General features: G+C 39.8%; 7 protein-coding genes across 10 annotated transcripts; 1 reads left to right on the top strand and 6 right to left on the bottom strand.

The window, feature by feature from the left end:
* Positions 1–5,836: 5,836 nt before the first annotated feature.
* Positions 5,837–16,706, bottom strand: tfap2b (transcription factor AP-2 beta). Of its 2 annotated transcripts, none has more exons than XM_054618228.1 (7): positions 16,631–16,706; positions 13,933–14,391; positions 12,524–12,578; positions 11,251–11,470; positions 10,815–10,933; positions 9,710–9,851; positions 5,837–6,262 (listed from the first exon to the last, which is right to left on the bottom strand). In XM_054618228.1, exons 1-7 carry the CDS (start codon positions 16,676–16,678, stop codon positions 5,974–5,976), a joined length of 1,332 nt encoding a protein of 443 aa, XP_054474203.1. In that variant the 5' UTR covers positions 16,679–16,706; the 3' UTR covers positions 5,837–5,973. The 2 variants fall into 2 exon arrangements, with proteins under 2 accessions (XP_054474203.1, XP_054474202.1); XM_054618227.1 differs by lacking the exon at positions 16,631–16,706 and adding an exon at positions 14,672–15,093.
* An 8,741-nt stretch (positions 16,707–25,447) lies between these two features.
* On the bottom strand, positions 25,448–40,656 carry tfap2d (transcription factor AP-2 delta (activating enhancer binding protein 2 delta)). Its single transcript, XM_054618932.1, has 8 exons — positions 40,618–40,656; positions 39,370–39,888; positions 35,625–35,685; positions 30,205–30,370; positions 28,410–28,528; positions 28,153–28,294; positions 27,067–27,180; positions 25,448–25,664 (listed from the first exon to the last, which is right to left on the bottom strand). The coding sequence occupies exons 1-8, from the start codon at positions 40,654–40,656 to the stop codon at positions 25,448–25,450; spliced, it is 1,377 nt and encodes a 458-aa protein (XP_054474907.1).
* A 92,277-nt stretch (positions 40,657–132,933) lies between these two features.
* hadhb (hydroxyacyl-CoA dehydrogenase trifunctional multienzyme complex subunit beta) lies at positions 132,934–141,089 on the bottom strand. The gene is made up of 16 exons (XM_054618473.1): positions 140,998–141,089; positions 138,943–139,012; positions 138,541–138,582; positions 138,192–138,288; positions 137,999–138,043; positions 137,706–137,805; positions 137,444–137,531; positions 136,875–137,062; positions 136,587–136,767; positions 135,986–136,107; positions 135,635–135,714; positions 135,493–135,540; positions 135,130–135,217; positions 134,803–134,877; positions 133,605–133,769; positions 132,934–133,395 (listed from the first exon to the last, which is right to left on the bottom strand). Exons 2-16 carry the CDS (start codon positions 139,004–139,006, stop codon positions 133,360–133,362), a joined length of 1,419 nt encoding a protein of 472 aa, XP_054474448.1. The 5' UTR covers positions 139,007–139,012; positions 140,998–141,089; the 3' UTR covers positions 132,934–133,359.
* A 3,879-nt stretch (positions 141,090–144,968) lies between these two features.
* On the bottom strand, positions 144,969–158,336 carry gareml (GRB2 associated, regulator of MAPK1-like). 2 transcript variants are annotated; one of them, XM_054618429.1, is made up of 7 exons: positions 158,041–158,336; positions 154,331–154,471; positions 150,411–150,541; positions 150,163–150,328; positions 149,174–150,024; positions 146,865–147,034; positions 144,969–146,593 (listed from the first exon to the last, which is right to left on the bottom strand). In XM_054618429.1, exons 1-7 carry the CDS (start codon positions 158,150–158,152, stop codon positions 145,993–145,995), a joined length of 2,172 nt encoding a protein of 723 aa, XP_054474404.1. In that variant the 5' UTR covers positions 158,153–158,336; the 3' UTR covers positions 144,969–145,992. The 2 variants fall into 2 exon arrangements, with proteins under 2 accessions (XP_054474404.1, XP_054474405.1); XM_054618430.1 differs by lacking the exon at positions 158,041–158,336 and having other exon boundaries at positions 150,163–150,287; positions 154,331–154,417.
* A 2,626-nt stretch (positions 158,337–160,962) lies between these two features.
* Positions 160,963–163,036, bottom strand: atp5mj (ATP synthase membrane subunit j). Its single transcript, XM_054618900.1, has 4 exons — positions 162,931–163,036; positions 161,942–162,065; positions 161,680–161,700; positions 160,963–161,104 (listed from the first exon to the last, which is right to left on the bottom strand). Exons 2-4 carry the CDS (start codon positions 162,063–162,065, stop codon positions 161,091–161,093), a joined length of 159 nt encoding a protein of 52 aa, XP_054474875.1. The 5' UTR covers positions 162,931–163,036; the 3' UTR covers positions 160,963–161,090.
* A 1,977-nt stretch (positions 163,037–165,013) lies between these two features.
* Positions 165,014–250,507, top strand: LOC129106898 (nesprin-2-like). The gene is made up of 114 exons (XM_054618171.1): positions 165,014–165,089; positions 167,431–167,492; positions 169,909–170,004; positions 170,144–170,221; positions 170,300–170,392; positions 170,605–170,801; positions 171,398–171,597; positions 172,032–172,132; positions 172,364–172,453; positions 172,781–172,894; positions 172,999–173,136; positions 173,350–173,514; positions 174,183–174,295; positions 174,465–174,633; positions 174,860–174,956; positions 175,110–175,309; positions 175,434–175,586; positions 176,073–176,210; positions 176,338–176,439; positions 176,760–176,927; positions 177,521–177,679; positions 177,779–178,543; positions 178,956–179,090; positions 179,987–180,142; positions 180,278–180,438; positions 181,260–181,593; positions 183,103–183,218; positions 183,562–183,682; positions 183,914–184,077; positions 184,758–184,887; positions 184,979–185,901; positions 186,375–186,533; positions 186,638–186,788; positions 186,980–187,138; positions 187,477–187,644; positions 187,781–187,882; positions 187,991–188,194; positions 188,303–188,508; positions 189,055–189,162; positions 190,078–190,375; positions 190,816–190,994; positions 192,640–192,874; positions 193,988–194,152; positions 194,282–194,611; positions 194,708–194,844; positions 195,169–195,298; positions 197,274–197,444; positions 197,528–198,613; positions 200,692–200,862; positions 201,910–202,065; positions 202,228–202,469; positions 202,593–204,630; positions 204,731–205,065; positions 205,164–205,308; positions 205,866–206,066; positions 206,404–206,663; positions 206,745–206,895; positions 207,507–207,650; positions 207,745–207,876; positions 208,137–208,319; positions 208,518–208,655; positions 209,292–209,477; positions 210,971–211,093; positions 211,513–211,695; positions 212,060–212,173; positions 213,555–213,656; positions 214,276–214,353; positions 214,721–215,143; positions 215,372–215,475; positions 215,563–215,704; positions 215,863–215,970; positions 216,232–216,363; positions 216,533–216,733; positions 217,592–217,684; positions 218,157–218,342; positions 218,608–218,778; positions 218,951–219,082; positions 220,087–220,286; positions 221,080–221,212; positions 221,529–221,711; positions 222,313–222,462; positions 223,075–223,251; positions 223,720–223,875; positions 223,967–224,122; positions 224,726–224,890; positions 225,078–225,211; positions 225,482–225,665; positions 227,006–227,188; positions 227,394–227,507; positions 228,146–228,297; positions 228,579–228,726; positions 229,359–229,453; positions 230,727–230,958; positions 231,127–231,324; positions 232,968–233,090; positions 234,158–234,313; positions 236,639–236,797; positions 237,953–238,119; positions 240,433–240,595; positions 241,063–241,253; positions 241,583–241,733; positions 242,505–242,687; positions 242,894–243,031; positions 243,310–243,501; positions 243,917–244,205; positions 244,853–244,921; positions 245,813–245,946; positions 246,120–246,246; positions 246,715–246,917; positions 246,998–247,174; positions 248,134–248,262; positions 248,355–248,546; positions 249,168–249,241; positions 249,481–250,507. Exons 1-114 carry the CDS (start codon positions 165,014–165,016, stop codon positions 249,686–249,688), a joined length of 22,461 nt encoding a protein of 7,486 aa, XP_054474146.1. The 3' UTR covers positions 249,689–250,507.
* Positions 250,508–258,723: 8,216 nt separating this feature from the next.
* Positions 258,724–272,393, bottom strand: esr2a (estrogen receptor 2a). Of its 2 annotated transcripts, XM_054618779.1 has the most exons (10): positions 272,189–272,393; positions 267,330–267,559; positions 266,763–267,202; positions 266,194–266,360; positions 265,029–265,145; positions 263,972–264,280; positions 262,742–262,880; positions 260,770–260,903; positions 259,755–259,938; positions 258,724–259,494 (listed from the first exon to the last, which is right to left on the bottom strand). In XM_054618779.1, exons 3-10 carry the CDS (start codon positions 267,170–267,172, stop codon positions 259,257–259,259), a joined length of 1,698 nt encoding a protein of 565 aa, XP_054474754.1. In that variant the 5' UTR covers positions 267,173–267,202; positions 267,330–267,559; positions 272,189–272,393; the 3' UTR covers positions 258,724–259,256. The 2 variants fall into 2 exon arrangements, with proteins under 2 accessions (XP_054474754.1, XP_054474753.1); XM_054618778.1 differs by having other exon boundaries at positions 266,763–267,559.
* Between the last annotated feature and the right edge of the window lie 15,965 nt (positions 272,394–288,358).

Genomic DNA, 288,358 nt, shown 5'->3' with positions numbered 1-288,358 from the left:
ACGGCCGGCTTTATTCTTTCTCTGTAGCACTCAGTGCCAGGACTCGGAGGTCTTTAACCATGTGCATTACTGTAGGTCCTTGGTCACCTTTCTCCACATTCTCCAGCCACAAACCATGCAGTCTGACATGCTGGGGTTTTGATTGCAGAGTGATTTAGAATAAAATGCATTTGTTAAACACAAATATATCATTATAATATTTATGATACATGTTTTTCTTCCTGTGAAATAATGAATATTTGTAGCCTCAAGGCTTCCTTTGTTAATTAATTAAGTGAACTAGACTGAAAAGGGAAAGTAAAAGTCATTATTCTCGTGTCTGAGTTCATCATTCTGTAAATATTCAACTGTTTTGTGGGAAACTCAAGTAGTTACCCCTTTGTTTTTGTAAGGATTTGAGCCAAAAAAACAGGGGATGGATGAGCCAAAAAACACATATTCACAGCTTTAATCCTGATCCCATTAGTGGACTCGGGAGTGAAAACAGTAAACAGCAGCCAGACTAGACTCCTCCATGTGCGGAGAGGAAACAGTGCGGCATCTTTTGTCAAACATGACTGATTCCCTTTCGCCTTTTGTGTGCGTGGGAGCTTTGCCTTTCACAATCGATCACGGTTGTGCCAACTGTTTGTTTTGTCTTTTCATATAATGAACCCTGGGCCCTCGGTGAGGCCCCGGCGGAGCTTTGCTCCATGCTAAAGGGTTTTTTTGTGAGACAGTGTCACGCTCCCTCGTTCCGGCGAGGCTTCGCGTTTCTTATTATTCATGGCTCTCTCCCCGTTTGTTGAGAAGGCCGGGATCAAACAGGCCGATTTGCCACGCCTGACACCCACTGCTGCTAGTGTGTGTTTTTGTGTGTGTGTGTGTGTGTGTGTGTGTGTGTGTGTGTGTGTGTGTGTGTGTGTGTGGATGTGTGTGTGTGAACTCGGCTCAGGCTCAGTAATGACAGGATTTGTTAAACAGTAAATTAATGAATAATGAAATATCCAGCACGCGCCTGCCTTGCCTGGAGCACAGTGCCCCGAGCAGGAATTACTCCCGACCGGCACTCTGCTGTCTGCATGCTGGATAACCCGTGTGTGTGTGTGTGTGTGTGTGTGTGTGTGTGTGTGTGTGTGTGTGTGTGTGTGTGTGTGTGTGTGTGCGTGTGCGTGTGTGTGAGTGTGTGCGTTGGATAAGCATTTTTACAGCCCATTGCGTGACAGAACGCTTTGGGGTTTTGCTGATGGGGGCCCGCACTCTCGCTTCCTGGCAAAAGGACAGACGGACTGACAGAGATGCAGACATAACTGCATATAGAGAAGACTGTCAGTGCTGCTCTCATACTGTGTATATCAAAATATTACCAATGTGCTCATAAGCTCAGTCCATGTTCATCACTGGATTACCTTCCACCGGTCCACTCATTAAAGTAACAGCCTGTGACACTTTCATAAAAATAAAATGTGCTTCCCGTTATCACCAATTCATCAAACACGAGTAGTTCATGTCACATCCAGCTCCTGAATGAACACTGGTCTATCTTCTCCTGGTGCACAGGAAGTGATGTGTTTTAGGGGGATCAGCAGTATCCACGTTGGACCCACAAAAACTCAAAGTTTGGTGATTGCAGAGAAATGCAGACTTTTGCACAAGTTATGTAAACCACAAAAAAGGGAGGAAATAAAGTCATACCACTTTAAAAGGCCCACCTGTAATAATCCAAAGGGATTCCATCATGGCTCACTGTTACGCTCTATAAAGGTGGACTTTTCTGCTCACCCTGCACCAGACTTTTGGTTTCTCTTTGGATAATTGCATCAGAAAGCTCAAGTGACTCCTGTGTTAGCCCTGGAATTTTATACTATCAGTTGAACTTTCTGTTCTCTTATTGACAGGATTTACAGGATTTTGTGAGTTGAGCAGATGAAGCGTTTACGCATTCCCGAGCGGTGTTACCCACACATACGTTTCTGGTTTTCCCTGTTTTTAGTTTGAGGTTTGAAGCTTCCTGTAGCTTGCATTGATTTCTGGAACCTTTGCCAACTCATTGACAAGCTCCAAGTTTGTAAGTTTACGTATTGTTGTACATCCTTCAGGGGGAATAACACTACACACATTACAGTGAGATGCAACTTCTCAATGCTTAAGTTTTGTGAACACGATCCTTCGTTAACTACCCGTGCAAACAACTATTTAGAAAATGGAATCTATAAAGCACAAGTTAACTCAGAATAGGGTATTATGATTATTAGCTGGTTAAATGTACCACCCGCTTGACTTGTCTTTGTAGAATATTTACGACTAAATATCTTGTTCAGAGTTAAGCCTTGCTGCATGTTGTAAAAAAAACTAATCATGTTTGGTTTAAGAACCTACAGCAAATTCTATTCAGTTTCAGTCTGAGTTGTGTGACTGTTTGTTGTAGACTCAGCACATTGAGAGTATTTTAAAAGCTCTGCACTTTGACTGTAACCTGTATTACACAAATCAGTGATACAAATTACATAAGCCTAAAGTCAACAGTAAATATATAATATATATAATAGATTGTTATAGATTGCTAATAACAAAGTGTTGTTGTTTTTTTTACATTTCTCTGCATATTCAAAGCGTACTTGCAATATTTTTGACTTTTTAAAAAAGAAATTGGTAAACTTCTCATGAGCCTTCAAATGAAAGTAAAGTGTGGATAGCCTTTATATAATAATATTACTGTAATTTATGATATTTACATGTTCTTGGAAGACTCATTTGTCAACAATGTGTAGTTGTATGGATGGAGTCTTGTCTTTACAATGAAGCATGTTCAACAGTCCTGAGGCTCAATACACCAAACTAACTGTGTTGGCAAAGGAAACAAAACCTCCACAACTGATAAAGTTATTTGTTTTGGGTTCTAAGTTTTGAGGAGCGAGAAAAAAACCTCTTAATAAGTGAACAGTCCAAACAGAGACACCTTTCGACCTATTAATTCAGTTGTGTTCACATAAGATCATCATTGTCCCACAAGAGGAAATTGTTTTTGCAGCAAAGCAAAAACAACATTCAGTCACCGCTACAGGTACACTACATTTAATTCAGTAGGGGGATTGATTTTAGCTATTGATTAATTGCATTTTCCTTTTAAATCTAATACTAACATTTTTATTATAATTTTATTGAGATTGACTTAGTCATTATGATTTTGTTCTGGCCATTAGTAGATGGTAATACTAGAATCTTCCACACACACACACCATCCATCATTTTTCTTATCACCAAGTGCATCTCTTGTTGCATAGAATTGTTAAAATGATGAATTACATCCCATAGCTTACTGGTGATTTCTTCCTTATGAGTTTATTTGTTGATTTATATATAATTAAAAAAAAGGTTTTCACTGCAGCTCAGTGACTAAGACCTCCATATTCCCCGATAGGCCAACAGGCCACACGTTTGTGGATGTGTATTAGCACGACACAAGTAGAAACTATTCAGTAGTTTTGCACTGAGTGCCTTTGTAATGTTTGAAGTCGACCGCGTCACTCGTCCTGTTGATGAACGGGTGCCGCTTTAGCTCATTAAAGTGAAAACGTCATGTTTCTCTTCCGCGTTTGCTGTTTTGTTTTCTTCTTCTTCTTCTTGTTTGTTTATTGTTGCAGCCAACCTGTCGTTGTTGTAACCACCGATGCTCAGCAGCTTCCCGTCTTTGTTGAGCGAGGATCGCTCGCGGACATGCGGGTGCTGAACTCTGCACCTGCGTCACGCGGCGTTTCACTCCACGGGTCACACTGAGCCCGCGGGACACTCTTCCTCTCTCTCTCTCTCTCTCTCTCTCTCTCTCTCTCTCTCTCTCTCTCTCGCTATTTTTCTTTCTCCCCGTCTCTCTTTTCTCATTAGCTTTTCTTTCTCTCTCTCTCTCTCTTTTTTCCCTCTGTGTGTCTCTCGCGCTCTCCCGTCATTAGCACACCGGCGGTAGAAGCGGGCCCGCGAGGCACGATTCTATTCCCCTTGCGCGCGTGCGAAGAGAGAGAGAAGCCTCTCTGAAACGAGGGCCTCGCTGGCCGGAAAATACAGCCAATTATCTCCCCGGAATAAGGCAGTATCCATCATTGTGTGTGTGTGTGTGTGTGTGTGTGTGTGTGTGTGTGTGTGCGTGTTTGTGTTCATTTCACAGGCTTTGCAATATATAGACTCCAGACTACTGATATTTTAAACCTTGCAAAGCAAAATATGAAAACGTTATTCTTATTTTTGTTATTATTACTTTTGAATATTAATCTTACAGCTATACATTCCATAAATGTGTTAACGATTTCATTAGCCTATATCTTTCATCTCCACGTCAGCAATAACAAAATATAGCCAATTTAAAGGACTATTGAGCCTTTTTTTTTTTACCTTACAAACTACAAATGTGGTGAAGTATTAACTAAAAAATGTGGCTTGTTACATGGAAAACATCATAAGGGCTGTTTTACTCTTGCTCTTGCAAACATTATTAAGGTAAACAAGCCTTTTCAAATAACGTTAATGACTCTGAATTAGTTCTATTCATTGTATCAATGTGATTCCAATTCTGTGTTTGCAGCTTTGGTGGTGGGGTTACATTTTTATTAACATTCGAATCAAAGACTGTTCGTTTTGGATCTCACCATTTTTAAACAGCTTCCACATAATTTCCTCCCTTCAGGAAGATTTGGGGCTTATTAGTAAGAGATTATTATCTACTTCAGGTTTATGGTTATGCTGAGTTGCTTTTAATAATGAATATAGGAAATACTAATTCTTAGTTCTGTTTTAATATGGGTTGAACTGTACTGTCTGCTGCAGTGAATAATTAGTCAAAATGAAAAGTGCAATTGAATTTAATGGTTTTCTTCAATGCTGTTGTTGGCCCATTTATTACATCTTAATGGGGGTTTTTTTTACACTGGTACCTAAACCAGTAAGACATTTATGTTGTGATGAACAGACAGCTGTTGTTTAAATGCTAAATCGCATTTAATTTAAATCAGAATGACAGTGGATTCCAGCCTGTGGATTTGAACCACTATACTGAATATAACAATCAATTAAAACAATTAGTGTTGGGTTTCAACTCCAATTGAGGTCATCAAGAAAGTTGCATTTTCTTTTTTAATCCCCCAGATCATCCAATGAACACCATGTTTTACCTCGACCCCTGAAGCTTAGTGGGACTCTAGTGGAGAAACGGCGCAGGCTGCACACCTCACGTAATAAAACACATGGTTTATTATCAATGTGATAGAAATGAAATCACTGGACAATTAGAAGCATGTCTACCCATCATCAGCACCATGACAACAGCTCTATAAGAACAGAAAAAACACTGGATGAGTCCTGCAACCCCCGCCGGCTCACAAAAAAAGTCAAATCACAGATAAATAGGCCTACTCCAAAATAGCTGGTGCACCTATTTACACAACCATCCATTTAAATTAATATAAATAAATATGTACACACATAAATTAACACCCTCCCTCCTCGTACTTGTGTTAAGTCACCAGACGAACCTGTTTCACAGATAGAATGCTCATCTTCATACCCACAATGCTTTTTCTCTGAGTGAGGACAAACACAAGCACGCACGCACACACTCAGGCACACACACACACACGCAAAATGTTGTTTGTTGGCTGCTCACAGCATCTCAGTCTCACAGGATGCAGGCAGGGGGAGCGAAATGGATGTAACACAGTAACCATCATGTCCTCGGGGGAATGAAAAGAACGTAACACAGATGAAACATCCCTCTGTGCTCTCTGACACTGGCCCACAGGTGTCTTCCTCTGCCTTTTTCCTCTCTACCAAGCCTCCCTCCTCCTCCCTCCTCCAAGCCTCCTCCTCCTCCTCCTCCTCCTCCTCCTCCTCCTCGGCCCTGTGTGTGGCAAGTCAGTGGCAGTGGTGTAAAGCTAGAAGTAACGGTGTCGACGCCTCTGTCTGTGTGTCTGCCTTCCGTTTGGCTCTCCTGTCGCCGCCTCCCCAGCCTCATTTCCGCTGCTTCTCCTCTTTGTCGGCCTTGTTGCCTCCGTCCCCGTGCCGGTTGTTGGGGGGGTTGTTGAGAAACATCTTGTCGAGTCCTTTGAGAGCCTCGGTGAGGTAGTTCTGCAGGGTGGTGAGCGCGGCGCAGATGGCGGGCGAGCCGAAGCCGTGCGTGATGAAGGAGAAGTGGGAGAGGCAGCTCTGGATGCCGGGCTCCAGGATGGGGCTGGGTCTGGAGTTGCCCAGCGGAGTCCTATCCTGGGCCAGCAGGTCTGTGAACTCCTTACACAGCTGTCTGCAGGGGGAGAAGACACAAGACGTCAGGAGGGAAACTCTGCCTCGTCTTAGGGTTTCACCAAACTAGTAATACAAATGCTATGGTCAAAATTGTGTTGCAGTGTTCAGTATGTGTCATTTAAGTGTTTTCCCAAACGTGACAAACATCTTTTTCTACTGATTTTAAATGTCATCAGCTGAAAGGCCGACGATAGCAAATTCCCTGAAAACTAATAATTGCATAACTTGCAGCTTTACTGCACAAAAATAATGCATTCATGTGATTGCAGAATATCGGAGAACAATAAGTGACCAATATTCGATTAGTACTAAAAAAAGCCCATCAATACAGACACAGTCAGCAAAATGGTATACAGTATGCGCAAACTCTGCCTATAGCAAAAAAAGCTCAACACCTTACTGACATGCTTCTGTGGTAAAACAGAGTCAAATGAAGACAGTGAGTAATATTTTGCAGCATTAGTGGCAGATGTTCCTGCGTAATACCTACAATCTGAATACAATCTGATAGAACAATTCTATCAGATTGTTTAGCTGAAGGCAGCACCGCCCTGTTTACTGGGAGAGCAAACTAAAGCAAAAGCTTAATGCAACAGTGGCTGAGCAATTATGAAGATTTAAGATACTACTTTTGCAACGCAGTGTAACAAACTTTATTTCAACTTTTCATTGCTTTCATGTGATTTCCAAAAATGTGTTTGGAGAGCAGTCAGAGGAAATCACATTAACTTGATGCAATGCCCCTGAACCCCCACTGACTCGGACACTTAGGTCCCCAGGACCATCACAGTCATTTCAATATCCCTGCACAACTCATCACTTTCAATATACACTTGACACTTTAATAACAGACTTATTTTGACGTATTTGTTCGATTGTTTATTCTATTGTAAATTTCCTATTTAAAAATGTTAAATGGTGTCTTTCTTCTATTGCACAGATTTTATTATCATGCACCAATCACCAAGCCAAATTCCTTGTGTGAGCAAACGTAGTTGGCAATGAGACGATTCTGTAAATCTGAAATAGTTCTGAAATCAGCTTTTCTAATTGAAAGTACAGAGTTTTTTCTTCCCCTAAAACATTTCTTCTTTGAGGAAGTTTATACCTTTTTTTGTGTTTCTGTTGACAATATCATACAAAGCTTTATTTTTTGATTCTGAAGGCCTGATATTAAAATGTTTTTTTTATTGTTGATCCTTTAGATAAGTGTTTCTGCTTCTGATTCCACTGGACACCCTCTCAACCTTAAACACCTATCATACCATTCATGTTGGACAGATTATCTTCAAGAATCAGAAAAATACCTTCCCACAATACTTTTAATGCTCCCAGAAATACTCAAAGCCAATAGCACCTAACATTGTACAAAAACACTAGCCACTGATTTCTGTAAACTGAAGAGAAACCAAATACTAGAGCAGGAAAGTTGTGTGGTTTGAGGCCTCCACCTTAAGATCCAACCTCTAACTGTTAATATATGTAATATATGAGACAAGAAGTCATGGAATGGATCTTCATTCTCCACATGTAAAAAATAAAACGGTGTATGAGAACCTCATCTTCACCTTATTCTCCTTGTTACATTTCAGCAAACCCTCCTCTGGTTTTAGGCCCCACATTTTATATTCAAGAGACCTCTCTCTCAAATTTGTACTTGCACGCCCCTCTGCACACACACACACACACACACACACACACACACACACACACACACACACACACACTCTGTGTGCGGCCTAAGGGCAGAGCTCCAGCAAATGAGTGACAGGCTGTGCGGGCCGAGCCCAGCTGGGGTTAGGGGAGTAGAGAGGAGAAGCCGCCACCGCGGGCTACACTCAAGGCTCTCGCTGTTGTTTTCTGACGACTTGAAACACTTCACTGCTAAATAATGAATTTCTAACAGGCAGCACCGACACACAGTATTGGAACAGGTTTGAATGTGAGCATCAAACACCCAGCACCGAACACATTGAACTGAGTACATTGGGATGCACACAGGCAGATGGTTTATGCAGTGCAGACCAGCAGACAGCACTGTTTATGCAAGCTAAAAATACAAGCTTCCTGAAGGCATCTTTGTGAGATGGTTTACAGCTCTGCTTGCAACCTTTTCATCTAGAAAACTCAATCAGAGGAATAAATGGACATGGAAAAAGGACCGCACATTAATTGGCAAATGGCTTTTTCTTTGGTCATAGTAAAAATAGGAAAGAATCCAAAGTAATTCTTTGATTTAATCCACATTTATAAATCCCCATCACCTTTCCTTGCCTGGTTCCTTTAAAGAAAATCTATGTTGCTCGCTTGCTAAAAGTAATCAGAAGATTCCCGGATTCAATTCCACAGTTTAACGGCCATAAAAATGGATTAATATAAGTAACTTTACGAGGAGAACCGGTAAAATGGATCGCCTTTAAGAGCAGAAGCAGAGGTCAAACATACAGTAGCAACCTCAGAGCTGGTATTTAATAATGTCTGTGGGCTGATGTAGGCCACATTAAAGTGTCCAGCGCCTAATAAGGTTCATGTATACTTGAGCTAAAGGTTATTCCAGTGGTTAAAATAAATTCCTTGCTACTTTTGTTTGGTCACTATAAAGATTCTTGACTTTTAATTCAGATTTCTGCTCATTTCTTTAACGGTTGAATTGAATATAACTGCCCTCATTTTTTTGTAGGCCAATTGTTTTCAATCAGCCACGTTCATTACAGGTTAGATCCATATCGAGTCAGATGTGTTTCGTTAAGAAAATCCCACTCTCCCTTTTAAATGTCAATGCTGTGTTCACTGTGGCAAAAGGGACTGTTTGTGATAGAGAGTAAAGAGCAGAGGATATAGGAGAGGTTTCCCCCTCAGGGGCCTTAAAGAGGAGCCACAGAGGCCTCGGGAAAAAGGGGAAGATTTAATTTCACAATAATTTAATTTATCAGAAATGTAACTACTTACAGAAGAAGAATGTCCTGGTTTTCACCATGTATGTGTGTCAGTTATGTAATTGAATTCAACATTGGAAAAATGTTTCCACATGGAATCCTGGAACTGTAAACCTTGTCTTAGAAGGGAGATACTGGGCCATAAATGTATGACTATGGGACATTAAAATAGGAGAACATCTGCTGCATGAGGACAGTCTGAAGTGGAAATATCTGGTAAAAGGTGTGTTTTGTTGTTACCAAGCACGTTGCTCTTCTGTGCTGACAGACATAACTGTAACATATCAGGGTCCTGATTGTTGTACTCCTTATTCTCCATAATGGTGTGCTCTGGCTGAACGTGTCTAAATATATACTTTGCTCATTTCAATGATTAAACTGGAGCTACATGGGGTATAATATCATTACCACCCCTGTACAGTGCAGACCGTGTGTTATTTCTATGACAGACAGCATCCTATAAAGATTATGGGGGAGCAGAATCCAATCAAACGGCTCATCAAACTCACTTTGTCGCCAGCAGCATGTTTTTCCGCGTGTGCAGCTCGTTGGGGTCCGCGTGCTGCCGGTTGAGGTACTCGCTCACGGCTTTGGTGGGGAACTCCGTCTCGCAGATGTAACCGAAATCCCGGGCCAGGTGGACCGCTTCACCTGGGGGACGACATGGGAGAGCTTATAGGCGATGCAATTGTAATATAGACAAACAATGACATATTCTTTATTCTGTTTTTATATAAAACTGAATTAATGTGCTTTGATCAGCTCATTTCCTGGGTGTACAAATGTGTTCACACTGAGACGTTAACCCTGAACGCACTAGTTTCCCTCCGCTGTTGACAAAAAACTACAGAGAGAGAAGCATTTCCTGGTGCTTTTATTGTGAAAATGAACAACAGTTACCTATAAGCTGATGTTCGTCATTATTTTAATACGCTACTGAGACAAGGGTAAACACAACATTTACATTTAGACATAGTAATAAACAAATCCCAATAGTAAAAAATAAATAAAAAAATCTGATAAGTTAGCTCACTTGTTTTAAGTAGCTTCATGACTTTCTGAGTAGATCAGCAAATCCTGTGTTGAATAGCAATATCTGAACTACACACGAAATAAGACCCAATTGATATATTACCTGGTTTTCTTAATTGAATTTATTAAATATATAAGGAATATTACAGTGGGCTACATGTATGAGAAACAAGGCCTATATGGAGAAAAGCTAAATTGTTGGCATACATCCGGCTAGGCACAAATTGCAGCCTTTAAATCAATTAATTCACCATTTAATTGAATTTAATAACCCCAGTCCTGCTCTCTCCACTCTTCAATTTTGAATATTTATTTTCCTGATATTATATCCTTGCAGTTCTTTTGTGAATACAGGATCATTATCATTTGTTAAGCCTGTAAGGTCGTGACCTTTGTAGTATTTTAGCTTTGCATATTGTTGGTGATGCTGCAATCATTGTCATATTGAGCAACATAACATGATTTTGTTTGTTTTTTTAGAGCCACCATTTCCCCAATTATTCTATCTCAGGGTAAAAACGTATATTTCTGCTTGTCCTGTATTTATGGAGGTAAAAATAAAAAAAACAGCACATCAATCACCTTCTACTAGAGATGTTAGTAATGTGACATTGGCAGCTTTGCGTCTTCCAGCAGGTAAATTGAGTCCAATCTTCTCCAGCTTTTCTCTCAGACATTTCCCACCGTTTTTGGACTTTGCTCTGTAAAAAAAAAAAAAGAGAGAAAACTAAATAATGAACATCACATATTTAAAAAAAATAGGCATATATATATAGAGATTTTAAAAAATAGATATACATTACAAAAAAAGCCTTATACATAAATTGCCAATATTCGCTTCACAGTTGGAACTTTATGAGTCAACCTTTGCTCCAGTTTGTCTACAGAGAATATAATGTGAAGTAGAAATGATCCAGGGTAAATGACACAGACACAGAGGCCCTTTCATAGATCCTAGAGCCACAAGCTTCTTCTACATCCACAGAGTTACTCCTGCCTCAGCATGCTGCAGTCCTACCTTCTCAACACGCCCCCCAACAAGGAGGCGTTGAGGCACTCGGGCGGGGACAGTCTCCTCTGCACCTCCCCGACGGTCACTTTGTACTTGGAGGTGGAGCTGAGCAGCGACAGGCGGCCCGGTACCGAGCAGAACACCTCGTTAATGTTGACGGTGATCCCCCCGATCAGCCCGTCCTTGCCCAGCATCAGAGAGCCCATGTGCTTGTGTGGCATCGGCACTGGAACAGATAGAGAGGTGATGAGGGCTTATCTCACACAACACTTTCATAGTAATCTGCCTCTGCACTATACTTTTGCTCTGGTTTATGCTTTAAGATGCTTGTTTAAGAAAGGAGATGCACTTATGACTTCTGGTGACTAGTAGTTCTCTTGAATACCTATGTTGAATACACTTCCTGTAAGTCGCTTTGGATAAAAGCGTCTGCTAAATGACTGTAATGTAACACTTAATAAATACAAATAAATAAATACAAAATAAATAAATAAAAGTGGCTGCATCCACTCAAGTTTTTAAATCTCTTCTGTCAAACTTTGTTCAGTGTGTGGCACGACGCGCGCTCTGAGGCCCCAATGAAGCGGCCACGCGCCGGGCCTTTGCTGTTATTTAATGTCGCGCGACATTCTCATTACAATGTTATCGATTGTTGATTGGCTCTCACCCTCAACCCGCATTAAACCTCCCCCGTGTTTCTCTCTCTCTCCACGGGGGTTTAACTCTGCTTCATCCCGCGTGTTAATGCTCGCGCTAATGGCATAAAGCAAGCCAGCCAGTCTCGTGCATGCATGCATGCGTAGGGGCCAGTGCGAGTTTTTTTTTTCTGATGGCTCCACGGGGGATAACACCGCAGATTAGCTCTAAACGAGCTCACGAGATCTCCGTGAGCGGTGCCATTTATTACATCAGCGGCTTAAATGCCCCGCGGGGAGCTCAGTCACTCAACATCCCGTAACTACATCACATCATCAGCCTGTCAGAGACACACTGCCTGCTGGAGTCAATATACCGGGATCGTTAACCGGGTCTCGAACTCCTCATCTCCTGGTCACCACGAAACAACAATGTGCCTGTGCATGGACTGGACCTTTAACAGAACCGAAACATGGAGATATGTGGCTATATGTGGACATATAGGCTAAGTCGTGCCTTTTTTTTTTACACATCAATAATCATCATAATTCATAGAAGACATTATATAACAAGGAGTAAAAAAACAGCAATATAAGATGTCAGTGCTGCAGAGAAGACACACAGATGTTTGAGTGTGTGTTACCTTTCTTAATGACTGACTGATCCAGGATGTTCGTTCCGTTGGTGTCGTCAATGGTCTGTTAGAAGCAAGATAAATGGTACAAATCATTATAATCTGCTTTATGCAAGCGGATCCATGCTTTGTTAATAACACATAAAAAAGCATGTGACATTTTATCTTATTTTTTGGGATTATTTTTCTTAAATCTCAATAAATTCCTCTTTGAATAGACTCCTGCTATTGTCATCGCTGCTGCACGCTCGTAAAAAAAAGAAGAAGAAAGAAATAGAAGTAGAACTTGATAAAACAAATTTAAATGGGGTTAATAAATGCATGACACAAATAACGAGAGCCAGAAATGAGAATCTAAATGTGGAGGTTAAATGGCTAACAATTCGTGATGGTTGTGCCCTGAAGGGAAACGAGGGGAAGATGGGATCCTACAGAGCTGTGAAGTCTGTTTCACCAAGTCTTTGGATATTTAGTACATGGCAGCAAATTAAATTTTTTTAAAAAAAAGCTAAAATGACAGCCTTCAAATTCAGTCATATTCAATCACAACAATAAAATTAGCATGTATATAATAATAATAATAATAATAATAATAATAACACAAATACAAATAATAAAAGTAATAATAATAATAATAACAGAGTAGATTACATTTTTATGAAATACCATTTATTTTGAAAGGTAAAAAAAAAAAAAAAAAAGCATATTCTCCAGACTTTGCTGTTTTTAAATATGAATTAATCATTATGGCAGTCAAGGTAGGGGAATTTGAATTCTTCGACTCAACATTTGAGCATCATGCAGCAATTTGTGAATTATTCCACATATCAGCATCCTCTCATCAAAGAAGATATCAGAGCTCTCTGAAGACAGTTTTTTTTTTTTTTTTTTTTTTTTTTTTAGCTGTGGGCCATTTGTGTTGAGGCTACAGCTGCTGTGAGAGTCCAGCCCTGAGGGAGCTGCTCTGAGTTCACTGACCTTAACTCTAAAAGGCAAGGAGACAATGAAGAAGGCTACTGTCTACCATTACGAGTTTTGACCATTTATTTATTCGTTTATTTTAATTTTCATTGTGGTATTTCATAACTAACTTATATTATATTATATACCTGCAGTACACGTGTTTGATTTAGTTAAACATAAATGTGCTGTACTGTAAATTGTTACATTTATAATTACAATTAATGCATTTTTTACATTTGCTACTGAGATAATACACAATGCATTTTAACAGAATTGCAGTGCCATACTCCCCCATTCTGGTCCCTGACTTGTGAGTTTACCTATTTTTTTTTTTTTTCCAGATATAGTGATCTCATTATAATTCTAAAAAGAAAAAAAATAATCCCAACTGGAGCTGGAAAATGTGCAACATGCACTTCAACTCGTGTCAGTTTCATCCGGGGTCTTTGACTCACCTGGACATCCTCCATACCGTGCAGCCCCTGCAGCAGTCCGTCGCCCATGCCGGGATCCAGCCCCGGGTGTGCAGAGTGCAGCAGCACGTCGGGCCGCCGCACACCGTAGTCCCGCCGGGGGTCCAGCCCGGACAGCTGAGGCAGAGAGGCCCGCGGTTGCGCCAGCAGACCGGAGCTCTCCATCCGGTCTCCGGAGGCGTCCTGCCGCTGCCGGGCCCCCCATGCGCTCTGCTGGCTCTGGTGCAGAGAGTTCAGCGAGTACGGGTCGCTGACGTGGGAGTACGGGTCCTGGCTCTGGTAGTGAGCGAGCGGCTGGTACGGCGGCGGGAAGTACGGAGGCTGGAAGTCCGAGGACGGGGCGTGAGACAGCGGGGGCGCGCTGGAGTAGGGTCCCGCGTGCGACACCGAGCCCAGCTGGGACAGGCGCGAGCTGTGGCTCGAGACACCGTCATGCCGGTCCTTGAGGAGGGAGAAGAACAGAACAAATCAACTCCTTGCTATTGGAAACACATGTGAACCACATGAAACCCACACGGAGGCCTATAGGAACACGGTGCGTTCATTAGTGTGCATTGCTCCAAAGTAGCGTTTTATTCAGGAGATCCAATGCCTTTTAAAGAGCCTGGAGGGGGAAAAATATATGTTATAGACTGATTTAAAATGTCCCACAAAGAAAACCTCCCTAGCAATGTCTACTGTTTCACCATTTGAAATACATTGTGAGGAAAAGGAGACTCACCGCAGTGGAGTAGGAGTGAACTAACATGTGTAAACCCTCTGTTTGGTGTCAGCAGTGTAGTACAGATAGTGTTGACCCGTGATAGCCAAACCTAAATCCAGGTTGTTGTTTTTTGTTTGTTTTGTTTCGTGCCCGGTCTACAGCTCCATGGTCAACCTTCTTCTTCTTCTTCTTCTTCTTCTTCTTCCGCCCGGAGCCGCCGCCGCTCTGACTGTGAGCACCGGCAGAGCCCGCCTCTTACCCCCGGTGTACGGTGTAATTGTTATTCATGACTGAGACTTACAGGAATATTAATGCGCGCGAGAGGCAGGGGGACTGGCGCGACACATGGAGCGTGAAGCCTCTCGCGCAACCGTGAGTGACGTTTAAATTCCGTGGAGAGCCGAAACCACGCGCCAACAGCAGGAGATATAGAAAGAGGACTCTCTCTTTCTCAGGAGGGAAAGGGGAAGATGGGTGACCAGACCAGTGAGGAATCCCCCATCACACACACACACACACACACACACACACACACACACACACACACACACACACACACACACACACACACACACACACACACACACACACACACACACACACACACACACACAGGAGGACACTCATCCCTGCAGTTGGAGACGCTCTTGCCCAAACCTTATCTACGCAAACATACTCTGTCGGTATATAAAAAAAAAACCCAACATAAGTCAAGGTGGTGAATAACAATATAAACTGTAAAGATCACCAGGGGACTCTTACACCACCAGGTCAAGGGTTCTGTTCCCACCACACACACTTAGCATCGTGCCCTGCAAGACGATGCGGAATTGGCTTCCACTGAAGTCCAAGTTTACTTTTACGCACAAACGCATCTTATTAAAGAGAAATATGTTTAGGATAAACTTGCAATAACGCTCACACACTGAATATTTTACACGTTGAGTAAACGGTGGATGATGAAGTGTTGCAGCTGGCTTTTACTGGCCTGCTTGAACACACCCGAGACGCTACAGGGAGCGAGAGGAGTCAAAAGGAGCGATTAAACTTTATGTCGTCCCTCTTCGGCCTCTTGGATGACTTGTTTAACTTGTTTAACTTGTTTAACTTGTTTAATTGCCTCCCCTCCCTCGCGCCGTGGGAGAAAAGCCATGTGCGGCACGAGACAAGGGTTTCCCCCACCGGGCTGAGCCGAGGGGGCCTCACGAGCTGCCCTTTTCTTTCCTTTTGCTTTGTGCTCGAGACCCATTCAGCGCGAGCCAGAGCATCGTCTCGCCCACCCCCGCGCGCGCGGCGGTATTTCTCCCCTTCGCTCGTTTCCACCAGAAATATTGTTCTGGGATCAAAGCCAAAATATTGACATACCTCTGACACATCATCGCCCTTCTGAGCCAGCGTTTTATCACTTCTTTTTTTTTTAACTTTTGCTTGTAATTTCAAATCTCAAATAAGCCATTTTATTTGTTATCATAATTTGCAGCATCACTTGTCTTTTTTTTTCCTAAATATCATTATAAAGATATGTATAGAGCTAAAATATATTTTACAAAATGAAAGTTTTACCTTACTTTTAAAATTAAAATAAAAAAATGAATTGGCACAAAACACGCGGTGCCATATTTATGATATATCCCATATGTGAAAATTCTGGAAAAAGTGAAATAAAAAATCCTCTATATCCACTGACATTTTCCCAATTTACCCTATGATCCAAAACGCAAGTTGACCTGCACCACAGCCAAAAACACAACATCAAATATTATCAACACTTTAAAAAAAAATTCGAGCGTGAAAGCTGTGAAATATCTCTCTATGTAGTGTAATGTCCTCCAAATCACATCCCGTGCCCTCATCGCAGAATAACAGGCCTAAAGCCTCCTGCAAAAAACACAACTTAACTCAACCCTTCATTGCTCCCCTGAACGCAGCATCTCTAATAAACCCTGCAGACCACAAACAGACGGACGGCAACGTTACCTCATAAATATCTTCATACTTGACATTCTCAACTAGTTTCCACAGCATGGTCGCTTCTCCGGTGTCGGTAAACCGAATGCAACCAAGTGAGGAAGGGATGTCTCAACTCTCTCTCTCTCTCTCTCTCTCTCTCTCTCTCTCTCTCTCTCTCTCTCTCTCTCTCCCTCTCTCTCCCTCCCTCTCTCCCCCCCGCCCTCTGTAAAGTCAGTCCGGCTTTGTGAATGGGGAACCCCTGTGAAGACTCCACTACTGTTAAGAAGAGCTATAGGGAGGGTTGACAGCAGCAAATAGATACAAAGAACACATGTTTTTGATGTATCGTGCATCTCTGAAATTTCCAAAATAAAAGCACGACCAGTTAGGAAAAACCCTTTCATGTAAGCTATTGTAAACTAAGATGAAAACATTTAGGGAAGGGTGACTTAAGTTCACAGTGATTCCAAAGGTATAGCAATTCTTTATTTTTTATTTTTCTGAACAAGGGGAAGCAAAGACTGATCGGAGGGAGAAATGATTTAATGTCCAGTTGCACTCTACAGGGAACACTGATGGGACATCTAAAATATTTCTACACAGGTGGCCAATTAAAGCAACAAAATATAAAGTCCACTTTATAGCTCTCTAGTTTCTATCTTCTATTCTTTCTTTATGTCAGGCATTGATTAAGGCTGGTGGACTCTGTAAACACCAAAGAAAACGATGGAAACATATATCTGACAAGCATGTTAAATAGGTTATATAGAATGTTATCAATGAGCCAAACCATTAATAAACTATTGGCCCACCGCAAGCCTTTAGAACAGCTTCAATCCTCCTCGGCATATAGATTTGAGTCTGTTTATCTTTACTGGAGGGATGAACAGCGTTCTGTGACTCCCTTGTGCCTTTTGTAAAAGTCTGTGCTTTCTTTTCTCTGCTCATTTATTTATGTTTTTCCTTTTGATTTGTCATCTGTGTGTGTATTTAATTGCATTGGTATGCTAAGGCCTATAAATGCACGTAGATTGTTCAATTGTGCTGCATGACACTAGCACTACTACTACATGATTACACAGGACTTTGGTAAGGGGCCCCAAGTGCAGGAATTACAAAGATTGATGGAGTAATATGACAGGATGGCGGGGTTTTAGTACACTCACCTATAAACTGACTTTTGTGGAAATAGTGTGATCACAGTTTAGCAACCAGCACTGCTCTGTCGACAAAACATATCTCACACTGTTTATGTTCTACAGACCAGCTGTGCAATACGAATGCAAACCACAACCCAATACCCAACGCTTGGTGATGGCTTGATTAGATGTGAGAGTTCAGCATCAAAACATATCACTGGTTTGTCATCACATAAAATTGCATCATGATGTAGATGTGGGCGATTTATAGTACTAAATATTGTATTATGGCAATATGAATGTTATGATATTTATGAAAATATTGAAAATCCAAATAATTTAAACACCTGTTTATTCCAGTAAGTCATAAAAAAATATTCTAAGATATCATTATATTATTTTAAAATATATGTACTGAAGGACTCTGGAAAGAAATGTGTAAAATGGTGATATCGGCAAATATCTTTTTGGCAATAAACGATTGTAATCGTCCAGTTATATCCCATGACATCCCTTGCATTCATCATATCTCCAGAGTCTGTACTCTATGAGACAGATTTCTACCTCTTATCAGACTCAGAATCAGCTTTATTGGGCATGTATGCACATACAAGGAATTTCACCAGAATTTATCTGTTTATTATAATTTTTTGCATCTGACTCAATGTATTTACACATACATAGAAATAACTGCTAGGAACAAGGACGACATAGCTGGACAAATTTGAGTCATACCCATTTTTTGGGGTAAAAATTCAGTCCCAGTTTGTTTCGAGGCTTAAGAATCTTTTTGTTATTTACCTCATTTCTTAATGAAGTGGACCATCACATTGACAAGGGTTGTTGGTTCCATGAAGACCAGATTCCTTTGACCTGATGCAATTGTACCCTCTCCTAAATCCCACACAACAAGAAATAACAGCACACAGATTTAGTGTCACTGAAAATGATATTCATAACTATCATATTTAACTATGGCTCCCATACAACCACCCCATAGTTCTTCCCTGTGAGACTTTATCCAAGTGTGTGTAAACTGCTCCCCCTAGTGTCATTAGAGCACACATGCATACGTCCATCAAAACTGCCTGTATTATGTGAAATCATTGTCATATTGTCCCATTGTTCCTAGTTCAAAAGGCCTCAGTAAAGTTGATTAAAAGGTTAAATCTTCTTGTTTAATTAAGTAGTTTTAAATGAAAGGAAGGGCACTTTAAAGTCAATGATGTTCAAAGTGTTTACAGGAAAAATAAATATTTCTTAATGAGGGAATGCACGTTTGGTGTGTATCAGCACACATGGGTCAAACTGGACTATCAGAACAGAAAATGACTGTCAGGAATTACATATTTCGTTTTTGGAGTTCTTGAGAATGATTAAAAAGCTGCGCTAGCTTCAGTTCAGGTGGTGAAGTTTTGGAAGTCTGGATATAGTCTCATACATGTTACCATGATCTCATACTGTCCCTATATGTATCTATACACTTGTATTATCTGACATGGTTGCCGTGGTTCATCTCCTTTGATGTTTGATGCAAAAGAAAAAGAAAAACAAGAAATAAAAACTGCCACCGAGGATACCAAACATGAATGTTTAAGAAGCACGGCTGTTCCCATGTTCTCTGGACTGACCCGCTGCCAAAGATCCCATCTCCCATCCTTTTTCCCTCTCTGTCTCTCTGTCACACACACATACACATACATACAAAGACACACACACACACACACACACACATGGCGGGGCATATGACTGTCAGCGATGACAGATGTCCTGACAGTCTGGAAGTCTGGAGGCGTGGTTGTGGTTTCTGTCCTGCAGGGCTTTGACACACGATGTATCAGCATACATTACACACACATGTCACACTAATACTGCTCTATCTGCTCCCTGCCTTTTGTTTGCAACCATAACTAAAAAAGAGAGACACATTCATCCCTATTTTTCCATTTCGGTGGCATTTCCGTCAGGAGGCTGGTTACATTTTTTATCTCATCTGTTCTGGCCTTTACTGTTGCTCAGGGTCAAGTGGGATAAGACACTCTGTGTGCCATAATGCCTACATGCACTCTCATGCAATTACATTCAATTTACCCAGTGCATCACAATTCATGCAATCCAGGAAAAAAATAGTGTAATAACATGAACGAGTACAAGGCTTGAAAACAGACACACTAAATTCGATTTTTAAGAAATTATGAATTGATTGCTTGTGCACATCTTCAACCTCAGCCTTGCTCCTTTATGTCTTAGCGAAAAGAACTGCAATTCTTTTTTGTGGAATCAACATTACCTCTGTACCGTTAACAGGATGTGGTGTATTATAACTGTACAAACTACTTTTATCATAGCACCAATGGAATGGGTCGACAAACCCTGCAGCGTTTTAGTATAGAGAAAATTGGAATGGCTGGTCAGTTTATATATACGTTTGCTACCTTACTCTCTCAAATGCCTGGAAAAGGAAGCAATGGAGGGTTAATTTAACTGGCAAGGCTGATTTCCTCGGTAATAAAATCACTTATTTTGCCAGTGAGTGGTTGATGGTATAATTCTTTATTTTTGGACATTTTCTCACCCATTTTATTGTTTGAAATAATATATGCAGCATTTAGTTCTGGCTTTTATGAGTTTGTGGTGTCTTTTAAGCTCATATAGGTTGGATATGGTTTTATGCAAGACTGCATTTATTTATTTGCCTTTTATTACAACATCTTAAGATGTTAATTCCTTCTGTATGTTCATCATGACTCAATTTTCTATCCCTCTCTGGTCTAAAAGGTGTCAGACTGGGTGCTGGAGTTAAGTAGCTGCAGTTCGTCTGTTCACCACTAGGTCGCACTAGAACACCACAAAAAAAGAGAAATGGAGGCCAAGAACATGGAGACCCGAGTTCAGCATTGATTTGATAGTTTGGAATAGTTTGACCTAAACATTTAAATGTGAGTAATGGGTCCTATGGATGACTCAAAGAAAAATCAGCAGGAAACATGTGTAAAACCCAAATTCAAAAATTTAAAATGGGCCTTTTTCTCAACAGACAATTTGACAAGTCATAGAAGAATAACCACAGGTGTAAATAATAAAATGAACGATTGCTGACTGACATTTACTTCAGTTTCAGGGTCCTGTTGTTGTGCATGTTTGCTCTTCAACCAGGCTTACTTGGGGTGGCTGTGGCGTAGTGGAGAGCAAGGTAGTTCTCCAATCAGAGGATCGGTGGTTCGATACCCGGCTTCGGCAGTCGATGTGTCCTTGGGCAAGACGCTTAACCCCAAGTTGCTCCCGAAGGCTTGCCATCGGTGTGGACTGCATGATGAATGCTAGTTAGAGAACCTTGCATGGTAGTCATCAGTGTGTGAATGGGTGAATGATATGTAATATACTACTGATTGTAAGTCGCTTTGGATAAAAGCGTCTGCTAAATGACTGTAACGTAATGTACTTGAATAGAACAGTCATCGTTAATGTAATAATAACACCTGTGCTTTTCTTTTTCCTCTGAGTCAAAATGCCTGCTGTGAAAAGGGATGACTAGTAAACATTTACAGACTTCCTCCAATACGATGAAGGAAACACCATAGACAGGTTATTATTAGTGTTTCAACGTTGGCAGACTGTTGGATTTTTTAATGGGAAGGGAAGATAAAAATGACTTAGTCTTAGCCATGTATTTCAAAAACAAAACCTAACATCATTAAATCCTGAGATAAAACTTGTATTTATACTAATGCCTCAACCAAACTCCATCATGCTACAGCATTAAATAGAACTGTAGCTTCCAAAACCAATTCCTTCTCAGGATCTAACAGATGACAGCAGCAGAGGTTGATAATCACTAAATGGAGTATGGGTCGTTCCTGTCCTCCTGGATGTATTGGAGTCATGCAGGTTTGAGTGAACTGCAGCAGCTCATGTGGATGTGTGGGGTTGACAGGGACAGCCAGGACGGCAGCTGGGGAGTAAAATGCCTCAAATGTTCCTGGGACTGAACGGGATCAGGACAGAGGAGGAAGAGGTTTTAGCAGAGAAGCAGGGGAGGAGGAGGGTTACAGCTTCAGAGGAGAGAGACACCGGAGAGACGGGGGCTTAGAAGTTGGCAGAGTTAGGTATTCTTGACTGTGGGGTTCAGCCAGCAGGAGTTATAGTCCCTCTGAGACCTCCGACTGTTTAATTCACTTCTATACAAATGGCAGAATCTGTTGCATCTCTGGGTTGAAGATGTATATTTTTTCATCTATGTGTGTTCTGGATGTTAAAGCTTACTTCCACATCTGCACTGCACTGAATGGATGTTTATATTTAATTAGATCCATCACAAATATTGCACACTGAAGGCTTAATGTGGTGATAACAGAGCGCCGCATTGTAATACAATCAATAGCGTGTGTGAATAATGCATCGGCCGCCCCGTCACATTATGCGTGGCTGATGTCAAACTTATGATTCATTCTTGTCCGTTTGTCAATTTACAGAAACTCGGGCACAGGCAATGCATCAATTTCATTTTCCAGCTCATTTTGATTAAGCAGCTTATTATTCTGATTCAGCAGGGATGTCTTTTCACAGAGGATCACATGTTTATCATCCAGTAATGACAAACAAAAGTGTGATTAAGTTACTTTCTCTGAGTGGTATGTTGTGTGTGTGTGTGTGTGTGTGTGTGTGTGTGTGTGTGTGTGTGCGTGTGTGTGGGTGTAGACAGTATGTATGTTTATGCTTATTTGTTGATGCTCGTACCCTCCAGTGAGATGCAGCAACCATCAAAAGAGCCAATTTAGAGAGCTGCTTTGCTTCACACACATCACTCTGTAACATCTCCACTCACAGCGATACATGAGTTTGATTATATATGAGGCTGATTCTAACCACATCAGCCGATTGAAGTCCTCCTCTCAGCAGCCGAGACTAAAGTGTGATTAAAAACATGTCATTTTATGAACAAAAGCAAAATAGGATCTGCCTACATGTACATCATTACGTAGCCTAGCAACTATCAGTCAAAAAGCACAAAACTAAACTCAACGTTTCCCTGCTATTCCCTTCAAAGTCATATTGGACTTCCTGTCGTGACAGACTGCAAATATGTCAGTCGGCCTCCTGGTGGTGAGGATATGAGTGAATCTATCTAATGCTCAATTTTCTTCAATGTGGCTTCATGAAGTAGTTCAAGACTTGCATCCGGCAAACCGCAGAAGTCAGGAGCAATAGGTGTTAGATATCAAGATGATAAGTGTGTTTGATTTTTGATTTTAAGAGATGATATTGGATGAAGGTGTTCCAATGGGTAAAACGATGAGAGGCGGCTCCACTGGTTATGTGATTAAGAAATAAAAGAAACACCAAGTTGGAAAGTAAAGTGGTTTAAACTGTTGCATGTCTGCTTTGATCACTTGTGCTTTTTTATTACATTGGATGGAAGCACTATCGTTCAGAATGTATTAAAAGATACACTGCAGGTGTTGCTCTTGTGCAATAATGCATTGCTGTGAAAACTACAAAAAAACTGTTATTTACCATTTTGCCATCATGCATTCTTTGTGACATTTTGCAATGCATTATCAATGGTGCAGCTTTGTCCCAGCGTCGTAAAACATTGACTGCATGTGTGTGTGTGTGTGTGTGTGTGTGTGTTTGTGAGATAACACCATCTGTCAAAAACCAGACCAGGCAATAACAGCAAGACTGGGAATGCACTGGCATTCTGCACCCATGTCACCTCCTCCCTTTATATCCTTGTCTCTACAGCTAATACTTCTCCACCTGAGGCTCCACTTGCATTGATTCAGGCTGACAAACCGGCGCAGGCATCACTGTAAATGCATCCTGTCTGATTATGTAGTGTTGTGTTATGCAGGGAACGTGACCTCCTTTTAAATGACTTGAATAATAAAGAGTAAACACAACCTACAGAGCCCCGGATGGAGACGCCAGCAGGCAGCTGCTGCTCTTTCTGTTTTATCGTCACATTTTTTTATTTTTTTTATGAGCTGAAAACCTGACAGAAGTCGCTCAAACTGGAATAAAACACACACACACGGTGGTGCACATAAAGGAGGCTTTTGAACTTTTCTGCAAGTATAACCTTTTTTCACAACATTAGAGAGGAACTGTGACTTTTTATAATTTCAACACTGTGAACTCATATGGATAATTCACAGTCACTGGCTTTGATCTGTGCTGCCTCTTTTTAGTCGCTGCTTGCTCTTTTGCCACCTTCTGTATGTTTACAGATGGTGTTTGTGTGTGTGTGTGTGTGTGTGTGTGTGTGTGTGTGTGTGTGTGTGTGTGTGTGTGTGTGTGTGTGTGTGTGTGTGTGTGTGTGTGTGTGTGTGTATAGCACATCATAAAACCAGAGTAAATAGTAGAACACGTAGCAACTGTCTTTATTGAACACCAGCATTGTTAGAAGGTAGGGATTTAACATATATATAGTTGAAAGCCTACAAGAAAAGTAATTTAAATATTTATATATATCTTTACAAATGTTCATGAGCGACTCAGAGAGCTTGTGTCGGCTAAACTTGCGATCCGGGGAGTGTACAAAGAGAGACATGCACAGGGAAGAGTAACGGCAACCGAGAAGTCACCTTTTACAAAATGGCTGAGGTGGACCCTTCTTTCTCTCTCTCTCTCTCTCTCTCTCTCTCTCTCTCTCTCGCTCTCTGTCTTCCACACTAAAACACAGTATCAAACACTCACACATTCACAGACCACAGCCTAGCCCAGGCAGTGACGTCAGTCTCACATCCAGAAACAGTGTCTTTTTCTCTGTTGCCCACATGGTAAACACACTGGTTGCTATGGCACTGATTGTACGGTGTAAATATTAAAATAAGTCTCCTTGGTGGGTGGGGGGTTTCAAGTGCTCTCAAAGGAACTGGTGTGTTTGTGTATACGGGCTTGGGTCAGGGTATTTTTTCTAATTTGATCTATTGAAGATGTTTGGAAATTGACTAAATAATATAATATCAGTCAACTGAGAATTTGAGCAAAACTAGAACTTTGGGTGGCGATGACAGAGATTACGCTTAATAATATCCTACAAAATAGTTTAAATGAACCTTCAGAGGAGAAAAAGGTGTTTCATATTTGTGTTTGTTGCAGAATATTCATACTTGAATTAGCTGGATTGAGATCAAATTGCCCAAAGCCCTTGAAATGTGTGTGTAATGTGTGTGTGTAATGTTCTATTGGCAGATACCACCCCTGTCCTGGAAAACTGTGATGTCAGCGTGTCCATGTTTACTTCCTGTTTTCAGAATTAATAAATAAACAAATAAAAAGTCTTGGATGAGTCACAGCCGTCTCCATGACGAGGCTTCTCCTTGTCATGATACACACACACACACACACACACACACACACACACACACACACACACACACACACACACACACACACACACACACACACACACACACAAACACACACAAACACACACACACACACACACACACACACACACACACACACCTAAACAGGATGTGTTCACTCAAACATCAGTACGTCTTGTTTGGGACGTTTCAGGTTAGAGTTACATTTTCAACATAAGATAAATAAATAACAATAAATATGAATTGTCCCAAAGAAGAGTAATGAATGGGAGTTAATGAATCCTTTCTGAGAGTCTACACACACACACACACACACACACACACACTCCTAAATGCAGCGCTCCAAGGCACGGGGACCGGGTGGGAGTGGGCTACTCAGTCTTTTCTGTTTTCCCGTCTTTGCTCTGGGGCTCTGCTGTTTTCCGGAGCTGCGACTTTTCTGAGCTGCTGTTGATCTGTTGGTCGTTGGGTCCGCTCGTTTTACCGCTCGAGTTCTTGTCCAGGTAGTTGAGCATCTCACTCAGGACCGTCTGGAAGGTGCTGAGAGCCGCGCAGACCGCCGGCGTACCGAATCCGTGAGTGATCAGGCTGTTAAGGGAGGGGAGGCAGGAGCAACCATCAGAACAATGACAAACCCCTTTGTTTCATTCAAAAGAGGAAATCAATCAGTGGTACAGTTTGGGTTTGTAAGGCAGGCTGGTTTACTGAAGTAGAGCAGATTTCTTTTTCTCTCCTCAATTTGTTCACTTTCCTCTCCCTGCATTGTGGAGCTTCTAATCCTCCTAAAAGAGTGTCTTTAGCTGGGCTAAACCCTGCTAGAGCAGAGTTTTAATGTCCTCTGACACTCTACATGCTGTTTCTCCTCCTGGTTCCATTACAATGGACAGCAAAACACTGAATACTGCATAGAAAAATACGGTTTCAGCAAATTCTACTCTGAATATAATCAGGTTTAAACATTGATGCATTGATTAGCTGATTGACAGAAAAATAACTGACAACTATTTTGATAATTGATATTTCAGTTATTTTTTAAAGCAAAAATGCTGAATATTCCCTCGTTGTACTTTCTTAGATGTGAGTATTTGCTGCTTTTCTTTGTTTGATGTGATAGAAGAGTGAATGTTTTAGGTGTTCATGGGACAAACAATACATTTGAAGACTTCCCCTTGGGCTTTTAGATGTTGTGATGGATATTTTCCCATATAATAATCCAGAAATAATTCTAAATTGCAGCCCTAATACAGATGATATTAAACATGATTGCTTCAAAACATACAGTAGCTGTGTATGTGGGTATTTAACGCAATCACAATCAACCATATTTTGATTTATATTTCCTGAAAAATACTTTAAGTCGACTCTAACATACCGCACTTTACATTCTATATTTTTCAGTTCTATATGTAATATCAATCAAGTTACCCACACAATCCAAAAATGGCACAAACATGCCATTAATGAAAAACAGTTAAAAATTTAAAGCACCACAAGACTGCTTAATAACAATAGAGCGAGGTAAGAAAGAAGATAAATAGCCATAAAATTGGTTTTCCAGTATGATACTAGTTTGTCTGCCTTGTCAGATCCTCAGGCAGATTCTTACAGAGCTAAATGTCAGGTCACCTCTCAGCGGCCAGAAGGATGCTCTACAATCTGTCATAACTGTAATTCTACAACCATCTTCATTTTCTGCCCAGCGCTCTACAGTACAACTCCCTTTGGAGGTTTGATAAAAAAAACTGTGTATATTCTGCGACGGATGACGCCATAGATGTGACATTTCTGCTAACAAGCCGCCATTCCCTCCTCCTCTGTAATTTGTGCCAAATAACAAACTGCACAGCTGCATGTTTCCAAAATGGCAAAGCGGTCAGAGCCAAAACAGAGGGAAGCTGGTCTCCGTTCGAAGCTGTTTACACTCAGAATTGACTTCACTATTTAAAAAAAATTGTCCTTTACTTTTGTGTAGAAAGCATGTGTGTATTACCTGAAGTGTGTGAGGTGTCTCTGGATGTCCAGGTCCAGGATGGGGGTCGGTCTGGAGGAGCCCAGAGGAGAGCGGTCTTGGCTCAATAAATCCTGGAACTCCTTACAGATTTGCCTGATGGACAGACGGAGGGAGGGAATGAGGGTTTACCATCTGTTTCCAAAACAACCCTCACATTTTGTCCCTTTTTTGTTTTTTTCCTCCTTGCACCCTTCCTCATCATTTTGGATCGACCCACACATAAATCCCTCCCAGGGAACAATCGAAGGAACACTACATGCAGGAGCGAGACAAGTTCGATGTCAATCCAAAAAAACAAGCAAAACACTTGATACACAACATGATACCAACAATTCTGCAAGCTATGAGTCAAAGTTGGTTTTGAGCATTGGTCCAGTCTGTCTTTTTGGATTTTAACCAGCGTTGGGATGATTTCATTGGAAAAATAGGATCAAACTTAGCTGGAAAAGAGTGGGAGCTTGTTCCACTCAGCACATCCAGTACTCTCTATGCTGCAGTACTAGTAATAATGTACTGTAAATACTGCTTATACTGTTATACATACATAAGTACAATTGTGATAACAATATCTTGAAATTCAAATTCAGTAGATGCTTTATGAATGAACAGTGTATGTAGTTGGGATCGAGAGGTTGTCCTCACTCATGGCAACACTTTCTCCCTATTGTGCATGACGTTTATGTTTTCATATAGTGTCCTTCTTGTTAAAAAAACCTTCTCTAAACCTTTATTAAACTTTCGCCGTTGTCTATCACGCATAGCCAATGAAACCACAATTTTTTGTTGTTGTTTAACATGTTGGATAAAGCCCTTTTTATCAATGTTTTCCCTGAAGATAGATCGTTAGTTGTAGCTATAAAATGGCTGTAAATGGGAAAATTGGTTCTAAAATGATTAATTTCTTGACCCTGTTGCAACTCCAGAATTGATTTGACCTTTTAAAAGACATCAGGAGAATATCACAATAAAACATACTACATCTTGCAGAGAATTTCCCCAGTTTAAGCTCTAAACTGTTTCAGTGTCTGTGCTGTTTTATTCGTGGGTGTATGAATGCATTCTCACTTTGTAGCCAGGACCATTTTCTTGCGTGCGCTGGTTTCTTTCGGCTCACTGTGCTGCCTCGCCAAATGTTCCCCCACTGCCTTACTGGGGAACTCTGTCTCGCAGGTGTAGCCGAAGTCTCTAGCCAGGTGGAGCGCCTCACCTGAGCACGAAAAACCAGGGGAAAGATTGATGAAACAGGCGCTACAAGGGTTGAATGTGAAAATTGGAATATATCTGAAGGTAAAACCCCAAATATTGTGGAAACAGTCCCTTACCTTCTACCAGGGAGGTGAGCAGTGTGACGTTGGCAGCTTTCCTCCGTCCCGCCGGCAGGTTGAGGCCTAGACGGTCTAATTTCTCACGAAGACACCGGCCTCCGTTCTTAGACTTTGCTCTGTGGAAAAAGTAAAACAACCAATTATGTCACAAACTCCTCATCATCACACTGTCGTTTTATAAGACACAAAATGTCATCATCATCATCATCATCATCATCATCATCATCATCATCATCATCATCATCATTCATCACCCGATATGATTTATTTAGAAATTGGACCAAAATACAAATAAAACCATCTGGCCTCCTTATTCCACGTGTGCTTAATTAAGTCTTGAAAGTACAGATGGAAGAATATAGATTTGCTTTGATTTGACAAAGGCGTGAAATTAAGCATAAAATCAAAGAGTATAAAATTAAAACATGTCAACTCGTGATATATCAAATATGCTTTCTTGACGCATAGATATGGCTGCATGTCCCCTTGAGTTTCGTCTGTCATTGTTTGAGCATTTGTCTCTTTCTGTTTTTGGAAAGCAGAGGAACAACGGCCCCTGTCATTTCTTTTTCTTTTTATGTGGAATTTTAAAAAAACATACTTGCTTATTTTCCATCCAATTAAGCTCCCAAAAGATCCTTTTGGGATATTTTGATTGAAATTACTGAGGGTTTTCTAGCATTATTTAAAAAAGTACCTGCTCAGTTTCACTTGAGCTAAACTTCTGAACAGTGATCGTGATTTGGTTTTCGATACACACATGTGGCATCATACTTCATGTTCTCATCTGTGGGAATAATATCCGTATGTGATTTATCTACTCCAGATGAGGATCAACACCTCTATTTGCACAATATTTCTTTTCCTTTGTTGATGCCTCATCTTGTAGGACCGGCCATATTCTCTCGCCTCTTCCTCCCTTCCCTTTCTCTCCACCTCATCAATAATACAGCGCTGGCAACTCTTGCTTTCCTCTGGTTCCTCTGATCCTGGCATGCTTTGGCCCGGGTCTCGCCTCCCTCTGGCTCCCTGGGCATGGCGGCGCGTGCAGCCCTGGCCCCCGTGCGCCTACAATGGTCTTTGTGGGCGCTGCTGTATATCCTCTGTTTCATCTGAGGGGCTACAAAGACTCAGGCAGCGCTCTCCAATGTTCACCGGCCAGATTTACGCTTTAGAAAAAACGTGTTCTCACTTTCGAAATCCATTTCTGTCCCACTCTATACTTCAATATTAATTTGTAACGGGATATACAGGAGGTAGACAAAATAACGTTTTTGATAACCTTATACAATCCAAAAGAACGGCCCTGAAGTCCAAGTTGCTGATTTATGAGGCTATATTTTGTGTCGTTTCACTGTTTTACCTTCCTTTCACGACTCAATAACACACTTTTATTTAACCCGGTTGCTGCAAGATGGACTAAATCTTTTTTATGTTTTGTGTCCTATATAACTCAAATATTTTTGGCCAAACAATCAAGACGTAAGGACCACGAAGCAGTGGATGTATTGGGAGAACCTTAAGTCTTAAAAAACTATTAATGGAGTTACTATATTTAAATAGTTATTTAAATCTGTCAGCAACTACGGTTCTCTGCAACAATAAGATGCATCGGTTCTACATGGAGCCGGTAAAATGAGATAAAATGAAAACATTTACCATTTCAGCAGTACCAAATCAACTAAAGGAGAGAGTCAACAAATCAGTGAACTCTCCTGAATTGTTGCTGTTACATTTAGATCCGTTAATGAACCCTTGTCTTGCACCGGTAAGCCTGTGTGTTGGTACTGACCTGCGCAGTATGCCGCCCAGTAGGGAGGCGTTGAGGCACTCTGGTGGGGACAGTCTTCTCTTCACCTCGGCGATGGTGACTTTGTACTTGGAGGTGGAGCTGAGCAGCGACAGTCGGCCCGGTACCGAGCAGAACAGGTCCGTGGGATTCACCACACATGTCCCCCCTGCACACAAACACAGCACACTTGTTTACAACGATGCTCAGCGTGAAGAAACGGCAGCACAACTAAAGGAACAGACGGCCAAACATTTTTAAATGGTTGTTGTTGTGTTCTCCCCATCAGTTGAGACCCTGGTTAAGGTAGTATCATTGTATTTATTTATCAAACTTGATATTTTTATATTAAGTGGCTTAAATTTGTCTCACTCAGTCCACATTTCTGTTTACATAAATGAAAGATGAAATGTATTCTGATCGTCGCTGTCTTGTAAAAAACACAAATCCCCAAAATGTCACCTTTTCTCAGAAAAACAGCCCTGCTTCCCCCCCCTTTTTTTTTTACCAAATAATTTTTAAACAAAGTGTTTCATAGAACAGTAAATAACCAGTTCCCAGGCACAGCGGTTTGCTTTGGTGATGGCTGACATGGAGCTGTGCTGTGACGATAACTAACTGTGTGTCAGTTGAACAAACAAACACTACTGTTTTTCAACTCTTATAGGAGTGAATGTATAATTGGCAAAGTACTTCTCTAATGATGCTGTGTGTCAACAGACAAACCAACATGACGCTGGAATAATGCAGCACAACAATGGAACCATGAAACAAAGAACTGTGGAGAAATCCAGTAGATTTCAAACATTTTGCTACTTTAGGTTGGTAAACGCTTTTTAAGAGATTAATGGGGAATTGTACTTTATATCTATTGTACTTCTATGTACTACTGCAGGGTTTAATGATCGCTCAAAACATCATTTAACGAGGAAGCTGACCCTCCGTTTGGCACAATTCACAGTGTATTGATAATTGTTTGTTTTAACACTGATTAATGTACAACAAACGTTTGTGTTATTTTGGGAAAACCCTTATGTGGAGACGAGCTTGCATATTTTAGGCAAATTATCCAGACAGGTTTATCATTGAACTTTTAGTTATATTCCATTGCATTATGCCATGAACACCTTGTGTGCTTATTTAGAAATAATGATTTAAGGTAAATCAGAATGAAAAAAATATGTGAACAACCAAGATATAGTTCTTCAGGATGTTCAATTACACTGTGTTAGCATTTGTACATTCACACAGGACATTACGCCAAAAAACTGCCGTTATAATCTAAGGATTTACAGTTGAACAAGTATTTTCCAATTTGATTATAAACTGATCAGTAATGTGTAAACAAAACCAGGATAATTCAAGTCCAGTAAAGTATTAACAACACTAATAATAATGATAACATTCAGCCTCATGCGTACCAATAGCCAGACAAGAAGCAAAACACAGTGCAAAGCCAAAAGCACTAAAATATTATGGGGCCTCCTTTAGTTTGAGGGATACCTCATTGTGTTCTGAATTCTGGAAGGAATGAAAGGATGCTGTATTTTATTTTTATTTTTACTAGAGCTGCAAGAGCCTTTTACTTTATTTTTAGTGTGGGTGCTTTCAGGTCTGTACCCAGTGTGTCCAATAAAAATAAATTTAGACCTTGAAAAGCCTTGATTTATAGGAAATACATGCACATCTTATTCTGAAAGGGAACCAATGCATACAAGTATAAATAGTGTAGAGCAGCCAGTGTATCTAATCACAGTGAATGGAAATGTTAGCACTGTTTGAAAGTCTGTAAAGGAAAAATGCTCCCTATACTGTAACTAACTACCTTCCATGTGTCTTATAACATCAAAATGATTTAGCAAACTTATAAAAAATATTTTTATATTAACTACATTGCTTTTGTCACACACATTATGTTAATCCGCATCTCTCACTGCCTCCAAAGCTTCACACAAATTAAGGCTGCAGCCTATTTTGATCTTTACACATCAACAAAATGTCACCTTTTCACGAGTTTAGAAAACAACCCTGTCTTCAACTTTGTGACGATACATTTTTCAGATAATCCAATGGATTAGTAATGGAGTATAAATCTTAAAACATAGGATAATTATTTTATCCCCCACTAAAGAAGAAATAATAATTTAGTTTATCTTAAACAATTACCAAAAATAGAAGATACATTTTTCACTGGACGGTACATATTATTTTTAAATCAAAACTTAAACCAAAAAAAAGATTGTGCGGTAAATACACACTCAGTCCATAAAAAATACATAGGATCAAGCATCTCCAGTCACCACTGGTGAGATCAATGTGTTTTTCTCAGTTCATCTGTCTCCTTTGCACTAGTTAAATATTACATGTTTCACTATGTACATATATTTATATTCCAGCTCAATATTTGTCTGTATGTAAGAAAAGTCTGCCGTAATCTTCCTTGAAAGCTTTCTTTTTAATCACCTTCCACCGCGCTGATTTCATTGTGTACCCCTGGATGTGTGAGTTGTCGTGGTGGGGGCTCTTCCACATTATTAATTGCACCTGAATCAGTGTTGCTGCATCCTCCTGGAATAGATCGACCGCTCTGAGCAGGCCTGCTATTATGAAACTTTCACTTGAACCAACGTCCCAAGCAGCTGAAATGCAAGGTTTCTGTCTGATGTACTGTAGGCTATATTCTATTATTCATCTGGCTCATTATCAAATCTAACAGCAGGGTGTGTCGCTTTGTTATTAGGGTCGTGCTGGATATGATGGAATTGAAGAAAAGGATGCCATTTAGGGCCGAGTAGAACAGTGCTGCGGGCTAAGATTTCCCTGCCACACGCCAATCTTTTCCGTGGGCAATGTGGACAATTTGGCCACCGACTATATGCCTTAAATGTATGAGCAACTGTAGCCTATATATATTTTTTTTGCTCTAAGAATCTATTATTCACAATCAGCAGAAATGTGCTAGTTTCCTATCATTGTCTAACAGACCTGCAGCTTAAAAAAAAACACCAACATGTCAGGCCAGGTTCAGCACCATGGACAGCGGCCTCCACCTTTCATTTCAGCACCTGGAACAGCGACATCAACTGTGACATCATAACGGTGTGGTAACAAAAGGGCTACTTTGTACGAGGCAGGATGGGACTTGTATTTCACTCAGGCTGTCAAAAGAAATGGACGATTGCAGGTCGAGGGAATCCATTGATGCTATATTGGTTAAGGAACTCCTGTGTGTGTGTGTGTGTGTGTGTGTGTGTGTGTGTGTGTGTGTGTGTGTGTGTGTGTGTGTGTGTGTGTGTGTGTGTGTGTAGTCCGGCTAGGTCTGTGTGTGTGTGTGTGTGTGTGTCTGCATGTGACACAAACACCGCACAGACCTGTCTGTCAGACTCACGCGCTCTGACAGGGGCGCGCGTCTCTGAAAGCCGCGGGTTCACATCATATTAATTCCCCTAAAAATGTTTTGATTCAAAGTAGTTTGTATTTTATGTTGCCAAGGGCAATCGAAAAGAGCTATTGCCGGTATAGTGCAGTCAGCGCAGCGCCGGGCCCAGAGGCGATGACGGTATTTAAGCAGCGGAGAGTAGCCTCGGGCTGCGGCGCGAGCGGCGGGCGGGATCACACGCGGAATCAAGCGCCTGTTACGGGTTTGCCACGAGAATTAAAGAAAAAGGAGACACGGGCCAAATGTCATTCTCCTCATATTTTAACAACAATGTTTATAGCTCAAATAAAAAAAAAAAAAAATATATAAAAAAAAAAAAAAGAAGAAGCACGCCAGCGTCTTGAGAGGAGAGAGGAGAGGGTACGCGTGCACGGGCTACAGTGGCGGGGGCGCGCGTCTGACAGATCAGCTTGATGCTGCTATAAGGCTGAAGTGGGAAAAGTGGAGAGCGGGGTGATTAAAAACACAGACGACGACTCCTAAGTAGGATCCGCGTTTCTTGAGTGATTTTTTTTTTCTCTTTTGAAAAAAGGTTATGTGAATATTCATGCCGCCAAAGCCGCAGTCAGAAAGAACAACATTAATATGATCTGGGCTGAATCCGGGGCCCCGCTCGGCATTAGCATATCAAAGCGTCCGCCCGAGGCGAGAGAAGCTATCGATACGGGAGCGCGAGGTAAAGCAAAGATTATTGGTTGTGATGGTTGTGATGGTTGCAGCGGCTGAGCTCAGGGCCAAATACGGCCCACCATTAACCGAGAGTGATGGCGAAGGGATCCCCGCGTCAATCCGGGAGAAAAGCCCCAACACCTAGGCAAGAGCTGATGAAAAATTAAAACCAGAGACACAGCCTTTGCTGTCTGTATGGAGAAACTAGACTTTAAAAAAAAAAAAGGAAAAAAACAGGCTTTGATGGACCTATAAAGCAGATCCACAGCGTGTTTAAAGCCAGTCTCGTGAGGAAAGTGGCTGATCATATGTTGAAGCAGGCCGAGAGTCCACTTCCACATTATAAAGCCTCTGAACAGGCAGACTGTCTCTGTACATACAAAGAACAAGAAATATATCATTATTCCTGGGATATTGTTTACATAACAGCCAGAGATAAATACTAAAGACTAAAAAAAAAATACAATTAAATAGAATTTGCCTTGAAGCAGTCAAATGCGTAATACTGAGCAGCTTAATGATAATGTATCCGAGATTGCCCTTTTTTGTTTCCAAGTCATTTCCCAAATATATTAACGATGTTTTGTGTTAGAAAACCGAACTGAATTGGATTTAATAATTTAGAATAGACATTACAGACATGTGCTTTAATTTGTAGGTGATTAGTTTGTTTAATTAAGGCCCAGAACCCTTCAAGTAAAGACTATATTTCTTAACAGTCTGCAAAAATCCTTCGTTCATAGAGGCTACTAAAATGAAGTTGTAGCATTAAATGTTCCTAGTGTCAGTGTGTGCTATATTTTGGGTGAGAGATAAGATCATGATTAATCATAGGGAATTATGATGAATTTACTATCTTAAATAAGCATGAATATTCTATCATTTAAAAAGTGTGTTTATTTAATGAAAATAAAAGCAAGCCGTCAGTCCTTTCGCTGTTTAAATGTAGCCTACAGGGTTGACTTCAAACACAAAGTGTCTGTTGTAACGTAGACTACTAATATTTAAAATGTACATCTGAAATGTCTACACTATCAAAAATATATTCATTCATAACTTTATTGACATTTTAATTTCCTGTGTGTGTGTGTGTGGGGTAGTGACTGGGAAAAAAAACCCCAGTAGTTGTTGAGTGACAGTCCACTTCATACTGGAAATGGGAAGCAGCGTCTCGTGCGTGTACAGTGTGTAGGGTGACAGCAGACAGCAGAGAGCCGCTCCGCCTGTTTGTCGGTGTCTGCTCGCTGTCTTGTCGTGTCGTGTTGCGTTCACGGCCTCCGGTGCAACAACAGACAGAATGAACGGAGATCCTTACCTCTCCGGATGACGCCCCCTTGGCCGTTCAGCACGAGCCCACACTGCGCCTCCACGGAGCCCTGCGGAGACACGCGCTCATTAGCACGAGCAGGCAGGTGAACATTTTTTTTTTTTTTTTTTTTTTTTTTTTTTGCACTGCTGCAGCACAGTTTACCCAAAGCTGTCAGGAACACCGGAAACTAATGGTGCTTCTGTCTTCTGTCTTTTTTTCTTTTTTTTTTTTTAACTGGGTGCTTTATGGGCATCCATTTACCATCACACGGGAAACAGAAACATTCTACTAATTCATAGAAATTAAACTTAGATGACATGATGATGCAATGCAAAAACACACCCTATATATTTAAACACACATTATGATAGTAGCACAGCTGCTGGTCTAGAGCACCCCATGTTACTGAGTGGATCTTAAGGTTGTAAATGTTCTATAGATCAGTGGTACCTTACCAACAGTAATTATGACTTTGTTATGTGGTATATGATTTAGTAACCCAATGTTGTTTAACTTAAATTATTGTATAAGCCTTATTACATCAAAGTCAGCATTTCTCAAATAAGTAAAAAGTAAACATTCTCGTGTAGCAGAATACATTTTTTGACTATGTAGTACAACCGTATTATATTATGACCCATGAGATGTATCTTGAGGACCCTTTGGGGGGGGGGGTTATACCATAAAGTTTTCCCAATAAGAAGTGAACCATTTCACCCATAGCTTCCAAACATTGGCTCTGTTGCACGCCCCTTTGAACAACATCGTAGTGGTGGAAGCCTTTTTTTGTTAGAAAGTGTGCGCCACTTAAGCAGCCTTTGAGTAAAAAAATTGAGGGCACATTCAAATAGAGGATGCAGCTCACGGCTCACCCAGAAACGAGCTTAATGTGAAAGGCTCCGGGCTATAAGCGAGGACAGCACGGCTCGTCCAGACTGAGAAATGAGCACAAGTGTCCAGAGTTTAGAGCAGCCACCAACCTGTTGGGGATCTCTCTCTCTCTCTCTCTCTCTCTCTCTCTCTCTCTCTCTCTCTCTCTCTCTCTCTCTCTCTCTCCTTCCTAAAGCCATACTCCTGTTCACTCAATATTTTACGTTTACCACTGAAGAAATCCAATCATTTCACAAATAATTTCTCTATCATTTTTAAAAATTTGAGGAAGAAGGGATAGCCTAGCGGTCTATATTTATCCAAGTCATGCTTATCACCATTTTTAGATATTTATATCACCTTTGCTTTTTCCATATTGTTTTTGTCATCAGGCACAACAATTTTGCTGGCTAACACCCACAAAATAGTCATCGGAATAATCAACAATGATTATTATGGACTTAAGTTGGTACTTGTCACCTCTAGATGGAGTTATAAACTTACAGCTCAGTAAACATGTACAGTACACACTGTACGGCAAACACACACACACACACACACACACACACACACACACACACACACACACACACACACACACACACACACACACATCCTATATGGGCCTATATGTATGGAAACCTGTTACCGCCGCCATTTTGGTCCAGATCAGACTCGCGTGCTATCAACAATGTCATCAAGAAAGGAGAACACGCGCTTTTTATTCAGAAAAACACTTAATCCCCCCCACCCCCTCGTGCGAGCCTCGAGGCCTGGCCCACGCGGAACCCCGATTAGAATAAAGTGGAGAAAGGAGCGTGCTGTAGTTCTTTCTGAACCAGCTCCTGCTCTGCTCCTTTTCTTCTGCTCCGGAGCTAAAGTGATTATAAAATCAATATACAAAACGCAGAGGTCTTGCATGAATTAGCTTAGTGGCGGGAGAAAGGTGTGGCAGCTGCTTTTGTTCAGCATGAAAATCTCTTTAGCGCGCGCTCAGAGATGCGACCGGGCTGCACGAGACCATGAGGCGCATCTGTTCCGCTCATGCATCCGCCTCGTGCGAGCTCAGGTTCACGAGCCGGTTCTTTCTTTTTCCTCAATAAAGGGTCAAACCTGTGCTCTTTTCAAGTGCCAGCAGCTTAAGATACATATAGTATTTTGCCATAACAATGACCGACTTTGAGCCTATAGGTTTGAACTAAAATTAAATAAAATAAAATGTTATAAAATACAACTTAATCAAATCAAATGTAATAAAAAATAAAATCCATATGAAATATAATAAAACATAATAAAATGAAGGCTACATGACTTACTATTACTAGTAGTTTTAGACTACTGCAATGCACAAACAAATGTTACGTAGAATACATTTAATATTTTTGTCACTATCACCAAATCCATATAAATACATTTGACGCCAAAAAAAATCGTATATAAATAATAGTCGATGATGACTAATAATAAATCAAATCAAATCAAAATAATGTCAAAAAAAAACATGCAGGCAATACATTTAATTTCATAAACTCCTGCAATATTTAGCTACAGTTAATGTTTTTTTTTTTTAAATACACATCATCAACCTCAGGCTATAGGATACTGCCACACCCTTTAAATGTAGTTAAACAAATGAATTAAAATTAAACGGAATTACCTGTCATAAAATATAATAATTACATTACATAGGCTACTGCCTATTATCATCATTACATTGATCAAGCTGTTATTATTGTCGATAATAATATGATGCTATTTTAAACAGTGTAAACATTAGGATACGTTCAGCGTATTAACCATAATTACTTCTAAAATTGTCAATAAAAGCGACTTTTTTAATCGAGCCGAGCTTGAGCCGGTTGGTAAATACTAAACGTGAGTGAAATGATGTGTCGCTGTGTTAAATTGTGTTTAACTAGAGAGCTGTTTTTAAGCAGCTCAGATGTCGCTGCATAAGTAACAAAGTTGATTGACGTTAAGTCGGTAATTGGATAAACTACGGTGCTTTATGGTGCTCGAGCCGGCCATTGTGTCCTGAACCCCGATCCGTTAATCCGCCCTTTACCGGAGAATAGAGCAACCAGCGGCTTTTCTCTGCCTCAACAGAGAGCCGGACACACACACACACACACACACACACACACACACACACACACACACACACACACACACACACACACACACACACACACACACACACCGTGCGAATCCCTTTTCATCTCGACCATTTCTTTACATCGAAAAGAATTATGTAAAATATGGGTCACGTGTGTTTCTGGAATAAAACATAAATAAAGGGCGGATTTCACAATAGGGTTGTATAGACTGCCAGTCAATTAACCTTTAGAAACAGGCCTGCCTGTTCAGAGGCACGGCGCCGGGTGGACCTGACATTTACCCGGCCTGCTGTACACTCACGTTCGGTTTGGCAACCAAAGTTATCTCAAGATGATATCAATATTATTTGCTCCAAAGTAGGACAGAGCGAGCGGCTGGGGGATAACCTACAGGCCAAATGGGATGCAGCCTTGTCAGAGTCATAGACAGCAGACAGATGAAGCAGACAGGCAGACAGACAGACATCTGGCGCTGTCTTTCTCTTCAATATTTTGGAAATGCTGTGTTGCTGGTACAATAGGGGGAAGAGGAGGGAGGGGGGTTCAACAGTAGGCCAGTGGGGCAGGGGGTACTGGGCTTGGCAGTTATAAGGGTCTGTATTATCATATTCTATTTATATAATAATAATATATATATAATATATATATAATAAGAAACAAGAAGCCGAAGTGAAGGGACAATAAGGTGTCGGGTCGTAAAGGCCCTGAGGTGGAGAGACACTGTGAATGAGCTGGAGAGAGAGAGTGATGGAGGCCGTCGGTACCTGCAGGTCTTCCGACCCGGACGAAGGGAGCCCCAGGCCGGCGGCGGGGAGCAGCCTCTGGTCCGGGTGGTGCATACCGACGCCGTACGCCTGGGAGCCGTGTGACGTCATCAGCGACAGGTCGTGCCGTCGGTAGGCGTCGAGGCAGCCCAGCTCGCGCCGCTGCTGCTCGTCCAGGCACGAGGACTTGAGGGCCGAGCGCGCATTGTGCAGGTTGATGAAGTCTGCGGGCTCCCCGTGGTGGATCTGCTGGTAGTACTGGCCCGAGTGCAGCGAGTTCAGCCCGTAGGCCTCCGGGGCCACGGCCGGGTGGGAGTGCTGGAACTCGTAGTGGAAGGACTGGTGGTGGAGGGGCGTGTACTGGTGGTTGGCCGAGAAGTAGGGCGAGGCGAACTCGGTCCCCGCCGGAGCCGGGTAGGTGAGCGGGGACGAGGAGGAGTAGGCCACCGAGGAGTTGGCCACCGACTCCAGGCAGCCGAGCTGCATGAGGCGGTAGCTGTTTGATCCGTCGTGACGTATCTACAGGATAATAAAGAGACGGGGAAATATATGAGCCATGTCATTTAGCATCAGTGTCCTCTCTCTGCCTCCCAAACACACTCAAAAACACAGCTCACACACTCAAAGAGGGTTTTTTTTTTTTTCTTCTTCTCCCACTTTACAACCACCTGAAGGAGAAGTCATCTCCTCTCGCCGGGAGGGGAACGACCGCTCGGCAACAGGAGCCATCGGTATTTTGTTTCTTCTCTCGCTCCCTCCCTTTGCCTGTCACTCTCCTTGCAGCGTGTTTTAAAAAAAGGCGTGCTGTTATATATTATTATTATTATTATTATTATTATTATTATTATTATTATTATTATTACCGAGCTGCTGGCATAATGTTCTGTCCCAGCTCTCATTGTGGAGGTAAGCAGAGAGACACAGACTGTTCCGCCCTAACATGTTGTAATCACACTGTTACCGGCTCACACACGAGCCTCATTTGCTTCCACACACTAATAAAAAAAAAAAAAAGCCCCGTTTTTTGTTTTTTTTACCGGCAGCTCAGTGAGATGCCCGACTCATTTTCCCCCTCCATGCATGCTATTTATTATTATTATCCGTGCGATATAGTATATTCCAGTGAGAGACAGATGCTGCCTCGAAATGCCCCCCAATAACCTCAGATTAGACCAAAACAATATTTATTCTGCTTCTACTATGATTTCATAAATTAAAGCATGTTGAAATAAAAAAAAATCATCCTACCTCTGCGTCGTGGACAAGTCCGGGGAAGGTCGCTGACATTGTGCTTTCTCCAAAAAAAGTAACCCGGTTTTTTTTTTCTCTCCGCTCTCTGGCCCGATCGAATAATAATAATAATAATAATAATAAAAAAAAAATGCCTTAAAATCCTCAAAAAGCCAGAGAAATGGAAAAGTCCCCCCTTTGCGCGCGCTCGGTATCGGCAGAAAAGCTGGCGGACCGCGAGCGTCTCCCCTCTGCACGGGGCTGGCTCACGGATTTTGTACTTGCAGGGTATTTCTCGGCTGATGTCGTAGGTCCCTTGGTAATATAGAAGTTTTGAAAATTAAGCATCAGCACTGAGGAATGGGAGGACAATAGACGGAGCGGAGCATCCCAGGAGACGAGGAATAAATATTGTATCTTCGCCTTAATAAGGAACCAAGTGCTTCTTTCAACATTTTCTACGCTTTTTGTGGACATTTTTTTTTCCCTTTTGACCTGTTTTTTTTTATTTTCACAAGGTCTTCAGCTCGATTTCGTCGTGTTATTTTGTATTTTTTTTTTTATTCACACCGGCTAAGTCGTTTTTACAAAAAAATAAATAATAATAAAGTACGGATTTTCAACGGAAATGTAAGTTTGCTTTGAAATATTATAAAGCTAATTTCGACAATTATCACCCGGGATAAAACTGGATTTTCGTTTGTTTCTAGAGCATTCTTGTGATTACTTTAGTCAGCTTCAATAAGGAATTTCATTTGGAAACGGGATGTTTTCGATGCTTTCTGCATAGCCCAGATTCATTTTCATTATCACTGTTTTTAGGCATTTTTAATATTGTGGTTTATGCGGATTTCAAAATGAAACATTCACATATATACACATTTTTTCCACTAGAGATTCAGTCGATGTAACCACAACGGAATCGATAAGATATTTTCTTTTAGTGAATTTATTAATTCAAATAGCGTTGTTTAAAATAAAGTCAGTTATAGTTATTATTATGACTTAAAAAAAATAGTAAGTATGTACATATGTGCTCAATTAAATCTTCAACGCTGCTCATATATTTCTTCTTTTTCTGTTATTTTTTTTTTTTTTTACAAATGCATGGAAAACAGCTTTTGATTATTTATTTTCATTTGAATGGGGGAGGGGGTTACTATGAGTGTTGCCTTTTGTGAAGAACCGACAGAAGCACGAGACCTTGTCTTTTTTCAAATCAGCATTGCAAGTGTATGTGTGACCACAGGCGCGTGCGTGGTTGAATGGGAGATTGGACGATGGCGACTGCTACTGCTTTGTAATGTTGTTATTATTATTATGGGTGTTGTTGTTCCTGTTGCCATTATTGTTACTATTCTATTTGGACATGGCAGATCAGATCTGGGACTATTATTTCGGTCAGTCGGTCAGCCTCGTGACCCGTCTCTCTCTCTCTCTCTCTCTCTCTCTCTCTCTCTCTCTCTCTCTCTCTCTCTCTGCCTTTCTCCTCGTGCTGTAACTCACCTGAGCACGCGCCCTCGGGGTGGTCCTGCCCAGCTGAACTGAGCCGTTGTGGTGTTGTAGAGGAAGCTTATGGAGTTGTTGTTGTTGTTGTTGTTGTTGTTGTACTCTAGTAGGCTTTTTATTTAAAAAAGCCTTTATAAGCTTTAGGGACAATTAAAAAAATACAATAAAGTGAAACATCCTCTTCAACACAAACAGGTTAATTATTTTTGCTGACGTCTTATGGGATAACAACACAGCATCAGGTAGTAACAGGTGTACTGAGCCACGCAGTGAGAAAGCTATAGAGCATATATTATCAGAATGAATACACAGACAGCAGCCTATTGCTGCCTTGCCCTTAGGCCACCCGGGAAGCAACAGAGATACAAAACGTAAAAAAGCAAGAGCCCAAAGGTTGTGTGGCCACAGCCTGAAGAGGAGCAAAGGGAAATAAAGGAGTGGGGAGGAGAGGGGAATTGAGGGAGGAGAGAGAAGAGTCTTTCAGATTTCCTGCCATTCAAAACAAACCAGCCAACACAGAGCGAGAGAGAGAGAGCAGAGAGAGAGAGAGAGAGAGAGAGAGAGAGAGCAGAGATAAGCCCTAATCAGTCTTGTTTTGGATGCTGTTTTCCTGCTCAGCTGTAACTGTAACCAAAGCGACTCCCTGACATTATTAAAGTGCAGACTGTGACCGTGCTGACGCCGGGACGCCGGGATTGACTCTGCAATTTAATTAAGGAACTATTTCCCATCTGTTACTGCATGCGTCCTCTCTCTGTCCACATCGGTCACAATGATAACAAATAATAACGACACGCTTGTAAATAACCCCTTGGATTGTTTTTTTTTAAATGTAATATATTATAAAAGGTATATTTGTTGCTCCTTTGATAGTATTTGTTATTGATTTTCTTTTTTCTCATATGGCTGGAAATACATGTTCCACCTCATCACTGGTCACATAGCTGATACATCCTCCCACACGAGCTGAAATACTCCCAAAGATCTTCTCTTTCTTCTTGATCAAGTGTATTTAGTCCATTGCATTAGCATCAGACAGAAAGTCCTCACAGCCAGCACACACGGTGCAGACGGAGGGGCCGCCTTAAAGAGCCTCCTTTAAAAAGTTCTCAAGGCCTTTTATATTTTAATTAACCGTTACCGATTGTTTTGCCTCGGGGCTCGACGTGAAACCTCTGCACGACGAGACCGGTGAAGGCCGGTTGTCGCACACCAGGTAATAAAAAACGAAAGTGAGAGAGAGAGAGAGAGAGAGAGAGAGAGAGAGAGAGAGAGAGAGGGAGGTGGGTGAGGAGAGTAAAGGAGGAGGAGGGATACATGAGAAGGCCACCGGGCAAAGAGAGATGGAGAGAGCAAGAGAGAGCTTTGGTGTCAATTAAGATGCCTTAAGTGATTCGAAATGCGATCATATGATCAGGATTTTGTGATATTTTTTTTCTTATTTTGGGCAGAAAATATCCAGAAAAACTTACCAAAATTATGTATTGAGAGCAGAAGCTCAAGCTAAAATGACACCAGAGGGGATTTGACTGGAAATCATGCTGACTCTTTCCTCTCACATCATCATCATCATAGATTGAATCAAAAGACTGACACTTTACTGAGAATATAGTTCTGCAGATTCAACAGAGAGCTAGACAATTCATTAAAATAAAAATGTGAGACCATTCAAGTGAGTTTCTTAAAACCAGAAGGTTTACCCCAAAACCCGCACCCTCCACTGACCGGTGTCCTCACAGTCACTGAGCGCACGGGGTCACTTTTGGTTATTTATGTCAGGAGGTTTTTGGTGCTGAGCTCTTTTGCATGAGACGTTTACGTCGCCGGCAACCAGAGGCACCAGTTGCACGGTAGACGGGTCCTAATGGGGCTTAATGCTGACTGGTTGGTTTCACCAGATGCGCACTGATCTCCGGACAGGAGCCAGTCCATCTGCCGCCTGACGAGGCGGGGAAAGGCCCCGAAACCCCCGAACAGTACAGCCCAGAGGCGAGAATTTAGATCATCAGCCCCAAGGATCCTGGATGGACCGCTGCTCCTGTGGAGAGGAGAGGAGAGGGGGGGCCTGATGCCATATTTCTTGAGCAAAATGGCAGAAAGTAAGACAGCCTGGAGAGGCAGAAGATTAGGATTTGAGCTCATGTGAGCATGTGGCACTTTACATAGGCTACCTTGTGTTTGGCAATTGTGACCTTTATTATTCAAGAGATATTTGAAGAAAGTAACAAATGTCTACACGATCATGCCAGTTCCATGTTGTGCTTTCTCCAGAAACAAAACAAAAGATTTTTGTCACTTTTGATGGCACCAAATGTTAAATGAAGGGACTTGTTGTTTAACTCAAGGTTTTGCCTTAAAGAAAGAATCTCCAATCCAAAATATTATGTTTAAATCAACCAGTTTCACTTAAAACACAAAGTTCATTATGTAAAAAAAAAAAGCATTTCCCCATGTGATGCTAAGCGAGACGCCACCCCTATCTTCAGATTTACTACCAGTCCTGATTGGTGTAAATGGTTTATTAGCGGGCCACAACTTATTTATAACAGATCACTATATAGCCTGCAGACATTTAGCTTATCGCTAGCAGAGTAAACAGTAATCCCCCTTTACTGCTTTAAGGCTTCTTTAGGTATATTGTGTCAGATTGTAACACTTATAGCAAGTGATGCTTCTTTTAGTGGGCGTAGGATTCATGCTGAGTCTTAAAGAGCCTATGGACTGTGGTTTATTTCATTTCAACGGTTTGCCTCATATAAACAGGCTACATATGCATAGTGTGCAGTTTTATATTTAATTAATTATCTGTAGTCTGAAGAAAGAGCAGTTATGTAAAGCATAAACTCACAATACTGTCTGCTTCTAGTCTATATGCACATGTGTTGGCCTTGTTTATGAGTCTGTTTTGGTCAGACACCGGCCTCATATGGCCACGAGCGTCCGTTAACTCGGTCCTGTGTGTGTGTGTGTGTGTGTGTGTGTGTGTGTGTGTGTGTGTGTGTGTGTGTGTGTGTGTGTGTAGGCCTGCACCTTTCCAGCCAAAATAACGACCGACATAATGAAGAGCAACCATAACAAACGGCCCCAGAAGATGTTTGTCCTCCACCAACAGCAAAAGTAATTAAGAAGATGGTGTCTGACCTACATACAGGATGCTGCTCGGAAGGAGGCACAGGTTAATATGCTAATATGGATCTGCTAATTGCGGGGGATTTACTCGCGTCACTGCCTCGTTTAAACCCTCAAGATTTAGCAGCAAATTAAATTTCTCCCCATGCAGTGCGTGAGGTGAGGAGAGGAAACAGGTGGTCGCTGCTCAAATGGACAGTCAGGGAGAGACGGACCAGTAGGGTGTACAATGATGCAAATAAATAGCCTACATGTTTTCCATGCTTAACTCCATGTAAAATGAGTTGTGCCTCCAAAATAAATTGTCCCACTTTACCAATGTACCCCCCGAAAATGTGGGGGATGGTCAGTTGACCTTTGCATGAGTTTAATTCTATCTGCAATAAGAGTGGTTAAATTAAAATTATTTGATTATGTAAAGGACAACCCCAGCTTTCTACAAATATACTATGTTGATATAAATGATATCTGGGTTTTTGTTAAATCAGTTGAGAAATTGGAATTTCAAAAATTGTCCCACTTTACCCATGTTCACCCTATGTCCAGATAGTCCACATTAACAGACAAAAACAACAAAAAAAACCAAAAAAAAAACCGCCCAAAATCTGGATTATATTCCACTACTTTTATTATATTTCCTGACATTTTTTTTTTTCATACTCAGGGATTAAAACAAATATATACAATGTATCCAAGTCAAATGCACTCTTATTAATTATTATCGCCCCGGGGTGACTTTCCCCCCCCACCACCACATACAGCCTAGAGAGCCGCGGGACGTTTAGGCTACTTCAAGGACCTCCATATCTCCAGGAAACAATCTTTTTTTAAGAAAAAAAAAAAAAAAAAAAAGAAAAGCAGGAATAACACTGATGCTCATGCTACCTGTCACAAAGGGCAGCCACCGGGTATCATTGCCGGGTTGTGTTGTCAATTAGCGGGTAAATTGTTGTTTCTTTTGTTGCTGTAATTACTCCTGAAGTCAATTCAGAAGTTCATCTCAGGGCAGACACGTGTCAGCTGCTAAAGAAAAGACCAATCTGCTGCCAACGGACAGCCACTCACCAGCATATTGGATACATGTAATCCTTATGCCTGTACAAGACAATAATAATTATAAAAAAACAAAGCCCTGATTCTTTTGGGTCATGCCCTTTGTGGTGTTATTGTGAACTTTAAAAATGTTATTTTTTTTCTTTTTTCTTTCTGGGTTCAAATTTCTTTAATTGTCAAAATGTTTATATATTTTCTTTCAAAAGAATTAAGTTTGGACTAAAAAAATAGCATCTATAAGTTAAGTAAATGGCAGTTACAACGCAGTCTGTTGGGGTCTTTTCTTCTCAATTCAAACAACCAATTAATGCTTTTCTACGGTGAGTGATTAACAATATTTGAAAACAGACTATTAAAGCCATCACCCGGCCATAACTGATGCTGTAAAATTGATCTCTAAAACTTAACTCCAGCAGCTGTTGGATCAGTATGCCGTATGTGTGTCGATCAATGTTCATTAACTTCTCTTTTCAAGAGTTTCTGAAGTGATCCTGAAGATCACAAGGAAGCTAAAAAGACCTTTGAATATTTCCCATCCAGTTTATTTGTAATGCACATATGGGAGGAAAGAGCAAAATGTACTTTCATATTTTCATCATCTCCTTTTCCCCCTCCTATTTTTTATTTTATTATCCAACAGCTAGATGCAACAGATAGGGGAAAAACACTTATTATTATAACTTATAAGTGATTCGGTTATTTCACTGGGTTCTCTTTCGGGTGTTTGTTCAGATAGATGATGTTTCTCAGTTGAGTCTGTGGGATTTCAGATTTTATGTAAATACATGTCAGTGTTTCAAATCATAGAATAATAGCAAATTGCATGTGTGATTGCTTTAGGCTCCAGGCTCTTTCTGTGTGGTGAGTTCAATGCCAGGAGTCAAATGGGTCTTAGACCTTTTGCCTTTATTCTCACAGCAGCCAGTTTCAATTGATGTCAAACTTTGGAAGACTGTAACATGTACAACATTAATATAAAACAAATGTTAGAGAAAAGAAATGGTTTGGTGAAATAATTACCAAACTGTCACAGCTGGTTTATATTTTTAGTGATTGCAGCTTCTTTCTTGTTGTTGATCCAATGTTGTTTAATTTTCATTGGAGAATCTCTGGCTGGCTGTTATTATGGGGAATGTTGGTACCAAACGCCACATCAACAAAACCAAGTACTGCCTACAAAGTAGCCTGTATTGAGGCAACTTGCATTTGGATGTATTAATTCAGCCTTTTTCTTTTCACTTCCTGCTGAATGCCCATCAAGAACTTTGCAAAAAAGTCATACTGTAAGTTCGCACATTGTTGGCTGGCAACGCCTTAAAACAATATGATGTTAACTTGCCGTCCTCCCTCACTTATTGCACATCTTTACTGGTTGTTTTGTTGTTTGAATGATTTTTAAAGGCCTGAAGAAGTAATTCACAAGATGAGAAACAAAGAGTAGAGCCCGAGAAACAAGATCCTTTGTTTTCTTTGCTTCATTTTCCTCTTAATCATCTTCCGACCACTCAGATTCATCTTGTGACCCATTGAACCACGGCTTTAGGGGCTTCTCCGACTAGGCTGCTCTTATCTATTAGACGAGCTGGCCATTTGTTTACCTGAAACCAACTTGTCCATGTCTTTTATAGTGTTCACATCCAACCCTTGCTGGGTGGTTCAGGACAAAAAAACAGCAACAAAGAAAAAGGAGAGGCTGTCTGCACAATTATCCATCTCCCACGTTTTATGAATGCATTGTTCCGACCTGGGAGGTCTACGCCAGCAAACCATTCATGAGCTTGGACATTTCAGTGTGCAGACTCCTTCTCTTTTACTATCTTGTCTCATCTCAGTGCTGCAGTGCACTTCCTGTTCAATCTTTAGTGATTTCATTCTTTTTTTCTCTCGCTTTATTTCAGGCTTTGGTGCTGTACAACTCAACTGTGTAAACAGCTGACATGTGTTTACCAGTCAACATGTGCTGAGGTTGGTTTGTCTTAACTGTGAACTGTGCTGAAAACTGAAAACAAGCTGCTTCTGGGCAACCGGGCAAGAAAAGATCAGCTATGAATGAAACAATCTTTCAGTTGTATCATCTATATGTCTTTGCTTCTGTAGCACAGGACCAAGCTCCTCCTCTGTGTTGTTAAAATGTCAAAACAAGTTATTTTACTTTTGTTGTTCAATCCTGCCCTTATTTTGCTGTTCTTGTCCCGACCAGCAGAGTGCGCCGCTTTGGCAGTGCAGCCTGAGGGGAGATTAACCTGCAGGTCTCTGAGAAAAAAGGGAGGACTCACACACATACACACACACACCTACACACAAACATGCATACGTTCAAAACCTCTCTCACTTTGTAAGAAGTATACACATGCAAGTGGGGGCGATGCAGGTTCAATGACTTTGATCGAGTAATTCCTGTGTAATCTCTGTAATCTTTTAAAGTAGAGCTGGTTAAATGTATGTTGTATGGGTGCGATTGTGTGTGGGTTAGTGTGCGTGAGTCAAGATGTGCGTAATGTTATTTGGATTAACAAGATGAAGCAGAGGCCGAGACTACAGTTAAAAGAAAATCTTTAAGAATCAAACGATCTTACACATTCTCACTCCAGCACAGACCAGCAGAAACAGGCTGGAGTCGGTGAGGCTGTGCAACATGATTATGCCACACAGATATTCTCAATTTAAGCTCCTTTTAAGTATCAGTTAAGGTGTTTTTCTGTGTTCTGGCTGTGAGTGCAATTAATCAGTCAGACAGAGATTTTCCTCAGGACACTCTGAAGTCTTCACAGTCAACTGGGGGACATTTACAGGTGAAACGACGGTCTCCAGGAAGCACAGTTTGACCTTTTTTTAAATTATTATTTTAAAGTTCCATGGGATGTAAGTCACTGTTGTTCCTCCTATGTGTTGCATAACAATATCAACAGATATGCTTATATGGAAGCAATGCAAAATAAATCATGATCATACGAAATTTGAGATTTGTGTGTTTTCTTTCTAGACACATACCAAACCATAAAGTCCTCATTTACCCAACTCTTCACATATAGTAAAAATCAATGTGACTGTGACTGTTGGGCTTTGATTAAATCAAGCTTCAACATTTTATTGTCCTACTGTGATGGGAAACACAAACCATTGTCTGTTATTAATCAATGGCTGTTGATGTTACAAACTAATCTAATGAGAGTTCAAGGGAGGCCAACAGACCGAAAACCTTGGCATCCTGCCAACACATTCAGTTTCCAGTTGTCACTTCCAGTGTGGCCTTCAGATGATGCAGTGGACACCACTCAGCATCACAAAGTACCAGATTAACTTATTTGAATATAGTTTGAAATAGTTGTTTAAATTGTTGAATTTATTCATCTTTTTTTGTAGACTTCAACAGAGGTTGTAAGAGTAGTTTTGTCATTTATGGAGCACATCAGCAGCTGTGTTGTCTTATGTGAATAATTGTTTCTAAACTGGCACCACAGAGAAGCTACAACATCCAACATTTTAAATAAAAGCACAGAGTGAACTGTAAAGAAGCACAAGCTTGTGTTCCCAACTTCTTTTGGTTATAGTGAGTAACCTTGATATTCCTGCTGCAAAAATCAGTTTTTTACATTCTTGTCTGATGACATTGAGATACTTTAAGTTGTTTATATTTGTACATTCTAAAAATGGAAAAGGTGAGATTCATTTAAATTATTCCACAGGTGAAAAAGTAGTTTTGTCATGTAGATTCCAACAATTCCACCATAATAATTGTATAAAGGCTTCCACGGAAACATACCAATCTACCTTCAGCAGAACAATCCACGTATAGCTGTCCATAAATATGAAAGGCATTAAATAGACATATATGGGAGATATGGTACATCCATCCCCCAAAGTCTTTGTCTTAAAGGAATATTTCAACATTTAGATAAGTGTGCTTATAGCTTTTAATACCCCTCTCATGTAAGATTAATACAAAGCTACTGCTAGCAGACGGTTAGCTTTGCTTAGCAACGACTTCAAAAAGGTCTTGGCCATGTTATTTTCAAAAGAGCTAATACAAATTTTAACACTTTAGTTTTTTAAATAATCAAACACATGTTAATTACTGAGCTTTAGAGGTTTTGGTTTGTGGATTTTGTTGAGCCAGCTGTTGCTACATATTTATGGTAAAGATGTGAGATTGATCTTCTTATCTAATTCTCGGCGAGAAAGCGAAGAAGTGCTCTTTCCAAAATATCACGCTGTTCCTTTAAACTTCATGAAGGGGCAACATCTTCAGGCAGTGCTTGATAAACTATGGCCTGAGCCCTCGCAGGTTTTCTTGGGAGGGCTATAAAAGTCGCTCTTTTTGTATAACTTGACCAAGGATTTCCATTTTGTCCCTCACAAGCCACCATTAGAGGTATCGATTTCCCCCCCTCTCTGTCAAACACAACAGTCTCACAGTGTTGTCTTTTTTAGCCTTTAATGCTTTTGGTTATCCTCAAACGTAACAGAGGCAGATCTGAGACAGGACAAAGTGCGGATGAAACAATACCCAAATTGAGCATCGAGGACTGAGAGAGAGAGAGAGAGAGACACTGGAAAAGTTAAAAGCAGAGTTGGTCAATTATAATAGACTCCTCTGGCTTTGAACCTTTGGTCGACCATAAGCTCATACGCTGTTTTCTTAAGTCATCCGCTGCCAGAGAAATCCTGTTTACTGTGTAACAACCGGCATGGATGTCAACCGCAGCGTACACGCATGCACCTGAGATCACAGACCTGCTGCTTTATGGCAAGACAAACACCCACATTACACACTCACACACACCGCACCACACCATCAAATACACCGCAACAACACTGATATAAGCATATAAGGGGGAGTTGAACCTGTGTGTGTGTGTGTGTGTGTGTGTGTGTGTGTGTGTGTGTGTGTGTGTGTGTGTGTGTGTGTGTGTGTGTGTGTGTGTGTGTGTGTGTGTGTGTGTGTGTGTGGTTACTTGACTGCTCCTGTATAATTACCAGGGAAGTCTCCTGATGTGGAACCTTTGCTGTTCTCACAATGAACCCATTTACTGCTGCAAATCATCAAACACCTGCCAAACACACACACACACACACACACACACACACACACACACACACACACACACAACACACACACACGCACACACACACTAACACACAGAGAGGCTGATGGTTTACATATACCAGCATGCACGCAGACATGGGCCTAGAGAAATGCATACACACACACGCACACAAACCATTTCAAACGAATGCAGGGAAATAAACAGAGACGAGAGCACACAACCCCTTCACCCCTCTGGGAATTTTACTATTCTGCACTTCTCTGCTTCTCTCAACCCATCTCTCTCTATTTTCTCTCTCTCTCTCTCTCTCTCTCTCTCTCTCTCTCTCTCTCTCTCTCTCTCTAACACACACACATTCTCTCTCTCTCTCCCTCTTTTCCTCTCTTCGTCTCGTCCTCTGCTCCTTTGTCTCCCTGATTATGCAGTCGATCCCAGGGTGCGCTACTCACTGAGATCATCCACCTGTCAATCTGAAGCACACACACACACACACACACACACACACACACACACACACACACACACACACACACACACACACACACACACACACACACACCACACACACACACACACACACACACACACACACACATTTTCTTTGCACACACCATTCCACCAGTGATATTGATACAGAGGAAATATTAATGACTTCACTCACCTGCAATACACCGTTGTATCTTGCACTTCCAACAGCGGGCCATGCAATTCATCAAGACACAGTTCTGGAAACTTCCACTCAAATGAAAAAAAGAAGTGTGGTGAAATAACACTGAATGCTTTGTCCCTGAACACACACAGAGAGGTGGAAAAAAGAGTCACATCAAGTGGTGGAAATGCAAGATGGCGTGTGATTTTAGCTTCTTTAACACATGTTATGTTGTCTATCAGGGCTTTGGCAAATGTTCATCTCTTTATTGGTCGTGCAATCATGAAATAACATGTTATGTGATCAGGAATACGTATAACAGTTAAGTCTTCACACGCAGATGGATAGGCATAAGTATGTAAATATATCATGGTGGTATCTTCTTAGTCATAGCTTTTGAACGCATGTTGGAATATCACATGCATATTTTAAGTGTATCGTATATTATATGTCTTCGCTTAACTTAAATGTAAGCGCTGCATGCTGCTCCATTTATGAACTTCTGTGCATCCTCACAACGGGAGCATCAGTGGTTATGTTTAATTATCAAAGAAGGCAGAACAGCAGGTTCCAGTCTAAAGCTGGTGAATCTTTCTTCTCCATATATTTGGTATTGTTAATAAATCCAACAACGTGTTTACAACCGTGTGTCTGTCTCCCAATACTTTCAATTCTGTGGCAAGTCAGCCTCAGGCCCACTGGTTTATTATTGAAGATTCAAATGTGAACAATGTAATATAAGCTTACAAAACGGCAAAATCATTTTCTAAAGACCCGGTCACCAGCATTTAAAACTCATATTTCACTCAGCTAATTCCAATGGTATCCAAGATCAACTTTGATCAACTTAAAGGTGCAAGATCCAAGATGGGGAGCATTGATGACTGCGAGCTGGAGGCTCATAGTTAACAGTGCTAACATTGCAAACTACGATAACATCGTTATCAGCTGTAACGGCAGTAATAAAGCAGTGCAGGGTGGTGGCCTTGAACTAGCCAGTGGAGCACGTCCACATGCACTAACATGCAATAAAATCACTCTTGGAAGGGCGGGCTGTGTCAACAAAGCAAGGAGAAGCTTGGTTAACAAACCACACAGAGAGAGAGTGACTTTACTCTCTCCTCAGGTAGACATTACTCCACTATATCAGTTGTTTGCTGCTATAATAATGTACAGAATTTTAAATACAACTTCATAAAAGCTGCCAATTTGTGCCGTTGACCAACAGCAAGCCAGCTTGACAGTAATGACCTTTGAGAGTCCAAAGAGAAGCTTAAGGCTTTGTTGCACCATCCAATCTTGTTTATTTTATTTGTCTGAGTATAAACTGCTCCACAAAAGACACAACATGAATCAGAAGGCACAGAAGAACCAGAACCAGGACTGCGCTGGGATTACTGCCTACTGCAGTAAAATAAGAGGTACTACAGTGTAGAACACTACCACTTTTGTTCACAGGGAACGCCAAAATCAACACAAATCTAAAGTAACCCGTAGTAGCTTTAAATCTCTAATTATTAGTAAGTAATGAAGCTGTTGGCGGTCTGAGACAGGATGTTTTGAAGAGTATTTCCAAATCACCATAATGGAATGTTTTCTTTAGCTAAGGAAAAGAAGAAACCTTCATTAAAGAAAGAGGATGGCATAGATGGAAAATCCGATTTCTCTGCATACATGAAATAGCATGCATGCCTCCCAAATCGGATTTGTAACAGGTAGTCCATCGGATGAATGGATTGATAGATAGAAAGACGGATAGATAGATAGATAGATGTGTATCATCTCGTCTCTATAGCTCATTTCCTCTCTCTGTCTCACTCCATCACTCTCTCTGAGATCCCGAGGCCTTAGCCTCATGTGCTCTGATGGTAGAGGTTACCATGGCAACGGAGTGCTCTTGTGGCCCTGGATGTACACACACACACACACACACACACACACACACACACACACACACACACACACACACACACACACACACACACACACACACACACACACACACACACACACACACACACATTCACTCTTTACTCTCTCCCTCGATCTCTCTCCATCTCTTCATGCATACATATTCGGAGCTACAGGTGCCCCCAAAAGTATCATCCTTCCTGATTTTGATTGACACACTCGTGGGGCGGCGGATCACAATTAGTGATGGTGCTAATTTCCCACAATGCCCTGCAGCCACTGGGCACCCACTGCGCCCGCAGCCAACTCATCAATATTCATGAGCCATCTGATGAATATGCAGATAGAGAAACGCGGAGGTGTCCAGGTGAACCACCGCGGCTCACCAATCAGAGGCCTCCGCGTCTACTCCACTTCCAGGGGTGAGAGACGTTGCAGGAAACGACATCTCAGGGCATCAAAGGCAACCCATCGTAATTATGATTCTAATGAATGCATTAAATCTTGATCATAAACATTAAGATTAACCATAATATCACACATTAAACCAAATCCTGGTTTTAATTTACTGATTTTAAAACAAACAGTTTACTTTTTTGTTAATCCTTATATTAAACTCCCTCTTTGTACTACTAATAAAATTTGTATCATAATGGATTATAGTTCTTAATTAAACCTGATCCTATTTTTTTACACTCATAACAAACTTAATCCTAAACCTTACTTTATCGGTCTAATTCTGATAAATTATAACACGTATTATACAGTTCTTCTCATCTCAACTCGTAACTTGTAAATCTAATTAATACTTTAATCCTAACCATCATTGAACTATAAATGGAACTATTAATTTCATTGACTTTCACTTGATTTTAATGTTAATCCTGATTCAAACCTCATTGTTTTTATAAAATTCACCTTGCCCTGTTGATTTTAACTACATGGAATAACAAATAAAAATCATAATTGTGCCATGTAGATAAACATATATTTTATTGCCAGATGTTGGTGGGGTCCATATATAAGCCAACATTATTTCACAGATATTAGTATCGGCAAATACACAGTATATGTCAACTGATAAGTAAAAAGACCTTGCAGTTCAGAAATGGGAAATTTGATATTTCAGACATTACAAAAGTGTATTGGCTGATATAATGGTTATGAAATTATATTAGTTTGACTATCTGTAAGCAAGATATCTGAAAAAACAGGTTTTGGATACAAGTTGGTTGACAGATTTCACCCAAGGCACAATTTTGGTGATGAACTTGATCTAGAATTTCAATTTTCTTTGCTAAAGTATAACACTAACAGAGCTTTTAAATCCTAAGGGGTTGTTTGCAGAGTCAAGGAATCAAACTCACTCTAACGAACCAAGGTGACAAGAATGACATCCGTGGGCGTGATGTATTTTCTTGTTTACACAAAGTTGGCATCAGCCTCTTGTTAAGCCAACCATCCTTAATTGTTGGAGGTTGAGTTCAAGAATATTTACGGCTAAATGTGGTCTACTAACACTGCAACAGCATCTTCCTTGTTATTACTCTATGGTATGAAAGTGTTTTTGGTGTTCAAACATAAAATCACACACACACATGCAAACACACACATGAAGCCACACCGGGAGCTGCTCTGCTGCAGATCTGGGAGAAAAAAACCAAAGCGGACAGATCAGAGCGGAGATATAATCAACCCTGAGTTCTGAGGAAAAAGCATTTCGCTCCTTCCTTCCACTTCCTTTACTCTCTCATCTTGATACCATCCTTCACCACCACTCCCTCCTCCATCCCCCATCTGGGTGGATATTAGTGCGGAGGCTGGTGATGCTGGCATAAACAGACCCAGTTCAGGGTTTGAATAGACAAACCGACAGACTCCGTCGCTCAGGACCAACAGCACCAACTCCTAGATGGGGCTCACGTCGAGGCAGCGCTCTGGTGCAGAGTTCAGCTAAACCAGAAGGTTTTTTTTCTGCTACTGTAGGTGTGTGTGCATGTGTGTGTCTGTGTGTGTGTAGGTGTTATTGAGAAGCATGGCTTTCCCGAGAGAGATCCTCCATTAATTGTGAAGTGAAGGAGCCTGAGGGCGACACCAGGGACCTCCATTAAACACAGACAGGCAACTGACAACCTCTCTCTCTCTCTCTCTCTCCCCACTTTCTTTTTCTCTCTCACCCCTCATCCCCTCCCTCATTTATCCTCTAAAATTCAAATTCACATTCAAATTTAAACAAGGTTCATTGCCATGAAAGGAGCAACCTAATGTTGGCAAAGCAATAACAGCGCACAAAAGAAAATAGTTTTGTTGATTCTGGGAGGCTGGAAGGAAGGAATGTATCACCTAAATGTAGCATGCATGCATAAGATATCTGCTTTTTGCAAAATTTCAAGCAGTAATTACCCGAGTTAAACAAGCTTTTGTTGTGCAGGAATCTTACTATGTTTTTTGTCTGATTCCATCAGCTGAGGTTGACATTTCTGACATTTACACCTCAAGAGGGAGGCCCCAATTATACTTCCAAACATCTCGCTCTACTTTAACTGGCTTTTCATTGCTAATATTTGTCTCATTCCACACTGCGGCTACTAACAGTAGCAGTCAGTGGACATGAACTTTGTCTCTTCAGAAGCAAGTTGAAACTTACTAATGGTTGATGCTTCTGTCCTCGGAGTCTGCCCGTACTATGGCTGCTTTTTTGTAGCTGGGCTGTGAGTCCCTTATGAACTTATTTCCAGAGCAGTGTAATTATTGCAGGTACAACGCCTCAGGACGAGAACCTGATTCCCAACAGGATCTGTCTGGACTTCCTGAATAAGCCCATATTGAGATCTTCTCCAAACTGCCAGTCAGCAGCTAGATCTTCTTCAGAGGAAGCTTTCCCTTGTCCCCTGGTGAATCCGCAGCTTCTAAAAAGTACGATCACCACTCTGAATATATAGATAATTTTAAAATGGCCACTAATTATCTGTCATTCCTCTCATTTTTATCATCTTTCAGGTTTTTTTCCCCTCCTGTGTATGTGCGCCCTTGTGTGTTTGTTAGAGCAGTGTGGGTTACCAGCCACTAGAGGGAGCACCAGTAGTATGGAAAAGGCTCACATATGTCAGTCCTAACTCACCCCCTCCATGACTTTGACCATCACACACACACACACACACACACACACACACACACACACACACACACACACACACACACACACACACACACACACACACACACACACACACACACACACACACACACACACACACATATATACAGTACAGTATATGTACATACTGCTGTAGGCAAATACCAATGAACCTAATGGAGTCCACCTTAACTCTGATTATCAATGAACCTGCCGGGGAAGCACTGATGTGCATTTTATTCACGTGCACAAACATGCACATGCACAACCCTTATACACACACTCACACACACACATATACACATACGCTATAGCAGATGTTAAGGATTAGTGTGTGTGTACGGGTGTGTGTGTGCATAGCCTCAGGCAATGTTCAACAATGCATTATTCCTGAGTGCACCAGTTAAGAGGGGCACTCCGTCTCCATGGCAACCACCCCGGCTCTGATGTAAACATGGGGGTAGTTGAACGTCAGCCCCAATAAAGTGTAAGATTTGCCCCCCAGATTACAGACAATAAAAGACGACGATAACACGGCAAAGTGTAAAGATGTCACAGTTTATTTTAAAGAAGTGTGAGTGTGGTCTGTCTGAGGGCAGTTTACGGTAAAGTGAAGGTCAATTGATCACTTCATGAATAAATATTTTCTCCTCATTTTCATCCAAACCCAAGCACCGTGAACATCAGCTCAAAAGGAAACTGAGAACAATTTTGGTCACATGAAGGTCAAATAAACCGCTTCTAAAATATTAACATATTCTTTTAATCTAAGCCTGGTTAACTGAAAGTTTGCTCATAGCATCCTGAAAATCTTAATCGTTAATCTTAGATGTAGTAAAGAAAAAGAAAAAAAACACCAACAAAGCCACTTACTCCGTGGCTAACATCTGAGGAAACCCTGCTTTGTTATACAATGCAGACTGCTGCCAACTTTTGGCAGCCCGCAGAGAAGAATGGTGGATTTCTGGAGAGATTAGTATAATCACTGGAGTCCCTCAGGGGCTAAATATAGGTCGACCAGAAGCAGAGAATCTAAGCTAAGAGAGGAGAAGGTACCGGGGGCAACCTTTTGAGGCAATGTTGCAGGGCAACTGTGACCAACAGTGTGTTTTTTCATTATACGTCTTCTCCTTGAGCCCACTGTTCAGCAGTGATCATTCTGAATCTGCCCTATAGTCACCCACAGTCTGTTAACACTGCCACATCCATGAAACACATATTGTTCATATCACTGTTGCAGGTTCATCATGAGGTGGCCCACCAACACTTTCTAAGACGTCCATGTCTATAATGCATTATAAACATTATTAAACTGCATTATAATCTGTTTATAGTATGGTATAATTAAAGTTATAAGCACTCATGAATGATCATGCTTTATAGCAATAATCATAACACATTATAAAGCATTTTACAATGCCTTATAAGGTCAAGTATCATCATACTACAAAATTGCACACTGACATTTTTTAAGGATCATCATGTGTTATAGTGTGTTGTGTTGTTATTCAATATGATCTTTTTTATAATACATTATAATCACTGTTATAATGCATTGTAATATAGTTAGAAGTCGTTTTAAATGGTCATTGTTTGCTTTTAGAAAATAAAAAAATATTTTACAACTATTGTGTGTTTAATTATATTTTTTCACTTTCCTTTAAGCAAAAAATGACCACTTAGTGTAAGTTATAATCATGCATTATAACAGTGATCATAATATAGTACAACAATGGGAATTATAACACACTATGATCCTTGCCAGAATTAATATTAAGTATTATGAAACTTGACCTTATACAATAGTGCATTATAAAAATGCCTCATAATGTGTTATGGTTATGTCTATAAAGCATTATTAATATATATGAGTGCTTATATATTTGATTATATAGTGCAATAAGCAGATTATAACATTTAAAGTATGTTTATAATGCATTTTCGACAAGGGCGTCATCGCAAATGTTACTGAGCCATCAGTTGTGCTAATCATTTAAAGCTGGAGGAAAACTTTCTCTTCATGAATGTGCATTTGTTTCTCTGTATATGAATGTGCAATCCTAAAAGTGTAAATGAGTCTTTCTGCAGGAGAGTAGTAGCATCAATTCTCTTCTGGAGGAAAATGGTGTGATAAATATTGAATGCTACTGTGTCATCTATTCATATTACACTATCACATTCACTTAAATCATACAACACAATATCATTTTGGACCATTTGTATCGCACTGTACCATTTTGTATAATTTATTGTATAATAATTTATACTGCACTAATTGTACAGTGTTGTAGTGTTGTAGTGTAGTGTTGAATCATCCTTAGAATTATGTTTTTGTTTTGTTTTTTACAATTTTTGCTGTTTTCTTGTGAATTATTGAATAACGTTGCCTCCTCGTAACATTTTGCCTTTATATGAATCAATGAAAAACAACCGGTCAAAACGGTTATACAATCAACGAGGTCCGAAATAGCCATTACTTCATTTTAAAGGGTCACATGCATTATTCTTAACTGGTCAAATCATATCATATTTGAGTCTGTAGTCACTCAGCAATGAGTAGTTTAAAGGTCCAGTTTGTTGCATTTAAGGGAATCTATCGGCAGAAATCTAATATAAGATTCATAACCATGTTTTTATTGGTGTATAATCACCGGAAACTAAGTATTGTTGTGTTTTTGTTTGCTTAGAATGAGCCCTGCACTCGGTGGCCCACGTTATACCGCAGTCTGAGAAAGGGAACCACTGTCCCTTTTATTAATCACTTTGTTAAATAACGGTTACAGTGTGATAGTGATAAGTAATCAATTCATTTGTCCAACATTCATTATAGCATAACATTATATCATAGCAAAGCAAAGCAAGGCAGAGCAAAGTGTATCGTAGAGTATATATTTGTTTGTGTCCATGGATGATGACACTAACAAATAAAGTGCACCACATGATGAAGCTAATATAACGTGAGAACAGTTTTCTTTTCACTCCTTCAACAACAGCTTCTGATAATAGTTAGTAAAAAAAAAAAAAAATCTTGTTCTTTGGAACTAAACAAACAGTGTTGAGTCAAACCAACCCAACCCGGCGTGTCATGTCCACCACCGATTCCAGGCAGAGCCATTATTGTCTGGAAGCCACACAAGCAGAAAAGTAGGGGCGACGGGGGTGATAATGCTCTTGAGTGTGTTTATAAGTGTGTGTGTATCCCAAACTCTCCCTCCATTGGAATGGGTTCTAGTGTGTGTATGTGTGTGTGTGTGTGTGTGTGTGTGTGTGTGTGTGTGTGTGTGTGTGTGTGTGTGTGTGTGTGTGTGTGTGTATCTGACAGCTCAGATGAGGACTGGCTGCAGGCAGCTGCTTTGCTCGAGGCCACATTCAGTTCCGTCGCACTGCATTAGTCCCCAACCAACCTGTCACCCCTAGCAAGAGAGTGATAGTACGCAGCACACACACACACATACACACACACACACTCACGCTGCTAAACACATTTACACACTTTCATCAATCGCCGGTTTCCCATGTGTTCATGAGCGCAAAGCAGCACACGCCGATTGGCCATGCAAAGTAACCCTAACCCAAATATTATCCCTCCATTAATATTGCGTTGATTGTATACGGTGGCGTACTCGCGGCTTCATGTCCACCCTCTTTATCATTTAGGGATGGAGGAGTTGGGGGGTCGGGGGTGTTAATCAGAGAGACTATAGCCAAAGTGCAGCGTGTGAGTGTGTGTATTTGTGTGTGTGCAGTCCGTCAGTGCTGATATGCTAGTGAGGGGGACTAACCGGAGTTGAGTGGAGTCTTTTGTAGCGCAGGCGAGGCCCTCAGGCACAGCCCCAGACCTAGATCCCCCCACCACCACCACCAGCCACACATTGAACACACACACACATGCACACACCACATGCATATGCCCTCGGCCGTCGTGCTGTAGATCTGATGTGACAACTACAGTGGGGCAGACTTTCCCACCATCACCCTACGTTTTCGACGGGATGTGACCGCGAGTGTGTGTGTGTGTGTGTGTGTGTGTGAATGTGTGTGTGTGTGTGTGTGTGTGCAGTGGCGGTGGGGTGGGGTTAGTTGAGGCGCACCATAATGAGGCTTGGTTTGGTGGGACAGATGTTGGGATTCGGAGGGCATCGGTTGAGACAAGGAAGTGATGGTTCATTAGTATCTCTCCCTCTCTCTCTCTCTCTTTCTCTCTCTCTCTCAGCCTGACTGCCTCCTCGTGTTTTTCTGTCTCTATCACTGCCTTTCTCTCCCCTCTCTCTCTCTCTCCTCTCTCTCTCTCTCTCTCTCTCTGGTATGATTTCCTGTGCCCGGAGCCACTGACAGAGGCAATTCTTCCCCACTCTGCTGCAATGGTGCATCTCTGATTAACTTTTAATGACTTAACAACTGTACACACACACACACACACACACACACACACACACACACACACACACACACACACACACACACACACACACACACACACACACACACACACACACACACACACACACACACACAGAGGCCGACTCGGGCTGGAGATGCAGGCTGACGATGAGATGAATCGACCGAGAAGTTTGCACTTTGGCTCAGCCGGGCTAATAGCTCGTAATGGAAGTGATATATCGGAGCAATCAGATAGGATGGAGAGTTACAGACTGTTTTCTTTCTTCCTCTTGCCCTCAGATGAGTGCAGGGTGGTTGGGCAACAGTGCTCAAGAAGTTACCTCATAAATGTTGTGATCATGGATGGATCCAATCTTTGAATCTGGATCTCATTTTTCAACCCTCGTTGTATTGCTGCTTCCTGGTAGTGCTGAACTAAATTAATTACCTGTAGACTTTACATATGAGATATTACCTTTGAGTAAGCGATGAAGGGCCAGCCCATCAATTCACAAGTCTAGACACAACAGTTGTGTCTTGTTTCAGCTTCTTCAGTTGGGAAGATACACATTATGAAGAGGAAGTCTGCATTATAAACTTATGGTGTGGAGTTTGAAAGGTGTGGGTGTTTACCAGTGAGAGATTCTGTGAAAATTGCCTTAAGGGAAGTGTGTTCTCCAGTGCTTTTGGAACTGGATTTATTTGAAGGACTAAGGAAATATCAAAACTTGACTCAGACTTGTCTCAAAAGACTCGACTTGGACTTGGCGCAAATGACGCAAGACTTTACGTGGACTAGGACTAGTAGTTTGAGATTTGTCCTGAAATAACCCTGACAAATAGGAGACTTTGATCTGACCTGTCTCTTATGACTCTTTGAGTCTTGACTCAAACTTGGCGAAGGCCTACTCCGACAAACTCAGGCCATGATTCAAATGATTTGAGAGTGGACATACTGACAGATTAAAACTTCACTTGCACTTTTCACCAATTTCTTGATACTTTAATTAAACTTCCAATAAATTGCAATGTTTTCACACTGTCTTTTGATACATTGTTGTTGCAAAAAGATTTTACAGACTTTAAGAACTACTTTGGCTAACTTGTGACTGGACTTGGATTTGTCTTGAATTACTTGACACAGCCATAGACTTTGCCTTAACATGTTCACATGGTCCCATTGAATCTAAGCACTGTTACGACCTGTTAAGACAAAGACATGATCAAACACAAAAACACTGGGCCCAGGTGTTCCCAGTTGGCCCTAACGGTCCCCTGTCACCAGGTATCTGGAGCACATGGCAAATGAAAGATCAGCAAGGAAGGGCATTGGGTGTCACAATTCAAAAGGAGAAAGCTTTAATTACAATCAATCATATGCTTCACAAAATGCCTGCAACTGTAACAAAAAAGCCTTTTAAGAAATGCCAGAGAAAGAAACCAGAACAGACTTAAGGAATGGGAGTAAGGTTTGAGAGAAAACAGAGTGAGTAGATATGTGAACTCAACCAGTGGGATCAGGAGGCACTGCTACAATATCACAAACCTTCAATGTTCTTCGGTACACTAACAAGTGGATGAAGTGGTATTATTTGGTATAATTTGATTAAATTAACAGCAAATTTGTACATTTTAAAGAACGTACAAATATGCTTACATTATTAAGTATAACTGTATTTCATTATACAGAGAGGTTTTTATGTTACTTAGCTTTTGCTCATTGACATTAATTAGCTGAATTGAAGAATATAAACACCTATCTACACAAAATGAAACAATTCATAGCAAACTACAAAATAAATCTCCAAACTATAGTTCCTCTATATAGTTTAAACAAAGACTGGTATTAAAACCCTCATTAAGGTAGGATTTAATGCAGGACTGTTGTATCAGTCTGCATTGATTAAATTGGCATCTGAGTATATATATATATAACATGGAATAATACAGTCATTTTACTGACTTTATTTATTAATAAAAGCAGCTTAAACTGATTGATGGTGTGAAGATGAAGCTCAGTGTTGGATGATGAGGAAACTTAAAAAAAAAAAAAACATGGACATACTCTTAAACCATCATCATTATATGTGTCTACTTTGTATCTGCACTGTTTTTCTTGTTCTTTTTCAGACAATCACATGCAGAGAATCCACATCTGTGAAAAACATTTTTATTTCCTGTGTTTCCGTCTTGGGGCCGAATATTAAAATGACATGATTGTAAATCCCACATAAAAGAATAAAACAATACAAATAAAACCAATGCATGGACGACCATTAAAAAAAGATGTCTTTATTAGGTGTGGCATGCTGTCTCCGTTGCCACTGCGTACACCTGCTGAATAGGCAGGCGAGTGTTGTCGGGGTATTGATGAGTTCAGCCATTTAGTTTTTTCTCCGGGCAAAACTCTTTCATGTTTCTGATCAGAAAGAAGGAAAACAGTAATGAATTAAACATGCGGGCGAAGTACCTCTGCGAAATCCATACCTTACTGCATTTCCAACAATGCTTTTTGAAGTCTGCTTTTATTTTGATGCTCCTCTCTGCCTCATCGGGATACTCTTTAGGCTGCTCTGTCTGCTTTAATTCAATTCAGATTTACTTTCTACAACTCGCCCGAGCCGCTATCAGTGTGTAAATATATGAGGCTTGTTTCATGTAACAGGTTGTTTTCACTTCAGCCCTGCTGTGGGACCTGCCTCATGAAAAAACAACATTTTTGCATTTCTGGTCCTCAAGTACAATTTAAGAAATAGAGTTAATTAAACTTAATCTCATCACCAGGTCTGTTTAGCAGCTGTTTTGGAGCTTTACATTGTATCCACTTTGGCTTGAAGTTGAGGTTCAGAGTTTGTCCTTGACTTCTTGAATCTCACGTCAAGGTCCATTTAGCAGCAATTCTGGAGCTTTTGATCATATGACACAATGTTCCTCAGAAGATGGAGGTCAGAGTTGAAGGTGAGTTGAAGGTGAGTTCAGAAGTATGTATAAAACATCAAGTTACCACTAAAGGTTTTATAATCATTTTGCTAGATGATGTTTAGCATTCTTTTTCTCCCAGTTTGATCAATATTGACATTTTAATTGTAAGTGATCAGCTATATTTAAAAAGAATATGTATACATCTAAAAATCTATAAATAAAAATCTCCAGAAGCCAATGAAACCCTTTCACGGTGATGTATAGCAGAGAATTAATGCAAGACACAAATCAAAAGTCAACTCAGGCAGCAATATTTACTGATATATTTAGGTCCAGAGAAAATAAAGGATGCAGATTCAAGCTCTGAAAAACTACAGGTGTATTTACACATTTCTAAGAAAGTTTTCTTAGCTTTAATATTGAAATTGTCAGACAGAACACCAATATTGGATAACCCTGGATTATGTCAGATGCCAGCAATAAATACAATAGAGTATCTTTGCATGGCAACTATGATATGGTTAAGATTGGTTAAAGATCATGGTTGTGTCAGAATACAATAAATGTAATGTTAGGGCTAGGGAACCGCAAAGCTGGGAAAGATTGTTGTAAAGAAATGTTACTTTTTGGATTGTGACACGACATGACTTCCAGTCCTCTGCATGAAAATGTGAGATGAAAAGGAATGGATTAACGTTAATAGTTGTAAATATCGTAAGTATTCAGCCAAGCCATAGTATAAATAGTATCTAATATTGGAAAATGTACAAAAAGCAAGTCTGGGGTCTTGTAGCAGAGTAGTGCAGTAGGTGTCAGGTGTGACTCTGTGGAAGTGGCAGTTGGTTTACATTTACCCCTCATCAGAAGTTATCTTAGGGCTCCAGCGAGGTCAGGGTCCGCTCTGATGTTCGCTCTGGATGCAAATGGTGCGCTACAGAATAATCCAATATGAACATACTTCCTGGAGATTCTGATCTGACACAATCATATCCCGTCTCAGCATTTCCCTGCACTCTGTATGGATCTTTATCTTTTTAAAAAGGACAGTGTATTCAATAGTCTCTTGTGTGGAGTGGCATATTGCACACACTGCTTTTTTTTGAATGATCATCTGTCACATCCACACACACACTCTGCTCCCTCCAAGGCCACCGTTCTCATTGGTTATGCTAAGTATGTTTGTTTCTGTATGTGTGTGAGGTCACACTGATATCTCAGGTTCCTGAAAACCTGCAGTGAAACAAGCCTCAACCCGCCGCTAGCTCATCACATCTAATTTAATGTTTATTGTCACATGATGGTTTGACAGCTGCTTCAGAACTTATTTTCTTCAATCTTTGAGGAAAAATGGAAAGAGAGTTCCAAACATGAAAATACAACAAAAGTATTAAAGATATTAAAAACAGGAAAAGTGTTGGAAGAAAGAACATTACTTGGCCATTTTTTGGCATTTAATTAAAAAAAGTGGATTTCAGTGCTCTTTTGATCAAAAATAACACTGTTCGGTAATCATGGAAAGAAAACCCCACAAAAAGTTTCTATGATGGCCATCAACCTTTCAGAGCACTACATACATAACTTAATTTTTGTGTATGTGTTTTTGTCCGTCTTGTGTTGTGTCCATGAGTTTATGTGAGTGTGTGGTTGAGTGCTATGCTGTGTTACATCTCCCCGTGGTGGAGATGGAAGGCGACATGGCGGGCTGCTCTCTGTCAGAGGAAGGCGAGTGTTAATATTTAACCGAGGGAGGCTCTATTTAGAGCCCGCCGCCTCTCCTTCTCCCTGGTGGACGGCACAACGCCGATGCCGACCGACGCCGTTATGGAGGAAAGCTGTAGGAGGCAGCCGCACGTCACTAAGTCTCCCTGACAGAATCAGTTTGCAGATGAGCTTTAAAACGCGTCGCACTGTTTTCCATGCCTGCATGTTTGTGTGTGTGTGTGTGTGTGTGTGTGTGTCCTGACAATCTCTAATTTAAGAGTTTATCCTCGGAGAGACTTGCTCAGCATCCCAGCATGCTTTGCCCCAGAACTCACAGGCCCATTGCAGGGCATTCGGGTACAGCCCTGCTCCCCCAAAAGTGCAAGAGCCTGCAGAGCTCTCACATTTGTTTCATCCCCTCAGTTGTTGTTTTAACCTGAGCTAACCTCAAGTTTCTTCTCCCGGGTTTCAGCGACATCTTGAACTCTTCCATCACATGTGTGCTGTTTAGAAATCACCTTTACCAAGCAGTGTGTCCAGTGAGTACATTAATATGCACATTAAGGCCAACACACAAGAAGCGTTATGAATATATGTATTATACGTGAAAGACTCGCCTGTGAATATTATATGTCTGGGGCTTTTCAGGAAGGAGTGGATCTAGTATGTGCTGCCTTTGTCAAGGCTTAACGGATCCTGTTCCGCACAACGTGATTGGTTGAGGAATTCATCGAGGCAGGTGATTAGATGACCCATCTGTCAATCAAACTCTTACCAAAGACAGTCAAGAGAAGAGCAAAAAAACATCTAACTCATCCAGAACAGCCTTCAATGCCGAGCTTTTCTCTGCTTTCAGTGAAGAAATACACTCCCGTACTAGCTGATGCTATTCATGCATCTACACTAACCTCTTTAGGAGCCTACATTGTTGTCTCACACACACCCAAGGACTCTGATTGGCTCGGGCTTTTCGGACACAAACTTATTACATGAAACCTGACAAGATGGATTTTCATGTGATATATGTGAACCAGCGATTCTTTGCACTTGGAATGGATTCCCACCATATTATTTCTTATATAATCTTAGACATACACACTAATTTCAAAGCGGTTGCCAGTGCGAATTGAATGCATGGAATTGTGGAGACTTGATGAACTGGCTACACACAGCATATATTTCTTGAGGTGTAGCAGTCACTAAATAGATAAATATACACACACTGCACACTTGCTTCTGGTTTTAATATATCCACATCATTGCTGCTGGATGGAAATCTGTCTTTCCATTATACCTTGGGGATTTTAATAAACAATTTTGGTTTGGAGGAAAACCTTCCACAACCACATTCAGAAAGCATATGAATCTTCAACTAAAGTTTAAGAATGGAAGTCAGCTTGACTTTTAGGACATTTTCACCAACATGTTTTACATTTAAAGCTCTTCTTTGTGTTGTTCATTTTTTAATGTTTATCACATGGTAACTCTCCCACTGGGCAGTAAACATAACTTTAAGAGAATACTTTGATTTAGGGACTGCTCAATACATGTACAATATTAAATACATTAGTAACCTTTAGTTTGATGCATTCAAATGTTCTCAAAGACATCAAACTGATTTTATTAAAAGGCCAGCCTGATGGTCATCTCATACTGACACTTATTGTTGAATATATTTAAGAGTTGAAATGTAATAACACACCTGTAAACCTCTAGAGACACTTAAAAGATTAACCCTTTCAGTCCTGGATCGATCTTTCTGGAGGAATGTCTGCAAACTGTGGAATGTGAAGGTCGGAAGTGGCCTCTCTTAACCTTTAACCTCCAGAGTGAGACCTTTTGTCAAGTGCTCGACAAAAGCTTCTCTTCAGCACGAGGAGTCCGGAGCTCCAGCGTTGACCCCTCCCTCTCCTGCATCCCCCTTTTGTTCAGAGTACTTGTAGGCATATGGATGTGAGGTGTGAGTGTGTGTGTCTCAGACTTCTTACCTGCCCAGTTGAATAAATTCTCCAAGTAATTTCAAAATAAAAGCTGGGCTCGGATTAGGCCTGGTCTCATATAATAGCTTGTCATTTTGGAATAATACATTGTGGAAGGACAACAGGGTAAGAAACCAACTGTACTTTAAACTAGGACATTCTGCATAATCTACATTAAACTGCATTTATTCCATCAGTACAATAATACAGTCCTCATGTAGTCATTGCTCTGTTGCTCTCACTTTCTCTCTTTGTCAGAGAAACTGTCAGATTTTTTTCATTGTCAAGATACTGTAAGAGAAACTTTGCACTTTCTGCAGATGGTTTATAATAAAAGGCTTCCATGCACAGGAAACAATTGTCCTCCCTGAACCACTCAAAGGCTTTTAATGTGAAACAGATAAAGTAATGTGTTCTACAGCAAACATCATCAATAGGTGTGAAGTGTCCTGTCCTGGTGATCTAGGTATTTAAGATGCTCTCCTGTCACTGTCAGAAAAAGGCATAAACATCCTATAGAGCATAATAAAGCAGGAATGAGAAGTAAAAGACTCTCTCCAATCTCAAAGAAAGCCCTGCTTCTATCTGCAGTTGAGGTAAATAAAGCCTCCAGCTACTATTTGTGAATTTATGGTACAGAACAAATATACAGCACCTCCCCATAGCAGCTGAAAGAACCTGACAGGTAACTGACCACAAACTTTGATTTTGCACCAACTGACTCTGCAACAAGCCGCAGATGTATATTTTGTTATTACTTCTTTGTTCCCTAACATTCATCATGTGATACCTTCAATCTGACTTGTGATGTGTTCTAAAGACTGGTGGTTACTGAAGCAGAAGCAACTAGACATCCGAATAGCAAATTAAGAATAAACCCTGCTGAACTTCTGTAATACTCAAGGCTAGCTCTGGCAAATTTAATTAGCAGATACAGATAAAGCATTTACATGTGTGTGTGCATGAGAGTGTGTGTGTGTGTGTGCGTGATCTGATGGGATCAATAGTGGTTTGGGAGGCCCAGTTGGCAGCTGCTGGGAGCAGGAAACAGGTGCAGACATGGCTGCTTGATGTACAAGGCGACTGAAATGAGATGAAACCACTTGACCCCCAGAAGAACCAATTAATTACACTAAATCTCCTGCAACAGTCAAACTCTGAGCAGCTCGACTGTAGCAGATCAGTGAGGAATGCCTGGATCCAACACAGCCCCCACTACTCCTAAAATGTTTCCACATTCTGTTCGAAATGAAGTGAAAGATGATGAAGTTAACTGAGGAAAACCAGAAGAGTTGAAATGTTTGCTGCACTGCAGTTAGTTGCTTTTTCCAATGACGCACAAAACGCAGAGAGAGAGGAGAGAGCAAGCCAGAGATTGACCCTTCCTGGGAGTATTGTGGAGCAGCAGCTGAGATGTTAGGCATGCTAATGCCACTGCTAATTATGCAACTGTGTGAAACTGGCCAACAAAACACACAGACAGACACAGCAGCGCCTCAGAGACAAACAAACCGGCCAATGCAAATACAACAGATAGTTTGTTAGTCAGTAGAATTTTGAAAAAAATTAGGAACGATATATGGTGGAGATCTGATACAAAATCACAAACCATGGGGGCCATACTGCATAAAGTACTGTTTGTCAACTTCTAGACTGTGAGGCTCTAAAGTAAAATATCTTATCTTTGAGTGCAAAACCGTGGTGCTGCCAATCGGCGTCAGAATTTTGTAGTGCCGAAACTAAGCGAGGTGAAGATCCTAAAAGTGTTACCATGGTTTCACAGATGGAAGCTCACGTAACTAGTCTTGGAAAAGGAGAAGGCAGGAGTATTGCAACCTGCAGCCTCACCGCTACATGCCACTGAATCCTACAGACTGGACCTTTAAGACACGCATATTGATGGCTTGACCTATCAAAACAACAGTGCTGACGATTGTGGCAGCAGAGTCTGAAACAGAGGAATTCATTGTTAAATACAGCAAGGGTTTTCCCCATTTTTATAACCCTGCTTTGACAAGTTCAGATCACTCAGTGTAGCATTTCTGGTCGTTACTGAGACTCAGAGACTGATCCAAGACACGAGGAGAGTTCAATTGTCTTTACTGAAGCAGGCCATCGTACACAGGTAATCAGTGCAAGAAGAGCAAACAATACCAGAAAACGAGAAAGCAAAATCCAAAAACTAGAGTGCAAGGCAAAAGTCCTAAAAAAAAATGGCCGTAGTAAATTAACACTGGAACTGCTGGAAAGCGGTGAGCACACAGTGTAGAACGGAGACGATGTGGCAGAGGAACAGGGAAAACATGGGAGTATATAAATGAGGTGGGAGGGAGGTAAAATCAGGGCCAGGTGAGTAATTGAGGGCAGGTGTGGCTAATCAAGGAGGCAGAAAACACACAAGAGCAGGAACTTAAAGGACAGGGGATGTCAGTCTTCCAAAATAAAACAAATAAACAAATAAAGCATTAAACAGTCGTCATCAGTCTGACTGTTTGGAATAAGTAGTATTTATTCTTGAATTAAGCCCTGATTTAAGCTATTCCCATAAGAATCAGCATGAATGTCTGTGATTTATTTATTCGGACACACAATAATAATAATATTTATAATAAAGACAAGAAATAATAATTATAGTAACCATGATAACAACAACAACAATAATAATAACAATAATAACAACAATTACAATAACAAAATTCATAATAATAGCAATGATAATGGAGAGATTTTGTATTCTATTTACCCATTCTGAGCACGGGGCTATTTACGAAAGGGAATTTGACAGTATTTCAAATAAGGAAAAATAAAATGATGTTACATAACATTAAAAATGAACATAATTTTCTTCAAAAACCTTTTCAACCCTCTGGTGTGTCAATCAGCAGTAGGTGCATTCACCAGGGTGGAGGACGATGTTTAAGGTGGAGAGGTATCAGGTGGCCTTCTCTTCTGAAGCACCAGGCAAAAATTTTGAACGCTGCCCTAATTGAGTGCCCCTCCCTTGGCCAGCGCGGTCCTGGTGTCCCCCCTCTTGGGGCCCGGGGGGGCCGGTGTGGCCGTCTGGGGGGGCCTGACCCCAAAACCCTGCCTGAGGCACTGACTGCCACCAGCCTGAACCCTCCCTAACCCCCACCCAGCTCACTCCCCTCCCCGGCTTTCTCTCTCTGATGCTGTGCTCCTCTCTGTCCAATTGGCTCAGAGCTACAGACTTCTTTTGTCTGTCCTCATTAGAATACTGATCCTCCTGCACACACACACACACACACACACACACACACACACACACACACACACACACACACACACACACACACACACACACACACACACACACACACACACACACGCACACAAAGACACGTTCATACACACATTCATTTTTCACTAATTGCAGTATCATTAGTCGTTCTATTGCTAGCCAAATGGTTAACAAAGGAATTTGAGAATTAAACTGAGAGAGGAATATTGGGAATAATTTCACACTTATTGTGCTTTTTCTGTTTGATAAGATACAATCTGTGATGCAACAAAAGGGTCTTTAATTTGGTGGTACGTTTTTGCAAACCACGGATACAATGAAGGTGGACTTTTTTGCATTTGGTCAGAGCAAGTGACGCAGTACAGCAAGGGACTGTTACTGAGAGCAAGAAAGTCCACTAATAGTGGATGGGTCAAGCAAACAAAGGACTATCACCCAGGATACTGATGTTCATGTCCCATGTAACCCTTGTAATGCAATGTTACTTTAGATAAGAAAGTCTGCTTGTTATTATGAGCAGACTTTATAAATATTATATTATTTATTTATGCTAGTTACAGTTCTTACATTTTGTTGCTTGTTATGATGTTAACACAAACCGTGATCTTTTTTTCCAATCTTCACCAAGTAGTTTTTTTGTCTAAACCTAACCAATCCTTTCACAACTTTAACTATGTGACAATTTGCGTATCTGCAAGCATGACAGAGGGGGTGAAATGAAACGGTTTTCAGAAGCATACAATTGCAAAAAAGTTATTCCAAGACAGTGTAAAAATCTGGATTGTTTCATGACAAACTTTTCTGTCTGGTTATCTGAATCTGTTGATTTATTTTGTTTTTTGTTTTAGGCAAACAAAATAATTAATTCAGAAGTGTGTTCAAATACTACCAAGATCTAAATGTCAACACATTTAGAAGGGTACTGACAGTCACTATTTTGGATATTGGCAAAAAAAATAAAAAATAAATAAATGGAGAAATCTAGTAAATTAAAGATAAAAATGTGAATGTATTTGTCTTATTTTTTTGTCTTATTTTTATTTTGAGAATTTCAGGAAATAAATACTTAGAAACTGTGTGTATATAGGTTTATCGGAATAGTGAGAAAGACACATATTTTTAGTTTTATAAATTAAAATAATTCCCAGTCCACGACAAACAGGACTCTAAATATGTATGCCCCTAAAACAAGTACATGGCTCAAACGTTTAAAGGTGACTTTCATGCAACAAAAAAAATTCAAACCCAACCATGTATGACTGCTTCAGCAACAGGGAAAAAACATGATAAAAAATTATACAATCAAAGCCTTCAATGACCAACCTGTTAAATTTCTGATTATGGTAGTCGTGGTTACGGACAGCATTACCTCTTTCAGATACAAAGAAAGATAAATCACAGGTAACATTGTGCAATTGAGCCGGTCCCTTCAAACATCTCTCCCTCATCCGCCGGCAGCTGTCCATCATTTTGACTGGCAGCCCAGAGGAGGGCTCTGACGGGCAGATGAGAGCAAGAAGCCGATCTCTGCCTCAGAGGCAACAGCGGCAGTCCTGTGTTCTACCTGCCCACCTCCCACCGCCTCCCACCACCTCCTGCAGGCCCTCCTCCCTCCTCTGCCTGCCGCCAATAAAAAGTGGACATCGTCTCATGGAGGAAATTTATTGTTTACATGGACCAGAGAGTGCTTTCTCTCTCTGTTTGTCTGGCTGTCTCTTGTTAAAACATCAAGGAAAGACAAGAAAGTGCAACGTACATAAACTTGTCACTAAGAGCACCAACTGCATTTAAGAGCAGCACTCTGACATCTGTAGACCGCAACTATGAGAAACTTCACGAAACCTTCTCGCATGGAGAGACTTCATACCGCTCACTTTTCTTTCCCACGTCTAGTTTTTTAAGTTTCTCACCTGCATCATGCTCTCCAGAGGTGAGCTCCATCTCCAGGACCACCTTCATCCTCCTTTTATGGACCCTGATCCCGCTCCTGAGGCCCACCTCGCTCCTCAGGACCACCTTCATCCTCCTTTTATGGACCCTGACCTCGCTCCTCAGGACCACCTTCGGCCTCTTTATATGAAACCGCACCTCACTCTACGTTATACCACACCTTGCTCCCCAGGCTCACCTCGTTCTCCAGGCCCGCCTCGCTCTCCAAGCCCACCTCGTTCTCCAGGCTCCCCGTGGCCACTTGACTTTCCAGCTGCTTCTGCAGGCCCACGCTTCACTCCACAGGCCCTCACTAGTCTCCAGGCTCCTCATGCCCACAGCCAGTCTCTTTGATGTTGCCCTCTTGGCAGACAACATAGGGGTTGGTGGATAGATTGGTGTGTGTGTGTGTGTGTGTGTGTGAGTGTGTGTGTGTGTGTGTGTGTGTGTGTGTGTGTGTGTGTGTGTGTGTGTGAGTGTGTGTGTGTGCATGCGCTCAGAGCAAACACACTTGTGCACACATGCACAAACACCAAAAAGATAAAAAAAATTCACAGCAGCAGTAAGACGAAGGAGCATCTTTGGTGTCTATGTATGTGTACGTGAGTGTAGGTGTGTGTGTGAGAGCCATATTGGAATACACTCTTTCACACACACAAACACAGAAAAAAGGAAAACATGAAAAGGACTGGGTGATGAGCAGCTGACAGCAGCTCGACTGGCTCTGCTGGCCACAGTGGGCGGGGCTACTTCTGAAGATTGACACGTGTCACATCCAATAAGACTCCAACTCGTCAGCTGTCAAAGCACACCAGGCTGGCTTTTTGGAAGATTGCACTAACAAAAAATGAATTGTATTCAAAAAAGGTTTTCAATAGAAACTAGAATATATTTACAGACAGAATTTAGTACAAACTAAACTATTTGAAAACCAAAATAAAGAACATAAAAGACTTTAATACATTTAAGTGAAATTCAGAACTCTTGGGAAATGTTTCCAACAAAGTAAGGGAAAATAGTATGGACAACATGGGTTACATTTTATGACAGTCACTGAGGAAGTATTTTCAGAGATACATTATGTTTTTCATTCAGCTTTTCTGAATAAAAGAAAAATCAACAACAATCGTCAATCCTGAATCTTATTGTACCTGTTAGAGCATAAAATACTGGAATCATCATATATGCAAGTTCAATTTTATTACCCCAAAAAATATTTACTTGGTTGAGAATGCAAATAATACAATATAGAAACACAAGACAATTTATAAAAACAAGAGAATTCCTAGTTATTTAAATTTTTACTGAGGCAGTTGATTATTTTAACAGTCTGCACTGAGTCAAATTTGTGAGGTAAAACTTGCAGTATGGACACAACTCTTCTGCAGTACACCGGCTTTATTAACATCACTAATGTTTTCAGCATTCATCAGGCTGGTATAAGTTATCCAGTTTCCTCAAATGCAGCCTATTGATCAGTCATGTGACCAAATAGATCACCACAGATACAGAGTTTACAAAACACTATGTTCTATCTACTATCTTTTTACAGAATACATTTTACTCTCAGTGAATACAGAAAATAATAAGTGAAATATAAGTGACAGCAAGAAAAAAAACATATGATATTGCAACCAACAATCAAAATATTATATTACAAATACAGCCTGCTTTCTTCAATGGGGGCACACTGTATTGATAACAAATAACTTCAGTCTTTAGTGAGCTCAATGTTAGACTCTAGAGCACACACAGGTGGCAGCAATGAATAAGGTCTGGCTTGATTAGTCAAAGAGATGTACCTGGTGCTGCAATACAAAACACTAGGACCAGGCAAAGGCAGACTTTGCTAATATTTGTTGTGAAAGCATTAGGAAAATGGCAACAAAATAAACAATTTGTTATACATATAATAAATAAATCTCACTCTAGACATGAAAAATATACATTCAAACCAGTGTTCAAAAGGCTTCTCTATAATCGCCGGTTGTCACTTTTCCACCTATATAGATTCAGCAAGGAATTAAGTAAGTAGTTAAATTCTCTAGTTATCCAAGTATATTGGTGCTTTCAGTGATTTTCATTAACCTCTGCAAATGTTTCACGGGCACAGATGGAGGTCAGAAGGTCATTTCATGTCTTACCTGAGCAGCCCACGTAATTCCTCCCATGCGGACTGTACCGATGGTCTCTAACCTTTTAAGGAACCTGTTAAAAACTTTGCAAAGCAGTCCTGCAGTGGTGGGGTTTCTCTCAGCTAATCGTCTGTACTTCAATAAGGAAATTAGCATTGCAGATGATCTCTGATGAACTGACCGTCATCAGTGGAAAACCGCGATGGCGGTGGGGTCGCTGGCCTCATTTGAGCGCTGCGGAGGCGGCCTCAGGTCTCAGTTCAGCTCTCGTTGACATTCAATGGTGGTGACGTCTGATGTGCTCTCTATATGAATTAAAGCCAAAGTCGGAGCAATTATGTGTCAGTATTCCTCCAGTGTCTTGTGAGAGACACATCAGCTCTTAAAAGGAACATTTTGCTCCAGTTATTGCTCTTCAAGGGGATAACGCTTTTTATAGAACTATAGGATTTCACTTACTTCTCCCTCAAGGAGTACTACTTAAATGTCATTTTCGTCAAGAAGATTATGACAAACTTTAGACTTCTTATTAAATATCGCATGTCACAGCCCATCAACCTTGATGTTGAGAGCAACATTAGAAGCTCAATCATGATCAAATGTGGTTTTGATTTGAAATGAGACAACAATGAGGCGCCGTCAGAGGAGGATTCACATGCTTTAGCTTGCGGTTGTAGCTGGATGTACGGCCTATGGCTGGCAGGCTGCTGCTAGCGCTCTGCCAGGCAGATGAGAGCCGGGTTAATGTTGGGATTTGTTCCCTAAAGCTCCGACACAGAGGAAATACTGATCAGCTCCGCCGTCAGCCTCAAGACCTGCTAATCGCTAATCAGCACTTACACAGCCTCTGTCTGACTCTATCGCGCACACACAGGTTGAGTAGTGACAATTTACCTCCTCACATCATGTGTGTATTCTTGTGTGCAAAGCTGAAACATATCTTGAACTTTTTTTTATTTTCACTTTTCCTGCCCTGCACTTTTGTATCCTGACTACAATATTAAAATCTAGCAGATAAAATCAATTTCAATAAACTGCCTCAGATACAAACTTTATCTACGCATCTTGATGTTATTCAGAAAAAAATGATTTCTTTCAAAACCAACACAAAATATTTTAAGATATTTATGAGACAACTGCAGCAGAGAATCCTAAAAATTAACAATTAATACAACCTACTCTGGATTAGATTACTGATTACATTATTTATAACAAAGCTCAATCAAAAATGTACCTGCAGTGTACTCGATCGATACTCTTAGCTGATTAATATATACATTGATGCATATTTTACACAATATTTAACTGAAAAAAACCCGTAACACAAATAAAATCATGACAGGAGATTGTAGAACACACAACTGAGTTTTTGTTTTACTATTGTCAATTTTTCAACTCTTAATTTTGACTGTTGCAAATCCTAAAATGCAGATTTGCATCTTTCTATTAGCTAGATAATAGAAAATAAATAATTTCCTTAAAGTAAACAGCTTCTCCAGAGAAAATAAATTACAAATAGTCCAAAAATACAGCTGCTAGAATTATTAGAACCACCACTTCTGTCCTCACTTCACCGGCTCCGGACTACAAACTGCTACTTGTTACCTACAAACATCTTCATGGTGCAGCGCTGCCTTACATGGAACAACTCGTCAGACCTCCAATGTCCCCACTTAGATCACAGAATGAAGGCTTTTTTTATAACTCCAAAGATGAATAAGCAATCATCTGGTGGTTTAGCATTTTCTTCTAATTTATTGCTCCTTATAAAAGAAGCAAATAGCATTTAGATTTTTAAATCCAGACTGAAAAACTACGTTCTACCTCTCCTAGTTGAATTGCTACTTTGCTTTGGTTTTCATTTCTTATTTAAAATCTTTTCAAATTGTTTTATTGTTACAATTTTACAAAGTGTATTGAGAGTCTTACTTGTTTGCTCATTAGTCAAAAAATGCACTTCAACTGACAACCATCATACATTTTTTATTCAACTTTATTAATTTATTTTTGCAGTTGTTTAAATAATCAATTTTGTTCAGTCATGTTATTTATTCCAGCTATTTATATTAACATGTTACTTGCAGAAATTCAAATAATTAAAATGCAACATTTGTATTACATTTTTGGTTGTTTCATTGCCTGTAAACTTCCAAACTGTCTCCTAGTCAGAACTGCACATAGTTTTGTAATCAAAGAGGACAACATCCTGCCTCGGTATCTTTCTGTCCTCCTGGCAGTTCCCTGAGACTAATTCAACATCTTAATCCCATCCAGTATCTACAGCTGATTTCACTCTCCCCTCAAAATCATTGTGATCACAATCCCGACCACGTGTCCGTCCCACCCCTTCCACCCTCAGATTGGACCAGTCATGTGGAGGGATAATATGGGTATTGTTCTGGGCTGGTCCGGCCTCTTCACAGGAACATCGGATTCTGTTTGAAGTCGTGATCCGGCACGGCCGACTCACCTGCAAGATCAATACGCCGGGTTCAAAGCTGCCGGCTTCACAGAGAACACACTCTTATTAATTTATAGAAACTTCTAGAAACTTTGTCTGAAGGGAAAAACCTCCAACTCTGTGTGGTGGAGAGACAGGGGGAATTATTAATATACCTGGAGAGAGAAAGAGAGAGAGAGAGAGAGAGAGAGAGAGAGAGAGAGAGAGGCTGGCCAACCATCTTCTAACACCTCAAATGAATATTTAAATGAGTTACTGTTTGATGTGGATTGATCATAAAGAAAAGTGTGTGTGTGTGTGACTGTGTTGTGTGTGTCGGGAGGAGACAGATGGATAAGGAAGACGGTTAAAAGAATCATTAGATCAAGAACACGAGTGTGTGTGTAGGCGCGCGAGTGTGCATGTGTGTTTAACTCATTAAGGGAGTCTATTTGAGTTTTCCTTTGTTGTCAGATTTGATGATTTGGGGGAAATTTCCAGCCTTGGATTCAAAGCATTCCTGTTCGGCGCTCCAAGCCTGCGGCGTCAGGGAATGAAACACTCTGCATTTATATTTAATGATATCAATTTATCAACAGGAACAATCTCAGGATGTTGGCTCAGATTTGATTCCATGTTCCCCTGTTTTTACCTGAGGGACACATGCACACGTTTGCTCATCGCCGTGTTATTACCATACTCCTTTCTTTCTCTCACATCTGTACGATGATAATAACCAACAACTTCCTGACGGTGCAGTTCAGTCTGTGCCTCGCTTACTGCGGAAACACAGAGACTGTGGAGCTGAGAACATGGGGAGTTTTCATATGCAAACCTAAGAAAACTAAAATGTTAGGGCGGCTTAAGACAATGTTGAATACTACTGAACATGATGGCCTTTCAAATGTATGTACAGAAGTTATCGCACGAAATGTATTACAGGAAAAAGTGATTACTCACAACTTGAGAAATTACATAAATCAACAATCATAGCATGTAAACCAAATTATACTGCAGAGAAAAGTGTTTTAAGAGAGAAAAGGCATCACTTAATGAATAAACTGATTATTGATTATAGTGCTGATAAGGTGCTCTGCGATGATATTCACCCTACCAACCTCTTTGGGTCCTGATGCAGCTGCGTCTTTAATTTCTATTAGTAGAAAAAAAGACTGGAAGCCCTTAGAGAATCAATTAAATTATTATTTTAGCATAATTTAATTTAAAGCATTTTTTAAAAGTCCAATTCAGGTTTGAAAACTAATTTCCTAAGGAGATCTTTGTAGACGAAACAATAAAAAATAGGACAATAGATAAAATAATTCTAAAAAACAAAAAAAAGATATGGTTAAAAGTCATTTAAGAACAGATTCCAAAGTAGCTAGAGTAGAAATCATGAAGGATTTTGCTCCATGATATCCAAACTACTTACAAGTCAGAGCAGTTCTTTAAAAATCTTGTTGTGTAGAAAAAGTGACAAAATAAAATTCTATTAAAACAGTCCTTATGCAGACCAAAAAAATATTTACAATTTTTTCGTGTGCAATGCAATGCACACCGGAAATGGGGGAGCTTCTCACAGCTGGTCCACTAATTAACTCTGCATGGTGATTAATCAGCACCAGGAACACCAGCGACAACAAAAGAAGGTATTAAATATTTTTGTTTTTTGTTAAGTCTTGCATTATATGTTCGAATAGCATATTTTGTGTTGATTTCATGCACAGAAACTGCAAAAACAAATACTACTAATAATATGTGGATAAATATAGTATATTTTGTATACATTAGCATGTAGTAAGGAATTTGGACACAGCGAATGATTGCTGAACAGAAATAGGGATGATGTTTGTCCACAATGACATTAAAAATAGTAACTTTATATTCACATGTATTAAGACTGAAAGAAAGGAAACTATTTTCTCAGACACTGAGCCTGGAAACTGCTGCCAGATCTAAAATGAAACAGACAATCAGAACCCAACCCAAAGTCTGGATTAGATTATAACGATGTAACTTTTACGTTACATCCAAATCATATTTAATTATGAGAATACATCTCAAAGATTTTACTCACACAGTGAGTTTGATGTTTCTTGCTGAAAGAACTTTTTAGACTATGAAGTTTTTTTGAACTGAAGTCACAAGTGCTGTATGTCCAGTATTCTGTGTCACAGTGTTTGTAGCTGCAGCTTCAACTGATCTGAGGCGACACTTTCTTGATTCTGGCTCCTCAAGGTGAAGTCAAAACCTGATTACAGTCCTCATCTAAAGAACCTCGAAGTCAAAGCAACGCTGTTTTAATCACTGAGTGTCTGGACCTCTTCCTCTTCATCCTCCTCCTCCTCCTCCTCCTCCTGAAGCTTTAATGTGCTGGTTTGTGTTGGACTTCTAGAAGTTGTGTGTGTGTGTGTGTGTGTGTGTGTGTGTGTGTGTGTGTGTGTGTGTGTGTGTGTGTGTGCGTGTGCGTGTGTCTGTATGCTGCATATAAAAGCTCCTCCATCCTCGAAACCAACTGAACTCGCACAAGCTTAAAGTAACATGGTTCAAGAGTGCACGGTTCAACTGGAGCGGCTGAAAGTGTGTGTGTGTGTGTGTGTGTGAGAGGGAGACGCTTAAGAGGAAGATATTACATGACTGTGTGTGTGTGTTGTGTGTGTGTGTGTGTGTGTGTGTGTGTGTGTGTGTGTGGATAGAAAGTCCAGTGTGCAGGCCGCTGCAGTTAACTCTGGGGAAGGCAGAGAGAATCCTAAGTCAGTCTGTAGAGAGTGAGGGCTTTCCCTTTCAACTAGAGCTCCCCTGGACTCTCACACACACACAACACACACACACACACACACACACACACACACACACAGACGCAAACAAGAACGTTGATCCACACACACAGAAAAGCCAGAAAAGCCAAAAAACACACACACACACACTCATACTGACAGAAGCACCAAAACACACAAATACACACACGAGGGACATGAAGACTTGGAGGCCCACATGCACACACACACAGAAAAAAGTACACACGAGATCGCTACACATTGTTACACACCCAAACACGCACCGAGGCATGTACGCACACACACACACACACACACACACACACACACACACACACACACACACACACACACACACACACACACACACACACACACACACACACACACACACTCTCTCTCTCTCTCTCTCTCTCTTCTTTTAGTGTCTCTCAGTAGTTCCTTAGTGTTTCATCTGACAGCTTATTCCCAGTGTGGCTCCACTCTGTATTCACCCCGGATCCCCTCAGCACAGACACCCTGTGAACACACACTCCCAGGTGGAGATGGGGGGAAGGTGACCTCGGTCCACACACACACACACACACACACACACACACACACACACACACACACACACACACACACACACACACACACACACACACACACACACACACACACACAAACACACAGTGACAAACTCCGACACGTTCACTTTCCTGAAAAAAACAAAACACATTCGCCAGATTCAAATTACAAAATCCTTGTCTGCTGTTCACAACTGAGGGGTAAGACTGTTACTGTATTAGAATTAGCATATTCTTAAAATGTCTGACATGTCTGCGGTGACACACAGCTGTCTCCAAATTGTTCTGGAGAGTTTCAGGTGACATACTCAGTTTGCATGGAAGTGAAACAGGCAGTAAAAAATAGAAAAATGCACTTTAAACTGAAACTTCTCTAACATGGCTCACAAAGATTTTAAAAGACTGAAAAGTTTGTGAAAAATCTAATAAGAAGTACCTTAAAATACAAATAAAAATCAAAACAAAACATAATAAAAAAAAATGATTTTCAGTTGAAAAACTCCTTTTACAACTTGCTCTTGGAGATGAATTAGTTATTTTTTTACTTACTGTACATATAATATGTATCAAATTTTAAATAAAAAATTAACAAAACGAGGTTTACTCTCTACTAAATACCTTATTAAATGATACATTTTTTGTTGTACAGAGCAGCCTAGTAACGTTATATTTCCAAGATGTATGCAGATGTTTGCAACAGTACAGTCCTTCTTCTAAATATTTATAACAAAAAAAAACAGGACACTGAATTCAGAAACTGTTATTTGTGGTGTTAAACAGGTTTAGTGATCCGTGATATAACTGGGTGATAAACTTGATTCATGAATAGTTGTCATTTTTCTCATTTTTTTTACTCTCGAAATATCAAATGACAAAATGCACATTTTTTTGTTTTGGTGCTTCTGTTGTTTTGGTTCAGTCTTATTACGCTCAACGGTATGGCAGTGGGCAACTGTTTACAGTGGAGAAGCTCTAAATCCCCTCTGAGTGTACACTACATTCTCAGCACATAATGACAGACATAGAGGACAATTTGTGAGGTAAAAAGACAGATAATTCCCTCAGGAATTTGTTGCGAGTCGAGCTAAAAGGAGAGTGAATATTCGACTTACATTTGGCCCGAACTCCAAATGAATGCTAATGTTACTGCGTGTCTGCTCAATTTTTTACATAAGCGACTGTTTGCTAACACGCTCACCATATCAACTTCATAAGGTTGTCCCCGCAGAGCTGAACCAAGCCCTTCAATGAACTTTTTGCAGAATACATAAAGAAGCCTCCTGAGGCTTCCAGAGAAGAACAGAGTCTCCCCTCACTCTTTCCTTTCCGATTCCTGCAGACCTTTTTTCGTCCTGCACTTCGGCCCATGCAGGCTGAAACTGTTTGTTTGTTTTCTGTAAGAGCCATCAGAAGTTGGTCCTGATCAATTTGGAGAATAAACTGACCTGAGTGCTACTCAGCAAAGCTCCCCAACCCTGTCATCTGTCCAAGATGTGGTTTTGATGCATCATCATACTGCAATGTGGCCTCATAGCATTTAAGGGACTGAATCCTCTGTTGGCTGCACTATCATATGTTCATATTTATTTAATAATTTGAAAGATAATAATGTATCTTTTATGCTCTTTGTGTGTAAAGGCTGTGTCCTAGCTGAAATCATACTGTATCATACTGAGCATTCCTCCCACATTTATTGTCTTCTCAGGGTATTACTGTAAACCATCTGAAGTACTGTAGCATTCATACCAGTGCATTACATCCAGGTGAGCCAGTTCCAGGGTGCTGGTATTGTGCATGCTGTGTCATCGTCATGACCAGGACACTTCATGGAACTGAGTCTGTTTTCCTCTATTGCTTAAGCACATGTTCTGAAAAACTGTTGCATTCTCCGAACACTAAAAGCCACAACATCATCTTATACTGTGCAGCACTTCATTTGTTCTGCAGAAGAATGTCACTGATTTAAAAAATAAATAAACAAGGCAGTCAGATGTCTGAGGAACCGTGTCAGTCTGACAGGGGATACTAAAATATAATATTGTGCCTCTTTGCAGCATTTCTCATTAATCCAATTAAGAAGTAAAGCAGGCTGAATTAAATGTCACACAGAAACCAATTTAAACAGGTAATTCACAGGTTTATCACTGTCAATATTCACCTTTGTGTTACGTCTCCTATTCACAGTAGGCACCGAACAATAAAACTAAACCAAACCAAACCACCAAACCCATCCCTAACTCCCTCCTCCTCCTCCTCTCTCTCTCCCTCCTTAGGTTTCCCCTGCAGCACTTTGGGAAGAAACCCAGCGTCAGGCAAACCGCCTGCATCCCCAGAGAGTGGGTGACATCCACAACCCGTGTGTGTGCGTGTGCATACACATGTATGGATGTGTGTATGTGTGCATGCGTATGCATGTGTGTGTGTGCGTTTTCCAGAGATAGAGAGGGAGAGAGGCAGGGAGAAAGCTGTGGCTAGCCCTAAACCATCAGCCTTGCGGCACTACAGTAATAACCACAGGACTCAGTCACTACCACAGGCAATGTGTGTGTGTGTGTGTGTGTGTGTGTGTGTGTGTGTGTGTGTGTGTGTGTGTGTGTGTGTGTGTGTGTGTGTGTGTGTGTGTGTGTGTGTGTGTGTGTGCATACTACATCTGGATATGTGTGTTTGTACGTGGCGTTAGTGAGTGTATTGATCTATTTGTGCTTGAGTGTATCCAGATGTGTGTAAGTATACAGTATCTCATTTAGTGGCCTGTAGTCCAATCATGGCTCAGCTCCTCAGCCCGGCGTCTGTCAATCCAACCTCAACAGTGATTGGTTGAAAGGTCCAAAGCCATCGCACAAGGTCACAACAGAGATAGATAGATAGATAGATAGATAGATAGATAGATAGATAGATAGATAGATAGATAGATAGATAGATAGATAGATAGATAGATAGATAGATAGATGTGTTAGATTAATGTGAATTATATCATTTTCAAAGAGAGGAATGGTAAAATGAGCCTACCCTCCATTGCCTCTTTCTCCCTGCCTCCCTCTCTCTCTCCCTCTCCTTCCCTCTCTCCCTCTCTCTCTGGTTGCTGCAGGGTTGATTGGAGGTTTTGTCACGCCTGCTTTGACAGGCCGGGCAGAGCTCAGGTCCCAACGGTTTGGCAATTATCCTCTAACCCAGCAGCCTACTACTGCACAAAATGCACTCACACACTCACACATACACACACACACATACATGGCCTGCATGTCAATACGTCAGAGATGGGGAGACAGGCTGTCTGTGTTTTCCATCTCCTTCCCTTTCGCCCTCTCCACATCTGTCTCTCTCTCTCTCTCTCTCTCTCTCTCTCATTAGCCGGGTGCGTTTTAGAGGGGAGGAAGGTGTGAAACTCCGGAGACTCTTAACATTCCACTCTAATATACAGTCCATCTTAAGCCATGCAGGGCCTGAACTCACACATACATGCACGCATCCACACTTACACACACTCCGTAATCCTGGGAGATCAGAAGGGCTCCTCTTCCTCTTGCTAAGTAGCGTTGGACCCGTCTGCAGAATCGCTGACGGTCTCTCCAGCTTAGCAAATGTACAGCAGCTTGTCAAGCACAGGAAGTAGCTTAGGCTCTGGCATTAGCTTAAACATGCACTTTAGAAACATGGAGGAAGCCGCAGCATCCAGCCTGATGTTCAACCTGCAATGCAATTTGTAGCTTTATTTCAAATTGAGATAAATCAATAGGATATACTGGATTCCACATGACTGGTCTTTGCCTGTGATCGTAAAAGCTGAGGCTCAAGTCCATGCAGTACAGTTACACTCATGTCACTGTATGTATTCTTGTTGATAGTGTAGTATGTTAGTATTTAATGGACAAAAAGTTGTTGACGTTTTGTAACAATAGCAGGTCAAGTGTGTGCTTTAGAACAATTGTGCCAATTTCAAGAGTAAAAAACCTCATAAAAGGACCCAAAGTCGTAATAAACCTGAATTTTTCGTTTAACACTGGCAAATCAAAACAAGAACTTCAGCAGCAACAACCACAATCTTTTATATCATTGTGGGCAAAAGGTGGCTATCAACAGCACACTCAAATAGCAATAGTATAATGCATGCTGGCAGATTTAGTAGACCAGAGTAAACATAAAGTAAAAAACAAAATCAATATGATGTGGCATTGGGACTAGTGCCAAAACAATTAATACATTAATCGAGTACTTAATTGACAGAAAAAAAACTAAGCAATTGATTGTGTCAGGTGGTCTATTTTTTAAGGATTCCACTTTCTCAAATGCAAAATTTGCAGCACTTCTGAATCTCATCTTGTTACAATCTCAATTTTTTAAACTTGTACAGACAAAATACGTGATTGGAAGAACTTTATGTGCATCCATCATTTTATACTGTAGATGAAACAATCAATGCATTTGTTCGTTCAATCATTCAATAATAAAAATGAATCAGTAGCCCTGACTCAAAAACAATAGTAGGGTCCCTGCCTCACTTTTAGGGCTGTTTGAACAATACTGTCCCTTGTGACCAGTGGTGTTCCAGATGTGACAATGAATGTGAGACTAGCAGCCACAGTGACAATAACACCAACAGAGGAAAGTGAAAGGGCGGAGAAGCAAAGCACAGTGAGCTTCAGGTCACATGCCAGATGTTTGCTGGGTCCTCCACTTAGAGAGCTGGCGGTGCTGAATTATCCCACAGAGCTCATCAGACACAAATCAGTGACAAGAGTCGTGGCGCTGACAGAGGGGATGGATTTACAGCTGGGACAGCAGGGAAATGTTATTAGCTGGCTGGTAGCGGAGGTGGTTTGAAAAACATGGATGTACAGTATAGCACATGTTTTTATCTTTTATTTGTGTTTCTATCCACCCTTCTTTCTTCACTCTTCTTTTTAGTTTTTTTTTTAAATTTTCATATAGTTATTTTCAACAGAAAGCAGGTCCTATGTGGAACCAATTGATCACAGTGTTATTTATTTCATTGCTATTCTTTTTTTCTATCATTTATTTATTTATGGCTTGGAGGTTATTGGTGAGTCTTTAATTGCCATTCAGTTATATTGACATCTATGGACACAGCTAGATATAACAAATTACCTTTCATTCATGAAGATATAGGAATTAAAAGGAACATAAACATAAAATAGCTTGCATGCAATATAATTAAGTCTCGTTTCATATTGTGATTTAAAAAGTTAAACCCATTCTCACAAATGATTGAGCACAATCAGAGCCTATTATTTAAACATAAGAGGTAGTAGATCTGTAGTTTTGACTGAGTATTATGGAAAGAAATTCTGAAGAGGTTCTATGAGTCTTTGTATTCTGCCTCCTCATTAAAAAACATGTTTTTGTATGATGTTTCCTATTGCAGCTAATTATAACAAAGGAGAATATACCTATTATGCAACTGAATACCAATAACCATCATGTCTTCATGTCAGAAGCTGAGAATTTACATCAGAAGGTTAAGATTTTCATCACAGGACATTCCCCACCTTTTAACTTATTTAATCAAGATGTTCATGTTCATTTCCTCTTCCTGTTTTACAGCGTGGCACCATCTCCGTTTCTTGCTCAGCGCCCTTGGCGGCGTAATCGTCAAATCTATCAACACGCTCGCCTCACATCAGATCAGCACTGCGCTCTTTGAAGGAGATGGACGTTGTAGCTTTATCAAACAGACAAAGCAGTGATCTTCCCTTCCGGCGTAAAACAACTACATACACCTTACAGCAACAAACGGCTGTGTGTGTGTGTGTGTGTGTGTGTGTGTGTGTGTGTGTGTGTGTGTGTGTGTGTGTGTGTGTGTGTGTGTGTGTGTGTGTGTGTGTGTGTGGTGTGTGTGGGTATGGGAGCAGAACAAGTAGATGGGTGTAATTTCATAGGTGTGTGTGCTTGAGTGTGTGTGTAGGCGGACCTTGCCTCAAGCTAAAGTCATTGAACAGTTAAGGAGTTCCTGCTACACTCCAGGCTAAAGCTGAAATGCAACCGTCTGACCACGCGTGAAATTACCTCCCTTTCATGAGCGCAAAGCACACACACGGACACTCCCTTACACACACATTCACACACACTAAATTGTACCTGGACATTCCTGCATGCACAAACATACTGTATGGACAGCATCTGCACACCTGTAATAGACCAGCAAACACACATGATGAAAGGATGAAAGCCATGTCACGGCTGTTGGCGGTAACATGGCATGGTGACATGGAAGTGCCTTAGAAGTGCTAATAGCCCTGCCAGTGTCATACTGTGTGTGTGTGTGTGTGTGTGTGTGTGTGTGTGTGTGTGTGTGTGTGTGTGTGTGTGTGTGTGTGTGTGTGTGTGTGGTTTCAAGTAATTTTTAGACTGTATCAAGAGGTGAATATCTTTATTTCCCATCCCATGGTTACAAAATGCTTCATAGCAAGCAGATGGAATAAAAATAAATGGTATAAGTACATTAACATATACTGTAAAATTACTTTATGGAATGCCAAATTTATGAGCTAAAGTGTTGAATGAAACACATTTACAATAAAATGTTTAACACAAAAAGGGCCGGAGTTCATGAACTGTGGGAGCTATTACACAGCGTTTTATCAAACACTTTGTCATTAATCTCCGTCTCTGTCCTTTGCAAACACTGCAGCCAAGCAGCATCCTTCCTTCTGTGCCGCTTGTATTAATTTACCATGAAGTAATACGAACAAGAATAGATAAATCTCTCCCCTCCGCCTCACAACTTTTCATGTCAAAGTTGGAAAGGATTAAACTCACAACAAAGCAAACGAGGCAGGTTCAGTTTCCCCCTCGCCCAGTTCCTCATAGAAAAAAAAAGGAAAGTAGAATTTGTTGTGACCGCACCTTTACAGTCCAGAGAAGAGATCTAATTAGGCGCAATAAGTGAAAACACCTGTGTAAGTGTACAACCGCTGCATGTAAGTGCGATGGTGGGAGCAGATTAACACCTGATACAATAGCCCAGGCTAACCTGACTATTATAATGGACACATTCTTTTTTATGCTGTATTGCTTGATGTTTAAATGAATTTGCAATGAAATACACAGAAAAGGTGATCTATTGGAATAGCCAGTTCTGCTCACTGCTCTTTTTTGTCAGTATTAAAATGTCCTTGGATGTTGCGTAACATCACACGTAAGTGTGGGACATAGTAACAGAAATTTGGATGGAAATAGACAGGCACCAACAAGGTCAGCAACCTCATCAAATACATTTCATAAGGAGCTGTTCTGCTTTAGCAAAGTACGTTTTGGGGTAAATATACTGTGAACCCAGCATTCTTTAACTTTTATGTATAAAACAACATGAAATTATCGTTATACCAAAGTTTCTAGCAAATGATGCTGTTTTTGTTTACTTGATATTTTCTCCCTCTTTGCCTGTGGTAAAAGTCAAGGTTAAGCTCATATAATGGTTAATATAAACTGAAAATATCATTATAAATTAAAAAATAATAAAGATAGTGACTACTACGTTTAAGACAAAAAAGAACCCAGGCTAAAAGTGTTAATGGTAATGCTAACACTGTTACGGTTAGTTTGAAAGTGGACCCATGTGCAGAACACAGACTTGATGAGCAGATTGCAGGCAGGTGTGCTGGTACTCAGGGTACAGGTGAGCAGCATGACGGTAACGAGGCACACACACACACACACACACACACACACACACACACACACACACACACACACACACACACACACACACACACACACACACACACACACACACACACACACACACACACACACACACACACACACGGAGGGACAAACTGGGGACCCATGGAAACACAAGGGAGGTACTGGGGCACAGCGGTGGCTGTTACACACACGCCTCCACCACCAAACCAACACATTTACTTTTCACTGCACGGTATGAAAGTTTCACAGCAGTTTCCACTTAACGTAAATCTTTAATGCAGAATAGATGCATATCAACACAATCTGGGAGCTCGCTCACTCACTCTTAACTCTTATTTTAACCTACTTACGATGTTCCCATCCCCCCAAAAGAAAGGAAGTGAATTCTAGGAGTGACTTGACGACCTCCCAGAATTCATCTGCTAAAGTCTTCAAAAAGTTTCCAATTGACAGTTTAAAGTTGGGTGGTGTCACAAGAATATCATCTTCATTTTTATGGTTAATTTTGTTGTGTATTGTTTATGTAAGAAAAGCCTGGCAGAACAAATCTCGTGGCAGTTACCTTGGGCTCTATCTGACTAAAGGTTTTCCATTAGTTCAGCTAACTGATTTTGAACGTTCAATAACACTCAGTGTGACGATTGACACTAAAAACTGCTCAGCTTACTTAAACTGAAAACTCAATACAGAATCCACTCGTGGTCTCTATACACAACATGTTTATCCATCTGTCAATCAATCTATCAATCTGTGCTAGGCCTTTCACAAACACACAGACACACACACACACACACACACACACACACAGCCCTGGGTGTCGGTTTAGTAGGGTAATACAGTCTCAAGCGTTTCACTAGGCAGTGTGTCACAGTGCATTATCCCAATTTCAGATCACAGCAAGTGTCATTTAGACACACACATACAGTATGTAGGCTACTGCACACACACACACACACACACACACACACACACACACACACATACACACACTGAGCCATCAGAGCAGTCGTCAGTTAGATTTGGTTCTTTTGAAGCGGAGCAGAAGTGCGGTAATGTCACAGCCTTGGGCGACAGACTGCTAGCACCCTGACACCCATATTACTCCCCCGTCCTCCCCCTCCAGCTCACCTCACCCTCCCCTCGCCCAGCCCGCCCGCCAACCGCCACCGCCACCTTCCTCTTCCTTGCGGTGAACACACACACACACACAAGCAGACTGTCATGGCATATCTAGCTCCAAACTCCTACTCAGTCTCTATGATTTTAATATCTCCATCTCAAATAACGTGTGCCGTTTCTGGAGGAGCGCTGTCCTCTCCAGCTCAGAGAGAGAGAGAGAGAGAGAGAGAGAGAGAAAATACACTTAGCATAAAATCTGTTTTTTGACATTAACCTGGCATCTGTAATTATTTGTGCTCGCATAAAGTGTTGCTTTGCAATGAGGAATTATGTCCGACATTCAGTTACATCTAGCTAAAGTGTTTGTTTACCTCTCCGGACCACATTGGAGCGATGTCACTGTGTTCCCACATCTCAGAAACTGTGTTGTTTGAGCACAATCTTTACATTACTACTAGAAATTATGAATGTCCAAAACTATGAAAATAATACCTCTGTTGAGTAAAATACAGTACCTTCTGTAGTAATGATAGCACACCAGCTGATGGACTGTAAATCAATGTCTTTTGTTGTTACAAATAAATGTCCTTTGAAGCATTTCACATAATAGAAAACTTTTTTGCCCTTGCCAAGACACAAATACTACAACTTGTGGCGCAATTATTGAAATCCCTCATGTGGTCTATTTACTTAGCAGGTATGCTGAACCACAAGCATATTGTCTCCTTCACCAGTTTGAAATTCTAAAACATGCTTTTTGGAAATAACTACACACGTCTACATAACACACATCATTCAAAACTAAAAACAATGTGTGTTGTTTACTTTACACTGAAATACCAGACTCTATTATCATCTGCTTCCTGAACGCACCTGTGAAATCACGTGTAACTAATTAGATAATTTAATCAGAACTTGAACAGGATTCAGGTTTGTTCTTTGGTGTGCACAACAATTAAGGCCAATTTTGGTAAGAGTGACAGGACTGTAATTGCAATATGCTGTATTTTGTTTACAGGACAATACAGTAACTATGTTCATGTCATCTTCAGTTAAATTAATTGTGTCTCATACTGTTACGAGACTTGAAAATGAAAACATTGCGTTTGTGTTCATAGGCTTCAGTTTACAGTATGCTACAAATGAAAATGCCAAAGACTCTAGATGATAATGTTTTATACACTATATACTATACACTGTATGCAAGTGATGTAAGATATTTTGTGAATGTCTGTTTTATGTGTGTCTTCAGAAATATTTTTTTAGCTATTTCAAAAAACTGTATTTTCCTCTATTTTAACAATTAGTAAACAGTGACTTGTTTTATTCAAGTCCGTCTAAAGAAGGCTCATTGTAATCTGTGATTTTAGAATAAATGTTGGTATAGAGAGCTGTGTATGTTGGCATATTAAGCTGTACATTTTAGGTGAGTTCCAATAACAGCCAAGTATGTGGCACTAAGCTGCTTTTTCACTTGTCTTCTCTCCTCAGCGTCCACAAACCAGGCAATTTGTGGAATGTGATTTTAACGCTCTGACAGCAGTCTGAGCAACAGGAGCTGCTGTTTCTCCAAACTGTGTTTGCAAATCTGTGACATATCGACACAGAGATTTATTCAGCTCAAAAAACCTTGGTGCTTCCAGTGGATTTTCCTCGGGTCCCTGCTCTTTCTAGTCATCGGTCACACTCCGGCTCAGGGACGATGTGTGAAAACATTTGGGAGGCAAGAAAAATACTTTGTCCCAAAAATGTGTGTGTTCATGTGTTTGAGAACTCTTTATTTTAATGTGTGAGCAGGTCTGTGTTTTTGTGTTGCGATATCTTTGCCTTTGTATGTGTGTTTGTGTGTATGTGTGTGTGTGTGTGTGTGTGTGTCTACTATACAAGCAAGTTTGTTAGTTTGTGTAAAGCTATTGTGTGTGAGCATGTGTGTAATAAGTGTATTAAGTATGTTGCTGTAAATGGATTTGTATTACTTGGTGTGTATGTTTGTGTGCGTGCGTGTGTGTGTGTGTGTGTGTGTGTGTGTGTGTGTGTGTGTGTGTGTGTGTGTGTGTGTGTGTGTGTGTGTGTGTGTGTGTGTGTGTGTGAGACAGACCATTGCCTGAGGTCATATCTGCGTCAGGCGGCTACTTGAGCTCAGTGCCGGAGCATGATCCCCTACGCCTTTAATTAGACACATTAACATTAACACACACACACACACACACACACACACACACACACACACACACACACACACACACACACACACACACACACACACATATACACACACTGCTTCTTCACTCTCTCACTTCATCAACAATCTCTGTCTCTCTCTCTCTCTCTCTCTCTCTCTCTCTCTCTCTCTCTCTCTCTCTGCCTCCCACAATAGGCCTGTTGCATGACCCGAGGCTATGCCGACCACACCACATTAAAACCTGGACTAATCAACCTCATACTCTCATGGACACTTACCCACACACACATACACACTCAGACACACTCTCAGCTTGTTAATTCTCCAAACAGAACATGAACTCAGAGTCTCTACGGTTACAGACTGATTAAATGTGGTGACTGTGGCGAGGAGTAAATTAAACATAAAACCAGATAAACAACAGGACGGCCTCGCTTTGGGAATAAAGAAGGATGCAGGGATGATTCAATACGTCCCCTTAAGCTTTTTAACTGTACATCATACAGAACAAATCAATGTGCCTGCCTGTGGTCAAATTGAACCAATCACCCGCTGAGTAAATGTATAATCATGGTGGTCAAAGCAATGTAAAGTAATGTCGCCACGCTCGACTGGGTCATTTCACATAGAGAGAAAAACTGAAAGGCTCTTAATTTTGTATATTAAAAAATGACAAGATAGCAAAGGCCCCCACAAGTGACGGGAGACATGGCGACATCAATAACGAGTCCAACAGGGCAGCGAGAGTGTTCAAATGATCACACCGGTTGGTAACAACCTCTCATTTAGCCATATTATCTAAACCAAGTGTTTGGAAATGAAACTGAAAGTAAGCACACATAGGCATAGAATATTTCAAAAACTGCACACAACTATTGTAAGAACTCAAGGCAAAGATTGAACCCGGAAGTTGGACGGCAAAATCTCATTTCTGTTTACGAATCGATTACATCCCCAAAACTACATGTCCACTGTTGAATAAAAGCCATGAAAAACCCAAACAACTTATTTTCTTTTCTTTTACAAAGTAAAACTTAAAAGAGAGAGATCCTTTCCAATCAATAACAATTCCTGACATTAGTTCATTGTAACTAAACCTTCACTAAACATTCACCAGATTAGTAGACACTTACATGTGTCATTTTGCAGAGCATGGACCAACCACATATTTAGTTGTTTAATTAACAGGAATCTTATAATGGACAAGAATAATGAACCAAATTGCAAAAAAAAAAAGACCCAAACATTATTTGCATGTGGCGGGATGCAAAGACGTTCAGGGCCAAATTAACAGCAACAATGGAAACCCTGCAAATTGGAGAGTACTGGATTGGCAGGCTTTTGAAGGCTGACACCAAAATGTCTGCACTCTGCCCATGAATGATATTAGTAAATATGGCTCTTTATTTGCCAAATTACTTGTGTTTTTTTTTAATTTATTCTTATAGCAATCTAAAAAGGCCAAAGGGACCATAAAACCTTGTTGAACGTAGTGTTCAAATCTGTTCAGGTTAGGTACTTCCGATAACAACAAGTGTAAGATTGACATATTTCAGAATAAATGTGTTCAAACAAACTGCATCCACAGTTAACATGCATATCTGATTTTAAATCAGAAGCCATCTTCAGCTCAATACATTTATCTTAACCTGGTTCAATGTCTTTCCTTGACGATTAAACAAGCAGACTTAAACCAAGACTGCTGAAAGCTATCAATACTGTAACATTCTCAATTGCATGTTGCTTTTCTAGCCACTGTCAGTGCAGTAACAGACAGTCTGAAGCGAATCCATCTATCAAAAAGTTCCCCTCACAAATTTAGAGACAAATGAAGAAACAATGAGTAACCCACAGAAACCTTTTTCAAATCAGCGGACTTGCCTTGGTTCGTTGAAAATCAGTAGGTTTCCACCGGTTAGTTGCTTGAGGTGTGGACGTAACAGTAGCCTCAGGGTGCATAGCCAGGGATCCTTGAGGCTGCCATAAGGAAGTATTGTGAGTAATAGAGGCATGCACTGGCCACTAACCTGCAGCTTAATACACAAACACACTTCCTAGAGTCAGAGGCTTTGATCCATAAACACATAGACACACACTGGCTCCTGAGGAATCTGCATATCGACAAAACAATCAAATAATATTGCACTGGCTTCTACATCACATGCATTCACATTACAGACAGGCAAATATGAGACACACACACACACACACACACACACACACATACACACTCACCAACTCTACCAACTCATTGCCAGAAACAAATGTTGGCATTGTATGTTTCTGTGAATCACACATACGTTTTATGGCAATGTTTGTGCATTCAGCCATAATGACATAGTATATGGGGCAATTGTTATTGAAAGTGTCGTGGTATAAAGAGTATAACAAGTAAGATAGTTCACTTTGAGGGATGGGTCAAACAAACACAGGACTTTCACCCAGGAGACCATTGTTGGTGTCCTTTGTTACGCTTGTTACGTCACTCTACGTAAGAGAGTGACGTAAGTAACTAAGTAAGTTTGCTAAGGGTAGTTGTTCTTTATTTACAGATGTCACTGTAGTTACTTTGCATTGTTACGATTTCATTTTAACACAAACCCTGATCTTTGATCTATTTAGTTGGATTCATATATTCAATTTTTTCCTAAAGCCATACTCCTGTTCACTCAATATTTTACGTTTACCACTGAAGAAATCCAATCATTTCACAAATAATTTCTCTATCATTTTTAAAATTTGAGGAAGAAGGGATAGCGGTCTATATTTATCCAAGTCATGCTTATCACCATTTTTAGATATTTATATCACATTTGCTTTTTCCATATTGTTTTTGTCATCAGGCACAACAATTTTGCTGGCCAAAGCAGTGCTAACACCCACAAAATAGTCATCGGAATAATCAACAATGATTATTATGGACTTAAGTTGGTACTTGTCACCTCTAGATGGAGTTATAAACTTACAGCTCAGTAAACATGTACAGTACATACTGTACAGCAAACACACACATACACACACACACACACACACACACACACACACACACACACACACACACACACACACACACACACACACACACACACACACACTCACACACATATATTGCATGATGGAGCAGAGGGCAATCGGACATGAAGGGTAGAAAGAAGTCGATGGTGCATGCTCCAAGCACCTCTCACCTGGAAAACTAATGATTATTGACCTCCCTCCAGCAAACGTTGGGGACGTTTGCCTCGGGCCTTCAACCAGGCCCCCCCCCCGCCCCCCCCAAGCTCCAAACACACACAGTTACACACACACATGCAGACGCCCAGTTGACACCAGACACATGCAGCCTCAGAGGCAGAAGGCATAGGCCGTTTAGCATCGTTCTAACGGAAACCACGCACACACACGCTTTGACAGACAGAAGTTGGTAAGGGAGGGGAGGGGGTCGAAGAAGAAGTAGTGAGAGGTTCAGTTGGGGGGGGGGGGTTCTTTTTCTCCAGAAGCAGCAGCATCGCCTGGGGGCTTCGGCCCTGCCACTCCCTGCCAGAGGAGAGAGGCTGTCACTACGCGTCAGTGTCACTCTGGTGTGTGTGTGTGTGTGTGTGTGTTTTTTATGTGAATGTGTGTGTGTGTTGTAGTTTTTTGAATGTGAATGTGTATATCAGCATTGTGCATGTGCACATATGTGTATATCTGTGCTTTGTGTGTGTTTGTGTGCTAGTGTGCAAGTTTATTATTTTTGTGTGTGTCCGTGTGTGTGCGTGTGTGTGTACGTGTGTGTGTGTGTGTGTGTGTGTGTGTGTGTGCATGTGCGCGTATGTGTGTCACTCCCGCTCTGTGTCAGCTGCCTATAGGTGCCAGGCCACATTGTGTCCTTTCTCTCTCGCTCTCTCTCTCTCTCTCTCTCTCTCACTTGCCCGGCCCTGATTGGCCAGTTCGTTAGTTTCTTGCTTTAATAAGCCGGGAAGGAGGGGAGGGCGTCATTGTTGCAGTTAACGGTGTTTTAAGCTCTTGCAACTTTTCTGTCAGTTGGTCTTCAGACAGTCTGTCCCAAGAATCACCAAAAGTTTTATTGTGAGTTTTCCGGTCTATGAGGGAATTCAAAAGGTTCTAAATTAGTGTTGAATTCAATTCATTTAAGTGTTGATCAAATTAGTTGATCAACAGAACTGTTACCAGTAATTTTGATATTAGATTAATCATTTAAGTAATTTATTAATGGAGTAGTTGCTTTAGTTTTCGTTAAATTCCCCCTGGGCATCAATTAAGTCATATCTTATCTTAGTTCGACATTTCAGCAACATACTTGCTGAGAGTAAGATGAGAAAATCAATACAAATCTGATGTCTGTACGTTAAATATGGAGTTGGAGCCGGAAGGCAATTAGCATAATCTAGAATGGAAACTAAAAAGCAGGTGGAAACAGCTAGCATACATATGTCTAAGGTAAAAAAAATCAACTAACAGCACCTCTGGAGATCACTGATGAAGACTTTGTATGTTTGTTTAAGTTGTACACAAACAGTGATGTAAAAGCACCACAGTTTGTAGTTACATGCTGTATCAATTTCCTGTTGAACGACTTCTTGGAGTATTGTTGTCATGGTGAGGTTCAGGATGGATAGAATAAGCTTTGGATTGTAAAGAAACTCTCTCTTAAACAACAAAACGTTTTATTCACGTTCCCATTTTTGTACAGATGTATCAAAGAAGATAGAATGTGTGCTGTTGACTAGCTGTTCCTACAGTGTTATGATAAGCTAAGCTAATTGCTTTGTGACTCTAGCTCCATACTCAACGACATTCAAAGTGGTTTGAATCTTCCTCTATCCAACTATTGGCAAGAAAGTGAATATTTCTATTTCCTATTATTCATATTCATATAACAAATGCCAAATATTCTCTTTTCTCTGTTTTCTATCACTGTGAAAAAATACCTTTGAGTTATAAACAGTTGAACAGGGGTGAAGTTGGGCTTTTTAAATTTATTATCATCATTTTTCTCAGTGTTTTAATGAATTTAGATGTGTTTTATAACTTATCTCTTTATTCGTGAGAGGAACATTTTATTTCTGCTTTCAAAAAATACAAAGTCTCAACTCAAACCAATAATTGATAATAATTGCAGACAATGAAAACATATTAGTTGCCCTTAATCAAGTCCCTCAAAATTATTTCCTATTACACAGAGTATGACACAAGGCCAGTTTTCCAATACAGTAGTAACTCAGCAGCACACAAATGTACCATTATGGCTCTGTTGCTCTATTTGTAAATTTGTGGAATCAGTCAGGATGGCTGGAATTAAAAATATCACCAGACTGACAGACAGCAGCTTGTTTTTATTGTCAGTTAAAATATGAGTTGACTGATGTGAGGTTGTGGTTGTGTGTCTGCTGCCGTCTGTCTGGGATGTCTGGCTGGATTCAGCACGTCAGAGCGTCACAAGGAGGTTTCCCTCAACTGACAGATGTGTTGAAGCCGAATCGGCCCTCGAAACCCAGCCGTGTCACCTCCGACACGCCGCTGTCAGCTTCCCCCTGACGAGCTCTGGAAGTGATTTGTCTCTCTTGCTCAATTCAAAAGAAACCATCAGTTTCTTAAGCATTTAAACTGTTTTTGTCGTTGGATTAATTAAGATTTTTTGGGGGAAATGTTATTTTTGTCATCGAATATTATATTTGATTTCTTGTGTTATCAAAGCACAAAATAATTTGGGTGATTTAATGACACTGTTTTAGTGCCCTGATTGTACTCATGATACAATTTTAGATCTTTATAGCATTTGACTTGAAACTAGAAAAGTATGCCTGACACATTGCAAATCCAAACAGCATTACAATACCAACATTGATTATGAGGATACAACTTTACAGCTTCTGAAGACATAGAAACCAAACGTTATACTTAGCATACATATTTTTTATTTTTTTTGAAATGTTAGTTCAATAAATATAAATATTCTTGAGGATAGAAATGAATTAGTTTGAACACTTCTAAATTCCAGTACTGATCATTCAAATTATAATAAAATGAAATTATCTGTGATGTGATGAGTTGTATCTTGCGTTTACATTTAAGTTAAAGGCATCGGATAACAACATCTGTCACAGAATACAAATACTGACCATTGCTTTGCTGCTGATATCTAAGATTGCTTGCAAAATATTAACCACATGACTAAACTTTTTCACATCCTCCACATATTCTGTAGATCCTGTCGGCAATTGTTCTGGTCCAATGAGCAGAGAGGCAGATAGAGAGGTGAGAATAAAGGGATGAGTAGAAAGACAGTGCAGACTTTTAACTCTTTTAATTCAGCTGGAGGAAGCTGGTTAACCCTTAAGTGTTTCGCCCTGAGGACATCCATGAAAACTTAATCAGCCCCACCTGGGATGGGCATCCCATAACAATGCTGCTTGTGTGTGTGTGTGTGTGTGTGTGTGTGTGTGTGTGTGTGTGTGTGTGTGTGTGTGTGTGTGTGTGTGTGTGTGTGTGTGTGTGTGTGTGTGTGTGTTTGAAATGTGCATGCATGAAAAAGGGCTGTGGGCCGTGCGGTCAGTGAGGTATGCAGGTCTATGTCTTATTGATGAGCGGCTCGCTGGCAGTTCATGGGCGGAGTCTGTGGTTCGGTGGTGGCTCCACCACAGAAGAGGAAGAAATGAAGGAGATGAAGGCATCCTGAGGACCATATGCATCCATTCAGATCGGTTAGCATGCCCAAAGGCATGAGGGCTTTCATCTGAATATGCCAACTTTGTTCTGCATGCTAAACCGCCATAGTAGCTGCAGGTCAGTGCGGTCTGTTCGTGTGTTGTGTGTGTGTCCTTACAACAATGTGTGGGTCTGCCTGCAGAGATCGATACTTGACGGTGTCCGATGGTCTGCTGCTCATCAATAGCATTGATCACATCATATCTTATATAGTCTGTATGGTAATGCATTGAAGCTAATGAGACCACACTCACACACGCACACACACACACACCACCCTCATCCCACCTGAGAGGTAATTTCTTTTTCTTGCTGAGAGGCACCAGAACAAAACATTCATTTATTATTCAGAAATATATTATTCATCTATTCAATTAGTTACTGTTCTCCTCAGCCAACCTAAAGAATCAATGTGGGCAACGGATATGATATGCACAGTCCGTCGTCTGACTCACACACACACATGGGGAGAGGTCAGTTAGTCTGTGATGAGAATTTGTAATGGAAATTCCAACCTAAAACCACAGAGCAGACCAGCAGGCCGGCAGCAACAACATGTATTCTTACACACATGTAAACTGACAAACACTTACACATCCATAAAACACACAGAATATACAATATGTTCCATATCTGCCTAGTGTAGCGAATAGAAATAGAGAGTAACTTTGTTTCAAGCCAGTCATTGTGGCAGAGCAATCATTTTTGTATGTACATGAAACCTGTTTTTGTTCACATGGATGTTTGCCTGACAAAGACGTCCAAGATTGAAACATTGCTCCATTAAAAACATCTCCTTTTCCTTTGTATGCCTGTTAACCCTAACCCTTACTCATTGTGTTTACATGGACACGTATGCCAGTGATGGTTACACCCTGCAACACTTTACTGCTAAGGTATTCCCAGTCTTTATAAGGGATACAAATACAATCCAAGATTCCAAGTTCATATTTTGTATCATCTCAAAATGGAGAAAATTAAAACACTAGGCATCGGTAAGTTATATCAAGTGAACTTCCCATAAGCCATAAGGGTAATAATACGTTGATGTGTTGAACCAGCAGGGACTACGCTTACTTTCTGTGTGTACAAGTGAAGTGATGAATCAGCGGATGAATCAGCGGATGAATCTGCGGTCGAAAAGTAAACCCCCACCCAGTTAATTAGAATTTTATAACTCACTTCACTTTTAAAACTCTTCCCACGGCTTTATAACCAACAACTTTAGAGCAGAAACTGTTCATCAAAGACATTAGTGGAGCGAACACGCCGACACTCTGACACTGACCTGTGTGTCAGCGTGTAACAGATGTCAGCCTCCACATAACTTTGGGGATAAAGTCTTGACAAAAACAGAGCTGTTTCCGGTAGGAATTTGCCAGAGGTTATATCCCCATTCGTCAAAAGAAAAAACACTCATCCATTTAATATTGTGCATCGCTCAGGGCCACGCATCATCAGACTTCATAATGTTGAATAGGGAGTGACAGACAGAGATAGAAAGAGAATAAAGAGAGGGAGTGTGTGTTTGTGTGTGTCTGCGCGGCGTAAAGTTAGCTTCAGATAGAGACATTGGGCCATTTTTTGTCCCTCCTCTGAGGGGATAATTATCTTTTGCATATTCATATATGCAAACACGGCATGAATAATTTCCTTTTCCACCTTCCTCTCCCTCTCTCCAAAGGTTAGCTCATTAATTACAGACCAACAATTAGCAGGAGATATTTTTATAATTAATTATATGGTGTTTCTTTGGCGCGGTGTTCGTGCATAACTTACAGAGAGGGTCAGAGCCCAGGACAGCTGTGCAGAGTGTCTGTAGCAAATGGCATGCCCATGCTAATGCAGTATATGTTTGTCCTGTGCAAAGTGGTTCATGTTGTTTGTGTGTGAGGAAGGGGAGCTAAACTATTTCAGAATAAAAGCACATCAGCATTGTACCAGCAGGGCGAAACCACACATGCTCCCACAAATACCAGAAAATCACAAGACAAAAACATGCAAACACTTCCTCACTCTCCCTCACTTACACACACCCCCCCGACACACACACACACACACACACACACACACACACACACACACACACACACACACACACACACACACACACACACACACACACACACACACACACGCACACAGGCAGCGGTCTGAGTGTTGGTTGTTGCCTGTGGGCCTGTGGTCTTTGAACTGCCTCTCAGACTCCAGTCTGTCCAAATTCACTATGAGAGATCCAGCTCTCTGCCTGCCTGAACCACTGCAACTCAAACACACACAAAGAAAGAAACGCATGCACATACATAACCCAAAGACACACAGTCAGACAGGCAAACATGTCCACTGATGCACACACACACATACACACATACACACACTGATAGAAACACAAACTCCGAAATGCTGCACCTTACCTTGCTGCAGAAATTGTTGGAAAGTCGGTTTTAAGTTTCTACCTGGAGTCAAACATCCAACATTCTTACCCTAAACTTCAGATAGAATTCTTTTTAGGGGCAGAATAAGGACATACTGAAATTTCGGAAAAGCAAAAAATGTTTTGCCAGATAACTTATATCAATATAAAATTCTGGCCATCCAGCCATCCAGCCTGCTGTCAACCATTTACTTGAGTTGGTGATATAGCATTACCACATAATTACGTTTATACAACAAAGCTAAAAAAGATCATGGTTAATGTTAAAACTAATAACATAACAGCATAATGTTACAGTGTAACGTAACAGCGCGATAGCTGAATTTCTTACAGAACATTGCATAACAAGCCCAGACTGAACGTTATGTTACAGGCGTAAATTCTTTAAACTTAATCATGTAATTTTCAGTAATATCTGTTTTATATACCACGTCCCTTGCTCTACCGAAATGCTAAAATGTCCACATAAAAAAAGGAAATAGGAAATAAAAAGATTTTCATTCAAAATAAGTATCAAAGGTTCCTTTATACCGAAATGGATTCTTAAATAGGCTGTGTCTTCCATTTTATTCTGTCCGATATCTCAGAGTGGTAGTTGCTAAGCTTTTAAGCTTATCAGATGTTCATAGTGGCATAAACTTTGAACCGAACTTAATGAAAGGACTTAAATTGACAAAATGATTCATAACTTCCACCTCTAATACTTTGCCTAATAATGGAATAAGAGAGGATGCATTTTCCTTTTCCAAATGATGTAGTAAAGTAGTTATCTAAAGGGCAACAATGCAGATGAGCAGAGAAATTACAGCGAGCTGTTCTTTTCATTGTCTTTAACACATTTAGGTAACAGGTGCTCAAGGGGATAAAAGCTGCAGCATTTAATGCAAAGTGAACAAGACGACATGATGGCAACAGATTCCTTTGGTCAACATACCAAAGGCTATAATACTTTCCTGTCACTGCGGTAAACGGCAGATAATTTCCCTTTCGCTAAAGTGAAGGGCCTGGCATCTTCTCACTTTGATCCAGACTCTCTCCTTGCGCTGTGAAATGAGAGGTGATGTGACTGCGCCGCCGTACGCCTCGTGTGTAGTTTGTCTCTCAGCCTTAAAGGAGTGCGTTTCAGTTCCGAGCAACCTGTCCTGTTCGCTTTATCCTGAAGACTAATTTACCCACGCTGCCTCTCATGTTGATGCCACTCTTACACCGCAGCAAAGGAGTTGTTGACTTCTACAGAGGCAGGAAGGTGTGCATATGTAAGCTCGTCAGTAAGAGTGTGTGTGTGTATGTGTGTGTGTTTGTATGTGTGTGTTTGAGGGAGAGAAATAGAGACAGGGATGACGCGTGGGTGTTTGAAGAGTGAAAGGAAACATTCTCCCGCTCTCTCCTCCCATTAAACATATTTGTACATTTCATCGCCAATAAAAACAGCAAATCAATCTCATCCAGCACTCTTCAGAGGGCCCTTTGAAGTCTTCTTAGTAAATGACCTCCCACTCTTCCCATCAACCGCAAAACCCTCGTAAAAAAATAAAAAAGACTAGTGCAATATTTATCTCACTTCACAAAATTTGAAAGTTTTTTTCATTTCTTTTTTTCAGGAAAATCCTTGAAATTTTCATCAAAAGCATTCTAATCAGGCACTCCTCAGGTCAGCTAATGAGTTGGCAGGAGTGGCGCCCTCGCCGGGCGGTTCTCTTCAAAGGGCTAGCTCATTAGCGTTAGCGGCTCTGATTATGATACTTTCACATGCTCCCCTCACACACTCACACGCTCATGCAAATACTCGCTCGCTAGCTCATTGACGCCGTCTCTCTTGCTTTCTCTCGCACGCACACGCACACACACACACACACACACACACACACACACACACACACACACACACACACACACACACACAGAGAGAGAGAGAGCTGTCATTAGCCCAGTTAGCATCATTGGCATCATTAGCAGCCAAGGTCAGTGTTTGAAGCCAGAGACAGACGAGCGAACTCCATCTTCCTTCAACCAGACTTTCAAAATGTCTCCTGGCCATTAACAGCTCTAAAGTTACATTGCTACAATTAGGCCAGGGGACAAGAGAGACGAGAGAAGATTAAGATTTAAGAAGAGGATAAAGAAAAGATGTAGGCGAGAAGAGAGGAGAAAAGGAAAGGAGAGACACAGTGTAAACCAAAACAATCTGACAAGGGGGAAAAAACGACACTTTGCCCTTTCTGCCCTCACACTTTCAAGGTTTTTAGAAGCCAGCGTTTCCCACCATCCTACTTCAAAGAGTGAAAAAACATGTAATTTGCCACAACTCCACAGAGAATTAATTAAAATAGAAGATAAAAAGATGTCACCCCTTCGTGGATTATTCAGCCTCCCATTTACTTCTTGATGACATCACATCTCGGTCTATGTGGTGACACTTTGGGGGACATTTTCATGTTTGCTGACGTTCAGTGACCATCATGGTTAAAAGCATGATGAATGTGAATTATTAAATAATATTCTACTCATGTATTCCATCCTTAGCACCGGTTCTCATGTTGGAGTTACACATCATGGCATTTCATTACTGCTTGCAGTTCAACCAAAGTTTGATATTCCCCACCTATTTAAGTCCAAAAAAAGAGACAGTGTCCACTATTTTTAATTAAGAAAAAAATGATTTATTTAACGGAAATACGTGTTTTTTTGTGTTATTTTGGCCCCCAAGGTCGGGAAACACTGGTTATGTAGAAAAATAAGAAGTAGGTTCCGCACAGCCAAGGTGTACTTTTTAGCATCTTGTCTTTCTTAAATCCTCACCACTGACGTTCAGGTATTACTTAGCCCAAAGAGGGCGCCACAACGACTGGTCAGAAACATGGTGACTAGAGATTGGCCCAGAGGGAAAGTAGACCCTTTATTGGGGAATGCTATCAGAACTCTTGCTTTGCTGTTTATTAGTTTACATTCGGAAATTAAGGATAACATGAAACAGAGCTTTTGAGGTGTTGTTAGTCACAGCAGCAGCAGTGGAAAAGAACTGCTCTAAAGCATGGTATATGTGTATCATGGATATCAGAATGAGGACAAGGAACCAAGCTTTAAACCAATATTACTGTGTCTTTCTCTCCACCAGCCTCCCTCTCGTTATCCGTCCACTCCCCTCCTCCCCCTCTCACTTTGCTCTGTGTGGTCAGTGTGTGACAGAGGCCCGGGGCTGACTAATGGCTGTGGGCGAGATGTCTGGGAGACGGAGCTGCCCCTCTAATTCACTTCTGGTGGACACACTGGATTTAACCCAGACCGACTGTGAATGTGTGTTTGAAACAGTGTGTGTAAATGTGTCTGAAAGAGAGAAAGAGAGGGAGAGAATCGTTGCTTCTGTGTGCATGCATGCATGTATGTGTGTGTGTGTGTGTGTGTGTGTGTGTGTGTGTGTGTGTGTGTGTGTGTGTGTGTGTGTGTGTGTGTGTGTGTGTGTGTTCCCAGAGAAAGCCTATTGAAAAGCCTCTCTCCAGTCTATCAGATTAGCTCCATTAGTGGATTAGCCGGATTAGCGGGTTAATTGCACTCTGCTGCTGCGTTGGTGCGCAGAGGCTAATGACGGCTAACGCTAGTTAATCACACACGCAGCCGCGTTAGCCAGCTACTGCCACGTCTGGCAACATGGCACACACATCAGGGAAACCAGCATACAACAGTTTCCCATGAGGATTAAGAACAAGACATGTTTGGGCCCCAAATCTTTGCCAGCTTTGTGTTCATAACTAATAGCATAATCTTTTTTTATTGACTGCTGCTGTGTATGTTTGTTTTTTCCCTTTTGCTAGACACATTTAAAACACAAAGGCTGCAGGTTTAAAACCAGTGACAGAAATCATTGTAGAAGAGGAAACGCTTCTTACTACCCATCACACCACATACACTACGGAGTACCCTTGAGCAAGGAGGCTGTACAGTGAGCAGACGTGCTGGCCTGCAGGAAAACCTTTCCCAGACATTACAATTTACAAAAGTCTCTCATAAAAACCTACCTCTAGGTTTTATAGGTTTAGCTAAATTTGACTTTATCAATTTTATGTGTTAATTAATCTCAGGCTGAGCATTTGATTAACTCCAACGGAGATCGAAAAAAACTTGATCTCCTGCCACCCAAACAATAACACCTATAAAGTCTATTTCTATTGGAATAAAGTATGTTTCTTAACTGAAGAACTTGTAATGCACAGTCAAGTGATCAAATCAGTGAGAATAAACAACGGTGTTTAATTCTGCTTGTGCACTGCATGCAGTCAAAGAAGGCAATTGGTAGCGGGAAAGAAAAACACTTGACCTCCTCCATGTCTGTTTTCTTCATCTGATCAAAGGTCGATAAGTTAGCAAAAGTTTGCTCACCAAACTCACTTTAAAGTTTCCCTAGGAGGAAATGCATTGGAGGATCAAACATCAACATCGATATATCAGTTCACCTCAATGACAAAGTTTCTGTGGAATAGTACGATATGTTGTGACCTGCTTCTGATGGACAGCTCTCTTTATAAATGCACTGGTCTGCTTTTGTAATTCAGGGCCCCAGGACATATATTAATTAAGCATATCTTTGGCTGGAAGGATCATAAAATGATGACTAGATGTTCTGAGAAACTAAAAAGCAGAGAAGTAAGAAGAAAGATAGGAAAGGTAAAGGTGAACAGGTCATTTTCACCAACGATCACACTCTTTAATTCAAAAGCCCAGAGGAATATAAGTCTGAATGTAGTGCAGCTCCTTTTATAGTTTAGGGAGACAATTTAAGAAAAAAAACTTGAAGCAAAAAAGCTGTATGCATTTGGGGAAATACATCCATTAGTATTCACTTTCTTGCTAAGAGCTATTTCCCTGTAATATGAAGCTAAGGCCAGTTGGTTAGATATAATATGTTAATTACTGATCTGTTTAAGTGCTGGTAGGCAGACTTTGTCACATTCGGTCAGAGCAAGGCTAGCCATTTCCCTGTTTCAGTCTTTGTGCTAAGCTGGGCCAAGTAGCTACTTGCCATAGCCATATATCTACCAGACATATACGAAAGTGGTATCTATCCTCAGATAAAAGAAAACAAATAAGTATATTTCCCAAAATGTTGAACTATTGCTTTAAGACATAAAGACAAAATTATCTAAAATGCATGCTTCTCAAGCTTTTCCTCATAAGCAATTACTGCTAATCTACCTGCTGTTTATCTCGAGAGGGTCATAGTAAAATAATTTGAATAATTTGTTTTATTCTAAATAGTTTCTATCATCTTATCATCTGGAAACCCAGCTTTAAAAGACTAAAGTAAAACTTTGTCATATGGTGAAAGATGCAAGGAAGGTGCAGCAGGCTGCAGCCTTGGATACGATATGTGATACGAGTCAGCCGTCGGTTTCAAAATATCATGGCCTTTTGTGTCCTGGATGACGGTGCATGTATTCAATTCTTGGCCTTATCTTCAGACTGATCAGAGAACAGTTGAGTTACATTACAGAGCCAAAGGTCAGATGCTGTACGTCTCTGATGTGCGGGTGCAAAGATGCTGTGTCAGGGTAAACCTGTTAAACTATTTATTGAGGTAAAGAAAATGTGAGAGGGAAGGTGGAACCTGAACAGTGAGAAGGCGTGTAAACTTTGTTGGACCTGTCGCCCACACAAAGCCATGTGTGGATTCACCAGAGGTTTGAAATAAAATGCTTCTTGTAAACACTCTGGTACAGAAGCAGGATTAGTTTTAATCATTTGAGAGCTGCTGTTCTGGAAAATCACAAGCATTTGGGTCCATTTTAGATTTTTTTTATTTAACTAGCACACAATATAGAACAAAAAACTCCCGCATACTGTGTTCTTCACTTGCATTCAGAGATATTGAGTGACAACTAAACTAACTTTTCGGTACAAAGACCTTCATCGGGTTACTTTACAACAAAATAGGACAGCATGCTTAAATAGGTTGGTAGAACACAAACACAACACTATCTTTTAGAGTTTGGAGTGGAGTTCGTCTCAGTGCTGTTGTTTTCTGTTATCCTGTCCATTGATTAAAATCGGGTGAAACACTTGCCGATATCATCCAGATCGTCTAGGTTGGTTGGTTGTGGAGGTAAAATTCCGTAAGAAAACTAGATTTTTTTTCAGAAAGAGACCTGGTTTTTTCTTTTGCGGAATGTATCAACAGCACTTGTATGCTGTTAATCAATTTATGACTCAAATTATGAAGTTTGCCTTTGCACAACCAGAGGGCAACAAATCATTGTGCATGACATAATACCTAACACTAATATTCTTACCCATTAAAAGTGATATTCTAGTCATGCAGATTGTTTTGCTTTAATTTTTCCAGGTTTTCAGACCTGTCCCTCAGATTCTGTCTTTATCCCAGTACAGTGGTGGTGAATGGATTTATGCTGTCACACCCCCAGCATAAAAAAATTAAAATGTGCCTGGAGGCTGTTACTATTATCACACACATTTCATAGGGACTACACTTAAGTAGAAAGTGATCCCAATAAAAAAAATGACATGTTGCAGTTGGGCTTAATTTTGCAGTTTGGCTAGCTCACAGATTTAAAATTAATTTGATAAAGTTGATTAAATCTGCCAGCAGTACTTGTCATATTATGTCAGCTATAGATAAAATAATAAAATCAAAACCATATTAAAACCATAAAAAACCTCTCTTTAAAGAAACATTGAACCTGTAAATTCATGATTAATTCATTACGGTTTTATTTAAGCTTTGACTTTATCTTCTGTTCAGTTAACAGTGTCAGGTGTGTATGTGCAGAGTGTATTTGAACTTGCATAACTAAAAAATAATTCACAACTATGATAAATTACTATTAAATGAATTGGTCCATCCATCCATCGATGAGCTAATCTCTCATCTAACTCATCATCATCATAATTATATTACTTCTAACATTATTATTGTATATTACTCTCATCTGTCCTCAGTCTGCTCAGATAGCAGTCTGATAGTAGCTCTGGTTTATCCTCCTTTCTGATGGACCGTCTGTCTGTAAACTACGGCAAGAAGACCAAGCTGGACTTCTCCATCTACCCAAGTACCTCAAATGTCCTCAAGGTTAAGCCACACAATGCCATCCTGACCACCCACAAACCCCTAGAGCACTGAAGCTGCTTTAAAAAGTATACCTAAAACTGTGATGACTGGTTACTGGTTACTAATAATATATATAGTGACAAGCCATTCAATTCAAACAGGCGTCTGGCTGGTCTTTCTCTTACAGGACTCTGGTCGTTAGCTGATGAGCCACACCTGAGGCTGATGTGGCTCCAGCTATAAAAGCTCACCACCTGAACATGGACCTCTCTTCCATAGCTTACTCAGCTGATTTAGTTTGTTTTCGACATTCCACACATGCTTACATTACTGATTGCTGACTTCCCATGTTTGTTTTGGTAAGATATTTTTACTCTTTAAATACAAAACTTAACTTTAATTTTAAAACTCCAACTTTTAGCGCAACGTATCTGGAGCATAATAGTGCAACATGCTATCAATATAAAAAATATATCATGGTTTGGTTTATTATGTTTTCATCCTACAGCCCTCTGCTTATTGTTTATTTTGTTATGGACAACAAACCAGGAGATGAATATGATTTTTTGCACACTTCAGTAGCGTTTGAAACAGCATGGGTCAATGGCACATACCACAGCATTTATAGCCTAAGCTAGTTTGCGGAGCCCGTCTTTAGTTCAGCCTTTAAATCTTGCCCCCCAAAAATACACACAAAACATCACAAAACTCAAACAATGTAACAATAAGATAACAATAAAACTTTTCATGATCATGAGAGATGATGAAAATACATTCACACAGATATTTTGTTTCTGGGTGGACATGACAGATGTTTGGACCACATATGGTCTTTTTCAGGTGTGTTTGTTAAATTGTCATTCCTTAATTAGCTTTATAAAAAAAACATTGGGATATAATCTTAACTCGTAAAATTCTAGTTAAGTCATCCACATGTGAAATGCAGTCCAAACCCTAAGCCCTCCTGGATCAACACCGGGGGCAGATGTGTAAACAAAACCCGAAAATCAACCCCAATCACCACCTCTGAAAAAGAAAGAGATGATCGGTCAAAGCGGCGCTACGTGATGTGTTGCCGGTAGGACGTGGTGTTAGGAGCTGAGTGAGTGTGGTGTTATTGATGCGGTAGCCAATGAGGTCTGACACATGGCTTCAGGACAGGAAACGCCAGGGGTTATGGGTAAAATGGGTGTTAGCGCGAGTGTGCAGAAAACCAGAAGCGCACACCCATACCTATGCACAACGCTCGCACGCAAAGGCATAAGAAGCAGGAATGTGAGCGGGCACAGCCACACACACACACACACACACACACATAGACTTTCCATATATTCTGTGGGCACCTCGGCCTCATTAAGAGGAAGGGAAGGGCTCCCTGCTCATCTTTTAAAGATAAAACAAAGTGCTGTGATGTCATACCTCATCAGCCTTCGCCAAGGAGACGAGAAGCACTTCAGCAGAAAGAGCAGAGTGTGTGATCGCCTGAACGCACAGACCTCCCTCTGACACTCTCTCTCTTGCTTTCTCCCTCACACACAAGTGTACACACACACACACACACACACACACACACACACACACACACACACACACACACACACACACACACACACACACACACACACACACACACACACACACACACACACACACACAGCGAATCGTGGCAGCAGTGGATGGTGGATGAGGGATGCATGTTGGTTTGGGGCTAAACATGATATCTCCTTTCCCCAGGGCCAGCCAATCAGAACAGCCTGCCAGGGAAAAACAGCAAAAGCACTCAAGATCGTCCAGAAGAAAACACACATCAACACACACACACACACACACACATAAACACACACAATAACAAGCACATAGACGTACAAAACACACACTCCGGTGCTCCTGTGTGCACCACAACTCCCTCCCAGCAGCCATCCATCCAGACAAAGAAATGCTTCAGCAGACACACACGCACAAAGTCTGTTTAAAGGTATTATAAACTCTTAATCAACGTCGTCGTCTTCAACATTATGAGGTTCTCCAATAGCCAGAATATCAGCAGCTAGATGCTATCAGCAGTACAAGCGAATACAAAGCCAAAGCGTTGTCTGCGGTGTTCTTAGAGTTGCACCAGTGCGTGCCTAGGGGGTGGGACCTTAGGGTGGGAGCGAGGCGGTATGGGGCACAGGAAGTAAGTACCTGGGAGGCAGCAGTCAGGGGAAGTGCCTAAAGGTCCAGAGCCCTGAGAAGACAGAGTCACCGCTATCGGCTCTGTTAAGGGGGAAGCATCGGGGCTAAGTGTTTCCAAAGGGGAAGTGTAATAGAAGAGCAAATGTTGTTAGGAGGGTGAAACCATGAAACCCAAATTGGCATAAAGAAGAAAAGATGACAGTGAACGCATAATAGAGTTAAGTGATGGTTAGTGGGTATCTGTGCAAGAATTTCATTGTTTCTCACAAGGTATTTCTCAACACTTTGATCAGATTGTTTGAGGGTTTTCTGAGTCTTTTTTGTCACACTACAATTTTCTCTGTAATTCAATATCTATAAATTTCAAAAAATCATAAAATATTTGCAAGTTCACAGTCTTGTATATTTTGTCTGACCCAGTCAAAGATTTTTTTTGTTTTGAATAATTTTCAGTTGATCGACTAAACACACACTCACCTTCAGACAAGGTGTGCATATTAATATCATGCACAACAGCCACGTAAAATATACTATTACATCAGAGTTGTACCAGGTGAAAAATGTTGAACAGAAATGTTAGTGACACAAAATGGTTTCAGTTTTATTTCATCATCTGACAAATTGAAAAGACTAATTTGCTGAATTTGCCAATCACTATGACATTAGAATGCGTTTTACACAATAAAGCACCTGAAATAAAATCCAATTATATGTGCTGGCAATAATTCTTTCATTTGACTGAAGTTAAATTTTGAATGCAGGACTTTCACATGTAACCAAGTATTTTGGCAATGTGGAATTGCTACTTTTTTTGATTCAAGAATCTAAATACACCTGTATACTTCCTCCACCAGTGCTTGTTAATGTGTGTATACCATCAATTCTCAAACACTTCTGTGTACTGAACATTCAAATATAGTTTATGTCAGGGTGGCAAACTGTAGAAATACAGCAAAAAAGGGCGTAGGCAAATAAAGTCTGACAGCAATGAGTCAAACTAAAAGCTGCAGCTTTGCTCTCAGTTATGTATTTGAACCTCCTATGTGTAAAACCCAGCGACGCCCTCAAAACTGCCCTGTGATGAAACGCCGCCTGTCCCACACACCAGATTGAAAGACTTGTGCAATGTGAGGGGTGAAGCTAGAACTCAAGCTACTTGCTGGGAAAATTATCAAATTGTCACTGCATCATAGGGGGAAACTGCAGATGGGTGAAACCATGAGCAAAATCCAAGTGAAATCATCAAACCACAGCTCAGGTGTAGCTCACTGACGGAGGATAAGAGAGAGGAGACTCCTTGGTCTCTCTGAACGGTTCAATCCAACGCCCTTTGGTTTGCCTGTGGCTCTAACTTGGTCGTTGACCCTTTATAAAGCGCCTTCTCTCACTTTCTGTTACGTCATGTCGGCATGCAAAGACGCCAACAAGTAAATGAAAGAGTTAAAGTTTGAGAGCCCCGACAGAAAAAATAATGTTGGATAGATTTTCTTCTTTTTCTTGCACAGAATCTTTTTACGACTATTACCGATAATTAGTCCCCACATCAAAAATAAAATGAATAAAACAGCAGTGATGCAGGAGACCAGGGACAGGGGGTGAGGAATGGGGAGAGGTTGAGGCGGGGTAGGGGTATTTGGTGATGGCAGGGTCATTACAGGGTGTAGAGCAGTGTGCAGGAGGGGGCATCGGGGCCGTGGGGGGACGTTGGGGGTGACAGTTGAGGGGATTTGACGGGGGGGGTGAAGGCTGGGTGTGATGAGGGGAGGGGGTGCGGCTTGGAGGCTGGTGTGCGGCGGGGGTGAGGGTCGGTGGGGGGGGGGGGTATCAGTGGGGAATGGTGTCAGCTGCAGAGGCAGCAGGGAAAGCCGACATCTTAATAAAACAGCCTCGGGCTAAATCCCATTAAAGGCCTCAGAGCCTGTTACCACTGCTGGCCAGGTAGCGCGCACACACGTAGCACACATAACACACATCATATATTTGTGCCTGCGCCACACACACACACACACACACACGAATATATTATATATGGATCCATGTGTCCGTCTCACTGTCTGTTCCTGTCTGTCCATGTGTGGGGGTCTGTCTTTGTGCTTGTTTTTTTTGGTGTGTTGGGGTTCACCATCTGACCCTCATGCAATTAAAACCCTCCAAATCACACAATACTGCACATTGAAAACCACCAAAACACACCTTATCTGGCCTATAGTTGTTGAAGGTGCATGGCTCATTCGCAATACAGTCGACTTGTTGTGAGCCGGCGTCGTCAGCTTCGATTCAACGCGTCGTTCTGCTTTCCATCTTTGCTACCAAACCTCCTCCTCTGATTAGAAACAGCGAGGAAGAGATGGAAATGCAAATCCCAAATGTTTTTTCAAGGGAAATCAAGAAATTGAAGCTTCTTTTGTCCCTGAACACACCACCAGATGAAATGTTGTTGTTGTTGTTGCTGCAGCCAAGGTTTCTAGGCCTTAAAGATGAGAGGACAAATATGATAAGCGAGAGGCTTGAGAACACAGGAAATGTGGAGTTGTATGTGCAGCTCAAGGCCTTTGGTGTTGCAGGAATGACATGAGTCAATATCTTAACGGTTTGTTAGTCTACCTATATATTATAAACTCATTTTCCCGGGTTCAGTTGGTCCTATAATGGGGCCTTGCTCTTGTCCTTGAATGCCCACTAGTTCACACATTATTAATGGCTCAGCATCATTTACATGACATGGCATGAAACAGATTAGTTACTGGTGTATTGCAGAGCGCTCATTTAACGCTTAAAATGCCAGAGGTGTAAAGGGACAACCTTTGTTATTCTTTCAAATAAAATCAAACTTTCCGTCCGTCCTGATCAACACACACAGAGGTCATCTTTTAGGTTACGCTCTTTCTCCCTCACTCTCCTGTTTCAAACCTTACTAGGGGTGTATACGGGGGGCCTCCACCCTCCTGCACCCCGTTCACTAGCGCCCCTTGGTGGCTACAGGTCAGACCTGTCTGTCTTCTTGTGTCAAGTGGGACACAGAGGCCACTTTCAGAGAAGTTTCAAAACAAAAGCCTTTTGTCAGCGACATATTTCAAATCCCGTTTCTTTCACTCAGGTATTCAGTTTTTAATAACTGTCCTGTATAAAGTGATCTCCAAGCTTTTTAATATATTGCTTCTCTATTGTGAATGATAATAAATGTTATTTGTGCATGTAATATGAGTTTATGTATTGTGCTTACCAACCCGGGGGTCAGGATTTGGCAACGAGGAGCACAATAAATCTGAAGGGGCCCCGGCATGGTTAACTTCATGAGAAAGAAAAAATGCAGATACTTCTGTAATGAAAAGTGTTTCTTATATCTGTGAACTTAGTTTTTTCCCTGTGAAATACTGTACACCTCTTTTCCTTTAAAAAAAAACCCAAAACATCCAAGAAGGAAAAAAAACATGCACAGCTGGAAGACATAAGCAACATGTGACAGGCGGTCACTTTAAAAGGGTCACAAGCTGAAAAGGTTGGGCTTCTCTTCCTCTACTCCACACAGCTGTGTTCAGGTACCTTCAGCTGCACTACTGGGTATAACGCAGAAAATGTGGAAGTCATATTTTCAAAAGCTAGAAAAAAGAAACGGCAGAGAAATCTTCACCAGTGCAGATGAGCTCTGGAGGAGATTTGTCAACGATAGCAATTCCTCCCTGGAGCGCTACAAACGCTCGTATGATGAACAGTATCTAAACTGTCCTCTGAGTTGTTATCCACACATACACTCTCTGATTCTGGGCTAGGATCCAAGTACACTGGCCCAAATGAAACACATGCTCTCACACACACACACACACACACACATACAAATGCACAAAAAGTGTTGGGGGGGGGGATCAATATGAAAGAGGAATCTATATGTCCCAAAGTTGAAGTTCAGCCTCTGTCTGACAGAACACACAAGTTCCTGTTGTAGTAAACTATTGTTTTGACAGGATGTCACTTCAGTTCTGCCGAGTGTGTGTGAGAGCGCCGAGCGCCGCGCGCCTCCTCTTTATCTCAGGCCTAAGGCTACTGTCACTGAGCCGGGGGGAGAGTGGGAGACCGAGGCAGACAGACAGAGGAGAGAGAGAGAGAGAGAGAGAGAGAGAGAGAGAGAGAGAAGCAGGGGGGAGAGAGAGAGAGGCAATAGGGAGGAAAAGGGAGAGATAATTCACTTGTCAGCTGCCTGATGAAATGCCATTTTAACTGAAGCTGCTAATAGGAGCATTACGGGGGCTCAGCAAGCATGAGACAACTTGCTGATAGTGAAGTGTGTGTGTGTGTGTGTGTGTGTGTGTGTGTGTGTGTGTGTGTGTGTGTGTGTGTGTGTGTGTGTGTGTGTGAGTGTGTGTTTGTGTGTGTGATGCCAATACCAGAATACTTTATCCTACCTTTATATAAAATATCTTGCCGCCAACAGCCAACATATCTTATCTCTGACTCCACACTCACTGGGTCAATGGAGACTTTTGTTTTCCTTCTCCACCCTGTCACAAAACTTGCTCCATCGATCCAGGGTATTAATTACTCCATCAGACTTTGACTTGTCAAAATTATGTATATGAACCTCGGTGCATCATGGTCTAACTTTGTTTTTTACTTTTGTTTGTTTCCCCTCAAAGCAGGGTAAACATTAGATAACTTATTGTAATTAAATTACAATTAGCTTCAACTTTGTTGTTATTGTACACATGAAGTACCACTTCAACAATATGCAATTTTGCAAACAGTGGCAAAGTACATAGAGATTTATATAGATAATGAGTGTACAGAATAAACCGGTGGGGTAGTGAAAGTAAGAAAGCATGCACAGTTACAGTGTTATATACAAAATAACCAAAAGAAAAACACACTAGATACAGCTATGATATGTCATAACTATAATATGTATATATAATAACTGTGTGGCCACAGCCAATAAATAGTATATTCAGTAAAAAATTGTCTGGTTATGTTATAAGCAGCAGAAAAACTTGAACACTGATCATATAATTCAATTTGTTAGATAGTTTTTTTCATTATGGGGTCAGTTTGAAAAAAAAAAGTATAAGATGTAACTTTTAGATGAAATGTAATTTTGATTATATTAAATAATCAGTTTTGGTTGTTTGATTTGAAGCTGCAGAAATGTCAAGACACATATACAAGGTTCGGAAGTTATTAAGATGATGATGATAATGATGAACAGTAAAACAAACTTTTTGAATTGAAGTATTAGTCACACCTTGTTTGAGAAGCATTTTACCATGTTTATATAGCAGGTGACTAACTTGCTATAAACTAAAATTTGACTAACTGAACATTTCAGTGTCTCTTTCCTTAAAAAAAGACAGTATCCTTATATGATAGATCTGTTTAGTTATACTTCTGATTAGAAAAAAAAAAAAGTTCTCTAACACACTTTTATGCGCTGAATATTTGTGAGGGTTGCATTTCCAATTATTGATGACTTCAAACTCTGTTTATTTCTTTTTGAGTTTTAATGCACTTAGTGTAAGTTGTTTTGCACGGAAACTTCTGCCAAATGAAGGTAATGTAATGTACCCTTTGGAGACGATGAGCTCTAAAAGCAAAACACCTTGGATTATTTAGATTAAGTCATTTGACTTTTTAGTTTAATGCTTTATTCAGAGTAAACCCTGTCATAAGGTGCACAAGTAACAGCTTTTACTGTTGGATTATTATTATACTAAAAACAGATTAAGTAACAGATTAAGTAAAGACTAAATATGAATTGTCCAGACGCATATGGTATTTCACTAAAACATTAAGTCTGTTTGTGTGTTATTGCTGTAAACTAACGTCCATCCTATGATTATTATTTATGTGTGTTTTGGATCTTTGCCCAAACACTTTTGATGCTGCGTTGGCTTTCATGCAGATATACAGTGGAGGCTTATGCAGCATCATCACAGCAACCACTTATACTGTCCACCAGCATTACTGTTTTCAAAGGGACACACACACACATACACGCACTCACTCACACAGAGAAAGGGTTAAGAGAGCCCTGAGGCCAAGTGATTTACGCAAGAATAGACTGAATAGTTACTGTCTCTTTCTGCATGTGTGTGTGTGTGTGTCTGTGAGTGTGTGTGGCCACTCACGTAGTTAAATAAAATACTCCAATACAAAACTGCATTGCTCCTTTATAAGAGATGGATTGATAGCTTCCTTCAGTCCTGTTTTACTTCTTTCTTTCCATCATCATATTAGACTGACAACACACATACAGATGCATTTACACACATAATCTAATGCACAAAGGAAATGGTACACAGTTTATTGCTTCTTTTGTAATATTGAGTATAACTTAAAGATGTGTTAAGATAATAAAATAAGTTTTAGGTGCGTATATTATATTTTGATTGCATGCAATGTAAACAAAAACAAACCATTTTCTCATAAAAAGGTCAAGTCATCTTTTTATATTTTGGCTTTAAAGGACATATCTTCATGTGACCCACAAGAGTTTATAACTGCTTCCAGGTAGGACTCCAAAAGATATAAATCTATGAAGGCAGGGCGTTCAGAGATGGCTAAACTGAGTTAAAACACAACATCCAGATGAGACAAACAAGCAGTCAGTCAGCCAGTGAGACTCGCTCGCTTTGGTTTTCAGTCCGTAAAGAGCCTGAATGCCATCTAGTGGCTGCAGCAGGAGGCCATGCTGAAGCTGCACACAGCAGCGGGATCAGAGGTCACAAATGGAGCAACTTCAATGTCAACAGCACCCCCTGCAGGGTGAAGCTCACACCTCACCTTTTTTAACACAGCAGCCCAGTTGTAGTGGCAGCATTTTCAGTTTAACTCGGACTCGGATGACAATTTCAGATTGGTTCAATCTTTGCTGCACTATCTAAAATCAACCCATTCAAATGGACTTACAAGAAAGATATATGAGGGGCAATTTAAATTTATGTTTCTTACAGAAACTTAAAAAAACAGCTGTTCATTATTTTCTTCAATTTATTTCTTTTCAAATTTACTGGCTGCAGTCTTATCCACACATTTGTCAAATGTTTACTGATCAGCTATTGGTTGAGTACATGCTGGCGTGTTTAGCAAACAGCTACTTTTTAAGTTTTTTTTTTTACTTTTTGGGGCCAGGGACCTCTTAAAGGGGAGAACATTTTCATGGACCTCCTCTTTATCGTAATACCTATAAAGTAAACTATATGCCTACTACCAGTTATACTCTCGGATGCAATTGGAGCTATTTGTCTTCTTAAACCTTTCAACATTAATACTTGAGACCTGTTTCAAAGTGATAAACAGAAATACATTTCAATTTGAATCATGTAAGATTCAAGTCAATGAGATAATCCTTTAGAAAGTGCTATGTTATTAAATGTTAATAACACTGAGGGTAATTTTGTTCATATTGCATTTGGACTTATCTTGAGTAATTGATTTTAAAGGCCTTCAGATAATAAACAGAAGGAACACTTGCACAGTCTTTATAAATCCAGATCTTTAAACTCACCACTCTTAAGCAGACTTTGCCTTTGCGCTTCAACTCAAAAATAATGAACTTATTGTCGTGTGTCACAATGGAACAGAGTTTCTATTGGCCCAAAGCTCACATATGTAGGGCTAATGGACACAAAGTGGTTGATTTATTGGCACAAAATGGTTTACATCTGTAGTTATGCACATTAAAATGATACAGCATTTAACTGCCTGCTCAACAATATGTTCTGCATATATGGTGTATACTAAAATATACAAAAAAAATTGTATTATTGTCATTCTGTGTAGGGGAGAAATGCTGTAGCAAATGGGGGGCCTGGACCCTCGTTTTGTCTTTTGTTTGGACTCCATATTTATTTCCTGAGGTTTTGTGTTGTTGCATTGTGTGTTTGTGTATTTGCTACTTTGTTATGTTTAGCCATGGTGACTGTCAATGCACAAATTACAGGAAGTAACTACCATAGTTCTTTTTCAATTTCTTCCCAACAAACTGGAAACTCTTGTCAAATGTCAAATGTGTAACTTCCTGTGTGTAAACGGATTTTCCATAAAATACTTTTTTGCATATTCAGTGGGTATCTAAGCGAATGATATTGTAGGCATGTACAAGCATACAGTATATACGTACATAATACTATATAGGATTTCATGAGGTGGATATAAACTAGGTTGGATAATAAAGAAGGTACAGAGAAACAGATTTATTTATGGCATGCCGTTTCTTTTTTTCATTTATACGTAATTTCAATATACAGTTTGGCAGAATAAGGAAGCATCATAAGAACACAGCTGAGTGCTGCACTGTCTCTAATGTGCAGTATCTAATGTCCCAGTGGCCATCAACATTCAGCTGGTGAGCGGAAAACAGGGACACTGGATGGGCCTTCAGTGTCTGACTGTGGAGGAGCGGGGGACCACGGAGACTGACATGACATCCACACACTCCCACACACACCTACACAAGTGCCTGAGTGTGTGTGTGTGTGTGTGTGTGTGTGTGTGTGTGTGTGTGTGTGTGTGTGTGTGTGTGTGTGTGTGTGTGTGTGTGTGTGTGTGTGTGTGTGTGTGTGTGTGTGTGTGTGTGAAGAGCTGTGGATCTCCTAATTTAGCCTCTAGAGAGCTGAGACGTCGGGGTGTCAATCTCACTGCGCCGCTTTTTTCCCCACTTAACTTTTTAACCGAGTTTCCTCCTCTTTGCAATCCTCTGTATTTATAGCTGCCAAGCCTGGAGCGGCCACGTATGTCTCTGTGTGTGTGTTTGTGTGTCTGCGGTATTTACCAACATTAAACTCTTTGTGCTGTGCTGTGTGTGTGTGTGTGTGTGTGTATAAACTGCACAGCTGTTGATATTGTGGGGTTAGGGGTTTGGTATTTCAGTCAATTTCCACAGAGACGAAGATGAAGCGGAACGCGAGAGAGACAGAGGAAGTGTGGAAATCGCTGGAGGAAAAAGAGAGAGCCGAGGAAGAAAGAGAAGGAGGTGAAAGGGATGGGGAGGGAGGGATGGTTGGTGGTGGTGGTGGTGGCGGTGGCAGAGGGGTTTTGAAGGGGTAGAGGGATGGATGGATGGATGGATGGATGGAGGGATGAGGCAGACTTCTGGCCGGGCGAGCTGCTCTGAGACTAATTAAGGTGAGGGCAGTGGCAGAGACGAGGTAATGATGAAGAAAAGGATTTACTCCCCTCCATCCCTTCGTCCAAGACGCACACCACCACCTCTCTACCTGTCACTCAGCCCCTCACCCCCTCACTTCCTCTTCTCCCTCAACCCCTGTCCATCTCCCCTTCTTATTCCCCCTTCCTCCAGTGCTGTACTTCCATTTCCTGTCCTCGATTCCCCAAACCAGTTAAGAATGCCATTGGACTAAACACACAACAGTGAGAAATCTTTGTTTTCCATAGAGAAAAGTTGATGACAGGTTTGATTTATGAAAATGTCCATGAACGAGGCATTAACATTGTAAGGGCAGAGTGTGTTGCATTTATTCTGGGCCTTTGTGAAACAGTGCACTGCCTCCTTTCACTGTAGAGTAAACATTTGACCTAAAGGGGAAAGAAAAACTTGAGCAGGTAGCCGTCTTCTCCACTGCCGTCAATGATATGTGAGACTATAAAAGGAAATGAATGTCGAGGTAAAAGGAGAATTATTCCATTTAAATCTCTTTTTAGACCAACTTCTGAGAAGTGAAACTTGCTCGGTAGTTACAGCATGTGTAATACTTTATTTTTATTACCTGTTAGATTGCTGGATACGAGGTCCGTTTCTCACTCTTACACTCATCAGTCTAAACCTATGTTATTCTCCTCAGTTTGCTTTTGTCTCCTTTGTTTTTGTCCCTGTCTTACTTTGTATATTTTCCTGAGTCGTATATGTGTTCATGTACTTGTCTGCACTTGTTTTAAACTCACTATTCTACACAATATAAAAAAGAAAAAAAGATTGCTGGATATGGCATTGAACAATTTGAATTAATCCATCAGTTTTCTTAACACATTAAATCAACGCTTGCTTGTGTGTTTTGAACTGTTTTCTTTGTGGTTTATCCTAAATACACAGGTGTCCTGGTAGTGCAGTGGTTATGATGCATATCATTCACTTCACTGTGATCGCACGGTCCTGTGACCTGCAGACAAAAGACTGAGAAAAAAAGTCAACTTTTAAGCTGAGATAAAGTCCTCAGCTCAGTCTATCATGCCCTCATTCTGCAGCTCTGTCCCACTCTAACACACTGTACAGTAGCACCGCTGTCTGCTGAGTATCTCACACCGCCCACATGTCACCATTTATTTTAAAGACTAAGAGGGACAGTTTTTAGTTTGAAGGCTGTGCCGTTTTGTAATAAGTGTAAGGGTTTCCTGATACAAAGGGTGGTGTTTTTTCCTCAGACTACAAGTTATAATCACAACATAACAGAAATATATAAAGTATATGTTATTTGTGGTTTACTGCATATCTAATTTAAAAGCTTATTATGAAGATGTTTTATTCAAAATAATATCATCCTCTCTCTTTCAGAGAATAATACATTTGGCAGGTTAATTTGAGGCAATAGTGTAAAATTAACACTACTAAACTGTTAATGTTAATAAACCATCAGAAGCAAAGGCTGGATGGTGTTGAAGGCACTGGAGAAGTCGAAGAACATGACTCTCACAGTGCTTCAGCCTTTCCAGAAAATTAACACTACTAAACTGTTTTGGAACAGATCTTATCACCATTTGCAATAGTAAGTATATTGTGTTGTACTTTAGTACCTTTCGATTGAGGAATATCACATAAAGGCTTTACTGAAGCACAATCCTTTCATTACGTTTGCTTTTTTTCCCCCTGAAACATGTCTGATTCAGCACACTTTATATTACCTCAAAAATTAAACGATTCTGATCACTCTCACTGATCTCCTTCAACAACGAGCATCAGAATAAAATAGAAGAATATAATACAACTTAATTGCTCACCAGAGTGGAAATGTGTCTTTGAATCCCCAAAAGATAAACAATTAGAGTAATATGAGGTGAGTAACATATAAAAAAAAGTAGCCTATTAAGCATATGTGTTATAAAACACTGAAGTATAGAATACACTAGTGCACAAGTAAACAATGGAGATAAAATACAAAAGATTAACACATTAAAACATAAATTGTTGTTTGTTTTAATTTTTAAATGCTGATTATATTTTGAACAAAAGACTTTCACTTTATTTTTATTCTTTATAAAAAAATATATATATTCTTAAATAAAAACGTTTACTGCACTGAAAAAAAGTGTTACAAATGAATTCATTAAAAAAAAAAAAAAAAAAAAAAAAAAAAAGGTATTTAAAACTTTGACTTTTTGATCAATCGATTTGCAGGTTACATATTCAAACAAGATAATTTAAAGTCCTAAGTGGGAAATATTACTGCAACATAAACGTGTCTCCCTTTCATCATTACTGTCCAATTCAACTCTTGTCAAACTTTTTCACCCTTGTTTTCTTCCCATCATCTCCCTTCCCTCTCTCGCTGTCAGGCAGGTGTATGTCTGCTCGCTCACTCCAGCTGTGACTCCTCCACTGGTTTTCTCCTCCCTCCATCTTCCCCTCTATTGCTCCTTCAGGCATCTTTCTGTGGACAAACAGGAAGCTCTACGGCAGTTTGTCATGAGGCCTCCTGTTCCAGCCCTGCCAACCTATGGCTGTCAACCAGCAGTTCCCTTCCACCCACACGTATGCTACATCTGCTTCTAGCCGTGTTTTGACGTCTTCTTGTTACACATCTGCATACAATTTGCAGGAACACAGTCGTATCCGTCTGCACATCCTCTCCTGTTGGCTGTGTGCTTGTCACTGCCTGGCTGCAACAGGAATGAGGAGGTGAAATGTTTACTTACTTTAGTCTGATTGCTTCATCACTAAAAAGCAAACGCTTTCGGAGGTTTTATGCTAATGTCTGATAGTAAAAAACGAAATGAAGTCCCAAAGAATTATTCTTTAATATATCATATTCCCACCGCAAAACAAGAGGGTTTCCTCCAACACATGCTTCAACAAGTGGGTATGTTTTAACACATACAAAGGAGGACTTTAAAAGGTCACATATGAGGACAGGTAAGCCTATCTTTTAACAATAATGTTTATGTACCCATGTTTTCCCTCTTGTTCATAATGTCTTTTAGAGGATCTCTTTCTGCTTCCTGTGAGGAAGTCCCCATCAGAGCAAACATCAGCAGCTAATCTGCAGTCTTTACAAAGCTTCAGTAGTCTTACTTAATCAAACCAAGTGAGATCCAGTTACACAAGAAGGAATTTTGTACTATATTTGTTTTCCTTTCATGTAATATGTCTCTCTGTAACGACATGCATGATCATTTAAACCAGCCTATCTGCTAAGCAGCACCCCGACCCTGGATGAATAAATGTTTCAAATAAAACAATGAAAACATTGCTGGTACATGTGCCATGTCGCCACTCAGTGTAGGAGCAAAAGGACAGAAAAACAAGCACATGGAGAGAGCGAAAAAGAATAAAAGACAATGAGAATATTTAAAATACGGTGTCCCTTCACCCCTTTTGACACTGTAACCAGTTCAGGCAGCAAACTCATGTGGATTTATGACGTTAATATGAACAAAGTTCATATTTAGACCAAAGTTAACATCAAGCTCACAGAGACTGGGGACAAACAAGCTTACCCCTCCAAAAATGTACAGCTTGGAGAAGACATATATATTGATATACAGAAAAAATACATGAGATCAATTTGATATATAGATAACTGTAAGAGAACAAAGAACTATGTTTTGGCAGTGACAAAGCTTGAATATGTCACATATCTGAAAGCTCAAAGCAAATTCACACTGTGATTTGTTCCTGAATAATGTCAGATTTTAATGAGGCTGCGATGTGCACATAAAGCAGGAACAGTGCTGTTAAAAAAGCAACTCACTTTGTTCCTCTGCATTTGTGCCCTTTTTATAGATTGCATTTAATCAGATATTTTAGACTGAGAGAGAGAAAATAAAACATCAGTGTTTGGATTGCTGGGTGTTACAACTTGTAATCCACTTTTAAGATAATTTAGGTAATAATCGGACAGCAATCAGGCAAACTCTGCTGAATATTATTTAGATCGTTTCTTGCAAGAACGCCTAAAATGTTAGAAAGTGTGATGTTTTCAGTGTGGAATACCTGCTTCGCTAATAGACGGCTTTTAATTCCTGGGGTTTCAATGGAAATAGAAATCCTCCCTGCTTCACTATGCTCTTTTTTTTTTTTTTTTTACCTCACTGATTTTCCTAAAAGAACTTCTGCGCCTTCTGTACTTTCACGTATAATGATGGGAGGAAGCAGCATGAAGATAGCATGTTTGATCACTGCGCACATCAGTCAAAGAAGAAAAGCACCTCAGAGAACTTTGGTGTCATTTTTTTCTCACAGACTCTGTAAACTACACTGCGCCACCAAAGTCGGTGGAAAATGCAAAAGAAAATAACACGGTGTGGTTTGAGCTAAAGGAATACAGTGCACAATGATTTTGGGGTCATTACAGTTAACCATGTGACTCCTTTGTAAGTGTACGGGTCTATATGGAGGAACATTTTAACCCTATGGATAGTGAAAAATGCCTCTAGTATTAACAAAGTGTAAATAATAAAAAGTTGTAATACAAAGACTAATACTTTAAAATAGCTATATAATATAGCTATATAATATATCTATCTGTAATTCAACATTACTGGCAATGAGTAACTTTGATAAGAGCAGTTTCAGGTGTAATAGAAGTGTAATATTTTTCATTTGTTAGTGTAGTATGATGGCCAGCAATACAGACACCATAAACTCATGTTGTGCTGTGAAACGTCACTTCACTTTAAATTCCAGTTGAGTCCAAAAGTTCCCAAACATATCAAATCTGTTGCAAATATTTGCATTTGATGGAGCATTGCAGCAATACAAATTTTAAAAACATGCTGTCTTTATTCAGTGTGCTGCTACACAGTATTGGTCACTTTGAATTTTAAAACTGTATGTTAAGAGGCTTCGCCGGCTATCATTATAACATCAGGTGATCTTGTATAAGGGGATTATCTAACCTTATGGCTTGCAGAGTGTGACTGCCAGATTTATGGTGCTATGGATTTTCAAGGTGTACATTAATAAACGCCTCAAGCAGAACTGCGTGTACAGACTCACCAGTGTCACTGACCAAAGAGGTGGTTGCGGAGCTATCGACCTTATAAACTGTGCTTCTATGAGCCTGGTTTTGTACTGAGCTGAACGAAACAGGAAAAAGATTGAATCGAATAAGATTGAACTGAAGATAGTCGGACCAGCCTTTATGTCAGAGTGATACAAACATTTAGTTTCAATATGTAAACAGTATTTCTGTGTAATATTCTTTGCAAATTCTAATGATAGTCTACAAAAAACTGCCAGACTACAGAAAACTTGGATGGATTCCTAAAGGAACCTTGATAATTCGTGCATGGTCAGCAATCTGTCAACTCCCACATGCCGCCTGTCCTTCTCTGCAATGCTGTCTGCTACTGGGTTGATGGCCATTTTGAGCAATGCAGGGACTTTGTCCATCATTTTTTCAATTTGTTTGACCTGATGATGAAATGTGAATCAGGTAAAGCCTTCAAGTAGAAGAGGAATGAACTCTGAAGATCCAATCCCAATCCTTCAAGATTTAAAGGAGAAAGAATAGTCCCTGATGAAGGGAAACACACGTGCACACACATCCTCAAACCCTTACCTACACATCAACCCTAACCTTAACTAAACACTTGTACTGAAAGGGATTGAGGAGGGACAACCAAAAAAAGATCACTTTGCAAAAAAAATCCTCACTGCAATGATCAATAGCTCGGCGAGGATAGAAGCACAAGGACACACAGGTAGAAATCAGCAATGGGCTCCACGTTTCAGTAACGTCAAAAAGCCTTTTATTGTGAAAGGAGGGGTGAAAACAAGCCCTCGACAAATAGAGTCTTTGTCTGCAAAATGGCGGGATGACAACCTTTGACCCTTTTACATTTCAGTGCTTAAGAGGCGGGGCCCCGCAGCCCAGCGGGCGCTCTCATTGGACAAGGTCGTTGGACATTTGAGGCCTGTGGGGGGGGATGTGATTGGAGCGCGAAACCTTATGCAGAGTGCAGGAGACAAGAGAACAAGAGACACAGCTACACAGCATGGGACACATACAGAGAGAGGAGGCTGAGACAAGAGAGAGAGATGGATGGATGGAAGGAGAGACGGGAAGGAAGGTGTGTGTGTGTGTGTGTGTGTGTGTGTGTGTGTGTGTGTGTGTGTGTGTGTGTGTGTGTGTGTGTGAGTGTGCGCGCAGCAGAAAAGCCCGGGTAGCAGTGTGTCAAGAGTGCTGTCAGTCACTCATCCATCCAGCTGGCTAATTGGCTCCTTACCCTCTCCCTCTCTTTTCCTCCCTCCCTCCCTCTCTCTCTCTCTCTACCTCCCTCCCTCCCTCGCTTGCCCTCTCTCTCTCCCTCCATCAGGCGTTGCTCCTAACTGCGCGCCGGAGGCCAAAATGCAGATGAGCTCTGCCTCGCGTCAGGGGGAGCTTCTGCTCTGCTTAATTATCTGAGTGAGTGTGTGTGTGTGTGTGTGTGTGTGTGTGTGTGTGTGTGTGTGTGATAGAGAGAGAGAGAAAGAGAAAGAGAGAGAGAGTTAGCTTATCAGCTTACTGGCCCACACACACACACACACCGTTCATGCTGCTGCTGCTGCTGCTGTTGCTGCTATGCTAAACAGCAAGGCATCCTGGGAATTGCAGTGACAGCTCATTTTGGTTTTTTCGCAGTCTATGTATGAAAGCTGCTGAGAGACAACCCTTCCCTCCCCCTGCCTCCCCCTATTTCCCTCTCCCCTTCCAACACACACGCACACAAACACACACGTACACACATTGACATATACACACACACACACACTCGTGCACACAAAACCCTCTCTCTTTCCCTGGTGCTCATGGGAACGGGTCCGGGGCCTGTCACTAACCCCCCCACCACCACCACCACCACCACCATCACCACCCTCCCCTCATTGCCGCGGTGACAGGGTTTGTTGACAAACGCCAGCAGTCATCAGGGCACCATGGGAAATCTTCTGCCACCATTTTGTCAGCAGAATGACAGAAGCTGTTAATGTCTCGCCTCTCGCCCTGACACGAGACGCCGGGGCTGACAGACTCTGACACGCCGCGCCATACACACACTAACACACACACACACACACCTTGACACACTTCTTGAGATACACACTGCTGTGCAGTACACTGACACAAATGTCACGCTCGATACAGACACAAATACAAGTCCACACACACACACACACACACACACACACACACACACACACACACACACAAACACACACACTGACATGCTGCACACATACACACCATTCATGTCCACATTTTGTGCCCCCCATCCTTCACCCCCCACCCCCATCTCACTCAACTGAATCAGTCAGTGTGTGTGTGTGTGTGTGTGTGTGTGTGTGTGTGTGTGTGTGTGTGTGTGTGTGTGTGTGTGTGTGTGTGTGTGTGTGTGTGTCTGTTGTCTGACAACTAGATGTGTATGGATGTTTAGTGTGTATGACTCGGGAGTGTTAATGAGGATATGTGTGTGAGTGTGTATGGCTCCTAATGAGTTGTACTCTAGTGTGTGTGTGTGTGTGTGTGTGTGTGTGTGTGTGTGTGTGTGTGTGTGTGTGTGTGTGTGTTTATGTGTGTGAGAAAACAGTGTCTCAGCTCTCGTTATGGATGCGGCGAATGCGTCTGATCAATAACATTTACAATCCCGACAGGAGATCGAGCCTGGCGGACAACCCTAACTGACCGTTATGAGAACATGATGAACTCCGGACAGAGCGCACACACACACACACACACACACACACACACACACACACACACACACACACACACACACACACACACACACACACACACACACTCACTCAAATATATATGGGCAGCTTCTCTGGACAGCCAATTACCGTTTCTCATAATCCACTTGCTCCACACACGGCCTTTGCCTTCCACCTGTGTACAGTCGGTGTACAACCAACAGACGTCGAGATGTATTTCTGAGTGTGTGGTGTGTTTATGTGTGTGAGTGTGTGTGGGAGGTGGGGGGTTGCTGAGGATGCCAAAGTTCCCTCCAGAATCCACAAAGATACACCATCTGAAGCACACAGGCCCCTGGTCAGATCAGCATTGGTAATTTACCACATCTCGCTGCTCCAGCTGCAACTGTTAGGAACTGAAGTATCTGTTTAATGTCTCAGGATTTATCGAGCCGTACCTGCCGGGACGAACACTGCAGAATCCGTTGAAGAGAAAAGTGTGTTTATGTTGCGCTTCCATGTGTGCATTAGGATTAGCTCCGGTGTTTTCAGAGGCGAGGGAAGACAGCAGGAAAGACGTGGCCAAATTGAGCATACAAGGGAAACTAAATGTGACCTTGGAGCATAATTGTAAGCACATCACATGTTAGTGCAAGGCAATTGTAAAACAGTATTGATGAAATGAGTAGGCCGCAAATTGCTTGGACTAAACATTTCTGAGACTTTCTGATCTCCAAACTCCTCTAAAAGTGTGAAGATGTCCACACAAAATCTGCTCCAACCTGTTCAGATATTAGAACACTGAACTGTTAGCATTATGGGGTAGATGGTTGCAAGAAAGTTTTGACAGGTATTTCTCACAATTTCTTTTTAACAATTAACCCTAAGACATGTACTTTGGTCGATACTTTGTTGATTACCACCTAATTTTAATGTGGGTTATGTCATATTACTGCAAACATTCATTGTTTGACCCGTGTAATATTTCTTTGTGCACTATCCAACCCGATCCATACTGCTTTGAAGCAGCAGTCTTGATGGAATATGGAGGTCTATCACAGAAAACATTAAATATCATTGGCCTGCAACTACTTTAACATTTTGTATTATCAAAGTTACTTCACACTACATCAATATAATCTGCCACTCACATCATTTTGTCAAATCTTGATCAGAATGTTTTCTTGTATCAATTTAAATAAATATCCCTCCAGCTGGTTTACTAACTTTTGTTTTCGACATTGTACTTGTTCTCTTCCTGCACATTGATTTCTATTACAGCCTTCAACTCACTCACATAGTTTTCTCAAAACTTCTATATGCAGGTACAGTATATCCCTCTTTAGAGCCATCCAGCCAGAGTCTTGTGTTTATGCTGCACAAAGCTTGAGGGCTATTTGTTTTTAAGTCTAACCCGTCTTTTCTAGTCCACACAGTCCGGAGTTCAGACAAGTAGAATAATCAAAACTGGTTTAATATTATCTGCGTACACAAACACACAGTGGAGCTCCGACACTTCTGCAGTATTAAAAGTTGAACACACACAATCTCTCTCTTGCAAACACTGGCAGAGATCTGTCACTTGTACGGTCGATACCCAAAAACTTTTTTACATCACACACACTCACTCACACTCATTTCGACGCTTGTACAGTTAGTAGGCTGTATGGAAACCTGTTAAGCATCACTCACTCTCTTAAGCAAATTTGAGACATAGTTTGTAGATCGGCAGAGCAAACTGAACACTACAGATGAAGCTTTATGCACACAGTCACACAAACGGAGTTCTGCCATTGGTCATCGGTCAACGCTGCAGTTTCCTCCAATCAGAAACAAGTTTGAGTGATGTCACTCAACCCTCGCATGCTCAGTTAAATGTCCTGCTTTATTTTAAATAGGCTTTCTTGTCCACCAATGATAATTTTGTAATTGATGGTGATAATGAAAAGGAGTTGAATTAGTGTTTCTGCCTGGACACATTTTGGTTATTTTTCTTAAAATGTTCATGCTAAACCAGGGACGCCTCCGAGGATCCTGAGTGATTCAGGGGCCCCAGAGCCAGATAGAGGCCCCTGGAGCATGTTCACTGTGTCAGAGCTGTTGTTGGGATGTTATCTAGATGTTTGTCAGGAGGCCCAGAATGAACTGCCCCGCCCTATTTAACACTGACCCTATCATGTTCAGTTAAGATTGTACAGTTTGATTAGAGCACTGATAACTCCACAGTCATATTCAAAGCATCTTACTGAAAAAGACACATTGTCCAAATAAAGACTTTTGCAATGCTGCATATTTTCAAACTAAATGATAATTAAGTCTGATTATGAGACTAAAAAACAACAACCTGCCATCACTCCCAAAATGATTGGCAGGACTTTAAAAACACAGATTAAAAAAAAAAGTTAGAGATTAAAAGTTGATTCTTGAGCTCAGAAACAACAGTTGACAAAACAATCTCCACTGAAGGTCGGCTTACCGGAGCTTTATCTGTATTCATCAAATCAAGATTTGGATCTGATGAACAAGCAGAACAAGTGAAGTTATTTTTCTTATGCTGTTTGTACATTTAAATTTCTTATTATTTATTATTACTTAAGATGGATGCCAAGCCAAACAGTTAGGCTAAATATGATTATTATATACAGTTGAACATTCTGTTGCTACTGGTAACTGCTTCTGTCTTGTGAAAGCTGTGAGTAAATATTGACAGGTATCTTTATCTCCTCTAATGTTGTTGGAGCTTTTCTATAGTTTCTTTTCTTCTTTCAGCTGTTTTTATAAATGCAGTTATAGCCTACAAGTTGTCTGAGGCTAATACAGTATACTACGTAGTTAATTGATGATGTGCTAATTGGAAACCTAACCTATGTATTAAACTTTTTTTCTTATCTTGTAGACTATGTGTGTATTTGTACTATATTGTGCTGTACGTTTTGTGGGAACTTAAAGGAATAGTTTGCCATTTGCCAGATTACACAGTAAATTAGTGAAATAGTTCACGTAACCCCAATAAAACCACAGCTTGTCTCATTCTGTGCTAATCAAACAAACAAAAGATGAGGTGTCTTTATGCTTCATATTCTGCTATGGCAATAAAGGGGCGTATGATTCTTTTTCTAAAACGTCAAACTGCTGCTTAAATGTTGGCCTTTATTTGATAAGCCTACATTAATGAGGGTCAATGTTACTACTTTGAATGAATTAGCGGCCTACAATAACTGTCAGTCAGTCATAGATTCTATTGTCGACATTCCAAATGTTTTTTTTTTTACATTTTCATAATGTCTTCCACGAAAGACTTCAAAGGTCATATATACTGTCTTCAAGCTTTATTGGAAGTGTTTAGAGCAAAGAAGCCTATAAGACATGGTGAGGGCAGGATGTGAAGTGTATACAGATTAGGCTTTAAATCAGTAGAAGTTTAGCCATAATTCTAATTAAAAATTATAATATATACATAAAATATATACATCTATATGTCTAAAAATAGCGGTGGAGACAAACCCTGACCCTGAATTCCTCTATAGCATAGTCTATGCATCACCGTGCATTACTGTACAGTGCATTGCAACTTGTTTCACACACACACACACACACACACACACACACACTGAGCGCACGAGCAGGTGTAGGGAGCGCGAGTCAAGTGCAGCTTTCAGCAGGTGCCGCCCCGCGTGAGCCGGCTAGGACGAGATGAAAGACACCCCCCTGCACACCCCCGACCCCCCTCCTTCTCCCCCCTCCCTGCGCTCGGTGAGGTAGATTTGTCGTGACAGCAGCGGGTGCATTCGCCAGTCATTCCCCATAAAAGGTTCCGTCTGATCAAAGCCCCGCCGAGGCTGCGAGAGAGGCGGGGAGGCGGCCCGCTATGTCGGCGTGTGTCTGCGTGTCTCCGGTGTCTCGCAGGGTTGAGGCGGTTTTGAAGCTTTAAAAACACAAAAAAAAACATAAAAACCTCTCCGTCTCTCTTCTCTCTCTCTCACCGCTATTTACATTCGCGCTCCGTTTTGCCTCGGCAGTGAAACATTGGTTTTTATTCCCTCCGCCTGTGGCCCGCGTGACAGGCTCGGCTGCATTAATCAACGCTTCCCGCTCAGAGTCAAGGATTCCTTAAACTGGAAGAATTAAATCTTTAAATACATTATAAACGGAAGTGTGTCTGACTGAAGTTATGTTAACAACATAATATATATATATATGTGTATGTGTGTGTGTGTGTGTGTGTGTGTGTGTGTGTATGAGAGCACACCCCCGCTGAGCGCTGAGGGGATCGTACACACACCAAAGCAGAAAAGAGGCAATGTGTTGATATAAATTTACCCATCTGCTGTCAATTACACAAACACTTTAGCGGGTGTAAAAGTTCGCTTTTTTCTCCCCCCCCACAATACGAACACCAAATATCAAGAAGACACCACTGCCAGCTCAACTTTTTGTTTTTTTAAGTGTATTCCCTAATATTCCATATTCACGTTGTTCTAAATCACCAGGAAGCCACGAGCTCTTTACCTCCTCATTAACATCAGTCGTCCCGTCACGAGCAGACAGCATTATTCACCATCAATTAAGCGCGTTTGGGATCCCAAGTCAGTCTACTGCTGACACATCTTGGTAAAAGAGGCCGGGATGCAAATGCACAAAATATTTTGGCAATGCAAATTTTCTTAAATCGGTTTGAAAAGAATAGACTGTACACACACTTACACACACACACACCAAATTCATTGTTGTTGTTATCTGAAGCACAAAGCTTTCTATACATTGATCTTTTCCCCTTGCAACAGACTCAGTCCCAGCTGAATTAAACATGGCCCATCAACATCACTTGAAGTTGTTGTCCGTGCATCAATCAAGAGTAGAGTTTAAAGAAACGTAGAGACAAGGCAATAGAATGCTTAAAATCACTGAGTAGCTATGTTTTGTACACCAACAATTCAGTCATAGCTTGATTACTGGAAACAGAACATGTGAAGGCCCCAATCTAAGTATCTCCATTGGGCTAAGGTCTAAACCCATATATTTATGCAAAATCTTTTTATTTATGAGAATAAATTAAAGAAAAAGTTAAATTTCTACTGCAGTTAAAACAGATTTGGTTATTTCACATGACAGATTTCTGTAGTTTTTGTCTCTGCTTCTCTCAGTGGTTTATTGTAGGCTGGGCTCATTTGGGGGGAAAAGTGCAGACAGTTGTTAACTAATGCTAAAACAATGTTTTTATGGGCTTTAAAGTATTTTTTGGTTAAATAAGAAGAGAAGATTAGAAATGATTGTCTCATGTAATCTGCCAATAATTTCCTGATTAATTATTTTGTATATGAAATGTAAGTAAATAGAGAAAAATTGCCCATCACAATAACGTCATTCTCTCTCTCTCTTATACTTCATTTGAACATTATGTACGTTTGGGCACATGTGTCAGCAAAATGTATGAATGTAAATTTCTTCAAATGGCCTGGTGCAACAGTCCAAAACCCAAGGATATTAAATATACTCTCCGACTACACTAGATGAACATATTATATTTACATTTTAAAAGCTGGAGCCAGGGGCATTCCCAAGGCACAGATGTGAATAAAACAATTAACAGTGGCTGATTTGACAAGAGGAAAGAAAGAACAGCAGACCCATAAACGAGTGTCAGTGTTGTTATCAACACACCCTTTAATTCCAACATTTCGTAAGAAAAAAAAAAAATATTACAGCGTATATAAACATTAGAATTACTGTATCTCTTCTGAGTGCTTAAACTTTGCTATGTTACATTCGACTCAGCTACAAAACGCTGATATGATGCACCCTCAAAGTCCATAAACTCATACGCAACTTTTCACGACAACATTCTGCTATAATTTAAGAGCCTCTAAGCAAAGTTGAATTTACACAAGATTCCTACAACACACTTGCATACTGTATCCGACTTTTCTCTGATGAAGGCAAAGTGGCGCTTGTATGTACACTCTGTTGTCTGGATGTTAGTGTGTGTGTGTGAGTGTGTTTGCGAGTGTGTTTGTGTGTGTGTGTAGCTGTCATGATGAACCTGAAGATTAGGTGGTGTTTTTACTGGGGGTAGGCCTCAATCACCATGGCATGACCCTAGAAAACACAAGAATACACACTTGTCAGGAAAAACAAACAAACAGAATTGGAAAGATTATTTTGATCAATATCTGCGTTTCCCAGATATAAAATGTTAAGATATGAGTTTGTGGTACCATACAAAACTTAATTAAACTGACAGAGAAAAAACAGTCACTCGTGGTTGGTGTGACTCTGCCGTCTCATACTCGTCACCCAGTAATTACCTGTCCTCCAGCAGCACAAGCCGCCACCAGTCCGTACTGTCCTCCCTCCTTCTGCAGCCGGTGGGCCACCGTGGTTACCAGCCTGCAGCCTGTGGCGCCGAACGGATGACCCAAAGACAGAGAGCCTCCCCACAGGTTGAACTTCTCCATGGGAGGAGCTCCCACCTACACACACACACATATGCAAAATACATTTGGTTAGGAGTGATATTTACAAGAGCATTTTATTTGTGAAAAATCTGAATTCAACATCCAGAGAGATGGGGCTATAAACTGACACTGACTGCAAAGGTTAAATCTCATGTGAATAATTGAAACTACTTCTCTATTTGAAGACTTAAATCAGGATTTCCTTACAAATTGATTTGCATTTATCTCTTGACCTAATTCATGAAATTATTTTGTTTGGAATTTGTTGCCCGATATGAATCTGTACTTTTAAAAAAACATTATTATGTGCAGTATATAAAACTAAGCTACACATCTTATATCTTATTGATATTCCTTAATTGTTTTCATATATTTATTCATTTTATTTAAAACCTTAATTAGCTAGGATATTCCCATTGAGATCTTCCAAGGGGGTCCTGGCCAAAATGGCAGCGTTAAAGTTTGACACCATAAAAACACAAATAATAAAAGAATTAATAAAAAAAACAGCAAAACATTAAAAAGATCATAAAGACATAAAACATTTCACGTAAAAGAGACAGCAGACTTAAAATACGGAGGTGTCAGCTACGAAAACTAGTTTTAGGCGTCAGTAGAGAACATAAATTGTTGCAAGAGAAAATCAGCATTTGTTTCTACAAACCTTCACCCTGAGTTTGATATGATTATAGGATGTTTAAAAGACAGATCGTCTTCTAGGGGGAAAAAAACATTTATTTTTAAGTTGAGACTAATTCAATCAACTTATCATTTACAGTAACAAGCTAATATACATCATCAGCTGTCTTCTTTGACCGCTTTGTGTTAATAGGTGTGAAATTAAACTAAATTTGCAAACCAAGGCATAAAATGTCTTTCTTACAGTTTTAATATTACAGGTCAACCATATCAAAATAGGATTATAACAGAAAAAAAGGATAGGACCAAATGCTGATTAAAATCTCATCATATGCGTATCTTGGCCAAAATCTGTTCTCTGTAGATTGTGGCCATCTGTATGTGACACATGACCAGCAGCTATCTTTACCTTTGATTTCCTGCCCAAGTACGTCTGGCCAAACCAATCTGAATCCATAGCCTTCAGATTTGCCATTATCTGGCCCTGGAAAACACACAAATACATCCACAGAGTTACCATAGACACCAGACACATCGATTTATACTGATTCAAAAGTGCATGGATATGAAGTAGACTCTAGACTCAAATTGTGCTTCAACATTGACGCTCATGAATAACAGAAATTGATAGATTCAAGTTTATGATGAATGATGTCTATCTGCAATTTAACAGGACACATTCACCCAACACTATACAAGCTCATAAAGATTTATCCTCCCGAATCAGTTAACTTACTGCGAAAGCCTCGTGGAACTCGAAGACGTCAATGTCATTCATGGTCAAGCCGGCTCGTTCCAAGACCTTTGGTGTACCGTACGTTGGCCTTGAAGATATAAAACAGGGCACAGAGTCAAACTGTTGGTCTTCAAAAGAGCAATCCACCTCAGAATTAAACTTGTCTTTAACTACAGACACAAACGTAAAGTAGGTTTAAAAACACACACACACACGTTTAGCTTTCACTAGTCCGTCATGAACGGTAGAGGAATCCCTTGTTTTGCAAATGTCGGCTTTTTTTTTGAATAAAATTTTTGAATAAAATAAGAACTTAAAATAAAATAATTAAGATGACATTTCATACAACACTCATGGACTCACCCCAAAAGCAGCTGATCTTTGGGGTCCTGGGACACGTAGACAAAGTCTCTGCCAAAATGCAAACATAATATGATCAGCACATCTGCAAGAGCATTATTGGGGAAATTGAGTCTGCTCTAACAAACAGATAGGATGCAGTTACCTGAGGTACGCTTTAGGCTTGTAACCCATAGCCAAGGCTTTCTCTTCAGACATGATAAGCACAGCAGAGGCACCGTCAGTCTGAGGACACATGCACACAAGCAGCTCATTTAATGTCAGGGCAGTTTATGAGTCGTAACAATGCTGACACTTGTGAGCGAAAAACAGTACAAAGAGAATAATAGGAGATAGTTTGTGTCGTAAGTTTGTGTTACACACAGAGACAAATAATCATATCTACACTGAGGTTGTTATTGAGCTATGAGTGCTGTAGAGCCTGGTGTGTGTGTGTGTGTGTGTGTGTGTGTGTGTGTGTGTGTGTGTGTGTGTGTGTGTGTGTGTGTGTGTGTACCAGGAAGGAGGAGTTGGCGGCGGTGACCGTGCCGTGAGGTTTAATGAAGGCGGCCTTTAGTTTGCCCATTTGCTCCATGGTGGACGGGCGGATGCCGTTGTCCTTGGAAACAATATCACGACCTGGGGAAGACAAAAAATATACAGTCATCATGTAAACAATAAAACAAAATAAAAAAACATCTTGTTTTCTATAAAGCAATGCTATTAATTGAACTGTATATTCAATTTGTTTAAAATTTAAAGTAAAGTTAAGAAACTTTATAAAGTTGTAAAATCATCTAAATCAGCACCCAACTACTTGCACTGTAACTGGCTGGTGGTGCTAACTTTATTACATCATATTTATCAGATATGTCTGACTGGATTACAAACTTTCTGCATTGGAGCACTCCAGAAAAATACTAAAAATGGCAGCAGGACATTTCTTGCAATCACATGCAATCATATGCATCTCTTACACACTCTCGCTTTGAGCCAATCAGTGATAATGTATTCTGTAGATGTGAATGTAATCAGATTCAAGTCTGTTACAAGTTATTTAATTACAAGAATACAACCAACTACATTTAAGTAGAAAACGATCCATCAAATGTGTTTACCTGGCACTTTAAAGGAGATGACATCCTGCAGCAGACCGGCGTCCTGGGCCTTTTTGGCCAGAGAGTGTGATCGCACAGCGAACTCGTCCTGCTCCACTCTGGAGACCCCGAATGCAGCAGCCAGACGATCGGCACTGTGGCCCATCGTTTCAGCCGTGGAGAACTCCGCCACAGCAGGAAGCTACACACGCACGAAAAAATGTTACAGGAGGAAATACTATAGTGTATGTCAAAAGGTCCAAGAGAATGAATTTAGCTAAATGAAAGAGGTTTGCACTGGATTTATACCTCTGGGGCGAGATGTGCCATCCTGATGCTGCCAATCAGACTCAGCCTCTGGCCGAGGGTCTTCGCCTTGTTGAGGGACAGCATGGTCTTCCTCATCTTACGGCTATGACGGATAGGAACATCAGACATGAACTCCACCCCTCCTGCAACAATGGAGTCACACTGGCCTGCAGCAATCAGACCAGCACCTGGAGAAAAGGAGGGCGGAGAGAGAGACAAACAAAGGTCAAACAAAAAAGAAATCAAAAAACATGGACATCCTTGTTTTTGTCCCTAGCTTTCTTAATGTATGTGGCTTAATGTCATGACATTTGAATGATTCCTCATCTTCAACATGCCCAGATGTTATGGTGTGTTTTGTTACCAACGTTGAAAAAATCGAAATGCATTTTTGGTACTTCTATTTGTTATATCAATAACATAAAATATCACTGTTTCTTTTTCTTTTTTTTTACAGCTACGATGTAGGACTAAGTCGTTCAGTTTCCTCAGAGTCGATAATAGCCCATAATATATAGCACATGTCAAATGGAAGAGGCTTGGTGTGGAGATTTCTTGCCCTGACCTACCTGTGGTCATTGCCTGGTTGGAGGAGATGCAGGCCATGGTGACGGTGTGAGCTGGGATCCTGTCAGAGAAGCCTGCACCCAGTGCTGCCTGAAATCACAGTAAGAAAAAAATGATGACGGTTCACAACAGGACAGTCAGTCAAAAATGCTCCTTTGGTTAATGGTATGTCTTACGTTCGAGGCTGACAGAGGCAACATAAAACACATGCAAGGCCCGTGAAGCTCCAGATGCTCGAACCATTTTGTGTGTGTGTGATAATACCTCTCTTGCCACATTGCTGGTTTTGACCTCCTGGATGACTGTTCCATAGATGATGTAGTCTACAGCATCTTTGGGTAAACCCGTCCTCTGCAGCAGACCCCTAGAAAAATGGAACATTTTCAAATTACAGAAAAAAATAACCCTCTCATTTCATTCATAAAGATTCTGTGAATTTAAGAAACAGGCTTGGGACAAGACAGAACGGAGGGAGAAAAAAAGAAGGCATACACATTTTACCTTGATTTATTGTGTTACTAAAAATAACACAACATAAAAAAAAAAAACACACTTACTGCAGAGCTGCTCTGGCCAAGTCATGGGGCATTAGGTCAGCATATCTGTAAACACAAACCAGAAAGGTTTTACCTTCATGCTGGGATAAGAAGTCAAAGTCATTAGACTACAGGTTTTTCTTCTTCCTGAAGTTATGGAGGCCATAAAACTCCAGCCAGTGAACTTGGCGCTAAGAAGAAAGCAAAGACGTACGTGGTCCCAGACAACAGGAAAGGGGTTCGAACTCCTTCCACCAGAACTATGTTCTTCACACCAGGCCGAGCCAGTGTCTTCTTGCTCTTTGTCTGAACTGAAAGGAAAGTAAGACAGTAATAGGCAGTTAGACTCTGAAAGTTAAGAGCTGAGAATGTCATCTCAAGATCTTTTTTTTTTAGATTTCACCTTGAGAGGATAGTTTTAGGTTATGTTCAGGTAAATAAAAGAATAAATAAATGGAGGCTTACAATATTCAGCTCATTTTTGAAAACAGTGCGATGTCCACAGGACTATAATCCTGATTAGTATTTGAATGTACATGATATCACTTAGAGTAATGACTTACCCTGAGCGTGAAGCTGGGTCGTCGTACTGAGAGAGCGTGCCCCTGAAGCAGACACAGGAAAACATTCCTTATCCGCAATTATATCATCTAAAATACTTCACCAAACTGCATTTGTCCCAAACACCTCAAATGATTAAGAAGATATAGTATACAATGGCATGAGCCAATAACACCGTTGTAGCAGCATGAATTTAAAACAGATATCTGTATTTTAGGCTGGATCACTAACTAGACTAAAGTGACAAATTCAAAGGCTAAATACAAAAAAGTGACAGTGGCCAAAGATTGTAATTATTTCTAATATAAAGTGTGTATTTATAATGAAAAGTCAAAAAATCTGGTACATTTACATACAATAAAATATGTTAATCTGTGAGACAAACAACTTTATACAACACTTACCCAACCGCACTGCCCAGGACCGGCTGACAGAGCAGCTCCGCATTGTGTTTAGCAACATGGCCATTATGTTCTGCGGAGAAATAAACGGTAATTGTAAGTACAAAATTTTAAACAAGATGGTGATAAAATAAAAAAAAATGCATAACCCTGCATAACAATTTTGTTTTATTGTAATACTTTCTGTTTGAATAGTATTGTTTTCCTAAGGCAGATAAAAAAATATTTTTTATTTTAACTGGACTGCAAACAACCAGCTAATGCAATAATTATAAAATGTAGAACACATTTTTATCAATATGGGTGGGCTGAATAACAGAGACACCTGTCTAGATCAGTTTCAACAAAAACGTAACATTAAACCCTTCATGAACAGAGGATTTTTTGCAGGACTTTTGTATTACAGTTTTAGCTAGGTGTAAACTAGATAAACTGAATAAATAATAAACTTAAAAAATTAGTATTAATGTTCTTACATTATAATACAGTGTACAAGAGGGGGCATCCCTACTGGAGAGCGACATAACTACACTACAAAGCCTCTCATGTAATACTCAGATCTAACTCTGTAGGCAAAAGGTCAATGCACCTGGCAGACTCACACTAGACATAATAAACATTCATCCCCCATATTTGCTGTGTTGAGAGAATAACCGCTAGTGAAGAGAGACTTGTAGTATCAGAAATATTGAAATATTGATACATAGACACTAAATATTTGAAAGAGTTTCTATCCTCATTTCCCCCTGTATGGAAACACAGTACCAGATGCGCTTTCTGCTCTTCCTTCTCTCTGACAGCTATTTGACACACACACACACACACACACACACACACACACACACACACACACACACACACACACACACACACACACACACTGTTATTTATCTTTTAATAAAAATCAAAAATTATATGCCCTCATTGTTGCATAAATAGTTTCCTGTGGTATCAAATATCAATATTTTTCAAGTCATTGTAACAAAATTAGAAATTCCAGTATAGAGTTTGAACCCAGTGCTGGAATGTAACTAAGTACATTAACTCAAGTACTGTACTTAAGTATTTCCCGTCTATGCTACTTTATACTTCTACTCTACTATATTTTCAAATTAAATATCGTATTTTTTACTGCACTACATGTATTTGACCCTTATATCGTATTTGTACATAGATAAAAACACAGTATGATAAGCTTTATGCTATATGATAAGATGCAGTATTATACTACCAAATTTACCCGGTAGAAGAATCTAAAATTGGCTCCACATTGACAAACTGCAGCATTAAAATGAAAACAGAATCAATAATAACACAGTGAAATGAGCCATTCTGCATAAAGAGTACTTTTAATTTTGAGTGTAAATGTTTCTGATAATACTTCTGTACTTTTACTTAACATTCTCAGGACCGTTATTTTCAATTAAATATTCTTAGACTATTTCTAGACCCTGAGTATTCCTTCCACCACTAAACTTAAGACCTTTCACGGTTTGTTATGAGCCTTTTCTCTGTTCCGCATTTACCCATATTAAATATCAATAGAGTTTTTAATGTTATACAGATTAAAACTTAAAGAAGATCTCTGCCTTGAATATATATATAATACACATACATAATATGCATTGTTCTGTGTTTTATTATGTCCCACAATGTGACATAGAGTTGACGGTCACCCAGCCCAACACCCTGACGGTGAACCTTCACCCAGATTCCTCTCCTGGCGTATGACAGAGACAGAAATGAAGGATCACGGGAGTCAAACAGGATCAGAAGTGTCTGCAAGCTGTCAACTGTCGATTAAGTATTTGTTTCTTTAGAGTTACGTTTACTCCAAACAAAAAACACAATCCTGAACCGATCTAATCAGCAAAACAATGAAGCTGGAAGCACAATCCGAGCTAGTAAAGCTACTTGTTAGCCTCACGTTAAAAGTTTGCATTCGCTTGTGACGTATTCCGCTTTGCTTGGGAAGATGAAACGCATTTGCAGAGTTCGCACCATGTCTTCTCTCTTTCTACTTGTATCATCAATAGTGACAGCTCTACTGAAGCTTACCTGTACTTGAGTTGTCTTTGCCGACACCTTTTCTCTGTCAAACGATCGGCCAGGCACTGCAGCGCTGGACTACGTTTTCAAGGACCCACCTATATGATAGCTGACCAAGATACTGCCTGAACAAAAAAAACACTATTAAAAATCGTCACATACCTGCTTGTGTGTAGGAGCTCTTTTGATTGTACATTAAAATACCTTCATAATAAAATATTCAGCTTTTCTCAAATGAAAGATAGCAATTTGAATGCAAATATAAACATTTTATGTGCGGCAATATTGCAGGGCGTTTTGAGGTCCTTATGCTGTAATCGACACTCTTGCGGTCCAAACGCTTCATGCTCATGACTGTGTAGTCCACTTCATTCAGATGGAAACAGGTTAGAAAGAGGACTTAATTAGCATGAAACGGTCAGTAGTGGGAGAATTAGTCAGATCTTTTATGTCGTAATATTACAGATTCTGTTACAAGTCATGCATTCAAGATATTACTAAATATTTCAATGTTCACTTAAATATTACTTAAGTGAAGATACACAATGTATAATGTCAAAATATAGTTGAAGTACAAACATGAAAACTTCTCGTGCAGAATGACGTATTTCAGAATATTGTCTATTATTGTTATTATTAATATTGATGTATGAATATATATAATATATATATATATATAACTTTATTGTTGCAGGTGGTGAAGGTGGAGATTATTTGACTTCATATATTGCTAGATAACTTAACCTATAATAAATATATCATAATATAAATCTGAAAAGTAACTAGTTACTAAAGCTATCAAATAAATGTAGTGGAGTAAAATGTGCAACATTTGCCCTATTAATATATTGGACTAGAAGTACAAAGTTGGAAAAACACAAGTAAATTACAAGTACCTCAAAGTTGTACAGTATACTTGGTTACATTCCATGACATTTGCTTAAACAGTTAGCTAATCAATTAATTAGTTGTCAACAATTTAAATAATCAATAAATCTTTGATGTCACCTGTCTAGCAAAAATGCCATTCTTAGTTTCCAGTTTGACAAATATGAGTACTTCCTGTTTTTCTCTGTTTTTTATAACATTTTAAATTGAGAGTCCCAAATATAGATCATGGGTCATCCTTCCTTCTTCCTTATGTGAGGGCATTCTGGGTCCTCCCTTTTTTCCCCAGTGTATTCATCATTGGCAGGTAAATAGGAGCTTGATAGTGATTGGTCGTTCTAACATAAACTCACTAATTCAGATTAAAGATTTAGCAATATTGCATATGATTTTAGTAAAAGTTAGACATTATTAAGTTTGTGTAGTCTTCCTCTGATGTGAAAGGTTTCAAGATGTCTACGGAGGTGAGTTATACTGTCCTGACCGACCTGTAGCAATTTCCTTTCTCTAACACCTTTAGTCAAATTTAGCTCAGCTTAGCTTGTATTTGCATCGACAGTTTGATTAAACAACTGACTTAGTTTTGATACTATGCAGTGTTGACTCATCAAAATACACAGTGTGTATCCTTGAGGTCTAACAGACAGGTTGAATGCAATTTAGCCTCATAAACATTTGCATAGCTGTTATTAAAACCTGTGTTGTTCGCATCCTTAAAACTTACCCTCAAGCTGTATGGAAAGGCGGCACTCAGAGACTGCCTGAAACGGTTCATACACATTCATAATAATCAGTTATTCATTTAATGTCTTGACAGCCCTGCCACCATCTTGTGTCAGAGGCTACTGATATACACTGGAGTATATTAAGGTCAGGAGCCTCACTTGGGAGGAGATATCGGCTCACAAGATCTGCCACTCGCTTGTTGCACGCTTAATAATAAGCGTGTTTGTTTGTTTGTTTGTTTGAGGTGCGTCTCCCCAGAGCGTTGAACATGATGCTGACAGGCGGGAACATTCGGGCAGATAAAGCCAAGAAGATGGGTCTAGTGCACCAGCTTGTGGACCCTCTGGGTATGTTCTGCATGTGGCATTTCTTCATTGCTTTACTACACCGCTGTAATCTTCTGTGATGTGATCCTCCAGGCGAAGGTGGAAGGGGATTAAACTCTGTGTTTGTTTACTCCAGGTCCTGGTACCATGTCTGCAGAGGAGAGGACTATTGAATACCTCAAGGAAGTTCAAATCATGTGTTCAAAGGTAATATATATCACAACCATTTTCAAAACACATTTGATATCCAGAGAACAGATAAGCAGGAAACAATAAAAGCAAGAGAGAATACTGGAGAGCAAAATTAGTCTTTAATAAATACAAACAGCCCGAGGCCCGAGACCCGGTGGCGAAAGTAAGAACATGGACTCAAGTACTGTACTTAAGTGCAAATATTTGTACTTAATTTGAGTATTTTGATTGTCTGTTCTATTCTACAAATATTGTACTTTTACTGCCCCACTTTATCTCACCTTTACCAAGGGTTGAACAGAAACCTTTGGGCCTAAATCATTTAGTACTCTCTTCAACCTTTAGAGAATTTACTGGCATTCATTTCCTGAATTTAAACTGAATGAATTTATGTTGCATGGTATTTACCATCTCTCTCCTTTCGTAGATAAGCCCTCGCCACCTCAATTTTGCTACGGTCATCCATTAATGATAAATATTATTTAGACTGGGACTAAAGCAACACACCTGTTAATTCCAGCTGGATATAGGCAATATTGTGCACTTAACACTGAAACTGTAACTATTTAAATCAGCACACATTTTGATGTCACACTGCCCATGTCTCTGATAGCCAACTAATCTGGGATACTGTTTCATTTTGATCATTTTCTTTCAATGCAATAACCGTGGTACTGTATCCGGCGTAATCTGCAGTAAACCTCACAACCTCCTGTCTGTGTGTTGTTATGACTCAACCACCAGGGGAAAACAAAAGAGGATAACCTGATTTCCAAAGGTCATGTTTCTATTTATTTTGCATTCTCCTTTTTTTATTTCTTCATTGCTCTTCTCACAGCAGCCTTGTAGTAACTTGATCACAGAGAGTACATCAATTTCACTGTGGACTTAACCAAGGAGGAGTAAAGCGTGTGTTGGGAAGTAGTCAAAATTTGCATCAGGAGCAACCTTTGACGTGGCTGCAGTCTATCAAATTTTGGGAATATTACAGAATTCAAAGAGGATTATTTCTTTCTTTCAGACATTATAAGACAACAGCAGCTGGCAACAAGAGAATCGCAAGAACTAATAAACATGTTTACTTTGACATTCACACCAACATAATTTGCATTTTTCGGTTATCTGGCTAACTTGGAGGATCTTTCGTCTTGACGTAACCGTCGCTGTAGCTGAAGCTGCAGTCATATCACGTTACTATCATCAGTGCCAGTATTAAGAAGTAGTAAGCTGGATTTAGGTGTAGTATTCACGGAGCAGGTTTATTTAATTTGGATAGCTGGATGAAAACTTATATTCCTCTTACTGCTGATGTCGGGTTCATTCAGGAACAAGATTTCTTAGTCCTGGTATTTTTGTTGCTGTACAAGTATAGCAATCCATGTTTTTTTCAGTATATTCAGCCACAAAAGATCATATCAGTTGCAGAATTAAGTTCTCATTTTGTAACTATTTCAATTATTTGCCATAGAGTTTGGAGTTAATTATATAATGTAGCGGAATGATAAATGTAGGGCTGCAACTAACAATGATTTTCATTATCTATTTATCTGCCATTTGGTCTTTGAAATTTAAAATTACAGTGAAAAATGCATGTTGAAACTTCCCTCCATTAAATCCAGAAAGTGAACTTAAAAATGTAGACGTTTCTTCTTATTATTTTGATAAGTGGACACTTAGAACAGTTTTTTTAATATCTGATGCAACATAATCCTTCAAGAGTTTATAATGGTGTAGTCTCTGATTGGGGCTTTTGTGCGTTTTCCTCCTGTTTCTTGTGCTTCACTTTCAAGCAGCCATCAGTGTGTTCTTTGTCTAGTGGTGTGTAATATAGACGTAAAGAAAATGGCTACGTGGACATATTACTTAGTGTAATTTCATTTATTATTACTCAAGGCTAAATCAAGCATATCTGAACAAGTGATCTGAGGTACATTTTGAGATCTCTATTTCTCAGCAACACATCTGTATATGTGACTACAGACAGAAGGACACCTGGTGTTACCCTTACAGGGAATGTTAATAGAAAATGTCACTGTCCCAAGGTACAAAATGGACTTCATACAGAATACTGTAAGAGATTGTGCAGTGAATCATTGATCAGTACCAGAAACTTAACTTACTTTATCGGTGGCCTCAGATTTTCAGCATTTTTTTGTTTTGTTCATTTAGCTTTAAACAACTAGCTCTTTCTTATATCCTAAGAATTACTATTTATGCCAATTACAGGCCACTGAAGCTCAATGCAAGACACTCAGGTATGAAACAGGTGCGGTGTTACATCTGAGTAGTTACATGTCCTGATCAATAATAGAGGCTGTAGATTTCAATAAACCCCTCTATATTTTATGTAGAATGAAGACATGTTTTCTCCTCGTATCAGATTTTTGTGTGGGATCACAGCATGAAGGCCACACAAATCCATGTAGTGCTTAAAACCTTTAGCTGTCTCGAAGCATGAAGATGTATTGTGGTTGACTATCTGCCCCACATACGGATTGAAGCAGGGCACTGTCATCATGTAGCTCTCTGTGGTAGCCATTTGTTAGTAAACTAGTCCCCCAGTCTGTGATTCAGACAGGTAATATGGAGTCAGTCCGTCAGAGACTGATGAGAGCCAGTCAAGTGTCAGTTCTATCATTTGACCACAGGGTGGCATGGTTTCCTTCAGCAAAGTCTCAGCTTCAGTCAGTGGGGCTCAGCAGCCGGTCGTCACAGTGGAAGGCACATTCAGGATGGCTCAGGAGCCAGCAGGCACATTATCAGGACAGTACACGTTTAAATGTGTATGTGTGTGTGTGTGTGTGTGTGTGTGTGTGTGTGTGTGTGTGTGTGTGTGTGTGTGTGTGTGTGTGTGTGTGTGTGTGTGTGTGTGTTAGATCTTGGGCCTCCAGCCCTGTATGAACTGTGTGATCTTGGTGACATGAAGTCGGCTCAGGTGGAAGTCATGCGACAGGATGTCCTCGGTCAGCTGCACCAGGAGGCTGCCGTCGATCCGCTCCCTCTGGAACACGCCCACCGCTGCCTCTGATAGGCCGATGAACCGCAGGCAGGCCGACACCTCCTCCAATGACAGCACAGACAGGTCAGCGGGAGGCCTCCAGGTGGGGTCGGGGGGCGGGGACAGCCCCTCAGTGACCCCTGCGGATGTCCCGCCGCCCTCTGCCCCTCTGGAGGAATCTGTTGTGGGATTGGTGGTGGGCTCAGGTGAGGGGCAAGGGGACTGGCGGTTGAAGGGATTCAGCGCCCCGAAAGGAGCAAATCGACTCTGCGGAGGTGGAGGCCTCAGGCGAGGTCCGGAGCAGGTGAAGGAATCCACCCATGGCTCTGCCCAGGTTGCCTGTGCTGGCTGAGGACTGGCTGTGCTGTCTGCAGGGATGGCAGAGACTGGCTCGGGACTGGCAGGGTTAGGGGCCGGGCAGTCGGCCCAGGAACACGGGTAACAGTAGAGGGAGGCATCTGGAGAGGGCAAGCAGCTGGGACAAAGCATGATAGAGTGATGTTAGCTTCTGGTATCAGTCAGCAGGACTCATATACATTATAATGGATATAGTTTATGGTCCTTATATCAACAAGTCATTTCCTGATAAGAATTTATTTTGTTATTTACAGGTCAAAAGTAATCTTGACCTGCAGGTCAAAACTGGGCTCAACTTGGTTGAGAAGCTTTTTTAATACAAGTTAAGAAGATCATTCAACGCTTTCAAAGTAAACCGTGTCCAGGCAAACTGAACATTCACACTGTACCTGTCCTGAAGTCCAGAGGAGTAAAAGGAGACGTTGGGTCTCGGGGAGGTGGAGGTTTTGGGGAAGCGAGGTGGGACAGGAGGGCTGGGGACCGGACTGGAGATGGACCCTCCTTTAGAGCAGCGAGGGGGAACCGGAGGGGCGATCAAGTAGCGACACTCCTCTCTCACCTACACACAAACACGCACACACACAAAGACAAATGAGAGCTACAACAGCAAAAAAGTTAACCCCTAAAACTTGACTTCACAAGAGGCTTAATGTGCGTGTGTGTGTGTGTGTGTGTGTGTGAGTCTGCTGGCTTGTCCCAATGTTCTGCTTGGTAAATGTCAAACTTGGTGACCTTTACACCTCAAACAAACTCCCTCACACACAGTAGCATGCTCTTCACACACACACACACACACACACACACACACACACACACACACACACACACACACACACACACACACAAACTGTGTCTTGGCAAGCTAAGTATCAGGGACTCAAGAACGCTGTGTGTGACAGGGTATAATCCAGCTGCATTCCAAACATCAACACCCACACACACTCTGTAGCTGCCATCACTTTGAAAGTAAAAGTTAATTAAACAAAACAAAGCGTGATAATTCCCCCCTTACAAACATAGATGCCTTAAACACTAATATGGGAGCACTCAGGTTCAGGAACAACCTAATCTTTAATGAGAACAAAGATCAGCTACATAAACCTTGTTTTCAACACGACACACCATGTTTTGCTTTAAAATCCATTTGTCTTTTTACTGGTACTGGTCGTCTTATAGAAGAACATAAGAGCCTCCAGTTGAACATGAGAATCATGAAACTATATGTGGATTGAGAAAGATGTTAAGGGCACAAAAAACCCTGAACTTACAAGTTAAAACAGGGAAGGTGGGGTAGCAAATAGATTTGTCTCTTACTATCACTAATTGATGACTATAGTAATGTTACAACCACATGTTGTTTTAATGAAAAACTGTACAGATTCAATCCTTAATGTCTGGTTCAGAGAGTGCATTATGGAGAAATGTTTAACTGGAAGTGATGCATTTAACATTTCCAGGTAATTTCACATTTAACATTTGTGCTATTTAACTAATATTACATAATTGGAAAATTAAATATCTTTAATATCTTTTGGGTTTTAAACTGAAGCTATATTTTAAGATGAAACCCTGTCTCCTACAAAATTACGTTAAAGTTTCAAAAAGTTTTAAACGTGGTTAAACAAAACAAAACATCAAATGCTACAGAACTACTTTGTTAGGTTTAGGCAACAGAACTACTTGATTATATTTGGTAAATAAAACATTATGGTTTGGCTTTAAAGCACTACGAAATTGAAACAAAATGCGACAAAACTACTTGTATTTTGTTTAAGGAAACAAAAGTAATACTTGGTTATGTTTAGGCAACAAAATTACACAAACAGCAATTTCTTGGGTGGAAGCCTTGTGTTACATCTACCACCCCCACCTCCCCCTACTTGGACCTGTTTGTGATATCCAAACGCAAATGTGATGCACGGCAAAATAAGTTTCCATCAAAACGTAATGAACAATGTTTTGTTGTATGGAAACGTACATTTTTAGGAGACAAGGCTGCAAGATACCAGCTTTGTTTCTAGAAAAATTGTGGTGATGTGCATTTTTCACTTTTTCTGAAATTATATGAAGAAGAATCAACAGATAAATTTGTGTTGTTGTGGCCCTGAACTCCCCTTATTCCTGATATAAATGCAGAACAAGTCACACTGTTTTACTGGAACAAATGTGAGATAAGCTGGCAATAGCAGCAACAGCCAACATGGCTGAGCAAAAAAAATATATATAGTATCACGTATAAAAACTAAATCTATTTTAGACTTCTAAGACAAAAAAATGACTGTTTTAATCATCAGAAATGGTTAAAATGTTTCTTTGGGGCCATCTTTTATTGTGAAATCAATATAAATTTGGTCATTCTTAAGACCAAACCTCCTTTAGTATTTCCACCACGTGACATAAATAGCTCTGTGCTATTTATTGAACTACTGCATTCCAGCTTACAGCACACATTTACTTGCCTTCTTTGGGATATGTATTCATATGTATTCATGAACTGTGAGCATTCGGACTGATCCTTTCCAGGAAGTCAGTGTGTGTTTGTGCGTGAATGTGGCCGGTGAGGTTTAAAAGCTGTAATGTATGAATAATTCAAACCAGGCATCCCGACTTTTAACAACCGGATGCTGCTGTGGACAAATTAGAGGGACGAGAGACAGAAGGGGGAGAAGAAGGACAGGAGTTGAAGCCTGAAACTCACAGCTTCAGATTTTGGAGGTACGGGCGGCGGGGTGGACACTCTTGTCACCACGGTACCAAGAGAACCATCCAATGAGGAAGACGAAAGAAAGGAGATGAGGTTTGGCTCCTTCCCCAAGCCCTCTGGGTTCTGATTGGTCCAGAGTTCCTCGTAAGGGATTTCCTCACTGGTCCTCATTTCAGCCTCAGTCCACTCGGGAGTCACATACTCCCGCTCCTCACCTGGTCCCTCCCCCAGCCTCTCTCCAAGAGAGTCCCTGCAACGCTGTGATAGGCTGTCCGAAACCCCACCCCCATACCCGTACATGGAGAGGCGCTGCACTGCCGGCGCCAAGGAGTCCTGACCCGACACACACACACGAGAGCGGCGCGGGCTCACACACTCCTCTGTCATACACTCCAGCTCTGGCCGGGTCTCTCTGACAGCGCGGGAGTAGGCGTCTGGGTCGAACGCGTGTCGCAATAGGAGGCTCTCTAGTGCCGCCGTGTAGACGGAGGCCTCGGCCACGTTGAACCGGGGCATGCAACGCAGCAGCAGGAAGTGGGAGGGGGAGACTTCCTGTTGGCGGAGTACCAAGCAGAGCACCACCGTCTTGCTGACGATGTTGAGCAGCTTGTAGCGGTGGCCCTCTCGGACCGCGTGGCGGTCGTAGGGGTTTCGTGGCGGTCTTGAAGGCACGGACACATTGACGGGGAGGCGAACCCTCTCGATGATGCTGCGTACCGTGTGCTCCCCACCCTGCATGCCTTGCTCCAGAGGGGAGCGTGTGCAAAAGCGTCCGCGGCAGCCAAAGGGCAGGCTGACACTCTGATTGGTGCGATGGTTCATACAGACCAGGCATGGAGTTTTACCTGAGGAGGCAGAGACAGAGAGTTTTAATCTTTGAACTGAACCGACCAGCGTCAAAGCAAAATCATCCATATCACTTTTATCAAGCAAGAATGAGAAACGATACGAATCAAAGTACTCAACAGTTTGGCCTTACGTACTTCTAGGAGTCTTCCCTAGGCGTCTCAATAGTGCGCTCAGTCCCGTCTTTTCCTTAGAGGGCGTGGCACAGAGAAGCTCCGCCTTCCCCATGAGTGACAGCTCATCTCCCACCTGCAGAGTGAAGCTGTAGGGTTCACTATCCTCACTGAACTCCCCTGACACCACCTGCAGCATACACATGTATACGTGTGGACATGACCTTGCATGACAAAAAACTTTAAGTATGACAATCTCATGTTCCTCAAACCTTGACGCTAAAAGTGATTGTCTCCATGACAAAGACCCGGTCAGGGAAGACTCCGGCAACTTCCTCCACACTGGCAAAATACTGGACCGGATCCCTGACGTCTCGGTCTTCATCCAACAACTTGAACTTTCCTACAGAGAGGATGGAAGCGGGACAAGGGGAAGAGAAGAGAAAGGTGGAGGAGGTGTACAAAGGGAGGACGGAGGAAGAGGAAGTAACTTAGAAAAGGAAGTGGAGGAAAGGGAAAAAGAAGAATAAGGTGAGGGAGCCCAGAGGAAAGAAGAAGATGAAGAAAAGAGGGGAAATGAGGGGAAGTAATGAAGGAGGGCAAGGAAAGAGGAGAAAATAGTTAAGGAAGAAAAATAGGAAGGAAAGAGAGGGAAAAGGAGAGGTGAAAAGTTGTTTTTGTTCTGTTTCTCTTTTCTCTTTATGACTTCCTACAGTCTACTTCAAACAAATCAGAGGGAGACACTGTTTGGACGGGAAGAATACAAAGACACCTCCGTGACCTATGACCTGGCACCAGCTCTCGGCCGATTGACAGCCGACAGGGTTGGCATGGCAACCAATAAAGGACCCCCATTCTCACGCCGAGCAGAGACACATCACCATGGAGACAGTCACACATAAACTCACACACTTTCCCCCGTTCTTCCACTTGCTCGTCCCCTCCTCTGTCTATAAACCTTTCCCACTCATGCGTCCAGTTACTGTGTTTGTGCTCTTTAAACTGTACTTTTTTGGGGGGGCTTGTGACACTTTTTTTAAGTGTTGTAAAGAACCATTTGAGGAATTTAATAGGCTCAAAATCAGCCTGGTTAAAATCACGTTATCTTTTCTTCTTATTTACCAGTTTAGCGGATTGCATTTAACTGCAGCCCTCGAAGGAAATCCTCTTTTTCCTCACAGAGTGTTTGTGTGAGTGTGAAGGAAAGAGACAATTTTTTTTTTTTTTTTTTTTTTTGTCTGAGAGGCAGAGCAGAATACCAAACTCCACCATCCTCATCGCCAGCACCTCCCCCTTTGCTCTCCCCTCTCTCTCCTCCACCCCCACCCACCCCTTCCAATGCAAACTGAGCCCCCAGGATAAGGAGCTTCCACCCACAAAACAATACTAGCAAGTGCTACTTTTCAACACAACAAACCACCACCCTTCCCCCCAAAAAAGTGACAGACTGAGGAGGAGTTTCAAATGAAACAGATTTACCACTACACTAAACAAAACTACAGTTCCATCCTGGAAACTCTTAGACGTAAGAGGATTACTGTAACAACATATTAACAAGCTAATACTCTGTGAGAAAATGTCTCTCCAAGAAATAAAATGGAATCACTATGAGGCCCTTAAATCCCTACACATAAGGCTTTGGCCACCAGTTCCACATTACAAGGGTGTCTGTGGCGCCACTTCCTTCCCTGGAACCCATTCATTCAGCTTTTTCTGTCCTCTCCCGTTCAGTCATCCGTGCCTCTCTCACTGATGGACGGAGGAGGATACAGAGAGAGAGAGAGAGAGAGAGGATAAGAAGGAGGGGGCATCCTGTTGTCTGTCCTCCAGGGGAAACCTATATTGCTCTCCTCCTAAGCTTATTTAGACTTCCTGTATGAAGTCATCGCACAGACATTAGCTCATCTCTGGCGATGGCCTCTGGTTCAACAACAACTCACCTGTCATATTTAAAGAGACACAAAGGTAGTCCTAAAAGTGTGCAAGTATGCAAGTATATTTTCCTTGGCTACTGGAAGGCATTGTTTAAAAGGTTCACAACTGTAAAGCGTGTCGGCTTGATCCAGCTTGCCAGAAAACTAAAAACATGAAGCTGAATGTCAAACGACAACCAATCTGGCAGGAATTTCGGCCAGATTCTGAAATTGCTTTGGGGCGATTTGTTCAGGGTTAAAATAAATCTTTATTCGTACAGTGTCTGCCCAACTTTACGAGAAAACCGATCCAGAGTTTGAGACATAAAAAGAGGCTCTCAAAAGTTCACCTTTTCCCAATGGGCTGTATCTTGGAAGTTCTTGTGATTTGGAGGGAAGACAAAAACATTGTGTTATTACTCTAAGTCCCTGGATAATTTGATGGAAAAGGACCCTAAAAGGGAAACTCCAATTCTGCACATGAAGCTAAATCCTCTTGTCACATTGAGTACAAAAAACAACAACATTTAATATATTTTGTGAAATGGCAGTAATAATGGCAAGCATTCGCGTACAAATTTGTTCTTCTTATAAGTTACAGATAAGACCTTTAGTGAATTGTGACCTGATGGTATGTCTTTCTTTTTTTTTTTTTTTTTTTTTTTTTTTTTTTTTTAAAGGTCTCCCAGGGGAAAAAAAGTACTCTCGAGAGCTTTCTAAACTGGCAAAAATAACCCTGGCTAATGAATTCCACTGTTGAGTTGCACTACGGGAAATGTAGGATTCTGTGTTTTTGAATCTTGATCCATACTAGATCACAGCCCAATCATAGCTTCTGCTTTTGAATTTTGGCCATCATATTTTAATTTGTCTCTTCTAATGTGCCTCTCTTAACGCTAAATCATAACAATACAATATTACCATAATCAATACTAATGCACTACTAACTCACTGGAATACCCCATTGAGAAAAAAACCCTTGGTACTTGTCCATGTAATGCAAAAAGACAGCCCTTATCGTACATACAGTGCTTCCTTCTGCTAAAATTAAACTAAGACAGCTCCTGTTTTCTCAGTACAGCCGTGATACATTTATAATGTTGGATCATTCTTGCTGCTTACTGCTAATATTGCCAATATTGGCGCTCGCATGCTTCCGATGTCAGATGCTTAAGCGTCTAAAATGTCAATGATCTCAACACACCCCCTCCCACCCAAGTGTTCTTTCATGCTTCCGAAAAGGAGCCTGAGAGGCGGCGGCACTGTGAAGTGACATCAGCACTCCATCGGCGGAGGAAACAATGAAGAGGAGGCATTAGGATCCAGTTACACAGCGAATAACGTGACTGGAAGGACTGTCTGAACTATGGGATTGTGTGGACTGAGCACCGGTGAGGTCATACTGACTAGACTCAGTCAGCAGGAAGACAACAGGTCAATGGACAGGAGGAGACGGGGAAGGTCACATCTACAGTGACTGGTTGGATGTGTGGATGTGGTTTTGCATCTGGCTGTATTGCAGAGATGTTATTTCTCCTTAAGTAACGTTCAGGTTGTTAAAATTATCTTACTCCACACTGTGGGGGTGATGTCTCATTTTATACAGAAATGCCCAAAATTAAACACAGGGGTATCCCTTATACCAAAAATGCAAGCCTTTTGAAGTGAAGGTCACACTTAACTTAAAAAGAACATGTAAACTCGACAAAGAAATATTCCAGTCAACCCTGGTGGGGTTTGAACCCACAGCCCTGCAATATAAATGTACCATTTCAATGTTTGTATTAAAGTTTTAAGAAATAGGAGACGGTTCCTATTGTATTTGTAAATATATGTTATTGTTTTATCTATTATTTAATTCTAGTATTTCATCTTTAAAGTGTATCTTTAGAGCATGGTGACCAATGCTTCTATTCATAATAAGGACATAACAACACATCAGACATCACTTATATTCATCACAATATTTAATGCTGACTGTGTCTATCTTATGTGTTTGTTTGCCCAAGGAGACATTTTTCTCCAACATAAATAGAGCAAGTGGAAAAAGTTGGCCTTGTGAGTGACATTTATTGCCTCCTCTGAGGAAATGGACAATTTCCAGAGAAATTGTTTTTTTATTAAGTAACGGATGAATTTTTTTTTACTATTAAGAAACATTTTTGGGCGACCTCAAGCTCACCCGGTAGAGTGTTGGCAGCGGTGCCGTGCATGTCATCACCTTGTGTAGAAATGCAGTGTATGTGTGTGTGTGTTTGTGTGTGTTTGAGCACGCTCACCCTGGTATTGCAGAGGGATGTCTATCTTGGGTCCAATAACGTAGTGTCCCTCCTCTAAGCTGTGGGCCGTCACGGTGGTCCACTGACGACAGGAGTGTAGCAGCACCACATCCTCCTCCGACAGGCCCTCCACACATTCACCTGGAGCACACACACACACACACACACACACACACACACATTGACACGCAGAAAGGGATTGGTATCAACAAACTTCAAGTCTACCTGCCCGGCTGATGAAACAACGGGTTTTTTAATTTCTATGGTCACACTGGGTGGCTCAGCGATGGAAAACACTAAACCACTCCTCCCACACATATGCATTCAGGAGTCCATAATTACCAGTATCAGTGATGGTTCACCAACCCTAACCTACTCATCAGGATCCCACTATGCAACTGGCAACCCACTATTACACAGCCCCCACACGAACACACACACACACACACACACACACACACACACACACACACACACACACACACACACACACACTAGGCTCTCCAGCTTTCACTAGAGCCATCATGTGGCACAACAGCATTGATTTCTGCTGATAGCACAGTGGTACAATTCAATCACATCACACACACTGCTCCCTCTCAAAGACTCACACACAGATCACAGGGATGGACATTTTTTTGTTCTTGCTGCTGTACCAAAGTCTTTTGATCTAACAATCACAATGATGGATGGCTGAATACAGACACAGGTCACATGATGAGATGACATGTTAAAAGGTTTTCTGCATGTTAAAGGGTCACTTCGTCCAAAATCTCAAAAAAGGCACCTTTTCCCTCTTATTCTGCGTGGTTATTGAGTCATGCAGATACATTTGGAATTGTTCATTGTTTTATTTTCCAACCACTAAGACTTCAGCTTCTGCCCCTCCCCAGCAATGGAGGTGTAACAACAGTAATGCCATTTTTCATCAACAACATTGTTGCTCCGGATAACTAACATACACAAATCTTAAATTTCCTTGGTCCAATTTTAGGAAATATGGTTTGAAAAATGTGGGACGGTATGGTTTCCCTAATGTGGGACAGCATGGATTACAATAACAATGGTTAGTTACAGGGTTTTAGTCTTTTGATGTATTATTTTAGATACTTAAAGGCCAAAGGCCAATTATATTCAATAATTCAGGGTGGCTGACTCTCTGTTTAAACCGTATGCATTTTTTTGTGGTCGGATGTATGTGTGCATGAAGGGAGTACCCTTGCATTTTAAAAGTCAGGGATAATGTAGGAGATACATGTTTGGGTTAAGAGGATAGTAATCGATTTCAAAAACAGGTATTCAAACATTTATAACAATTTATTCAAATGGATCTACTTCATTCTGTGCATATCATTGATTCATTCTATGGGTTGTATTTCAGAATGGCAAATGAAAGAAATAAGAAAGAGAGAGAACAGAAGACACAGATAGAGAGAGAGAGAGAGGCACGCAAAGAATCAGGGAAGGAAAGAACAAACCTGAGATGTTTTTATGACATGAATTAAGGGGATTTAGGCCTTTCCAGTGACCCACATTTCTGACATCGCTGTCCCACATAAAAAAATGCAGAGAGTCTGAGACAATTTGACACTAAAAGTGCTGATAGGTCTACCATTGTAGAGATTGTGTGATATCTGCATTTTCTTTATTAGTTTGATTAGGTCACATTCTTACTTATTGGCTACATATTGAAACAGTCCAGGTTTCTGGCCAAATTAGGCCAAATCCCAACTGAGAACTGTCTACTGTGAGGGGAATTATCTTGAATGATCGAGACTCTGTAAGTGCAAGTGTCAATACCACACAGTCAAAATATATTTAAAAAAAAATAGTCCCACCTTCAACAAAAGACTACAAAACTTTAACCAGCGACATGTAAGTTGCACGAAAAGGCTGACATCATGCCCTGTTGTAAATAACTAACCACCATCTGGGTTGGCTGGTTGTGCAAACAAGCAGGCATCTGTGGGGTAACTACAGTGAAGTTAATAAACACCTACGGGTGGTCTCTCTCTCTGTATACAAAGCCATGCGCGTAAGGGAGTAAGGTGCGTAATTTTCGGAGACCCATGGTTCGGGTGCGCGCTTTTGTCCACGAAGGAAAGTTGGGAGTTTTTTTTTTCTTCCTCGTCGCTTCTCGTTAGTATTCACCACATTCAACGACAGATTACATCATTTACATATGAAAAGAATTGAGCAGCACTTCAGCAGCACAACAGACACTTTGTGGCTTTCCAGGCCTCGCTGGACTGGAACAACTTTGGCCATGATGACACCCATCGACCGCTCCCAAAGTAAAGACACCAAATCTGGTGGAGTAGAGAATCATGTTCGCGGCAAAACATGCAACAAATCATATAAAACTGAACACCAATGTTACTCAATGACGCTCATACAAAAGTCAGTGTGGTTGGGGTGAACCAGAAAAAGTCGATGTCCGAGGACATTGCTGCTGTCAAGGTAGAACAGATTTAAACAAAAATAATAACGGAAATACAGCGGTGTTAGTTTCAAAATAAGAGCCCCACACAGCTGGGTCAGTCAATAAAACGTGTCAGTTCATTTTGGCTTCCCAAAAGTTTTGTCAAGTTACATCAATAATGTCCAATTATGTTGAACACGATGAACAAAAACACAAACGGTTGATTGAGAAGGTTTATAACAAATTTGCTTTGACAGCAATGTTTTCTAAATCCATAAAGACTACATCTAGAGTATTTGAGTCTTTCTGTATTTGACAGCACAACTCATTTGAGTAAAAAACTTAATGTAACTAATGCGTGCACTCATAAGCTATTTTAATTCAAACCAAATCTGAGCTACAAATTTATTGAACCCATCAAAAAAATATAGAACTGGTGCTTAAAATAGCAAAAGCCCATCCAAGATCTTAAACCCAAATATTTCATTAAAGTGACTGTGCAGGAACTTATTCATTAAGCTAATTAATTGATTCTGTATATTACTGGCTCATAACAGCAGAGAGTGTCTCTGGTCTCTAATGTCCATTATTATATAGCACATCACCAGTCTCACATCACCATAATACTGTGTGCAGTTCACTGGAGACATACTTCAGGAATTCTGGGTGGCGGAGTTTTAATTTATCAGCCATTACCTTGTAAAGACGTCGAAGTAGGGTATCAACATCTAGTTAATGAGACGTCATCTACAAGCACATGTTTATAAAGTCATGTAACACTCATTTGTCCAATTTTCCTTTAAAAGACACAGCACTTTTTTAATATGATTGAAACTCTTGCTTTAAACTAGGGTTCCCTCTAAATTACTGATCATTTATTACAATTTTTAATGTATATATTTTTCTAATTGATTCATCTCCAAAATATGTTTTCCCCTCTTTAACAACAGTAAATCATTTATTTTTGAAAGTTTTCACCGGAAGCGGTATTTTTTCCTGTCATATCTTGACACCGTCGAGATTATTCAGTAAATTGCAACACTTGTTCCTACATCCCGGGGTTGTTATACCTATATATAAAAATAAAAAAAAAACACTTGAAAGAGACTTCCCCCGATGAAACCTTGAGATGAACTCTTTTCCTGACTGGAAAAAAATATATATTTAGCGTTATTTCTCATAATTACCGTCATAGCTATCTAACAGTTGTCATGAGATCACAACAGCAGAAAAGTTTTTTCAGCGGCCGTGCCGGAGCTCGATGCACCCGGCAAAGGTCGTCTCTTACCGGCGGCCAGGCGGACCAGAGTGGGCAGACGGAACTTGCTGACCACCGCGTCCAGCGGCAGCGCCAACGGGCTCCAAGTGATCTCCGACAGGCTCGCCGACAGCTTCTCCATCCTCCCGGGTCATCACGCTACCGGAGATAATGGTGATGATGATCGGGAAGATGATGATGATGATGATGATGATGGAGGTGACGGTGACGATGAAGTGGAGGAAGGTGAAGGTGATGGTGGTGGTGGTGGTGGTGGTATAATGGCAAAGAGTTTCGCCATGTTTGAATGTAGGAAAAGAGGGAGCGCAGACACAGCACGAGCGGTGGGAGGGAGCGCGAGCCCTCTCTGGTTCTCCCTGTCTGTCATCCCCCCCCCCACACCCCCCCCCCCACACACACACACACACACACACACACACACACACACACACATGCACGAGAACTGGAGAGCAGAGTCAGTGGAAGTTTTGATGTTAGATGTCATGAAGCTTCCTTTGTATCTTTCCACGTCTACTGTTTGATAACCTGCCCGTCTGTCTTCATGTTTACCATCAATTATTGCTCCACTATGTCCACATCAGAGCTGCTGTGTGGGTGGGTGGTCAGTGAGAAATGCTGGGACTTTTTAGGCATGATTTCTCAACATTTTCTGGCCTGTTTCTGGGCTCATTTTTAAGATCTGAACATTTTTTTCAAACTAGATGGTATGCAAGTCATTTCATTTGCCATTTTTCTGGGTGGAATGGGTAAAAAAAAAAAAGTATGTACTGGAAAACTTTACTTGGGTGTTTCTATTTTTTTTGCAACTTTACTTGCATTCGCTTTTAACTGTAATACATTTATTTCACAGTTATATATACCTCTCACCTTGCGGATTAGATACATTAGTTCCCAACCTGGGAGCTGGAACCCTTTTATGCATTCACATGATAAACTTGAGGGGGTCACGAAATTACTTAAAGAAAAGGAAAGAAGAAAAAAACATACCTCTTCTGCACAAAATATATATTTGTTCTAATATTTGAATATTTCTGGTGAAAAAAAGGGTACTTTCACCTGTTCAGACCTCTTAAAGGTATTCAAATGAAACAATCTAAGACGGAAAAAAAACTTATTCGGACCTACTCAATACTCGTTATATTTGATGATGGGTTTTAAGTCGACATTTCTTCATTTTCACACTAACCTTTCATAAGCTAGAAAGGTCAGTGTAAACCTGCAGCTGTTAAAATGGCCAACAACAACATTAAATTAGACTTAGTAGAGAAAATAATCCAGTAAAATATACTTTATCCTATCAATGATTGGATGTTACAATACCTTAAAGACCATCAGTAGTCTTGTACTTTGGTTACTTTTCTCTTGATGTATTTTGTATATTCAGGCAACCATGGCATGGTAACCTTGGCACTAGAAGCAGGAAGTAACCGTGACAGCTCCCCCAGACACACAGGCCCGACATTTATTTAATGATGTAGCATTACGGTAGAACAAATTCATGAATCCCTATACACCGGACTAGTGTCTCATCCCTTCCGTCAAAAGCTATCAATTCTTCTCAGTCCCAAGAGAGCAATCATGCAAAGACTACTGCATCTACAGTATGATGTCATCAATAGACATTGTTGTATGAGTTAAAGATTTTGAGGAGTTGGAAAAAATGTAATATTGTGAAAGCTTGTTTTGGGGTTGATTTTATGTTTAGCTTAAACACAAATTTACGAGATGCTACAGAGATACGGTGTCTAACTAAACATGTTGAAAAAAGACAACTTTTCTATTAATTTCAATTAATTTGTATGGCCCAAATTCACAAATCACAAATTTGCTTCAGAAGGCTTTACAATCTAAACAGCAGCAGTGGATATAATAGAATAATAATTATAATAAAAGCAGTAATAGTAACAGTAATAGTAAAATATAGAATTGGCATATTGATTTCAAATTATTGTTAAAACATTTGCTTTGTTATAACAAGACAGTAAGTACCATCTTCTATATCAATAGAATCAATGTGATGTATTGACACTGTTCATGTGCATATAGTGCAGTCACTAGCACACACAGACTGTTGTGATGTATCGGAAGTGGAATCAGTTTATCCACTTCTTCACCGTTCACTAAACTTCTGGCCCCAGGCAGGACTCACTCTCAGTTCAGTGAACCAAACTGTAAACAGAAACTGATTCATTTGCTATTGATTTCTGCCAACATACCAGTTTTGATGCCACATACCTCTGTGTGCCAAAAGTATTATATAGTTGACATTGAATCTATCATTGTAAATTTGATTACCATTTAGAAAATCCGATGTTAAAGTAATAGGGTTGAGTGTGCGGATGCAGGTTTTCATTATTAAGTGGGCTCATCACATCTCAAATATGTGTGTAAATTAGTGATGCCTGGCTTCAGAGCACGATCAGCCAAATCCGCTCTACACCACATATGGCAGCGCTGTGGCTTATTTTGTTCCGGTAGTTAAAATGTTTTCCCAAACTGTGATTCATTGTCTATTAATGGCTCACTCATTGTCTCACAACTGGATATGGCAAACTCTAAAATAAAAAAACCCCACATAATCTAGACTGAGCCAAAGAGCTTCAATAACTGATTATAGAATGAATTTATAGGTATTGAATTTATTTTTGGCCTACCATAAACATTAAATGTACCATTGAACAAGACAAATAATGGGCATGCAGTAGGTAGTTGAACTGTTTTATCTTATTTTAACTCAACACAAGCAATTATCAGTGCTAAATCGTCCCAAATGTGAACTAATGTCTGTTGGTGAGGTGTTTACTTTTGTTTGATTACAACATTTTGATTGCTTTCTGTCTACAGTTATCGCTGCATAATGATTACTTATGTGTCATGACTTTATAGTCGCAGCAATGAACAAGTAACTCAATTAAAGCCAACAATGAAATAAAAGGTTTTTAGATAACAACTTTATTTGTTCCATATTAACAACAATTCAAATTTGAAGCTGAACATCTGGACTAACAATTGGGCCATATTTCACAGCAGGTGGAGGGGTGGTCTGCATGGTGGAAAACTCAATGCGCAGGCTCTGCAAAAGGAGAGGAGCACAAAGAAAACAACATGTTTAATGATACGTATCAATAAAATGAACCCTGTCCAACTAAGGATGGCCAGACCATAGTAAATGTCTTCCCACACCAAAAAAAACACGATTTAAAAAAAAAAAAAAAAAAAAATCAGGCTTTGAAGTCAGTCTGTTGGTGACATCTAGAGGAAATGAAGTTGCACAACATCTGACATGTCCAACCTTTGCATTATAAGTCATATTCACTGCTGCAACCTTTCTCCACAAGAAACAGAGGGCAATCACCTAAATCACTTTTACATCTGTGTTTAAAATCTACACATCTTTAGTGTCAATAGCCTATTAAATAGCTCATACATTAATGGAAAACATTTAAAAATTCAACATTGCCAAACATCAGTCCTGCTCATTGATTGGCAAGAATGACCAATACACCAAGAGGTCTGGGATAATGAGATAGAGCTCCCAATGATTTAGCAAAATCGGATAGTATTCAAATGTATATTGAGTTGCAGTATATAAATCATTGCCCCACCATAATTACGTAGTAAGAATAAATAAAATGTTTGGCTACTTACTGGCCTTCACTGCCGTCTTGCCTAGAATAGAAAGAAACAACAGACGTTACTCACATTAACCAAAACCACTGAGACACTATGCATTTGAAGTATATCTGAAAGGTACATCTGCTTAAATTTGAGCAGCAGCATTGTGAGCTAAATTTATTACACACCGGTTTCTAACTTCAGCATTCTTATATAACAATTTGTTGTACATAAACTGAGTACAGTTGCCTTTGCCTGAGTTTGTATTCAACAAACTAGCAAGCCTTGAACGCACCTCCATAGGAAACTTTGTAGTACAGGTATGACATGATGATGATGCCCGGCCACATCTCCTGGTATGCCTTGGTGTAGTAAGGGCTCACCTTGCCCCACCAACTTGCAAAAGCGCGTCCAGCCATCTGTGTGAGGAAGCAACAAGCAATGTGTCAAAACGGTGCTCGTGTAAAGCAATGACATAAACTCATAGTTCATTTCAGTGCAGGCATGACAAGTGTAATGCATTCTATGCTGAGAAAGACCAAAGCACCATTTTACTGCTGTCCTGCTCCTAATCTTTAGTGGCATTTTATTCAAATCAGTAGTGTTTCTTCTTTTGGCATAATCAGTTCAATAAATGAGGCTGCATTCATATTGACTAAGCTAGAGTTTTACAAACTGATTTCTTCATTCAGATGCTAAAGTTCATCTGGTTGCTTGAATGCTACCCTGACCCTCAGCTGTGACCGGCCTCGCTAAGGGTTATGGGGAGACACTGACCAAGAGAAGACACAACTGTTCATAAGGCATCATTTCACTTTACCTATCTGTACTGTTAGTGGGGAAAACATACATTTGATTAATCGAAACTTTACTGATCGAATCGCATTCGACTAATGTTTGTGCTAACAGTAGCACCTTCAAGCTACCTAAGTCACAGTTAGCATTACACCAAGAAAGAGAGTCTGTAAAGGCTGACATGAAACGTTAGCTGATATATACAATGCGACCGTTTCACTTCTTGTACAGACAACTACTTCAATCAATGGATGGACCCTGACTAGCGTATTTAGCATCTTCTCTGCTGTACAACAAGAACGAATACACGCTAGCAACAAACTAGCTAGCTAGCTAGCTGGCTAACTAGCTGGGTACACAAAAGCAGCAAACACACCCACAGTAAGTACGTTAGAGACTATTCAGTTTACATTGCTGTAGTTTAAGGAACCAAAGGTGTTGTGTTATTAAAACACTGACTAGTACAAGTATTAGTGGCTCTTCTCTTACCTTTCAGTGTGTCACGCTGCAGGGAGAAGGTCAGGACAAGTGCTGCTGCTGCTAAACGTCAAAGTCGTGCAGAACTCTTCTTCTACGCTCAAATGTGTAGCGTGTCATCCGGGTCCTGGTGTGTAGCGCCACCTAACGGCGGTACACTATTCACTTATCTGTGACCAGTCTAGCTCTCTTTTGGCTCCACCTTGAGGATTTTACCATAAATGCTAAACAGAGTAATTTTTGGGGGGGTTTTGGATTGAATCTGAAATCTGGGGATAATGTCAGAATTAATTTGATAAAAAGATGTTGAGTATAGTCAATAGTAATGTTATACCCGGCTTAAAACCTGACTTATAATAATTATAGATAACACTTTAAAACCTTTTCTGTCAAAATAAATAATGATTAGAAGAGGAATCCTTGGTTTGAAGCTCATTTTAGTAATTCTCAAGATTCTTTTTTATTGATGATTACTGAGCAAAGTGGACAGTATGTTTAGAAAGAAAATCTGATATGGTCCTCTGAAATACAAAGTAAGGCTGTATCAAATTTGATGTATTGGTCAGCAATCTGGAAATTCAAACTGTTGTGGACATTAAGTGTGGGCTCAGAGTCGACCATTGGCCAATAAGAGTGTCTTCAATCTTTTTAGACATTAAGTGTTGCACCTTGGCTCCATGACTTGAGGTAAACAATAACTGACTTCTGAAAAGTGTATAATTACTCTGTAGAGTTTGATGACTATCATGCATTTCAACCTGATATCAGTTTAGTTTGATTGTAGCTTTTATAATCTATGTTCTCTTAACACAGTAGACAGTTTCCCCCCCCCTAATTTGATGTTATGCTAAATAGTTTTGGACTTACCAGTGAAACAATTCAATCATGTGTCTTATTCTGCCCCTGGCCTCTGTGCCACTGCCATAACTGAGGTGGGAATTTGAGGTGAGGGTGCAGCTGCTTTGTGGCACACAGACTATCCACCAACACAGTCAGCTCACCATAGTGAAACAACAAATACAACACTGGCACTGCTTTCAAGGGTACAGATGGAATTGGGTAACATGCTCTACTGTTTCAATTCACCTCTACTGGTGAATGGAAAATACTTCAAAGATCGCTATAACTCATTACAACACCGACAGAGATTGAAGGCAGTTTTTATTTTATTTTTATTAAATACTGCATATTGCAGAGGCATGAGTTGGCATCCACTCTAAAAGGGACCTGAAACAGTTTCACATTAATGCATCAAATGAAAGGTCTCTCTCAGTGTCATTGCTTCTCAACTGTTACATGATTGCACAAGCTCACAAGAAAATAGAAGAAAAAGGGAGATATCAGCAGAGACACTTGTTGTGTTTTTGCTTGCAGAAACACAGATAACGAGGATCAGCTTTTGCAAACATTCTCTGGGATTTATGAGGAAGTGATTACTTTTTAGCCAAAGGTTACTAAGTTTGTATGAGAGCCTACAGGACTGATTTTGGGCCTGCAGTGACCGTGGGCGGGACTTTCCAGCGTTGTTTTTCCTCACGCTCCAACAGTCAACAGGCACCTTGTTGCATTTATGAGCACCTACGGCCAAGTCCTATTTGGAGGGACTCAACACAGTGAATCTGCGCAGAGTTGTGCCAATATGAAAGGACACAGCTGAGGACATTTATTGCGCATGGAACACACTCTACTGGGGTCTTCATTGTAATCCAGAGTGCACTAGCTGTCTTCAGTGACTACAGCACTGCTACAGGTATGCTAAAGATCTGTGACAAGGCTATCTATTTTTGTATCTCTATTTTATGACAGTGTGGCTCTTTCCTTACAGCAGTTATTCCTCCTCTTTGAGCTCTTTGTTTGAGTGTTTGCATGTGTGTACTTGTATCTGTGTGTGCGGTAATGTAAGGGCGTGGATGGATGCCTTCTCAACATGACTAATCAGGCAGTGGACTCAGCTAAGCGAAACATTGACAGTGCAGTAATTACCCTGAACATTTTTTCTCTTTTTTTTGCATTGTTGATTTCTCTTGAGTGGACGTTTTATCAATCCATGTCTCCTGGACCTTCCTGAGGTTTTAGTGCCGTTACTGGAGGCTTCATGGCTTCAGGTGGAGCAGAGGAAGACGATGGAGGAATTCCACTGGACATTGACAACGTGCACATGCTCCTCCAAGGTCAGTCTACTCCCATACTTTTGTCGATGTTGTGACATGTGATGTGCTGAAGTGGGGAGACACAGTGGTGACCACATTTTGAAATGTGCTGAGGAGATTTCAATGTGACTTCCATTTCTCTGATGGGACATATTACATGTACTTTAATTCATAACCTAAAGAAATTCCTAAAGAGTGAAAATGAAAGTGATGAAAACGATAACTGGATTGTTATAGGCGTCTTAACTGTCACGTTTAAGCTAGTTCTATGACATGTTTTGTTGTCTTGTTAGTGTTTGCTGAGAGTGGAAGTGGAAGATATTTGTCAGTTCCCAGCGTCCTGTAGACAAAACATTTTAACTGACAATTTGTGTTTTGCAATTTGTTCGCTATTTCAAATGTGTTAAGATTTCATTTTAGACATATTAAACTAAACTGAAGTTTAAAAAAATCTAGTTAGCAGCTTGTTAACACCCCTCAGTCACACTCCAGTTCCCAAAATACAATATATTATTAAGGGGTTTGCAATTGCTTTCTATATTATCACTGTTAAATTAGAAAAAAAACTATGTCTAGTGATATGAAAGGATAAACTCTCAGATATAATACCAATCAGTCTTATAACTTAATATTAGTTTTACTTAGTCTCTGTTATTTGTGTTATTAGCAGTATGATTGGTCCACACCAATGAACTTGCATGTGGGTCCATCTTTATTAGATCAAACATTTAAGGCGACGCTCAGCTCCTGGCCGGAGGAGGAAAACGCTGCTGCTGTGCGCTGATCTCTCCTCCTGCTGGAGCTTTTGATTGCAGGTTGAATAATGCAGCAGTGCAAACTCGGTGTGTTTGTGGCGGGCTGGTCACTGTCGGAGGCCCTGCTGGAGTCTGAGCTGTAGAGCAATGCTTCTCTTTGAATTTTAGGTCATATAGAGTCATCAGTATTATCAGTTTCATTCCTCACAGTAACTTTAACTAAAACATATCTAGTTAAAAAGCTGATATCTCTAACTATACATACTTTCATGTATCGTGTTCACATTATGTTTGTTTTAAACACGTGTTAAGATCTATGATTTTAATTTGACCTGAGAAAACATATTTGACAGATGTCAACTACAATGGCTTGAAGCAGGAAGTAATTATCAGTGTGCTGAAGTCTCTTACTGTCGTATGCACTGGACGTGTCAGGTGAACTGGGTGGAGTCGAGTGATTATAAGCGCTCAGGAGTTTCCTGCTTGGACATGCTGTTAAACAAGCAGCAGAATCACCGAGTTTGATTCACAGCCAGATCTGATATCTGCAAATGTGTGAGAGTGAAATTTTTATTTATTACAGATTGATTCATAAAAAAGTCTCCACGGCTTGTTTGTAATCATTCTGGCCATGTTTGGTCAGCAGGAGGGAACAATTTTAATCAAAGAAGTAAAATTCTTTGAAACTAATATACTCTTCATGCTTAAAGTGAAACAGGCAATTTCCTAAACTACTCACATATTTCTTTAAGCCCTCTGTCACTTCCATTATAGCGTACCAAGGAACACCTTTATAATGTAATATAGTAAAAGCTTTATGTTTTGGCAACTGAAGCTTAAGATCGGGTCTGGTACCTCTTCAGAACCATGTATGCCCAAAATCCCCTCACTGTGTGTGTGCATAAGTCTGTCTGGGAGTTCATCCCCCTGTGAGTGTGTCTCAGTGTATATTTGCTGTGTGTGTCGGCCTCAGTATCTAAGTCTGTCTTGGAAGCCGTCCCATCTTGAAGCCAGATCGTAGCCGGTAGCCTTACTTTAGCTTAAAGAGGAAGCTTGCCACTCTGGGTCATCTAATGTTGGAGAAGGCAATATGTTCATGGATTTTTTGACGATTAGTCATTACCATGGAGGGTTGGAAAGTCCTCCAGGCCTCTGATGTGGGTGAGTAGCTTATGACGTACCTGCTGCTCAGATCAGGGTTCCCACTGTTCTTCTGAAATTTCTGGATTAGTATTAATTTTACCGCAGTTTAACATCAGAGAAAGTCAGTTTGCTTTAGAAGAATCTACTGTAATGCATTTTAGTGCTTTGTGTTACATGTAAACTGTCATATTTAGGGGACTGAAACAACCCAGGGATGCAATTGACTAATTATTTACTGTGTGCACCTATTTGCCACTGCCAGCAAACACAAGCATCCACATCCATAAAAAAAATATATATTTTATTTATATTTATGTGTTTCTTATGTTACAGCAATCAAATATCTGAGAAAAGGGATTTTAGTATCCAGTACTTCATAACTGTACTGTTGCCAGAGACAACCTAATTTAAATACATGTGGTTATGTGTATATATTAATATTTGTATGTTTGTTTCCTCAACAGTGGAGCATGAGCAGATTCAGAAACGAACATTCACCAACTGGATAAATGCTCAGCTGGCTAAGGTAAGTTGAGATAAATATTTGTGTGATGCTTAGAGGATAAATGAGTATGAAGGATTTTTGCATTTGTTGAAGAAAACCAATTTAGCTGAATAAATATACTGATATATTTGTGAAAATCCCAAAAGCTCCTGGATGGTTTTAATCTCTTTCATGCCTGTCAAAGCATATTTTTCTAGGTATTGTCAGAGTGCTGAATTTTTTTTATCAAATAAAGACCTGGTTCTTCATCAAATATATCCCACACAAAGCTTTACATTCAGTTGTCAAATAGGGTATACCTTTGGGAGATTATTTGCATAGCAGTTGGAGTATAATACTGAGTACATTAGAGAAAGGCTGGGGAAGTGATGCAGAAAGGGACTGATTAGAAAATGTTACACAAGACTGCAGGTGTATATGCGATGCATGTACTGCATGGCTTTACTTTAAATATTTTTAAGGTGACATATGGTGCTTGTGCACATACATTCGGGTATCTGGGAGCCTACTAACCCACTTAAAGAGACAGGCGCTAAAACGGAGCGTTTAAGACAAAGAGTGAATACTAGTACACTATATTCAGACAGACAGTATGCGATAAATACTGGGTATTTTTAACATTAAAGCATGTTCACATTTTCTAATATAAACACAGAATAAAAGTATGCACCTGAAAAAAAAAGCATATGCCCCTTCGAAATACTCTTCCTGTTGGCCTTTTATTTTCACATAAGGTTCAGTAAAGTTTGAGATATTTTGTCTTCTATATTTTCCAAAACCTGCTTTTAATTTGAGAGACTTTAAAAGCAAAACCTAAACACAAGTGTAGATGTATTATGCTTGGAGATTTGACTGCTTTTCCATCTGCAATATTTGGAATTGCAAATATGACTTAATATTTTGGAGAAGTCTACCTAGAGAGACAGAGTGTTGTGGTAGATGAAATGAAGCAGTCTGTAGACATGCTGACTCATTGCTCAGACACTGAGGTGCAGTGAAGCAGCTCACCATGGATCTTGTTTGAAAGAGACGTTGAGCTGCTTGTGAGACTCGGCTGGAGTATAAATAGTGATTCAGTGAGGCAGGACAGCATGTAATTTGAACTAGACACCTCCTCATAACCTCATGTCCGTATGACTGAGCTCTAAAATCACTGGTTCATAAGCTGCCATCTGTTAAACCAATCCGAGTCCACTGACAACACCCACCAGGAGCTACTTCCTCTATGTCCTCTGTGTCTTGACCCAAAGCTTTGACCCTGAAACTTTTGAATGATTCCAGTTTCATTGCAGCAGGTTTTTGATGAAAGACAGAAATTGTAGGCTCTGAGTTTTGGGATTATTTGTAAAGGGGCTCTGCGTAGCATTTAAAAAAAACATGTCATAGCAAATACATGTTGATACACAGTATTTTAGTGTTCTACATTTAATATTTTACAAGGTACCAATTGAATGTGATGCAATGATAAATTGATCCTGATGCTGTTATTGCATGCAGCACATTTGACAATAAATTCAGATTTTCTGCTCTTCTAAGTGGTTTGTGCTTTCATGGCTAAAATTATTTATCACAGCTTAGATGCCTTTGTAAACTATACATCGTCTTTCACATTGTTCATGAATTAATCATTGCTCTAATCCATATTACCTGCTGGTCCTGGGTCCACCTGCCAAACAGGAAGAGAAAACATCCAATGGGCTTTGTACTGGAAGGAACTCTCAGACTGTACCATTTTTATTATTTAATATATAGAAGGGGGTTTTCATTGTTTCAGGGAATTGTCTTTTTAAAGCACCCTAAACGAACTATTTTGTAAAAATGCCGATGTGACGACAATTGTAATAATGATTAGAAATTGTTTTGTTGTTATTACAAATAATGCTTATTTTAATGTCTTAATTGATTATGAAGTAATTTCGGTTTGTCTGTAGGAGGAGCTTCCCGTTTAAAAGCAAGGGGGTAGACGCTCTTTGGGGTAGTTCATGGTTGGTGCTGGAAGTTGGTCCTGCAACCTGCTGGTAACCTGCCGGTAGCCTGCCAGTAGCCTGCCGGTAGCCTGCCAGTAGCCTGCCGGTAGCCTGCCAGTAGCCATCCAGTAGCCATCCAGTAGCCATGGCTCTAGCCTGAGTTTTTTCTGTAGTTGACTCAAGTTTATCTGACAAAAAAAATTCCACTGTGTGAAGATTACTCTGACATCCATGTCTTCTCCCTCCACCACTCAGCCAGTATCTAACAGTCTTCATCTGCTGCCATAAACGGGTGAAGAGAGGCAATATGTTTTATTGTAGTTTTTGAGCATACAACGTTAGGCTATGCAAGCATGTGGGATATCTCAGTATCAGACACGTATTTTAATAGATGGAACAGGTGAAATTAATATTGGATCCCTCCTTTGTTTTGATGTATTATTGAGATTTAATTTTGTGCATTCTTACAGAGATGCCCTCCATCATTTGTGTCAGACCTCTTTTCTGACCTCAGAGATGGATCACAGCTGCTGGACCTGTTGGAGGTGATGAGTAGCCAACCTATGGTGAGTTTCATCTATGAAATGTGCTTCTGTTATCAGTGAGTTCAATAGATTACAAATTCTTCCCAGCGTTCCATAATTAATGAGAGTAAAATTAACGTTATTATCACAATAAAGCTGACTCTGTAATTTGTCTCCACAGAAAAGACAAAGGGGCCGAGGAGTTTTCCCACAGAGGGCCAACATTGAGACAGCACTGAACTTTCTCAAGAAAAAATCTGTAAGTCTCCACAAAAAAGACATGGCATCTGAATCTGCAGTGTGTTTTTATTTACTTTGTTGTGGTTGGTTGGTGTAGATCAAATTGGTGAACATAAACATCCCAGATATCATAGATGGACGACCCACCATCATCCTCGGACTCATATGGACCATCATCCTCCACTGTCATGTAAGTACCTTGGCAAAAACCTATTAACTGTGTAGGAAAAACAGAAGAAGTAGAAGCAGCAGCATTTAGTGATGCATCATCAATACTTAGTGCCTGTACTGTACCTGACTGTAAATTGTACATTTTGGTCAGATTTACATATATATTTGAACCATTTTAAGGATACTGATAATTTGATATCCAATGTTTTGCTTCACTATCTTTTGTGTTAGATTGAAGAGTTGGCCAGCACACTCTCCTACAGTTCTTGTCATTCCTCCCTCGACTCTCTGGCCAGCCTGGACTCCTGGTCTGGCAGCCCAGTCCCAGCTAGTCCGACCCCTGCAGGCCGGACGTCGCCTCTCCACAGGCGCTTTCGACTATCTGCCAAGAAGGCCCTGCTCATGTGGGTCAGGGACCAATGTCAAAAGTGAGTTATCCCCTCTGTTTGTGGCTAGGTTTGCTGTTGTTATAACTAAGACTGGCTTAGAACCTCTTTGGTTTGTCATACCTTCTGGTCTTCATTAAAGTGGACATATCATGAACAACTCACTTTTTCAGTGCTAATGCACAAACATTTTAGTATGTGAAATGCCTACCAACCTACAAACTGTGAAATCAGACAACCCAGTTAGTTTTCTTTGGGCTGCCTAGATCAGAAAACATGTGATTTAACAGACCATTCAGATTTTGCTCCCTTTCCTATGTCACATGCAGACTCATTAGAATATATTGAGAACTATTTTTGCACTGGTGCACCACAATTTTCTTGCCAATCAGAGCAGACTGGGCAATTTTGTGATGGGGTCTTAAAGCAACAGGTGCTAAAACAAAGCATTTGAATGCATTTTTGGAACATTAAACCATGTAAATATGTTCTAGTAGCAACCCAAAATACAAGTATGAACCTGAAAATGAGCATGATATGACCCCTTTAGAGTGTAACGGACGCCACTAAACCTAAGCATCACTTCCTTCATTTCCCTTCTTCTTTCTTTTGCTTTTGCTTTTTGTTTTTGGCTCCAGGGTTGGTTGTGCCATCAGTGTGAAGAACTTTAAGTCGAGCTGGAGAAGTGGGGAGGCCTTCTTGGCCATCCTGTGTTCCCTCAGACCACAGCTTGCTGATCTCTCACTGGTGCAGTTCAGAAGCAACCAGGAGAACCTGGAAGAGGCGTTTCACCTCGCTGAGAGGGAGCTTCACATCCCCCGTCTGCTGGAGCCCCAGGGTGAGGCTTACCAAGTAGTATCGTTAAAAAGTTCTAAATAATGTTTCACAGTATTTCCAAATAACAGGTAGCATGACAAATTTCTAATGCTAATCATAAAAAATAGCTGCCAATGGTTTAAAAAAAATAAAATTATTTTGCTGTTATATTTTCATTATATATTTACAATTTACAATGAATATTACTATGTTTACGCATTTTACCACAGACATAACTGTGTTAACTGGATTTTTGTACAAAGAACAAGGTATTACCTGTGGCTGCAATGAAATAGTAAGAATAAGCAGATTGACGTAATACTGCTCCAAGGAAGCACAGAGAAAAAGTGTATTATTGCTGAATTTCATTTAAGAAAACATCATATAAAACGACAGTTGAGTTGCTGTCATACTGAACCACAATAACGCCTTTCTGTGTATTTACCTGCGCCTCAGATGTTGACGTTAATGACCCTGATGAGAAGTCCATTATGACTTATGTGGCCCAGTTTCTACAGTACTCTAATGACATGCCAGCACCTGATGATCATCTGCAGGTAGGCAGTGTCACTTTGACGTTCCCACCTTTAAAGACTTTACTGCAACAATGACAGCATTGCTTTCAGTCACATCTACGTCTTCCCTTTCAAGCTTGAGTAACTGGATTGTAATAGTCCTCTGTTTCATGCTGCTTCCCATCACTCTTTCAAGCTTGAACCCACAATCTCTTGCATGACACTGAGGGGTGTTAATTTTTTCCCTGTTCTTTTCTGGTGGCGGTGGTGTAGCTGTTTCCTCTGGTCCAGTCCTTTTCTCTCTCACCTGTGAACTTGCCCGCTCACGTCACTCCAGCAATTGCTGTTTCACCGTTACGTCAGGTAGCTATGCACCAAGCAAAGAAGTCGTTCTTCAGTTGATATTTGTCTTAGATCTTTTTCTCTCACTCTGTTTTTTTTTTTAATTAATAGCTGTTATGAAATGCATGGTTAGTCCTGCAGAGGGCTTTTCTAAATTTGTTCAGCTGCTGTTTCAAAGGGTCACATATATCTCATAGAGCTGTAACATAGTTACGGTTAACTGTTATGTCTCTATGAGTATGGTTCATACTTCTTGTATGTGTCCACTAATTATGCAGCTCCAAAATAGTTTTTCACCCGGTTAACACAGAAGTGTAGTTACTGACAGTTGAAATTCTGACAATGTAGGTCTCTTCAAGTGAGCGAGCCCTAGAGGTGACTTCATGGCTGCAGCAAGCCTACCAGGAACTGTTAGAGGCTCGGATGGCTAAAGAGAAATCAAGCTTTGCAGATAAATATCATGTAAGCGCAAAGAACGAGAGCGGAAATAAGATAACATTCATTGCTGTGTATTATTTTGTATTCTTGTGCAGCGATCAAAAGTTTTACTGTGTTTGGCACGTCAGGTGTTTCAGAACCTCGCAGGCTCCTTCACTGAGCAAAGAAGACCAGTGATGACCCTTCTTGCTGCCATAAGACGCTGCCCTGAGCTGAGCCTAGAGCAATCTGCTCTCAGGACAGCATGGGATCATCTGGAAAAGGAGGTGAGAAGATCCATACTTCTTGTTGCATCCTGTGCTGTTTTTTTATTTAGTTTTTGTGTTTGCTCCTAGTTTGCTTTTAGTCTGGAAAATGGCTCCAGCTGATTCATGCCCTTCGTCTCTCTAGATGAAGGAAAAATGCTTGCAGAGCATTCATTAGACAACATAATTATTGTCCTTATACCAGGTTGTGTATGTGTGTATTTAATTCTCCAGCTGCAAAAATGTAAAGAAGACCTCGACTCAAGCCTTCCTTCTCCTCTGGACTCAGTCGTTGTGTGGCTGCAGCGTGCAGAGGCATCGCTAACAGAAGAGGGAGGAAAAGTGAAAGATCATGCAGATGCTGCTAAAGAAGCAAGAGCTCAACAAGACACACAAAAGGTTAATTTTTATTTTGAAACTGCAGAACAGATTGAAAAAATCAAACACTCACAACTTTCTAGTATTCTGAAACCCTGAAACAACTGTGAGACAAAAATAGGGCAGTTAGATAAGATAAGATAAGATAATCCTTTATTAGTCCTGCAGCGGGGAAATTTACAGGATTTACAGCAGCATAGGGTATAGTGCAAACAAGAGACATAGTAAAAAACAAGTATTATAAATAAGCAAATAAGAAATAAAAACAGTAAAGAATCCACAATAACTGAAATATTATATATACAGACAGAATAACTATTATAACTATTATTGCACAGTGTATTTGTATTGCACAGGTTTTTAGTGTCATGTGTCATGTGGTCTACTGGGAGCAGAGCTGGTTGTGCAGCCTGACAGCAGCAGGAAGGAAGGACCTGCGGTACCTCTCCTTCACACACCGGGGGTGAAGCAGCCGGTGGCTGAAGGAGCTGTACAGAGCCGCCAGGGTGTCCTGCATGGTGTGGGAGGTGTTGTCCATCAGGGATGATAGCTTAGCCATCATCCTCCTGCCTCCCACCACTTCCACCGTATCCAGTGGACACCCAGTTGGGGACATAAACAGACAGCATAACAAAATTCTGAGACTCATGACATAAAACTTCAATAATCTTGTTTGCTGTTTTTTTCAGACTCTGATTAAGGAGATGAACCACTTCGTCAATATCCTTGATACCTTCCACAACATGGATGACTTAGGAAACGTAGTCGTGCCCCTTGAAAAGTTTGAAGAGATAAAAAGACGGTACGTAACTTAATTGTTCAACTTCGTTTATTACTGAAAGAAATTAATGTCTATATCCCCACATGGACTTTAAAAGCCATAAATTCAAGTACCTTGAATCAAAATTTTCTGCAGTTTGGTTCCAATAAAATAATACAAATAATGCATTAACACCTGTATTTGAAAACAGCCTAACTAATATCCGAGTCACAGCCAAGTATCAAGGGATCAAGTTGGAATACAAGGAATCCCGTCACACAGTACTGGATCTCTTGGGCCGCATCAGTGCTAAGGTTCAGACCTGGAAAGCTCCCTACAGATCCCAGGAGACACTGCTTCTGCTTCTGCAGGACTGGCATGTACGTATCTGAAAGAGCAGGACATAAAACTTTGTTACAGCAGTTCCAGAAACTAATACCAATGTGAGCTGCATTAATTGGAGATAACAAGGAATGACATCATATCAAAATAACTCTCAAAGCACTAACAAAAATAACATATTAGCATTAAAAATCTAATCATATGACAACTTGTGCCCTCTGAAAAAACAGCAATTGTAATCAGTTCTGTTGGTTTGTTGTCTAGGAAACGGTGGAGCGCCATGGCCTGCTTTTAATTCTGATGGACGCTCTCCAAAACCTGAAGGAGAAGGCGAATACTTACACCAGTAAGGCAGCACTAGGTATGAGATAAGTGTGTGTCCATGATAAGAAGACTCTCAGCATAAAATCCAAGCTTAATATGTAATATGTAGTGAACTCTTTAGATGATAGATTTTATTTTTATTTTTAAAAGGCAAGACTTGACCTCCACACACTCTTCACTCCCCACTCAGGTGAAGATTCCCAGCTCGTTTCTCGTCAGGTGAAGAAAGCAGAAAGTGAAGCTGAGCTGGTAACACAGGCTGTGACGGCTGTGAGAGGGATGATGGAGAGAACGGTGTCTGCTTGGGAAACTTACAACAAGTGCCTTACTTCTCTACAGACATGGCTGGCACAGAAGACACTTTCACCCGCCCAGTCTGCGGAGACACAGGTAACCTCTTATCTAGAATTCTGTCAATGGATAACTCAAAAAAGATTGCTTTATGACTCTCACTAGGGAGTCCATTGTTTGCAAGCTACAATAGCCAGCTGTTATTGTGGTGTGGTTACTGTAGGACATGAGTGAATGGACGTCATGTCAGGCCAAGTTAAACGAGGCGGGGAACGTGCTCATTGAAGTGACAGAATCTTCAACCAGCCTCGCTCTGGCCGAGCAACTCAGCAAGGTCAACATGAAGTGGGCTGAATGCATGAAGAGGACAAAGTTTGTAAGTATGCATGTTCTCACTGTTCTTTCCACATGGGCACAAACTGTGCATGAAAGTACAGTTAAGATTAAATTAAAACAAAGGATTTTAAATGTTCGTGATTTACAAAATGTATCTCAAATTGTTAGGAACTGTTCTTATTATTTTATTTTGAATGTGACAAGACAAAATGTGGCATAAAAGGTAACTTTAAACAAAGGGACAACAGGACATCCAGATATCAATAATGGGTGCTTGGTATCAGTGTTACTAGTTACCCTGTTTAAAATGTAATACGTAATGTTACTTTATTAATTACTTCACCAAAGTAATGTAACTTGTTACATTTGATTACTTTTCTAACAAATGTTTAAATATTGGGCAAAAAGCCTGAAAGTCCTAAAAACAGAAAACTTAAATTTATTTAAAGTTCTTTACCAAAAAGAACATATTCGAATGTAACCAGTATCTCCCTAACACTGCTAGTCTTGAACATTTCTTTCTTAGGAAGTATCATCGGAGCCCAGTGTTGGTCCCGTGGGTCTTCAAATGGTGCATTCACTGACCCAGGAGGCCAGCAGGCTACTGAGACAGCCTCTGGAGGTAGCCTCAGTCCCACTAAAGGCTAACAGGCAGAAACTACAGGTTGGCAAATCTACCAATGCACTAATAAGAGCTGATAAGAATCAGCAGCAAAATATAGGCATTATTTTTAACCTCCCCATGCCCTATCTAGACACTCTTTTTTTGTGCTTCTTGTACTTTTTATCAGCTACTGAGTAAAAAGATGTCCGAGATGGATCTCTCATCTCTCAGTCCGTCCACATATTCTCAAGCAAGCAACACAGACAACCTCCAGCAAAACCTCCCACAGGTACCCTGCTGCAAAAACTCTCTGACTGACTGTGATACATTGGAACAGGCCTCGTTCCTTCTTCCAGTTTTTAACTAAACCCATTTTAAAGCTTTATTAAACCAATGCACTGGTAAACATGTCCATTGCTGTCCAGTTTTTATATTTATATGAGACCACAAAGAGGAAACACTTCAGTTGTAGCTCTTGTTACAATTACAACATTTTCCCAAGATGTATTATTGATCTTTTATCTGGTTAACAAAGTGCTGCTCTGGTCTGTAGTAGTATGACAAACTAAAGATAGGGTTCAGTTCTGATTTCTTGTATCTGCTTGACAGATGCTCGATGACGCAGAGAGGACCTGTGGAGAGCTGCAGCGGGCTGCGTCCAGGCTGGAGGGCCGTCTGGCTGAGCTGGACCACTGGAGCACCGAGGCTCTGGACTGTTACCAGCACCTCAGGGAGAATAGGAACAGAGGACGCTCTGCATTAGAACCTGCTGCCAAGGTCAGCAAACCAAAACTTTGTGCATTCCCACAAATTGCTTACAGATCTTTTGCATGGTCATTCATGGATCTTAACTATAGTGTTTGTTTTGATTTGTGGAACTGAATTAGCAATCGGAAATGGTGTGATTACTGTTGCAAATTTGGTCATATAGGCCCCAGGTTTGTACTGATAATTCACTGTCTTTTGTCCTCATGTTTGATCTTGTGGGCTCATTGTTGTTGTGTTTTAACCCTGTGTTTCCCAGTAATTACTTGTAAATGCTGTGGGTAATTTAGTAGTTTGACACCTTTTCCCACAAAATGTCAGTTGACTATGTTGCCAGATATGCACACAAACTTGTGCAAGACTCTGTATCGGCCAGGGGAACTAATAAAAAACGGGCATCAACACATTCCCTGACATGGGACACTGAAATGGAGTCCAAATTGGATTTGAATGAATTGGGCTGAGGCCATTGGGTCTCTTGAACGTGCCTTTGTTGTGACTTTGGGGCAAATAAAAAGCATAAATGTGTCCTGTAAAGTTGTAAACCGAGGCTACTGTTTAGTTCAGTACAGATAACTCAATATTGGCTGTATAATCCTCTCTAGGTGCTGATCTCTCGAGGCGTGCAGCTGGAGAACCATGTTTTAACTGAGGGACAGGATCTGCGAGACCTTGTGGCTCGAATACTGAAAACCTCTACTCTTCAGCACCTCAGTACCTCTGAAACGCAGGACAGGATCTCAGAGGCAGTCTCCCACTGCCAGGTGAGCTAAATCAATGTATGATAGCGTTCAGTTCTTCAACAGTTACTCATATTTTCATGTATGTATTTTTATGTTTTTTGTATATGTTTCATTTTTTAGGAGATTTTTGAAATGTTTCGTTCCCTTGGGATTCTGCAACATTTCAAAACAGCCCATCAGACTCAGGAAGGGTCATTTGTTGTGGCCAAAACCAAACATGTAGACCAGATTGGGAATGTTATGCTAACCCAGGACCCAAATCTGGTTTCACCTGAGATTTCATCTGAGACGTCTCAACAAAGGATAAGAGCTCTTCATGGTTGGCCTAAAAACCAGCAGGTGAACACGCAGCATGAATCAACCATTGTTAATCCCCATGTTGAAATCCAAATGCTGCCCCGGCCGATGAGGGAACCAATACCTCTTGTTCACTCTCCTCTTGATCAAACCGTAAAAGAAGCTGAACCTGATCCAATGATCCAGCTTCAATCCCTTTCCAAGTGCCACGCTCAAGCCTTAAGTGGGATTCCATACAATCAACTTCTACCTGCTTTGATCCAAACTCCTGTTCGACCAAAGTGTCAAAAAAGTCCAGTTCTGTCTAAACATGTGACAAGTCCAGTCCCAGAGGAAGAGGAAAGCTCATCTCCCTCACAAACTCGTATGTCGAAATCTAGAATAAGAGGGCAGCCAAACACTGTACAGAGTGCCAAAACATCTCCACAGCCACCGGTTATGGTCCGCAGTGAAGTTCATTCTAAAGCCCAGTCAATGGCAAGGAGCAGACTGGAGAAGGCCAGGTTTCATCTGCAGGGACGCATCCAGCAAGCCATCAAGTTATTCGGGGGCAAAGAGATTTCAGAGTCACAGGCCAAGAGGAAACAGGTACAGTTTTAAATGGGAAATGATGGAGTATATGGATATCACTAATCCTAAATGTTTAAAGAGGTTTTAGCTTTGAAATATTTATTCAAATAGTGACTTACTTATATGAATAATCTATTCCTACTTTAAAGTCTTTACTTTCAGATTGTTCATTGAGTTTGACAAAAATCTACTTTTGCGCCTGCTAATAAGTGTGAGACATTCAAAGTACCTGTAGAACCAGCTTTCTACCCACTTATCAAATGTCTGAATCAGAGCAAATGGTTTTCTTGCTACAACATCCAGACCTTGGAGACAAAAAAAGAAAATCTCAGAATAAGAACAAAATCATCAAAGGTCTTGGGTGTTGTGCTTTGCATAGCTTCCAGTTTTGTTTTTGCATGTTTGTCCAGCTTTATGTCTTTCTGTGCAGAAAGCTTTAAAGATTCTGCAGCCTGCCATCCTCGATGAGTTCCTGGGAGCTGTTGAGGGTTTTGGGGCCTTTTGTTCTGGGCCCCAACTCCAGGACTTGATGCTCCTCTCTGACTCAGTCAGAAAGCAGTGGGAGGTATGACAAGGGTTTTGTAAACAGTAATACACAGACTGGTATACCCACTAGATATGAAAATGGTCTTGATCTTCTCATCAACAAAGCACATAAGCGACTTTTTTTGAAATGTCAAACTATTTCTTTTGAATAATAAAATAATCAAATCCAGTTAGGTTTCGTTTTAAGCTACTACGAGGAACTTTAATTTTGTGTTGATTTTGTCAGTCTCTGAGGACAAAAGTGATAGTGTTTCTGAGCACCAGAGTCACTTTAGGAAACCTAATTTTACAGCAGCAGGGTCTGACAGTCAGTCCCGTGCCTCCCTTCCCTCCAGCGGGCCAAGGAATACAGCCTGGGTCTCCAGCAGCAGTGAGGCGTAGCTCGCTGCTTTCATGTGCAGAGCTCTCCTCTTCCGGCCAGAAGTCTGACTGCAGGTAAAAGGCAGCAGGAAAGACTTGGTCTGTCCTTGGTGGGCTTGTCACTGCTGGAGGCCCTGCTGGAGTCTGGCCTGAAGGAGTATCTGGTGAACCTGATCTCGTTTGATTTTGCGAGGGATCCGACCTGGTTGCACCGATGACAAGCATTAAGAATAACTATATAGAAAACGGCAATCTCGCTAATGGTTTATTTACGTAAATCGTGAAGAGGCATCAGTATTAAATTTAGACTGATCATAACCAGTAGAAGTTCCTCATATTAACATTAATGTGTTTTACTTACAATATCTTCATTTATTGGTTATCATGTAACACTGTAGCACACATTCATAACTAAAGAGCCCAAATAATTCAGTATTTTACTGGTTACCTTTAGCTTTAACAGCTATGATAAACCATGATAGCCTGGCAACACTTGTGTTTTTTCTTTACTAATTTTCATTAAAAACTGCAGTTTCTGCTTGTTTGTGCACTTAGGATGTACGCAGAGAAATGGCTGCTTTTGTTCCCATCTTGTGGTCTAAGATCAGAGAGGGAAATAATTCGTCTTCTGTTGTGCAATGTGAAACGCAAACTAACGCTCTGCACGAAGCCAATGACCAGACTGACAATGTCTCAATGCTACAGCAACAGGTATTTGTCATAACTCCATAACACAGCATTAACATCTGTTTGTGCCGTATTTCAACCTGAATGATTTAGGGAAAAGATTGAAAGGCAAGGCCTAAACGATTTTAGTCTCTCAGAAGTTCACATTCCTCCTTCCAGGCCATCATGGACGGAGCTGCATCTGTTGAGGTTGAATCACTCCAAGAGCTGTGTGAAACACTAACACCAGGGCAATCCTCCTGCCTAGCAACAGATCAACTAAAGGAGTCAGATGAAGATCAAGAAACGCAACCCAGTGACACAGTGCTCCCATCTTATTGGTAAGATAATGCTAAGGAGTTGCATAATGAGGTTTAATATGTTAGAAATATCTGCTTTTAAGGAATAAATAATGTATTTTCACTGGCTGCTCTGCTCTGATACAAAGTTAAAGCAAGCCACTCCTTCAGACTGGTACAGATTGATTTTGATTTGTTTTATGACTGAATCTCAAGTGTAACAGGGATTCATTCATAAGCAAAGCATTCTATTGAGTCTGTAGTTTTGGGAAAAAGTATTTATTTTGCATAGCACACACATTCATCAACTAACCACAACTCTCTGGACCACAGCAAGTCAAAAAAGTACCATTACACACCCTGAAGAATAATAGATGATAGCTATTATGTGGTAAATAAATGGTTTGAAAATGAATCATTTTACAAACCTTTCTACACTTGAGAAGATCATATTTTTCCTGTTATCATGTGGCACTTCAAGTCCAGTTTGAGTGCTAGATTTCTTGTATCAATAAAAAGTCTTTGAATTTGCTCTTTTAAAGTTCATCCCGAATGATGTAAGTATTTAGTACATTCAAACATAAAGTACGTCAGGTTTTAGTTTAAGATATTAAAGTTGGCTAAAGTTGGACAGAATTTAGTGGCTTATAAATGTACCCATTATTTAACATTTAGTTAAAAACTGTGAATTTAATTTAAGTTGAGCTATATTGTTAAATTGAAGCAGACAGCTTCTTTATTAACAATTGTCACTCTGTAATCCTTCAAGTCTATTAATCTTAATGAGATTCCTTTAGGACTGATTGTTTCTAACTGACTGGCCCCGACCTCCCCCTGATAAACCTTTTTTTTTAACTCAGCAGGGGACTGCAGCTCCGGGGAAACGCCCCGCTGAGAGCGACTGGCGTGTCGGCCGACACACAGCAGCGCAACAATCTCCCACAGAAACAAAGCGTGGACAGACCACAACAAGACCTCTCACCTGTGTGTGGTGCTGCGTCAGTGCATCCTTGTGTTGATGTCATCCATCTAAAATCTCAGGATGTCCCAACAGAGAGGGAGGATGACCAAACACAAAAAAGAGGCTGCGGTTCGGAGAAAACAATAAAGCCCTCGCTTCTGGCCAAAGAGCAGCTGCTGAAAGCTCGTCTACTGAACATCACAGAGAACAACCAGCAAACCCAAGCTCACATACAGGTAGGAGGAGGACACATGAGTGCTTGCACATGGATGTCATTACTGCTTTTCTTGATTAACTCAGCTTTTGTGGGCTCCCAGAAACCACAATTTGCATTTTCATCTTATATTAAGTTTAAAAATCCACATATCATGCAAAGTGAAGTAACAGTAACAGTAACAGAAACATAAATAGTTTTTTTTGGAGTGTCAGGTCATAATGGAGGTGCTTTCAGTCCACTTTTCTTTAGATGTAGTACACTCTCACTTTGATTTAGAAGATGTTTAGATTCTAAGCTTCAGTTTAAGTTGCCACCTCCATATTGACTACATTGCATTAAAGTTTTGTATTAAAACTTAGTTTCGGATTTCCTATGTGAATGTCATTGTACACCAGTTTCTGTACTCAACAGCAGATCATAATTTGGGACAGTCATGTGGTACTGTGTCATCCCACAATCCTCTCAGTTGAAACCAAACTCATAAGTCACATGTCATGTATGCTTTAGATCATAGAAATAACACTTCAAAAGCAGTTTATTTATTTGAAATCCTAGACATCCATGTTTCTACATGTTTTATCTTCTTTGGGATGCTGACGCTGAAGAATGCAAAAAAATTGAAAAAAGTTAAAGGCAGGGAAAGTAGGATTTGCTGGTTTCGGTTTGTAAATCCAACATTCAAAGTTGGCCCCTCTCAATGAAACAAGAAGTGTATGATCCCTGACTGCAGTTATGTTTAATGTGCTTGTCAGTGGGCGAAAGCCAACCTCAGATTCACTCTTCTTTAGGTCTTATATTTGTGTTATGCAAATATAAGACGGTAAAACTCCAAGCGGACAAAGGAGCTGTGTCCACCATTTCCAAAAAAACTCTTGGATGCGCGCTTATGATATGGCACCTGGTCACTACATTTTCATAGAATAATATGCCCAGAAATGGCCCGAACACAGCAAATTGAAAAGAATAGAGACAGATACAGACACTGTCACACACTTCTATTGTGACCCTTTTAGTGTGCGCCTATACATTGTTTGTAAGCAAAAATCTGTGCCTTTTTAAATGAGTGAGTATGTTACTTTTCACCTCTTGCTTTGATTCATATGTGAAAACGAGAACCTTATAAGAAAAAGTGTGCATTTTCCTTCAGTTTTCTTTTCTTCAAACTCTGCCTGATTTTCAAATTTGATATGAGATATGAAGTTTTGCTGTAACCATTCCAGTAAAACGGTAACACAAAGTTAAATAAAAAATGCTATGATGTGACTTGTGATTAGAGTGTGTATGTTGCATATGTTAATTACCGTAAATTAATCTTATTTACTTTATACATAGCATTTTAAGTTGCCTTTCCTTAAGCCTTCCTGGTCAGAAAAAAGCTCAGCAGTATCATTGGCTGGGACTGATCTGTGCAAGACACAGCACCAGCTGCAGACCACTAATCCTCAGTAATTGGATAGGCATGCTTGAGGTTCCATCTCTTCCTCTTGTCTTCACTGGACTGTTTCTATGCAACTCTACCATCTCTCAGGTGGTTGTCAGGGGTAACACTGTGGAGGTCAAGCAGGAGGCAGAGTTGACCGTCATCCCAGGGACAGCCGCCCCCCCACAGGAAGAGCACTCATCCCAACAGGAAGTACTGGAAAGGTATGGGTTAATTGCTCACTTCTTACATTTGTGTTGTCTGGAGGACATTCAGCATGTGAAATAGAGTTAGACCTGAAAGACTAGCACATTACAACATAATCCAAAATTGAAATCTGCCATTTCTAAATCTTTTTAACGACTGTTTACAATTTAGTGTGAATATACTGTATTTTATTGCATGTATTACCTAAATTAAACAACATAATTACCCAAAAGTCCGTATAGTAAAATAATAATAAAAGACACAAGTGAGATGAACTTTGTGTCACAGCCTTTGTTCCCATGTATCCTTTCAGTGTCAGAGAATGTCATATTGAAACAATGACTAAATCTCTCTCTGTAGGTACAGAAAGTCCTGCTTGGTATTTCAGTTTCAACTGCAGAAGAACAAGCAACATTTGGAGGAGTTTATTTCAGACCCTGTCACCATCTCCACTCTGCAGAACCAAAAGAAGCAACTACAGGCAAGTTAAAGCACCACTTTACAATCATATTCAGCAATTGTTTGATCCCATTAGAGTTTCACCTTTTCAAATCATACTCGTACAGCTATTTATCACATGTACTTCTCTGCATCTTGGTGCATTTTTACAATCTGAAACCAAACTTCTGAGCAGTCGTTTTCTCACAAGGTCAAACTTCACAATATGAACCTGTTGCTTTGATTGCTTTGTTAATATGTTTCTTCTCAACAGACTCTGAAACAAGAGACAGAGGCACTATGGTTTGATTTTGAGCTCCAGTATGCCCAGCAATCCCAGTTCTCCCATCTGATGACCACGGAGGATAAGTATGACGTTGAAAGAGACTGGGAGCAGCTGACTCAGCAGTGGAGAGGACAACAAATGTGCCTCCAGAGGTACAGTGCACATGATGATGATGATGATGATGATGATGATGATGATGATGATGATGATGATGATGATAATAATGATAATAGAATTATTGTTTTTAATCCGTAAACCATTCATATATATATATATATATATATATATATATATATATATATAATATATATATATATATATATATATATATATATATGATCTTTTATTTATCATTGTATCAAGTGTTCTTTTGTAAAAACATCACTGCAGAATATAATTAACGAGGGCTGTTAAGGTGATATAAAATGAGTTTCAAACTTCAGGGCTGTTAAGGTGATATAAAATGAGTTTCAAACTTCATTCTTGACCCTGAAAACATCACACCTTAAGGTTCATTTAGTAGCTGGTTGGGAGATTTCAATCATTTCACATCATCTTTATAAGCACATGGAGTTTGCATAATTGTCATGGAAACATACACATTATACTTTTCTTTGAGTACCTTTAGCACTTGTCTTCCATGTTGACCTAAAAGTTGAGTATCAACATCTATTCTTGACCCTGGAAACAGCTTTCTCACCTCAAGGCCCATTTACTAGTTTTTTTGGAGCTTTCAATTATAATGTATGATCTTTATCAGCAGATGGAGTTAGCTAATAGTTAGTACTGTAGATAATAACAACAACTTATTTTTCACTTTGGTATGTGTCAGGATGACATCTCTGGAGAATACTGCTGACTTGATGGCACTGATCACAGAAAAACTGGACCGGATCATCAGAAAGTCTATGGACATCTCCTCCTTCACCTTGGCTGATCCCAGACTGGTATCTGATTTAAAGGTACATCTATGCGTTTTCTTAAATAATTAACACTTCAATTTAGAGAGTGAAATATGCAAACTTAATTATCAATCCCTCTTGAATTACCCAGGAGATGGATGGCAGACTGCAGTCTGAAGTGAGAAAGTTATCAGAGCGAGGCACTGAAGGGGAAAGACAGCGGCCTGAAGCCACATCCCTTTCATCCCTCTGCCAGGCTTTCCACAACAGTGTCCATCATCTTGAACGGCTCAGACAGCAATTGGAGAAAGTTCAATCAGCTGCCCAGGCTCTGGATCACTTCCTGGCCACAGTGAGGGAAATCAAGGCTGAGATCCCAACCCTGCTGGCAAACCAGGACCCCAGCAGACAGCTAAATGAGGCAGATTGGGAGCAAGAGACACACTCTTGGCAGGCAGCAATGCAGCAGCGGTTGCAGACTGCCACAAAACAATCTGATAGTGTTGACAGCACTTTAAAGGCCGTGGGGATGACTCTGACCATGGATGGTGCAACAGTGACGTGCCAGGATGTGGTGACATCATTGTCACAACAAGCTGTGAACGTAGAGAAGGAAGTGATGAGAGCCAAGAAGAGGGAGAGTAAAGAAGAGCTATTTCCAGAGGGAAGGGAGCAAATCCAGGAGTTGAATCCTGTGGAGATACGTCAGACAAACACTGGGGAGGCTTCAACACATCAGGGGGCAGCACAGGAGCATGAGTATCACACTCCAAGTAGAATGGAAGAGGAGGCAGGGTTGGCGGCCAAAAAGAGTAGGCTGGAAGGAGATGATGATATAAAGTCACAAAGGGAGGAAAAGCACAAGGCTCAAACACGGAAGTCTGAAGGGGATGCTTCAAAAGCTGAGGACCAGAGAAGGAGTAGAAGAAGCAGCCAGGTTAAGAAAGACGGAGAAGAGAAGAAGGAGAGTTTTGTCCAGAGGAGAGTTGCCTTGTTAGGCACTCTGAAGGAGATAAGGGGAGCAGCTGAGCAGCTGAGGCTACAGGAGCCCTCTCTGCCTGCTCTGCAGCACAGGTACAACACTGATCTGGGCCCAATAACAAATAAGTCTTAGTGTTTATTAGAGCTCAGTCTGTCGTATTAACCCTATAAATCTTGATTTCTCTCTTAACTTAAAATCTGTTTAGGGGAGAAATTAATGAAGAAATGTTTTGTACATTAGAGCTCATACATACTACAAATATATTTCTTTATCTGCTTGTTGCAACAAGTCTCTAATGCTTAGAGATGCCGTCTTTTTTAAAGCTGCACCACAACATAAAATAGGAAAATTATTATTATTAATATGATTATTATAATGATTATTATGAATACTATTATTATTACTTATATTATTATTATATTAAAGTTATTATTATTATTAATATACTAAATATTATTTTTGTATTATTTTATTTAACAACACTGCCTGACTGGTCTGCAAAAACAATATTAATGTTAAAAAAAGTAAAACCCAAGTTGCCTAATGATTGTTTCCTCTCGTGCAGGACACGTGCATTGACAGAGCTGGAAAGTTGTCTTGCTGGCCACCTCGCTGAGCTGCAGCACATACAAGATGAATCCTCACTATCAGGAATCCCTGATGTGAGTCAAACCAGAGAGGTGGAGGATGTCTGGAAGGAGGCGAAAAAAGCTGTCACTGAACGGTAAAGGGAGCAGTTTGAGTCCTTTTATTAATAACTACTATGTCAGATTGTAGTGCTTTATTGAGTTTGGTGCATGTGTGTGTTGTGTTATGTATCACATACAGGCTGGAGCAGTGTTGCGCCCTAACAAAGCTGTTGAAGAGGTTTCAGAGCATTCGTGGTGAGTTGAGTGGGACACTGCAGAGGGCAGAAAGCACCCTAAGTGAACAGGCCTCCTACATGGGGAAAGACAACCTGCAGGGACTGCACACAAAGGTACAGTCTACAACACTGTTACATTGAGGTGATTAAGGAAGCGATCTGTTTTTTTATGTATACTTACTAGTAAAAGTCAGTCAACATAGACCAAATCCTTCTGTGTCGCTGGTAAATCATTGTCTCTGGTTCTTCGTTTGTTTGGTTGAGTCTGTTTTATATGAATTGTGTTTGTGTGTGGGGTTTCATAGGTCCAGGAAACCAAAATAGAGCTGAATGGTCTTGGTAATGGCATAGAGGAGGTCCGCAGTGTCTGCAGGCAGCTTCACACTCATTTGCGTCGGATCCCAGAATGCACCATCATCCCATTTGAGGACGAAGCGGATGCTCTCATGGACCGCTGGCTGGATGTGAGTCACTTTAAAGTTTCACCTCAACATTTTTTTCAACAAAACTTAACACATTTTCTTTTATTGTTTCCTATGTTTTTTTTGCCTTTTAGAATGAGCCAACATACCAATTCTAAATTTTTTGTATCACAAAACATATTAAAGTATTTTTTCTTTGCAAATTGCATACATACTGCTATTCTTGCTCTCTGCTGTTAACTTATGGGCTTTCAAATACATCTATCATGGAAGAAACAAGTTTGTTAAACATTTTGTTGTAATTCATTTTTAGAAGAATAGTTTCATAGCTGATATGAATAGATGAGTGCTGGCATTCATTGCAACTCAAATTCTTGCAGATATCCGAAAGAACAGATTCCCACCAAGAAAACCTACACCTTGGCCTGACTCTGTGGGATGGTGTCCTCCAGCTGGGAGTAGAGGTGGAGAGCTGGACCGCCAATAAACTAACAGTATTCGCTCAGTGTCCGTCCTTCGAGACAGAGGAAGACATCAGGGCCTTGCAGGTAAAACTGCCTTCCTGTTTCGTTCTGTAATGACACACATGTTTGGACCTGTCTGCTCTGTCCTATTAGAAGCTTAATGTACTCCAGACTTCTAAAGTTGTTTAAACAATGATCATCTCCCTCTACATGCCTCCAGGCTGAGATTGTGACCCAAGAAGAGAATATGGATTGTTTCCATCGAAGAGTCACTGAGATTCAGGCCCTGCTTCAAAGCAAAGAGCCCCCTCTGGAGCTGCAGGTACAGCACGACGCTTTTGTGTTTAGGATGCAAGTGTTTCAGGCTGAAATGTTGCTGATGGATACAGTTTATCTGATGGTTCTCTTGATTGATTTTTGTTTTGTCTAGGTTGTGGAAACCCAGATAATGAAGAAGATGAAGCAGTTGAAGGAGCTTGTCTCTGAAGCTGAAGACATTTACAGGCAGATGGTGGCTGCTAAAGGACAAATTACTGGCAGGATGGCTGAATGCTTCAACTCCCTACAGAAGATTCAAGACTCCCTTCTCACTCTCAGTGCTTCAGATATTGCAACAGTTCTTGCAAAACTCAAGGTTAAAATAGTTTTTAGATTTGATGTGTCGCAACATAAATCGTAAACCACACACAGTGTCCTGAGAAACTTTTAATAATCACTAACATTAACCTATGTTTCTCTAAAGGATCTACTTTTTGAGCTCCAGACGCAGGATGAGCAGGCAGAGAGTCTGCTGGATGATCTGCGTGTTATGGCGTCCATAGCGAGTCCAGTCAGCCTACAGAGTTTGTCTGTGGATGGGATTCAGCTGCAGGAGAAAGTCAGAAACACCCACCAGCTCTTCACTGAGGTGGAAGAACAGACTGAGAGGAATATCCAGGCTCTGGACAGGTAACAAGTTCAAGTCGATCATGTGTCAATTCAACGGTCATGTTATTTGTACAGAAATGTTGATTATTATTATGTAGCATGCATACATATGTTTAGACATTACAGTAGGAGCATAAGAGTGCTGCTAGGAAGGTATTTCTGGAGCTTGTTCAGATGCTGCTTCTGTTGTTTTTGTCTAATAGCTGCGCAAGCTATTTTCAAGTCGCATGTTATTTAAATGTTTTATTGTCATTGTACAACAGGGTTGCACAAAAAAAAAACTATATTGTAACTACAAAACTACAGAATATTACCAGATTTATCTTTGAAACTCTGTAACAAACATAAGCCTGAAATACAGATTCTTAGGAAATAATATCATACAGTTTAAACTCTGGAGATAAAATAAGGCAGCGGGACGAGTTCAATTTATTCTCTAAAGTCTGTCTTTTATTCTGCAGTAGAACCATTTTATCAACATGATGTCACTTTAAGCTACACTGTAATGTGCATACTGTACATATGAGTCTGTGTCGTGCCTGCATTTACACTGTATGTGGTTTGTAGGCTGCAAAGGGAAGGGGAGCACTTTCGACAATGGTTGGAAGACGTTGAGGGAAAAGCAGCGGAGGAGGATGACCTTAGTCTCCTGCAAGAGGAAACACTTCAACAAAGGTAACCGTTTTCTGAATTCAGATCTATGCTTTCCAGCTCTGTGTGGAAATAAGCAAAGAATTGGAGGTCTAGACTTAACGTTTATTTATGTTATCAGGCAGTGTGCACTCTTATATTCTGTATATTTAGTTTGAAGTGGGCTACAGTCAATATTATCACTAAGGTATAGTAGCTTCTTCCAAAAGATGGAAAAAATGATCGGAGGTAAATGCAAATATGATCAGTTAGACCCAGAAGGGCGTAGAAAGTAGTAGAAACTTAAATGTAATCCAGCACACTTGAGCAGTCTGTGGTAGTTCAATGTTGGGATTTATGATGAGTCAGCAATGATCGAAGTTGTTAAGACTGTTATTCCGTAGAGACGACTGACTCATCCTTAACTACATGACTGTTTGTTGTCACGCAAAAGCTGGAAAATTGTAGATTCAGCGTATAATTAATTACCTATTATTTATCCCTCTTATTATTTCCATTAATTAAACATGTCATGTAGTTAAGGATGAGTCAGTTGTCTCAACATAATCATGTAACCCTCATTAAACAGTGTTTTAAGAGATAAGGTCTGGAGCAAACTGCTAATTCAATAAGGTGCAGCATCTTCACATATTTTATATTTTTCTTATTTAATAATGTGCAGCATTACAGCTTAAGCTTTTACTCCGAGTTTGCCGATACTGAGGCTCCCTCATCCTTAACACATTGTTTTAATATGAATCTTTTTAATTAAGTGTCAGTGAATTTCTTATCTTGTTTTAATCTTTTACACCCTGAAGCAGCTGCAGGTTGCGGCCTTCTTTTCTCTCTTCTTATTTAACATGTTAATACATCCTTGCTTAACTTGCACTGACAAATGCAATAACATTTTAATGTGTGAATAACTGAGCATCAATGTAGTTCATTGTTTTTCCCCTTTAGGTTAAGAACAGAAGCCCTGGATCAGCTTGTGTCATCCTTACAAAGCAGCACACTTAAGCAGTCTGCTCTGCTGGAGGAGAGCAGCAAACTGTTGGAACGATACCACAACTTTCAAACCTACGTACTTCGTGGGTCCACGGAGAAGCAGAGTTCTCTGAGCAGGGACATTGAGGTGTTTCAGACCCTTTTAAAGTCCACTCAATCCTGGGTTGAAAATCTGAGACGAACTCTTGACTCTCCACTTGGGGAAAACCTCGGCACAAAGAATCCAGTAGAGCAGAGGCTCCACCTTGCCAAAGTAAGAATACATTACCCACTCTGACTGGGGTGCTTAGTTTCTATGGATATCTCCTTAACTCTGACTCACCTGTTTGGGCATTCTACAATACAACAAAATTAAAATGTATATTATATTCTAATAACTATAATAGTATTTTAAATAAAAAGTTTTTTTTTACTGGGTTCTCATGTAGGTTTAAAATGACAGATGTTACCGTAGTCTGTGATGTCACACAAGGGCGTTGCCACTGATCTCTCGTTTATTTTCATCTACATGTGTTTCTACTTGTTCTTCAATAAGGAGTGTCCATTGTTGCTGAAACATTTGGGTATGGCATATTTGTATGCACAGATAAAACAAGACACTCAACGACAGGCTCTTCAGTCCCTTCAGTGACAGACTGGTGCGATTGCCGTGTAAAGTGTTAAATAACTAATCTGTAAAATAATGTATTTCAGGCTGTAGTAAGTGTGACGGCAGAGGGTGAGGCTCGCCTCGAAGAGCTCACAGCTGCTGGAAATCATCTGAGCCACAGACTGTGTGATGGAGATAGCCTGAAACAAGACATTCAGGAAAGCATTCAGAAAACAGAGGAGCAGTGGAGGGACCTTCTCCAGTCAGTCCAGTCTCATCACAGGTGAGTGGAGTCAGATAAAACCTCTGAGACAAGCTTGTTCAACACCCTGAAGTGAAGCTCTGCCTGGACCTAAAGAACTGTTGAGCCTCACCTATCCATTTACTAAGATTTTGAGGGAAATGGAAGCACGTAATGCTTCCATGCCCCACACATCCCTTCAGCTAAGTTTCTTCTTTTCTACACTTTCCAAACTCATCCGCTGGTCCTGCTTTGCCTGAGAGACTGCTTTTGCTCATCTATCAGCCTCTTCTTGCCTCTGACATTCTTCTGCTACCAGTTTCCTCCTGTCAACCGCTGATGCTTTGTTCCATGTACAGTAGGTTGTGGTATAATTAATCCAAACCCCTGACACCCATGCTGTACCTGCCTTACATAGATCCCTATGTCTAACTGATGCCTGACTCTGTAAAACTGCCTCCCTTGGGTTCCACTTCCTCCCTGCTGAGACTGTTGCCTCTGTACTCTGTACTGCTATATCCCTTGACTCTTACAGTCTCTTGCTCTTGCACATTTAAACTCTCTTAAAATGGATAGGTAGGGAGCTCCAAGATAACTTTTCCATACAGGGCAGAGTTCTGAGCTGGTATGATTGACAAGACCTTCACCTGCTCCAGCATTGCAAAGTGCAATACAGCACCTGCCCCGCCACCCACACACACTGTATGACCAATTAGTTTTGCCACCCGACACGACCCGTCGACACAACCCGAAACCACAAATCCTATAATAACCATGCACTGTCCAAATCATATGTTTAAGCAGCACATTTAAAGTGATCATTTTGGGCAATTTCACACATACTCATTCACAGACTATTTCAGGATATACAATTTATTTATTTAATTCATATTTTTTGCTTATGATCATGATATTAAGCAGAACATATTTACAGATAAGATGGCTTTTAGTAACACACCTGATTGTAGTGGTTCTCGTATTCCAGGTGGCGCAGAAGACAGAGAGCCAACACACAAAGCAATCAGAGGAATTAAAACATAAGAAATTTTAAATTAGTATATCATTTCATTTCAATAGCCTATAGGAGTATTTATTAACCGACGCACACAATCTGACTTACATGTTCTTTGTTTAACCAATACCAAACACGGAATACCATTCTAGGTACCCACAAGTACCTGACCCAATACAGGACTCTATTACAGGGTCACACTGTTAAGGCAGCATTTGGCTCCTAGCAACTTTCTTATTTAAGAGCCGATCATTCTTTCTCGTTTCTCTAACATTCTAAACTGTCAGGGGCCACACTGTTTGTCTGGAAGGCCTGATGTCTCTATTCTCTTAACGCCAATAATACCAGCTGTCTCAACTCCTGGATCTGCTCCTTATCACTAAGAGTTGCATCATATCACCTACCTAAACCTTTACCTTGCTTCTCTAACACTGTTATATGTCTATAAAATATATAAAACAACTCCTACTTGAAAGCACTCCCTACATAACTGAATACTCCTTGATTTGTCTGGCTAAACCTTCATCCCAGCCCGCTTTGTTTGTATCCAACTGAACAGTCTTTTGGTACAAGATGCTGTTGTTGTGATGTCTGCCCCCTTTGACGACTCTGTTTTAGTATTGCATAAATTCTGAATGGTCAGTTTTACTCTCTTTGTTTTCCTTGGTGCTTCAGGGTTCTACAAGCTGATCCAGACCTAACCTCCTCCTACCTGGACCAAAGACAGCAGGCCAGCTGCAGAGTGGAGGAGCTGCAGCAGAGAACTGCTCAGCTCCCTACTTCATTTCTCTGGCCCAGCATGGCTGAACAGAGGAGAGAGATGGCTGAAAGAACCAGCGACGCCATCTGGAAAGATCCATCCTTGGCTGATCTGGAGACCTGCTGGTTATCACTGGTGGATGAGCTGAAGGTAAAACTTTTCGTGTTCTAGTACAAATATTCTCACTCAGGGGTACTCAGAACCCAGGGGGTACTTCTGCAGTTAAAGGGGTACATTGAAAATTGTATAGTATTTTATCTAATTTGAAAAAGCATAAACTAACTAACCCGAGACAGTTATCACTTTGTTGCAATTTTGGATTCATGTAAACTAGTTAGCAAGTTTAAAAAAGTAACCAAATATAAAGGAAAACTGATATAAATAGATAGCCAACGGTAATGGATAACCGGCTGGAATAATTACCAAAAAATAATGGATAAACAGGTTAAAAGAAAGTTAGGTAATTGTAATGGACGAACAATTAAATAATTAACTAAAAGTAATGGATAACAATAAAATAGTTTAAGTTGAATGCATTAGCTAACAGTAATAAATGAATGGTTTAAAGTTGCAATTTCAGACACTTAAAGCGGTATTATAATGGTAGCTTTAGTTTTGTAACCAATTACTATATATTTTTTTAATTTAGTTTTTCTGCATATGACACATTCCCCACCAAGACGAGACAACTGTAACACCTGAAAGCCATGTGTTGCCATTTAGATTGCATGAAATCTATTAAGCATGTTGTCATAATTTGCCAAAAGTAAAGCTCAAACTGGTAAAATAATAACCTAAAATTTATGGAAAAACAGGTTTAATAGATAAATAATTGCTTTTAATTACTTAAAATGATTAAATTAAAATTTACTAAATATTTACGAGTAACAGATAACAGTGAAATAAATAGGCAAATAATAATATATATAGTTAGGAAATAAGCTAAAAATGATGGATAACAATGTTAAACAACCACTTAAAAGCAAGTTGAAAGGTATTAGCAAACAAAAGGTCAAACGCCTGCCACTCAAAGTGATAGAAGTAGAAATGCAAAGTTCAACTAATATCTACTGTATGTCATGTTAAGCTTGAAATCAGAAGGAAAAAAATTACATTTAGAACATGACAGGTTGGGTGGATGAACAGATTCTTGTGCTGATCTGATGGGATGAAGGAACCGCCGAATTCATATAATCACAATAGGTCTGTGAAATGATATATGTGCCGTTTGACTGTGGCTTGGTGTGTCTGAAATGTCCACAGGGTGTGTGTTCCCGCATGGAGGAAGATGTATGTAACGAGGAACATTTTGGCCAGTCACTGCAGGACTGCCGCCATAAATTGACATCCCTGCAGGAAAGGATGTCAACCTGTCAAGCCCAAAAAGAAAGCTCAGCTGGACTGATCACTGATGCACCAGCTCTGGAGGTGATGTCCATTAAGTAAACTGACCCAATGAATCAGGAACAAGCTCTGATACATTTTATATTTCACAACTTTAAGCTAGCATTATTGTATTTCTATTTATTTTTATCTGTCCCTCTCTCAACTTTTCAGGCTTTGCTACAAGAAATTACCCACATAGAAAAAGAGCTTTCACAAATTGTATCACTGAAGGAGTCCATCACAGCCAGTTCCACAGCTGAGGCCCAGGCCAACCTCTCCCAGCAAGTCGGCAACTTCCAAAACCACAGGAGGGCACTAGACAGTAGCATCAGAGGGATTCTGGCACTGCTCACAAAAAACAACAGCCAGAGAGTTCAACGAGTGAAGGGAGAGGTCACCTGTCTACAAATGGCTCTGAAAGACGTGGCTGAAAATCTGTGTGGGAACTCTGAAGAGTTGCCTGATATCAGCCAGCTCAAACAGCAGTGGTATACAATACAGGTATTGTTGAAAGATCCTATGAGATGTTGCTTTTCCCCCGATCAAAAAGTTTATGGGGGAATATAGAAGCATCAAAGAAGCATTTGTCTCTCTCAGGACTGTGATACCAGGCTGGCAGAGTTGGCTGCAAGAGTTTACGACCTGCAGAAGACTGGAGAGTCCAGCAGCACACAAGAAATTCTTCCTGCAGAAGTCACTTTGACTGTTGATGCAGTTGCTAAAGACCTTGACAGGTACTTATCCTCATTCCTCATTTCAAAATACAATTATTTTATACCACAATCAGTAGGAAGTCTTCTTCTGTGGGATTATTGGGGTAATGACAAGTTGATAGAAAATGTATTAAAATGAATTCAGAATGTAATTATTTGAAAAAGGGTGTTAGACAGAAAGCTATATGTATTTGAACTCTTTCCATTCTCCCAAAGTAATTTTTTATGCCATCTCTCTCTTTCTTTCTTTCTTTCTTTCTTTCTTTCTTTCTTTCTTTCTTTCTTTCTTTCTTTCTTTCTTTCTTTCTTTCTCTCTCTCTCTTCTCCCTCGTATTCTCAATATAGCCTCACGTCAATCTTTCTAAAAAAGAAGCAGGCCTGTGCAGAAAACACAGCTAACAGAGTGAGACAGGTCATCAACCAGCTGCAGCATTGGAGACAAACAATACAAGCTGAACTATCATCACCCAGCCAGGTAAACACACCAAAATGTTCAAACCTTATTTATGACTCTATTTATTAAAACCCAGAATATTAACAAATATGCACATTCATCTAACATGCCTTTTTTTTTTTTTGATCTTCACAGTTTGCAATAAACAAACCGAGACAAAGAAGTAAATTAAATCCCATTTGTTCAATCACTTATTCTATACATATATTGTAAGAAATGACCTTGGGAAGTTCAACCCAACAATGGGGTTGTTTGTCTGTTAAAGGTTATAAATATGAAATTCAGAGCGTATCCATTGCCCCCAACTGGCTCTCAACATGCTCATAGCGCTAACAGTGCAAAACTACAGCAACATGGCTGACAGAGCTAACTGAGAGTGGGCGCTACGCTGCTACAACGACACTGTCGGTCTGGTCGACATTATCAGCTGTAACCAGTAGAAGAGTGCAGTGCAGAGCGGTGGCCATGAGCTAACCAGTGGGGCACACTCACAAGCTCCAACATGCACTAAAAGGCAGGGGTGGCCGGCCCTGCTATGTCAATAAAACACGGAATAGAATGGATAACAACACACACAGAGGGAAAGCGACCTCATTCTCTGCTCATGTAGTCATTACTCCACTATATCTTTACATTGCAAATAATGTTTTTTCTGCTATATTAATGTTCTTTCCAAAGCCCCTCGATTCATTCAGACAATACAACTCTGTAAAAAAAAGGTCACTAATATATAATTCATTTTCAGTACTTTCCTAAATGAGCTTGGCACTATAGTTTTCATTTTAAATTACTTAAACAGCAGTAAAAAGTGCATTTCTGGAGACAGTTTGGCCTTTTCATGGGATTTGTTGTCAATAAGAAAAATGCAGGACATGGCCAGCTTTATCCCTATAAACCACATCAGCACATTCATATTCTATGAATATTGTCAAATAAAAGTCATTCTCAATATGATTAGTTTTATGTAACAAATGAAATACAACAATGTAGCCTGGGGGGCTTTTTGAGAAATACAATCAAATAAAAAATGTAAGAATGCTTAATTTAGGTCAACCCATCATGCTGTTGTCTGTTCTTTCAAACTTGACGAACAACATGTTCAAGTGGGTAGCTCCACGAATGTAAAAAATAACAAGCCATCCAAACCCTTCTAGGCCTGCACTTTGTGTTAATACCAAGACTCAAACATTTGGTGTAACTGGCAATTTTGACAAAAACCCATGATTTTTTTACCCAGCAGGACTTTAATGTATTTTGTAGAGCTTAGCTCTAAATGCCACAAATCCATCCTTTATTCCTAACTAAAACTACAGGCAAATAGCTTCTCTTTTGTCTAGGACATGGTGCACATAATAGGTAGTGATTACTGGGAGGATCAGGCTAACTTTGTCAAAGTTTGCTTTTTGGCATTACTAAAGATGTTGTTCAGCCAAAAAACTGAAAGCTTAAATCCAATTCCTGTTTTTCCAGTCTTCTTAGTGATGGTCTTAGTTTGTTAACGTATGGTATTTATACTGATGTCTATGAAATAATACAACAACCATTTATTAAAAATATGTGCATTTTCAGCTTTTATCCAACCATTGTGTAAACTAGGTATGGTTTGGGCTTCATTCTTAAGGGAAATATCTTAACAACTGTAGGATTGATTACCATGACATTTTGTACAGACATTCAGTGTGCCAAGAGGATAAATCCTAATAACTTTGATGAGCCCAACCACCCGTCAAAATGTTCACATATCCTGTGAAATATCTCTGAAATGATTGTCACAACATTTTGTACAAGCATTCATGGTTTCCGGATAATATTTGCTGATGACTTACTTGATTCCCTTACTTGATATGTGTGGTTTTGAGTGAAATTTCTTAACAAATATTGGATGCATTGCCATGCCATTGTGGGTATTCATACAAGTTGCTCACAGGACAAATTATGTAATATTGTTGAATTAAATGATTTGTCTGACGTTAGAAATCTGTATGTGCTCTCATAGGCAGCTCTTGAAGAGGGTTTGTGTCTTCAACAAGGTCTTCATGAAGTGCTCACTGAACAAGACTTTCTTCTTAACTGTCTGGGAACAAAACTAACAAAGGAACTGGAGACAAGTGCTTCAGATGCTCTAAATGAAAGCACAACTGTACTTGAAACCTTATCTAAATGCCCGGTGAGTTTCATAATTGTACCATCCACTTTTATAATGATGGTAAAAAGAGATTATTTGGTGATTAACTGTGTTCAATTTAACAGGTTTCACAAATCAATCGATATCATGGTGAAGTGGAGTTGGACAAAGAATTTCGGCAAGAGAATACTGAACCATTGCAGGAAGACACTGCCTCAACACAGGACTCACAACTGTCACTTAAATGCACAGACAATATCAAAGATATCAATTCAGCACACCATGTCACACCTCTGGTTAGATCCCAAGCAACAAAGCCTGACAATTTCCCCTTTTCTAGCACTGAAATTGTGTCTCAACATCTAGCAGCAAAATCAGAGACATTTAAAACAGCTCCTGATGCTCAAGAAATGGAGAAATACTATGAGGACATCGGTGTAAGGTCACATAAAGTGTTCACAATAGTGTTGGATGTGGAGACGCCCGAGTACTGGCTACAGGACAATGTTGTAGCCAGCAGTCCAGATGTATTCAGATGTTCACAGGGGGCAAAAATTTGCGATGCACAGCTCACAGAATTTTCAAGTGTTCCTGAGAAGAAATCTGGAGAATTTACAACATTATCGAGTTCTGAATCAGATGAAACAGACAGAAAAACCCATTATACAGAGAGCCGTGCATTAAATGAGTCTCAAGTGGTGAACTCACTGCCAGGAAACCCCTTGGCATTATCACCTACCGAATTGGAGGAGATAAATACCACAAGTGCCAAGTTATTGTGCAAAGAAAAGTCAGAAAGCCACGAATTAATGCATAATAGGGAGTTGAAATCCTCAAAATCATGTGGCCCTGTTGCTGAATGTCAACTCAATGATGCACATGCAGCAAAAACAACATTTGCGGATGTCAAAGAGGAGACGACAGATTTCTGTCACGCTGCAGAGCAAACAATGAGCTCAGTCTTGTGCACTGTGGAGGTAGATGCCTCAACTGCAACACAAATACCTGCTGGTGACAATAAACAGTTGGCTGTTGCTGACACTGCACAGAGGGCAGAGGGAGAAAACACAGGTGAAGGCAGTGAACCTGCAAGCCTGGAGTCCAAACTTTCCAAAGTGCCAAAAAGACGAGTCAAAGCTATGCTGCCATTTGAAGGAAGTGAATGGAAGGTGCCTGCATCGCTGGAGGACACAGAGGTGAAAAAGAGACAGGTAGATGTCAATTAAAAATAACAGATTTTCTACCTATCTTCACTGTATCAACATTGTTTTTCATTCTGCTTCTAAGAATTTTGCCTCACTGTCTTTTAAAGCAATGTTTCCTAACCTTTTTGGACTGTGACCCCTCGAAACAATGCCATGTCTACTTGTGCTCTTTGTCACCCGCTGCATATGTCTACCACCAGTTCCAACAAAAAGTGTTTTTTCCACTTGTTCCTAAAGGCCTGAAGACTTCAAATTATGCAGTTGATCCACAAAACAACATAAGATTAACAATTTACCTAAAATTAACTTGATCCTTATGCCATCCAAACAAATGTTGGTCAGCCTTGCTGGCAGAAGGCCCAGATGTTACAGCGAAACCCACAGTCTTTGTTTTTCCTAAATTTCACATATCAAAATGGGTCTTCTGTGACATTTACAAACCCCTTCATGTCAGAAAGGGACTGTTCAGTGAAAGTTAATATGACATTTTGTAATGTAGTTATTTTTATTCCCCCCACCATTTGGAATTTGAATGTCGTACTTTTGCCAAAGTCCGTTCATACTGTTTTGGCAATCTTCTTTTTCATGTTCATCTAGTGGATGGAAACATATTTTTCTAGTAACAGATGGATTAAATCTATGTTGCTTACTGCCTTGTTTATTGCATAGAATTCATTATAAAATGCAAAACAAAATGATGCAATACTGTATGCAACAAAACAAGAAATTGCATGTTTAAAAGTTAAAACAGGCATAAGTAATATACTCCGTTAGACCCTAAGTTTCGACAAGGAAAGTCTACCAAAAATGGAAATTACTCCAATTCAGAAAGGGTCCTTCTGCTCAGTCTGCCGGAGCTTCCACGACAGATAAAGATGGTATGAAAGCAAAAAAGGCAAATGATGATAAGGCAGAAATATGGCAGCAGAAGAACAAACAAAGTCGCAACATTCTCTGACAGGAAAAACAAAACAATGCATTAGACAGTGGCTTAAACAGAGAAAAGAAACACAATTATTACTTTATTAATGTTTCTACTTAAGTAAGTTTTGCCTCCTTCTAAGTTTGTCATATCTACACAGACAGTACAGTGCATTACTTTGGCGGCACCTTAGTCCTTTTCTTTGGCATTTCTTTCATCAGGCAACCACTATATGCTTATGATGCTTGCAATAAAGTAGATTTACCAGAATGTATGCAGTCATTAGATGTGTACACGCCACAGTACACATCTAATGCTCAAGCCACAGTGCTCAAAGGAATTGAGGAATTTCTCACTGAGACAACTTGTCATTTTTGTGAGTAATTACAGCGCTCCCTCTCGCTGTAAACAGCCGACATTTGTTTCCAAGGAGTGTCCTAAAATGTACTAAATGTTTGTATACTATAAATTTCCTGATCCTAATTTGACTGCTGATTCGGTTTATTGAAGTTAGCTGCACTGGGGTAAGTCACAAAGTTGTGTAAACAAGTGTGTATAAACAACAGATTAGAGTGTTCAGGATTCAGGAGACAGTAACAATAAAATAAATTATATAAATTGAAAAAAAGTTACTTGTGGTGTGGTTATGCACCTAAATGTCACACCACTTTTCAGACTGAGATATTAGACTAAAACAGTATAAGTTATCCTTCTTTGTGCTGTTTTTCCCCCAAAGAAAATTAGAAACCTGCTGTGCCTTTTCAAATCCTGTTCCCACTCTACCTGCACTCTGCTCTAAGACACACCTTGGTCGTTGCCAAAATATTTCACAAGGCAACACCCCTGTTGGGAGTAACCTAGCAGTTAATGTCATTTTTTGGGGTTTGCCTTGTTTAACCAAGTTATAACAGATCACTTCTTTTTTTTAAGAGCAGCAATGGAGGAAGATGAATAGACTGAGACCTTCTCCCTCAGGGCAGACTGCTCCCTACTCAGGCACATTCCTGTTTTAACTGTACTGACTCGCCGGGCCACAGGCAACATAGTAATATTTACCGCTGTGGAGCAGGAGAAGAACAGGAAACTCTGTAATTATCTGTGGACAAACACAGGAGAAAAGGAGGCTAAACTGTATCACCACCCTTGTCTCATGTGCATATAGCATCAGACCCAAGAAAGCATGGAGCCTGACAGGACAGCTCCGGGCTCGGCACCTGATCTGCCGGCTGGGGAGGCGACAGGTGGATCAACGGAGTACTACAATAATAAATCCACCATGCAGGATGTTTTGTCTGAGATCCAGAGCTTGGTGGAAAGCAGTAACATAATAAATGTGAGTATCAACTGGTTATGATTTTAAAAAAACGCTTGGGGCATCTCAGATCTGCTGTAGACTTGCTTTGTTGCAAAACATGCTGCTGTGGGTAAAGACTGATTTATACAATTTTTGAACTTCAGAGTGTGTACTAACTGTTACAAACTGAACTGTTTGGAGGAATAGTGTGGGTCTTCCTTTACTCACAAGACAGGCAGTTTAATCCCCGGCTCCTCCTGTCCACATGTCAAAGCGTCCTCGAGTGAAACTCTAAACCCAAAGTTGCTGCCGAGTGCTTAAATGCTTAAGAACGGTTAAAAGCAGAGGTCAATTTTTTTTGTATGTGGCAATTAAAAAAGGTTTTTAAACTAGAGGCTATTTAATGTTAGTGACACTGTTTCACACAGTACATTTAACTGACATATAAAAAAAAAAATCATAATTTAAGCATTTGCCTGTTATGATTTCAAACATAACTTCACATGTTTCATGCTTTCATGCCTCAACTGTCCAAAAAGGGAAGGAAGTCCATTCTAATTGCCTTTAACAGTGGCCAGATAAGAGCAGTAGTGTTGTGGTTAATGTTTGTGTATATTCCCATGATGCTGCTGACAGGGAGGTACACAGGATGGACCTTTGAGATGTAATGATTTCCTGCAGGTCATTACTGGGTCTAATTACTCTCAGTATACAGTCTGTGACTTGCACTGACACAGTTTGATTATTTTTTTGATGCCCAGTGTGATATTGTATAATTTCATGTAGACATATATAAGCCTGAGAAAGAAGAAAACTAGAAGATGTAAACCTTAAGTAAGCAGTCAATCATTTAAATATTTACATTTATAAATAATACAAATCATTCCCTCGTCCCACTCTCTCAAATGTGAGGATTTACTGTTATTCTTTCTCTTATGTGATAGTAAATCGATACTTTTTAGGTGTTGGACTGTTGGTCAGACGTCAAGTAAATTGCAACAGGCATTTTTTCACTAAATCTGACATTTCCATTATAAAATACTGTATTAACAGCTTTTTATTTCATGATTGTGTTTGTTATCATAGCGGACACCACACATTGATTTGAATTGGTACCTGAAGTCCACTCCTGGTGAACCACAGATTCGATTAGTACGAACCATTCAAAAAGTTCTGGCATGTCGTTATCAACCAGCACAACTGGATGTCACTGCAATGGCCAAACAACTGCAGGAGGCAGAGGTATACACTTTTTTTTACTCATCTTTTTCTTTAATATAAAAATGTACTTGGCTGAGAACTTGATTTTAATGTAACTGACCTTTTATCTAAAATAAGTACACTATACATATATGTACAAAAATGTCAAATATTTTGATCTGATGTCTGTTCTGTCTACTGTAGGACTACAGGCGCTGTGTGCAGGAGCAAGTGGCTACTATGAAAAGCATTAGTGGTGCCAGGATTTGTGACCACGATGCCATGAAAAGAGTCGAAGGACAGTTGAGTGCTGCACTGCTGGATGCCTCTGCCACAGTCCAGGTAAAAGCAGCACAGCTGGATCAGGTCAGAGGGTATCACAAACAGATGAAGATCACCAGAGCTTTCCTGGAGGTTGTAGCAGCCGAGAAGGACAAAATGAGCCTGTGAGTAATCCTTTCATTTAAAAGTGAGGTTGTACTCTAGTTAACATCAACCTAATAGTCGTTATTTGTGTACCTGATAAACAATCCACCTATATTCTTTTATTGTGTGTGGGTGTTTTTTAGAAGTGCTTTGGGAAGCAGTGCTCTTCAAGCTGACAAACTCCACGCCCTGCTGCACACCATGGTACATAAAAAAAACATGATGGAAGAGCTCCTCCACTTAAGTAGCCAATTCTCGGTCCACTTGAGCGACGCTGAGAGTTCAGGTGCTCTTCTTGCCCAGCTCGGAGACGTCCAGGAGGAATGGAGGCTTTTAGAAGGAGGCATCAAAAGAGCTCTGCAACACGCCTCAATGTCCACCTCTCAATCATCTCTTCTAATAAGAGAGGCCGAACAGCTTAAAGCCAAACTTGACGCACTTCGGCAAACCAACTTTCAAAGCCATGACAGTAAAAGGGCTTTAGAATTTGTTTGCCTGACCACAGACCTAAAATTGTATAACCAGCTTTATCTGTACTTACAGTCCCAGACAGATGCTCTTGTCCATTTCTCTCTGGGTAAGAAAGAAAAGGATGAGCTCAATCGAAGTCTTAAGGAACTTGGGTCGTTGCTAAATCTCACCAAGAGCAAGCTTGACACTTCCACATACAGCTGTGGTGGCATTTATTCAGCTAAGATCAACAAGCAATTACAAGAACTGATCATATGGGCCAAGCACGCAGAAATCCACATCTCTCTTGTCAAAAAGTCAGCCCTTTTCCCAGAGGATGCTCGAATTCAGATTGTTGAGATGAAGAAATTTCAGACAGATATTTGGTTTAAGAGATCCACGATGCAAGTAGAAGTTGAGCAGATGAAAGCTGGAGTCCCTGATATGGAAAAGGAGGAAAGTGACCAAGTATTGAAGACAATAGAAGACCTGTATGAAGCCATTGCCGACAGCTTGGATCATGTTCTTGACACCATGAAGAAAAATCTGCAGGAGAGGGAGAAACTGTTTTGCCAGCTTGCTAGCATTGACGCTTGGCTAGCAGAAACCCATGCTGAAAGAGACCCCTGCACTCATGTTGACAATGTATCAATAGCTGACATCAGAAAGCTGGAGAGCGAGCTTAAAAGTCACAAATTAGCCGCAGTCAAGATAGAGAGTCAACTAAAACATGTGGAAGCAATGGCTGACAGTTGCTGGGGAATAGCTGTAAGTTCCAGTCCAGGAGAGAGTCGCTACCTTGTCAACAGACTGTCAGGTCTTTGGACAGAATTAGACGGGTTGCTAGCTCATGAGAAAGCATCCAGCTGGGAACTGGAAGAGCTGATTCATGAGCGAACCACTTCCGATGAGGAGTTATCGACCATCCGTGCTAGCTTAAAGCAAATTTCCACTGATTTGGCCCAACAAAGGTTCCCTTTAAATCAGGAAACCCTGTCCACAATTACACATTTGAAGCACATGCTAATGGAACATCAGTGTCAAGTACAAGGGCTTAAGCACATCCAGGAGACAAGGCGAAGATCTCTGCTGTGCACTATTGGGGAACTGCAAGACCGGTGCAAAGCACTTAGTAATAATGCCATTGAGCAAGACAAATATCTGCACCTGAGGAGACAAATGGAGAAATCTAGCGGCATTCTTAAAGAGCAAATCCAGCGTTCCAAAGATAAAACAATCCGCATGGGTGAGAGGCTCGTGCTATGCCAATCACTCTTGGTTGAACTTCCTTTGGTGAAGACACAGTGTCAAGAAGTGGCAGACCAGTTGGAGGCCATAGCTCAGGAGTTGGAACCATCTGAGCTAAACCTGGAGAAGCTGAGGATTCACCGCACTGTGGAAACTTTAGTCTCCTGGGAGCATTCTGTGACAGATGATATCCAAAGCCTAGAGGCCAAGCTTCTACTAGGCCTGAATTTTTCCTCCGAGCTTCTTGCCTTAACAGAGCTTATCCAAAGAACAAGAGTGCAGCTGGAGGAAGTGGAACCAGTTAATCCCGATGAAAAAGCCATAGATATCGCTCTCACAAGGAATTGGATTATTTTCAGACATATGGAGTCTGGGATGCGGGTGTTGGAAGGTCTGGGACGGAAAGAAAACATTAACCTGAAGAACTACAAGGAACTGTGCACTCTCAGGGATGCAACCATGCACGAGTGCCATTTACGAATGGTAAGCTTTATTGACTGGATTAATCCAGCCTACTTTTTATTAATACTTTTGTGTGTTTTTTCTCTAAACTATGCTTGTTCATGTAACATGTATCCAACAGGAGAGTTTATGCCAGGCGAGAGAATCCTTGAAAGACTACCAGTGGGCTGCTCAGGGAGCAATAGGCTTCCTACATAATGCTGAAGCCACCTTCTTATCAGCTCCTGGAGGGTTTTTGGACTGTACTGAAGAACAAAAGCAGACTCAGCAGGCTCTTGAAGCTCTTGAAGATGGATTTCAGGCTCACATCTGCCACCTTGTGGATTTGGTGCCCCAACAAACCTGCCTGTCCCGCCAGAAGACTGGGCAGCTGCACATCAGCATATTCAGTCAGTTGTTGGTGGGAAGAGCCATACTGGAGGCCCAGGCCCAGCTCAGGCTGGAGTCCCTGCAGAGGTACTGGCTGTTCTTACCTCATTTAAGTACTTCTGTATAGCTCCTGTCGTGACTATTTCTCTGTTTAGTAATACACCTAAAATACTTGTTTCTCACAGGTGTGAAGTGCGACAACAGAGCCACAGGAAGTGCCATGAAGACATACGTCATCGTCTTTTGGGGCTTGAAGCCACGCTTTCAGAATGTGCGACAGAACAAGTGACCTCGTTTGACAAATGTACTGCCCAACAAAAAGGAGCTAAGGTAGGTGATTAGCTGATGTTTCGTAGTATACATATATTGGATCTACTAGAACCCTGTATGTCACAGATTTTGTCAATTTATAAAATGTAGCTTTTGAGTAATGCTAATGACATGGCTCTATGAATGGCAATGTCTGGTCTGTGGTCAAGAGTGAAATATCTCGACCACTTTTAGATGGATTACAATAACATTTGATGTTAATGTCCCCCTGAAGATGGATTGCAATAAGTTTGGTGATTCTTTCACTTTATATTTGTTGTCATCATCAAGTCAAAATATCAATTTGCTCAATACAGTACTTTTCATGACCAAATACGAGCAAAACAAATGGCATTTCCACCAGCATCGGCTATACCTATAATGCAATTAAGAAAAGGTTAGCATGGTTCACATTACATTCTAAAAAAACAGCATTTTGGTGCATTTACGGTGGGTCATGTGCTGCCATTAGTATTTACCTATGAAAACTGGATATTTTGATATACATGTGGATCACGTAAAAAATATACTGCCTGATTCAAACTTTAATTTGAGCTTCATTTCATCACTGCATAAAGCTCCTGATGGAAGGTCTTCGCAGCCTCGCAGGTAAGCTAGAAGAACTGAGAGCTGGATGTCCAGTGCAGGGCTGTGGGGTTGGGAAGGATGGGGAGCTGGGTGCCCTCTGGAGGCGCTGGGTATCATTACGCCGTGGTGTCGGCCTCCTGATGGCACACACAGAACAGAGAGCAGAGGAATGGAAGGACATCACTACAAGTGTGAGTTTTACCAACAACAAATCTTTTTGGCAGCTTTTGCATCTAAACATGGCCTAATGTGCAGCAACATGTAGAAATGAATGCAAAATGAACATAATATTTTCTTCTGTAAAATTGTTTTCTGGTCTCCAAATGTAAGCGAGCTTACAGAACTGATGCTTTATTGCTTCTGTTAGCCAGTTGCAAGCTTTTTTCTTTTAGGAAAGGTTTACTATGTTAAGTGACTTTTCTTGCTTTCTGAGACATCACTGGGTTATCGCAACATAACATACAATAGATAAAAGACAAAAAAAAGTAATATATATTTATATTGAATATTAAATTAAATTATCTTCAGATGGAACAGTGTTGCAGCTTGCTGGCCAGTCTTCAGTCTGAGGTTCCTGACTCCTCCACTGTGAGCTTCACTCAAGAGGAACCCCTGGAGCTTCTGGCTCAGGCTGAGATGCACCAGGCCGGACTGGAGCAGGAGCAGCAGGTCTTAGCCTCCCTGGAGCATCGTCTGGAGCACGCCCTCAGCTTATCTAGTTCCCAGGAGCCCATCAGCCCTGGACCTGTTGGCAAAACACTAGTGAAGATCCAAGAGAATGTCAGGAGGTGGGGTTTGTTTGATATACTTGTGCAAAGTACGATTACTCATTAATGTCAGAGATGCTGAGATGATACTGTTCTCCACAGCTTGAAAGAGAGAAACCTGCTGGTGGTAACTGCAGCTCAGGCAGAGGACAAAGAGAGACAGCAAGTCCAACTGGAGATAGAGGAGTTGGAGCGACACATGTTCTCCCTTCTTCCCTCACTGGAAGCCTGTTCAAATCCATGCAAACAACAGGTCAGGCTCTCTTTTAATGCTTAATAGTCCAAGCTTGAAAATGTGTGTGATGTGTAAGAAGGCACAACATATCACATTTTATACTTGAATAAAATAATGACAGACAAAAACTCAAGAGCGTCTTTTAAACTATTTTACTTGTATATGTTTGGTTATTTATCAATGCTGAAATTGTGAAGTCTTAAGACATAATAATAAAATAATGTTATGTATAAGATGTGTTTCTTTTAATGTCAGAAACTGCTTAGAAGTCCTTCACAGCGTCAGTAAGAAATATAACTGATGTTCTCCGTTGCAGCTACAGACCACATGTAGCTTCAATAATTAGATTAAAGACTGTAAATGGTCCTTACATGTCAACGTCCGTCTGAACTGTCTCACATGTGAGAAATCAGCAGTAGAGTAAATGGTTTACTGCCTGTCACCCTGTCTCAGAGCAGACTTAACTTGTGAGGTGCTGCTGTAAGCTTATCTTCAACCTTTAATGAGAAAATGAGTTAAGCTAATGAAAATAATTAATTTAGAGCTAAACTTTTGACCCCATCTTGCAGTCTCTCTGTCTTTCATATTTCCTGTCCTGATTCTATTCTCATGGATTTCCACACTGACAGGAGCTCAAAAAGGATTTGTCCTCCAAGAAAGCCAAACTCAAGTGTATCATGGATGCCGTGCAGAGCTGGTATGCTGTGACACCAGCTGGTATCAGCAGACGGTTACAAGAAGTTCAGCTGTCTCTACAAAGAGTAGAGGAGAAGGTAATTGCAAACAGGAATCCATCCTTAATGTGTTATGAACTATCACCTCAAAACCACTTATATTTTTCTAAATGTGTGTGTGGTCATTCTACAGCTCCTGGAGAAGAGCAACCCAGTTTGGAAGCTAGCAAGTCAAGTGGCAGAGTTGGGTTCTGGCCTGGAGAAAGTCAAAGTGTTACTGGAGCAAAGGAGTCCGACAGTCAATGAAGCTCAAAATGTGCTCAAGGTGTGATTTAATGTGTGCTTGTGTGTCTGTGTGTGGATGATACATAAACCTGCTGATGTGCTGTAAGAGTTGTAAGTTTAGATATGTTTCCATTTTCTTACTTGAATGTCTTGTACATTTGTTTTTACTCTGAATTTATATATTTTTTTAAATCAGGCACTTTGATATTATGCCAATTGATAAAATATACCACTTTTGTTTTATTTGTACCACTTTTGAGTTTCATATTTAGACCATACTTTACATTTTTTGTTCTCCAGCAAGTGTGGGATGAGCTGGATGCATGGCGCAGCCGCTTGATGCTGCTAGAAAGCGAGGTGCAGGATCTTGCAGAGGAGCATCCAGATCAAGCCCACTTACTCATGGACCAACTCAACCAACCAATGCAGCTTTACCAAAACGCAGCGCAGATGACGGAGCAACGCACCGCCTTCCTCAGCAAGGTCAGGCTTTCTATGTGATATTTACAATGTATTGAATGCAGGAAAAGTGGAGATGAGAGGTCATGGAAGAGGCACCATTGGTTGTCTTATTCATCTCGAAAATGCACTACATCACACGTAGATCAATGTTGAAAGTGGCTTCTAAAAATGACTGTTTACAAAACTTCCATTCTGCCCCCTTATATTTTCTATTGTCAGATCCCTGCCTGTCTTCAGGAGTTTGACGACATTCTATATGGCGCCACCTGCTGGTTAGATGAGGCCCAGTCATGGCTCTGTGCTACGTACTCCTTCACAACAGCCAGAGTCCTCCAGAATCATGCAAACTCCCTGCAGGTCAGTGATACCAAGTAACAAGCAAACAAACACAAATATTATTATTTTATCCTTAATATATGTCTGTTTTGTATTGTACAATAGTTTTAAAAAAAACTTTTTTGTGACGTGTTTTCTATGATGCATCAGTCATCATGGCATTTTTGCAAACCTTGTACACATGCTTTGATTATCACTTCAAACAGTGTATTCATTGAATTTATTTATGTATGTATTTAAAGGGTAACTCTGGTATTTTTGAACCTGGACCATATTTTCCCATGTTTCTGTTTTTAAGTGACTAAAAATGTTTTGGGGACAATAATTAAAAAATTGTTGTCACCAAAACATTTTTCTTCGAATATTCACTTGATCCGTTCTGTTAGTTATTGTGTATGGCTCAGAGATGTCTTGTTCTGAAATCAGTTAAATATTAAGGCATGACATTATAAATCTTTAAAATGACACTAATCTACGCTTTCTGTACTCTAACACATCAAACTCTGGCAACACTGGCACTCCTATATCTTACTCGACGACGTATCCGTTCAGTCACCCTAATGAAGATAAGATTCGTTATTGACCACAGTATCCACAATCATTTTCAGCAAGTTTTTGATGTTAATGATGAATTTATTTCTAAATCCTGGACTACAGCTGGTCCTGGACGACTCTGAGAGGATCAGACATACCCTGCAGGACTTCAGGCCAGTCCTGGATGAGATCTCTGCTGTTTGTGACATCAGCACCCACGAGGAGAGGTTGACCCAGAATGACCAACAAGTCCTGAAAATGCAATGCAAGATCCTAGAGCCGCTAGATCAGCTCCTGCAGGCTGTTGGGGTAAGAGAGGAATTTCAGTTTGTTAGTGACCCCAAATGGCTGGGAGAGTAAACTGCTAAATTGTTAATTTTTTTCTATATATTGGTTCTTCCCACTGACCAGATCTAACACCATTTGGGCAATGTATTGTGACCAACATTTTGAGATTCAGGGCTAATAAAACATTTATCTGTAGAAGGTAGTAAGGACCGTGCAACAAAAGTCACCAACCAGGGTTAGGGTTAGGCCAGAGATGTTGTGTCTACATGGTGTGCATGGCAGAGGCTCCAAAATGTATTTTTAATAAATATATTCAAGAGAAAAGCAACCAGCAGCATCTTGAAAATGCATTGCCTTTGATCGACAAGACAGTGTTGTGGTCATATTATTGTAGGTGGTTGGAGCTTTTTTTAAATCTTTAATCAAGGATGGTTTTCAGATTTACCACTTGATGGAGGTTCTCTCAAGCTGGAGAGCATGACTTGTTGATTTCATATTCAGACTGTGTGATGCTTGCTCTTAAAACCCTGTCCTCACACTTAAAAAGCCTCTTTTTGCGCTTTGATTTGAGGAGTTTCTGCTCTAACTGTATGCTTGCAAGCAGATATATTGTTGCTTGTACAGATTTGTGCTTGCTTTACCAAAGCGTCCCTAAAGTGGGTGTCTTATGGTGGTTACTCTTTAATCTGGTTCATCTCAATTTCTTTTACTATTATAGCTACACCGGCCTCCTGTCGTTGTGCTAGCAGGGAACAAATAGTGGTCAGTGAAGCAAGTTACAGTCAGTGGCACAGGTAGCCGCTGGATATTTCACTGAGATATGCCACTAAGTATCGGTTTATGCTGGTCGGAAGTGGCGCCAATCAATGCCCTTGCCGTTGCATGTGGTTCATGACCGCAGGGACATGCTACTACAATAGTCAACAGGAATACTACTAATAATCAATAACGAACATACCAGGGCACCTAGATCTTCACTCACAAAAAACGTAAACTGTGCTTCAAGCTAACATTAGCCAAGTCTGAAAATAGAGTACTTTCAACATGAGTATGTTCAGTTTAAGCTTGTAATGGAACTACAAGAATACATTATAGCTACAGGGATCTCGCTTTTTGTCAACAACATTGGCATTATCTTGGTTGGGGAAATTTGGCAGTGTTGTTGCACAAAAACAATCTAAGAGCAGTGGAGATATCCCAAGCAGATCTTTCAGAAGCAGCCCAAGCGTGAGGAGAAAGACTGAAACTGGAGCGCAGGAAATCTGTCCAAGCAATATTATATCTGAGTGCAAGAAAAGAGGTTGAGCAGTAATCCAAGTGCGAGCAGGGGCTAATTGACAGTGAGGACAGGGTTGTTAGTTGCCTGATATCAGACAGAATTGTCAACTCGTTGAGTCAAATGCGGTTTTGAGGTGAAGCCTCAAACTGCTCTCAAAAGACCACACTAAACTGAATAAAGAAAGTAAGAAAACGGCATATAGATGGAGCATGTTAAACATTCTTGATTATTTCAGGTAGTGGAGGCAATAGAAGCGGAGCTGAAGACCATGGAGAAGAATGTCCCAAAGATCAGAGCGATTTTATCATCCGTAGACGACTCACACATAACTCTGATGGAGCATCTTAACAACCGACAGGTGATTCGCTGCATGCATTTATAATACTTGTAATACTTATAATACGTTAAATGCAAATTATTTTAATAGCACCGCACAGTTAGAACAGGGAAACAAGGTCAGATGAAGATTTTTTGATTCTGCTCCATCAGTTTTGTCCAGTTACCAAACATGATGATTTGCCAAGAATGCAATATAAAAATGTTCTTGTTATGAGCAAATAGTGGAGCATGTTAACTTTCAAATGTTTTTGTGTAAAATTATTGGTTACATTTTTATACGGTTGGATTAAACGAGGAGGAATCTAGCACAGATGTATAGTACAAGTATAGTTGCAGTTTTTTTTGCCATCCTTTTAGTGGCAACATGATTGTCATCCGAGTTGGTTATTTATCTGAGGAAGATTTATCTCAACCAGTTTGTTCTGTTTCAACCTGAAGGTGATCCTGGCCAACGTGCAGTCAATGCGGAGGACATTGGAGGAGATGGAGAGATGCAAAGAAGAGCTTCACCTCCCACAGGGAGCAGAGGAGAGCCTGCTGGTCTTCTCCAGAGCCAGACTGCTCCTGCAGCCGCTTGAGGAGCTGGAACAACTAACCCAGGAACAAGCAGCACTGCTGGAGGTACGGCATAAAGTTTGAATGCCACTGCACATAGACAAAACGTATTGATTTGATCTGTTACTGTAGAAGAGTAGGGAGGTGAGATAAAAAGTACTTCATGAATTATAACAATGACAGTATTTATTATTCTGTTATAACTTCACAATGAACTGTGACTTAAATAATGAAATCCAGGATGTTTGTTGTTGGCAACACGGAACTAGACAAAAGTGTGTATCTTAATGTAATGTTTCTTTACAAAAAAAACTCAAGGTTGTTCTGTATCTTTGTTAGTGTAACCATTGTGCTGATCTTCTGTTTTTCATCAACAATTGTCACTTGACACGTTCTCTCTCTGTTTCTCTTGTCTCTTTCACTAACATAGAACAAGATTAGGGAGGAAAGAGAAACGTGTACGGATCTTGGCATCACCGCAGTCTCCGATAGTCCTGAAGAAGTACATCAGCTTGACAGAACTCCACAAGGATGCTTAGTCCAGGTAATACAAATATCTCAATCATAATAAGGTAGAATGAATCATCATCAACACCAGCTAAAACTATAACACTAGTGTGATGTTTGAATTACATTTTTTGAGTGGTCATTTAAGTAAACTAATAAAACGAGTCCTCTACAATAATTTGATGCTGACAATTTGCAGCTGTCCACCACTTTTTAATTCATGTTTGGGAAATAAAGGTTACCAAGTCCAGGATTCCCACTGGTAATTTCAACAAGAAACATCAAGACAAGTTTGTGAATTCTTCATGGAAGTTAGGCTTGGTGACTTTGATTTATTCCCTCTGTTATCTGAAATTGATTAAAGCTGCCTGGTACAGTCCTGACACCTTAGAATATGCAACGTCCATTCTACTGGGCTGTGAGGCAGGCTCAACGAAAAGTCTTTATTAGTTTGTTTTTTGGGGCATTTGGCCATTATTGTCTTACATTACATACCCAATGAGTGGCAATCTGACTATGGTATATTTGCAGGCCATACATAACAATCATCTGGAGTCAGTTTAGCTCAGTAGCAGAGCTTATGGATGTCTGTGGAATCATAATCAGATCACTTTAAGACTCCATTTGCAAAAAAAAAAGTAGCTTTCTGGGCAGGAGGTTTCAAAAATATTGATTTGCTTATTTTGAATCTTCCCCAAAAAATAAACAATCCTTTTAATTAAACATGTGTTCACTAAATGAACTTGCATTCCTCCATCAGACTCATTTAGTCCATTTTTTTTAAATGAACAATATTAGGGTTTAAGGTACTAAAGGGACAGTTTAACCAAAATCAAAAATTCATATTTGTCCTCTTACCTGTAGTGCTATTTATCAATCTACAACAATACATTTGAAAAACTAAGCAGCAATGGATGACCCAGTTACTCAAGATAATCCGAAGAGCTTGTTGTGAGCAGTTCTATGTAGGAACTACTTTCCTTCAACCATAGTTCCTGCATTAAACTGCGCATAACAAGGTCTGTGTATTATCTTGAGTAACCGGGTTATGATTCCTGGTCCCATTATATCCGAGAGAAGGCAGACAGCTATTCAGCCGATGTCTCAAAAGTTATGCCCCTCACCCCAAATCAATCTAGATTTATCGATAGCACTACAGGTAGGAGGAAAAACATGTATTTTTTTTATTTTGGGTGAACTGCCCCTGTAAGGCAGTAAAATTGCTTCATAAAAAGTATTTACAATCACATTTGTCAGTTCCAATATAAAATGAAAAATATTATCTAGCAACATTACATTCAGGAAAAGTTAAATTTAAGATCATTAAGGAAGGAGAAATCATTGGAAAGACAGTTTATTGGTCCATTTCCTTTTTAATCATACTTTTTAATCATATCATTCACCCTCATCACCTAAAGCAGGAGGCTTTTGAGGTGTCTAATTCAGAGGAAGAGGAGGATGAGGAAAACAAGAGTTGTCACTCGTCGTCCTCTGACACACTAACATGCAGTATTCCAGAGGTAAATCTGAAATATAAGTTAAGCCCAGGAGAGCATGTTTCTGGGTAACTCCTTGATTTTAGGTTTCATTCCAAAACACTCAACTAACTTTATTATTAAAAATCACTAGATTTGACGTATCAAATCTTAAACAATGGATACATTTGAGACTTGGCAAGGAATTTGAAAAATACACACAGTACTTATTCTGTGTTTTGGAATGAAATTAAACTTTTCTTGGGCTCCTTTTTCTCCTATATGTCCTTCTTTATTTATGTTTTGATTCACTTAATAATATCCAGCTTTAATACAGCCTCTCTTTCCTGTGGTGTCGGGGATTATAGCAGATTTTTGCATGTTTATTTGAAGCTGTCAGGCAGGCTGTCCTGTTAACCGGTGAATGCACTACGAAGCTGTCAGAAGCAGGTGCTTGAAATATGTTGCTCCTCAGACCTGTCCCTTCACTCACACTCACACACACACACACACACACACACACACACACACACACACACACACACACACACACACACACACACACACACACACACACACACACACACACACTGAAAATGGCATGTATGCCTGTGTGTGCATGGATGCTATTTGCATTTGTGTAACGATACGGTTCATGTGTTAGGACCCAGAGGAAACCCTCAGCGCCTCAGATGTGCAAAGTGAGGACATTGCAGAACCTAAGCTACTATCAGACGTTAAGGTAAATACATTTTTATTATTTTAGAGGCTGGACTTGTTTGATGAGCACTTTGGCCATTTATGACATTTATTTTTATATCCTTAACTTTTCAAAGTAGTTCCTACATAGAACTGCTCACAACAAGCTCTTCGGATTATCTTGAGTAACTGGGTCATCCATTGCTGCTTAGTTTTTCAAATGTATTGTTGTAGATTGATAAATAGCACTACAGGTAAGAGGACAAATATGAATTTTTGATTTTTAACATGGCAGTAATGATGATGGCGAGATTTTTTTAATCTATAGATGGGTCCACCCTTTTCTTTATTCAATGACTATTACAGAGTCATTTTCAGTAAAATCTTAATCAAGCTTCTTTGTCATTCAGGCACTGCAGAGTTTGGCAGGTCTGTTTTTCTCTGAAGTGGAGACGAGCTCTAAAAGTGCTGAAACCACTGGGCTTTTAGATGAGTACCCAAGGCAATATACAACAGAGTCTGAATCAGAAAATGTTGAAACTGGATTAATAACAATGGATTCCATAATTGGCGAAGCATTGAGTCATGAAACTGTGACAATTGAGCCACTCACTGCTAGCGCTGCCAAACTGGACTCACATGGATCACCAAAACATGAAACTCTTGTCACCTACCCTCATGCAAAGTCCCTCCAGGCAGCAGCTGCAGTGGAAGACACAAGACTGATACCTGCAAGACCTATAACTCCATTTACTACCACAAGAGGATCTTATGGGTTTATAGAGGAAGCTGATGAACATCTGTCTCTGTCTACAGCTCCACATCAAGATCTGGTAAGAGAAGAGTACAAACCTGTCAGTGACATCCACCTTTGAAATGAGGAGAGTGATTAATTGTTTACATGTGTCGTGATGTCAATACTATTTCAAACTTTGAAGGTGAATTATGTTTAATGTTATATTTCCTATAAGTGACATTCAAATAATACACAATAGAAATGGTAAGAAATTTGCAAAGAAATGTTCTGTTTTTATTATCTTTTGATTTTCTGTAATGTCCAGGATGCTTTTAATGTGTTGAAGGAGCGGAGAGAAGTCGGCAACAGTCATAGTGGTTCGCTGCAAGAATCTCATCAAGCCCAGCAGTCGTCTGAGGAGCCGATAAAGTAACCGAGTGTCATTGTAATTGATGTTTAATAACTCACATACAGACCGTAGACTCAGGCATACTGTGTGTTCTCTTTGGTCCTTAGCTTGGCTGGACAAGAGGAAGATGACCAGGAGCAGCTAAGGTGGAGTCGACTTAATACCCAGATCTCTCAAAAACTGACCACTTTGAAAAAAGTTAAGGAGGAGCATCGAATCAGCTCAGAGGATGGAGGGACCCATGAAGAGGTAGGAACCTACAGAAAAATAATAAGTAATGTTTCAGCCCTTAAAATGATGGTCCTCCTTAACTTCTTGCATCCTGTCCAATTATTCCCTCCCTGCATCCTTTCTTTTTTCCTTTACTCACTGTAAAACTCAAACCAAAAATTCCTGTTTTTGTTTAGGACCCAGAAAGGGAGCTGATGTCAACCGGGTCTGCTTCTGCTGTTCTCCAGCGGACACATGAGTCCATCACCATGATGAGACAAATAGTACGTACCATTGTAGATGAGGTTAAATATAAACATACATGTGTGTACCTAATCAAAATTACTTGTTGATAGACTCAGAGATTGAGTCTTTTAAAAAATACAGTTTTATTAATGAATTGTCCTACAAATGCTCTGATGGTTAGCCTTTTTAACTGCATATAAAGGTATTTAGATGTATTTTCTTATAGTCGACCAAAACCGCGAAACATATTTAGAAGATCTGATTTTTTAAATCATTACAGTTTAGTGATAGTGATCACCATGCATTTGATTATTTCCCAGGCGAGCTCTCCAGGTGTAAATGAGGGGTTGTATGAGGCTGCACGGAAGGTCCTCCCCTGTCTGGATGCTTTGATTGACCTCCTGTTAAGTCCTGGTGAAGACGACCCCCAGCTGAGGCTGCTACAGCTGGAGGTGACAGACCATAATGCCTCTCAAGCATACACATGTAGTATAACCATTATAACTGCACATTGAGGTGTCTGTGTATTATGTAAATTCTACAAAAGAAAAAGGGCTGAAGTTTTTCCACCTCGGATTCTAAAAGCTATTTTTCTCTGTTTCTGACTGAATACCTGCGTAGTGTGTATCAACTGAGCTGGTGACTCTGAGTGAGATGTTGAGTAAAGTGGAATCAGGGACCAAACCTGCACTTTCGAGGGAAAAACCAGAAGCTCTCCGCTGTTTGACCTCCCTTCAGGATTGTTTACAGATGGTCCAGCTGGTGTCCACCTCATCCCACAACCAGCTCATTGAACATCTGGGACAAACATACCAACATCAGGTTTGAAATACAAATCATTCCCAGAATTTAATTAATTCCATATATATATTATGTCATTTCTCACAGCAATAATAAAAATGTTTGTGGGCTGAAATTTAGCTTTTATGGCTTTGGATATGTTTTTTTTTTTTTAATATGCTTAATGGCTTTAATGTATTTATTTGTAATTCTCGTAGGCAATGCATTCATTTCGATGCCATTTATTTCTAATTATATGTATGTGTACATCCTCTGAACCAGTAGTAGAGAGTATCTTAACTATGAATACTATGAATTTAAGTATGAACTACTTAAACTATATTTAAGTAGTTCAAACTTAAATCTAGTGTTGTGGTACTTGTACTTTGTATTTCCATTTTTTGCTAATTCATTCAGGGAAAATGTATAGTTTTAACTCTACTAGAATTATTTCACTGATACAACAACTAGTTACTTTGCAGATTTAGATTTTACACATAAAACATTCATCATATTTCATTGACATCTGTTTGTGAAATATGATGCATTGTCATAGATTAAACAACCTAAGAACATAGAAAGTAATTAAATTGTTTCCCTATCAATCAGCAACCGCATTGAAAGTTCTGCTGACACACCAATGCATTAGTAATAATAATTCAATAATAAAGAATAATATAATCTGACAGTAGCAATTCTACTTTACAATGACTATTTTTCATTTTGATACTTTTAAGTACATTTTGGAAATTCTTTACTTTTATTTAGGGAAAATGTTGAATGTTGTTGAATAGAAATCTTTTATTACATTGTCATAATGGTACTTTTATTTAGTAAATGATGAATACTTTTTCCACCACTGTTCTTAAAAAACAACACATGGTACTTTGTGTCACACAGGAGCATGCTTCCAACCAACTGTGTAATTTGGACGAGTTCGAACTAGGACTAAGTGAGATGTTCCCCAGCATAAAGGATGCTCCCAGTTTGGAGGTAACCAGTGCTTTGCAGCTTTTTGTGTGTGTGTTTATGCATGTTTGCCTTTATATATGTACGACTATAACATGCCCAGTAAATAAATGTCTAAAACATTCTAATTAACTCTCATAACAACAATATTTCTTTACAAGCAAGGCCTTATTGGAGAGCTGTTAAAAGCCATAACTGCTACATTATAATTTCTGCTTTAAATTACAAATTGAGAAAGACACCTTTTTAATTAAAAACATATTGACCTAATGTGGGTGCCATAATTAACGGCCAGTATTTCAGTTTTTCAAAGAAAATACAAAAAATACTTTATAATACCCAGTGAAATATGGCTTTGACTAGACCCATAACAGAAAATACCAGCATGGTACCAACCCTAACTACAGTCTAATGTCAAAGTAGGAGAGATGCAGGATCTGTGTTTCAAAAGTCAATAGTATTTTCCTTCAACTTTGTGCTTTCCTGTCTCTCTCAGCAGTGTGTGCTGGGCCGACATCAGAGGGAGAATCCAGGGGTAAAAGCCAAGCTTCAGCAAACTTCCCGGTCCTTGATTCAGGGGATCACTCGCCTCTTGGAACTGGGTGAAGAATGCATAACAGAAGGGCAGATGAGCCATGTTCACAACTGCAGCCAACTTAAAGCCGTTCTCTGCAGACACAAGGTATCTCACTGCGCTTTCAACAAGTTCTTCAACAAGCTAGCAAAGACTTGATTTGAAGCTAGGCACTTTCCCAAGTGTGTAGAAGCCTCTTGATGCTTTTCAGAGAGACACCAAGTGCTAAAACAACTAATGATTAGACTTCATAGAACAATATTCAGACACAGTCAGTGTCTGTTTTACACTGCCCGGTCTTTATTTATATCATGCTTACTGTGCAATTACTTTAATTCAGTTCTGTCATAAATCTGGTTTCTTGGTGATCCAGAAGCTCCTGCGGGTCCTCGGGTCTCAGTTGGCTTTTGTGCAGCATCTGTTCCAACGTGAGCCAGAAGCACTCGAGTGTCAAGAGGATGAGTGGGTACAGCTGGAAGTCAGAGCCAAAGCTTTGCAGCAACAGGCTCTGGAACAGGAGGTGGCTTCTCAAAGGAGGATCCAGGTTTGTAGTCCACATTTGCTGAGGGCCATATGAATTCATACATAAACAAATGGGATTTATTTTCTTCATGTAGAATCCTTGGAAAATTGTTGAAAATCTTGAATTAGGTGTTTGTCCTCACAAATCAAATGTTAAAAATGGATGTGTGGGTTTATGGTTGGACCTGCTGTAGGAGTGGACCCGCTGGGAGGATAATTTCGGTCGACTTGGCGGGCTGTTGGATGATTTTGAAGCCTTCATCAGCAGCGGGGAACCAGAGGAAGACAACGAGAGGTTAGCACAGCACCGACAAGCTGCCTGCCAGGTAAAATCCATCACACAAACATTGAATTTTTTTGCTGTCTCATCAGACTTCTGTTTCTGATTGACAACATTTCCTTGCATGCCTCAAACAGCCTCTAGACAACATGAATTACTGTATATATGGTTAATTTCATGGGAAGGAGCAGAGTGAGGGCAAGAGAGGAAACTTTTTTCGAGAGCTATATGAGAGTTATACTTATTTTACATGTTGTTAAGGGGTCTTTTGTGTTGATGTCCTTCCTTCTGCTATGATGAGTTTTTTTAACGATATTGTGAGAAGAGTTCCTGCACTTTTTTTTATATTAAAGGGGCACATTTGAGGTTAACTGATGATGTTTGCGATACCACCCCTAAAAATATTTAACTCAACTACAACTAATTGTCATTGGCCAGTTTTCGACTTGAAAAAAACTACTTTTAGGATGAACAAGTGTGGTTTTCCATACTGCCTTTACAAGTAATGAAGGTCAAGGTGAGGACCATGCTGATGGGTATTTGGGTTTAGCCTTGCCAGATTGGCCAAATCATGAATTTGCGTCATTAAGAATTTGAATTTCTCTGTCACCTCCAGACAAGGACATGGACATTGGTAAAGAAAGTAGGGATATGCCCTTGCCAAAATCCAGCGTCTGATATGGTATTCATAGTTTTTCAAATGGCATGGGACAAAGACATGCGTAGAGAGACAAAAAGAGCTGATCCCATAGCAGTGGCTGGAGTTAGTTTTATTGGCATGAATCAATGATATTGTGACAGGGTGATAGTTAAGCTGGTTTGTTTTTCCTGTGTTAATGTTTGTTATTCCCTCTGCCTTATTTTCTTCTTTTGGTCAACCTCTGCTTTTTTAAGTTATTTTACTTTTCACAAACTCAAGCACTATTTTCACTACAACCAGTAGGTCCATGCTGTTTATTCAGATGTTAATGTGGTGTTGGCTTGTCAAGAGACTCTACAAAGTTTGATCTAAACTCAACATAAGCACTGTTGGTTCTGCTTTTTACTCAGCAAACACTGGTCCAGCTGGATGACAGCAAAGCTGCTTTAGGACTGCTCCTGGATCAGGGGAAGGCGCTGCAGACAGATCCAGTGTTTGCTGCCACAGTTGGTCACGCAGGAGGCGCTCTGGAGCTGCGATGGCTCAGCGCCTACAGGCGGACAGAGCAGGAGAGTCGACGCTGCAGAGATATCCAGGACAGGCAGGACAGGTGGGACAGTCTAGAAAATACTCCAATTCATCAATACATCCAATTTATGTTACAAGAGTAAAAAGACAGATTACTGGCATCTTTACAGGACTTTATTATCTATCAATGTAGATCAAGCAGTCTGAACAGTTTGACAAATTAAATGGTCTTTAAAACCACGTCAGTTATTTTATTCATAGATAAATAAAAAATGTTTTACTTGTGGTTTACAATGTGACGATGTATTGAGCCTTGTATTGATTTGTAACCATGTTAAAATAGACAACAACAGACATATTTTTACAGGTCTAGTATGTATGACTTTGAAATCGTATGTGCTTTGTAATAACTCAGTTGAGTTTGAATCTCAATTTTCTAAGTTGGTTTCTTGGTTTCCATTTTTTATTTTTTTAGAGAATGATGGAGGCTGCAAAGGAGAGTATTATATAGAGGCTTTGATAGCATATTGAGTCAAATTCTGCTCCAGTGAAGTCCATTTAAAAAAGAGCAAGCTTCACTTCAAATCCATCATAATGTGAAGCTTTAAAAGTTATGTGTACCAATCTGAAGGCTTAATACAGCTTCTTGGGGATACTACTACATAAGGTTTTAGCTAATTCTGAGGAAATTCTCTTGGATTTAGTCAAAGAATTTGATACTTTGTTTCCACCCGAAATGTGCAATTTAAAAAGTATCTACATTCTTGTTAAGCTGTATTGGACCCATGCCAAAGTCCTTAACTCACTCTTTGTTAAGGAGCAGTCATGTTCTGCCCCAGTGGATGAGCTATCTGTTATTCTCACCCTCCCCACAGATTCCAGTCTGACTTTGCCTCGGTCAATGAATGGCTGGTTGGTGCCAACAAACACCAGAAGATTTGGTCAAACCTGGCCGACACTTTGGACCTGAACCAGGAGTGCATTCGCAACAATCTGATCAGGCTGCTGGTATGGCTGTCTTGTCTACTCATCATGCTTCTGTAAAATAAATAGAGAACAACCATCTTCAACTATGGCCTTTTTCACCCACGGAAAAAAACATGTTTTCTCAGTCCTTTCTTTAGTCCCTTAAAGCAGCATCAATCTACAAGTGAAATATGGGAAAGTGAAAAAAAACAAAAAAACATTTTAAGGTTGGGTGTATAGTATGGAGCACCATCCACCTAAGGATGCACAGGTGGAGAACTCAGGGAGCAGTTTAAACTGCATCTTTCACACATGATAGACATTTTTTTGTGATACTGGTTCTGTTCTCATCCTCCAGGACTTCTCCATGGAGATTGAAGCCATGTCAGTGCAGAGGGCGTCTGCATCCAGGGAAGCCACTAAGCTGCTCCACCTGAGGGAAGCTGATTGTCCTGGGCTGAGAGCTCAGCTCGCCCAGCTGGAGGGCAGCTGGACCCAGCTGACCTCTGACCTGTCCACGATACAAGACCACCTGCAACAGGTACAGTATATACAAAGAGTTGTCACCTGTTATGGAGAAAAAAGCTGTTTCAAATATAAGGTAGTTAGTGAAAGATTAATAGTGATAATGTTGTATACTTGTGGTATAGTTATATATTACCTCAAATAAATGATGCAATTGTCATGATGACCTCAAATGTCCTATAAACTTTGAACATTACTATCTGCATTCCATGAAAGTGCTGTTGGTTTTCAAAAATAATTAGACATTGAGAAATCCCCTATAGTGAAGGGGAGTGTAAACCCTGTTGAAATCAGTTTTGGAGTGATTAAGGACTGGGAGTGGTGAGGAAAAAGTATAAAATGTCCTTCACCTCCCTCTATTTATTACCCATGAATGAAACCAGATAATTCTATATTATAATTATTATTGTTCCACCAGTTCTTTATAAGGTCAACTTTGATGACTTTTGGCAATACCCACAGGAGAGAATGAAACAATCGTATCTACCCAATAACGATTAAGACAATAATTTAGACAGACACAAATGTCAGATTGAGATAAAACTGTTTTTTATTGTATGACAGAAGTTAATGTAAATTTTAAACACCTTTCTTATCTGTTGTCTGGTGTCCATTAGCGGCTGATGGCAGCGTGGCCACCGGTAAAGCTGCTGTCTGACCTGGAGGACTGGCTGAAGAAGCTTGAGGCTAGGCTGAACCAGGAGAAAGAATCGGTCATCAAGGCCAAAGATGCTGCTCAGATAACTGAAATTCTGCAACACTACCAGGTATTTATACCTCCAGTGTCCCCTTTGACTTTATTTTGTGCATTTCTTTCAAGAGTGTTTCTATTTAAATGGTTATTTCAATGTTAGATACATTTTCTCCACATTTAGTGAATAAGCATTCTCAAAATGACACATTTGTTCATTCATAAAATACACTACTGTGTTTCAACAATCCTGCCTTTCTGCATTCCCGTTATGGTAACAAGATAACCATTTGGTGCCATTTACTGTACATCGAAACCAAAATAAAAATGAAAGCTGTGTTTTCTTTGGGGATAACTCGTAAAACATTCACAGAACGTATTTCAAAATAAATATTTACTTTAAAAGGCAAAGAAAAATGAACAATCCACTATTTATTAATGTGATAAAAGCACTACTAATGGTGTACAACTCTAAAGAACACTAACAAAACAAATGAAATACAAATATTACGTTAGAAATATGTTCCTGGTCAGACACCTGAAATGGAATCTTGCACAGCAGGGGTACCTCATCGATATCAGAGAAAGATGATGCATACTGTGTTGTAATTTATAACTAGCAACTTCTTCTGGTTTTATTTATATGCATATTTCTAATGATTTCTTTCTATGTAATGTGCTTTCTCAGGAGCTAAAGACAGGCATGGTCAATGGGCTGCTCCTTCTTGATTTCCTGTGTCAGTCTGGGCCTCAGGTGTTGGGACTGGACGTCCTGGCTCACCACTCAGAACGTACAATGTTTGCAGAGAAACTTGGAGCCCTCAGACTTCAGTGGGCGCATCTTCAAAGAGAGCTGGAGAGCCAGGTCCGTTCTTCAGCTACTGGTTTACAGTAAAACACGTGGACCTGTAGAATCTGAAATTGAATGATGCAACTATAGCCTTTTATTTTATTTTATGATCTAATAATATTTTTATGCAGTGTTAACCAGCTAATATGTGAAATGCATGTGTGAAATGTAGTGACAGTTGGGTGGCTCAGATCTTAATCCGGGCGCTTGTTTCAATACAACCAATTCAAAGCATACAAACTTGGGTTTCCTGTCATTAAAAGCTCCAATAATTTCCATAAGCACAAATATTTGACTTATGGTTTGTATTACAAACTGAAACCCATTAGTCAAACCCGAGACATACCTCAATGTATGCCAACCACAATGGAAAAAGCATGTATTGTTTTATCTCCAAGGTGGCTAAAAAAGAAAAGTATTTTTTATATTTAAGACTTTGATTTCTACTCATAAATCAACCACTGTTTGGCTTTGTCCCCTCAGACTCGTGAAGCTGAACAGATGCATCACACTAGTGCAGAGAGAGAGAGGTGTTTACATCGTCTTCACAGCTGGATAGAACAGCAGAAAAAGCAGCTGAATCAGTGGAAACAGCCCACCTGTCAAACTCTGGCTCGTGAGGCTCTGCTGAAGTTGGAGGTACAGTAACGGGATTTAAGCAGGTGTATGTTTGATCTGTCTCTCCTGCTGCTGTCCTCTGATCTTGAGACTGCTCCTGTTTTTCTTCTAGGCTGTTGTGAGCAGAGTAAAGGAGGTGGATGCAGCTTTGCAGGAGTTGAAATCCACAAGAGTGCATGTTGAAAAGGAAGAGGATCACCCTTGTGATATCTCCTTCTCTAGCTGGACAGAGACTGTTTGTCATGCTTGCATGGATCTTAGTCAACAGGTAAAAATAAATCTTACATAAATTAAAGTTAAATACAGTTATTTGCCAACATATTTAAGATGCTTTTCCTGAATAGGACACTTAAGTAAATCTAGTCTATTGTCCAAGTTGTACAGCTTGTTTGGTAACAATTCGACAAAATTGAAGACAAAATGTATTATGCTACCAGATTTCATAAGAAGTAAAAGTGTTGGATAAGTAAAGAAAACATCAGCAAATATGAAATAATCTCACCTGAAATATTCCAAAAATAACCTTCAGAAAATTATAAAATGTAAAGATCTCTTAGCCAGGTACAAACACTAACTCTAACTAACTCTGAACCTACTCTTCTTACTCAAGTTGAATCTTCAAACTTTTGATAATATGAGTAACCTATGATTCCATAATAATTGAAGCACCAGAGCCACTGCTCCACCAGCTACCTGGATGATTTCTTGTGAATATTCTTATGTGTTTTATATTAAAGCAAAGTAACAAGAAAGTGCTTCATTTCTTTTAAACAGCTAACCTTGTCCTAAAAAATATTAAGTTAGTTCTCTGAACTGTCAGGGATGCTTCATCACCCAACATCCTCATGTCTTCCTTTCTGGTAATTTACAGATGGAAGCTCTGCGACAAGCTCTACAACTGAAAGTGGAGGAGTGGAGCCGTTTTGAGAGCGATCTGAAGGAGGCTTCTCTGCACACCACCAGGGTGCACTGTGCTCTTCAGCATCAGCCTCTGTTCTCACTGAAGCAGGCAGAAGGACATGTGGACCTCCTTGAGGTGAGCAGAAGCCCTTTCCATCATATCCCATAAAGACTTAAAGCTGCAACTTTTTTTTGTTAGTCTGACACAGCCAGTTGTAGCTGATCTAGATTTGACAGATTCAGTAAAGGTCACCATACATTAGGTTTGGGAGAAGTAAATGCTCCTCTGAGGTGAAAATATAAAAGGTGAATTCTGTGCACAGCAACTCCAGGAGAAGGCCAGAGAAGGAGAAAAGCTTTGGGTGTCCATGGAAAAATCCTATCAGGGTCTTGTGAAGAATCTTCATCGTGGAACAGCTGAGGTGCTGGATGATCAAATGAGTGGAGAGCGAAAACGGTCAGTGGCCTGAAATTACCAAAACAGAAGGCAGTGGATCAAAGTTAAAGAAGAAATCTGTAAATCTGTCCGGTGAAAAACACACAATTCCAAATTACGTGATAAAGATTTATTCTTTTAGTCAGAAGTACACATAATCCTAACATGTATTCAGAGGGTACTTTTTCATTTTGCAAATGTCAATAAAATCATGTACCACAACTCAATCAGATAATTGTAGCCTTTCTGAAAGCACATTATTTTTATAGAGTACTAATGTATTGTGTTTAGGTGGAAGGACGTGGTGCAGGAGTTACAGAAGGAGCACATGAGGACTGGAGAGACAATCTCTCTCTGGCAGGAGTACAATCATCTGTCTGATCGATGCTCCCTTTACCTGCAAACACTGTGGCATCAGTGGGAGGAGCTGCTGAGATCTTCACCTCAGCATGAAACTAAGGCCGTGGTTCACTCAGTGGAGGTGAGTTTGAAGCTCTTGTCAAGTGTAAGTGTGTACAACAAAATGTACTGCTACAGTACTGTGTTGCAATATGGAAGATTAGAGCCTTGACCGATTTTCAAAAACAATTTCAATATTTGAGTCTGCTGTATTGGTTGACAATCATTTCTTTAAATCAGAACATAATATATGTACGTAACACTTTGTTCAGAAAATAATTATATGTGCTGAGTGGGACATTTTAAAATATGTACTTATCAATCATCTATTTGATGAGACTTGTATAAAGGCAAGAAAGTAGCCATGAATATGAGATATAAGTTAACAGTTCCTCACCGACATTGTTGAGGTTGGTTTTTGGCAGTTGGTTTGGCGGTTACAATCGTTGTCTTCTTGCTTTTTCACAGACAATTTTGTTCGTAGGCTCTCTGGCCTTTAGGAGAACAATGCAACAACCGGCATGTTGACCATTAACACACTTTGTACATGCTCGTAGTTCGGCTTCAGAGCCACACAATAAAAGAAAAAGCTGAATGCAAATTTTTTCGGTGGTGCATTAGATGAAATAAATACAGGCTAACTTCCCTTGAAAAAATAAAAACCTATTCCTCTGTTGATATGAAATGATGAACATTTGCCACATCTTTGTACATTCATGTCGGAAACACTGACTTGCTTATTTAGGGCTCACAAACATGTTTATTTTAAGTAGTTGAATTTTTTATATTTCTGTCATTTTTTTAAATCACAGCAGACAGATAAAATGATTATTAGACTGATTGTTTTTCATATAGTTGTGCAGTTTTTCTGAGAACTGACTCATCTTGCACTCCATGACTTGCATTTCAGAATTTCATTCAAAGTCTTTCTTAATAACTGGTCTCCTGTTCTATTCTTGGAAAAAAACAAACAGCATGCACTTTGAAATATCAGCGATAGTCTTCCCCTTGTTCGTTCACATAATCTAATATGCTTGTTCAGAAACTGCATAATGTGTTGTTTTGGACATTCATGCAAAATTTTTAATTTAAATTTATGAAAGTTCTCTCCATATCCACCCCACTTCAAAAGTACACTTTATGGTGTACTTTTGGAAAACCAATAATTTGTTGAAAACAATATTTCCATTTTTGCAAAAGAATAAAAAGCAGCCACGATGTTATGATCCTAAGTATTTTAATGGACTTTGAGGAAAATAATTGAAAAGATGATGAAAAGCAGAAAGAAAGTTATTAAATATAATTAAATGTCACAGTAAAAACAGAAGTTATACAAATGGATTAAAAAAACAGCACTTATCTTCTCATTCCTCCATCTAACTGTTTTTTGTTTGTTTTTTCACACTCGAACACCAGAAGTTACAGAATGCTGTTGAGGATTTGCAAAGCAGTTTGGGAGATTTGCTTGTAGCTTCTAAGCCTCTCATTGAACGCCTAGAACCACTGGCCTCAAATTTGATCCAATCAGAGACCAGACTGCTGTCACGTGAAGTCCTGCTGCTGAGCAAGGCAATGTCAGGAAAAAAGAAAAGTCTTCAGGTGAGGAAATAAGTCAAAATATCACCTTCATTTTACAATAGTATGATTATTGGTTTTGACTGAGCAGTGACTAACATAAAATAAAAAGCTATTTATCATCTTGACATTTAATTCATCAAGTGTCTAGTGAATGGAGACCAGTTTCCCTCACATTTAATGTGAGACTGTTGCTTAAGTGTCATCATCATCACATTTCTGTGTGCAGGAAGATTTGGAGCAACAGGAACTATTTCATACCCAACTGGGGGCCCTTGAAAAGCAGGCAGAGAGCACACAACATGAACTTTTGACTAAATTCAATGACACAGACTCAATGAAGGTTGGTCAGAAACGCTATGTATCCTCTTTAAAATTAAAGGAGATGCTTTTAAACTGTGGAGGAGAGTTGGAGGATGGGAAAACTGCTAGATTCAGCAGGACTTACACTTCCCGAGGGTATTATCTTCCATTGCAAATAAATCCATTTAAATGTCATACAAAAAAGATGGTCCATATAATTCGAGAACTTGCTTAAAAACCAGCCCTTTTTAAGCTTTTTCCTGTAAAACACAGACTATGTGTAAAAAAAATGGACCTAGTCACCATGACGTCAACCATTGGTTACTATCGAATGAGCAAGAGATTTATATGCAACCAAAGTGTTACAAATAACTTTCATGAATTGAAAACACATTGTAAAAGGGTTAAAGTTTCTCGACGATAACACAGACAACACCCAGACCAGAAAACTCCGTAGTAGTGACCTGTCAGTCACAAGGTAGCCACGCCCTAAAGCATACCCTGCTTTACTGTCTATTTTACTCTAAATGTGATCATAATTTACTAAATGAACATCATGCTGTATTGAAGAAGACAATAAGTTTTTTAGACTTGTGCAGTTTACTCAGTTTTGTATGAAGAGGGCCCACAGTGAACTGTAAATGTGCTATGTTTTTTTATTCCTTGGTTGTGTTGCAGGTTGTCTTGGAGCTCAGTGATCTGTTTCCGTCACTGGTTGACATCAGGGAGATGAGTTATTATGTGATCCTTGACAACCATGAGACGGAGAGATTGCAGATGCTCAGCAGGCAATGGGTTGAAAGCATGACTCGAACATCTGACATGAACAGGTGAGAGAGTTCAGTTCAAAAATGATGCACAAATAAAAAACCTTTAAGTGTGCAATTGGATTTTGTATTTTCTCATTGTTGCTATTTAAAGGTTCACAAAACAGTTTTCTAAAAAAAGAGCTGTGATCGATTCTTTTACTCTGGCAGATGAGATGTATAACTATGTCAAGATGTGCAAGGCTGTAATGATTTATACATTTTTTTGGATGGAATACACCTAATGTGTCAATTTTCTAAGTAGCTTCCAGTCTGATGTCTAATTGTCCTTTTTCTTTTCCCAGAGTGCTGCAGGCTGAGCGTCAGCGTTCCCAGAACTTCCAGGAGAAGTGTGAGAGCCTGACGTCCATCCAGAAGAGGCTTCAGGAGGAATCAATTTCTACAAAACCTCAAAGTTTATCCAGCCTCCGAAACATGCTGACTGTCCATAAGGTCTGCACCATGCTTGATAACTTAATACGTCACACTTTTCAGAGTCTTTCATTTCAGAAACATTGATTAGATTTGTATCTGACCAGCTGGGACCAGTGTCTAAATAGATTTAGGACTAAAATTCTCTGGGAATTATGGACTTCAAGGTGCTTCAAATTGTTGTAATCTTGGCACACTGAAATGATAAATACATTTAAATTTTAATGACAGTCTATCATTTAAAGCAAAGCTAACTCGCCAGCTACTCTAACTTGTTTTGGGAAAAAACTAGTGTTAAATTCTTTGTTGATACATTTTTTTGATCAAGGCTTTCCCTTTCCTGCATCTGGAGATGAGTCTGAACTCTAGATTAACCATCAATATGTATTATGCCCACATTTATTAGATGACAAGCATGTTCACAAAGAAAATGTTTGTAATTTAGGCTTTAGGTAGCTGAATTAATGAGCAATCATCAACACAAAGGCATATTTTGCATCCAGTCTTATTGAGTTAATGTATCACTTTGATAAAGGCAGAACATTATGAGGCTTCAGTGCCATTTGTTTTAATTAGTGAATGTTATTTTAGAGCATCATGTGTCCTAATTACTCTACAAATGGTGTAATTTCATTTTTTTCTCACTCCCACAGAGGCTTGAGGCTGAAATAATAATTGGACACCAGCTTGTGCGTGGACTACTCTGTCATGCAGTCGAGTCCATGGAAACCGAGACAGGAGAGAAAAAGTAAGTGATAGAAATGTCTTGGAAGATATTAAATGGCAGTTTTAAATTGTGATTTCCCCTCCTTATTTTCATCTATGTCTTCCTTCAGAACTAGAATGAATATAATAAATTCATACTGATCATACTGTAGCACTCCTCAGTTTCAGGAGTGTGCTTAGTTCAGCAAACTCCTCAGTTTGATTGGTCTGTCTAATTCTTAAGAACATCAGGTGTTTTTGCACCATATTGGCATTACATAGTCAAATAAGTGCACTTTTGAAGAAGCTGTATTTTTTATGTCAGTTGTGATTTCTTCCACTTGCTCTCATTTTGTCATCAAGGTTCAAGGTTTTTCTACTTCTGACAGGCTCATAATTAGATAAGACCACACTTTTGAAGTTCAGCAACCAATTAATCAGATAATGAAACCATTTGACCATGACAGTTGTCTGAAAGGAATATTTCAGTAGAAAAGGGAAGGTTGAGCTAACAACAATAGTTTATAGGTAAGGCATTACAATTTATTTTTCTATCTTCGTGGTCACGGTTTAGAAATCAAGGTTAGGGTTGGAAGTCAGACCTCAATACTTTTATGGATTAATAAAAGTGTTTTACTTTATCAATTCACTTAAAGTATTCAGGCTGAAGATTGCACCAGTATTTTCAAAAATATTCAGGTCTGTCTGGGTGCCATGCTGGAGACAAACTCTTTGGAATCTGAGTCATCGGGGCATGTTGATATGTTGTCTTGTCTTCTTCACAGATCCTGTCACCTTATAAAGTAATTAGATTTGAGGTTTTCCGGTTGGATTCCTTACTTCACTTGTAAGAATCAAACATATTTTGTTAACGATGCTGACACACAAAGGAATGCAGAGTGTGCAGGTGTTTCCTTTCCTGGAACATTTAGATGTCTCTTTCCCCAAAGCATCCTTAAATCATTTCTTTGGAAAGCTCTTACAAGGAGCTAAAGGAAAGTTTCTTCTCTTGCCCCTGCTGGGATTGATACTAAAGGCTGTCCTAAAATCCTGATGATATTGTGTTGATTTAGCAAGTGCCTTTGACAGACAGATTTGTAACTTTTCTTCTACCGTTTTATGTGTTGATTTATTTTTTACAAGGAACGTCTAATAAATAAGCTAACTTACTTTTTTGAAACCTTAAGGTTCCCATTGGGATCACTGAATATTTCCACTCATTGGGTAGATGCCAACTCGTTTGCCAACAGATGTCAACAGTACAGAAAGTTTGTTTTTCTCCAAAATATAACTAACTAACCTTTCTTCCTTCACAGATCTGAACTCATGGCACAAGTGACCCGCATAAGGGAGGGCTGGTTCAATTCTGTGGCTTTGGCTGGCCAGCGCAGGTCATTGACAAAAGAACTACTGGGCCAGTGGAGAGTCTACCGTCATGGCTCGAAACTTTTGTGGCAGCAGTTGCGGGAAGTCGACCCTTTACTGCCCCCTGCTGGACCTGCTGTGTGTTCACTGCATCAGCTTCAAAGCTGCGCGGATGATTACCAGGTTAGTATGTTTGGATGCCAGTGAGAATGTACAGTCAGCTTCTTACATTGATGAGCAAAAACCTTATTGTATAGTGGCGGAATGGTAAAATTGTGTGAAATGTAATATTTTGATTTGTTTAAAATGATAAACAATAGAAACTGTATCTCCTCACATTCCCTTTCCAAGTGTGTAAAAGACGCTCTGGGTCTGCACTCCACCGTGTACACCCAGACGCTGGGGGCTGGCAGATATTTATGTGAAACCATGACCGAGTCTGAGTGTCAGAGCCAACTGCAGTCAGAGCTTCAGGCCATACAGGAGGCCTGGGAACAAACCACCTCACTGCTTGAGAGGAGAAGAGACCTGGTCAGCACCACTGTTCAGGTAACAGCCATATTTCCATTAAATACCTAACTACCTACCTATAACTCTTGTATATTATTTGCATCATTCAAAATAAAAACTAGAACGACACTTGGGTTCTTCCTTGGCCCTTCAAACACCCTCCCCAAAGTTTCATGAAAATTGTATTCCTGCTGACAAACAAACAAACTGAAATGAAAACAACCTCCTAAACATAGTATAGTCCTGCTGATTTATCTTTCTATGAATTCAATCAAACAACAGGATACAAATCCATTGCACTGTTCGATCTACACTTCTGAACTCTAAACTACAGCAAAGGGACCTTATGATTTCTTAAAATGGCCATGATGTCAAATTCACCTTCGTAGTTAACTTATTTCTGATGCCAAAACAAATATTCCAAATTAGTTTTTAATACTGCAGAATCCAGGAAAACTTGCAGATATCGAGCAGCTTTGGACTCACAAAATCCAAGAGAAGAGCATGTGTTACAGTATTAACAGAGTAGGAGGATTTAGCTTTAACATGACCCATATCCAGGACTTGATCCTACCCCAACATACGACCTGATGTGTTGCCCTGGCATAGACTTCCAGCCAAGAGGGATCAGAGAGAAGCTCAAATCTATCCATGATCCACATCCAGAGATGTCTGGTTACCAGTGTCTGTCCCTTTCATTCCATCACTGTACAGAGCATCACTTGCGTATCATACAGGCATCGTACATATACATATATCATAGAAATAAAGTGAAAAGAGCAAAGCAGTGAGGCAGATATGTTGGGTAATTTCGGATTGGCCAATACTTTAATTTACATTGCTGATATTTAACTAAAGGATGGGCCCTTTCAAATCCATGCTCTGACTGATCACTGTTTTCTGAATTTCGGAAGTTCTGCCTAGATTCATGTTTTAAATACATTATCTAAATGTTTTAGTACCCAGGCCCAGCGAGGTCAGGGAAAGTTATGTTAACCCCTTTGGGCTAAACAGGATCCTCCCGGGGAAAGGTTAGTCCCTCTGAGCAACATGTCAAAGATCACAAAAATAATGCACAAAGTAGAACTGACAAGCAAGAGACCAACTTTGTTATCATAATGGTCAAGTGAATAAAGTCTGGTTGACCAGAAGGGTACTGCTCTCTTTTGTTCTATTTAAATTTGAGATTTATTGAGTTTATACTTGGACTTCAGTAACTAAAGCTTTTAAGTTAAGCATTCCTGGTCCTTTCAGCATTTGACATGAATGTTAAAGTTATAATACACATTATTTTCAGCATATGAAAGGTTTATTTGTGTAAATATTAAGAGATTTAAGAACACAGATGCCATTGTATAATTTTGCTTTTTACAAAGTTTTACAAAACGCAATTTTAGAAGCATACTTAATTGTTACTTATCCCTTTACTGCAATGGCAACAAAGCTAAAGTCAAAGATTTTTTTTTTTATGATTTAACTTTATTTGTGATATAACTAAGTAATAGTTACTACCTCTGCAGGGATGTTTCTCAATACATAGTTCCTAAAAATACACTGTGCAGGTTTGCATAGTAGCCCAGGCCTTTAAGCTTAAACATTACAGGTTACTGATCATAATGTGTCAGATATTTGTTGAACTGATTCCTGAGATCTCCCTCCTCTCTTTGTTGCTGTTTATTAAGAAGTGGACTCGGTGTCAGGACATGATAACCAGTATAAGGTCTGAACTGGATGAGCTGAACACCACGCTGAAACAGCCGCTGCATGAGAGGCCGCAGGACTCTGAGGGCGAGACACACATACAGGTAATTACAAAACAGCTGTTCTAGTGTGTAACCTTTACTGACTTCTACCGGGGTAGTAGTGCAATTATTCACAGCCCTTTGGTATTTCTACCATAATTTACTCATAATGGAAGAAAGTTGTTTCACACCCATTTTTTTATGAAACACATGACATTTTACAACCTTTATCAACCGGCCCCTAAATAGAGAACATTGACATAGAAATTATCCATTTGTTCCTGGTACATGGATCAATTGGTGGCTCTGCTGCTCCATGCCAAACTATAACATGCATTTGTTGAATGATAGTAGAGCACAAGCATTACCAAATAGTATTAGAACTCTAATGATAAATAATGATTTTATTGTACAGATTTTTACCAACTTTGCCTCTCATTGAAACAAGGAAAGAAGAACAGTATTCTATTGGCAGTCACTTGTAACTTTTTCAATTATTACTAATCACTTGACGATTGGCCTTTAGGGACTCTTGGACTTGTGAACTTTGTGTATCTGAAATTCAAGCTAAGTCCTTGTGGCTAAAATATAAGTCCATATCACTGCAGCCAGTCATTTAGCAGGACACCCAAAGCCCACAAATTGTCATGTAATGCCCCAATGATTACTCAGTATCTATGTTTGAATTTGCAGGAACATATTTAAATGCGTAACCTGTACAATAACTGACTTGATGGATGTAAATTGCAAAAAAATCACTATAAAAATTTGTAATCATTTCATAATGTGTATGACGTTAAAGCATAAGTTGCTACATAAGTTCCAATAAATCAGCAGCATGAATCTGTCAGGTGGTCTGCAAACTGGCCAAAGTTCACCCACCCCTCAACTCCACCAGTAGCCACCCCCCATCCCAACAGAGCGCCTCTGAGTTTACCCCCCTTTCTTTTCTTTAATACCCCTATGCTTTCACTCCCCTCCCCCTTTCTATCCCCGGTACCCTCCCCCTGTCCTGTCCACAGCGCTTTAATCTGGATGGTCAGAGCGAGAAAGAGGTAAAGAAGAAGTGTGTCCACACAGTTCGTACATGGCTGTCTGACTGGCTGTCTGTGTATGTCTGTGTTATGCAGGAGGCAGACCTCTCTCTGCAGCGTTTGACCATTGGATTTAGGGAATTGGCCACCATGAAGACGGACCTGTCCCAGTACGTAGCGGCCGGTGACTCAGCTCTGCTGGAGCAGCAGCTGGAGCAACTCCACGGTCAATGGGAAGAGCTGTGTATGAAGGTGAGAACTTAAAAGAAATAGAGGGGGCAAGGAGAGACTGAAAATGAACCAGAGAAAAGTGATAGATTGTAGATGGTGCAGGTGGAGAGGAAGGATTTGGGCAAAGAGTTGGAAAGAAGGAGAAAAAAAGTTGCTACCAGCAGTGTCTTGGCGCTGACCAGCAGCACAAAAGCCTCTGCACCACTGGGGCTGAACACACACACACACACACACACACACACACATGCACCCACACACACACACACACGCACACTCATTTGTTTGAGAAAAGAGCAACATGTGCCAGCTCATGGAGGGAAAATTACAACTTCTTGTCCTCATGTTAACACTACTTGCAACTTGCCCCCAAACCTTTCAAATTAATTTATTTTCTTAACATTTGTAGTGCAAAAGTGCAAAAAGTCAAGCTTACTGTTTATACTAGATGTTTGCTGCATGGGACAGTTCTGGTTACCTCTTAGTCAAAGGGAGCCGTTTCTGCTTGTATCAGTATAAAAAGAAAAGAGAAGCTTAATGCAGTTTGTTGAAATGTTTTGAAAAAGCCACTTGACAGCTTTTCAGGTTGTAATTAGCTCCTTGCTCGGACACACTTGTGCAAACAGAACAATCAGCTCTCAAACAGAAACGGGCCGCTAATTCGGTAACTGCATTATTGGTGAAAGTAGCTCTACTGTATAGAAATGGGCTCAAATTCCTACAGTTAAGTCTTTTGGCTTAAACACAAATGCGCACTTGTTCTTTTGAAACCAACGGTTATGACATGCCTGGGTCCGTTTTTAGGGTTATGGGACATTGCAGTCCTGCTAATTGGGTCCCCACTCAAAACTGGCTGCTTCCACCTGCTCCTGTCTTGGCAGCAGTTATAGGGATACACAGATGCAGCTAGAGCAGCCAGTATGTTTTCTGTTGTTTGGTGTTCGGTATGTAGTAGTTATATGAAGCAACAATGATTAAACCTATGCATGTACATAGGTTTAATCACTGTTGTTTCATGAAACAAAGTACAAACTTAAGCCATCGCAAAAAAAAAAGATGACAATTTTTTGACAACTGCCTAAGTCAGGTTATTTGAGGAAGCACAAACTAATTTGTGCTTTTAGATAAATACAAGATTTTTCATCCCTATTCATTCCTGACATGGCCGGGGGGCATGGATCTGAGCCACAACCTTTTCCTTTGCATAGCTAACAGGTTGTAGGTGGGGGAAGCCACTGGAATGGGTCCGCTGAGCAGATGGCCTGGCTGGGCTAAAGGGATTCAGGGGACAGGTTCTTTTGTTCCAGAGAAAGCCCAAAGTCCTCACGGGGTGACGGCAACTCACAATGCTCCTTAAATTCTCCAGAGTCCAAAAGGAGCAGCAGTGTTAGTACATTAAAACCAAAGCGGGGCTCATTTGAATCAAATAAATGCCACTGAGCAGTGAAATATAGCTATTCAAACTTGCCTCGTGGGCTTGCTAAGCCCTCTAACCTCCAAAAGATCATCAGCCCCATCCTCAGCCATGTAATGGTGTGTTCTCATGGCATTAAGCTGTCATTAGGAAAATTGACCTTGTTAATTTTATCAAACAGCCAGAATCCCTCAGGGATTTCAGTAGATTACTGATTGTGATAGAAATTAAATGGCACTGGTATTAAAAGCAAACCATTAATATTCAGTTCATTTAGCAGTATTTTTATTCACATCAGTACCATCTAATCTGTTATATTGAACAGTACTTTTTTAAGTACTTTACCAGGTTATGTGTCCCTTTGTATCAAGCTCTAATCTACTAAATGTACTGTTGTGCAGTATATTTAGGTCAGAGTATTTTAAGTACACAGCCGGAAGCGTCATAAAAAATAACCCTGTTTCAGACTGGATTGACATTTGTCAAAATTTGTTTGTGCATGTCAGACAGTTAAGAGATTTTTGCTCAGTGTGGTCAATGCGCCATAATTCCTGTCATCTGGAAACCCTAAACTAGCCTGATAGTTGCATAAAAAATAGCTAATGCAGATATCAAACCAATACTTATCTGCTGTTGTTCAGGTATTGCTTCAGTTTCAACACAATAAGTAACTTGTGGGGGAAGGAACAACACAACACATATTTTATTTATATATTTCTAACTGCAGTTGGCACCACAGGTGTCCTGTCAGCATTATAAAGACCAGCATGTCTTTAAAGTGAAGTACTTTAATAGCTCTTTAGATTTTACAATAAAAAAACACCTGTGTGTTTAATGTGAAATCGTAAAATGGGTATCATGTGATACTTTGACATTCGTCTCCCTACCATAACCTGTGCAGACTTGCTAAATGACACTTATATCACTCTTCCTAGGTATCCTTGCGCAGACAAGAAATTGCAGACCGTCTCAATGCCTGGACCATCTTCAACGACAAGAACAAAGAGTTTTGTGATTGGCTGACTCAGATGGAGAACAAGGTGTGCCACAGCGGAGAGCTGAGCATCGAGGAGATGGTGGAGAAACTCAAGAAGGTACATGATCTTATGAATATTAATATCTTCCTATCCAAACACATGGAAGAACAGCTGTTTCCATACATTTTCATGTGAAAACTATTTTTCAACTGTTCACACAAGACTACATATGGACATAACATTGTTTAGAGTGACCAGTATTATGAAATTAATTTTGATGAAATAGGACTCTTCCAGATATGACTTCTGGATTAGAGTTTACTGTATATTGCAGGTATTATTTTATCGGTATTCTCCTGTATGCAAATTAGAACTATTTTATACTGGATACTTCTTGCACACTTTTCTTCATAAATAACACATTCTGTAATTCCAACTATCAACCCACTTGTGTGGGTTAAAATCCATACATGAACAACATGAATTATGTTGTTTATAACAGATGGTGGCCTGGAATAGGATGGCTGCACTTCCCTTTGTTAATACACAACTGTTTTCCTTTCAGTGACTGAAAGCCTTTTGTACCTTCCTGTCTCATCATGAAGCATGCTCATTTACTCAACAAGATAATAATTGGGCACACTGCAGAATTGTTGTTTTGGGTTGTTAGATGAGTTGAGAAAATTAGTGGCACTTGATAGTCCCTCTTTATTTTTTGGAAAGCTAAAGATGGCACTTCCCCTTGATAACTGACTGCTCCAGGGCATGGAAACAGATGTTTGGCAGGTTGAATGAACGGGCCAATGAGCAGGGGGAGTCTAATTTCGACACTTTGAAGCAATCCTCTTTAGTTGAAATTGAACAGAAATCCATATTTTTGTGTTTTTCTGGTAATTTAAAGCTGTTCTGTAATAGAAAAGATTATGTCCAAACCAAGATGCTTACCTCTCATGTTTTGGTGTCCCTTGCTCTAAAGTAATAACAGACTGAGCATCCTAACGAGCAAAAAACATGCAACATAAATATTTTCTACTCCGGTTGAATTTACTTCCACAAAATAAAATCATGTACTATACATGATAAAACTACTGAAACAATCTCAATATGAAATCCGCCTGGTGTAAAATACAAACAAATACTACAATCCAAAAAGTTTAGAGTTTAATTTTAAGCCGCATGGATAGATACAGTTTGTGAGTATTTTCCTTCTTGTTTTCTTCAGGACATGATGTTTATAAAGCAGCACAATGCTATCATGTCATGTTTCCACAGGACTGCATGGAGGAAATCAACTTGTTCAGTGAGAATAAAAGCCACCTGAAGCATCTGGGTGAGCAGCTGTTGTTGGCCAGTGACGAGGCCAAGCAGACGCAGGTCCACGGCTCGCTGCAGGAAGTCAACCAGCGCTGGCACAACCTCTTCCACCAGATCGAAGCCAGGTGAGAGCAGCCACATCTGTCAGAAAAGCTTAAATTTGTGATTTAATTGCCCCCTAACATGTATGTGTGTGTATTTTTATCAATTTAATCACTTTTCAGAAAACTCAGAAGGAAATAAACAGTATCAGACTTTTTAATGGCAATTACTCAAAAGAAATGTGTATGTGTGTGTTTATTCAGTACTACATAATAAATGTCACCCTATTATTAGCCTTCCGCACAGGCACTTTTTTACAGCGAAGCCACTCTTCATTAAAAAGCGTCATTATGGACGAAAAGGCTTTAATTGGGAGCCTGTAATTAAACAATAGCTCTAATGCGGATCCATCCACCTGCTGTTGTGTTCGTGGTGCTCTGCAGCTGTCAGGAATACATGGCTTCTAATGTACAGACTGTAGGTTAAGCCCCTGTGATGGTAAACTGTTACTGCCCCCGACCCCCCCTCCCCTCAGACAGATGGACAGTCCTGTGTAAGAGCTGGAGATACAGACCTGCACATACAAGCTACCCCCACCATCCCGAAAAAAAAAGCTGTGCTTACGTCCCAGACAGTGCCATATGTCCCCACTGACCCCCCCCACACACACACACTATTTTGTGACCCACCCTCACACGTTAGTGAGGCTGGGTCAGTATGGGAGGGGCTGTGTCTGTCGGCATGCATTAATCGCTGATTTTCAAAATTAGGTTTCATAGGGCTTGATCCCATGCGGTCAAGATGTTGAATACTGTAATACTGAATTCTTGACCTTTTAAATTTCCCTGGTATTTTTGTGGAAAGGTTCTTAAAAAAATAGGAAAAAAATAAGAAGCTGGACATTTTTCTAGAAAGAAAATATCAGTGTTTTTACGTTATATTTTACCAGACTTTTCTTTTTAGTCTTTATGCCTTTAGTTCAGCTGCTTGCAACAACTTGTTTTATGCATTGCAATAATCAAGTAGTCTAAGCATCATTATGTATGTAAAAGTTAAATGATAGATTTCAAAAAACGCTAAAGAAGCACATGCACAGTAAGGTGAAAAGAGTTAAGTCTCTGAGTAACTTTGAGTCCTCTACTTTGTTAACTCCAACCTCATATCCTCACTTATCCTCCAGCTCTTTTCTGCTCCGTTCATTCTCCTCTTGTCCCTTTTTTCCTCTGCGAGGACCCCTGACTGGGTTTTGTGTCTTTGTTGGGCCTCAGCATGAAACTGCTAGCCTTTGTTCGGCTGTCAGAGGTAGAGCGGGAGAGAAAGAGAGACAGAGACAATTTAGTTGACAAGGATGGTTGTATCTGCAGAGGGGAAGAGTATTTTCAGGACAGAATTTACACCGACTCTATTATGTCTTCATTACACGGCCATAAACTTAAAGACACATTAACTACACACACAAACTTCCACCGACTCTACTGTACATTATTACTGAACTATAACTAGGGCCTGAAATCAGTTGACATTTCCAACACCAGAGTTTTGATACAAATATACAGTTTTTTAGATCCATTATTTCTAAGGATTTTTTTTTTCCATTTAGCAAAACATGCCAAATTTTTTTCTCGGTAAAAGCAATTATATAAAAACACTCATAATTATTCATTAACATAACTTTTTCCAAGACCGTCTATTAACTTTATGTTAATCAAAATTTGAATCTGAAATCAAAACTAGCCTCTTGAAGAAGTAAAGAAAAATATCCTAACTCTGAAGGTCTTAAACTCAAATCTGATCTCATAGATCAGATCTATGCAGATCCTCAATGTATTTACTTATGTATAGTCCCAATGTCCGGCATCTGTTGGGACCCTTTCATGCATTCTTCAGGCTGCCGCTGACACTCAGTTTTCTATGCTTAATATTTTGTCCGAGAGCGTCTCTCTACTGGACCTCGATAGGAGAGGAAGGATCGAATGGGGAAATTAACTCAAACTCCCAAATGGGGCACACTTCAGGCTTCTAAGCTTCAGAAGAGTGCTCTTATTGTCCAAAGCGTTGCTATGACACCTGTGTGTGTGTGTGTGTGTGTGTGTGTGTGTGTGTGTGTGTGTGTGTGTGTGTGTGTGTGTGTGTGTGTGTGTGTGTGTGTGTGTGTGTGGTGTGTGGTGTGTGTGTGGTGTGTGTGTGTGTGTGTTCATGACGGGGCCAGTTACCATGGTGATATAGAAGATTTACTATAAGATACATGAGACTGCTTTAAGTTAGTGGAGAGCAAACTTAAAAAAAACGTTAAAAAAGTCACAAGCCGAAAGGATTGAGAAGCACTTGGTTGGATTGCTTAATTTGAAAATTGGAAGATAAAGTTAATAAAGCAGTGTGTGTGTGTGTGTGTTTAGGGTAAAGAAGCTGAAGGAGACTCTGGTGGCGGTGCAGCAGCTGGATAAGAACATGAGTAACCTCCGCTCGTGGCTTTCTCGCATTGAGGCCGATATGTCCAGACCCATCACCTACAGCGTCTGTCACCACCAGGAGATCCAGAAGAGGCTGGCCGAGCAGCAGGTACACAGAAACACACACACTGTTGTTGCTGACCCGGTCCACCAGTGGTTTAAACTGAGTGTGGTGTTTTGTCTTTAAACATAACATTTTTGTTGCAGGTCTCCGCGTTGTGAAATTTTCTCCTTCTTTTATTGTCTTCATTTTTTTGTTTTTTCAATCTATATATATTCTATTTTGTTAGATATTTGGATATTTGTCTTTACAATATTGTTAGTATTGTTACACTTTAATTTATATTTCTTTTCACACTTTGTTTTTCTGCTTCACTGTCACTCCCGCTTACTCTTTGTCTCTCTTTATGATTAATAATTTATAACTGTTCTTTGTTTAATTTTGGGAGTGGGTGGTCTCATGCGGTGAGCTCCTGTCCTCCATCTGTATGTCTGTTGACTGATGTTTAACACATGGTTTCACTGGTATGGTCTGATGCGATGTCTGACTTCGTGTCCGTCCATATGTCTGTCCAGGAGCTGCAGAAGGACATTGAGCAGCATACGGTGGGCGTAGTGTCAGTACTCAGTCTGTGTGATGTTTTGCTGCGGGACGAAGATGCTGCTGGCGGCACCGAGGCGGAGTGCGACTCCCTGCAGGAAACCAGCCACAGCCTGGACCAGCGCTGGAGGGCCATCTGTGCCCTGGCTCTGGACAGGAGGCTCAGGTAGGAACTTAAATACACACATACACACACACACACACATGCGCACCGTATGGTGCCCTCACAGATATAAATCAGTCAGATCAGAGCTACCTCCCAATTCACACCAATTCTTACTTGCAAACAAGTTTTGAAGAGGTTATACAATAGGAGAACTTGACTTCTTTGTGTTCTTTGTCTATTACTTTTACTACTGGTTAAAGATTAAACATGTTGATGAAGAACTTTTATCCAACTCTTTAAATTTCAAAAGAATGATCCACGCTTTGGTTAGAAAAGCCTTCATCAGTATGATAGAATAGCTATAACTCCAGCACGATGTGTCATTGTAGGATTGAGGAGACCTGGAGACTCTGGTGTAAATTCCTCGATGACTACTCGCGGTTTGAGGATTGGCTCAAGATGGCTGAGCGCACCGCTGCCAATCCCAACTCTGCAGACGTCCTTTATACTGTCGCCAAGGAGGAGCTCAAGAAGTTCGAGGTCAGTTGTGACGTCGTCAGACAGAACAGACTTGAAGTAGCTTTGTTTCTGAATCCTTGTTTGTTTTCTCAAAGTGAAATATTGTAATTGTTCTGTATTAAATTGGATGTGACTAAATTCCTGAATTTTGAATTGTTGACTTGACAGAGCAATCAGGTCAAACACCCTTTTAGACTATGACCAATTATTGTTGTTGACATCTTTTATCCTCAAAGTTCTTTCTGGTGTCTGTTAGATCATTGAAAAAATGCTACTTGTATCACATTTTTCTTTTAACAGCAAGAAAATTAAGAAACATTTGTAAAGTAAATCAAACAATCATTTTCAATATCAATTAATCTGCTTATTTTCTCACTTAGTCAATAGTTTGTTTGGTCTTTCTGAAATGCCTCTGTCATGGCAACCAAGAGTTGACATATTAAAATGCATTTTTTTTGTCACTCAAAACCTGAAGATATCACTCAACTTTGTAGAAGACTAAGGAACCAAGGAAATAATAGCCTTTTTTTCTTCCAAAAATTGCTTAAATTATTAGTTGATTTTCATTATTTGCCAACAAATAATTTCAGTCGATGAACAAATGTTTTAATCAACTAGTAGTTTTAGCTGTATTTGACATCATGAGAAGGAGGATGGTGAGTCACACACAACCAAACGAAAACATGTAATGGCATGAAAAAGTTCAATGTGTCTTTTTATAATATTTGGAGCCATAATCCCATCCTGTTACTCTATAACTGGTTCATCCCATCTTCCACTGTTTATTTTTAGGGTTTCCAAAGGCAGGTTCATGAGCGACTGACCCAGCTGGAACTTGTCAATAACCAGTACCGCCGACTGGCCAGGGAACACCGCACCGACCGAGCCAGCCAGCTCAAAGCCATGGTCCATGAAGGCAACCGTCGCTGGGACAACCTTCACCGCAGAGTGGCTGCCATCCTCCGCAGACTCAAGGTACAGCACAGGACAGAGGGCATGAACGGCGCCGACCATGACCCGTAGCGTCAACAATTATTTGTTCTTTTCATTTCCCTTTATCCCCTACCTCTGCTGTTTGCTATGAATTACAGTCATAAAATGCCCCAAAAAACATTTTGTTAAATATGTATACCTGTTGTTCCTCTCTCCCCTGTTCATCTACTTCTTCACCTTTCTCTCAGTATTTCACCAGCCAGAGGGAGGAATTTGAAGGCACCAGGGAGAGCATGCTGGTGTGGCTGACCGAGCTGGACCTGCAGCTCACCAACGTCGAACACTTTTCAGAGAGCGACGTCCATCACAAGATCCAACAGCTTAATGTGAGGATTTACTGAAACACAAACAGAAAATTGCTTTGAAGCGACCGCATAAGTCACAAACTGCAATTCACGTTTGAAAAATGAACTGAGCAGAGATTCTTTCTGTTTAATTTGTCTGACGTCAAGCCATTGAAGAAGAAGATTTTTTTTTTTTCAGCTCATTGACCAGAGCCCTATAACATACTATTAGCAGTCTTGTTTGGTTCCTTTTGGGTTTCCATTTTACTGTCTCTGTCTCTGTCTCTGTTCATTCAACCATCCAATCCTCTTTCCTGCAGAGTTTCCAGAAGGAGATCACCCTGAACACAGAGCGCATCGACGGGCTGATAGTGTTTGGAGAGGGTCTGATCCAGAAGAGCTCACTGCAGGATGCGGCGCTGATAGAGGAGGAGCTGGAGGAGCTGCACTCCTACTGCCAGGAGGTTTTCAGCAGACTGGTCCGCTTCCACCAGCGTCTCAGCCAGCCCCCGGTGAGCTGGAGCACACACACACATAAATTACATCCAATCCATTCTTCCATTCATAACTTGATTCATGCTTTTTTTTCAAAAAAGTAAATCCCTCTCTTTCTATTCTCTTTTACCGATATTTATTTTGTACATTTTAGATTGAGTTCATACATGTTTCCATTTGCAATCTCAAAATATTTTATTTTACATCTACATGTCTAAATTTCATACTGTCTTTATCTTACATAGAAACCCAAACTTATGACATGCTCATCACAAATGTGTGGCGATGATGGTGATAGTTGTTGGAAAATTTTAGATACATTTTTTGAGTCCAAGAGGGCTCCAAAATCTTCATGGTGCAACATCTCCAAATATACTAGATAGAAAATGATCCCATGTGACAAGCTGAATACCTTCTATTTCTTCACCTTAGATGATCAGAGAAGAACCCGTGCTCTCTGGTACAGCCTTCTCCTTGGAGTCAAGCTTGGAGCTGATTGGCCGACCCTGGCTAGGGCGGAGCCAAGGAAGCCTTCCTGCAACACCCACCCACCTGCTGACCTCTCCGCTGGAGCGCTCGGGGCGGGAGACACCGGTGAGCGTGGACTCCCTGCCATTGGAGTGGGACCACACCGGAGACGTAGGAGGGTCATCGTCCCATGAAGATGATGAGGAGGAGGAAGAACATGAGGATGGCAGAACTTACTTCAGTGCACTATCAGGTAGATTAACAGAAAAATATATTGACTTACGGTTCACACACTCTTTAAGGTTTAATAGCTTTTTTTTATTGCTGTAAGGGCTTTAAATGTTACGAGGTCATAGGGTATTATCCCCTATGTGACTGTGATGTTTGAATGGTTGTTGCAAAGGAGACAAGCAGATGAAAGGAGACTAGAAACGCCAAAAAGTCAGGGACTGTTTGATACTAAGCAACATTGGCATTCAATTTAGATTTAGTTTCTCCAGTCAAAATGCAAGTAAAGCTTTTGAGTCCCTAAAAATGTTCCTGGATTACTGAAAAAGGTCCTGTGGTAGAAAAGTATTCCTTCAGTTTCGCTGCTAGCAAATTATATATTGAACATTTGATATAATGGGATTTCTAAGGTGTTAAAGTGATAGTTCGGATATTTTCAAATGGGGTTTTATGAGGTACGTATCCATAGTCAGTGTATTATAACGTAGATGGAGGGCCACACGCCCATGTTTGGAGAAGCAGACAGAAGTTTTAGATAATGCCAGTTTTTAAGATGAGCCCGTCATTAAGGTGGCTACCCCGTCCACAACACACACACACACACACACCCACACCCACATACACAATCATAGACATCCTTAAACCTCTAGTCTGCCCCCTCTCTCCTCCCAGAGGTGGAGTTGACTGAGAACCAGGAGGAATTTGTTGAAGCTCCAGAGGCCCTACGAGCCTCCTCACTGGGTAGGCAAATAAGAACATCTACACCTTCTGCTTAATAAATCCACTCCTTGACTCTTCGTGGTGAAACAAGTTTCCAACAAATATATTCTAGCAGCTCATGTATCACTTTGCGCCTATTTGCTTGTTGAATGTTGCTGCTGCTCTGATACTTTGCTTCCTGTATCTGTGGTTTGGGAAATCTTTCAGTGCCAACACAAACACTTTGTACTTTTTTCTTTCTCTGACACCTTTTTTGTTAAGCTGGTATTGTTCATTTTAGGCACACTGTGGTTTAAATTATAAAAGAACGACACCAACTGGCTAATAAGTAGGATAGAAATAAAGCTAAAAAATCTCTCGTTGTCAATGCTCTGGTCAGACATATTTTATTTTATTAGTTATTATTTATATTTTCTTGACAAATAAGACTTTTAATGGCTCTGTACTAAAAACGCTGGTCGGATTTTCAAATGTCACAAGCCGGATACATCATTTATACAGTGGCTGCATGATTTCTGTCTTTGAATATTTTACATTTTTTGGTCACCATTACTCTTTTTTTTAGCCTTTGCAAGGATAGATCTTTTCATTTATTTTTCATATATACAGAATTTGCATGTTTCTTTTCCGACCAACCTTTTATTATATCACCAGTCTTATCTGTTTTAATGTGTTAATTTGAGATAGAGGGCTACAGCTAAGCAAGTATAATGTCTCACCAACACAAAAATCCTGCATCTTTCAATTTGTCTCCCCGACCGATAATAACCAGTATTATTATAGGTCAACTAATTTGAGTAATACAGTATAAATAAAAACATTTTGTTAGGAAATACTAGTAGATTTGTCAAAAATGAGAGTGTTGTATATAATTGCTATAGTAACTTTTTTTTGTGTGTGCGTGTGTTTCAGTTTCAAGCAGGTCCATGGCTGTACATGATTCTCCGAGATGGCGATCACAGGGAGACACAGAAACACAGCTGGAATCAGAGGGTCACACTGAAGCTCCACCCACACTCACCAGCACCCCCATTAAGCAGGGCTATGTACGTTTCAAAAATACCGCCCTAGTGGATACAAGTAAACCAGTACCAGTTAACTAGGGAGAAAATGGAAAGAAAACAATAACTGTGAAATATGAGTTGATGCTTCTTTCAGTGTGTGCAGCCTGTCTGAGCTCCAGCTGTCTCTCCTAACAGTGTCGTTCTTTTGTCTGCAGTTGCGTGTCATGTCTGAGTGCAGCGGCAGCATTGAGGACATTAAAAGAGTCTCGCTGATCCTTGATGATGAGGAGCAGCCAGAGGAGCTCGGTCTGACAGGACTGACTGCCTCAGACAAACAGTCAGGTGGGAGATGCTGTGACTTAAGACTTGATATTCACTGTAAGGGATTGTAATGCTCAATACTCAACTCAAAATATTAGAAACCAATGGATGCCCCGAAACGATAGAAAAATGAAAAAAAGAAGTTCCAGCTTGTCAGACAGATAAATAGAAGAGAAACTGATGTTTAAACCACAACACACTATTAAAAAAATAAACCATTCGAGAGCAGAGCCATGCAACAGATATATCCTTAAGATGTATTTCTTTGAGTGATTTTTTTTCTTTTTTAAATCTTTTGTAAACTGGCCCCATCTGCTGCTGTTTCTTCATGTCAGTGTGACAAGTTGTAAGCTTGGACATCGGCCTCCATGGCTGATGCTAATGTACATTCATCAATTTATTTAGTTAGCTTCTCATAGCATCTTGTGACAAAAACAACAACAACACAAACTTCAACTTCTACATCAGTAAATGTTTTTGCTCTCTCAGGTGTGATTGAACGCTGGGAGCTGATCCAGGCTCAGTCCAGGAGCGACCAGCATGCCGGCCCACAGGAGGCCCGTCATCTCACATCTGACCTCGACGACATCACTTCCTGGTTGGAAAATGTGACCCCGGAGCTAGAGCGCCTCCAGCAGTCCGACCCAGCAGCCAATATTAAGGACATGGCAGCCAGAGCCACAGAACTAAAAGTAAAATTTAGGACCAAATACAACATATCTGATGATAAGTATTCAGCTTTATTTTTATATTCATGGATATTCTCCTGCAGGAGATGCAGAGGATGTTTACTCGCTACAAGTCCATCTTGCTGTCTGTGAACCTGCGAGCTCAGGGAGCACCAGAACTACAGGAGAGACTCACTGCAATGAACCAAGACTGGGGCCGAGCGTGTACAGGCCTCCAGCAGTGGGACACCAGTCTGAGGAAAACGCTGATGCGTTGCCAGGTGAGAATAAAATATCCATAATAGACTATTATAGTCTTGTGATGTCTTGAAATAGGACGTACTGTCCCAGGTGAAAACTCTTTTGGTCTTACTGTGCCATTACTTTTGTTCTGTATGTTTTAATTTGAAGTATTACAGAAGGTGGATCGTTCTATTGAGTTTATCAGACTTTCCCCTTTTTTCCCCATACTTTAATGCCAATCAAACATCTTGTAGACATTTTTAATTTGCCCATCATAAAGTAAACATTTCCACTATGTTTGTAGCTGTCCACGAACAATATATTTATAAGTGTTTCAAGGTAATGGGTAAGTTTGCATTCTTTGGATTCTCATTATGGCAATCAGATTAAATAGCTTCAAAGTTGGAGCTCATTTTAGCAAAGCGAAGGAAAATCTGCATGATGAGTACTTCTACTCTCAGTACTTTAAGTATATTTTGATGCTAATACTGTTGTACTTAAACTTAATTCCTTGTAACTGAGTATTTCTACATTGTGGTTAACTTAATGCAACATTATGCAACTTTATACCGTAAAATAACAGCTTCAAAATTATTTTATGGTACACTGACTTGTAATAGGGAAAATGGTGTTTCATTCCCACTCCGCATCCTGAACTTGCACAATGTAGAAGTGTGTTTTTTGTTTTATTGCTATTTGAGTGTTCACCCCAGATGTCACAATAAATAAAAAATCCTGTATATCACAATACCCTGTCAGTCGATATAGTTCTTTGGCTACTGACATTGTGTTTGCCAGTTCTAAATCCTTCAGCTTGTCAACAGAGCATATAAACAGCTGCCCTGTATTTATGACATTAATGTACCATTCAAAAACTTTGTAGAAAAAATATGTAGGGGGTGGCAAATCTCTAAGCTACAAATTCTTGCACAGTATTGCAGTAAGTAAAATATCTATTTACTTCTAAATACCACTGTTTTTATTCTTTTCCACACAGGAGTTCCATGAAACCCTCCATTCCCTGCTGCTGTGGCTGGCCCACGCAGAGAGCAGACGCTATGCGGTGGACATCAGTGACCCAGCCACACCTGTTCAAGCCCTGCAACAACACCTCAGCATGCTCACAGTGAGCAGATAAACATGTTTTGTGGAATATTCACTTTCCTGCTAGGCTGCCCTGTCAGTATCTCACTATCTCTCTACGTTTTGGGTTTGAAGGATCTGCAGAAGGAGCTGCAGGGCAGGCAGACTCAGCAGGCCTCTCTCCAGGCTCTGTGGTCTCAGCTGCAACCTGAGGAAGAGGCCGAGGAGACCGACGAGGCCAAAGAGAAGTTCCATGTGACGAGTAGCAAACTGAAGATGCTGCTGAGGCAAGTGGACCAGGACATCAGCACTCTTCAAAAACATCTGGTGAGAGTTTAACCACAAACTTTTCTCTGTCATTTCAAACAGCTCTCCCGAAATTGTTATTCTAGGATTTGTTTGGACTTCATATATTTAAATCAAAATTGTTAAATGGAGGGATCCTGAAATTATGTAATACCTTTTCAGACCTTTTATAAGACCATTTCCATGATTTTAAGACCTCATCACCACTTCAGAGTTCTAAAGTTACATCAGCAAAACATTTAAACTAACATTTTCTAAAAATGTATTGTAAGACAGAGATAGCACAATTAATGCAACAAAATTCTGATTGACGGGGCAGGATGAAAGCATGGATTGATTGATTGATTGATTGATTGATTGATTGATTGATTGATGGTTTATTAGAAAGAGTAATATCACTAATACCGGGAATCAACAAACACAATCTTCTTCCCTATAACACACACACACACACACACACACACACACACACACACACACACACACACACACACACACACACACACACACACACACACACACACACACACACACGTGTGGCGTGTCCCAATTAAAGAAATGTATTACTTTTTAAGATCCTGCGGGACACCCTGTGTATGTTGGAATAAGATACGGTGAAATATTAATATGTCTTTAATTCAGGATTGTGAGACTGCATCAGATGTCCAAGGCCAAAGCGCATCTGCAGATCCAAAGAAAGGTTCTTCTACTGAAAGGTGTGCCGAAAGACTTCAATATTTTCCATTTATTAATACAGTACTATTTAATGATGTTTTAAATCGATCATGATTTGTTGTTGAAAAGTTTACTTGATTGCTTACAAAAGACTGCAGATACTCAAAAGTGTTTCCAGGCTCTCCTGATTTTGTTGAGTTGTGTCCTTAACACTCAATAGTGCGTGTACCTCCTGTAATCCTGTAATAAACTTTAACCATTTGTCTTGTTTGTCTTGCAGAAAGAAGAAAGCGTCGCCTCCCCCTCGTTCCTTCTTTTACAGGGTCCTTCGAGCTGCCTTCCCGCTCCACCTCCTCCTGCTGTTTCTCCTGCTCCTCCCCTGTGTGATTCCCCAGTCAGAGAGCGACCCCGGCTGTACTGGGGCCAACAACTTTGCCCGGTCCTTTTACCCCATGTTACGCTACACCAACGGCCCACCACCCACCTGATGGAAATGTACATAGGAAGAAGATACAAAGACTGAGAACATAATGGAAAACACAAGCCGACTTTGTGTCACACATAAACACATGAACAAACATGTAGAATTGATCTTAAGCTGCTGAAGTGATTAATTTGATGAAGTTGTTAAGGGTCCTTAAACAGATTGTATTTATTTCACAAACAAAACCACCCATTTCAATTTGGTAAACCACCACATGTGATCAAAATTGCAGATATTTTAGTTTAATAATGCAAAGAACTGCAGCCTCTTGGAGATCTCCCTTTAAGGAGTGACACAGTAGATGGGGGGGTTTGACACTTGTGGAGGGGTAAAACAAAAAAACCTACTGTGGCAATAACAGGTACGATAGTTTAAATAGCCTTTAGCTACTGTAAAAGCCAGCGAACATATTCCAGTGAGTTCATTGGATAATGGGAGGTGGGAAGTACAATGAAAAGAAAGAATTTCCAAACACAGCATTATAGTGACTGTAAACAAGTCCCTTGATGAACTGTTGACATTTCCTTTTGTCTAACCTGATAAAGAAAATCATGCATAATATATTTTTATGTTAGACTGAACTCTTCAAAGACACTGGTTAACATTTTAATGTTATCTTTATGAAGCCAACCATACAAAAATATGGATTTTTTTTATTCACATAATGGTATAGACATATTTTTTAGAGGTTATTTGTCTTGAGTGGATTTTGCCTCCCTGTGCACCGCTGAAACACTGTAGATTTAGCAGGAGAAAGTGTATGTACAAAATGTAAAAATATAATGCTTATTTATAAGATCAAATGGTTGATGTATGCTCCTGATTTTCTGGTAGTAAACACTTGTCTTAACTCTGATTAGTCAAAGCATTTTTGTTTTTGCCTAGAATGATAAACAAATAAATATGTAAATATGCACTTTACAGAGGGTTGCAGTATAGCATTTTTTCAATGAATTCAAAGAATCACAACCTAAAAGTTTGTCTTTGACAAACAATACACCAACACAAACAGAACTCAGATGTTTAAGTGGTGAAGATACCGTTTTGAATCCTTAACATTTAAAGAAATGGTTAATTTTAGTAAATATATGTATATATTTTTTCTTTGTTTGACCAGATAGTTTCTTTAAAAAAGTCTCAGGATAGTATGCCATAACATATAATTAAAAAGTAAAAGTTTACTTTACCATTATTTAAAGTTGCAAAAAAGTCATAGTATAATATAGCAATGAAGATCGTTACAATTTCTTAGTAAAGTATGTTATTTAAAATCATAAAAAAACAAAATAAAGTATGTCATAAAAAAGTTATTAAAAATCATAGTATAGAATGTAAAAACTGTTTGTTATAAATCTTCATAAAACAGTAATACTGTAATCTTTCATAAAACGTCATAGTAAAGTGTGTCGTAAGAAAAATCATTAAATTCTTATAGTTTATTAATACAGGTTTAACAAAAGTCATAGTATAGTATGTCGTAAAAAGTCATAGCATACTATGTCGAAGAAAATCATAAAAAAAAACATAGTTTAGTCACCAAAAGTCATAAAACGGATGTAGTATAGTATGTCGACATTTATTTTTTAATCCATTGTATAGCTTGTCAAAAAAGTCATGAAAAAGTCATACTATAATATGCCTTAAAAAAGTTTTAAAAAGTAATTGTAAAGTATGTCGAAAAAAGTCAAAGAAAGGCATAGTGTAATTTGTCATTAAAAAATATTAAATCCTATAGTATAGTATGTTATTCAGAGTTAAAAAAGTCATAGTAAATTATGTCGACAGAAGTCATAAAAAAGCAATAGTGTAGTATGTTGGAAAAAGTGATAGTAAAGTATGTTGAACAAAGATATAAAAATAGTATTGAGTAAAATTCACTATATATTATATCGAAAAAAAAGTCATAAAATATTCATTCATAGTATTTCGATTTTTTTTTAAAGTCATAGTTTAGTATGTGGAAAAAAATCATCGTATAGTATGTTGAAATTCATTAAAAAAGTCATAGTAAATGTCGTAAAAGTGAAAAGAGTTAATACCTGTCTTAATATGTCACATATTGAATAAAAAGTCATAGTATAGTATGTCGAAAGAAGGGAAGAAAAGTCTTAAGTTTGTTGAAAAAGTAAAAAAAGAATCATAATCAAATCTGTTGGAAAAGTAGTAGTATAGTATGTCGAAATATCTTTTCAAGAATTCATAGTATAATATATCAAAAAAGTAAAAAAAAGTCATAGTATAATCTGTTAAAAAAAGTCATACAATAGTATTTCAAAATAATTCATAGTGTAGTATCTCACAAAAAGTAATAAATAAGTTTGTTGAAAAAGTAAAAGTATAGTATTTCGAAAAGTCATACTTTAGTGTTTTTTCAAAGTCATAGTATTCTACGTTGAAAAAATTATAAAAAAGTCATGTTGAACAAGTCACAGCAAAGCAAAGTCATAGAAAAGTCATAGTATAGTACGTCGAAAAAGTATTGCATTTAATAAAAAGTCATCATAAAGTAATTCTAAAGTGTTTTACTAAATGTCATAAAGAGTCATAAATACTATTTAATGAAAGAAAAGTGAGTGCAAAATGTATCAGAATCCACTCTATTGGCCAAGAATGTGAACACATACAAGGAACCTGAATGTTTCTCCTTAAATTCTCTGGATTTTATTACACAGGATAGAAATACAGAAAAAAAACAACACAGTGAAAACATTACAACAATGAACAACAACATACAATGCAATTAAGTCAGACTGGTTCTGTTATTTGTAAACAAATATAAATTAGTTTGCAAAACATTTGCCTGATGTATTGACATGAGTGCAGCTCAAATCCCAGCTGCAGCAGTTAGATGACCACTCCAGATGAAAGTACGTTGTAAAAAGCTATAAAAAGTCATAAAAAGTCATAGTATAGCATGTTGAAAAAAGTCATAGTATAGCATGTTGAAAAAAAGGTCATAGTATAGCATGTCGAAAAAAGTCATGAAAAAGTCATAATATAGCAATTCGGAAAAAGTCATAGTACAGTATGTCGAAAAAAGTCATAATAAAAAGTCATAGTATAGCATGTTGAAAAAAGTCTTTAAAAAAGACATAGTATAGCATGTCGAAAAAAGTTGTAGTATTGCATGTCGAAAAAGATCATAGTAAAAGTATGTCGTCATTTTTTTTAAAGTCATAGGACATTATGTCATTACATGTCATAGTATAGTAAGTTGGAAAAAGTAAAAAAGTCATAGTATGTCTAAAAAAAGTCATAAAAAAGTCACGGTATAGTCATTAAAAGGATAAAGTATTTTATGATGAAAAAAATGTCTGTTGAACAGAGCCATAAAAAAGTCTTAGTATAGTATGTCAAAAAAAGTCATAGTATGTCGAATAAAAGTTACAAAAAAGTAATTGTAAAGTATGTCGAAAAAGGTCATAGTATAGTATGTTGACAAAAGTCATAAAAAAAAAGTAAGCCAAAATCATCATTGTAAAGTATGTCGAACAAAGTTACAAAATAAGCCATAGTAAAGTTAAGTCAAAACAGTATATAAAAGTCATAATATAATGTCCCAAAAAATACCATAGTTAAGTATGTCAAATTTCTTCTTTTTTTTAAGCCATATTCATATGTCTTAAGAGGTCATAGTAGAGTATGTCAGAAAAAAAAGTCATACCACTTTATGTTGAAAAAAGTACTAAAAAAGTCATAGTGGTAAGTGAAAACAAAAGGTCATTAGTTTAGTATGTTGAAACAATTCATACAAAAAGTCATACTATAGTATGTCCCAATTTGTTTTTTAAAGTCATAGTATAGTACATTGGAAAAAGTAATAAAAAGTCATAGTTTATTACGTGGGTTAAAGATCATAGTACAGTATTTCGAAATCATTCAAATTCAAAGTATAGTATGTCGCAAAATGTCATAGAAAAGTCATAGTAAAGCATTTCGAAAAAGTCATTAAAAAAGTTATAGTATATTTTGTTGAAAAAGTCATAGTACAGCATGTCAATAAAAGTAAATGATTTATAGTAAATTATAGTATACTATGTCTAAAAAAAGTCATAGTAAAGTATCTTGAAAGAAAAATTAAAAAAGTCCTAATAAAGTATGTCATAAAAAGTCATATAATATTATGTGAGAAGTGAAAATAACAATTCACAGTATAGTATGTTTAAAATGAATAATAATAAGTCTGTCGAAAAAAGTCATAGAATAGTATTTCTCAAAAAGGTAATGTACAAAGTGTTGAAAAGGTCATAAAAAAGTAAAAGAAAGTCCAAATATAATATGTTCAAAATAGTTATAGTATATTGTATAGAAAAATAGTGATAGTATAGTATTTAAAAAAAAAAAGTAAAAGTCATAGTATAGTATGTGGGAAACAGTCATAGTATAGTATGTCAGCAAAAGTAAATAAAAGTTCAAATATAGCATGTCGAAAAACGTTATAGCATAGCGTGTCCAAAAAAGTCATAGAAAGTTATAGTAAAGTATGTCGAAAGAAGTCATAGTATAATATGTTGAAAAAAGCTATTAAAAAGGTAATTGTATATTGTGTCGATAAAATAAATTAAAAAAAGTCATAGTACAGTATATCGAAAAAAGTCATAGCATATATTAAAAAAAGGAAAATAAGAAATACTATGTTGAAACAGTCAACGTATAATATGTTGAAAAAAGTTTTTAAAAGTCTAGTATAGCAGTATAGTATGTCAAAGAAGATATAAATGAAACTCAGTATGTCGAAAAAGTAAAAAAAAGTCATAGTATAGAATGTCCTAATAAGTCATTAAAAAGTCATAGTATAGTATGTAAAAAAAACCTTCAAATATCATAGTATAGTGTCATTAAAAGTTTAAAAAAAGTCACAATATAGTCTGTCAATCTAAGTATAATGTGTCATTAAATGCCAAAAAAGTTCCAGTATATAGGTGAAAAGGTCATTAAAATCTCATTTTGTAATATGTCGAAAAAAGTCCTAAAAAAGTCATATTATAGTTTGTCATAAAAAGTAATTGTAAAGTGTGTTATTTAAAGTCAATTCATGAAAATCTCATAGTTTAATATGTCATAAAAAAGTCCTAGGATAGTATTTCATAAAAAAAATAATGGTATTATACGTCAAAAAATGTCATTAGGAATTTATAGTATAGTTTGTCATCAAAAGTCATAAATAACGTCACACTAAAGTAATTAAAAAAGTTATACTATAGTATGCCATTAAAAAGTATAGTACATCATAGTCATGTATGTCAATAAAAGTTATTATAAAGCCTAGTGTATTATGTCACAAAAGCATTTAAAAAGTTGTAAAAAGTCAGATTATAGTACGTCATAAAAAATGAACATAAATATGTCTTCAAAAATCATAAAAAAGGTCCAGTGCAGTATGCTATAAGTCATAAAAAAATTCTAGTATAGTATGCGTCCAAAAAGTTTAGTCATAAATACGTTATTGTAAATCATTAAAGGGTCAGAAAAAAAAGGCAGAAAGTATTTCGCAAAGAATTCATTAATTGTTCATAATATAACATGTTATTTAAAAAAATATCATAGTATAGCACATAGTTTCGGAAAGTGCAGCCCATTGACAAATGGAAAACTTCCCAAAATAGCTCGGTAGTTTATCACCGGTCTGTGAGGGACAGCTGTGTGACATTATCAAACAGCAGTCAGTTGGTGGATTTTTTTCAGATGATGTCAAATATAGTTGATACCATGAATAAACCACAGAGAATCCCACCACACGCCTACGCAATGATTCAATTCACGGATATACATATTGAGAAAAAGGTACAACCTCAGAAAATGGGGACTTTTTAAGATCCTGCAGACACCAAAGTGACTGCAGAACCAAAGAAAGGTTTTATACTCAAATGTAGAGAGAGAAAAGTTTACTTACAGATACTCAGGAGTGTTTGAAGGCTCCGTTGAGTCTGTTGAGTTATGTCTTCGTCACTCAATAGTGTGTGTATTTCCTGTAATACATTCTATCCATTTGTCTTGTGTGTCATGAGGAGAGAAGAAAGACTCGCCTGGCTCCTTTCTCTGCAGGGTCCCTCGAGCTGCCTTCAAATTTCACCTCCTCCTGCTGTTTCTCCTGCTCCTCCCCTGTCAGATTCCTCAGTCAGAGAGCAACTGTACCTGGGCCAACTACTTCGCCTGGTTCTTCTACCCCATGTTACTCTAAACCAACAGCCCACCGCCCACCTGTTTTTTTTTTTCTCCTTCCTAAGTACATTTCTGTGAACATAATGAAAAATACAGGTCATATTTTTGTCTTTTTGACTGAAACACCTGAACAAAGATGAGAAATTGGTTGGAGAAAAGAAATGTTTCCTTAATGCAGAAATTTAAATTGTATTTCTATTCATGTAATTTCATCTGCGAACAGAATTTGTATTTATTATACGAACAAAACCACCAATTTAACTGCATTTAAATCAAGAAAAAAAGACCACGCCAATATCATAGTTTAATAATGCAAAGATCTGCAGCCTTAATGGGGTAAATGGGATGCCTTGACATCTGTGAAGGGGTAGAGCAGGAAACATACTGTAGCAGTGGCAGTAACAGGTTAGGTATTTTAAATATCCTTCAGCTACTGGAGCAGCCAGCGTGCATGTTTCAGCAATGATTGGATAATGAGGTATAAGCCAAATAAGATGACAAAATCACAATATTTCCACAGTATAAGTGACCGTAAACAAGTTCCTGCTTAGCTTTTTTTTTAATTCAAATGCGTACATTATCCTTTTTCATTTACATGTTATTTTATGAATTGTTGACATTCCATTTTTTACATCAAAGATACTGTTAAAATTGTAATTAAGGCAGTTTTATACACATAATTGTATAGACATCTTTTTTTTAGAGGCTATTTGTCCTGAATTGATTTCAAGCAGACATGTCTACGCCTCCCAGTGCACTGTTGAAACACTAGATTTTGCAGCATAATGTGTATTTACAAAATGTAATGATATAATGCTTATTTATAACATAATATGGTTGATTTATGCTCCAAACTCTGTTTACTCAAAGCATTTTTTGTATTTTTCCTAAAATGAACAAATTAATATGTTAATATGCACTTTACAGAGGAATGCAAGTCTGTAAAGAGACCCTTTAAGAAATTAAAATCAGGACAGGAATTACAATCGAAAAGTTTCCTTTTGACAAGCAATCCACCAAAACTGAGCTCAGATGTTTAAGGGGTGAAAGTACTAATAGTTCATTTTGGGGAAATTTGTTTGCTCTTCTTGAATATTTCTAAGATGAGAAAATGAATAACATTCTTATGATTGTACTTTAAATACAAACCTAAAGCCTGGAGACAGTTAGCTTAGCATAAAGACTAGAAGCAGCTGAAAATTACTAGTCATTTTTTGCCATACTTATTTATAACACTAATAACGTTGCCACAAGCATTTTAATGAATAATAATTGATCATATTTTAAGTGTTATATTTATGACTCAAACCTGAATCTGCAAAGTAACCAGTCAAATTTCTCAGTCAGGTAAAAGTACTACAATGTTTTCCTCTGAAGTTGAAGTACACAGTAAGTAATATGCAATTGAGTCGATTCTTTTTTTAAGTGCTTTGGGGGCCAGTTAGTACAGTGTACAATGAGTAAGAATAGTAATATAATTCAATAATTTACATATCTAAACATTGTAACAAATCTATATCTGGTTTTAAAGAGAGATTCAGACACAATACTTGTTTCTTTATGGTGTAAAACAGAGCAAATGGATAAATAACGACAGTTCGTAGTTCGGTCAAACTACATGGTGGAAGATGATGTTTGATAATTGATGGAATACCCAGAAATCCTTTCACCAAAACTGAACTTTTCACAATATTGTCTGGGAACGTAAAGTACAATCTAGGTACAACGGCAATTATACAGTTTGCAAGAATGATGTATATGGTGGATATAGAAGGTGACCAGAGGAAAAGCAGGGCGAGGGCGGGGCGGGGTGGGGGGGTTCAAAGTCTACATATTTACATATTATGCGCCCTTCTTGCAGTGATTCTGATTGTCGAAGTACCACTTTACACACAATGACTTAGTAGTCAGTTTTAAGATACAAAAATAATTTTCCTTTTCTTTATGCAAAATTTTAAAGGTCGGAGTGCACTGTTGTCATAAGAGCATTGAAGGTTAGGAAACTTTTTCCTCTCTGAAAACAACCGTCTTCGATGAGAAAGTCAGGACCGCACAGGGACAAGGTAATCTGTATCTCAATAGTAGCAGGAATAGGCCCTGCTCTGACAAAACAAAAGCTAGTTTCAGTTCTCAATTACTTTTTCAATCTTTAAGTGGCATTACTGAAATGTTTTCTGTCTATGTTCTAACCTAGATAGGTGTCTACTTCTACTAATAAAATGGACTTCCATTCATTTTAACCAAGTAAGACAACTTTTAGTATTTAGCAAATGCTAACTAAACAACTATATCGTCTTCTATCAAATGATATGTCATTTTGCATTAAAGAAATACAGTACACTTGCTTGCATTTCTTTCTTGCCAAGAGTTAGATGAGAGGATTGAAACCATCATGTTTGTGTATTATTAACAGCAACTCTCAAGATGACTAACATAACTTATTTCTTAAATCTGTTAATGTCACATTGGTTGTATTTTGGTGCAGATTAAACATGCAATGTATAACATGCTAATTAGTGAGTTTTAGAGGTGCTGATAGCTAGCCATTTCCAGACTTTTTCCGGTCTTTATGCTAAGCTAAGCTAACTGCCTGCGATACACGTTTATCTCATAGATGGGACAGTGGTATTGATCTATTAATCTCATCTAACTCTTGGCAAAAAAACAAAACAACTAAGCTTATTGACCAAAATATAAATAAGCTTATTCTATTAAAATGAATAAAATCAAGTAGGAATTCAAATTCCTATATATCTTTTTATAGATCAATGACTAGATGGGAATGTTTTTCTAGTCCAGTTAAATAAATACCTTTACAAATGAAGGTATTTTAACATGTGGAAGAAGAAAATCATGTAAATTTAATATAGACCCAGATATTAAATAAACAGCTACCTCGATAGTAGATGGATGACAATTCATTATATTGTCTCTTTATATATCATCGTATCACCCAAGTCCATCTATATCTAACAGGGGTTGTGCATATCTTTTCAGTCATTATTTACACAGTTTTCTCTGTTGGACCTCCAAAATAATACCAGACATTGACGATGAATATATGAATACGATCTGATATGAAATTAGCTTCTCAGCTCAAGAGAATCATGGCAGTAACATATTACATGAACGTTTAAGCAACAACTGGTGCTACTGGCCAAATGATGTCAACAATTTGTTTCCACTCTGGCTTTTCAATTTTTACTGATAAAGCTATGAATACTGAGAGTTTGGCCTGTCTGCAGAGAAACATTCTAAGATTCAAAAGTTCACTAGAATTAGTGCACAGTGCACAAAGCTTTAGTTTTACCTTTAAAAGTTCACAGAATTCACCCAATTGTTCCAGCAACAAGTCTCATCAGTCTTGTGAACTACTTTTGTGCAAAGCGGTGAAAACCCATTGCATGCAACTACTTCAGTTCACCTCCACTCGCAGGGCTGCTGGGAGTCCAGGTATTTGTGGGGCCGCTACTGGAGCTGTGTGGCCGAGCGGGAACCTCTGTCTGGTCCCCGAGCTCCTGCTGGGGAGACCGGCGGGGCAGACGGGAGCCATGCATGATGTGGGCATCCAACATCTCCAGCAACAGGTCATACAAAGGCACCATGTTCTTCATTTTCATGCAGTGGAGGTGGTCCATGCCTTTATTGCTGCATGTTTGGAAAGAAAGAAGAAGAGAAGGGATGGCAGGTGGTTTTTATGTGGCACAGCAGTGAATTGAATGACTTGGATTACATAAGTAGTTGGGTCAAGATGATGATGGGGAGCCACATGTGAGCACAAAGTCAGCATCTTAGTTCCCGTAAACTTCCTAATACCTTTTTGACTGAGGATATTTTTTCAAACAGTGAATTAACGCACAAAGTAGCAATGTTGCATTGAGAACATCCATGACATGGGGTCCTTCTACCTGGCATGGCGGATGTGTGAGAGCAGCATGAGCAGGTGGGCGAGGCGGGTGTACTGTTGGCGGAAGGTGAGGCCCGTTTTGGCGATGGCCCACACCAAAGCGTCCGTCACAGCGTCCAGAAGATGCAGCAGCTTGGAGCGACTCTGCAGCTCCTCGCTGCCCTCTGACGAGCTGAGGCACATGTCTGGAAACAAAAGGAAACGCACACATTTTGGCTTTAATACACATGTAAATCGTTGATGAAAATGACAATTCTAGTGTGATTAGAGCATTTAAAATCAAAGTTTTTCATCCCTAACTACTTTTATGATCATTAGAGGCTATATTTACCTTTCATTTCTAGTAAAAGCCTTTATTTTGAAATAAATCCTGTCTAAATGTTTAAAATAAATTAAGCCACAACTGTATAAACTACTGTTTAGCTGATGAAAGTAGTTGGTGTCAGAGATTTCTTTGTTTACATCCTGCTAATGACACAAATGTTCAAACAAATTAAAAGCTGATATGGAAGAGATTGATGCAAAACTATGAGCCCTGTTCGTCTACGCTGGTTGAAGCAATTCAAAAGGAAAATAAAAACATTAGTCAGACATCAATTACTCCCCGGAATAGCTGCTCTTGAGAGATACTCTGACCCTGTTCCCCCTCAAACAGGCACTGTCTGTTACTCGAGCATACAGCAGAACCACTGAGAGCATAAACAGTGTTCCCATTAGGGTTTTCACTGGTAAGTTATTTATCTGGTCACCCTGCCAACCATGTGCTGACTCAAGCACAGACAAGAGCACATGCTGAGACACCAATCAAACACTCAACTGTGGTTTCACGTACTGGATCATCACAGGCACAAACACGACACAACAACAAATCTATTCGTCTCACCTACAATCATAAGAGAGGACACAGGCTGCACAAATAAGAGGCCTTATAAGTGTATGTACACACACACACAAACACACACACACACACACACACACACACACACACACACACGCACACACACACACACACTTACTGGAGTTAAGGAGGATCATGGCCTTGAGGCAGACGTACTCCTCTCTCTGGAGCTTGAGTTCTCTCACCCGGGACGTGGCAGCTATCAGCATATCAAAGATCTCTGAGAGGCCCTGGACACAGTTCCCCTCATCTCTACCATACAAAGACACAGAAACCTCGTTGGATTTTTGCCTTTTGGGAAATTAGGTAGAAATCTTTTAACATTTTGCATAGACTTAGCATTGGGTTTAACTCCCACCAAGATCCAAAAGATGGCAATTAAGTGGTACTTGTTTAGCAGTTTAATATTTTTGTAAAGAAATATAAATTACTTCTTGGCTGGACCGATTAGTTTTATTAACACTTCTGTAACTGAGTTTGACTGGAAACTGCCCAAATAGCAGATGATTACAGTCGTGGAAAGTAACTAAGTACATTTTGTAATCCACACTTCTACTCCACTACATTTCAGAACGAAATATTCAGATTTTACGGAAACCTTTAGTTACATGTTACTTTTCAAATTAAATACAACATACAAAAACAAAAGAGTTTATAAAATATGATGGCCTGAAAAAAATCGTAATGTTTCAGGGCGCCGAAGTAATGTGTAAATTACCACAATACTTTTTCTTGGAAATGAATATCCCAATGAGCCGTTGACAGAAGAGCATGCACCGCACCGTTTCTAAGGTATGATATGTAGATAAGAGCCACCACAAAAGGAAGTGGCACCAAGTCAGAGATGTCAGGACACTTTGTTCAAGCCTTAGAAGCAGCTGAGTGCCATCAGATACTGCTCGTTGAGTGCGAGCACGAATGCAGTCAGTTTCTAAATGACAGTGCTGTGGAAAAGGCAGCAGTTTGAACTCCCACATTAATAGAGGAAATGAAGCTACATCTTTGTTTGTTATTATCAGTATGATTCAAATCACATTGTTGCAGGCCTTGCACTTAATGTGGGATGGATGATCTTTGATTTCAGTTTATTATACTCTAAATAAACAGAGAATGGGGAAAATAGTGCACTGCCTTTTTAAGACGGATACCAATGTTGAACGATAACCACAAGTTTTCCTTTTTCCTTACATAAATAAACAAACAAGACTTACAAATTCAAGTGGAATCCTTGTGACACTGATTCAGATTTCAGTCCTGGTTGATTTTGTGAGACCTGTAGTTGATGTGGTAACAGCAAGTGATGTTTAATACGGCAATCACTCCTTGAGCAGCTGCTCTTTCAGAAATACAACAGTAACGATGGAATAAATACATGCATAGTTTTCTTTCAATCCCTTGTGCGTGTGAAAGAAATCTGAATCGTGCAAGAATGGTGAATCCCGCCACTAACAATGAAAACAACTCTATAGAGAGGGAATTATATACTTTAAATACATTGAATGTATACTGCTATAAAAAACTAGGCCATCAAGGTGATTTCATAAAATTCTTACAGGTTAGAACTTTAAACTAGTTTATTTTTATCTTTGCGACTAAGATGTGTTCAAGAACTACTTTTTAGAAATGACCGAAAGAGCTGTCAGTCCTCTCTGGGGGACAAATTATGTAATGGCGTTTTATATCTGGCATTTCTTGTTACTTATCAGTCAACATGTATTCCAATTCTGTCAATACTGATTTATCTCAGATATATAGGAATTGTATCTGAGAAAATGCCATCAAACATAGTACAAAGCCCCTAAATGACAGCCTTTCTAAAACCCAAATTACAATATATACTGTTGAAACTTTCATTTTAGTGTGAGAGTGAGTGTGAGAAAGCATGAGACATACTCAAAACAAGCATCACACCAAAGTAAGGGTTAGCATTCTGGTGTTGAAACAAGCTACTTTGAGCACAACAACAGCAATTTGTATTGCGTGCTTTAATAAATGCGTTTAACATTCAACCTAACATCCACAATAATGATGGCAAACTGTCCCTTTAATCAAGCTTGTGCGGTAGATGTGTGAGATGTTGGCGGTGGTACCTGCTAAGACTGAGGTCAGGGGAGAAGATAAGTTTCCCCGGATGGTCCACTGACCTCCACATCAGTCCAATCATCAGCACCTCCAGCCAGCAGCACTCCAGCAGGTGCACCTGGTCCAAGAGGCTGAGCTCTACAAACCCTGAGGAAAACACATGATTAAATAGTATGTAACCGTGTGCTGCCAGTGATGCTCCACGCAGACAACAAGCAGCGTTCAATGTATCCAAACTAGTGCTGAAATGGTAAGTTGATTGATATATTAAGCTTTCAGCCAAACTTTGAGTGACTCCGTCTGGTAGGGACACACAAACATGTCACCTCAGGGTGAGGTAAAAGGTTTCTGGGTCATAGTTACTGCCGGAAGCACAGTAAGAGAAGCCATGGCTGAAACTCGCCTGAAGTCACAGCTTCACATTTGTTAAAAACTTTCATATTGTGCAGACAAGCAGTTTGAAACAATCATCCCAGACTCGACTCCCACGCTGAATAAAGCCAAAACTATTACAGCGTCTGGCCAAGATACAGTCGTTAACTCAGTTGTACAGCTGACTGAGCTGCTCTGCAGACTGTCGAAAAAAGATGAGGCAGAAAAAGATCATTATATTAAAATCATTGAAGCAATTTTATCTCCCATTGCAATGCATTTTTTAAAGTATCTTGTGTTATCTTGAAATAAAATGAACAAAATGTGTTTGGCTATTCACCTTGGACACCTGTGTCTTTTCCATTTCTTGTGGCCTAGCATACAGCTGCTGTGACCAACAAATACGAATTAAGCTGATGAGATACAACATGCTAATTGGTACGCTTTAGATGTGTTGCTAGATGTATTTCTGAACTTTGCACTGAGCTAGGCTAGCTGTTTTCACCTACTTCCCCTCTGAAGCTCTAGCTTCATATTTAATGTACGACTGTATGGATTTTCAGTGTAAGAATAAAAAACAGGGCAGCAGGATATTAGTAGCTATGTAATGAGAAGTCCAACTCTGTAAAGCAAAAAGGCTGAAAATCATGCATCTCATTATAAAAAGTGAATCGCAACACACCAAGAAACATGCACATAAAAAGGCTTCACTGAGGGATGTGATCCCATTTGGCATAATATCTCAGCTTGTGCACATACATGGTTTACTTACTGAAAGTGGCCTTGGACAAAAACATCTGCTTAACGAATGTAATATAATGTCACTAAAATTAATTGCAAGTTTCCCCGCATACCCAGACACACACCTGGAATCTTCTTGGCCCAGCTTATCATGTGAACCAGCTCTTTATCAGCCAGGTTGGTGAGCGACATCATGACGTTTGCTTCAGTCAGCGGCCTCCTCATGTCCTTCATGAGGTAGATCTCTGGCGGCTCCGCCTCCATTATCCGCCCAATCAGCTGTGCTGGGGTCAGTGCAGGAGGGAGGGGCCCGTTTAACGAACTGACCGCTGGTCCGGCCAGCGTCTTTGGTCCGTTGGTTTTGCCCTCTGAGGACAGACGGGTCACTCTCCTCGCCTGGGGGTTCCTGTAGTTTCCACGCTCCTTTCGCATACCTGAGACAAAGAAAACAAGCCTTTTTCAATTGTTCTTGACATATTTCACGATCCATACCGTTTGTGAATATGACTATAGTTTGATATGTTTTCATGATTTATTTTTTTTGGTATCTTGGAGGCAGTACAAACAAGCTGTGAAAACAACACTGACAAATCAACACAATAGGATGAACTTATTAGCAAACGGTGCTTATTAACACTGAGGGAAATAAGCTGCTAAACGTTTCACAATGTTCACCATCTAGTTGCCAACTGTTTCTGACTGCTGTTTGAGGCTGGGCAGGTGGTGAACAGAGTTTATTTTTTTTGCTGAAAACTGCTGCCTGTTGCAGATAAAAGCAGTGAGAATAAACCAAAAACTGTAAAGTTGTGGAAAGGACAGCTTAATGAGGTGATACTCACTATAAAGCTCCATAAAGCTGCTAGAATACATTGCTGTTAGAAAAATATTTATACGGTGTGGGTTGCTAGAAATCCCCTACAGCAAACAGCAATCTTCTCCACTTTATATAGCTGTTAAAAAGAGTAAGTTTACATTGGATTGAAGAACCACCTTTCCTGGCTGCTGGAGTGGGATCGTGTGGATCTGGGAAAAGGAGGGAAGAACTCTCGAACAAACAAAGCCACGGGGCACTTTTGATCACCTGATGTTGGGTCAAAAAATTAAGAAATGATATGTGGTTTGGTTACAGTTTGATGTTCTTTGTGGGGAGAAATAAGAAATAAGTAATTCAAATACATTTACCACACTTGGTCATGCCAACTTCACAGCATTTGCGAAGGCGACACGCCTGGCAGCTCTTGCGGCGGTTCTTGTCTATAGTGCATTGATTAGTTGCTGGACAAATGTAGTCATTGTGTCCTGAGACAACAAGAGGAAAAAGAAAGAAAATTATTAGAAAAAGGAGAAAAACAAAAGAAGTTAGAGAGGAAAAATGGATGGGGAGTGACAGAGATAAAATGGGAAAAGCAGAAGAAATAAATGCATTTTGAGGACCAGACATACTTGTACATTTAAACATTCTTGCTAATTCTACAAGAGCTTAGCACTGACTCACAGCAAAATGAGCACCTGCTAAAGGTGATGGCATTTGTGATGTAATTCAATCTTGTAAAATCTCATAAATATGGATTACAATTCACTGTACTAGGATGTGCTGGTATTTAAAACGTCCATAGAGTTAAGTGTTAAGGATGCAAAATCTTGTATCACAGTTTGAGAATTTAACAAAACTCTACAGCCATGTTCAATATCTTAGTTTAGCTTGATATGCTAAATAGCACTAAACACAAAGTAAAGCTAAAGGTCTGAATGGTTTATGAACAAATGCAAAACTAAAGTATTGGTCAAATGAAAATGTTGACCTCATGATGTAATAAAGGAAAAGTCAAGGGATCAACAAAGTTATTATGATTATTGAGGGGGACACTAATGTCCATAACATATTTCATGGCATTACAGTCAGTGGATAATGGGGAGTACACACTGTAGGAAATCAAGACAATTCTGGGCCCAATTCCTCCTTCTGACAGCTAAACCCTGATGTTTTGGTAGTTTTATAGATTATCTTGCTGGAGTTTATGCAGTGTATGAGGTTAAAATAGCTTTTTATATTCTCAGATCTACTCGGATGTCCATCATGACCACTAAGATTTGAAATTGCAAATATTAAACATGTTCAATATAGGAGCAAAATTTGTTAAATTTATCATAACATGTCTCTCATATTTCCAATATCTGTTAAGATTTGTGCGTTCCTGCAAACGTGATACGAGGTTGATTTGAAACCTGAAAATGTTTATTAAACGTATTATGGATTCAGAAACGACCTACGGCTTGCAGAAATGTGAAATACCAGTTTTCTCCTGCTGAATGGGTTGAAGACACTGTATTTTTCCATGATGCTCACCTTGGATGCTCCTCTTGAAGAAGGCCTTACAGCCCTCACACGACCAGACGCCGTAGTGGTAGCCTGAGGCGTAGTCGTGACACACGGCACAGTAGTGGAGGTCAGCCTTCCCGCCGGATGACACCACGGCTTCCTCGCTCTCCTGAGAACGCCTCCTCACACTCTTACTAACAGAGAAGTTTCAGTTATTATTTCAAGGCAAAAACACTTGGAATGAGTAATTTAATGAGCAGGATGTTCCATTTTTGATAAATCATTACCATCATTAGATTGTATGGCTTTTTGCAGCCTTTGTTAATCGGGCAATATTTGAGAGGGACAGGACAAACCATTTTCCATTTATGAAACCAAATATGCAGTTAACTTGTGAGTAATTGCTGCTTTTCTCAAAAAAACATGACCTCGGGTTGTGATATGTTTTAAATTAACAATAAAATGTATCGCAAAAATAATCAACAGATTAGGTGATAAATTTAAATTATCATTAGTTGCAGCTCTGCTACAGACAGGTGAGCCTTGGCTATCGGTAAAACAGTATGCCAGAGTGAGGGCGTGCTACACCATCCTACCTGTTTGTCAAAACACTGTCCCGCTGCGACAGCTCCACCCATGGACCCTGGATTGGCTGCCCGTGCTGAGGCCGAGTCTGGGAGTGGTGCAGGGGTATTGGTGGCCCCACGTGGCCGTGGCTGGGCCAGAATAAGGAGGGACTTAGTGACCGATGGACGGAGCTGCAGTCTGAAATCCCCGGACTTGCATAAGTGAAGATTTTTGGACTGTAGAAAGGTATGGTGGTGAAGTCGTGGCTGAGGTCGGTGTAAGGGGATGGGATGCAGATCGGCTGGCCGGTTTCCAGGGAAAAGCCAGGAGAGGAGGAGCTGAGGACCGGAGGAAGGACCCGACAGCCAATTCGACTGGAGTCCACTTCCTTGAGCTGGAGGAGGGGCTGATCCTTTTGAGGAGAGGAGGCAGCGGCCATCGCAACTAAAGACGGTCTCAGTATCCCTAGCTTTAACACATCATCAACAATGAATATGAGCCTAGGATAGAGTTTCACTGGCCTTGAAATATCAAAGCAAAGACCAGAAGATCTACCTACACAGGCCGGGGTTGTTTAATGTTTCGCATGAGCTCACCTTGTACACTCCCAGAATGATGGATGACTCCAAAAAAAACCTGTGGCTGACTTTGATTTGATTCTGCTCACCGTAAAATGCAAGATGGATTACATGATCAACCTGATAGCAAATGATCCAGAGGGTAGTGAACACAGGCCGTCCACCGCAGAGCAGGGGTGATATTTAGTGCTCAGTCTCTGTCCAGCCATGTCCTATCATCGAGTGGTAGCACATGGAGAGCTATCCACCTGCAAGACAAAGAGAGAAACAGTAGTTTTCAGCTTAAGTACTGGCTGTGAAGAGCAATGGTGAATTTTGTGACATTAAATTTGTGGCCGTGAGATACAGTCAAAAGCTCTGGAAAAAGCTATTATGAAAACCTTACATTTAGAATAATGTTTTTATATCTCAGATCCCAGGTAATATTTTAGAAAATCCATTAATCCTAAAAAAAAAAAAAAAAAAAAAAAAAAAAAAAAAAAAAAAAAATATATACATATATATTACATTTTTGGGCAAGTTTAAAAAAAACCTCAGAAAATGTCATAAGTATGTATATTTTACACTACTATGTCACACACTGTTTATATTGTCAAGTAAAACTGATTATGTTCATTATTCAGACGCACAAGATAAAAACACAACACACAGACACACACAAGTGAAGTTTAAGGACATGTTAGTTTACTCTTACGACATCAGATAAACAAATCCAGCAGAGTTAATCATTCCTGGGTGGCAGGACTCTGTCTTCAGTCGATGTTGGTACACATTGTCTCCACCGTTCTGGCATTAAGCTCACCTTTGGAAGTCATTATAAACCCAGAAGAAAAAAGGGTCCATTAATCTTCCCCGAATGGCTGAGAGACGCTTTTGGTTTTGCTCGCCAACAAAACCAAATAGTCCGTAAGAGTAGTCTGAAGTCTTGTGCAGTAAGCGTAAAATGAGCACCATTGAAAACTGGCGGTAATTAAACTCACAAAGTTGCAACGAGCACAGGTGACCATTAAAGCTTTTGGTTACCGTGAATGTTCATTTTAATGATATCACATTAGAATGTTACCAGAGAAAACACTCTTACAGCTGTGGAAACACTTTGGGAAATGGAGACATTTAAGCGTGCTGATCATTATTTTCATTGTCAACAACCCTCCGGCTATTTCATTTTTACCACCAGCTGACTGCTACTTATTGAGTTGCAGTATGTGATGACAAGCTAAATGAAATATTAAAACTGGGCACAATTTTTCGCAGAATCTATGACTGTATTTTTGTGTCTAGAAAAAGTGAAGTGGGACTTCAACTGATGCTTTGCAAACAAGCAAGAGAATCATTATTTTATTGAGGCCTTTTCTTCATTGTAGAAGTGCGGACACATAATAGGTGGGTTGGCATTTAAGAGACAAAAGCTGAATGTCTAATTAACTTTATTTATTCTTACAAAGCTCAAACTTTTCATTTAAAATTGCTACATGGGACTTTCCTGTTGTGTTGATTTTGGCGGCCCCTGTGGACAAAAGCGGTACAGTTTCAAATATTCTCTTTACAATATTCTTGCTGATGATTTTATATGCTAATGTAGGTCATATAGAGTCTTATAGTACTGTTTGATGTTTACATTCAAACCCTTGCGTTAGCATTATCATAACCAGAGGTTAAAATGCTGAATAAGTCACTCGTCACTATGCATTTTGAATTTGGTGTTATAATGAGGATAGTATTCATATTAAGTTGATTGTAATTTGGCCGAATACTGTTTTTACAGTTATTCGTGATGGTAATTGCCTTTGTAATGTTTCAGACACATTAGTTTCACACACACAATGAACAGTTTGAAAGTGCATTACTCTCAGCTGTTACAAAAGCTTGAAGGCAACAATGTATTTTTTATTCTTTTTTAAATAACATTGGGTTTGACAAACGAGACATTTCTGGCGAGTGTGTCTTGGCAGTAGGAGGATGGCTTTACCTCCGTCATCTTTGGGTTTATCAATCCTTACCTATCATCCAGACTGATAAGATGACAGGAAATCAAAGAGCTCGAGGTATTCTCCATTTGAGGTTTAATAAAACCGCCTGCCAGCTCATCTGTTACTGCTTGAATCACGGGGAATGATTAATGAAATAAAGTAATACACTGTCTTATCAACATATGCAGCCCTACCATCACAAATATTGGAACAGAATTAGAAATTGAATTGCACTTAATGTGAGGATATCGTAAAAAATCTACACGTCATGTGCTGCTGAACGCATTAAAAAAAGTAAAGAGGGATGTTAAGTTTCACTTAGTTTACAATGACCTTGTGTCTGAAGCCAATGAACTGACTCCTAAAACAAATGAGTCACTTTAATCGAAAAGAAAATACACTGTGGCAAGATTTAGTTGCTTCAATTACCATTTGGGGGTAAAAGCAGATGTGGAAGAGTATCCGTTGAAGCTTTGACCTAGCCTTCAAACCTCTTCACTGCCACACTCTCCAGCAGCTGGCAGCTCATTGTGAAAGAAAGCCTCCCTGCTCTGCTCCCCCAGCTCACACAGACAATAACTGCTAAGGAATATACTTTTATTTAAATTAAGTTTAAAGATGTAAGGTTTAAATGTCTTGATGCACAGGTCTCTACCATTACTACCTTAAAGGGCGATCATACAAAATGTACAGGTATGATATTGTGCAGAGGTAGGCCATTATTTCCAAAGGTTAAGGCAAAGCTGGAACTGGAAGTTACATCGGCGATACTTTTACTGATCAAAACAGAAAAACTTCGGACTTCCCTGAATTATACGATTCTGCTCTTAGGACTTGGGTAAAAATCTCAATTAAGACAGAAAATGTGTTATTGTCATTTCAATGTAGTCCAGAGCATCCAAGTTAGCTGCTTTGCAAGATTATAGCTGCTCTATATTTTGTACTCTCTCCCACTATTTACTGTTGTGCATCAAAGGCGGCACAGTAACCGCAGAAACATAGTGTAAAAGAATTAAAAGTTTTCAAGTTTGAAGTTTTTTTTATCCAAACTGTGCATGAGATTTATAAGCTGTACTTAAATTGTATGTCTGTTCAGGCGTATTATAAATCAGTGTCACAGAACTTGCATGAAGCAACATTTAACAAGGTTAGATCCTGCATTAGAATGCAATCTAAAGGGTGCACACAAAACATATCTACAAACAATATTTGTTCTTGTTTCTTCAAGTGTTTCGTCTATTTGAACTAATTAGCTAGATTAAAAACAAGAATCTTTAATTAAATACATTTCAATGTGTGATTTAAAGGCATCTTAACCAATCAAATCAACTAAACTTAAGAATCAGAGCCAGCAATCAGTTCTACTCTACAAAGATTGGCTAGTTAGCTTTTAGCAGTTTTTCCACTGTTGCTTCGTTATTTCCATTGAATTAGATTTAGCTTCTGCCTCATTTCTGTAGTGTAACAAAACTCAATAATTAAGATGTTTCAGCATCAAACATCTTAACCTCCGTATTCATACAGTTGGCAAACATTCATGCAGCTTATACACTGATACATGAACACTCACACAGATATGCACCAAGCATGTATCCCCCCCCAAAAGTATACACAAAGGTCAAAGCCAAATAAAGCTAGATCCTGTAGTGACAGTACTGTTCCTGGTCATTAGCCAGAAGTGCATGCCTTTAACACAAAAGCTCAAGGCCGTGTCGTTTTCCCATCCTAAAAACCTCACTGCCTCCCTAAAGTCAGGCGGGAACGGATGTGCAAGCAGCTCTGCAGAAAGATGCCATACCTTACTATATACAGTAAGGAACAGGGAGTAGTTTTTAGCGCCAGAGAATATGGGAAATCTCATTGAATTATTTGCCCCGCTGTAGAAAAACCTCAGGTTGACAGAAAAAAAAAAAAATGTCTGTACTTTAAAACAAATTAAACTTGATTATTAAACATAAAAGGCTGTGTGATAGGTTAAGTCACATTCTTTACTGCAGTAACACAGGCCAGTATTGTTTGGTACAGGAAAGAAAACATTCAACTAAGCATTTACTGTACTTCACTATAATAAAGGATGTTCCTTATAAAAAAGTTGACTGTGAAAATGTTAACCTTTCTAAATAAAACACAGAAGTATAATATTAATTTAATGCATTTCCTAATCTTTGGTACACTAAAAACTCTGCATTACACCAAACTCAGAATCTGTACACATTTTAAGATATTCACAATGAAAGCAGTCATTTTTATATAACGTATAATGAATGCAATCAGTCCTTTTGACAAAAAAAACCCCTAAAATGACTCAATGCTTGAACTGGAGATGTTTGTAGAGTTCAAACAAGGGTAATTATTTCTGTGAGCTCGTCTGCATCTCAGCCTCTTGTTTACACAGAGATAAGTGCTTTGGTTCCTATATGGTTCTTCAAAAATGTAAAAGCCTGATTCCCAGAGCACATTACAGACTCAAAAATAGACACAAATCAGATCAGGGGTTCAAATATATTCAAATATGGTTCTGAATATATCTTTAGATTATAAGATGTAATAGTGGGTTTGATACATTTATGACAGGCAGCATCTGAATTTCTTCACAAAGTCTTTGAGAAAAAGAGGACTATGTCCAGTTTAGACCTAGAAATGATTGAATAAAATCTCACACTCTTGATAATGACTTCTTGCTGGAGCTGATTCAGTCACCAATTAACCCACCAGTCTCAGTACATCTGCTATGTGACACACAGTTACAGGCCTCCTACTTGTTGCTTGCAGCCTGAACAATAGTAACAAATCAGAGGGACAATTTGGATTTCCCCCCCAGATATCTTGTCTGCAGAGTTGCACGTCACCTGATTCTGCACAAACATGACTAGGTTTAATTTTCACAAAGATGGGAGATATTCTTACCTCTTCCTCCACAAACACCAGTTGTAGATAAAGTTTGACAATATGAAGTCCTGCTGTCACATGCAGGTGTCACATGCCGGTAAAGTGTGAAATAAAGGGTTCGTTGAGCTGCTGTGATCCTCAGGAAGGTCGAACACCGAGAAAGATCACCGACAGTCAGATTGCGTTCATATAAAACACACGGCTGTTGCTGTCAACCCGCAGGCACACCACCAAACCACCAGCTGCATATAGGGAAATGGTGTAAAGTCATACAGAATAAAGTGAACAACATCCGGCTGGTACCTTCAACATAAAATCCGCCCATGAACACAACTTCAACATGATGAAATATGTGTAATCTGAAAATGTTAAAAAATTAAAATAGAAATACTGTTATTCCTTTTAAAGATTTTGAAGAGCTGGTTGTCCTTACTGAATAAAGAACAATACAATTTCCAACTTGTGGAAATTGTGGCCCCCAAACACTGAATTAAAAAGTCATGCTTCCTTTGGCTTTCTCTTGATTTTACAGCTTTTTAATGTGTATACTTTATACTGCTTGTTCTACGTAGTATATTGTCTTTGAGTCTCTTTTGCATTATATGTTTTCCTGTAAAGCATTTTCAACATTTTCTTTGGGAAAAAATGTGAAGCAACATGCTTTGCACAGTTATAGCCATAACAATGTTTAGTTTATGATGATCCATGATAAGCTGTCCTTCTAGTTATGAGTTTGATGTCCATAAAGCAGACGGTTTGTAAAAATGAATAAGCAGATATTTTGAAGAAATGTTAAGATGGCTATCGATCAAACCTGACATTCAGTGTGAGACTCTCTTTTGACTTGTAAATAGGTGCTTTTATTTTGAAGGAAATCTGTCTTAGTTCCATCTTTTATATTATTATGTGAACTTGACAGCTGTTCAGGAAAAGTGGCTCTACGAAGTCAGAATAAGCCACACCTTCCTGTTTGGTGTGTTTTCACAGTCAATATAATCCTAATATACATTTCTCTTTCCTTCCACTGAGTGCACATTTTGGAGGCTCCACACAAGCACTGTAGATGCTGTCACATAAAAAACACAGTCATGTTGGTACCAGTTAGTAGCTTTATCTAGGATACTTATGTTTACTTTGGCATTTACAGAACAAACAAAATGTAAAATGTAAGCAAAGCAACAGGAAGTCCTTGTCTTTTGTTATTCATTGTAAACTATAAATCCCAACTAAGTTAAATTCAAACAATATCTAAGAAATAATTATCAACCATTCAAAAACTAAATGATGCCCTCAAACATATAAAAACCTCTGACGGTAGAGAATCTACTTTCATGAATGAGTGTGGATTTTGGATTAGGTCTTGCATCATTTCATCCTCATTGATAGGCTCGAATATTTAGTCAATGCAACAGAAATATAACTTATCTGACTGTTAGGTCTCCTTTTTGGGCAGCCACAAACAGAAATAAGTACCAGTATTTCACTTATGTTAACATTAACTTGTCTTAGAGTTCTAATTTTCATGTGTTTAGCTCTTCGTGTTTGTTCCCTATGCACCAGTGACAGTGTTAATGCATCGTTATCTCCCAGAGCATGTTTGGCCTGACATTACTGAGGTCTGGACTAGTGCGGTGTTAAATGCCAACACTCACTGAGCAGCAAAGCCAAAGTCTGACCTCTGCTTTCCTCTGAGCTCATTATCAAACAGTCCAGAGAGGAAATTGCTAATGAATCTGCTGCCAAGCCAGCAAGGAGGTGTGGAAGACAAACAATGCCACACATACACACACACACACACACACACACACACACACACACACACACACACACACACACACACACACACACACACACACACACACACACACACACACACACACACACACACACACACACACACACACAATAAGTACTCTTGAATTATCAGGGAGATAAATTCAGCTAAACTCAGGTTCTCCATTGACGGTATCAACGTAAAAAACAGTAGAATAAAGGTGTTTAGATGTGGGTGTTTTACCAAAAAAGCACACAATAGTTTTTCATTAATACTTATGGTTATTTGCTATATCACATTAACCTACTGTAGAACATCATCGTAGGTAATATTGCATTAATGGGGATTTACATATTCAGTACTGTTATCTGTAAAAATGTAAATGCATACAGACAACTGCAAGATAAACTAATGTTTATTATTATTGTTGATGTTTGGTACTTTTGCTTGAAAATAACTGACAAGGTAAATTATAGCGTTTTCATGCAAAAAGTTGTTTAGATTCAGTGTTTCTAAACAAAATGTGTTTTGTGCATCACAACGTTTTCTATATCTTAAATCGTGCATTGTTTACATCCATGTTTACTTCATAGCAGTCTCCTTCCCTGCCTCTGTTCACGCATTGCTACGTTTGTTAGCACTTTACTGCAACCAACCTATTTATTCACAGAAACCTACCAGGGACCTAGTTGTTAAAGTAATGCTCTGTAGCGTTACTAGTGGTAAGCTCTGCAAGATACTTTTAACTTGGACAATAGTGGTGTAACGGTGAATTGTCGATCCTTGATTCGTACAGATCCCCCCTCATGTATCGGCATGCATGTAAACCGCGGATTAATTACACAGTTTAATGTTAACCATCACAGTATGAAACAAAGTATTACTGACGTTTGTAACGCCAATATTCAGTAAATGATGCAATCGGGACATCATTTATGCTTTTCTAGTCACCAGTCTCTGAGGTTACCTTGTTAACAACCAATTAGTATCTCAATTGACAGGAGGAGAGCTAACGGCTAATGAGTCAATGTTCTGTTCAGTCACATTATGATGTGTTCAGACTTTCAAAGGAGATGTTTTCACAACAACATAAATAGATACTAGAGATGGATTATGAGCTGTTTACACTACCTCTAACTAGCATCATTAATACATCATTAAAATGATTAATGACAAGATTTGTTTTAATCCATAAAAATACAATGTTATTTCCTTATCATTTGAATTGTTTATTTTTATGACGAAAAAAAACACTATAAATGATTATAACAAAGTTAAAGGAAAACAGGATGGTTTACTGACTTCAGAGTGGTTGAAATGATTGCAATTGATTTGATTAATATTGTAATTGCAATATGATTTGATGATATTATCATTTTCATTGATAAGCCTATTAAAATGTTTATAGTGTGATTTTTGCAGGGGATCAACACCAAACAAAGCTGTTATCTAACAAAACATCACATGCACTTTTAAATTTACATAATGTTCCTTCAAAGACAAACAAATGACATGCATTTCCTCGCATCCCCACTGAGATAAACACTTTGTGACACTGTGCACTTCTACATAATCATGTCAATTTGGGTTTTTGCTAACTGCAGCGCACCTATTGTTTATGTACAAAGTCCCTGCAAGCTGTGATGCAACAGTGATGTGAATCAGCAGGTTCATCAGTGCTGCAGATCTGATGTAACATCCTTAGAGAAAAAAAAAATTGAAAAGCAAGAATGTTGCCATTAAATGGAAAAGTAATATATAACATGTACCAATTATATGCTCTGGTACCTGGAACGCTTTCCTCTGATTCAATTCCCCCTCTACACCTGCTCTCCCAGGAGGCAGGAGGACAGACTGTGTGTATCTGACAGAGCATTTTCACCCTTGCAATTTTCTTTGAAGAAAAGAAAAAGAAGCGAAGAAAAGCTTTTCCCAGTCCTGGGCCTTTGTCACACCTAGCGAGATAATTGATCAGAATTACGATGCGCTCATTACTCCCCTCTGGAAATCCAATTTGGATGATTATATTTGGTGGTTGTGCAGTCTTCAGTAGCTCATTTGATGGTAACAGGTAATGGATTTCAGTCTTTACATTCTGACCAAACTTACATGAGCGCACCACAGGCTGCAGGGTGCAAATTGTGCCAGGAGATGTGACTATGACCTCTCCCGTCGTTCTGTCATTTGGTTTATTGGGACCTGAAGGAGCAATTTGCCTCCAAATTGGGCTTTTAACTCTCAACTGTCATGATGGCACATAATGCATGAACATTACTGAGATTTGGACCCGGTCGTTTCCTAATCTAGCCACTTCACTGCTGTGGCACAAAGATACATGCCAGCAGAAATAATTTTTTGGGACTTTACTGCCCAAGGTGTATTATTTCTACTCGGATCTTCTTGGATAATCTTTCAACCCAATGATGGCACGGTACGTTTTTTTATTTTCCAAGTCAGTGGATCAAGAACTATCCTGACTCTACCCACACTTGATGTTGTCACTATTTCACGTGTTCACATAATTGCCTGTTTCCATAAGTTTAAACATCATCATAAACATTCAGCACCCTGAGTCCAACCACAACTTTGGTTGGTGTTGCCAATGCAACATGTATCACACACAGTTACAGGCGACTTCTCCTCCGGTTTTCCCCTCAACCCGTGTCTCCTGCTCTCATTGGCTGTCCATTGGCTGTCGCTCCACTGACGGGTCCAGATATTTAGCATGCAAGATATCTGGAACTCTAGCGCCAATTTGCAAGGTCCGAACAACGGCGCATTTACCTCTGATCTGGGGCTTTTGTCAGCGGGAGCAGAAAATTAAGGCTAAAGTCATGAAGTGTGATTAGGCATTCAGTTAGCCTCCTACTGCTTTCCAAATAAACATGATTTTTACATGAATTCCTGAGTCTGACCTAAAGTCAATCGCAGCTAGTAGCCCCATGGAACGGCCATCATGGGAGTGTAGGGATCTACTTCTGAGGTAAGTTGGCAGCCTTTTTCTCTCAGTTACTATGGTAGTGTTGGAACATAGTGGGTCAATGAAAATGCATAACCAGTGTTGAGTGCAGTGTCTACTTAAAGTGTGTGTATTACTGTACAACACCTGCTGGTCACTTTAACTTTTGAATATGGGATTTGGCTTTTAACTGGTATCTATTCAAGTGAATATGGAGTATTACATAATTAACAGAGTATGGTGCCACTGGCAAGGTTGCAGTAACTTATATCATAAACACTGTGTTGATGTGCATGGCAATATATGATGGCATGAGGACTCTTTTTTTTTTAAGACAGTGATTTTAGTGCGGAAACAGCTGGCGTGGAGAAAGGAGAAGTCCTGTGTGACCAGGGAGAGATGGATCCATCAGTAAGAGGAACACAGAAGGTTATGCCCCCTTCAAAACTCATCATAACCCCACTGCTGGATTCTTTGCTTTATGCTGGGTTGTTACATAAACTGTATTATAGCTTATATGACGATAAAGCCACCAAAAATCCAGGGACTGATCCCGGCCCTGACCTCTCTGCAAAATCACCTTCTAGGACGTACCAGCATCCCTACAAACATTACTAACAGTCTGAATGAAATATATTTTTTCATTTATTTTTTACATATTTTGTTTTCTTGAGTGTGGCTTAATTAATGGGAAAGTAGGATACAAATATATAAGCTTAATGCTTCCACCTATGCCTTTTCAGTTATATTGTATACTATATTATATATAGGCTGTATACGTTGCATTGTGTGTGACGACTGAATAAAACACTGACTAGCTAAAATAAACAAACACTTGATTTGCTGTTTTGCCAACGTGAGGCATCAAAAACAAGGAATCAAAACTGCCTGACCTCCAGGCTGGCAGGGTCTTGCCCGGGTCAGAGGTTCACGTTGACCTCTTAAGGCATGGGACAGGGCAAGCATCACGTGCTGGCAGCTTTATAGAAGTGAGAGTGGGAAGTTGTTGCTCTTATTGTGGCAACCTGGCACATGAGGTGACACTGAGGGCACTGCTTTGCATTTTGGGTAGCTGGTTTCACATGCTGACCCAGTGTGGGAAATGTTTACTTCTGGTAATCTAATGGCCGCAGGGGTGAGTCAGGGACGGCATTGATTCAGCTGCTTTTGGTAGATGCTTTTAGATACAGGGATGTTGTGTGGGCAGAGGATTATAAATGGTTCTAGTTCATCTCAGCTTTACCTCTGAAGTGACACCTTTGCTTAATTTAAGCAGAACGCAATGTAACAGTTCAGCTCTGATCAAAATTATTGCTACTTTCTTGTCAAATTAAGAGTAAAACTAGCATCATATCTAGCCTAGTTGAGTATCTCAGCGGTTTTGGGCTTGAACTACCTTCCTAAACTTTAGATTTGTGCAGCTGTTATGAGCTTGCATGTAACCTTGATCTCAATCCAGAGTCTGTCCGACTGCTCTTGTGTCCAGAATAAAGGTTGAAGATTATCCGGCTTTTCATTCCAGACCGACATGCTGACAGAGTCATCTTTTAAATCACTTTTATTATGACAACTTAATTTATTTGTTCTTTTTGGTTTTTATTCTTTTATACCATGTATCCTTTCTATAATTTATTGAGCTGGGTTTCTCCCAGTGGGCAGACTTGGTTTTTTTAAACATTTAATGTTTTACTTCATTCTGATTCATATCATCACAGTTAATAAACAAGTAATCGTTCTGCATTATGATCTGTTAGGAGGCAGGGTTGATTACAAAAAGATGGGCACAGCGCAAAGCGTCAGTAGAGAAGCAGGTGATCAAGACGATGCACATTGTGGAAGGACAGAGAAACTGTCAGCACATTTTAACATAGAAACCGGCAAAGGGGGAAACTTAAAGTTTATGCTGGTGTTACACACTGAATAAACTAAAAGAACAATAAAGGAGAAAATGATTAGTCGGAAGAGAAAGAGAATAAACCAAGAAAGAGTGGAAAGAAGAATTACTTTGATCAGAGGATCGAGGACAGATGACACTGGAATTTACGTCTTCAGATTTACAGCGAGTTTGAGGCTCAATCTATAAATATATATCTTATTCATCCACGTGCTAGTAAGCGTACGTTAGCAACACAATGATTTTGCAGGGGAGATGAAAGAGTGGAATTTATAACGCAGATGTGAAATGGCAAAATCTGTTTGATGGGCTTATGCTTTCAGTAAATAAGCAGAGAAGTGGGTTTTTTTGTATTTATTGTCGAACTCTTGATGAAAACAATCTGTTGAGAGAATGTTGGATGATCTCAAGATTTCTATCACATCATCCATGTTGGCTTCATCAGCAGGTGGGCAAACTCCATCAGCTGATGAAGATCATAAGGAAGAAGAATGAACTTTGAACCTTACAGACAGTAGTCCACTGAAGAAGTAAATTCCCCAGTGCTTGCTATGTTGACAGAGAAAGCTAATCTCTGTTGCTGCAGATCCATGCCGGCTGTGTCTACATGTATAAGGAAGCACTCTGTGTGAGCGTCGATATTGCTGTCTGATAAACAAACAACAAACAAAACAAACTCGCAAAAAATAATGAAGGAAATGTTCTTGCATCTAAACAGAAAAATACATCTGTTTCCCTTCTGAATTCAAGTTTGTCTTTTACACCAAACTAAGACAGGCATAACTGCCTTGTAAACCCATTGTTAAAAAAACATATTCTCCAAACATGTCTTGGTCAGTCTTTCCACAGTTCCAGCCAAGTCTGGTTTGGTCAAAATAAATCCTTGATGCCGTGTGTAAGATGTGAAAATATGCCGGCTTTACACAGCGTTTTCTGTACCTCTCTGCCATGCCGGTATTAATAAACCTTCGCCCAATACAATTTTTTACTGAGTAGAGCTTGAACGCTTCATAATGCAAGTCAATGCAACCTCCCTTCACGTCAGTTGTTGAGCTTAATGCTAAACAACATGCATTGAATGAATAATGTAATACCAAGTGTCTGATTAAGTTAGTTGTTCCAATTGTTTTTAAGTTTGTTTATCCATAGCTTATTTGGGACTGTGAAAAAATTGCAAGCTTTATGTCTTATCTCACGCTGAGGAACTTTTACACAAACTAATTGTTGTATTTATGTGTGTGGCTGTGACATCAATGTTCTGTTCTGCTGTGTGGCCGGAAATATGAGACTGATCGATCAGCTGGAAACCGCCCAGTTTTGATTGACTACCGATCCATAGGTGTATCTGTAGTAAAAACTCTCGTCAATAACATCCTCTGCACACACATATATCACACGCCGTGTAAAGCCGGCATATTTTGAGATGCTGTTTGAAGCATAAATGGTTGGCAATGACAACAAGGACATTTTTATATGGCATTGCGTCCCACAGCTCCCAAAGCTGAAGTAGCACTCTGTGGTTGTTCCTCTCCTCCAACCACATCACAAAGATCGCAAAGAAGATTTTGTGGCTGCTAACAACAGACACCGAGAACATCGGCTACAACAACAGACGTTTCACAAACGATATCCCAAACTCTGATAGAAAGAGATAAGGTTGAAAATCTGCAAATCTTCTCTTTAACACTTCCGACTAAACTTTCAAGCAGACGTTGTGACTGAAGGGTATTTAGTTAGTGATATAACAGAAGAACATGATGAAGAAAGTAATGAAAGAGGAAGAAGGAGAGACACTGAAAAGAAAAGGTTGAAGTGTGCTCGTGAGACATTACAGGTGTGTACATTATGCGTGTGATAGAGATAACAGAGAGGAACCCTGTGGTGTGTGTGTGTGTGTGTGTGTGTGTGTGTGTGTGTGTGTGTGTGTGTGTGTGTGTGTGTGTGTGTGTGTGTGTGTGTGTGTGTGTGTGTGTGTGTGTGTGTGTGTGTGTGTGTGTGCTTCAGTCCCTTGGATTATTTGCTGCTAGTTTCCTGTAAAAGGCTGAAGAGGTTATTTATTGCCGGAGAGCGCCGTGCCTGGCATTCTCTCCCGGTACACGTTGTGATGTGGGAGTAATGTTGCTCTTCTGAAAAATGATTAAAACCATCCTTGACGGAAAACAAAAATCTTGCGAACCCAGACCCCACGTCATTAGCAAACTATTGAAATGTAAAGAGTTTTTGTTTTAATCCTTATGATTACTTTAGATACTCTTCTATGTTTCTTTTTTTCTGTGGTTCATTCATTGGGTTCATCTTCAAAATATAGCCACACAGAATAAAACCCTATTCATCTCAGCGAGGCCACATCTGTTCATCATATTCCTTCCATCTTGAATGAAAGACTTTAATAAAAGAGATAGTTATTCAATTCACATTACAAAATCATGTCAATGTCTACTTTGTTCAAATCAGATTAGGCTGAATCAGAGATCATTCTTCTCTATAACACAAGCTGCCCTGGGAACCCATGAAGATCAAGTGATTGTGTTTCCTCTCAGCACATTTTAAAAGCCATTTAATGGTTTGGTCCGAGTGTAAGGTCCAAAATGATTTCATGAGTTGGTGCTCCTAGACAGATTAAAAGCCTATCATATGCCACAGTTAAGCCGGTTTTATATGCGAGTTGACACAAGAGACAGCAGGTACAGATGCAGACATTGTATTGCGTTATTAAATTGTTCTACTCTGTTTGAGTCCTGATGACACAAGGTGCGATTGTAGTCCCTTCTGCACTTTGTACTTTAAAAAGCACTGAATTTATGCCGTACTCAGACTCAGACTGACCTTGAACACCTTATAATAGGACCAGCTAGGCTATCAGGAAATACCCATTATCATATATTCACCCGAAATAGAGGCCAGCATTCATTGCACCTCAAGATTAGACCTGAGATGGGATGACACTCTCAGCCTTCCTCCTAAAGCACACATCTTTGTCATATTAAAATGGGCGTCTGGTATGGAGGAATCAAAAACAAACAAAGAACTTTATATGCTATCCATTAAAAGAAATATAGAGGAGACAGAAGGAGAGTTACAGATACGGTTCAAAGGAGTCATGGAAAAGATCCCTATGCTTCCAATAGGACTATTGATACTCCCTCCTGTATTATTCCCCCCTGACTTAAGTCTGCAACAGTTAACAGAAAAAAAGCAGTTAATCTGGTGCCGTGCTTCTGGAAATCTAATATTCTTTTAGGTCTGTTTTGTTCTCAGCCAACTCCAAAAGGAAAAATCTGACTTTAAAGCTTTAGTTAAAAGCTTGAATATGTTCACCGGCTAATCGCTAACTGTGTCTGTCTGCTGTTTGGTGCAGAGCAGTTAATGTACAGTGGGATTTTAGAGCTTTTTTTACAGTGCAATGAGAGCCATGATTGAACCAAAACAGCAAAGTTGCGTGCTGAACCTGATGCCTCAGCTTTTCCATATTCTTTTTTTTTTTTCAATTAATATATTATCATTATTTATTCAACTTATAAAACATTTTGCTTTTGTGACTGGATGCCCTAAACTACAACTTTGTATTACTTAGAACCCATTTTCTGCTTGGTAAACGATACGTCAAAGCATTTCTCAATCAGGGGAGTAAAGCAGATTGAGAGGAACCAAAAATCGATGATTCCTTTTTTTCCACGATGTTGACAGTTCAGACACAGACTTTTATGCTTTTATTGTTAAATTATTATTGATGATTTTAACATATGGAAATAGTTAATTGTTATGATGTCTTATTAGCCTAGTTGATGTTGCCGTTCTGCTTTTTATAGGTGCTTTATAAAAGGTTATCATTATTTAAACTTTATCACAGTTCAGATTTCAATTCAGTTCTCTTTAGCGTTAAGCATCAACATTTACTGCAACAATTTATTTATTTTTTATACTAAAATTCCCTTAAAGTATATGTATATATATGTATATATATTTGTATATATAAAATATATATATACAGTCATGTTTTCCATTTATTTGTTCCCTTTTGTTTAGTTATCTTCTGAAAACACTGTCATCCTAATTGTTATTAAACTAAAACTATGATTATTGTATTTTAGAAATCACCTCTTCGCCTTGACTTTTTTATCTGATTTAGACAGATTATTAAGAATAATTTAATATTTGTTAACAAATGTGTTAATGGTAAGAATTATGATTCTGGGAAAAAAACGAATGGTTCATCTTAAGTAGTTCATCTCATGGCCCTGGTGCGTGGTCTGCCAATCACAGAAAACATTATGTTCATTAATGTTTTGAAAATGCATTTGTTTCACTTCCTTTAAATTGTACTGGCCCAGTAACATAAAAAAGGATCCTGCATAGCTTGTAAGTTATTTGGATATTCTGTCCTTTTTTGTTGTGTTTCATGCAGAATGACAGCGCACCCTGGTGGACAAAGTCCTCCCTTACACTAAATTCTTACCGCAATTACAATGACAAGGATACATATCCAAGTTTCACATTGATCATTATATAGCTGCTATCAAAATACAGCCATTATCATGAGTTACAAACTGCACTTGTCTACTCAGAACATGTGGAAGTTTAATTTTTAGAACATCTTTGCAGAAATAGATTTTTGAATGCTTTGGAAGACCAAACTTTGTGCTGTTTTAACATGGCTCTACAAACATTTACGTGTCAAAAACTTGAACTGGAAGAGCTTCTTTGACAGCATTAACACTGATGGTGAGTGTTGATGCTGGCTGCATTAGCAGCTCTTTGAGACAGGGTGACTTTCACAGGTTTTCTTAATGGTTTGGGAAAGATTAGTTTTATGTAACTTAGAAAATAGAAATGTAATTATGCAGGAAATTTCATAATTCACTTTAACACATAACCAAAGTTCAAGCTTGAATACAGAGGCTATAAAGTGTTTAAATCCGTTGAAAGGTCTAACACTTCACCACACTACACCTCATTTAAAACTGCTGAATCCAGTGTCGAAAATTCACTCTTTCACCTTCTCATTGTGAAATGGGACAAACACCTTTTAGATGATGATCTTTTACTGGTAAATCATCAAAATGGTGGATTTCTTCTCTTATAATAAAGAACTGTTGGTCATAAACATCATTTTAAGGAAGGTATGGTTCAATATAGTTCCAAACCTCTGAATCACTGCACATATCTTAAATTTTTCAAATAAAATGTAAAAACACTGAAGTCAAACAAACTGGCAATTGAGTGTCTGATTGTCCGACTAATGGAAAACCACAGTCAATTAGAAGGATAAGTGGTTCTGTACTAGACATGACTTTATTTTTATCATAACATGTACATCCAATACATCTGCAATGATCAAAGCACCTTAAAGAATTTCCAGATAATGATTTATCATCTTGAACGATTGTCTACTTAAAATGCTGTTTCAGCTTTTTTGTTAGTGTATAAGAGTCTCTGTTGTTTCTATTAACATAAATAAATGTATTTCATTTCTTCTGCGCGTGCCCATGTGGTAAGCAGACATCTATATTGTCTAACAAAGCACACACACACACACACACACACACTAGATGTTGATACAAAGGGAGGAGTTCAGTGAACTGTAAAAACAATAATGGGATCCCTGACAATATAATTAACTAATGAGGCTGATGGAAAAGACAGCTCTCTGTCACCAGACACCCACACTCGTCTCCCTCCCCCTCTCTGGATGCTCTCTCCTCACATCTGCTGCTGCTCTCAACAATCCTCTCTCATTTAGAGATTCATCACTTAATCACATATTCTGAGATATTCTCTCAAAGCTGTTGTTTCTAACAGGTTTAAATCAAGCACTCATAAAATGTATAAATCGATTCATTACATTTTTTTAACATGGAACAGCAACTCTTTTCTGGTGGTTTTCACTGTTCTTTGGCTCTTGGCAGTGAGCATTGTTCTGACTTTATACTGGTCTGTTTGCAACCTTTTAAATGATATATAGTTGTAAATGTTTGATGAAAGGTACTTTAAACATCATTGTATGTATTTAAAGTATGATTGATTAACGAATGTGCACATTTATACTGCCAGAATAAGAATAACATTTTCTCACAAAGTGTTTTGTTGGCAGTTTGTTTTGATTTAACTTTTTTGTTATGTAGTTTTTTTTGGTTTCTCTTGAAATATATCCATTAGTTTTTATTCTTGATCACACTTTCAGCACCTGACCAGCTGGTTTATAACATATCCCGCTCTGATCCATTTCATTCACCGCTGCTTGCACCTGCCCAGTCCGATTACAACCTGCACTCTGTGGGTCGACACATTTGGCACAAAGATCAGCCTGCTGCGATTGAATGCATGAGCCTGAGTGCTCTTTATACCCTTCTGAGGCTTAAACTGCAGGGGCACAAGTTAAATAAAACCTAATTCAATTTTACTTCAGCTAAGTGAAAAATATTAGGGTTAAGTCTCTACAAATGGCTTAAGTAAAAGTAAAATAAAAATTCTAGCAAACACTGGTAAGTCCATCTACAAGACTATTTAAAAACGTCCCAGATGTTTGCCGATTGGCTGATGTTGCTCGCTGGTTAACAGTTAACCTCTCTTCATGCTCGATTTCATGGTTGGTGCAACAATACCTAAAAAGCAGTACACTAAGGAGGTCAGACACGTGATTGTTGAGTCGCCACCGTGGCGGTGACCATTACAGAAACATCACTGTTACATTGTGTTGAAGTGTCGCTGACTTACTGCTGCCACTGATTTATTGCTGAACCACAAAAAGGCTTCCTTTGTGTTGCAGCATAAAAGCCAGGAATGTTGGACGCTCCATTAATTAGGCAGTTTGTTGTGCTTTTGCATGAGGACACTGGTAATGATTAAGCAACTTTGTAGCTACAAACACACACACAGAGACACACACACACAAAGTGTAAACATGCAGGATGATAGCCTTTCTATATATTGTTTTTTTGGTATCATTCCGTCTATGTCATTTTATTTCTATAGTAACTGCTTAAATGTTTTTTTCAAAAATGTCTTAAAAAAAATCTATTACATGTAAAAATCCAACGTTAGTAAAGAAGTATTATCAGGAAAAAATACTTAAAGTATCACAAGTAAAACTACACATTATGCGGCTGAATGGGCCTGGTTACAGTTGTATTATCAGATAAAATATGACTTGATCATAATTACTACTGGTAAATAAACAGGACTTAAGTTAAATTCAAATACTTTATATACAGTCGGGCTGTATAACCTTCACCATAATGTCATATCTGACCTGGTCCAATATTATTGGAGACAAAACTAAATCTGCAGATGAGCTGGAAAATAAATATAGTGGAATAAAAAATATGATGTTTCTCTCTGACATATACTGGTCTTGATGTTTACTTGAATGAATGTTGTTAATTACATTCGACAACCCATAAAGGGTTTAACATAAAGTGTTCAAGCAAGCAGAGAAGTTATAAACTGAAGAGCTAGGGAAGAGTTTAACCAAGTTTTCCATTTCTGTTTGATTAGTCTTTCCTTGAAAATTCCCTGAAAAAAAGGCTCCCGATTCCTGAAGAAAGAAATAATGGAAAAGATGTGTAGAGGAAAGTTGTACAAATCATTTTCCAACAGTAGGGGTCAGTGTTAGCATGTTTAGTTGCAACACCTTAGCAAATGCATGTACTGTATATGAAATAGAATGCCTCCTAAAACAAACACACACACACACACACACACACACACACACACACACACACACACACACACACACACACACACACACACACACACACACACACACTCTCTCTCTTTTCTACACACACACACTTCATCAGTACCATGGCCGTATGTTGAAAGTGCTCTCTATCATCACATTAGTGTTTACACTTCAGTCTCCTCCACTGCCTGATGATTAGCAGCAGAAGTACTGACATCCCTGCCTTCATCTGCCTAGTACTGAACAATCAAGGCATGAACTACCGTGGTTCAAACTAGATGTCATAGTCAGCACAAATACAATACAAATGCATAAAAGAACAGCTGTTGCACGGTAAAGTTTTGGTTTAAAAAAAACATTGCAATATTTCTACTGTGTTTAAAATGTTTAGACAGATTTCGGGTTTTGTGTGTTGCTCCGTGACACTTTGACATTACAGCAGCCAGGAATCAAACCTCCAACCCATTCCACTTTCTTAGTCTTTATTACAGCTTATAGATATAATTTAATTTAAACACTCAAAAATTCCAGCCAGTATTGCTGATGGATATCATGGGAGTGTTGACAGCCATACTACTGTTCCTTTTCGCCATCCGTCAGTCTTAAAGCTACTACAAATTTCAAAGACTGTTCACATAAAACAGTCCCTAAAATAAATGTTGAAGATTAAAGTAAATTCAATAAAGTAGTAAAAAAATCTTACATAAGTACACTCTACTACTTCTCCCTTAATGAAAATAACAAACTATTGTTATGTAATGCTATTATTCAAAATTATTCATTTTAAAAAGGACACAAGATATTTGGTACGTCAGTAGAATATTGGTGTATGTGCACTGGCGTTAAGTTTCACTCAACGATTGCCTGTCGAACTAGTTTTGATGTCACAACATCATCTTATAGGTACACGTGTTAAACAGGCCCTATTATGCTATTTTCCGGGTGCATATTTTTATCTCAAATTACAGTTACAACATGTTTACATGCGTTAATACTCATAATCCGCCTTGTTTGTCATCCTGGCTGTCCTGCAGCATCTCTTCTCACCCTCTCTCTGAAATGCTCCATTGTAGCGCTGGCGCCTCCCTCCAGAAAGTAAAGTATGCTCTGATTGGTCAGCTAGCCCACTCTGTTGTGATTGGTCAACGTTTCACATTTCAAAGAACTCTTCCTCCGGAGCTTCAGCTCCGTCTCTCTCTTTTGATGTTTGAGGGCGGGCTAAACTAGCCAGAAGGAGTTTCACGTCACTTCCGTAACATCATGACCTCATAAAGTTACAGAAGTGAAGGAGAGAATTCAATGGAGCTGTTTCAGGCAGCTCAGGAGTTTCTGCGGGGGAGGGTAACTCCTTTTAGGCATGGACTTCAGGTTTTACACTCTACGGACCTTTTACATGTACAAAAATATAAATAACACACTAAAGACGGAAAAAGCATAATAGGGCCACTTTAAACTTAGGTTTAATAATAGCACAGATACATTTTCCCTCCTCAGCAGATGAATATGGAGACAGCCTTCTAGTGTCAAGCTTCAGTGATGACAAAACATTCAGGTGCAGCAACAACAGGCAGTTTTAGAGGGTGGGAGGACTTTTTTAATTTATAGCAGCTCTAATGTATAAAAGGCAAACATTCTGGTAGCAATGCAACTGATATTGAGAAATGAAACATAAATGAAACACAGCCGAACTGTGCTACTTCCACCAACTATAAGCACATTTGTACTTGCTTTATTCAAACAACTATCCCTTTATTATTATCTGGTCTTCTTTGTTAGCTGTATAGTGTGCTGCTGTCATGGACCACTGTATCTTCTGGTGATGGATAGGTACTTAAATGGGCTGAAATGCCTCAGGCCATGTTAAAGATTATTTCTTCTCT

Source organism: Anoplopoma fimbria, chromosome 18 (genome assembly GCF_027596085.1).
Source record: "Anoplopoma fimbria isolate UVic2021 breed Golden Eagle Sablefish chromosome 18, Afim_UVic_2022, whole genome shotgun sequence".
Taxonomy (NCBI): domain Eukaryota; kingdom Metazoa; phylum Chordata; class Actinopteri; order Perciformes; family Anoplopomatidae; genus Anoplopoma; species Anoplopoma fimbria.
Note: the sequence above shows the minus strand (reverse complement) of the source record. Positions and strands in the feature narration are given on the sequence as shown.

What these genes read in the sequence shown, in the direction of transcription:
- esr2a (XM_054618778.1), bottom strand. Translation starts at nt 267,172, where the DNA reads ATGGCCGCTGCCTCCTCTCCTCAAAAGGATCAGCCCCTCCTCCAGCTC. An exon ending in CTTCAAGAGGAGCATCCAAG is followed by an intron (nt 265,146 to 266,193) that starts GTGAGCATCATG and finishes TTGTTGTCTCAG; the next exon opens with GACACAATGACTACATTTGT. An exon ending in TCACACATCCGCCATGCCAG is followed by an intron (nt 259,495 to 259,754) that starts GTAGAAGGACCC and finishes CCAAACATGCAG; the next exon opens with CAATAAAGGCATGGACCACC.
- gareml (XM_054618429.1), bottom strand. Translation starts at nt 158,152, where the DNA reads ATGGAGAAGCTGTCGGCGAGCCTGTCGGAGATCACTTGGAGCCCGTTG. An exon ending in CCTAGGGAAGACTCCTAGAA is followed by an intron (nt 150,025 to 150,162) that starts GTACGTAAGGCC and finishes CTGCCTCCTCAG; the next exon opens with GTAAAACTCCATGCCTGGTC. An exon ending in TCCTCTGGACTTCAGGACAG is followed by an intron (nt 146,594 to 146,864) that starts GTACAGTGTGAA and finishes GCTTTGTCCCAG; the next exon opens with CTGCTTGCCCTCTCCAGATG.
- atp5mj (XM_054618900.1), bottom strand. Translation starts at nt 162,065, where the DNA reads ATGGCTGGACGCGCTTTTGCAAGTTGGTGGGGCAAGGTGAGCCCTTAC. An exon ending in CTACAAAGTTTCCTATGGAG is followed by an intron (nt 161,701 to 161,941) that starts GTGCGTTCAAGG and finishes TTTCTATTCTAG; the next exon opens with GCAAGACGGCAGTGAAGGCC.
- LOC129106898 (XM_054618171.1), top strand. Translation starts at nt 165,014, where the DNA reads ATGGCTTCAGGTGGAGCAGAGGAAGACGATGGAGGAATTCCACTGGAC. An exon ending in AGCCCCCTCTGGAGCTGCAG is followed by an intron (nt 187,883 to 187,990) that starts GTACAGCACGAC and finishes TGTTTTGTCTAG; the next exon opens with GTTGTGGAAACCCAGATAAT. An exon ending in CCTACGAGCCTCCTCACTGG is followed by an intron (nt 244,922 to 245,812) that starts GTAGGCAAATAA and finishes CGTGTGTTTCAG; the next exon opens with TTTCAAGCAGGTCCATGGCT.
- tfap2b (XM_054618228.1), bottom strand. Translation starts at nt 16,678, where the DNA reads ATGCTGTGGAAACTAGTTGAGAATGTCAAGTATGAAGATATTTATGAG. An exon ending in ACGGTATGGAGGATGTCCAG is followed by an intron (nt 12,579 to 13,932) that starts GTGAGTCAAAGA and finishes TGCTTCTAACAG; the next exon opens with ACCATTGACGACACCAACGG. An exon ending in AACATGCTGCTGGCGACAAA is followed by an intron (nt 6,263 to 9,709) that starts GTGAGTTTGATG and finishes CTCCCCCTGCAG; the next exon opens with ACAGCTGTGTAAGGAGTTCA.
- hadhb (XM_054618473.1), bottom strand. Translation starts at nt 139,006, where the DNA reads ATGGCCATGTTGCTAAACACAATGCGGAGCTGCTCTGTCAGCCGGTCC. An exon ending in CCAGCAATGTGGCAAGAGAG is followed by an intron (nt 137,532 to 137,705) that starts GTATTATCACAC and finishes CTGTGATTTCAG; the next exon opens with GCAGCACTGGGTGCAGGCTT. An exon ending in CCGCCAACTCCTCCTTCCTG is followed by an intron (nt 135,715 to 135,985) that starts GTACACACACAC and finishes ATGTGTCCTCAG; the next exon opens with ACTGACGGTGCCTCTGCTGT.
- tfap2d (XM_054618932.1), bottom strand. Translation starts at nt 40,656, where the DNA reads ATGTCAGCGACCTTCCCCGGACTTGTCCACGACGCAGAG. An exon ending in GCTCACCTCCCTGGTAGAAG is followed by an intron (nt 28,295 to 28,409) that starts GTAAGGGACTGT and finishes TTTCGTGCTCAG; the next exon opens with GTGAGGCGCTCCACCTGGCT. An exon ending in AGACACCTCACACACTTCAG is followed by an intron (nt 25,665 to 27,066) that starts GTAATACACACA and finishes CTCCCTTAACAG; the next exon opens with CCTGATCACTCACGGATTCG.